This window comes from Corella eumyota, chromosome 1 (assembly GCF_963082875.1).
Source record: "Corella eumyota chromosome 1, kaCorEumy4.1, whole genome shotgun sequence".
In the NCBI taxonomy this organism is placed as follows: domain Eukaryota; kingdom Metazoa; phylum Chordata; class Ascidiacea; order Phlebobranchia; family Corellidae; genus Corella; species Corella eumyota.
Window position 1 is genome coordinate 3,180,600 of NC_137490.1, and position 280,798 is coordinate 3,461,397.

Consider the following 280,798-nt stretch of genomic DNA (forward strand, 5'->3'; position numbering starts at 1 on the left):
TACACATAAACAAGAAAGCTACGAAACTTGAATTTGTACAATCTCACCTACACCGAAAATCAAAACGGTAATTCCAAGTTTCAACGAAGAAAAACTCGCGGGCGTTGTTTGTCAGTTACCTCCTACAGTTACACGACTTGTTAAATCTTAATTTAGAATCCGTGTTCCAATTAACACCTCAAAAATAAGTTCACCTTTTGCCAAAACGTTAAAAACAATTCTATCTTGTTAAAAACGAATAGTAAAACTTGTGGTTAAAATTGAAAAACAAGCTCATTTAGATTCCTGAATTACGTTTTTGATAATTAATAGTTCTTGGTATATAATCATTCTTCAATTTTAAGTGTTATATCAGAATGATGCCTAGAAAAACACACTTATTCTTAAAGCTAAAATAAACTTACTTTTACCATTTCACGTGTATTTCCAGCTCCAAAATTTCGAAGTTTATTGCAAACTTAGTAAAATTTGCTACTTAAGATATAGTTTTGCAACTGCTTTGTATTAAGACTGAACTTAAAATATAAAAGTACAAAAAAATGTATTTAAATTGCGGACTACAAACCAATGAAGCAGTAAAATGAAACTGTTACAACGCGCAAGTTCTGCTGACTTAAAGCATAATTAAAGCTCGCGTAGTTTTAAAATTGTGGTCAGCTACTTTGTGTTATTACATTTTTTAGTTTCTTTGGTGGAACTCTTATTAAAATATAAGCTTGGTATGGTTAAATTAACATACAACAACGTTACATAGACCTGTTATCATTTTTTAAAACTGAAAGACATCATTTAACCCCTTTTCAAAAGCTTACAGAAGAGAAGAATTTATCAACGTCAAAAATCTTGATAACCAAATGTAATAATCACCCAAAAAATTTTATAAATAGTTTATAATAATATTTTCATATTAAACGATTTTTTTAAAAGCTACACTTATTTGTTTTTTACTGAATCCAGTAAAGTTGCTTTACATTACTCACCTATAGGCAAACCTAAAAGCTACCATATACTTCCCGTAAATAACGCAGTAAAGCAATTTAAAAACCCTAACTTAACAAAGATATAATAAAAAACATAAACAAACAATTGCAAATCAACAAATATAGCGAATGCGTTTTTTTTTAATTTTAAGTGTTTAAAATTTAATTTAGAAAATTGTTTGTATAAAGTCAAGCTAGTGTATAAGTTCATGAATAAAGCGCTTAACCAACCTAAGACTGCCAAATAATTAAATTCCGCGTATAAAAATACCCTTTTTTATAATAATTTTTCACTATAACAGATTACAACTTTTAGTTTTTATTGCAATTAACATAATAACACAAATATTACCACAAACTATGTACATTTAATATAAGATTTCTTAATTGGCGCATGGATCTCCACAAATTTGTGTACTAAGAGTTGTAGAGAAAGTGTCATCCAAGCCAGTAAAACCCTCCTCAGCGATAATAAGGTTTGCTTGTGAACCAGCGATTTGCAGTAACTGAGTAGGATCAAGACTACCACGTGGTGGGACAATACCAAGAGCGTAAGTCTAGAAAAAATATAAATAAAAAAAACTTGGTCCGGTAGTGTGGTTAAGGGGTCATGACAAGCGGACTACGAGCCGAAAGGTTTCGAGTTCGAGCTGCACCATTGCCACATTATTTGCCCTTAAACCCAGCGTTTACGGATAGCTCAAACACGTCATAACAGAACTTCCTCCCTCAATAAAAAATATCAAACCTATCACCTTTAGGTGACATGGAAAAAAAATAAAAGAAATGAAAGGACTTAGTCTTACTGTCTATAACAAGTAAAACAAATTGCAATCGGGTATCCCAGACAAAGACATCAGCTATAGTATAAGCTATCTCTTACAAAGCTAAACTTACAGCGATGTTGCTCACACACAATAAGGTAACTTATACATTTTAACATCTTATTTTTCCAAGTTTATTTAACTTAATAATGTTTTATTATCAACTTACGAAAACTCCTGCTTCTCTTAGATCCTCTGATATGACGTCGACCTCATCTTGAGATCGACCATCCGTAATAACAAGAACAACGTCATCAACATTTGGTCGGTTACCATTTTCTGGTCTTAAGACAACATTTAGTGCATGGGCAAGTGCCAAGCCAGTTCTCGTACCTAAAACAAAGTTTACATATTAAAAGTTCTGCGATATCAATAAACTTAAATTTGAACAAATAAGTTTTTTGTTTTTATTTTAAAATATCGAGTACCTATAGTGATAAAGATTGAGCCTAATCTGTCAATTGATCATAAAGCTAGGCAGATACAAGTTTTGTAAAAGTTCTTTTAGTGGGGTAAAAGAATGAAAAATTGTAAGTAGGGGACTAAAGACGTTGTACTGTAAGGCTATAAGTGCTTTAAACGTTAGTCACAGCACAGCTACAGAAAAAAAACTATAAAAGTTTGTAATTACCCGAGCCATCGTAAGGAATCTCGTCAAATCTTTGGAGAAAAGCGGCCATATCATCCGGGAAATCATTAAGAAGAATTTGGGTCGAATCGTCCACAACTGCATTGTATCTGAATACGGCGATTCGAGCAAGATCATCACCCAAAATAAAACTCCTAAAAAGATAATATCAATGTTGTTGCAGGACTTGTAAAATAAAAACACACTTTTATAAAGATGTTTATTATCTTTTGCTGGTTTTTGTATTGTTAAAACTTGTAAATGTCAATATTATACAAAGCTTTTTTTTAGGCTTTGAGGCAGACGTTATTTTATATAACCTACTCCAAAACTCTTCTAACAAAAGCTTTCATTGTAATCCAGTTTTCCTCCCCAACAGATGAGGATGAATCGAGAATAAACACAGCATCGAACTCAGCAAATGGTGGACAAGGTCCTTTGAAAATAAAATAACATTTGCATTTATGTGATTTTAAGTTTTTCATGCATACCTATATACTAACAATACTTAGTAATGATATCTTACTTGTACAACAAGGTTCTGGTACGCTCCAAGTGGTGTCGTTCAGACAAACGTTATCTGTAACATCGGCAGGATATAACCTGTAATCTTCATCAAGACACTCGAAAATGCATTCCGATGTTGCAAAGTTGTCATCTGAACAAGTGATTTGTCCATGCTCAAGAGGTCCTTGTGCAGGACATTCATTGGCTGTAAAGAACCAAATGTACTCGGTAATAAATTATTGTTAATATATATGCAAATATCATATACTTAAGAACACATAATGATGTTTGTACTTACGAATACAAACTGGAGCTGGTTCATCCCAAAACAAGGTCTCCCCGACTTCAACGCAGTTACTGTAAAGTGGCCCAGTACGAGTGTGATAATCTTCGCAGCCATATTCACATTGAGAACCAAGGACGTTTCCATTTGTGCAAACTAAGAACCCATTCTCGGGAGCTGGGGGCGGATCGTCGCACATTTTCACTAAAATAATTTTCAATTTATAAATGAATTAAATAAAATCATGAACACTGGTAGACTCAAAATTATCCATGCACCACTTGTTTTAACAAATACTAGCACATAAGTAAGGTTTAAAAAGAGAGCTATTTTCAGGTGCAATTAAAATTAATGTTCCTTCGGCCTACATTGACAAACTGGTGTTGGGTCACTCCAAACACCGTCATCTTCACTCTGAAGACAGGTCAGCACATCAGCTCCGGACAAAAAGTAGCGATCAGTGCAAGTAAATGTACAATCGCTTCCAACAAAGTTAGCATCGGTACAATCAACACCACCATTGACGAATGAAGTGTACTCCGGTATACAAACAATTCCTTTAAAAAACAACTACCTTAGTGATTTAATCAAATACACATATTTAAATACATTTTAAATCATACATTAAACTCACTTGGACATAATGGAACATCCGTTGACCACAGTCCATTAAGCTGACACCTAGATCGTAAATTTCCAACTCTAACAAACCTGGGATTGCAAGAAAAAGTGCAAACACTGGCAAAAAACTCATCATTTGTGCAATCTTGGTTCCCATTTCGTGGAGGCCTTCTCTCAGGACAAACAATTGCTAACAAAAGTAACATATTTTAAACTTAAATCTTCAAATCTGGATTTAACGAAAACTTTCAACAAAAAGAGTTAAAAACCAAAAATTTATTTTCACCAAATGTTTTGCTTAATTTTAAAGTAATACCCCTGCACGAAGCTGCTCGTGATGACCATACTCCAACAGCATCGTTATCAAAATCATCAAGGCAGGTGGATTGTACCTCACCTACTATTTCAAAGCCAAGATCACATCGAAATCTGGAATATCACAATTACACGCAAGTTAGCTCTGATCAGTAAAAGATTATGTGATTTAGCACCAAGTTTATTTTTACGTGCAAACGCTGTTCAAGCGGTTACGGTCGGTACATCTAATACCACCATCAATCGGTTGTCTGTGTGGAGGAATACATGTAATTTCAACGCATCTTGGAACATCACTTGACCATGTTCCATCAATTAAACAAGTTGCTTGGTCGCTTCCAGATAAGAAAAAGCCATCATCACAAACATAAGAACAAAGACTATCAAAGAAAACTCCATTTGTGCAATCTACACCTCCATTTGCTGGTGGACCTCGCTCAGGGCAAACAATTTCTTTAAATATTTAAATACATTATACAACCATTAAAATTTGAACTATGATACAATATTAAACAGTACAAAAGTTATTTTTTATTTATTACCTCTGCATGTTGGAGCTAAAGATGTCCATTCTCCTAAAGCATCACCGTTCAAGTCATCAAGACAAGTTGATTGTCTTTGGCCAACAAGTTCGAATCCAATATCACAAGAAAATCTGCAAAATTTTGTTATGTTAAATTGTATCATCTTGCAAGTAAAGCACGTTTAAAACTGTAGGATAAACTTTATTAGGGTTTATAATAGATCAAGTTGCAAATTTTTAACATACGTGCATTGACTGTCTTGGTTGTTAGAATCAGAGCAGACGACCCCTCCATTATCTGGTGCTGTATGCGGAGGTTCACAAGTAATTCTTATACAAATTGGAACATCTTCTGACCAAGTTCCATCAATTAAACAAGTCACTTCGTCGCTTCCAGATAGAAAGAAACCACCATCGCAAGAATATGTACAAACACTATCAAACAAAGATCCATCTGTGCAATCTACAGCTCCATTTTCAGGTCCGTCTCTTTCAGGGCAAACGATTTCTACAGATTAAAATATTCATCACAATAAGAAAGGTAAAAAAATTAAGATATTTTAAATCTTAATTAAGACTTATTTAAACTTAATACCGTTTAAAATAAAAAACAACCAGAAATGAACTTTTAGTTTACTGTCAAACAAATTTTAAACCTTCTACAACTTTTAAAACTCTAAAAATATATGTAACTTGAACCAAAAAACTTTTTGATTACCTCTACAAGTAGGAGCTAAAGATGTCCATTGGCCCAGAACATCATTGTCCAGGTCATCAAGACAAGTAGATTGTCTTTGTCCAATAAGATCAAAACCAAGGTCACAAATGAAACTGTAAAAAAACATAAATACATGTAGAGTATTGAAGAAGTTAAAACAGATTTGGTTCCAATTTCAAACCGTTCTTGAATTTTTGGCAAATATATGAAAGTTATTAATATATTCTTACGTGCATTGGCTGTCTTGGTTGTTAGAATCAGAACAAGAGACACCTCCATTATCTGGCGCTGTATGCGGAGGTTCACAAGTAATTCTTATACAAGTTGGAACATCTTCTGACCAAGTTCCATCAATTAAACAAGTCGCTTCGTCGCTTCCAAACAAGAAGAAACCACGATCACAAATATACGAACAAACACTATCAAACAAAGCTCCATTTGTGCAATCTACAGCTCCGTTTTCTGGTCCATCTCTCACAGGGCAGACAATAGCTAATATTAAATTTAAATATTACAAATTAAAAATGTAGGTCTAAAATGATTATCAAAGACAAGTATTTTACTACCTATACACACAGGAGCCAGAGATGTCCATTCTCCTTGAGCATCATTATCTAAATCATCACGACAAGTTGATGCTGGACTTCCAACTAAATCGAAGCCAATGTCACAAGTAAACCTAAAAACAGGGTGTTAAAATATTTAAAAATACAACAAATGTTAAATTAATAAAACCTACACGCCTAACCAAATTAGTAGAATAAAGTTCTTTCATCATTTTAACCTTACAGAACGTCACATTGGAAAATATTTAAAAAAATAAACAATTAAATAATCTGTTAGCAACATTGCACTATGCATTTTGAAGTTTATAGTCTTGTTATTATTTGGTAAATCTATATATAGATACTCAGGTACTCACGTGCAGACACTATTTTCATTGATTGAATCCGTACAATCAACATCTCCATTTATTGGAGCTGTAAATGGAGGTGGACAAGTTATTCTTATACAAGTTGGAACATCTTCTGACCAAGTTCCATCAATTAAACAAGTCGCTTCGTCGCTTCCAGACAAGAAGAAGCCATCATCACAAACATATGAACAAAGGCTGTCAAAGAAAACACCGTCTGTGCAGGCTACTTCTCCGTTAGCTGGTGCAGGTCTTAGTGGGCATACAATAGCTTAAGCACAAAAGATAAAATTAAAATAAATCATTTTACTGTGTCTGGGTTATTTTTTATTTTTAGGTTCACCTCTGCAAGTAGGAGCTAATGAGGTCCATTGACCTTGAGCATCATTATCAAAGTCATCAAGGCAAGTTGACTGTCTTTGTCCCACCAGATCGAATCCAAGGTCACAAGTAAAACTGTAAAAATGATTATTATAATCTGATAATCTTTGTCATCACAGTATGTTTTCGTTTCACAAAAACGTAACATTGGTGTAACATATTGTTTGGACAAATACACTTATCATTATAATAATATTTATAAATACCACGTACCTGCAAACACTATTTTGATTGTTCGAGTCTGTACAATCTACATCGCCGTTAGACGGCGCCACATGCGGTGGTGGACATCTTATTCTTATACACCTTGGAACATCACGTGACCATGTTCTATCAACTAAACAACGAGCCTCATCAGCCCCAGATAGAAAGAAACCATCATCGCAAATGTAAGAACAAACACTGTCGAAGAAATTTCCGTCAGTACAATCCACAGCTCCATTTCCAGGTGGACCTCGCGCAGGGCAAATGATAACTAGTATAAAGTATAAGAATTAAACAAAAAATTAAAGTACAAGGAAGACTATGAATATCATTATAACACCTATATAAATATTCAACTACCTGAGCAGACTGGAGCTAAAGATGTCCATTCTCCCTGAGCATCATTGTCCAAATCGTCAACACAAGTTGACTGTCTTTGTCCTACTAGTTCGAATCCACGATCGCAAGTGAATCTAAAATTTAAATGGTCAAGTTTAATAAGGTTTAAAGAGACCATTTAAAACGGTTAAATCTTTACAGTGAAAGTGATTTTAGCGATTTTTTTAGGACCATTTATAAGTAAACACTAGTAAGACATTGCAAATTTGATTTCTTCTAAATTTAAGCAGGTATTTAAATTAAGTTTTTGTTAACTTTAAAAAGTCTGAAGTAAAAACTGATTCAGTCTAACTAAAAGTTTGTAGAACTATATAGGCTGTTTGGTATTGTTTTTGAAATATTTTGTTGCAAAGGCACGCTGTGTTTAACCTAAACAAACTATTTAAGAAGTTTATCTACACAAACAACATACCTACAAATGCTGTTCTCGTTATTATCATTCGAGCAATCAACTGCTCCGTTAATCGGATCAGAAAATCTTGGTTGGCAAGTTATTCTCACACAGGTTGGAACATCACGTGACCATGTTGCGTCAAGTAAGCAAGTTGCCTCGTCGCTTCCAGATAAAAAGAAACCAGCGTTACAAGTATATGTACAAACGCTTAAAACGAGTGCGCCGTTTGTACAAGTGACTTCACCATTTTGAGGAGCGTCTCGTTCAACACACATACTTGCTGATTAAGTAAAAATAACATAAGTATTAATAATTACTAAGAAGGATTAGTTTCTAGGCAGTGTAACAGGTTTAACCTAAAGCCAGAATCATATTCACGCAACACCGTAGACTATGATTAATTAAGTTAAATAGACTTCTACATAATCCAAGTTCATTTTCATAATAAAAAGTTTTGAAAATGAATATCTATATATATCGAAAGCTTTAAATTAATAGACAATTATTATACTTCTATGTCTAATTTAAAAACCTTTAAAATACAAAAAAAACTGTCGTTAAGGGTACATAAGTTGGGTTTGGGGACCATGCCATAACATACTTAAAATCTTTATGTAAACATTAAAACTTTTAGCATGTTTTAAATCATTAAATTGATTTTGTCATTTTTTCCCGTCGCATTGTTGTAATATTAATTGTATATCGTATTTATTATTTACTTTTATCAATGTGCGGAAAACCAAAATAAAAAAAAATAAAATAAGTACTTACTGCAAAAAACCATAAGCCTATATTACAAAATACAGCCCGTAAGACTTAACTAGTAACTAATCATTGTACGTGACAAAATATTTTAATTCTCTTAATAACAACCTCTGCATGTTGGCGCCGGCGAAGACCACAATCCTTGCGCATCATTATCATTGTCGTCCTCACAGATTGAAGTGGGATTCCCGACCAGCTCAAAACCAACCGAGCAAGCAAATCTAGAAAAATTTGTTTATAAGCCGCTCATATCTGGTGCAATTTGCGTTTATACTTTGTTGTATAATTAAAGATAATCAACGGAGTAAATACAATATAATCCAACTTTGTTTATGAAGATTAAAACAATCACAATGGATTTAAATCATTTGTTTTAAACAACACCACGGACTTAAACCGATATTTATTTACATATACACAGTTTAACGTTTAACGTACGAGCACACGCTGCCTTCATTGTTGTCATCCGTGCATTGCACGCTGCCGTCAGTGGGCGCTCTATGTCGTGGTCTACATCTCAATGATTCGCAAAGCGCGGGAGGGACAGACCATTCGCCGGTAGCAACTACGAAATAATTGAACAAACATGATTTTGTGCCGTTTTTTCAAAACTCAATTTAAGAGGCATTAAAATTAGATAGGCAACGTTAACTATGTGTGGATATATTTATACTACACACCCATACTTAGTTTTTACCGCAGAAAAACTTGTTTAAATTCAAACCTGTTTTGTAAGTTTATATATGTATATAACAAACTATATTAATGTTAATTTAAAAACTTACGACAAGTAATGTCGGTTCCCCTCAAAAGAAAGCCTTCGTCGCAAGTATATTGGCAAAAGCTTCCATAATTATTAAGATTTGTACAAGTTACTTGACCATATTGTGGATTGACTAGAGGCGGATCACATGTGATAGCTATACAAATTTTTAATAAAAAGTTAAAAATTAATTTTAATTTAATATTGGCTGATATTTTGGTGTGTATATACCCATGCAACATAATTTTTGGTTTCTATAAATATTTGTGTTTTGGGTTCAAGCAAGTTGTGTAGACGAATACAAACGCTAAGTTGGCACGTGATTTTAACATTAAATACTTCAACATAATTTTTAATTGCAAGTTTTTTATTAATTGTTTTGTATTGCCTCTAGCAACATATTTCGTGGCATTACATTTTTGTTATTTATTCCGTCTAAAGCGTCACGAAAAAAATGTTAATCCCGTGGTTTTGTTAAGCTTTGAAAAATTCATAAACAGTCTGCTCAAACAGGTTATTATTTTTAATTAAAAAGGAATTTGAAAAGAAAATATTGCCGAAGACCTTGGGTTTGTTTGTAATTTCTTGTACTTACGTTCGCAGGTTGGCACAGGCTTGTCGAACTGAGCAGTGTTTAAGAATCTGTCTAATCTGCAAGTACTCGACAGATCTCCCACCAGCACAAAATCTAAACCGAAAACGAAACGTGAGCGATTAAAAGAGAAACATTTTTAATAAGTTACAATCTCGCGTTAATCAAAACACATTAAAGGGAAAATTTTAGGTTTGAACCGCAAATTACATGAAATTAAACGTTTGCAGTTTTCTTTGAAGATATATATTTTTAAACGTCCAAAATAAAATTGAACAAATGTGATCAACATTAATTAATTCAAGAAAACTTTAAAAATGTTATTTTAAAAACAATTAAAAATGTATTGATGAAATTTGCATAACATTTTCACCTGAATGGCAGGTAAAAATGCATTCGCTTCCGATTTCAGTTTCAGAATTGTGATAAAAACATTCTTTTGTCCCATTTACTGGAGCTTCAATTGCTGGACAAAATTGAGCTAAACAAAAAAAACTATTTTAGAAACAAAATATTTTAGAAATTTTTTAATTGTTTTTAAATCGACATGTAATGAAAAATGATATGTGATTTTTATATGGCGGTTTAGGCTGTGCATGTACGCCCGATTCGCAATGTCTATAAATATTCCCAAATACGTAAAATCGTGTGCTAAAATAGAACGAGCTAAATATGGATATTTAACGCGTCTGACCTCAACATACAATCCGTGAAAACAATAAAAAAACTGATTATAAATTCCAAGAAAAAGATACAAATAATTTTAATTAATTTGGTAATAAATATCACAACAATTTTTTTTAATAAAAATATGGTGTTTTATAATAATTCTTACGTCCGTCTAAACAGAATAAAGAAGGTTGGTTACAGGCTTCGAAACCACAGCAACAGCGACAAACTGTGTGTGAAACTTTGGGATTACATTGGGTTGGGAACCAAGCTGGCCTTGGGTTCTGTATTGTAATAAACCAAACAGAATTAAATAATTTTTAACATCTACTTTAGCATAAAAAATTATTGGTCGCCAACTTTTTCAAGTTGTGCATGTATTTAAAATTAACAAACACACACACATAAATTTGTTTATCATATTTACAAAGTCTTACACTTACTTCAATTTTTTATTTTAGTTTTTAGTATATTTTATCTTATATATTAATGTATAGCTACCTGAATATAGTTGTTATCGCAGGCATTGATTTGTTTGCAACGTTTAAAAATCACCATTCCTCGGTTGTTCGTTCGAACCTCGTTGTAACAAACCTCCTGTAAAAATTAATGTGCATTTACTTATGTATTATTCTTAAACTTAACATGTTAATAAAGATTTTCAGAGCACTAAACACATTTAAAATATTTTATATGCAAGTAACTCACAGTTGAATTCCTATTAAAATATGCCTAACATTTAAAATTTGCCTAAAAACAAAAAGTGGTGTTTTAACCCCAAAACTTCGATGTTTATACAGGGTTTTTTAGCCCTACGCACAACTAAATATACACTTATTTTGTTGCCTATTAAAATGTTGCATGTAAAATTTGCTTAAAATGTTATACAATTTTTTTAAGGTATAAATTTTTAAAGAAATTTTAAACAAGTTACCTCGTTTTCTTCACAATCCATCATTCTTCCTTTTTCCAGACATTCATCATTTGTGAAAACATTCTCGCAGGACCAGCAGCGTAGAGCTTAAAACAAAAAACGTAACTGTTACAAATTTAACATTATAAACCTAATTTATATATATTTAAATAATGGCAGGCAACTTGCAGTTTAGTTTAAAGCAGAACAACTTAAATTGTGCTTTATAATTTCAATATTTACCTTGGCTCGAAGCTATCAGAGCAATCAGCGATAAAACGAAAACTAGTCGGACCTGCATATTGAAGAAAGACTTGACTATTACCTTGACAGAATAGACAGTTTGCTTTATATAGCGATGTCATTTTTCTTCTCGATTTAATTACTGCCACGCGTTGAACGGATTAAAGTGACTAACGCCATATTTTTAAGTAGAGAACGAGAAAGTTTGTTGTTTATGTTGTATTTGAAGAAATTAGCTCGAACTAACTGGAAGAACCTGTTTCTAAAATTTTAGGAACTTTTTTTAACGGTATTAAACAAAACCATGTTGTTTTTAACACATTAAATTTAAGCCAAACATGTACAAACCAATTTATTATCTTAGATTACATTTTATATGTTCTAAAAACAATATTCACTATCTTGCGCTTACAGTTCTCTGAATTGTACAACTGCTACTGCCACCACATACTTAAACAAAGTCTACATGGTTATATAACAGAATTCCTTGGAAAAAGCAAAAAAGTTACCACGTTTTTTCTTGTTTATGCCTAAATTTCGTTTCTTCGTCTTAAGCGCTGCGTAGCCTTGAAAAAAGGCGTTATTTTTGCGCAGCACAAAATCTCAAAACCCTAGGCTTGTTTACAAAATAAGCATTCCAATACCAAAAATTTAAAACAAGCCATTATACGTTCATAGATAAACTTTATATCAATAATCGTAGACCTTATTTAACTTACTATTGGAATATAACGTAAAATCTTAAAATGTAATTTATTTTTAAAGTCCCCAAGAATTTGCCAAAAAAATAATTTTTAAAAGTGGCTATGCTATACATTTCTTTGCTACTTATAATTATATATTTCAAGGGCTTGGGTAAATTTTAAATTGAGATCTTCTACTACAAAGAAAACTTTTATAACACATACAAATTAAACGATATACAAGTGTATTATTTTATTTGTAAGTTAGTTAAACGATCTAACACTGAACTAATCACCCAAAATAATTGCTTCCAAAAATAAAAACATTTCATCAAATTGTTAGTATTACAAAATCACAATAAAAAATATAACGTACATAAGACATCAGCAAAAAATTGTTTTAGATATTAAATGTAGATATGCGAATTGATTTTGGAACTACAGTATTCTATATTATATAAACATTTTAAGAAAAAACCTTTGGTCTATAAAAAAATGATAAAAAATAGGTGATACGCATAATTTAAAGCAAAAATTGTGCCTGGTTATATTTACAAATATTATTGCACACAGATTTTACAATATAAAGTTATCATTATTTCGTTATCGACAGCGTTTTTGATGTGAGAATAGTTAAGCGTGCAAAATCTATATAAAACTAGCCATAGACTTACCTTAGCGCATTTAGAAATAGAAAATAAAAGCAGCGGCATTTTGAAATATATTTATTAAAAAAACGGTCAGGGATTCTATAAAGTTTGGTCAGGGATTCTATAAAGTTTCCTTATAAAGTGGATCTTGCAACAATACAGTATATATAGCCAATGAAAAAATATCTCAAAAAAAGAAAACTTTATTAATATTAAGATAAGAAAGTAGCAAAAAAAAAACAGACATGATTTCCGCACAAGTGCCTTTGAAATAGTTAAACAAAAAAACAAGCAATGAATTAGAACAGGAAAAAAATTAAAAATTAAATAAAAAAAAAATTATTCACAAGAAATAGAACCGACAGGCTATGAAATAGATAAGCAAAAAAAACAGCAAGAAAAAGCATTTATAAAATAAGTAATGGTTGAAATTTACAAAAAAAGAATAAGAGAAGGTAAATACTAATGTAGACTGCCAGGCCATGACATGATGGTTAACACAACTGGGGCTGGGGCACTTTTTAAAGCCTGGACAACTGTAGAATGGGGCATTTTAGCAGCATCTCTCCCGTTGATGGCAACTATTTCATCCCCACATTTTAAACCTGCTTGTAAGTCTGCTGGACCACCAGGCACAATATATCTAAAATATAATTTTATTTTTTTTAAATTAAAATGTAAAAAATTATTCTTAATGTAGAATCTAAAAGAAAATTTTTTTTTATGTCATCTTAGGATGATAGGTTTTATATTTTTTCTTGGGAAAGGGTGTGCAGTTAGAAAGTTGGGCAAGTAGTGTGAAATTGTGCAGCTTAAACCCAAAACCTTATGGTCATTCCAGGGTTTGCTGTAAGGTCGTGTTTGGCTATCTGTAAACGCCGGGCTCAAGAGTAAAAAGTGTGAAATTAGTGCAGCTCGAACTCAAAACCTTAAGGCTTGTAGTCTGATGCCATGACCTGTATACCACACTATCAAATGCAGTTAATTTAATTTAAAAAGTTGCTTACTTTACAAACACCAGTGAAGAGAAATCATTTCCCACTTTCCCTCCGACGATACTGAACCCTAACCCACACTGCTGAGTCCTCCGGATCATAACCTCATGCACGATCCTGCAGGGTGAAGGAACAGCGAGCCACATCCTCCAAGAGGGAGTCCAAGATGCCCAGGAGTTTCCTCCACTTCCTTTTTTTCTTCCTCTCTCATGGAGGACTCCGCTAAGCTCCTCCCATAAAGCAAAGTCCTCATCTTTGCCTTCATAGTTTAATTCAACAGCTAAAAAAATAATAAAATAAAAATTTAAGGGCTAATTATATATGATAAAATAAATAAGTAATCATAAAAAGGTATAAAAGAAGTAAGTTATATTATAAGCATTTTATATTTATATGAACTAGTTGAGCAAATTTATCAATTGTACAAAACAAAACAACACACAGGAAATAAAAACAAAAAGAATTTTAAAAACAACAGAAAAACAAAAACAATAAAACAACTTTGCGTTGTAAATATAAACAATTTGTACGAAATTAAAATTTTACAACAAGAGAATATCCATAAAAATCTAACATTGTTCCTTTTTACACTAGCTTTTTATATATATTTTGAATTTTTCTCAGTACACAATTTTGAATCACATTTTTTTTTAGTATATATATATCTTTATCCTCGATGTGGGAAAGTCGAATGCGCTACTTAAACATAGAGTATCATCAGTTACTCCGACCAAGTTTCGAGTTGCCTGTGGCAGTTTGGGATATTATAAATTATAATTGTCCGGTATTTATGCTGCTGATTAAGTACTGGCTCAGCAGGAGTTCATACCGTTTATAGCGCCTTACTCAAGGGCGCTACAGCATAAGATAAGTAGGGATTGAACCCACGACCTCATGTGTGGTGTAGCAAGCGTTCTTACCACTACAACCACGCTGCCGGTTGAAATTAAATAATCAACTTACCAACAAGCACTACATCTTTACAATGTTGAGCTGCATCTTTTAACACAGAAATAGCTTGAACATGGCTCAATCCCGTAAGATGAATTCCATTCACTTCAATTAAAAGATCACCGCGCTTCAGTCGTTTATCTCGTCCGAGGACCCCTAGTGGTTGAACATCCTGCACAAAGACAGGAAGATCTCCTCTCGCTCCCGATGCCCCTCCTGCAACCACAATCCCAAGACTTTCTTGTGCAGCTTTAGAAACTGAAATAATCTGAATAAAATCAAAATTATTTTTTTGTGTAAAAAAATTAAAAAGCTAAGTAAGGAAATCCCTTTATAAAAAAAAGAAAAAAAAATATTTTCTGCTATATACTGGTATTATTATATTTGCTATAAATTTAAATAAAATTAAATACCTTTTCTTTGAATGAAGTTTTAACTTGTTGTGAAATTGATTTTTGAGAAACCAGCCTCACAGCCGGCGTTGGAGCACTAGAAGTTGAAATCTAATAAAATAACAAACACAAATTAAATAAGAAAGCTAAAAAACATCAGAAAAATAGTAAATTTAATAGAAATTAAACAAGTCACATCCAATAAAAATTGCTTAGTCTAAAATGAATTCATTTAAAAAGTAACAACACCTATTGTTTTATAAAACATTAGTTTGATTAACAAATAAAGAAACCTACATTTTGTTGTTGTTTGTTCCTTGGTAAAGTTTTATCAGTGGCATATGGATTCTTAATTATATCAACAGGTTTCATTTTTTGCCGACTCACCACAATATCAACTCTTTCACCAGAAGTCTGAAACAAATTAGTCTACGTCAGCAAAATTTTAAAGTTTCACATTATTCATCAAAAAACAAATTAGGTGAAACAATGGAGATGAAAATATTTATATAAAAATTAGAATGGTGCAACATATAAAATAGAAATTTACCCAAAAATTGCAACATTTAAATTTTTTACAAAAAAGGACCATCTCAATTTAATAAGATAACACTAAACCGTTGCTATAGAAAAGCAAATATAAAACAAAGCATACAAATTTAAAAGCAAGTAGGCTCTTAATTTAGACAATATTATTTTCTTTTTTATTACACTAAACAGACATTTTAAATAAATAAAAAAAAATAATTTAAAAGCAAGTAGGCATACTTTCCTTAATTTAGACGATATTAGTTTATTTTTCATTACACTAATCAAACAGGTATTTAAATAATAATAAAATACAATAAAAACTTTAAAGACTGAATCAACACCAAACAAAATAACCAAAAGTTAATTTTGTGATTCAGTCGATTATTCAACTCAAGTAGGAAACAAATCCATAAAAATTTACAAAACAATCAACTGAACAACATCATTACTACACTCACAGTAATTTCAAGCACTTCAGTCTTACAAAAAACTTACTTGAATCACCCTTGCTGCTATTTCTGGAGTGCCATCAAAAAGATCGGTGTGAGCAATTTCCAATATTCGGTCGCCAACTTGTAGTTCTCCACTTGCGTGAGCTACTTTGCCATCGACAAGTTCTAAAATATAAATACCAGGTCTCCCGTCTTCGCATGTAGTGATCTGAAAAAGTAACGACAAATAAATAAACGATAATTTTATAGAAAGTGTTTTTGTGGCCTTGTTTTTTAATGTAAATTGTAATGCATAAAATAAATCTTTTTAGAATTAATAAACAGTTAAACATAAAATGTAAGATAGGTTTTATATATGTTTAAAATGGCCTTAACCAAGCGCATAATAAATTCCTTTTGCTTTAAATTATATGCGTTAAGTTTGTGTTGCCGACAAAGTAAAAAGTAAAAAAAATGAAATCGAAAAAAATTCAAAAATAACAATTCTATGTTTAGAATTTAAAAACATAAATTTTAATGTAAAACGCCAAGTTTACAAACCTTGATTCCTAGTTGTTCAGATGGAGGTTTTAACAAACAAACAGCAATCCTCTCCGAATACATTTGTTCATCTCTAACAACTGAGTAATCAGTCAATGAAGGAGTTTTTTCTCGCAGAACTGTGAACCTCATCAAGTGAGAGCACTGGGCAAGAATAGCTCTAGCTTCAACATGACTTATACAGTAAAAATCTTCACCATTAACCTAAAAAATACAATATTTTATACTTAAAAAAACATATTTTACAAAGCTTCTTTATTTGCGTAGTACCTATGCAAAATCAATAAATAATTAAAACATTTAAACACAAAAAAATCGACAAAAATTTAAAAAAAATTAGTTTATATATAAGCTATACAATGGTTTATGTCAAAAAAAAAATCGAAAAATACACCTACGAATTTTTGAATACCTTTTTCTCCAAATTATACATTTCCGAAATGTAGCTTTAGTTTTATTTAAATGTATACGAAGACAAAATTACCTCTATAATAATATCCCCTCGCTTTATTCTACCATCTTCAGCTACTAAACTATGAGAAATTATATTTTGAATAACGACATTCCTTAACGGGGTATCGTAGCCTCCAACTATTGCTATACCAAGTTCTGCTACCCCTTCTGGTCTAAATATTTCAACTGTGTGCTTCGTGCAGTCAGGATACATGCTGTCCATTGGGTTACCTGTTATAAACATAAAGGTATTTAATGGTTATAGCCTGGTTGATATTGCTATTTATGACCTTTACACAAATTATTTGTACAGCTAGAAAATTTAGAAACAATTTAGTACTGATATTTAGAGGTACGTATATACTATATTTTAAAATTATTACTATAATAAAAAGTAAAGTCAGTTTAAAATTAGTTTTACAATAAGATCATAAAATGTTTATAGTATTTTAGTATAGAGTATTTTATTCCTATTTTAATTTAAAAATCATTTGTAAATGTCAAAAGCAGTATTTTAAACTCCTATTAGATCTAATTTTATGAAAATTCTAATTTAATTTTTCACACGTACAAGTAGATAAGCAGTATATATATAAAAAAAACTTTTTCTTCGTAAGAAAAATCATTAATAATGCATACTTTCAACTACATTTGTAGACAATTTAAAATTTAATTTTAAAAATTTCCATCATTTTTTTTTAAAAACAAATTTTCGAATGTAAAATAAACATTATAAAATAATGCATAATTTATGCTGCAGTCTATAATTACATTCTATTCCACTCCCCTATGTCTATTATTATTAAAAATTTCAGGCAGAATTTAAAATATTTTAAATATTTATTGATTTTGTTAACCTACCGTCCATATGTTGATATTTACAGTGCGAGTTATGTTCTGTTTGTTTGTTTCTGGGTCCCTTATAAGAACAACCAAACATTGATTTGGAACATCTAACAACAGTGCCAGGACATCTAAAAAAAAAAAGATTTTTGTGTAAAAAATGTTAAATTTATTTAATTTTAAAATTTACAAAAAAATTAATTTACTTAAACTTTTAGTAATTTTTTTTGTTTTTTAATATAAAATTGTGTTAGAATTTTTTAATTAACTTTTTTTTAATCTGACCTTTCTTTCAAATGACCTTTAACGTCAGATCTTGATAAAACAAGTTTACAGAATTCATTGTTAGGACAATAAACTGATAATTTGCTCACCAACTTTTTCATAACCAAACTAGATTGCCAGCAATCAGTTGAACTAAAAATTAAAAAAAGAAATGACTTAATATATATATAAACAAAAATAACAAACAGTTTTAATTGATGGTTATACAATGTTATACAATAAGGTTATATTATATCTAAATATTAAGTTTGTTTACAAATGCGTTCTTAAAACATTAAATTTTTTATAAAAAGCATTACCATAATTAAAACAACACTAATTAAACTAAGTCTAAACAAATGTATGGCCTACAGTTAAACTATATATTAACCATTAGTTATATAATATAACATAAAATAATTATTTTATTCAGTAAGAACAATACATAACTTAACTTACTTGAGGGATAGTTCTTTTCTATCAATGGGACACATTTTCTTTAATTGAATGTAGTTCTTCAAACACAAAGCACAGTAGGTGTGCCCACATTTTGTATCATATGGATCCACAAAAGGTTGCAAACAAATATCGCATTGTAAGTCATCGTCTATTTCCTAAAATCAAAACAAAAAGTTAAAGTTTGTTATCAGTATGTTTAATATAGCCTTTTTTAAAACAATTTTATATAAAAATCTCATTAAAATTTTTTTATTTAAATTGATTTGGCAAGAGCTATCAATTTTATGACCTAACCAAAATTAAACAGCTACTTTTCTAACAATTTTATTGCCTTTACAATTAAAAAAAAAATATATATATACTAACACATCCTTTTTTTAAATAGGCCTAGAATTACCAGCCCATAAAAAGTATAAAGCAAAATTTAACATGTATTTTCAAAAGAGTTTAAAAGATGCCATTTACCTCAACATAATCATATTCATGGTTCTCTGTAAGTCTATGTCTCTGCCCACACTGCTTGCATAATGGAGAAGCATTTATATTCGAAGGTTTGTGAGTAAGATGGCAAGTTTTATCAACTTGAGGTTGAGTGTTAGACATTTGAGGTTGAACTTCCATAAGGGTTTGATTGCTTTCGTCTGTATTACTTGTGCGCCTGCTTCTTTTATAACTGTTGGAATCTATAAGTTAATTTGTTTTAGTTCATTTTTTTTTGTATATATCTTTATCCTCGATGTGGAAATATTGAATGCACGACTTAAACATAGAGTAACAAAAGTTACCCCGACCCAGTCTCGAGTTGCCTGTCGCAGTTTGGGATATTATAGATTACAATTGCCCGATAATTATGCTGCTGATTAAGTGCTGGCTCAGCAGGAGTTAGTACCGTTATATTTAACCCACGACCTCATGTGTGGTGTAGCAAGTGTTCTTACCACTACACCACGCTGCCGGTTGACGTGGCAAACCTTGACAAGTTTTTGTTCGAAATTTAAAGAGAAAGTTTAATGACCAAGGCAGGCATCAGTATGTTTAAAGTATAGGCCTATATATATATATATAGAAAGCACATATACAAGTTAAACAACAGAAAATATAAATAGTAAAAAAAAATTTACTGACGATTAAACTGTTAACTTTTTTTACAAGAATAAAATAAAGTAGAAAACATACCTCCAGCAGCAGAGTTTTTGTCTGATTTTTCATGCACCAATTTTTTATCTTTTGATTTTGATTTTTGCTTCGATTTTACCGGTGGGGTATTAGTATGTGTTTTTCTCTGAGTGCTATGTGAAGGTATTCTTAATTCATTAGAATTACAATTTTGATTTGTAGTACTTGTATGTGCTTCTGATATATGCTCATATTCATTCAGATATGGTTCAGAATTATGTCTAGAATGAATAGTTTTTGATTTATCGCTTGTGCGTTGATGTTTGTCAGTTTTTAATGAATTTGAAGATGACGCTTTGTTTAATTTTAGCGAGTCAGGATTTTTGTGTCGTTGTTCACTTTTACTTCGGTGTGGATTGATTTGACTTACTTGACCGATTGGTGGTGAAGTGGTATAAGAATAACTTAAAATCTCTGATTTTGGTGAGTTTATTTGCAAATTTCTTGATTGATTTAGTAACCTTCCGACAGCTACAAAACCAACAGCACCTCCTTTATCGGTGACTTCAACAACGTCACTACTTATACATGGTTTGTCAATTGCCTGTTCTAATTGTATGTCCATGATTTGTGAAAATTCGTCGCTATCTTCACTTAAATAATCGACAGGAGGTAAATCTATATCCTTGTTTAAATCGTCTTCAAATGCATATTCCATTGCGACGACTATAATTAACTTAGTATTTTCCTTGCTCGATCAGTCGATAGCTATTTCTGCAGACAGATCGTTATATATTTTATTATTTATTATCACATAAAATCTTTAACAACATAACCTATTTGTTCGTATTTTGTCCCAAAAACGCAACGTTTTTTAAGGGTTGTTAGGCGCCAATAAGTAACAACAGGAACTGAGACAAAACCAACATTGGCCTTCCACTTACGGCGAGTTGCAATTCTCCTAAACTTTTGTTACCTTACCTTTGAATGACGTCAGGGTGAGGATAAAAATCGAAATTTAAAAAGTTTTATTAATAAATAACAGGTTAGTATTTTTTTTGTTTAAATTATAGAAAAAGTTGGTAAACTATTTAAATACCAACAGGTTAAAAAATCTGTCTTTTAAAACATCGTAAATTTTCAATCTTTTGTTTATTTTTTCTAGAAAACTGTAAGCAAACTTCAAGATATTTGTAATAGATATTTATTAAATAGAATTACTGAATTTTCTGGCTAACATCTACAACTAAAACGTTGAAAAAATAAATTAAACTACCCAATTTTGTTAATATGTTTACCACAAATTAAAATAAAAAATGGATCAAAGGCAACAAGCTGATCATTACACAGAAAGATATAAAATAAAGATAATAATTACAGTCTACAAAAAATAAAACAAAAATAAATAAATATAAAAAACTACTCAAAACTAAAAAAAAATATATTAAACGCCATGTTTAAGCTTTAAAGTTGGCATTTTTTATTAAGTGTAAATTAAAATAAAATTAACACACAAGTCGGTTGTGACCCCCAATATCACCTCCTCCCCCACAGTTTGGGGGTGGTGGATCATCGTCATTCCAGCCTATCACGCTCGTTGAACTTTTAGGGGCCTGACTACCTCGTTTTTTTGCTAACTCTGTCTCCTAAAACAAAATAAGTAAAAATATTTAAAAAAAAGGTTTTACAAAATAAATTGGTGCGACCAGCAGAGTGTTGTAGTGGTCAGAACATTTTACTACGCTTGAGTAAGGCACTTTAAACAGTATAAACTCCTCCTGAGCCAACACTTAATCAGCAGCTTAATTACTGGGCAATTATAATTTATAATATCCCAAACTGCCACAGTTCACTCAATACTGGGTTGGGGTAACTGATGTTACACTATGTTTAGGTCGTAAAGTCAACCTTCTGACATAGAGGATATATAAATAAAAAAAATTGTTAAAAGACAAATAATAATTTAAACTAATGACAATAAATTAAATTAAAAACCTTTAAAAATTTTGCATTGTCAGCCTCCACAAGACTTTTTAAACTTTGATTTGAAATATTTTCATCAACTTCAATAATGCTATTATCGAAACAAGCTTTTGAATATATCAACAAGTAAGCCGTGTCTCTTGAAAACTGCCCAGTTAAATTTGTAATACTGTCAAAAGTTGTATTGGAAACATGGCTATCATTAAACAAAAACCATTTGTCTGAACCATTTGCTTCGGTTTCGCGAATGTAACTGTAATAATGTCCGCTGTTCGCTGATGTGCCAGAATGAACAACAATTGAAGAAAGTTTGTAATTCTGATTTGTAACTGTTTCTCCTAAACAAAAAATATATTATTTTTAACTACTTTTAGATTTTTTAAGTTTTTTCTTGATGTAAAAAGGCACACTTTATCTCAGTGTTAAATATTATTGCTTATAATTGCCCGATAGTTAATCTGCCAATTGTGTTTGACTTAAAATCAGTTGAAATTGTTTATAGAGTCTTACATTAGGGCGCTACACCATGAAGAATTGTTTTACTAACAATGGTATGAAAAAATAATTGAAAGACTGGAAATAGAATTTTTAACAAAGGGCAACTGACTTATTAGTTTAAAAGTAAAAAATAAAATTGAAAATTGAAAATGTAAAAAAATTCAAAAATAAAAAATAAAAAAAGTTATAAATTTACCGAAATTTTTTTTAAATATTTTAAATTACCGGTATGTACTGGAAACCGAATGTTTTGAGATATTTCCACATTATCCAATATCTTTGTTCCTTGTTGAGCGAAGGTATCATAAGTAAATCTCATTAAAGTGATTATTACATGGTTCGGTAAATCTATAATCGACGTTCTTTTTATTGCAGTCTAAACAAATGCTTTAAAGTTAATTATTACCCAATAAACCTATTTTTTATTTTTATTTTTGTATATATCTTTATCCTTGATGTGGGAAAGTTGAATGCGTGACTTAAACATAGAGTAACATCAGTTACTCCGACCCAGTCTCAAGTTGCCTGTGGGAGTTTGGGATATTATAGATTATAATTGCCCGATAATTTTGCTGCTGATTAAGTGCTGGCTCAGCAGGGGTTCATACCGTTTATAGCGCCTTACTCGAGGGCGCTACAGCATGAGATCATGAGAGATTGAACACACGACCTCATGTGTGGTATAGCAAGTGTTCTTACCACTACACCACGCTGCCGGTCATATTACCTATTATATATAAAATACCCTAGTTGCATATAACACAACATTACAATTTAGAGCATTGTTTAACATATATAAAACATAAAAAAAGACATAAATGTCAGTTATTTACATTATCCAATACAAAAAATGCATATTCAATAGCTCATTGTAAAATTATGTGATAGCCTTTACTAAAAAAATAATTATAAAAGAATTTTATTTATATTTCTTACTGTTAAAATTTGACACTGAGCGCATCTGTATTTGTTTTCTCCATCTAATAATTCTTCAGTTAAATATTCATCCAAAAGGTTGACCAAAGAATGAGTTCTCCTAAAAAATATATTAAAAATGGCAATAAATGTAAGAAAACTAAACTTAGTTTTAAATTAACTTTTTTTGGGGTTTGTAAAATAAATAATTTTATGCCATTGAGGCTAACCTGAGACTACCACATGCCAGTAGTTGGTTTTAAACCCTTGTGCAAGTGTATTAAAAAAACTGACCTTGGTTCATTTGATTCAAAATCTTCCTCTTCAACTTGGATGGGATGTTGTTCCATGTTAACTTCAACATCGTCAACAAAAGCTGAAGCTCCCTGTTTTCTCCGACCTACTTAAAACAAAGTTAAATTATATTTAATAAAAAAAGGAATATTGTAAGTTGTGTAAAATTTATATAAAGTCACCATGAAAATAATATTAACAATGAACTGACAAATAATACTTTTCTACCTTACAAGATTAGTAACTTATTTTATAACTTACGTAAAAATATTTCAAAAACTAGATTTTACCTGTTGCCGCAGAACTAGTTGTTTGTGATGAACTTTGACCTCCTGAACTTGGTTGGGGTGAAGCCCCTAAAACTGACCCACCTTTAACCCCACCGCCACGTTCATGAGCCTTGTTTAAGGGTAAGGCAATATCAACAAAAGATTCAACCCTTGTTGAAGTAGCCCCACATAAAGTGCATAAGATTTTACTTTGAAGTTTGCCGTGAAAATATTTCTCAATTAAACTCTTTTGGTTTCCTTCTTTCGATTTCTAAATATATATTATATAAAAAATTAGAACATAAATGTAAATTAAAATGGTATAAATTTAACTTTATTTATGTAATATCTGTTATGTTGTGGGCTATGAATGCACGATTAAAGAGCAAATAGTGTGGCACTGGTGCAGCTTGAATCTAAAACTTTTCGACTCATATCCCAATGCAATTACCAATATACCACACTACCAGACTTCTATCTTGGTTTTGTACTTTATTTTAATATCATTTATTTAAGTAGCATTATAAATTTCATTACTACAATCTTATTGAATTTATAAATTTTAAAGTAAAAGATATTGATTTAAAAAATTAAAAATACCTGAAAATAAATTTTAAATACTTTCCTATTGTGTAACAGTTAAAAATCTTACCATTAAAATACTTTGTTTTAAAAACTTTGAAGTTGAATTCAGTCCTCGGAAGGAATCACTTTCGATCGATGTACCTAAAAACAAAATTGCTTCACGTACCAAAAAAAAAGAAAAATAGAAAAAGTTATATGACTATCTATAATTTGTGTTTTTAGTTGCCTTATAGTAATAGCATATTGTGACATATACAATATCACTTACATCATGTCATAAAATAGTGGGCGTTAACAGAAGAAGAGCTCATAAAAATACCAACATATTGTATTCATTTTTTTGATATCTTATGTATAACCGGCAGCGTGGTGTAGTGGTAAGAACACTTGCTATACCACACATGAGGTCGTGGGTTCAATCCCCACCGATCTCATGCTGTAGCGTCCTTGAGTAAGGCGCTATAAATGGTATGAACTGCTGAGCCAGCACTTAATCAGCAGCATAATTATCGGGCAATTATAATCTATAATATCCCAAACTGCCACAGGCAACTCAAGACTGGGTCGGAGTAACTGATGTTACTCTATGTTTAAGTCGCGCATTCGACTTTCCAACATCGAGGATAAAGATATATACAAAAAATAAAATAATAATAAGTCAGACTTATAATTTATAGTTTATTATTACGAAGAATTGACCTTCAACAAATATAAGTATTTAAGCCTACTTGGATTATGATGATAATTGATGAGATTAAATTTAACGAGTTTTTCCTCCTCATTCATAACATCCAACAAATGTTTTATATACTCTGAACAATCCTAAAAATAATTTAAATATACAATTTGTAACAGTTTTGTTTCAATTAAATAAGAAAATTTAGATAGGCTACTTAATAAAGAAAAACTAAGTCTTAATTTGTGTGTACAGCATAGACAGTATTTATCATAACATGATATATACATTAATATTTATCTTTTTAAAGAATAAATTTTAAAATTACAAAAAAATCATTACATACATCTTACAAAAATTATTACATACATACTTATACAAGTTTGAGCTCAAAAGTTTTAAAAAGGACAACCTAATAACTTACTAGAACTTAATATTAAAACACAATTCTTACTTGTTGGGACCCAGTTGTAAACCACGATGGTCTTGAATTGGAAACCAGATCATCTGGTTCGTAAGCCAATCTTTTGGTCTGCAACAAAAAACCAAAAGTTTTTTCTAACATTGAAGTGATAGAGACTGAAGGAAAACTGCTTGCATTTCTTAGCACGTGATTTCGAAACCTAAAAAAAACAAACCAAAATTCTATAGATTAATATACTTTTTAAATAAAAAAAAAACGTTTTATTAAGAACACTAGCAGTTGGATTGAAACATAAGTATCATAGGCAGCATGGTGTAGAAATCAGAATACTTGTTTTCCCTACTTGAGGTCCTGAGTTCGTTCCCCACTGCTCTTAGGCTCTAACACTTTTAGCTTATGGGCCATAAACAGAATAAAATCCTGCCGAGCCAATCCATAATCAGCAGCCTAATTATCGGAAAATTATAATCTATAGTATCCCAAACAGCCTATGACAACTCAAGAGAATCAATCTTTTCACATTGAGGATAAATAAATGTGAAAAAAGTTTAAACAAAAGAAGTTAGCCTGGTTTATTATTTTAACAAGCTTGTTAAAAATAAAATTAAAAATCAAAATTAAAAGACCCAAAAAAGATCATATCGCTCTATTTGCTTACCCTTTAAGCATAAACAAGGATTGTAATATACTGTTCATGTAACAAGTGTTGCCAAGGTTTGCCAACCCTGCTTTGTTTGTCTCTTGTGATCTCATAGAAGGAATTGTAGCCACCTCATAATGACTTTGATTTGCTGAAAATGTCCATGAAGTATAGTCAACAGCTACTTGAATTTGCTGTTTTGTTGGTTTTGGGTAATTCTAAAAACATTTTATGTAAAAAATATTCGTATAAGTTTCCTAAAAAAATATCTTCCAAAAAATAATAGGTGTAAAATAAAAATATAACAAATTTCTCATTATTGGGTTGGGGTAACTGATGTTACTCTATGTTTAAGTCTTGAAGCTAACCTTTCCGCATTGTGGATAAATAAATATAAAAAAATGTGTAACAAAAACTTTATATCAAAACCACCTCAAATTATTCAGTTTTATGTTACATTTAAAATAAGACGGTAGATATACCTTCAGGGCATTTAAGAGAGGTCCATAAATTTCAGGAAAACCAGTGTGCAAGTACATCATACAATGACACAAGTTACATAGTTGGTGGATGATTTGAACAAGGACTTCGGTATTAGAGGTGGTTGAGCGTTCAGTTTCAAGATATTGAAGCATCTAAATAAACAGAAATTGGTTTGAAAAATTACAACTTGATTTAAACAAAGAACATCATAACAAAAATGACAAGAAATCATAAGAAAATGTTTAAACCAATTTTAACATTTTAAGAAATAATGATACAAAAGCATTTATTATATAAGCAGTAACAGCTCATAAGTATGAAATGACATAAGGCACACTATCCAAACTGAAATATAATATTCTTTGCTAAAAATAAAAAAATAAACTGTTAAAAATGTTAATATTATTAAATATTCGTCATGATTTTCAAGTATACCTACCTCTGGAATTCCAGGAACAATTAAGTGAAAAGCTTCAGGTGAGTGTTTATAGCTCATCAACATATTTACCAATACAGCTAATGCTGAAACCCGAACCATTGAGATTTTTAAGCACATAAAAACCTAAAAAATCAATAATGATTTAACAGTTATATAAGTAGTACCTATGCAAAGGGTGTCTAGACTTGTTTATAATTAGTTTTTTTTACATTTATTTATCCTCGATGTGGGAAGGTCACCTTCACAACCTAAACATAGGGTAACAATTGTTACTCCGACACAGCCTTGAGTTGCCTTTGGCACTTTGGGATATTATAGAGACAATAATTGCCCGGTAATTATGCTACTGATTGAGTGTTGGCTCAGCAGGAGTTCATACCGTTTAAAACGTCTTTCGAAAGGGAAATATTATTTATTATAGATTATTAAAAAAAATGACAAATAAAATCTCAAGAAATTAAATTTTTGCCACATTTATAAGTTAATATACCTGTTTAACTGTTTTTAAAGTAATATCAATTAACATGTTGTATTTCGACGCTGCAGCCAGCTCCTGAAAGAAAGCTAAAATCCATAAATCAGCTTGACAAGCAGTCGGCCATCCAATCCATGACATCATTCTTGTTAACGCGAGATACATTCTATCATCTGATATTGTATTGTCAGCCATTAGTTTATGAACTGAACTGTTAATTAGGTCACTTGGTATGTATTGAATAAGACAACCTAAATTGAAATAAAATTATTAAAGTTAAAATACATATTTACCATTATGCTATGGAATTAGTGAGTAAAAATGTATAACTGTTGCGAATCAAGAGATTGGTGTTGTCATCCCCTTATTGCACCATAATGTTATTAAATGTTTCAATTAAGTTGGTATTGCCACTCTTGTACAGAAAAAATATTGATGATGTTGTTGCAAACCAAATTGATTTTATATATACATACATAAAAAATCATATAAAATGTAATATTGACATTTAGAGTTTAAGATAAAGTCAAAAATTTTTTTTGAGGAAATCCCCTAGAAAATACCCAAACTTTATAATACCGAAACAGCTAAAAATGAATCATTTTATACTTAGGTCTAAAAAAAGGTCTTTATAAATATTTTAGGTAAAGATTACCAAGTGCGTTTGATGGTTCTTTTTTAGTTTCTAAACTGGATAAAATATCGAATATTTCCCTTAATGAAGGTATAAGTGTTAGGGGATTTTTTGACCAAACATAATTCAATATTCTGGCAATATCACCAATATCCTTAAAATGAAAAAAAATTAAAAATTTTAATATTTTTTATGATTAAATTATAGCCTTAATATACCATAAAACAAAATAAGAATACTAAATATATCATATACTTTATTTTAATACATAAAAAAAAATTTGATTTAATTTTTAGGGCTAGTACTTGCTTTAATATAAGAGCACTAAATTTAACATTATGGAATAGAATTATATTTTACCTTTATATAATTAATCCTATTCTTAAAATTAGTTAGATTGTAATCACTCATTGCATGAATTGAAAGTGTTGAAATCGCAAATCCTCTGGACATATCGGGCATACAACTCTTATGCCTATAAAAACACAAAATAAGGATCGGTAATTAAAAAAATATATTTAAGTAGTTATTTATCCTCGATTCGGAAAGCCTGGATTGACAGCCCTAACATTTTTTATCCTCACCCAGTCTTGGTTAGCCTAAGCAAGTACTGATACTGTTTATACTGTCTTACTCAGGAATGCTTTAAAATGAAAGAAGTGGAAAAACAAATCCTAGACCCCTGATATAGTAAAGCCAGGTGTATATATAAACAAATATGCATACATTACCATAAGACTGCTACACCTTGCCCAAAATTACACAACAATAAAAATAATTAACCAGTATAAATTTAAAAAGTTTTTGCTTGCAAGTGAAAATTTTATGAGCCTAGTGTAGTATTTGGTCATTAAATTTAAAGTTTATTTTAAATTTTTTTTGATATTTAAAAAAAAATCCTTTACTTTAATAATATGCGGCACATTTCCGCATAATTCTGATAGTTTCTGCTGTCATATAGCAAGCGAATTGCTTCAGATTTAATTAATTCAGAAACTTGTAACTGTAACAAAACATCAGGCACTGCGTCCATTATCATTCCAATCAACATCATTCTTTTTTTGATACTAATACACTCCGATAGTTCAACATTAATTTCAACTTGGGGTATCCAAATGCCACTGAATAGTAGTTCTATAGTTTCTAGGGTCATTATATTTACAATTTCTTCCACACATAGTGGGAAATAAACTTGTAATATTTTACAAGCGAGTGAATGTTTAAAACTGTTTCCATGCAAGAAATATGATATTCCATGATGCAACAAGTTCAGTTTTTGCGCAGTATCGAGTTTATGTTTTTCAGCTTGTTTCAAAAGTGTATTGACGATTTTTGAAGTTTGAGCTTTTTCTGAGAGATTACTTTTTAGCAATCCCGTAAAAATATTATCCATTTTTGTTGACTTTTAAACTGTCTTTTTATTAAATATCATTTTCTTATATTTATAATACATTAATTAGTCTGCCTGTTATATATTTTTGTTTAGCTTATTTATGATTAAACAGTTAAATAAACTGTAAAATTTTTAAAAAATTAACGATCAACTTATAAAAACAAAACTAACATTTTATGTTTTTAGCCTATTTTTATATAATCTACAAAAGAACTTTCCTTATTATTCTGTTATGATTCTTACATATCATATTAGGATGACTCAAAGAAAATATATTTGCTTAAACGCACGAAATATTTACAAAAAAACAAAAACTTAAAAAACCTAAAGGGATAGACAATAAAGGGGAACTACCCGGTGATTTTTTTGACGTAATTTCTTTATCCTCGCGGTTAGCATTTCTTTATCCTTGCGGTTATTTTCGAATTTTGTAAAACTATGTTTTTTTCGGATTATAAACTATCACTTGCGCTTACTACAAAACTTTTTTAGTAAAAACAAAAATTATACACAGTTTAACCCTATAGAATTCTATTAAAAATAGGTATATAGTATAAAACACCAAGGTAAACTATTTTAAAAAAGAATCTTTAAAAAATCTAAAAAGCAATATCATAAAACTAAAAAGCAAAAAAAATAAATAGTTCAAAACATAAAAAACACACTTCAAAAAAAAAAAAAATTAAAAAAAAAAACACACTCTAAAATACATAAAAAAACTGAAATTAAATTATACAAAAATCCTAATAGATAATACAACAAAATCATTGGTCTAGTTGACAAAGCAAAGCAGTGCCTCTCAGAGTCCAATGATCAGAAGGTAGCTGACTTTTAAGGTTTACTGAAGTGACAAAGTTGGTTGAGTGACCAGTTGAAGAAAGTGCACCAGCACGAGCTGAGGTTCGATATAATGGACATTTGTAAATTGCTTCCGTAACTTTTTCCTCTTCTTTTATATTCTAAATACCAATAAATTGCTCATTTTTTGAAGTCATGTTTTTGTTAGTAACACATTTTATTTTCTTAGACCTAAGATTTTATAATATTTATTTAACTTAAACAGTTTTACAGTTTATTCTAAGATGGAAAAATATTGATAGAAAGTAAGACAAAATATAAATCTTTTCAATTTCGAGATTTTAAGTTTTTTTTATTTAATTTTGCAAAATTAATTAAATTTTTATGCAATAAATAAGTTAAATTTACCTGAACTGGTATAAAATGTATTTCAGGCATTTTAAAGTATCTGACATTGGATAAAGATTCACATAGCATCCCCTCCTTGGTGGACCACCTGGCACTATCAAGATACAAACCAAACACTCTAACACCATTTGTTAACGGTGTTTCAGTTGTTCTGAATGCAATGTCCTTGACCTAAATCAAATAAATACAAAATAAAATTAAAACATTCTTAAATTTAAAATGTTTTGAATACTTCCAAAAAAATACAGCTAAGACAAGATTTACTTATCAAACAAATTATTCTTTTGCAAAGACTGAATTTAAATACTAAATTTTATAATTTGATACGACTATAAACAATTTTTTTTTTAATTCTTACCTGTATTTTCAAGTTATCATCGTCTATTTTATTTTCATTATTTTGGACATCAAAATAAAAGGATAAAGTATCAACAGGCACTGTATGTTTTCTTGCATAGTTTTGCAGAACTGCAGTCAAAAACCCTAAAAAAACAAGTACCAAAATAAACATTTTTCCAAGTTGATTAGTAAGATAAAGAAACACCATTATATGTAGCCAGTTGTTCAAAATAATATGACCTGCTTGCACTGACTGGCACTTTTATACATTCAACTAAGTATTTATTAAACAACAACACAGATCATTAGATTAATTTAAAAAATAAAACTTTCAACCTTGTGGAAAAAAGAAAGCTGATAACCAGTAACTAGTTGGTTCTTCTTGATTGGCAACTTTTGGAAGAATATCTTCCTGCCTTTTATTCGTTTGGATTTTGCTTGTGGATATCCCAATCTAATAAAATTGGGTATACCATTACAAATATGTTAGTAAAATTTAAAAATAAAATAATAAAATATGCCCAAAAATATATAGAACTATACTATTGTAATGAAGTCTTTGGTATTGTTAACTTACACAGGTATATTTTTATTTATAATTATTTATTTTATTATTTTATATAAAATGTAATATAATATTTATGATATATTTTTTTTACCTTTGCTTTAACAGTAGATACAACCAAGTTAGACCACTTTGAGAAGAAATCCGTTCTTTCCAATAAATCTTCAATCCAAGATCCGAGTAATTTACAAGATTCGTATGAGACAGATTGCCAGGACATTGGAACCTAGAAAATAAAAATTATGTTAATTAGAAATATATTTATAATTAACAACATTTTATTATCAACTAGAAAAACTGAGGTAAAATTAGTAAATTTTGCAAGAAATAGACAAGTAAATTTTTTATTGTTCTTTTATAGTTTTTTATTCCAAAGACTTATGCATTACAGGTTTATACCATATTTACATAATAGAGCTTGGTGGACAATATATTTAGTTGTGTAAGTCAAATTTATACAATATAAAAAAAAATATTTGTGGTGCAAAGGTAATCATAGTAAATATTAGTTGAGAGTTGCAATCATAATATGACAATTACAATGTTGCCTGTAGAAGTGAAATAGACTAGTTATCATAAGAATTGAAATGCATTCTAACATCAATAGTAAATATATTGGAGTTTAATCATACCTTCTGTAGTAACAAAGCTTGAAAAGAATCCTCCATTGACTCAGACATTACAATTTCACCGGCGATTGCTCTGCTTAAAGCTCTTAAACTTGTTTGTATTATTTCAAGCAAGTTGTTGAAGCGATCAATTTCTTGACGAGCAACAGTGAGTAAAGCTGATTGCATAAGTGGAAGACGAGATTCACTTTCAGCTAGATATAAAAACAGTTGGTTTAGAAAAAACTTTTAAAAATTCACCTTCAATATCGGTAAACTGGTAACAAAAAAAAATTTAAATTTAAAAATGTCAAAAATTAATATTAAAACAGCAAAATGCATCTATACTAAAATCAAACATTAAATTTCAAAAAAAATAAGTTTAATCAACTAAAAAACACTTAAAATTAAAAACAAGCCTTTTTATACTTTTAAAAAAATGAAACAGAACAACTAAATTTTATTACTAACACATAATCAGTTTGGTCACAAATTTAACATTCACATTCTTAAATAAAAAATGAAACACGTCCTTACCATCATCTTGTTTGTTGGATTTGTTTAACAAATTTGTCCACACTTTACTGGTTGTAAGTTTAGCGATTGTTATTTGTTCGTCAACATCAATATTTTCATCAAATTCAACTGAAGGAGGCAAACGATTCAGAATATCTCGAGTTATATCAGAAACTATTTCTGTGTCAGTCTTGCCAGTTCTAATAGAAACAAAAAATAAAGTCACTAGAAAGTACAATTAGAATAACACTATCAAAGTTTTATAATTAAGATCTGAACCGGCAGCGTGGTGTAGTGGTAAGAACACTTGTTACACCACACATGAGGTCGTGGGTTCAATCCTCCATGATCTCATGCTGTAGCGCCCTTGATTAAGGTGCTATAAACGGTATAAACTCCTGCTGAACCAGCACTTAATCAGCAGTATAATTACCGGGCAATTATAATCTATAATATCCCAAACTGCCACAGACAACTCGAGACTGGGTTGGAGTAACTGATGTTACTCTATGTTTAAGACGCGCATTCGACTTTTCCACATCGAGGATAAAAATATATACAAAAAAAACAAAAAAACAGTTTGGTCTAAAACAAACTTACTCCAAAATGCTGGCTGTTGCAAGTTTAGGTTGAACATCAATAATAATATTAACAAGTTTGTTGGCTTCAGCTTCCATGTAGGCTTTCTCTGAGTTCTGATGCATTCCAAATAAATCAGGAGGGTCAGATAACGGCAAACTATCAATGTAATCCCGGACCTTGTAAAAAACAAAATATTTATTTGGGTTTTTTGTGCAAATGTAAGCAACAATTTAAATATTGCTTTAAAAAAAACAATGTAAAAATTACACAAAAAATATAAAGTTTTGATATAAAATTAAAAAAACTTTACGGACATAACGAGACCAAGTTTATGTTAAAATTATTCATTTTTTACAGTATAAAAAGTCACTAAACTTACATTTTTTTGTATATATCTTTATCCTCGATGTGGGAAAGTTGAATGCGTGACTTAAACATAGAGTAACATCAGTTACTCTGACCCAGTCTCGAGTTGCCTTTAGTAGTTTAGGATATTATAGATTATAATTGCTCAGTAATTATGCTTCTGATTAAGCGCTGGCACAGGAGGAGTTCATACCGTTTACAGCGTCTTACTCAAGGGCGCTACAGCATGAGATCAGTGGGGATTGAACCCACCACCTCATGTGTGGTGTAGCAAGTGTTCTCACCATTACACCACGCTACTAGTTTGATTTATATGTTTTGTCTAAATACCAAATATCACTAAACTTTGAGGTTGATTATATTTAAGGTTGCAAATCTAACCTCTGTGAATGTATTTGTAGAGAGTGGGGGTTTAAAAACCCCATCAGCAGAATAAGAATGACCCAAAGTGATTGTTTCATCACAGTAAAATTGCCCAAGTGAAGACATCAAACATCTTCGATCCCAGTTATCCGTAACTCTTCCACCATAAACAACTTGACCTTAAAATTAAAAAAAAAAAATCAATAAATTTTTACCATATTTTCTAGGGATGGGCCAATCAAATTCGAGTCCGAGTACCCGGCCGGGGTATTACAAACATTTTAATACTCGTGCTCGTCGAGCATTTTTTAGTACTCGGACGCTGAGCAATAATTTGTCATTTAAGATTATATACGATTTACTAAACATAAAAAAAAAACATGATGTTTTCCTTTTTCTAATAGTTTATAATCTACTTTTAATTATATCACGTTATTTAAGCAACGATTGCACAACAAATACACTTTTTACTTAGTACAATTTTAAAACTTAAATAATATTGCTATCAGCGGTAAGTAGTTTTGCCAACGTTAAACACTTTATAATCCATGAATACGTGTTTTTTGGCAAATTTTGCAGTTTTAAAATTATGCGGGAAAGATTCTCGTGAACAGTTATATACGTTTAAATGACGTCATAACCGAGTACTCGGACTAGGTCGAGTATCGCGACAAAATACTCGGGCTCGTCGAATCCGAGTATTTTGGATTTCAGCTCATCCCTATTTCTAGTCTTAGGTATAATGCAACACTTTTAAAATGGTGTGAAGAGTGTTCTTAAAATTAGTTTTGCGTATTTTTAACTTACCAGTTAGATTTCTTAAAGCAAGCCAGGGAACTGATTGATTTTGGTTCAAAAGGTGTTGCAACATTTTAATTGAAACCTGATAAATAATACAACTATGAAAATCAAGTCTTGTTAACTACATAAAAATAAAACTGTTAACATGCTAGGGCTACCATATCAATAATTCTTAATAGTTTTAATATAATTGGCAAAGGCATTTAAAAGTCAAGTTGGAAAAATAGAAAGATTATGCAACCAAGCTATAAACTTATTGCTTAAAATACTTTGTATGTTGGAGAATAAAAAGAGTATCAGAGCATTTTAATGTTAGGAATTACAATTTTACCTCTAAATCAGAAGATGTAAATTCATAATTCAAATTGAATCCCAGTGGTCCATATTTCTGCCTCTCATGCACAAGAGCGTTAAAACAACAGAGTGAGAACAAAAGTTGTTTCCATGACTCGTGACCCGAGCCTCTGTCAAACAAGTCAGGTGTCACCTCCCCTGCTCCTCCAGAGCCAAAAGCAAGGTTAAGATGAGCTCTAATGCCTCGGGGTGGTTCCACTGCCATCTAGTGTAATAATTATCTTGTTACAAAACTTTTTGTAACAAACAAGAATTTTTTATTTACTAGCAAGGTAACAATAGTAACGGTGTAATAATATTAAGAGTGTCATTAAAAAAATTGTTATTTCGTTTAAAATATTAAGTTTCAAAAAACTAACTTTTGTCAAAAATTAAATTAAAAAAACTCTTTTTTAATATGACTAAAATTATGATTTACCTTAAGTCCCTTTTGTAGAATAGGAACAGGAAAACATGGATCAGGTTTTGAACTCAACCACAATCTAAACTCACTATCTACTTCAGTGCCTGCACTGTTCAACTCTTCTACTATTGACTTTATAATAAAGTATGTATGGTTTATATTTAACAAAGTATAGAATTTTAAAAAGTAAAATATCACAATTAAAAAGTATTTTTTAATATAAGTAGCAAAAAATTTTTAATTTTGTAATTATTATCCAAAATTTATTAAACTGTCTTAAAAAAAAAAAAATCTACTATCTAACATTTATACAAAAATTACACAAAAAATTGCTGCAAACTAAACAATTATAAAACTATTTTAAACAAAAATTATAAAAAAGAAAATTAAAAACTGTTTAAACCTGTAGTCTTGGCATAAATGAGGCAGCCAGATGACAGTTTTGCAAGAAAACCCATCTTCCCTTCAATATCTGAGCTTTGTGGATTAAATCTTCAGCTTTAGGGCCTTGACCCCTACCAAGCGAAACCATGTCAACGTGTAAAATTGAACCCCGCATTTCTTTTGCAAATCTTAACAACTGGGCAGATGGGTCAGTTCCTATTAGTAGAATGGTTTAAACAAAATTAATTAGGTAAATAAACAAATAACAGATTAATTATGACTTGGGTATTAGGTCTTTAAACTAAGTTAAGAAACTAAAACTACCCTTAAAATAATAGTAATTTATTTTTTGAGTAGAAAGGCTAACTTCATGGTCTAAATTTAAAGTAACATTAGTTACCCAGAGCTAGTTTTAAGTTGCCTTTGGCGGTTTGGAATATTATAGATTATAACTGCCCAATAATAAAGCTGCTGATAAGGTGCTGGCTAGGCAGCAGTTAATGCCATTTATAGCACTTTACTTTAGTGTGCGAGAGATTAAGAACAGTGGGGATCAAACCCTGAACCTTAAGTAATAATATTTTTAAATGACATTGACCTGGTGATAATATAAATATAAGAGGAACATTAGACTGGGATTGAGAATAAATTTCGTTTAAATCAAATCCATCACTCTGGACATAAATCTTTCCAATCTGTTCCCCAACAAATATTCGAACTGATGACAACAAACATTCTGGTCGTAAAATCTTCACCAACAGAAGTCTAATAATATTTAATAATTAAACCTAAGTATGTTAAACTTAAATACAAATAAAATATATGCTTATAAAATTTCGTTTTTAAAAAAAAAATAAAATTACAAACGAATTTTTTGTATGTACCTTGAAAATGTATATAAGTAATAACTAACCATACAATAATAGTATTTAAACCTTATTTAGATAATTTTTTTTACAATTACAATAATACAGACTCACTTTTCAAAGTTGTCCAGTTTAGTCCAATCAAACACAAATTCATTTTCACTTAAACATGGAATTGACATTTTGTTGAAAGGATCAACGTCAGTGCTTAACTCCATCCACTGTAAATTAAATATATTAACTTATATTAAAAATAGAAAAAAGCAAAAACACATAAATTAATTAATTTAATTGAACCCAATACCACATGTGTGGTGTAGCAAGTGTTCTTACCACTACACCACGCTGCGAGTAACTTGCTAATATAGAGTAAAAAACAATTAATAGTCATAACTAAAGTAACAATTAATGGTCATAACTCTTTAACATATGTGCAAAACTATTCTTTATGAAAATATTTACAAACAATATAAAAAACTAACACAGGTTTTAAGTATAATGCCAGTCCCTTCAAAACATAAAAATAGTTACACAGACCTGCTTTGGAAATTGAACAATAGATTGACAAAGTGTTTCAAATGAATCAAGTTTAAGAGCAATATATTTACACTGCCTCCATGCCTCAACACTAATCCACTTTTGTGGTGAAAGATTGGATTGATTTATACCAGCGTTTGATTCCAATCTTTGCATAGGAGTTAATCCATCAAAATTTTCCTAAAATTAAATAAAAAAAAAAATAATTGAAAACCACATTCATTTCTTGAATTTTACTTTATGAAAGAGTAAAAATGGTTACAAATTAAAAACAAACATAAACACAAAAAAAATTAAAATTTAAAATTAAATTTATTTCTTAAAAAAAATTTTTTAGAATAATTTATAAACTAACCAAAGCTTCGTCATTTGTCATGCTTGCTAGTGCCCTCGTGTGTAAAAACATGTTCCAAACTTGATCGGAAAGTTGTCCGATGTCTCTCCATTGGTCATGAAATTTGGCGTTATTTCGCATGATCGCACATGTCAGTAGGAATGAGAAGACAATGTGATGTTCGGCAAACAAAGAATATGAAACAATCTGGAAAGATTATAATTTTTTGATATTTGAATCCGAAACAGTTTAATAAGGCTTGAGAATATTAATAATTGATCACCAAACAGAAAACTAAACCCTAACTAGTAACTAAATTAGCTTTTAAATTAGCAGCACCCATAATACAAACACCAAACAGCTTGAATATATTTTTTCTAGTAAAACTGCTGAAACCAACTTAAACACAATTTCTGATTTAAACTATATTATTATAAGCTCACAGATATCACGAAACTGCACATAAAAACAGTGGAAATTAAACACAGCTCAGAACCATTTAACTTCAATAAATAAATAAGCACTTAACATTTAACCAAAAGAAACATCCATAAATTACAATTTGTTTAAGGACTAATTTACCTTAAATACACCCTCAGTTAAGACATTAATCATTTTCTGCAAAACAAGAGATAATTTTTCGTCCTCATTTTCAGAAAGTTGACTGTTTGCTGATGAAATTCTGGATTCTGAACTTGAAGTTGTAACAAATGCATGAGCTTGCACTAAAAATTATATTAATAACAATATGGTATTATGATTAAAACACTATATATTTTAAAATGTTTTTAAATCACAATAAATTTTTTTAAATATCCAATTTTTTCAATGTTAGATGGTTAACTTTATGGTCTCAACGTAGAGTAGCATTTGTTACCCCAACTGAATCGTAAAATGTTTTGATAGTTTTAAAAAATTATTAATCGTATTAAACAAGCTTTTTACATATGTATTTACAGATTTGTTTAATACACATATACAAATAATACACTACCTATTTCAAAAAAAAAGTTTATATAAAGAAATTAAACTTACCAATACATTGAATAAAAAGTTCTGTAAACCATTGAAGTGAGAACTGATACATTGGGTTCAAGACCTCTAAATCAGCAAGAACAAAATATAAAACAGCTCCCCTAGTGGCCACTGGCATGTACCGACCCCGAGCCGCCTCAGTTCGGAGTTCGTTTTCCTCCGAAAGTTGAAGTCTGTCAATTACTTCAGCCGAAGTTATTTTACTTTGTTGTAAGGTTTGGATTAGGTCTTCATCATCTAAAATGTGACCCTCTTGGTTCTATAAATAAATAAAAATATTGGTTGATGTATAATAAAAAAAAATGTGATAAATAATATTGTATCAATTAGTTTGCCTTTAAACTGTAAAAACAACACTTAAAAAGCTTGTATTTGATCGAGTTGCAATTTTTCATTTAAAATTTGTAAAAACAACAAGTTTTGATAAACATAAAATATTTAATCAGTTTGTTAAACACTACAAAGCTAAATTTAAACAAAAATTAAAGTTGAAGCAACAATAAAATATAGCTCAACTCTTCTTTAATAAAAAATTTTAAAAAAAGTTTTGGTACATGAAATATTTTTTTACCTCAAGTAATTTTAAAGCTTTATCTTCTAGTTCTCCCAACAATAACATATCTTGAGCAATATTGTGTAATAATTCACCTCGCTGTATTTCTAGTTGGGGACGTTCTCGTGTTACAACACCTGATAAAAGTTGACCCTGCAAAACACAAACTAATTTTTTAATTATCCTTGATGTGGAAGGTTGACTACAAGGCCTAAACATCCAGTAATGTCCATTACCCCAACCCAGTCTCAAGTTGCCATTAGCAGTTTGGATATTATAAATTACAATTGTCAAAACGTCAATTTTTTTTTGGATCATCAGAAGGTTATACAATTTATAGCACCTTACTCAAGGGGGCTACAACTTAACAGCAGTGGGAACCAAGCCCAATACCTTATGTAGTGAAGCCAAGTGTTCTGACCACTACACCACACTGCCAGTTATAACACCATATACATCATTATTATTTGATCATTACAATTTTTATTCTACCATGTTGACATAACATTTAACCTGATTCCATTTTTAAATTAACCTTTTAATACTTACTAAAGTTTTTATTTTTTAACTACCTTATATTGTATATATTAATAACATATAACTAGTACTATCAATAATATATAGTAAGTACTAACTTGTAGTCCTTCAAAAGTGATGGTAAAGTTTATAACAGTGACAGCAATACAAACAGCTGGTAAGAAATGGGGATTGGCTTTGCTTGTGGCCATATACAACTTAAAGTTGTTGTTGTAACTTATCTCAGTACCACCTACTGTTATGTAATCCTGACCAGCTCTAAAAATAAATACAAGAAGAAAAAGATTACAAAAAGAACTATAAAAGGTAAGTAAGAACAGACTAAAAAATAAGCATATTTATTAGCAAGTTTATTGCATTACGTCCGTTGTATTGAATTTTTCCGTATTTTAAAATTCTCAATACAGAAAAGTTTATGACTTAAATGTGGGGTATAATTTGTTACCCTAAATCAGTTTTTATTTAGCTTGGTCAGTTTGGGATATAATGGACCATAACTGCCAGACAATAAAACTGCCGATTGACTTGGTCTTAGCAGGAATTTATATCATTTATAGCATCTTACCCAAAAATGCTACAGCAAAAATTCAGTAAGGACCAAACTAAGGACCTCATGTAGTAATCTCAAGTGTCCTTACTACTACACCATACTGCCAGTAATAACAAACTAATATAAGTTAATTAAAATTCTAGTGAAAAAAGTTTTATATGCAATGTTTAACCTGTGTATAATTTCCTTCTGTAGCACTGGTCTTAGCTCAGCATCTAAAGTTTCATCAAGATCACAAATCAACAAAGTTTCACCAACTCTGATTGCATTCTCAACTTGCTTCATGTAATTTGGATCTTTTGAGTAAACTAATCTCAAGTTTGAAGACTCCATTTTTTTGATCCAATTTATTGCCTTGATAAAAACAAAAATTAATTTTAAAAAATAAGCTATATTACAAATTATTTTAAAAGTATTAAAATAAAAAAAAATTAGTTTTGTATACCAAAAAAATTAAAAAAGAAAAAGTAATTTAAAAAAAATGTGATCTGTTAAAAAACAACAAATTTATGTGTTTCAAATAGTTTTTATTCCTAATATGTTGCAAGCAAAAACTTTGCTATATGCTTACTTGTCCTTGTGGATCAATTATAAGAGGCCACCTTCTAGCAGCTTCAATAATTACGGCATTCTCCGTTGAATGTGAATCTCTTGGTAAGTCCTGATTATGCCAAGTACGCAACTAATAAAAATAATAACATTTATAAAGTTAAGTAATACTAATATTTGATTGTCTCTGCTACAGACTGCATTTTAATTGTAGCAATATAATCTTAACCAATATTTTAAATTGATTATGTATCGGGGCACCACAAACAGCAGTTATTTTTTTAAAAGGGTATAAATTTGAAATGCATAAGCTCTATTACATAAAGAGGATTTTATAATAATGTTTTTCTTTAAAGCTGTTAATCTTTTAAAATCATAAAACTTATAGCACAATATATATATTTTTTTTTGAACACGAAGCATATTAATTTGAACCCCTTTTAATAAAATTATACTTGATTTCCATCTGCCATTAAATGAACCATATCACAATTCTCAGAGGTTCCAATTCCAGATTTCCTGCATGATTCAAGCCACTGTTTGGCTAAGTTTTGTCTGTATAAGCTGTTAAAGGGGCCAAGATAGGCAACCGATGCTGCAGATATTAATGTATCACCAATTAAACCAACTAATTTGGTTTGCAAAGTTTTAACAGAATCTTTCCAGCGACCCTATTTAAAAAACAAAACAATTTTAATAAAAAGTAATTAAAAAAACAAAGCATAAAATATTTAAAAGTCCTTATTTTTTATATAAATAGTTGTAGCCTGCTGTATGGCCAGGAATTTCATTGTGGTAATATGGTTGCAACTCCACACTAATATTTGCCTGTAGTTACTTAACTGAGAACCAAAAACAGCAGTTTCATTAATTTGTAGGTCTATAAATTAGACATACTTATATATATCGTCAATGAAGCCCCATTATATATATATGTGTATAATTTTAAAAATTAAAAAAATGATAAAAAGGTTTACTTCTTCATCCTGGAGAGCTCCAATCAGTTCATCAGCTCGATAAAGTCTCTTCCCTGTGATCACCTTTCTCTTCTTTAGCGCCTCCTGCTGGAGAACACTTTCCTCGTACTTGAGACTAAGTTGTTGGAGGTGGTTTTCTATTTTGGTGAGACTTGACTAAAATAAACAACAAAAATTTAACAAAATAAATATAAAAATACAATAAATTGTAATATATTACATAAATTACAAATCCAGTTGGTAAAGCTTATAACATCATAACTAGAAAAAATATTTAAAAATAAGGTAATTGTTGTAAGCATCATTTAAAACAAAACCACAATCTAATTAATAATATGTATCATGTAAAGTAATTCCCTAATACTATGTTGCTCATGACATCAAACAATTTTTACTAACAAATACATTACAAAAAAACAAAATTCTAAAATGATCATAAAAAAACTAAAAATGACTTACTTGTTTTTTGTGTAAGTTATCTTGTGCAACACTGAGAGCTTCTTTTGCTTCTTGAACTCTTCTTTGTTTAGGTTCAACCATCCTCTGTACATCATTGTAATGCTGAAGGGCAAGCACCCACATGCACATTGAACAACATGCCTTCGAGACCTAAAAATATAGTGATATTTAAATAAGACATTTCTATTAACCTTAAAATGATTTATAATCAGACATTTTTTTAGATATCTTTATCCTCGATGTGGGAAGGTCAAATTCACGACCTAAACATAGAATAACAACTGTTACCCTGACTTGGTCTTGAGTTGCTTTTGGCAGTTTAGGATATTATTGATTATAATTGCCCAAAAATTGAGCTGCTGATCAAGTGCTGGCTCAGCAGGAGTTTATACCATTTATAGTACCTTACTTAAGGGCACTACAGCATGAGATCACAGGGGATCGAACCCAGAACCTCATGTATCATTCAAAGCCCAAACCAAACCACTGCTTAAAGCTAATTATATCTTTAAAGACTAACTTAAGTCTGTATAATAAAAGTCATGTAAATTAATGACAGCTTCTGCAGTTAATTGTTAAAGCTCAATTTTTAATTATCAATTAATTCAAATACAGAAATAATTACCTGCCCCAATCTTTCTGGGTTAAAATCAGGATTTCTTGTCACTTTTCTTACTTTTGCAAAAACCTTATCGGGAATAGCATCTCTATCTAACAATACAAGTCTCTTTAAAAACAGGGGGTCTGCAAGAATGTGTCTTGCAGTAGGCCAGTCAGGGGTAACTTGAAGCAAAATACAAACTGCATTCATAAGAGTGAATACAAGTATTGGTGGACGTTGGTAAACTCTTAATTCTGCGATGTCAGATTTATCGAGAGAATCTAGAGCAGCTACTGCTTCCTGAAACAAAATTTTTTTTTTTTTTTGTATACATTTTTATCCTTGATGTGGGAAAGTCGAATGCGCAACTTAAACATAGAGTATCATTTGTTACCCCGACCCAGTCACGAGTTGCCTGTGGCAGTTTGGGATATTATAGATTATAATTGTCCGGTAATTATGCTGCTGATTAAGTGCTGGCTCAGCAGGAGTTCATACCGTTTATAGTGCCTTACTTAAAGGCGCTACAGCATGAGATCAGGAGGGATTGAACCCACGACCTCATGTGTGGTGTAGCAAGTGTTCTTACCACTACACCACGCTGCCAGTGTTTAAAAATTTTTTTTTAATTAAAACTATTAAACCTAAATTTCTGATACATTTTACATAAAACTAAAAAAAAGTGAAATAAATATAGAAATTTAAAAACTAAATAAAAAAAATATATTTTACAAAGAAAAGAAACAAGTATTAAATTAATTTAAGTGTATTAAAAATTATTAAAGTTATGCTGGATTAGATAGTGACATTTTTTTCTTGTAATATGTTGTTACTTATTTTCTATGTTTTGTATTTTAATTTTTATCACAAGATAAAATATAAATGTGTATTTATTCACCTGTAGTGCTGGTAAAACAGATTGCAAATCCCGGGTTGCTTGCTGAGCAAAATCTTGAACTAAACCAGTTTCCGTTCTCATTGTTATTTCCTCTTTTCTAACTATCTCTCTCACCTAATAAACATATATAAATTATAAGGTTAGAAAGACACTTAGTAGCCGGTTTTAATATTTCAGTTTTTGGATCATAACTATGTGTAAAAATAATTTAATTAAGAAAATCAACAAGTCTTACTTTATTAAAAACAAATTAATTTTTTTTTTAGTTTTTTAAATCGAAAACATACACAACATAAACATAAAAATACACATAACTTCCATGCTACTTAAGGATACAAGCTCTGGTTAAACCAAACCAGTCATAAGGTTAATTACTAGACAACTATAGTCAATAATATCCATAACTTTAAAGTCAATTAAAGACTTGAACAGAGGAGCAAAGGTTAATATGGATCATCTACATTAACTTTATTTATTGTTTTTTTTTTTATTTACAATTATAAAACATTAGGTCTACCTCATTCACAGCTTGAGTATCCTTTTTAAGTTGTGCCATTAAACGTTCAGTATCCAATGCTTTCTCTTCAATCTTTGGCCCCAAACCAACCAGTTCAGTTTGCATGATGTTCACCAATGATTTGGCTTCTGCCAACTTCCGTAAACCAGTTCTTAATCGGCGTAGATCATTGTGAAAAGTTAGTTTGTTTTTAGCAAGCATTTTCGTGTAAAGCTAAAAACATAAATACCTTTAATAGTAAGTTTTTTTGGTATAGTTAATAGAAAAACTTAATATTGAAAAATGCTATTTTCTTAAAGTATTAAATTTTAAATTTATTAGAATTTGTATAAAATGTTTTTTGTAAGTTTGTTTTACTTTAATTTTTTTAATATACACAATTTAAGACCAAACAACCTACAGCAAAAAAAAATAGTCAATCTACATAAATATATCTTATATTTAAACGTATTTACAGGCCTACTCAATAAGTAAAACTGCCATTTGCAGTGAAAGATAAGTTACAACATAAGTTGCGAGTTCCAACCATCAACAGCTAAAATGTAAACTGTATGCTAAGCTATTGACTAATTAGCCTACATAATAAATTAAAATATTTCCATATAACTTTTAAATTATCACACAAAAGACAATTACAAAACTTGCAAAATATTAAAGTAATAACCTGCACAAACTCAAGATAAGTTGTAGGAGTTGTGTAATATCTTCTCCTCATTTCCTTCCATAATAAATCAGCTGACTGGGCTGCACTAAAGTGAATCTCAACACAGACTGAAGCAATTGTGTCAACTGACATCTCACTCTGAAATAAAATTATAAATTATTAAGTTTTTGAAATGTAAATGATTTGGTTATTTAAACGTCAGCATGGTGTAGTAGTAAAAATACTTGCTACACCCCCATGAGGTTGTGGGTTCCATCCCCACTGCTCTCATGCTGTAGCTCCCTTGAGTAAGACGCCATAAACTGGATGAGCTCCTGCTGATCCAGCACTTAATCAGCAGCATAATTGTCGAGTAATTGTAATTTATAATATCCCAAACTGCAAAAGGCAACTTGAGACTGGGTCGGAGTAACTGGTGTTACTCTATGTTTAGGTCGCACATTCGACCTTCCCACATGGGGATAAACATATATACAAAAAAAAGTAAAGAAATGGTAACATTTTAACAAAACTTTTTTTAGATTAAATAAACGCATTGAAAATTTTTTTTAGTATTTGTTTAATTGCAAAACTTTATTATTTTTTTTATTTTTTTAGTAGTGTAAGGCCTTAATTTTTTTTATAATTTAAACAAATTGTATTCTTAATGCTCTACCATTTAAACAATCAGCATGTAATATTTTTTTCTAAATAATTAATTTTTTATTTTTACTCTTACTTGATTTGGGGATTGTTCAACTTCTGTAGTTTCATTTAAAGGTTTGTCAATGTTAATTGTTGAATCATCATTAGTTACTTGTTCCCGAGAAAAATAAGCACAAGCTACACTCATTAGCGCCTCTTCTGGCCATTTATCATACCTAGATAAATATCAATTTAATAAGTAAAAGTTTTGTAAAACTAGGTGAACATATCACAGAAAATATGTTTAACCTTATGTGGTGTAACATTTTAAATTTAACTATATAAAACTAACATAATTTATTAGAAAAAAATAGAATATAATAAACAAAACAGTAAATGTGCCCAATATTTTACACAGTTTTAATAAAGTTGTATTTTAATTTTTTTTACAGATTTTTAAAATTTTATTTACTTACCAATCAATTGTGCAACAGTTCACAAGAGCAGGATGGGTTCTGCATCTTCTTCTAAAAGTCCCACCTGCCGGAGATGTTGCTATGGTGATGTGAAGATTGCGCTGGACTCTCTTCCAGAAGAATTGAAGCATAGCTGCCCGACTGTCGAGGACATCGTTAGCAATCGCATCTTGCTTAACATCCATAATTATTCCATCTAGTTCGTCGGAATCAAATAATTCAGATTCTTCACCTGAAAAACAAAGGATTTGTTGTTTGCAAACATTTTTAAATTTTTATCATTGAACATTTTTTATCTTTTTTAATTTAAAAGTTTTTAAATTTAAAACGTAGTTTCCAATTAAAAAATTACAAATTTTTTTTCAAAAACAAAACTAAGCTAGCAACCTTAATTAAACTAGTTAATAGCCCGCTTTTACAGACAGCATTTAGTTGTCAATATATGGTGACAACACTTAACTAATATTTGCTTGCGATAACTCAACCACGCACCACAAATGGCAGTCTTTTTTTTTGTTGATCTATAAATTAGACATGTATATATTTACCAAGCTCTATGATATATAAATACCAGTGTTTAACAGACAGTTAATGTCCTCCAGGAAAGTCTCACTGACAAGATCTGCGTCAGTAAGAAGAAAGACAGTAGAAAGATTTTCCACTCCACAAATCCTCAGGACTTTTTTCAACTCCTCTCGGAAGTCAGTTAAGGAATATCCTCTTACTATTGACAATCTAAAGTTTAACAAATTTTTTTTTTAATTTTTTATATCAGTGCAAATTAAGAAAAACTGCGCTTTATTACTTTAAAATATATATTTTACAAATATACTTTATAAATATACTTTAAAATAAATATTTTATAATGTCTTGGTGTAAAAAATTAATTGTTGATTTTTACCAAAGTTGCATGCCATTGAATTTTGCAAAAACAACAAAATTATTAATTTGATATTGAGTTTTTTTTATTTAAAATATATCACCAAAATTAAATTTAGTAAAAGAATATTTTAAATAACAACAAAAAGTTTCTTTTTTTGACCTGTAAACTGTACTTCCAGCAATTTTTGCAGCTAATTTACAAGTTGTTGCTTTTCCTGTTCCGTCCATACCGACTAATAACATGTGACAACCTGGTTGTCGGAACACCCGAGCAGCTCTGATCACATGATCAATCGCTGCATCAAAGAACACTAGAGGGGGTGTGTTTACATTGCTGCTGCTGTTATTTAAAGATTAAAAAATACTTAAACAAAATTTTAATTTCTGTTAAAAAATTAAAATTTACGAATTTCTAAACTAATTAAGTTTAAGCTATTGTATTAAAAAAATTTAAATTTAAAAAAATTTTAAAAAGTTATAATTGTTATCATTAAATTTTAAAACAATATATCATTTTTTAGCAATTTAGTGTAATTATAACAAAATAAAATTATGTAGCCACGCACATAAAATACTGCTTAAAATTTTCCAATATTTTAAACATTAAATTTTAACAATAAAGTTTGTAAATGCATATTTAAATATTGTTTTCTTAATTCAATTTCACCTGATTCTCATATAAAACTCCTCGAGTAAAGTAGACAAGACTTGGTGGGAGGGCAAATGTCTGTAAACCCTACTTGAAGTTGGAGCATTCATGTCCATAAAATCACCAAAAATAAATGATTTGTGTTGTAATGTCTCAGTTGGTATGGTAATCTAATAGCAAGTTTATTTTCACATTGTTATACTACTAAAACATATGCAAAACCTAATTTTAAATTATTAAAATTAAAAAAAATATCACATAGTGTACTTGTCAATATTGATTTTAAATGCTATCATTACTTTATGAAAAATAATGTTTACTTATATAGATCTTTACAAAAGTAAGTGGTTTCTAAAAATTAATGTTTTTATTTATAACATATTATCTATCCATGGTTACCTTAAAGTAGTTGTGCAAATCATCTGATAAAAATTGATAAAAGGTTGTTCTATCTTTTGTGTCTGTAAGTCTATCGTGAAAAACCCTCGTTGCTTCATGGGCAAATAGCTGGGCTGTTGTTTCACGAGATACTATAACTGATTCATCAGCCTAAAAAAAAACTAATTTTTTGATTTTTAATATATATATTTTATTGCTGGTGCTTAGATGGTTACATCCCCACTGCTCTCATGCTGTAGCACCTTTAAGTAATGCACTATAAATGATAAAAAGTCCTGCTGAGCCAGCACTTTATCAGCAGTTAAATTATTAATTATAATCTATAATATTTCAAACTGCAAAAGGCAACTCAAGACTGGGTCAAGGTAACTGATGTTACTCAGTGTTCAGGTCGTGAAGTTGACCTTTCCATATTGAGGATAAAGAGATATATAATAATAAAAAAATTTTTATGATAGTATCATATTTAGACTTTATTATAACTACAATAATTTACACAAATATCATTAAACTATTACAATTTTTATTTTATTTTTAATCAAAATAAACATACATTTAAAAACCATTTAACACACCTGCAAAATTCCTTTTACTACAGCAGATAAATCCCTTAAGTTGAAAGTATAATGAGATTTATCGGGGGTGGGTAGCATGGCATTACACATCTTATAATAAACAGCAATCGAAGCACTAACTACTTGCTTACAACAGTCCTTTACTTCTGGCATAAAATCGCGATTGTCCAAGAAATGGCCAAGTTGAACCTGATAATGTTAGATTTGTAATTTTATTTAGTAAAAATCAAATTTAGGTTTAATTTTTTCAAATTTTTAAAATGTTAAGACTTACCTGTGTTTTTTTATAGAAAGTAAACCATTTTATTAAATTTATTTAAAATCTTGTGTGTTTTAATCTTTAGGTTTTTTTATGCTTACTTTTTTATCAACTTAACTTAAAACCAATGTAGCAAATTTTTTAAATTAAATTAACTTTGGTTGTTAAATAATACAAGAATATAAAGTTTTTTTTTTTCTAAAATTAACTCTGAACTTATGTTATGTCTAAATCCATGTTTATTGGGTGGCATCCATTCAGTAAAATAAAATTGCTTTGTCTATTTTAAATCCGACATTTGCACTCAATATAAAGCAGGAATGAATCGATCAAAATATATAACGATATTACCAAAAAAAAATTTAAGTTTCCACTCAAGAAGAGTTGTCAAATATATACCCGAAATTAGATAATCACAGTACAGTTAAAACCATTTAACTAGTATTACAAACTATTTATTTATTAAATTAAAGTAAGCTTATGCGAATTTATCCAAAATAAGATACACTTACCTGATAAATATGTTGAAGTGACTTAGTTGATGGTTGTGGAATTGCAAACAATGAAAAATGTTTCAGGAATCGTGAATTTATCGCACTTCGCCCACCACCTGGGGGAGCAGCAGTGGCCGCTATTGTGACGTCAATCACATTTTTCCAAGTCAGTTTTTTTACATCATAGAATCCACCAAGATCAATAAATTGTCTAAAATTAATTTGGTTTAAATTAATTTGGTTTAAATGTGTGTAAAAGTGTAGTGAATTTATTGTAGATTCCGGTATCCGAATTTTAACTAATTTGTAAATTACAGCAAAACTTAATTAAAAACTTTTTGTAGACACACTTTCAAAATTCTATTTACCGTAGCAATTCCAATGGTGGTTGAGAGCCGTGTTTATCACTTGCCGGCATATTTAAATCATTAACAAATGCAACACATTTCTTTCCCCTAGGTGGCCCCACTGAGTCTCTTGATCGCTTAACCATTTTGTTCATAAATTGAATCTGAGTATTTAAATATCAAAAAATTTAAAAAAACAAAGCATTACTACTAACCTAACAATTTTTAAACTGTTTTTGTGTTAGTTTAAAATGTTACCTTTTAATATAAAAACAAAGTCTGTTAAGAGTAAAATATAGTTTTATTTTAAGCAAAACTATCATTATAATTTTAGTAACTTAGATTTTAAATTAGTATCATCAAAATGTCATCATTTAACTTTAAACCTTCACAACTAAGTCTTAAAAAATATAGAATAAATGCCCTTTATTAAGTTTTATATATGTTACAATTACCTGACATGATTTCGGTTGTGTTAGAGCGCTAAATTGAATTGTGTTGACAACAATATCTCCAGTTTTGGGTTTGGTTGCAACACCTAAAAAATTTAAAAAAAAAAAATTACCAAAAAATAGCAAATTTAAAAAATAGCAAAATTAATGTGGCAATAGCTTAAACGGTCAGCTAAAAAAAAAACTTATGTCTTAATTTATAAATTTAAAATCTGATATTTTTAAAGAATTACCTGGTTGTTGAATTAACTTGGTTGAAACAGGAGTTTCCTCATTAGAAACATTCATTTGATCAGTTTGATTTATTATCCCCAAGTTAGCAATATTTTCCAAGATGGCTGATGTTTTTTCAGAGAAGTGGAAAATGTCTCCTAATATAGTTCCAGATGCTGTGCCAGCTCCACCGACAGTGTTCAACTTTTTCAGTAAGTTCTACATAAAAAATTAAACTTTACAATGGCAGCATTGTGTAGTAGTTAAAACGCTACACCACCATAAGGTCGTTGTTTCAACCCCCACTGATCTCATACTGTAGCACCCTTAAGTAATGCGCTATAAACAATATAAACTCCTGCAGAGCCAGCACTTAATCAGCAGCATAATTACCGGGAAATTATAATCTCTAAAATATCCCAAACTGCTTGAGGCAACTTGAGTCTGAGTCAGAGTAACTGATGTTACTCTATGTTTAGGTTGTGCATTTGATCTTCCCATAACAAAGATAAAAATATATGAAAAAAAAACTATAAAGAGTATAAACTCCTAATGAGTCAAAAATATTAAAGCTGCAAGCATAAGGATATAGATTTATCATTATAATCTATAAAAAATCTAAATATATAAATTATATCTATGATGCTATCTTTAGGCCAAGAAGTTGACCTTCCTACTTTAAAAATAAAAAAAATAAAAAAAAATAATAATAAAGGGTATAAATTTTCCATATTATCCATTTTTACCAAAATTACACTTTTTTAAAATTTGTAACGAGTTCTTACTTGTAGTAATGCAGTTTTTCCAACTCCACTATCACCAGTTAACAGAACTGGATGTTTGTTCAATAAAAGTAAAGTTGATAAGAATGAATATCGAATCTGAGGAGTTTAAAGCTGATATTGTAACATAAAACTTATCTATATCAACAAACTGTTATAAATTTAAAAATTATAAAAAAAATTAAATTAAAACAAAAAAAAATATAAATATATCAAAATAAGTATTTATTAAAATAAAAAGAAAAAATAAAGTAACAGTTGTCAGCAAACTAATAACAATTTCGTTTTAAATTAATATCAAAAACTTTTCATATATTAAAAATAAATTAAACTTATGCTGATCTATCTTAAATAAGCTACACCACTTTTAGACTTTAATTCAGCAATGTAGCTTGATTTAAAACATATAAATATTAGATGACAACAATTTAATATTAACCGGCAGCGTGGTGTAGTGGTAAGAACACTTGCTTTACCATCATGAGGTCATGGATTCAATTCCCACTGCTCTCATGCTGTAGCGGCCTTAAGTAAGGCGCTATAAACGATATAAACTTCTGTTGGGCTAACACTTAATCAGCAGTATAATTACCGAGCAATTATAATCTCTATTATATCCCAAACTGCTAAAGGCAACTTGAGACTAAGTCGAGGTAAATTATGTTACTCTATGTTTAGGTTGTGCATTCAACCTTCCCACATCAAGGATAAAGATATATACAAAAAAATAAATATATATATAAAAGATTTACAGTATCAGTAGTTGGCACCATCGCAGCAGAGGTATCAGTAGCTGCAGATTTTCTGTGATCTGAAACCATAGCTCGGTTGCCTCCAACTAACGTGTAAGTTAAACCTCGTTCAATTAAAACTTTTGTGCTTGGGACTAGTTCATCCCACATCACAAATCTACCACTCTAAAAATAAAGAATTTATTTAAAATGCAAGTTTTATTTTTTTAATGTATTAAAAATTAATGGCAGTATGGGCTTGTGACAAAAACAGTTGGCTCCACTACAACAAGTCCCTCGTTCTGCTTTTACAAAGTGGCCACCTTAAGTTAATTTGGTAACAAATGTTACTCTATAATATAGTTTAAAAGTCGACCATCCCATATTAGAAATAAAATTACATAAAATTTGCTGTCAAAATAATGTTAAAAGTTATAAAACACGGCAACAAATTTTTTTAAAGAACTCTTCTTTCAAAAACAATTTTATTGAAAAATTTTCACCTGTAGGTCAACAAAGTAGGAAAACACTGATCTGCTTCCAGAGGGAAAGTTGACACTGATTTGTGAATCTTTCTCAAAAATATCATGAACAAATTGATCAAAGTCATAACTCATGTTAATCAATGCTTCATCTCGTCCAATCAGAGTGCTGCTAATTAACGAATCATCTTCCTGATCATCTTCCCTAAATTAAGAAAAAAAATTTTTAAATTGATTATTTTATCTAAAAAAAGATAACTTTAAACTTACCAAAACTTAGCCTTGAATTATTTAGACAATGTTTAACTATTATTATTTACTAGTCAATAGCTCGCTCCACAGTTTTGCCTGCTTTAATTCACTTTTGCACCACAAATGACAGTTTTATTTATTTGTGGCCTATAAATTGGACATAAATATGTATTCATATTTTAACCACTAAGCCCTTTCACACATATATGTATTTATTGACTGAATTTTATCCTGCTGATTGTTTTTCTTTAGATAAGTATAAATAATGTTGGTGACTTGCTATAAGTATGACTTTGCCTATAGTATGAACTGAATTAAACCTTAAACTAACATAGACTTAAAAGATGAATACAAGTATAATTTAAAAAAAAAACAATCTTTAATAAACTTGTTTAAATTATTTAACATATAATAGTCGACCACAAACCTGTTAAGAACTCCACCTACACTCCATGTAAATGCAAACACAAATAATTTGCCCAAAATAACCAACAATCTATCAGGATATTGCTCCAAAAACCAGTTGGTCTTTTTCGCTTCATTTTTATTGGTGCCCAACAAACCATCTGGTCTTTTTGTTTTGTTTGGGGATGGTGTTTTTCTGGCACGAATGGTTTGAGACGACATATTTTGATCTGTTGAATCTTCTGTTTCAATCTAAAACAAAATTTGTTTAAATTCTCATATTTTGACTAAAGAAAAATTAAAGTTTTCATAAATTTTAAACATAGTAAAATTAATCTTTTATATAAACTTTTCTGACCAAAACATATTAACAAAATTGATAAAAATACCAATAACAATCAAAAATAATATAACCTACTACAAAACAAAAGCCCTAAACTGGGTAAAAACCCACTACCTTTAAGTTGTAACATAACTTTAAAAAAAAAGTACATAAAAACGCATCACAAAAATTTATATACTAAACAAAGTTTTGCAATCAAAAGTATAAAATAACTTAAACTTACCCTATCTGGATTACCAAAGCCTCCATTTTTCTCCATGAAAGAAATCAGTGACAACAGAATTCTACAAAGTGTTTGAACGATGCACAAATGTGGAACAGGCAGATGTTGTAACTTTGTTTTTTTGTCAAGTAATTGTAATCCAGCGTCAACACTGGCTTCAAACAGCAACCATAAGTGATCACGACCTTAAAATAATATTTAAAATGTTGTACAATACATTAAAACCATATACGCAAAACAGTTAAAAAAATAATGATCTTTAGAATAATAAAAAACGAAACCATGTGAATTGCTAAGTTTGACCAAATGTTTAAAAATTCTGTTATTCATACTTAATTAATACAACATTTAAAGAAACAATTATAAACACTCAGTGAATACTTAAAAAATATAAGTTCTCAAAGTTAAATTTGTACTAACCACTTTTAGGAAATTGGCTTGGTAGTTTGTTGATCCAAGATCTAACAAAAGGTTTCCAACCTAGATCAAGAGGATCCATGTAAACCATAGCACATCTACTTATAGTAGCTGGACTTGCCTGCAACAAAAATAATATTGCTATTAAGTAAGATTATTAGCTACTTTAAAAGTAAATTATGTCGTTGTTAATTAGATCTTCTTACAAGCCTAAAAAACAATTAGTAAGGCTAATACAATGACAAAACTACATGGTTGCCAGCAAAAACAAATTTAAAAGCTGGGAGAACTTGTAATAAATAATCTGTTCTTTAAAAAGTGAATTAAGCCTACTTTAAAATACATAAATATGAACCTAACTTATATTAAACATAAACAATAAATCCATAAATTAATTATTGGTAATTTGGAAACAGTAGAAATCAAACACATAACAATACTTTGCTTACCAAACATAAAGTCATTTGTTTGTTACACTGCTTCTACACTCTTAGTGTTATAAATAGATAAGGTGCCATAAATAGTAGAAACTCAATATGCCTAATAATATTCATAACTGCAAAGGCAACTCAATATTGGGTATGGAGTGACATCAGTTACACTGTTAGACCATGAAATCAACCTTCTCACATCAACAAACAAAAAATAACTTGTACAAAATCAAAAAAATTACCTGAGCCAAAGTGTCAACTTCAAACATAATCCTTAAGTTCTCAGGAAGATTAATTCTCTCGCCATTTGCCAAACACAAAGTTTTTGTATCGTCCAGTGCGGTATTCAAGTTCTCAACCCAAGCTGTATCCACTGGACCATCCAATATTATCCATCTCCATTCTACATCAAATTCATCAATCCTAAATATATTGGCAAAGTTAAATAAAAAAAAAAAATAACTTTAATGTAAAAATAGTTTTGTTTGTTTTATATTTATTTATCCTCAATGTCAAAATGTCAATATCATAACCTAAACATTTTTCTTTTGACCCAGTCTTGAGTTGCTTATGACAGTTTGGGATATTATAAGTTATACATGCCCAATAATTATGCTGCTGATAAAGTACTGTCTCAGCAGGAGTTTATACCGTTTATAGCGTCTTACTTTAGAGTGCTACAGCGTAGGAGCAGTAGGGACCTCGTGTAGTGAAGCTATGTGTTCTGACCACAACTATTATGTAGAACTTACTTTGAAACAGTTTTAATTGAACCATCTGAAGACATACTTGCAGGGGTGTCACGACTTGCCTGTAGAATTGAAAACAAAGATAAATTTAAACCTTTTAATAGTGTTATAATTTGCCTGGATTTAAATTTAAAAGTACATGCATTTACTAGAGTTTTTTTTAATTGCATTCAAATCAGAAAAAAATATACATATCACAAAAAATAGTTTAAATTTAAATTAAAAAGGATTTAATTTAGCTGTAACAGCAAACTTACAGTTGACTCTTGAAATGACACAGCAGTTTTTGAACGTGTATTATTAGTAGAATTATAATCTGTACTAGATAGTTCCTTTGCATATCTAAAAATAAAAAATCCATTTAAATATAACCAGTAAACAATAAAATGCTAGTTAAAGAAAACAAAATAAAAACAACTTTAAAACAACAAAAAACTGTAAAATTAACAAACGAAAAATTTATACTAAAGAAACTAAAGTTTACTAATTCTACTAAAAAGCATTAAATTGTAAATGTTCTTAAAATATTTGATTTTTAATACTTACTTTCTAACAATGTAAGCAAGCATACCATCCGCCCATTCTAAAGTATTAGGATCAGTGTAACCGTATAGTTCACCCAATGATACACATTTTGGATTGATTGAAAAAGTGTCAACAAATTTTCGACGACGACCACCCCTCTATAATAAAACATAAAGATAGTAAAAATATCAAAAAATATATTTATTTTAAATCCTACAAAAAAACTAATATATTTTAAATTGTGGAAGCAAAAAAATCTAATGACAGGACAAATGGTTCTTTTTTATCCTGAATTTTATACCAGCAAAAAACTTATTTAAACTAAAACTAAAATAAAAAATTAAAGTGAATCAATGCCCTAGTCTAAAAACTTTAATTTAAACAACATTTTTAACAAAATTTAAACTTTATTTTAAAAAGTAACAGTTGTCAGCAAATAAAATCAAATCACATTAAAACTAAAGAAGGCTCTAAAAACATAACGCAATCAATGCGTAAATTTTAAAACCCAATTTTGATTAAATTCTTACCTCTTCTACATTAGCTGCAGCCATTGCAGAGTACATATTAATCAAAGCTTTTTGTAAGACCGTTCGAACTGTAGTTTTTCCACCACCAGAGGGACCTACGAGCATCACTCCATGTCTCACAGCCAGTTGTTCGTTTAACTGAACAACTTTTTGTTGTTGGTTTGGCCAAAGTTCTAAACCTAACTCTGATATTGAGCGTTCTATAGAATTCTAAAAACAAAAATAATTTTTAAATAAATAGGAATTTTTTTTTCTAATTTTTTACAAAACAAAAATTAAAATTTCATTATCTAAGTTATAAAATTTATTACAAAATTTTCTAGATATTGGCAAAAGTTTTTTTTAAATTTATTTAAAATATTGATTAACCTATATTATTAAAAAGCAAGTACTAGCCACTACTAAAGTCCACTACAAACACTAAATTGATGCCTACTTATTTGATTTTTTCAGGAATAAACCAAACTAAACACAATCTTAATCTAAGTCTATTACCCATTATGGAAAAATCAGAATATTTTACAAACCTCCAAAGCAATATTATCCATCTTGGGAGGTGAAACACCTGGAAAGAGATCTGACATAATGTTATTAAACAGGGGAGCATCTTCAGCTAAGAACCGAGGTAAGTTCGCATTTCTCAAAGCGTGGATTAAAATATTTTGCTCTTGGTTAGGAGACTGTAAAACAATAAATCATTAATATTAAAATATTCTAACAAATTAAGAAAAATAAATTATTTTCAAAAATAATTGTTGCATTATATTTGCAGTACTTTTTAAGGCACATTGCAATAAACTTTAGATTTTTCTTTCGAAATATCTTATGTTAGCCTACAGATTTTTAATATAATAAGAATTTTAGTAAATTAATATTATTCTGACCTGCATAGTTATAGATTGGCCAACAACTTCTCGTTTTTTCTGACCAGCCATAACTAAAACTGACTTTATTGACCTCATTCCAAAATCATAATGATCCTGTAAACATACGCAATTTGAATTTAACAACATAAATATAATAAATACTGCTAATCTATTTATAGAAAACTGAAGTTTTTATAGAAAAAAATAGACTATTAAAAATATGGTGACCAGACATTTGATAGCCGGGTTTACATGAAATAGTTTCAATTGGAGAAGTTTAATTGTAAGGTTTTCGAATAAAGGGGTTCAGTTGTAAGGGGCTAAAATAAAAGGCACATATAAAAGGGGTTTAAATGTAAGAGTTCAATTGTAAGGTGTTAAAATGTAAGGTTGAAATGTCACGCAACCCAAAAATATATTTTAATATATTTTAAAATTATTTTTTTTAAATATTCCAAAATACAATATTTTTAATAATTACCTGTTGAGAGAGTTGCCTGCTTGCAAGTTCATATAAATTTACAACTTTACGTGAAAACAACTTGGCTTCACGAAAGCCCTCAGAAAACAAAATAATTTCGGTGATAAGAGCGTAATCTGGAACTGTCATGGCAACCGGTCGGAATAATGATTTCAAATTATCAGGAAGTTCAACTCTACCTAGATATCCAGGGTTCATTGTGATGAAATAAGCACAAGACGTGTTTAGTTTGATTTCACGGCCCTCAAACATAAACCTACAAACAAGATAAAAAAATTTAAAAAAAATTTGGGCAATCCATATCTTTTGTTGTTAATATACTATAATATTCTCAGTCTGAAAAGGTGGTCTTTGCAGTTTAATATTAGCCCTTTTTCTCCAACCTAGTCGTGAGTTGCCACTCCTAGATTTAGATGTTAATGACCTAGTGACATTGGCTGATTATTAATCTAAACTTGTCCTAAATTAAACAATTCTTTATTTATGTAAGACCAACTATTAAGTAAAAAAGCAAACTTTTTTTTTTTTTGTATATATCTTTATCCTCGATGTGGGAAAGTCGAATGCGCGACTTAAACATAGAGTAACATAAGTTACTCCGACCCAGTCTCGAGTTGTCTGTGGCAGTTTGGGATATTATAGAGACTATAATTGCCCGGTAATTATGCTGCTGATTAAGTGCTGGCTCAGCAGGAGTTTATACCGTTTATAGCGCCTTACTCAAGGGCACTACAGCTTGAGATCAGTGGGGATTGAACCCACGACCTCATGGTAGTGTAGCAAGAGTTCTTATCACTACACCACGCTGCCGGTAAACTACTACACCACGCTGCCTGGTCCCAAACTACTACACCACGCTGCCCACTACACCACGCTGCCCACTACACCACGCTGCCCACTACACCACGCTGCCCACTACACCACGCTGCCCACTACACCACGCTGCCCACTACACCACGCTGCCCACTACACCACGCTGCCCACTACACCACGCTGCCTGGTAACTTTAGAACCAAATTACAGTTTATATAAAACCTTAATAAAAATGAACCTTAATAAAAATCATTTTAAGTTAAAAAAAAGAAAAATTTGTCTGACCGGAGCACTTGGGCATCCTTAGCAGATTTAATCGCATGAACTTGAGATGCGATCACGCTCAGAACTTCAACGTCAATTCTGTTAAATTCATCAAAACAACACCAAGAACCACTCTGTGATAAACCACTGAAGAACTGACCCATCATCTAAAGTTAATTAAATTAAGTTAAGATTTTGTATATATCTTTATCCTCGATGTGGGAAAGTCGAATGCGCGACTTAAACATAGGGCGCTACAGCATGAGAGCAGTGGAGATTAAACCCACGACCTCATGGCGGTGTAGCAAGTGTTCTTACCACCACACCACGCTGCTGGTATTAATATTACTTTTAGAATTTGAAAGAAAAACAAAACTTTTATATATTTAATGTGGCCGACATCATGTTGTAGTGATTGGAACACTTGCCTTTACTACATGAGGTCCTGCATTTGATCCCCATGGCTCTTTTTCTGTAGCGACCTTGAGTAAGATGCTATAAACTCCTGCTTAGCCAACACTTTAACAGCAGCTTATAATTAGAGGGCAAATATAATCAATAGTATCTCAAACCAACAAAAGCAACTCAAGACTGGGTTGGAAGAACTGATGTTGCTCTATGTTTAAATCATGAGGTCGACCTTCCCACATCGAAAATAAATAAATGTAATACAAAAAAAACTTGCCATTTATGAACAATATTAAAACAGGCTGCCAAAGTCAAGTAAAGACTGGTTGTTACTCTTTGAAAAACATTGAAGACAAACTTATATTAAACAAAAAGTATTACCTTAAAGTCAATTCCTTCTGAGCAGTTAAACACAACGCATTGTTTTCCTAAAATCTAATAAGTGTTGCAAATAAATAGTTTACTTTTTGTTTGAAGGTAACAAAATATTTAACACAATAAAAAGCATAAAACTTAATTTAAAAATTTTAATTTAAAGATTTCAATGCAAAAAAGAGATGTTGCAAGAATTTATTTAATCTAAAAATAAATAAAGTTAATTTAAACCTTTGCCAAATCTTTAACAGTCTCTGACTTTCCAGTACCAGCAGGACCAGCAGGAGAACCACCAAGATGCAGGTTAAGGGCTCCAGTAAGTGTCAGGAAGCACCGGTCAGTAAGTGGTGTAATAACAAGTCTATTTGCACACCCAATATACTCACAACCGTATGTAAATCGAGCGTCAGCTTGTACCACTCTGCACATGTTTGATGCATCTTGCCACTCATATAGAAGTTGCCTAAAAAAAGCAAGTATTATAATTTTTGTCTAAAAAATCAATTACTTATAAAATGTATACAACAGGCAGTTAGTGTAGTATATAGTTAGATTTATTACATAAGGTTAGACCTCCACTGCTTAAGGAACCTATAAACAATAAAAACACGTGCCAAGCCAAAAGTCTTTTAGCAAATTATTTAGGTAGAAGAACCAATAATATTATGTACTGCCAAAATTAACTTAAGACTGAGATGTCAAGTTACAAAGCAATAAGACCAACAAAATTTAAAACTACAAACGTCAACTAAAGACTGGATTTGCTACAAAAATGTTGCTCAAAGTTTTTTAGAAGTAAAGTTGTCCTTCCAACATTAAATAAAAAAATTCAAAACAGTTTTCTTACCTTGTCCACTCAAAGTTATCAGTTGAAGCGACTTTATTTTGATGAAGTTCTTGTATAATATCTCGAATGTGAACATAAATAATAATCAAAGCTTCCAATGTAAAGTATTGGTGAGCTACAACATGCTTCTGTGACACAGCATCTAAACATAGCAAAAAACTAACTTTATGTTAAAATGTTTTAAGTCAAACATAACTGCCTGTTTGTGACGCGTGGGTAAATTATAGCTGCGACTATGTAACAATATTCGACAATTAAAATCCGTAAAGCAGGCTATAGATTAGTTACAATAATACACAAAGATCCCAATCAATAATTAATATATATACTTTTTTATAACTGGTAAAAGCTTAAGTGTATATTGCTACTCTCAGAATGTGGTGACCTTTTTATAATTTTGGTAATGATATTGTCATGCGATTTGATACATAACTAAAAAAATTATGTAAGCAACCAACATTTTCAATTTATATTTAACAAATAAATGTTACCTGACAAGACATGTAAGGCTTCAACAAATTCTCCATGAATTCGATTTAATTCAGTTTCGGTTCGATCAGAAACCAAAGCACTCGCAACATCTTTGTTGAACACTATTTGGGCCTAGAACAGACAAAAAAATATTATCTTTAATAAAGCTTAAACAAAAAATAGAAAATTAAAATAAAAAAAACAAAAAAAGTTACATACTAAATTTTCAACAACTAATTTAAAATGACTACTCTTTAAATAAAATTAAAGAACATAATTTAAAAGTATTACTCTTTTAGTCATTCAGTTGAAATAAAAAAAAAGGGTTGTATGTTAGCATAGTGTAGGGATTAAACACTTTTCTTCACTACATAAGGTCTTGGGTTCGATCCCCACTACTCTTAGGCTAGCTAAGCCAACACTTAATCAGCAGCTTATAATTATCGGCAATTTTAATCCATAATATTTTAAACTGCTAAAGTCAACCCAAGACCGAGTCAGAGTAACTTATGTTACTCTATGTTTAGGTCGTCGTTAAACATTTAATATTAAAATTTATTGGAGAAAATAATAAAAGGTTACTTAAACTAACTCACCACAGTAAGAACAACTTGACCTGGATGTTCCATCATCCAAGGTATTAACCTCGCTGTGTCTGATATCCAGCTCAACAGCGCCATCTTAAGGTGTCTTCGAACTGTGTCATACATGGCGCCCTCTACTGACGATAACCATTGCTCAACACTGCCTCGAGCTCGTACATTTCTATAAAATCCAAATATTAAAAAAATTAAAAATCATAATTTTTTACAAATTTTTTCAGTATTACTGTTTTTTTAAGTTAATAGGTACAAATTTAACATAGAAATCTGTATATAATAAAGCAAGGTTGACATTATCTATATGTATGTATGTCCTATTTAAAAGCCTACAAATTAATTAAACTGCTGTTTCTAGTTAGCGGGTATACATTAGTTGCAAGACTTTTGTATAACAAATAAAACCCAATCATAAAAGGGGGGCTGTTGACCAGTCCTTTTAGCAATCAGATACAAAAACTCTACAGCACAATTTGTGCTTATTTAATCTAAAAAAAAAACAATTAATATCAAACTACACTATAAAATACCGGCAGCATGGTGTAGTGGTAAAAACTCTTGCTACACCACTCATGAGGTCGTGGGTTTAATCCCCACTGATCTCATGCTGTGGCGCCCTTGAGTAAGGCGCTATAAACGGCATGAACTCCTGCTGAGCCAGCACTTAATCAGCAGCATAATTACCGGGCAATTATAGTCTATATAATATCCCAAACTGCCACAGGCAACTTGAGACTGGGTCGGAGTAACTGATGTTACTCTATGTTTAAGTCGCTCATTCGACTTTCCCACATCAAGGATAAAGATATATACAAAAAAAAAAAAATTGAACTGTACTTTTACATTTAATCTCTTGATTTTCAGCTCATGTTGTGCGAATTGCAAAATAAAAAATTAACAAATTTATTGCAAAATAACTTAAAACTAATTTACTTTGGCATGTTAACCACTTCTCCCTCAGCTGAAACCATTGCATAAACTGTAAGAGGTTGTTTTGAACCTCCTTGTCTGATATCAAGATACTTGATGTTGGCAAAACATTTGACCAAGTGAGGCTGAACACTAGCTGGGTCTCTACCATGTGACAACACGCTTAGCAACTCATCGTTGCTAAGGAAGTAGAAGCGTGGGAAAGCAAGTCTCTTGAGTTCAAGGTAGTCCTAAGAATGTAATTCAAAACTAAAATTATTTAAACATTTTTACACTTTTAGTTATAACTTGTGGCAAATAAAATAAAATCTCCTACAAGGTAAAATTTGTAAAAGTTTTTTGGTTTTTGAATAAATTTTTATGAAAATACCGTCTATACTAAAGTTTGAAAGTTTAAATAAAAACAATTTTATTGTAATTTACCCTTTAATAAATTTAAATATATAATAAACCATTACATACAAACATTATTAAAAATATAACTTGCCTCTAAACACTTCTGTATTTTCTCCAAGTTAAGATTTGAAGCTTGTAGAGATTCCAGGACACCGGGACCAGTAGCTGATCTTAACGCGTTCGGTCGATCTTCTGTTTTTCTCATTAACTCCCTCCAGGATTTATCAACCTTAGCGGTAAAAAAAGTTTTATAATTTGACCGATTTTATAATTTTTTTGATTGTTATGGTTTATAAAATTAAATATTTTTTTATAAACTTGAGACCTTAAGTTAAAGAGGATGACATTGATTTAGGCAAAACCAATTTATTTTGTTAAACTTTTAAAAAATTTAGAAATAAAACATAACTTTTAACTTTACCAGAAGTATTATAGACCTGGTTTTTTATAAACAAAAAATTACTATCAAAATTGAGCTAATAAATATTATATATATATTTATATTTTAAACTATTAGTTTTCCACTTTATCAATTAATTTAAGCATAACAACAATCTAAAAATTTTAAAAAATTACTTGTTGGAAGAGCTGAGCTTCTGATGGTAATTGTCGTTGAATATCGATAGTTGTAAACACTGGTTCAAGATACAACCAATTCCTTTGACATTTCATCCATTCATCCAATGTTCGTGAAAATAACATCAACCTTCTCTCCCAGTCTTCAACTTGTGCCTAAAATAAAATTTATTAAATTAAAATATTAAAAAAAAATATTTTTGACAATTTTTTAATTTTTTAAATTTTTTGCATAACGAAATAATCTAAACTAAAATAATTTACTTAAGTTTAAATTTAGCAAGAACCAGAATTTATTGCATTAGTTTTATTAAAAAAAAACTAAACTTTTTAATAGCAAAACAACCAACTATTTTACCTTAATTGGTGTAACATATCTTGAACCTTTAATAGTAGCAACCGTGATCTGACTTTCTTCCAGTTGGTTCCATATTTCTTCAGCTGTTGAGATTATCATAATGGTATAAGGCCCTGTAGTGTGAGCTACTAGTCTATTAAATAAATATATTTTTTGTATATATCTTTATCCTCGATTTGAGAAAGTCGATTGTGCGACTTAGACATAGAGTAACATCAGTTACTCCGACCCAGTCTCGAGTTGCCTGTGGCAGTTTGGGATATTATAAATTATAAATGCCCAGTAATTTTGCCGCTGATTAAGTGCTAGCTCAGCAGGAGTTCGTACGGTTTATAGCACCTTACTAAAGGACGCTACAGCATGAGAGCAGTGGAAATTGAACCCACGACCCCATGGTGGTGTAGCAAGTGTTCTTACCACTACATTTTATAATTTAGTAATAAATATTATTGATGTAAAAAAATGCTATAACTTTAATAGTTTTTTTGTACAAAAACACAATACTTTTTACTGACTTGGTGGCAGTGGGAATCAAACCAAAGACCTAGGGCTATAAGAAATACAACAATAACGAATACTTTGATTTACATGTAACTTACTTAAAATCAGTTGTATGCCAGAGTTGAATAAGTTTTGAAAGCATATTCTGTAAAGTTGCTTCATTAGTTGCTCGAGTTGAGATTTCCATAATTAAATCACGATGTTGAAACAACTAAAAATATACATTTTTGGTGTCTAAAATATTGGCTTTAAATTTACTGTGGTTACAATTTAAAATTACATTTTTTTAATTTTATTTTCTTTATTAGAATTATGCTAACTTATGTAATATAGGCAATGCTAATTCATAAGCAATATGAATCAAGCAAAAGTATACAATAAACTTACGGAAAGTAGTAAAATACTAAAAATTAAGTTTTTTCAAAAAAAAGTTTAAATAAAAAGTTTTATACTAAAAAAGGTAAATTGGGAGTTGTCGTTAAGTATTTAATAAGAGTATCAACCTAATTCAAAAGGAGTATTTAGAAAAACTATAAATTTAATTTAAAATTTAAATAATTTTTCCTTTACTTACCCTCCACTTGAGTAAATCTCCTAAAGTAAGAGTAGCATCACGAGTCAAAGAGCGACCGATAGCATATTGGATTTCGTCCCAATGCCTTTGTTTTAAATAATTGTTGCGCAAAGCTGCTATCAAGGGCAGTCCTTGCTTGAAATCCATTACAGCTGATTTTAATCTAAAAAGTAGAAAAAAAAATTATTTTTGATTCCTAAAGAGTAATCCAGCAATTTTTTGTAACTAAGTTATCAAATTAATAATTCGTTAAACTTTTAATATTTACAATTTATATTTTTTTAAAGTAATACCTTCACTTTATTACTTTCAAATAGGTTTAAAAATCCCAACAGTTTAATTATAAGGCTACATTTTTATATATTGAATTAATATCGAAACATAATTAAATGTCTTACTTTGGCACAATCTCATTTCTTTGCAATCCCTTTTCAAGCATAAAAACAGTTTGCATAAATCTTACAACATTGTCTTGAACAGAATCTATTTCAAGTTTCAGAAATTCAGTTTCCTATAAAATTAAAGTTTGCAATTTAACACATTTAAGGTGAAACTTAAAGCCTAAATATTGAGTAGCATTTTTTACTCCAATCTACTCTCAAGCTATCTTTGGCAGATATAAATGATTATTATTAGCAAATAATTTGTTTTTTTGGCTCAACAAGTGTCATACTTAAATAATACAACATAAAAACATTGAGTATTGAACCATTAATCATATGTTCTAAAGTGGGATGTTTTAACCACTACATCTATTCGCCCCGTTGTAGTTTTAAACATACTGTGTGATCAATCTTTGTGTGTTGTTTTTTATGTGACATTTTGTGTTTCCTTTCTGTTTTGAGAAACTATCATCACAGTACATTTAAAACCAAAATTTTGACTGGCTTATATTTACTATTTACACAAGCCATTATACAAATAAAATGCACAGGTAATTTTAAAATCAAAAATATATTTATTTACAGTCCAACTTTCGTGTAGCTTTGCCCAATCATCGCTGCTCTCCCACAGTAATTTTCTTAAAGTAATATCTCTTTCTACTTCACCAAGTTCAGCTTGAAGTTGGGCTGCACTTACTCGGTTACCAGATGACTCTGCTATCTGTGCCTCACTAAAATAAAACAGATTTATTAGTAAAAAGATAGTAGCTAAATACATCGTTCGTTTAAGTCTTTATTTGTTTTATGGGAATGTCAACTAAACAAACCAGTAATTTTTTTTTTATTATTTATCCTTGAAGTAGGAAAGTCGACTTTACAACCTAAACATAAAGTAACATTTGTTACCACGACCAAGTCTCAAATTGCCTTTGGCAATTCAGGATATAATATATTATAATTGCCCAAGAATTAAGCTGCTGAAATAGTATTGGCTGAGCAGGAGTTCATAACGTTTATAAAGCCTTAGTCAAGGGGGCTGGGGCATGAGAGCAGTAGAGATCGAACCCAGAATCAAGTGGTGATGCCAAGTGTTCTGACTACTACACCACGCTTCTACTTAACTACACCACACTTTTAAATTAATGTAATAAAAAAATGTTTTGAATTAGTTTAATAAAATGTAAAATGTGCTAAAAAACAAAATAATGTTCCAATTAAAAAATTCTACCATGCTTTAAAAAATACCAAAACTTTAAACTTTAAATTAATAACTCCTCACACTGTGTAAATTCTCTTTGATTTCCCAGCTGTGTAGGAAGATCCAAACCTATCCTGATAATTTGCATAACTTCGAGCCTTTGCAGTTAATGTTTCTGCTTCCTCATTTAACAATTTAATTGATTCGAGAACTGCTATGGATAGAGATTCAATACTGAGAAGGCTTGGAGCTGCAACCTTAAAAAAAATTGATATAAACATCACAAAAATAGATTTTTTTTAACAGTTTCTTTACAATTTAAGTTTAATTTTAGGTAGTTCATAGTTTAGAAAGCGCATAAATTATAAAGTTGTCATATACTGAATTTAAATACAAAAAAAAATTATTATAAAAGTCCTATATTACACAAGATATTAACATGAAAACAGGGTTTAAAATAACATAAAAGGTATATTTACTTTGTTTTTAAGGTCAAACAATTGATATCTTAGCTGATGAATATGTTTGTCCAAATCACCACTAAACTTCATGATGTTGTCATCCCTTTTCGCTTCACAGAAAAGAATTGTGGTTTTAAGATGTTGGAAGGTCGGAACTAAAGTGTGGAAAACAGCAAGTTGTTCAGGATCCATCCAAACTCCATACTCCTTGATAATTGTAAACAGCCTAGCAACAAAATTTATAAGTTTTCAATCTAAAAAAAGAAAATTTTAACAACCAAGATAATAATTATATTTAAGAATTTGCTTTAAAAAAATTTAGGTATACTAGTTATGCTAGCCATTGAGGTTATATTTTGTGGCATATTTGCAACTAATATTAATTCAACAGGATTTACCACAAACAGCATTATATTTTTTAGCTTTAAATTAAACATAAATACAAATAAATTTATATATATCATTTTATTATGTTTTTAGATTAGTTCAAATATGTAAGTTGTACATCCCAGGCATTTAGTTAAAATTATAACTACTTTGTCTAATAACAATAAAATATGATTTTTAGCATGGTGTAGTAGTAAGAACACTTGCTACACCACCTTGAGGTCAGTTTAATCCCCACTGCTCTTATGCTGTAGCGGCCTTGAGTAAGGCGCTATAAACAGTATAAACACCTGCTGAGCCAGCACTTAATCAGCAGCATAATTACTAGGCTATTATGTTCTCTTCTATAATATCCCTAACTGCCACAGGCAACTCGAGACGTGGTCGAAGGAACTAATGTTACTCTATGTTTAGGTCGTGCATTCGACCTCCCCACATCGAGGATAAAAATATATACAAAAAAAAATTAAGTAACTTTAAACATTCATACCTCGTTACTACAAAATATTCTTTATCCAAAGCTGGCATTTCGGTTGTTGTTCTAGCCAAAAAAGTCAGGTGATCAACAAACTGCTCAACCGTGACCGGGTCTTTATCCAATCGGCGTGAAGCATTTCTAATGATTGAAAGAAGATCTTCGTTGTGTTGAGTTGTTATGATCGGCAACCAATGATGAGTAGCATCAATTACAACCTGGAAATTAATAAAGTTAGTTTTAGATAAAATGTTTGGCATGATTCGGCAGCATGGTGTAGTGATCAGAACACTTAGGTTTACTACAGTATGTTCCAGGTTTGATACCCACTGCTCTCATGGTGTAGCGCTCTTTAGTAAGGCGCTACAAACAGCATGAACTCCAGCTGAGCCAACACACAATCACCGGTTTATATTTAGCAGGCAATTATAAATTAAAAATATCCCAAACTGCCACAAGCACTCAAGACTGGGTCGAAGAAACCAATGTTAATCTATGTTTAGGTTGTGATGTTCACCTTCCCATACTGAGAATAAATAAATATTAAAAAAATAAATCAACACTCCGGTTAAAGTTTATTAATTTTTTTTTCATGATACTTTATTCCTAGTGAATATATATACCAATTTCTTAGTTAAAAAGAGTTGTAACTTGATCAATTTCTTTTGAATTTCTTTATATGTAAAAATAAATAAATAAAAAACAAACAAAAAATTCTTGAATATAGTAAACCTGTGGATATGGTAAAGTTGATTTAGTAAATCCTCTTGCATCAACTTGAAACATTGTGATTCGTTTCGATGACCTCATATTTCTCATTTCCCTCGTCATCTCTGTATGTTTAAACAAAACTGATGCAAACTCATCTGGTCCCCATTCTTGTTGTTGTAACGAACCATCCACATCAACCAGTCGGCTTTCGTCAACCATCCCACAAAATCTGGTTAAAATTAAAATATTTGGTTCTTTTAAAAATATCTTGTAAACAGACCCAGTATAAAATTCTAGTATAGTCAGATTAAAGAAGACGGTTTAAAATTTAGTTAAATAAAAATATTTGGTTAAAAACTGGTTAAAATGTAATTGTCTGGTTAATAATCTGGTCAAAATACAAACATCTGGTTCAAAATTAACTAAAATAAATGAGTCTTGTAAAAAATCTGGTTAAAATAAAAATACATGGTTAAAATTCTGTTTAAAAAACAAATATCTGGTTAAAATCTGGTCAAAATAAAAATACATGGTTAAAATTCTGTTTAAAAAACAAATATCTGGTTAAAATCTGGTCAAAATAAAAATACATGGTTAAAATTCTGTTTAAAAAACAAATATCTGGTTAAAATCTGGTCAAAATAAAAATACATGGTTAAAATTCTGTTTAAAAAACAAATATCTGGTTAAAATCTGGTCAAAATAAAAATACATGGTTAAAATTCTGTTTAAAAAACAAATATCTGGTTAAAATCTGGTCAAAATAAAAATACATGGTTAAAATTCTGTTTAAAAAACAAATATCTGGTTAAAATCTGGTCAAAATAAAAATACATGGTTAAAATTCTGTTTAAAAAACAAATATCTGGTTAAAATCTGGTCAAAATAAAAATACATGGTTAAAATTCTGTTTAAAAAACAAATATCTGGTTAAAATCTGGTCAAAATAAAAATACATGGTTAAAATTCTGTTTAAAAAACAAATATCTGGTTAAAATCTGGTCCAAATAAAAATACATGGTTAAAATTCTGTTTAAAAAACAAATATCTGGTTAAAATCTGGTCCAAATAAAAATACATGGTTAAAATTCTGTTTAAAAAACAAATATCTGGTTAAAATCTAGTCCAAATAAAAATATATGGTTAAAATTCTGTTTAAAAAACAAATATCTAGTTAAAATCTGGTCAAAATAAAAATACATGGTTAAAATTCTGTTTAAAAAACAAATATCTGGTTAAAATCTGGTCAAAATAAAAATACATGGTTATAAAACTCTGGTTAAAAAACAAACATCTGAGTGAAATTCTAGTTAAAATTTAAATATTTGATTAAAAAACTGGTCAGATTTTAAATATGTGGTTAAAAAGTCTGGTCAATGTACAAATGTTTGGTTAAAACTTAGATTAAAATTTTAAAAAATATTTGATTAAATTAACAATTAAGCAGCAAAAAATGAATTAAATTTACTTTTTATATTCCAGTGAATATTCAATCGCTTGATCCATTGACTTTTCAACATCTTCCAACAAAGTATCAACCATGGTCATATATTGGTTGTTATTCACCAGTAATGTGCTTGTGTACACACTGGTTGGTGTAATTTCATCATCTTGTTGGGATAGTTGAAGGTCAAAAGCAGGGGTCTGAGTGAATTCTTTTAGCTCTTCGCTAGAGTGAATTAGTTGAATCTGTATCGAAATTTTGATCATCAGATCATTTTACTCTGTCTTAAAATCAAAAATTTTGAAACTAATTTTCTAAACCTAATAAAATGCGAATAGTTAATTTAAAATTACTGTCACTTGGAAAAACACATAAATTAAATAATTGTAAGAAACAAAATGATTTCTACCTGGCTCATTATTCCTTGAAATCCATCAACAACTTGTTCAATAGATGATAGAAATTCATGTTTAGATGGAGACAGAGCTACAAGGGTGGGAGATTCAGCTATACTTTGTTCACTAAAAAAGTAACAAAAAATAAAATCAATTCAAGTATATTGGGTTATATTCCTCTTAGCCGGATCTTAATTTAACATAGAATATTGAATTAATAATATTTTTCTATTGTCATACATATGCGATATACTAAGAATTAATTTTATATCTGACAAAGATGCTTTTAATATCAATGGGATTTAATAGTGTTAATTAAACCAATAAATACAAAATATATATAACATACAACCAGGCTTGCTTTAAAATCTAGCATTCTAAAGAGTTAAAATTCAATTTACCTCACAATTGATTGTCTTCTACTTGGATTTTCAGAGTCCAAGTATGTGTCTTCATCTTCTGAATTTATCGAGTTTTCTACTTCGTTAGCGTAAGAAATATTTTTACCAAATCTTACTGTACTTCCACGCCGAAGAAATCTTAAACAAAATTACAACAAGTTTCTTAAATGCAATAAACTTAATTTATTATTATTGGGAGTATATTTAATCAAATTTTTGTTTAATAGCAAAAGTCCTTAATGACATTAAAAAATTGGCTTTAAGTAAGTTGTAATGAATTTTATATAAGCTATATATATATTTTAATATTGGCGCTGGGTGGACTACATATTGTAGTTATATTGTTTTTAATTTCTAGGCCTATGAAATAAATTAAATTGCCTTTTGCAATCTGCGAGTAAATTATTGCAAGCAAATATGAGTTTAAAGTTGCAACCATATTGCGACAAAAAAATGCTGTTAATTTTTTGTATATATCTTTATCCTCGATGTAGGAAAGTCGAATATGCGACACTTAAACATAGAGTACTGTCAGTTACTCCGACCCAGTCTCGAGTTGCCTGTGGCAGTTTGGGATATTATAGAGACTATAATTGCCCAGTAATTATGCTGCTGATTAAGTGCTGGCTGAGCAGGAGTCATACCATTTATAGCGCCTTACTCATGGACGCTACAGCATGAGATCAGTGGGGATTAAACCCACGACCTCATGTGTGGTGTACCAAGTGTTCTTACCACTACACCACGCTGCCAGTAGTAAAAGTTATATTAAAGGCTTTCAACTAATTATTTTTTATGTGTAGTTGTTTTTACATAATCTTACTTTGCTGATTGTTTTTTGAATACTGACAAAGTACTGACAGTACTGACTTTACTTCGTGCTTCAGTTTCTGTAACTTCCAACACCAAGTGAACCTGAACATTAAGGTAAAAATATTTTATCATTAAAAAAAATTTAGAATAAAAATAATTTGTTTTTAAACTAAATAATTAATAAAAAAATAACTTGAATAAAATAATACAAACATTTTAATTTAACTTACAATAAATATCGAAGGTGTAAAGAAATCTTCATAATTTTCTTTCTTCTTATTAACATTACCATCTCCTTTATCTTCTCCTATTTCCTAATTACAAAGTAATACAAGTTAAAACATAAACAAGCAATACCTTAAGTTGCAAGTTATTTTATTATATCAGTTTATATGTAATGTAATTAACAGTCAACTTGCTGGTTTTAAATATTTTTTCTTATTTTTTTATTCTCAATTTAAGAAGAGTTACATCAGTAACACCAATCTAATCTCAAAGAAACTGTTGCAGTTTGAGATAATATAGATTATAGTTGAAAGTTTATACTGTTTATAGCACCTTACTTAATAGTGCCAAAGCATTAAAGATATAGGGATCTTAAACCCAAGATCTTACAATGACTTAAAAACATCGTGTGCTTATTATCTAATAGCTTATTATCTATTAAAATTATTTGTTTTAAAATTATTTGTTGTTTGAAAAATATTTAAACCAAGGTTTTTACCATAATTTTGTCAACATTTGATACTTTAGGTGGGTTAGTTGATTCTTTTAAATATTTGTATCCATTTCTTTCACCATTGTGTGTCACTTTGTTGTACCTTAATATATAATCGCAAAAATCAAACAACTTAAAATAGATAAAAAACTGGCAGCGTGGTGTAGTGGTAAGAACCCTTGCTACACCACACATGGGGTCGTGGGTTCAATCCCCACTGCTCTCATGCTGTAGCGCCCTTGAGTAAGGCGCTATAAATGGTATGAACTTCTGCTAAGCGAGCATTTAATCAGCAGTATAAATATCGGGCAATTATAATCTATAATATCCCAAACTGCCACAGGCAACTCCAGACTGGTTTGGAGTAACTTATGTTACTCTATGTTTAAGTCGCGCAATTAACTTTCCCACATCGATGATAAAGATATATACAAGTTGTGGAGGGAAAATGTGTAGTGGGGTTGTGATAAAACAGAGCAATTCTAATAATACATATTAAGGTCCTATAATTCTCATATACCATAGATTTAACTTGAAATAAAAATCCATAAAATATAAATTACAGTTGTGCTAATTCGCTCAGTTCTTTGTAGCAAATATTTTCATCTCTTTTTCCTTTTCCATCTTTGCTTGACATCAACAAAAAACTTCGAAAATATTCCGTAGCCTTGGTCACCATTCTGTTTAACATTTCTTGAATAATGTCGTCAATTAATCGAACAAACGAACCCAAGCGCTTCAATGTTTTTCTCCAAGAAACTAGTTGGGCGTAAGTAGTATCTAAAAACCAGTTAAAGTAATAATTATATTGCATAACATTTATAAAAAACTGTTTAAAAACTTTAAAAAAATGCGAAGAAAACTTAATAATTTAATTTCCAATGTCACGTTTCCAATGAAAACAAATTATTCGAAAAATTTGTTTTCTTAAACTAAAACTTAATTAATAGGAGAACAAATTTATATTAAAAATATTTCTTATCTAATTTATTTTGAAGTTAAGTTTACCTTTAACATCAGACCGAGCACCAGCTGGATATTGCTTGCAAGTTACTTTTCCCAATCTAACATTCTTAGTTATTCCCTCATTTTCAGCACACAACTAAAATTTGTTAAAACAATAACTTTGAATTTTTCAAAATATTTTATTGATAATTTTTTTTTTTAATTCACCTGTAAATTACATAAATTAACCTAATTTTATTGATATATAGCACTTTTTATTTTAAATTTTTTGCAGTTTTTAATTGGACTTACATTACAAACTTCCACCGCCATCTTCACAACTTTGTTTCTGAATCTTGTTAAAGTTTTAACCGCTTCTTTTCTTTGCAACATCTGTTCGTTACAAAACTCTTTGAGTAAATAGGTTTTTCTACAACAAAAACGCACAAAAAACAAATACTTTTAAAAATGCTAGGCATAATAGTTTAGTAAATATACTAAATACTGTACCTTAATCAAAAAATAAAAATAGAACAATGTTATATTTCTGACCAGTGTTATCAGTGTGTTTTTAAGGTAAATTATATTCTTTAAATAAACTAAGCTGAAATAAATCCAGTAAATGAAAGTAACAAAAGACCAAAAAGTTGTTTAATTTTTGATAAAAAAATGGTTTTCCCCTACCTTGAATCATATTTCAGAAGTAGAACAGATTGATCTCCGAACCCAAACCCCTCTCTACTCCCACAAATATCTTCACATATTTGTCTTAAATGTAAAATACAAGATTGGAGTTTGTCATCAACAAGAAATAACGAAGAATGAATCAATTTTCTACAAAATAAAAAGGTATTTTTAAATTATTTAAAAATAAGTTATTATAGTTATAAAAACAAACAAAAAATTACATTTTTTAATTAATATCTTAATTATCGAAATTATCAAAATTACATAAAATTTTATTTAAGTTAACCTTATTTTATTAGCGCCTTTTTGTAATAAATTTAAAATCAGTTACTAGAGTTATGAAAATTAAACAATAAAAGTTAAACTTTAAAATCAATTTTTAGTTATTACTCAAATTTTTTAGTTAACACCAAAATTTCAGTTATTACCAAAATAACATACATTTTAATTTAAAAGCCCGTATTTCATTAGCAACTTGTCATTTTTTGTAACAAACAAACAAACCAAAAAAATAATTAATTTAATACCACACAAACTAAATCTCACCTTGAAGAATTAGTTTTCTGTCCTCTGACTGCATTTTTCCACACAGTAAACTGTTTCCAAATCCTAAACTTGGTAAAAACTGAAAGTTTGCAAACCATGTTAAATAAACGTTGTTCGTACAACCACCAAACTGCTGAGGTAACTTCCGATTCAACTTGGTCACCGATACCAGTTTTAACACACTGAAAAAAATTTCATTTTAAAACTGCTGAATTGCAGTTTCAAATAAGTTAAAATTCATAGTTAAATGCTAAGTTGTATGTTAAACATAATAATTCTTGTTTTGTTCTTTATTTTAATGTTATAGTTCTTAAAAAAAAAATTGAAATTAAATTTTAACAACACAAAATTTTTGAATTAAGTTTTAAAACCTTTGTGATTGAAGATGCAGTGACAATAAAGTAAATTTGTTTAAGTCGAGCCTTATTCGCCGAAACAACTTTTAAGTCAAAGGTATTGGTTTGACCATTACCCTGATGTCTCATCACAGCATATACAAACTCTCCTGTGTCCTTCTTTGTACTTAACAATTCCTGTAAAATTTTAACAATTTTTAAAGAAATAAAGGATTATAGAATTATAGAGTGCGGTGGCAAACTTAAAAGTCAATTTTTTCATCTTTTAATTATTAATTTATACACTAACAGCGTGGTGTAGTGGTAAGAACACTGGCTACACCACCATGAGGTCGTGGGTTCAATCTCCACTGCTCTTATGCTATAGCGCCCTCGAGTAAGGTGCTATAAATTGTACAAACTCCTGCTGAGCCAGCACTTAATCAGCAGCATAATTATCGAGCAATTATAATTTATATAATATCCCAAACTGCTAAAGGCAACTCGAGACTGGGTTGCAGTAACTAATGAGACTCTACGTTTTGGTCGCGCATTCGACCTTTCCACATCAAGGATAAATTATATACAAAAAAAAATTAATGTTAAGTATTTTTAATAATAATGATTCATAAACTTTAAAACATCTTATCTAAAAGGTAAGGATTAAAATAATGAAGTATAAATATGAAAATAGAAAAGCATAAATAAAAAATAATTATAAAATCGACATAAAGGAAGGCACAATAAATGGTATGAACTCCTGCTAAGCAAACACTTAATCAGCAGCTTAATTATCAGGCAATTATAATCTATAATATCCCAAACTGCCAAACACAACTCGAGACAAAGTCAAAAATTAAACAAAAACCCAGTGTACTGGCATATGTAAAAACTAACGTTGACAGGATTTTTGTGGTTTGTGGTTCTCATAGCTTGTCTAACACCGGGGCCATGTCGAGGTAACATCGTTCTCCACGATAACTCATCTCTCAGTCGTACAATGTGGTTTATGACATCACTATCATCAGGTTCTGTAACAAATTATGTAAGAATACGTTATAGTTAATAAATATCGAAAAAAGGCTATAAAAATTAGCAGTTTTGAATTACAAATAACAAAAAAATGATTAAGTTTAAATACCAACTAGTTACATACTGCTTAACGTTAAGCAAAAGTTTAAAGAATTTAAAAAAAATTTTATAAAAAATTTTAAATTTATTTAATAAATTTAAAAAAAAAAAAAATTTTTGTAAATTTTTTAAATAAAAACCAATTTTATCGAACTCTGGGTTTAATGAAATAAAAAGTACATGTTTAAATTACATTTAGTTCATAACATACTTGTATTGTCGTAAATGCTTTCCTGACTCTTCACCAGTTTTCCCGATATATTTGTCACTGGAGTTGAAACAGTCGATGACCTTCTTACTTCTTCCCAAACTACTTGATCTGATGAAGTTGACTTGTGGGAAAATGTTGTGCTTGATTCTGAAACTTGACTTCTTAAACTATGAACTGAATTCGGTTTCTTGAGTGTGTTACTGTAAAAAAAATTCAAAAAAAGATTTTTAAAAATTAATAATTTAATTTAAAAAATTTTAATTTTTTTAATACTGTTCCCATATTTTTAATATATATTTAAGAAGTCAACAGGGTGATTAAGTGGTTAGCACAATTGTCTTTCCTATATGAGGCTCTAAGTTTGATTCTTACTGGTTCTATGCCAAAGCTACCTTAAGTATGGTGCTTTAAATAGTATGTACAAACTCCTGCCAAGCCAAAAAAACAATCTTTAGGTAAACTATTTAATAATATGCTACTCGAAACAAAATTCTATGGTAACAAATGATATCTTATGTTCAGGTCACAAATTTAACTTCACCACATTAATGATAAACATATATAACACACAATTAATAAAGTAAGCATAAAATAAATATATATTTACCAATTTTATAATGTCTAAAACTTTATAATAAAACTTACTTGTTAAATGTTAAGGGCGGTAGTTTGTTGTTAAAAGTTTGACTTTGAATTCGTTTTAACTTTCTATCATGGTCAGCTTTAAAGAAAGTTGTTCGAAAAGCATTTCTCTTCTTTGCTGTATTGTCAACGTTAAGTCTTTCCAACTAAAAAAATACAAGAATAAGCCTTTTTTTATTGATTTTAAAAAAATATATTTTATTACTTGTCCATCATTTTGTTCAGAAAGAATAGACGTTCGACTTCTTGTTAGTTTAAAAACAGTTGAATCTTCTGCACGATTATAAACTTGTGAGCGCAATTTCTAAAACAAAAGAAAATTTAAAATAAAGATAACAAAATTGTGTAAAAAAGTTTTATAACTTTTAATCAAAAAATGAACCAATATATGTTTTAACAGAACCTTGTCGCAAAAAATGTCATTAAGTTTTAATATTCAGTTTTAAAATATTAATTTACAAAAAAACATATTTTTGTTAATAAATATTATATAAAAAAAAACAGCAACAGCATACCTCCTGGATATCTTCACTTGTCGTTCTTTTGATTTTATACATTTTAAATTAAAGGATAAAGCATTTTAATTAACGCATAATAACATTTTTAAAAGGTAGTTTTCAGACAAAGTGCAAAGTTAAATTCGCGCGTACCATTGTCAATGGAAACTGCAGCAAACCGTTACTTTTGTTTACAAATCAGGACGACATCTTGTGACCATCTTGTGGTATTTTACTTCTGAATTTAAAAATAAATTGCAAAAATATTAGTTTTAGTTGATTCCTTAGTTTTTATGTAATTAGCTTATTTAAAACAATATTCAATACAATAAACAACAAAAAGTTAATATTAATTATGTTTTAATTCATCAGTCAATTCATCATTTTTTTTAAATTTACACAAAATAACTAAGAAATATTTAATACGTTTCATCATTTTAATTCATCATTTTTTTAAATTTACACAAAATAACTAAGAAATATTTAATACGTTTCATCATTTTAATTCATCATTTTTTTTAGATTTACACAAAATAACTAAGAAATATTTAATACGGCAACATACTAAAATTTTAAAAAATTTACTTAATTAAAACAAAAAAATATTGACTTTTAAAATGTTAAAAACGAAAAAAAAACAGGGGACAACAACATGTTAAAATTTTAGATTTTTGACTTTAAACAAAAATTTAATTTTTAATCCAAAGTTAAATGTAGCCAGTAATCAGTCACAATAGACAATTTATGTTTTACTTTTCGAAGCTGTTGGACTCTACCGGAATCGATATATTGATTAAAATAAAACTCTAAAAAAATGCAGTAACGTTTTAATGCATGTGTATAACGGTAGAATTCGAGTACGAGTAGAACTTATTTTCTATACGTTATTGCGCACGTCTAGATCTATTTTAAAGAAATTCAAAAATTGGAGAACACAAGAAATGCTTGATAACCTTAAATGTTTAAAAGATAAATGTTATTTAAATTTAGGTAAAAAATAGTAAAGATGCAACATAAATAATAAGAATGGGTTGTTGTTGAAAAAAATAATTCCAATTTTAGCGTAAAGTTTTTAAATTTTTTTTTTGGAATTAAAATGTCAAATTAGGCAGAATATTAGGCAGTAAAAGTTAAAAGCTGTTCTTTTCTCAACACGGCAAAATTTACAGTTTTTTAAATTCTAAATGATAGTCCCTAAACAAACAGCAGTCTATTTACTTGTGCACTGAAAGATTTACAACTGTTTGATAAATAGTAAATGAATGAGACTTTATTTTAAGCATATAGTTAATGTGTCGCTACACCTTTAAACAAGGGCCTATTAAAAATTTAGTTAGGTATACGCATATGAAGTGATAAACTTAGCTAAAGAGGCTTATGATTTTGTAATGCGACGTTTAAATATTATAAAGTTAAATTGGTATAAATGCCTATTGCCATCTAATGATTGAAAAAACAATATATAGATATTTTATTTTTTCCCGTATATAGAATAGTAAAGCCCAATTAAAATAAATTGAAGAAATAATATTGATTTTTTTAAATTCATTATTTTTAACCACGTGGAAAGAGGGATTAGTTTGGTGATATTAACTCACTATAGGTCAGACACGGCCAATTAGGTTTAAACAATTTAGAATGGAGAAATAAAAAATGACATTATAAAGGTTGAGCATAAAAAGATTGATTAACCTATTGCTACAGAATACCTTTATTTTAATCAAATGTTTTTATTAGATATTGTTAAGGTCGATTGTTGTTTAAGATACCCAATTATTATATGTTTTCAATCGAAGCGAAATAGATAATAACAAAATGGTAAGTGTTGTTGTTTGCTATACAGTTTTCATATCGCTTTATAAAATACTCAGTTAAAAAAATTGTGTAATTTAAAATACAGTTAACCAACTTTTATATTCAGTACGGGTTCGTGAACTACGCTTTGGAACAACTTGTCCTAAGAAACTTTGGTGAAGAAATTTGGGAAGATATTAAGTACAATATTTATCTTCAAGTTATATCCATTATATATCTTCAGTTTAAACAGGTTTAAACCAAATATACTTCTTCATAAACAGGCGGGAAGCAGATTTACAGTTACAAGGCCAATTTATTCAACGAATTATATATGATGATGTATGTACGTTTGACTTAGTGAAGGCTGCAACCGTTGTTCTTAGTAAGTTAAAGTCATTAAAATATTTTCTAGTAGCTGATCATTGCAATCAATCTTTGTTCTTTTGTTAATGCAATACTTAAGTTGTACCCAAATCCCACGTGTTAAAATGCCAATGTTTAATGCATGGGAATAAGGGGAATTGTTTTTCATGAATTATTGAATAGTGGATTTCGTTTCACGAGTATTACAATACATCGATTGAACTATGCATTTATTATATCCATCTCTTTTTATAGCTTGTAAAAGTTTGTAAAAGATCTATAAGGTTTTACCTTACTATTTAAAGAATGTTATTTCTTTACGCCAAAACTTTATAAAAAAAATAATTCAACGAGTGAGACCTTTAAACCAAAAAGAAATCGATCTATAAAGATAAAAAGCTGATGCGTTGGATCAGGCCAAACTATTTAAAACAACTCTGCTAAGCTTTAATGATTACTATAAAACTCATAAAAAGTTTGTTAAACAATGAACTAACCGTAATATTGTTTGCTTACATATAACTTAACAGAAACAGATGCAAGCAAGGTATTAGAATTGTTTGGAAATTTTTTCTTCCAATTCTGTGAAGAAGCTGGGTACGATGATATATTACGAACTTTGGGTTCAAGTGTACGAGAATTTTTAGAGGTTAGTAAAATGATAAGCAAATGTTAATATACATAAAAAGTTTTATAGCATCTTTTATATGGTTTAACCTTTAATTAATCGACACTAAATTATTGTTTTATACATAAAAACGATAATTTTGTGTTATTTAAAGTGATTTTAAGTATAATGTTCTTTAAGTAGTTAAGAGATTAGAAAAATTGCTAAAAAAATGTTCAAAATGTACTTTAAGCAAGCAGCTTGTAATAATTAAAAATTTTTTGCTAAATTACCTAAAAATGTTGAGTTTTACTTTCATAGAACTTGGATGCTTTACATGATCATCTTAGTTCAATATACCCCGGTATGCGGGCACCAAGCTTCAGATGTACAGATGGAGATAAAGAAAATTCTCTGATACTTCATTATTATTCTGACCGTGATGGACTTGAAGATATTGTGATAGGAATTGTAAAAGCTGTCACCAAACAAATTCATTGCACAGAAACTGATGTAAAGGTATGCATATGCTAACAACAATTTAATATGCAAACAGCAGCCTTTTTTGCTGTTAGACAAGTGTTAAATTAAAAAAATATTGAAGCTTTGTTAAAATCATTCTTTTTTGACAGATTATTCAAAGAAAAGGTGAATCATGTGATCACGTAATGTTGGAAATTGTCGCCAAATCCGGAACACTTTCAGGCAAACAGCACAAAGATTTGGCAGCCATTGAAGATGCGTTGGACGAAATGGAACCAATTATAGGCCCGCAAACATTTTGTAAAGTAAATTGGTTTGACATTTTGAGATGTTACTTTGAATAAGAAGCAGCAATTTAGCATCAAACATAATTCTTGTTATTCCAAATGCTTGCTCCAAAGATATAGGCCTATTTTTGCATTGCCTCAATTTTTGTTTTATCTACTTTAAAGGCTCTCCCTTTTCATATAATGTTTGATGAGAATATGATTGTTCAACAAGCTGGTGTATCTATTTCCCGTGTTATTCTAGCACTTAGACCGGCATTTGAAGCTGCCCAGACACAAAGTTACGTAGATGAAAAGTTAACATCGGAAAACGGTACACATAAAAGTTAACAAAAGTAAAATTAGAAACAATTTTTTTGTGAATTTAACAAGTTTTTAAAATAAAGATTCGGACCAATCAAACAATACAAGTGGTGATGCAACAGACGACAGTGTTTATGGAGAAAGCACCTCATCTGAAACTGAAAATGACAACTTTGAGTTGTCAGCAAAAGTCACTGATTTATTTGATTTAGTTAGGCCAAGGATCAACTTTTCATTCGATAGCATCAAGTCGCAAATTAATCAAGTATTCGTCCTAAGAACACAAATAGGTAACATTTAAATAGTTAACATAATTTCTAAAACAACTATATCTAGAAATGATTTAATTTAAGCATGGGTGAAAGTTTTTTGAATTTTTATTAGCTCAAGCTGTAATGCTATATTTATTTTATTCAGAAATAAATAAAACCTATTAAAATGCAGCCCAAATTTTATCAATAGAACGTAATTAGACCTATAATAACTAAACATTTGTGATGCAGGAGTTCTTGAAAATTCTCAAACATCTGAACAAAACAATCAAAGTAGCAACGAAGATAGTAAAAAGAATATTTTCCAAGATAAAGACAATCAAAAATCAGACGACGAAGCTTCTTGCTTAAGATTAAAAGGACAAATGATGTACATCAAGGAATGCAATCAAATCTTATTTCTATGTTCTCCAAGGTAAAGTAACAAAATCCCTTTTTAGTCCATGCCTTTTACAAATGTCTTATTATACAATTACTTGGATTATTAGTACAGAATATCTTTTTCCATCTATATCCTCTAAAGAAAAGAGGTTTTTATATTTTTATCGGTGAAGTGTGTGATATTGTGACATGTTTTATTTTATTATAAACGCCGGGTTCAAGGGCAAATAGTGTGGCATTGATGCGGCTCATACCCGAAACCTTTTAGCTCAGAGTCCGACGCCATGACTGCTATACCACACTACCGGACAAATACTTGTTTTTTGTTAAATTTTAGAATTCATAATTTCATTATTTTTCAATTTCATTATATGAATTTTTTTAGTGTCATGAATTTGGAGGATCTTACAGCACGTGGTTTGTTTTTGAGCGATATTCCATTGCATGATGCAACACGTGACTTAGTTTTAGTTGGAGAACAATTCGAAGAAGATTACAAGTTGGCTCAGAACTTGGAGATACTAACTGATAAACTACAACATACTTTACTTGCAAGAGAGAGAGAAAAAAAGATGACAGACAAGTAATATTCGTTATTTGCTGGTATTTTTAAAAAGCAATTCAAAATGTGTGTAATAATTCATATAATCTTATTTTTACTTCCCGGCTTCTGTTAAATGGCAAGAAAATTCGATTATTTTTACAAAAATAAAAGGCAAGGAAATCTAAAATATTGTTTTGTAGACTTCTTTACGCTGTTCTCCCTCACTGGGTTGCTAACGAACTTCGACACAAGCGCCAGGTGGCGCCTATGAGATTCGACAACGTCACAATCTTATTTAGTGGCCTCGTTGGATTTAGTAAAGTAAGAAAAGAAAAATAAAAAACTAATTTTAAGATCGAAAATTTTGAAATAAACACTTTTATGTCTTTTGTTTAGTTTTGCGCAAAGAATACAACATCGGATGGAGCGATGAAAATAGTGCAGTTGTTAAATACAGTTTATACAACATTCGACAGCGTGTCTGATCCAAAAAAGAACCCATTTGTTTATAAGGTAAGTTTAACCTTTTTATATAAAAAAAAAATCATTTTTCGCGGGAACTTAGTTGGCCTTTAATTACCCTTTTTATTTTGGCCAAATTTATGTTAATTTTACACTTTTTTGCTCTTTTTTGTGTATGTTTTTGGTGCTAAAAATTCTTGTTTTTTCACCCTTTTAATTTTATGTTTTTTAGGTAGAAACAGTTGGAGACAAGTACATGGCAGTTAGTGGGTTACCCGAACCCTGCCACGATCACGCTAGACATATTTGTGAGATGGCTTTAGAAATATTAGAACTAAGTGAGACCATCTTGTTCGACGGCGAACCTATTCAGGTAAAAACGTTGAACTAAAGATAAGGTTTGGGCTCCAATTAAAGAATATTTATTAAAGTTTTTTAACAACAAACCAGTTTATAAGCTATCTTTATGCATAGCTTAAAAGATGACGATTTAATCTAATCTTGGATTACTAACATAACCTTTATTTGCAAGAGTTACTGCTCCTTTTTTATTACTTTTGTTTCATTTACTAGAGCAACATTTGTTATTTTTTAATATTCTTAGTATAAAAAATATACTTTTGTGAAGGTGACCATAGGCGTGCATACAGGCGAAGCTGTAACGGGCGTTATTGGTCAACGAACGCCAAGATATTGCTTATTTGGCAACACCGTGAATATTTCTTCGAGATGCGAGACAACTGGAATAGCGGGACAAATTAACGTGTCAGAATATACATACAGGTATTGACATATTGTTTTTTTTATAGCTAGTCAACGGCGCCTATGATCTAAGCAAAATGTCTATCCATTTTGTACAATAAGTCGGCAACGTGGTGCAGTAGTCAGAACACTTGTCTTTACAACATAAGGTCTAGAGTTCAATCCCCGCTGTTTCATTGTGCTTTAAACGGTATAAATCCTACTGAACTAGCACTTAGTCAGCAGCGTATTTATCGGGAATTATAAGGTTATGATATTACAAAGGCAACTCGATACTGGATCGGGCTAAGCTTATGTTACTTATATTTCGGTCGTGAAGTCGACCTTTCAACATTAGAATAAATACAAAAATTAACATTTTTATTATTAATAACAGTATAAGACCCAAATTTACTGTTTTTTGTTAATAACATTAGACTTACGCTAGGTAAAAATGATTCCAAGAAATAGTATCTTATAATTTTAAACCTAAAAAAACGGCAAGTTGTTAACAAAATACACTTAAACAAATAACGGCTAACTATTTTTAATTAAGAGCCTTGAAATCGAAGGAATGCTACAGTCCCCATTTCAATTTCGAAGAAAGGGGAGAAGTTACAATGAAAGGAAAGTCAAAACCTATGAAAATGTACCTTCTTACTAGAAGAAAACTAGACGAAACACACTTATAAAATACTACAAATATATACAAAAAAATATTGTTCTGTAATAATTGCACTAAACACGTAATTTGTTCTTTTCATATGTTGTTAAATTTTGTTTGTGTTTACAAAAACGTAGATTTTAAATATATTTAAACCGAATTAAATGTTTTTTTTACGAAAGGGTCGTATGGTTATAAAAACGCCTAATAGAAAGTAATTAAAATTTTTATCAAGTAGATAGTTAAACGAACGCCCTTGAGTAAAACGCAATAAACTACTGCTGATCAAGCACTTAAAACAGTTTAAATATTGGGCAATTATTATCAATAATACCTTAAACTGCCTAAAAGGCAACTCAAGACTGGGTCGGGGTAACAGTTGTTACTCTTATGTTAAGGTCGTAAAGTCGACCTTAACATATTAGGGATAATTTTTATATAAAAAAAGACATGTTATCTTATGAATAATTTCAGAAAGCATTTTTGGCATAGGTGCTTTACACATGTCATTTAACTAGTAGAAGTTGATTATAAACGCTTTTATTTAAACAGAATTTGCCTTTTTATTAGAACCCCAAATTAGTTTGTTAACAACAACCAAAATTTCACAACGCAGCTCAACAAATTTAGAGTTATACCAATTAAAATACCAAAGAGCAAAACCCGAATTAGTTTTTATGTAATTGACCTTAAAATAAGAAAACTTTATTAACATTTAATTTATGCTTTAAAAATATAAACCAATATGGTTTAAATTATTCCTTGTTTAACATGTATACTAAAGTTGAAAATATTTTGACAAGATTTTTAATTTTGCTAAAATTTAGAAGGAATAACAAATATTGTTGAATATTAATCAAACAAAAACAGTTTTTACCAAAACGACATATTTCTTTGGGAAAAAAAAAATTATAAATAATAGAAATGTAATTACCAAATAAACATACATAACCAATAAAAAAAAATGCCTTTTCTTCGAATTTATACCAAACCAAATAAAAGCTTATGTTATTTTTTGAACCAACATATAGCAATATAAATATAGTTTATCAAAAAATAAACATTCAATTTCTAAATTAAATGATAGTAAATTCCGAAAATAAAATATTTTTTCAGGGAAACCAAGAAATCGGCATTGTATTAAACTCTGTACATAAAGTGGAAAAAAATTACTTAATATTATTATGTAGTATATGCTGTCGGTATATTTAAAATTCCACAAATAACCCAATTCCAAGAACAAAGAAAAATTTACAGTTGTATTAATTTGCAAACCAAGCAATTATTAAAATATTATTTGCGATAGTATATCCAGAAACAGCAATAAAAAACTATTCGGTCTCAGTTTTTTTGACATTGCGATCAACCTAATATTTAAGATTTTACTGGATTTAAGTAATGAGTATTTTTTCTATAAAAGTGTTATCTTTGTAAGTATGTGATCTTGGTTTAGGTTTATAAATGCATAAGCAATACAGCATAAAAATATCGAACTATATACATAAAAACACCAAGAAATTCTTCCCAGAAAACATCACCATTTCAAGTTTCACAATTAAACCACAAAAAAAGGCAAATTTATATGAACTTCTTAAGAATTCCTTTATCCAATCATGCAGTGTTTAATTTTCAAACCTAGAGTTCTGTTGGCACAACTTTCTCCATCCCAAACAAAGGAATTGTAATTGAATAAATAATAACAAAAAGAATTACAAAACATTGTCTAAATCAGGAAAACTGAAATGAAAAAATAAATATAACACTAAAAATATTATTTATGTTGCCAGTGTAACAAACATAAATTGAGTTTAAGGTATTAAAATATAGCAGTTATGTTTTTAGTGTTTATTTTGAATTGACAGTAAGAATGTTATAGTTGATAATGGCTAGAACTGCCAATAACAAACAACAATACCGATTCTAAATAAAAAAAATTTGCAATTGATTTTCTCAGAAAAATCGTGTTTTTGAAATAAAGCAGCAAATAGGATTTTATTCGAAAATTTTCAAAACTTTTCCGATAGCAATTGTACGGCCTTCATCACGAAGAGTAAATCTTCCCATTTGTGGAAAATCTTTAAAACACTCGACACAAACCGGACCTTGGGTTTGCATTCGAGCTATGACAGTTTGGTCCTAAAGTAAATAAAAATCCAATAACATAACATCAATAATGCATTTATAAATCCAAAAATTGCTTTTAAAAAATATTGTATTACATAAGGCAATAACCAAGCCTTAAAAAATGCCGCCCATTTATGTTATATTATGGCATGTTTTTATATATTAAAACAAGGACTTAACAACAAAAAATTACAAACAAACGCTTATTTCTAATGATCTCTTTTACAAAAAGAGGTTTGGGATTCACAGTATGCTTAATATGAATGATTTTTTTAATAGGCTATTGCAAATAGTACCAACTTAAAATTTTTGCGATATATACAAAATAACATTATTCGAAAAAAAAATTCAAAATTTTATTCAGATAGTAACAACTTTAAAGTTACCAACCTGTTTCACAAATCTAGTCTTCATTTTTTTGCCAGTCTTGCGGTCAATTAAACAAATTAATTGTTTAACAACAACTTCTTCAATGCATCTGCACAATTTAAAATAAAATTACTTATCATTTAAAAATACATTTTAAGATCTGATTTTTTAATCCAACTTACGTATGAACGTGTAAAATTGCACTATATCCGGCACATATAATAGATTTGTATTCAATGATGGCAATTTGAGCATCGAAAGTGGTTGTAGTTGTACATAAGTTATCAGGTGAACATAAAACAAATCCCTACAAAAATCAATTTTTTTTAAATTATGTCAATCACAGAAAATCTTGTTATTGAAAGTTAGGTACAATGTAATAATAAAAAGTACAAAGTCCAAGATAAAGCATATTTAGTGAAGTCATATTAAAAACAAAAATAAATAAAAAAAATTATTCAGAATATTTAACAAAATTACCACAATTCTTTTTGTGCTAAATATGTATATTAACTACTAACAAAACTACAAAATCAAAAATTGTTAAAATTTTATTAAAAAATTATTACGTTTGTCGTTAAATAAAAAAATATTTTTTACTTTTGATATTTCGTCCTCTTCCACATTATCAAGTCGAATCTTCACATTTTCTCCGGCAACAACGGAATCCGTCTCTTCATCATCAGATAAAATACCTAACACTAAAAAAAGAGCATGTTAAGTAAGACTATATACAAAATGTAAAAAGTACAACAAATTTATACCTTTTACTTTTCTTTTGTTGGGTTGCAGTGATAAATATTGTCCTTTTGTAATCGTTCCAGATTCGAGTTTTCCTAATACGATAACACCCATGTCTTTGTATTTGTCGACTATCGGCAGTCTAACTGGCCCAAAATCAGATCTTTTTACTATAGGTAAGCTGTCTAGGTAAGGTATAAGTGGAAGATCTGTATACCATGGATGGTTTTCAAGGTTTGAGACTTTAAGGTTTGCACCGGTTAGCCCAGAACATGGCATGAAGTGGATATCTTTCTTTGGGTTAAAACCAACTTTCTTTAAAAAGGGGGTTAGTTTTTCTTTGCACTCATCATATCTATCCTTGCTCCACTTTACCGTTGAATCATCCATTTTATTGATCAACACAATAAGATGTTGGACTCCCGCTGTTTTGGCCAACATTGCATGCTCTCTCGTTTGTCCTCCTCGTTCGAATCCGGTTTCAAACTCACCTCTTCTTGCAGAAATGACAAGCACTGCAATATCTGCCTGCGATGCTCCTCCAATCATGTTTGGAACAAAACTTCGATGTCCTGGAGCATCTAACATTGTGAAATGTTTACTCTTAGTTTCAAAATATGCTCTTCCAACTTCAACAGTCTTCCCTTTGTCTCTTTCTTCTTGATTTGTGTCTAAAGCCCATGACAAATACCAGGTCTCTCTGTTTTTCTCTTTTGCTTCCCTTTCATATTTTTCAAGAGTTCGTTTATCTACCATTCCAGTGAGAAACATAATTTGACCACCAATTGTTGATTTTCCTGCGTCAACATGACCTATAAACACAACGTTTAAATGGGCAAGTTTTGGTACACTTGGGTCAGTTTTAACCTCTTTTGGGGGCGGTTTTATAGGAGTGTCAATCATTTCTTCTTCCTCTTCATTTTGGAAATTTTCGTCATTAAATTCAGAATCCTTGCTTTGTTCGGACATTTCAACATCTTCCTTATTTTCCTGCCCACCACTGTCACCGTGTGGTTGTAAAGTCGGTTCCATGTTTACTTCATTTGGCTGGGATATTTCTTGGGGAATGTCACCGCTTGATTGTGGAGCTACAACTTCCATTTGAGTGCTTATGGGAGGAGTTTGTTGAGTATTTTGTTGGATGGGTGGTTCTGTTTTTTTAAAGGGAACAAACGCCGCAGCATTGACGTTGGGAACAAATGGTCGAGCACTAATGCTTAGAGCCGATAACGGAGTATCTAAATTATTTCCATTTCCATTTGAATCCCAAGAATCTGGAACTTCTTGTCCGTTCATCATTTTGATCTTGTTTAAATTTATATTCAAATCAATTTCAAATTAGCAGCATAAACTCGAAATATTTAAATACAATTTTAGTTTAAACCTGGAAAAAAATTGAACAAATAAAGTCTGATATTGGTTTGAATTAATAACTTAAATGTCTATGTAATTTTTAACAGGTATATATATATATAATATCTGTTTTAAAATCCCTTCCATCTATAGTCTAGTATACAAATAATACTTTGTATTTTAGTCAATAATTAAAACATTATATTTATACAGTTAATAAATTTTTTTAATTTAAAAAAAACGCGACGTACATCAGTCTGTTAGTACATCGCTTATTTTTTTCCATTTTCGCCCGTTTGTTCTTTGTTTAACTCTATCTTTTATTTTTAAATTTTATAGCTAAACAGCTACTGTATTAAATACTGTATTAAATATTTTAAAAACATTTAGCTAACTTAAAATACAAAAAAAAACTTTCTTGCAACGAATTAAAAAAACAGTACTAACGTTTAATCTTTATAACTAAGAAAAAAATAAACTTATTCTTAACAAAATATAAATGAGATGTAACATACTTGTATCACGCTGTTTCAACCAAATATAATGTACAAAATTTAGTAAAATTGACCCTATCAAGCTCATAACTATTAATAACACAAAAGAAATGATAAAACTAAAAAAGTTCAACAAAAACTCGTGGACGAAATATTTCTCTTTAACTAGAAGAGTGACGTCAATGATCGATCACGCATGACCATGTTTACAGCACATGGCGACCTAATTTATGGTAACCGAAAAAAATAAAACAACTTTTTTTTGGTAAACTTAAAACAATTAAAGGATTCTTATTATTGAATTACACATTCTGAAAAAAGAACTTGAAATTATTAACGTTGGATATTCAAAAATATTTTATTTTTTAGAAAATATTTATAAGCACCGACAGGGTGGAGTAGTGGTAAGAACGCTTACTACACCACAATAAGGCCGTTAGTTCAACTCCCACAGCTTTAAAACGCTTGTTTTCTAATTATTAACGTTGGATATTCAAAAATATTTTATTTTTTAGAAAATATTTATAAGCACCGACAGGGTGGAGTAGTGGTAAGAACGCTTACTACACCACAATAAGGCCGTTAGTTCAACTCCCACAACTCTCATTCTGTAGCGTCCTTGAGTAAGGCGCTTTAAACGGTAAGAACTCCTGCTAAGCCAGCCATTAATCAGCAGCATAACTATCGGGCAATTATAATTTATATAATATCCATAACTGCTAAAGGCAACTCGAGAATGGGTCGTAGTAACTGATGTTACTCAATGTTTAGGTCGCGCATTCGACCTTCCCACATCGAGGATAAAGATATACATAAAAAAGCTTTAATTCTTTTTTTATTCATTAAATTTTTGGGTATAGATTTAACTTTTAAATTCAGAAGTACTATTACTTACAGGACATTATATTTAAAAGCATTACAGCAGTAAAATAGCTGAAATCAACAAAAAAACAATTATTATACCATATATATTAATTACCATCAGTTCAATATTAATAAATTGCTTTTTAGAACTAAAAATATCTATGTGCAGTTAAATTGCATAACTTTTTGGGAAGTTTATGTTTTAGAAACAGTTCATAAAATAATATCAAACTAAATAGTGTGCTAGTTGCAAAGAATTTGTAAATACAACATTTAATAACACAATCACAGGAATTTTAATATAAAACTAATGGCACTGATTAATTGTTACCTCTTTTTGTACCAAAAATAATCAATATTCAATATAATAATGATATAAAAAAGTTACAACAATATTATTTTTACATTTTTTTATAATCAAATTTTTAAAAAAATTTTCACACATCTTTTACAATAAAAATGTTCTTTAAAGATTTCGAAACCTTTGTATTATTTATTCTTTGGCCTTATCGTAAAAAAAGGAAAAATCAGTGTATTATTAAAGTGAAAATACATAAGAAAAATTAAGTTTTAACCAATTGACTTCAATATTAAAAATGATAAAAAACATAAAAAAATGGCACAAATTATAGAAAAATGAAATGCAAATTAAAAGCACAAAAGCAAATGACAGTCAAATAAGTTTGAAGCAAATTAAAAAAAAACATAATTGTATGCTACATATATGGTTTTAAAATATTACCATGATATTTATCAAAAAACAACAGATAACATTTTATATAAAAAAATAACAGAACCTAATTTCAAAAAAATGCTGATTACCATAAAAAATTAAATTATTTTTAACAATAAATACTGCTTTAGAGATATATTTTTTTTTTCTAAAAATTGTCAAGTAATTTATGACAAAAAATTGTTAAAATATCAATTGAACCATTAACTTTTTTTAAATGTGCTTTGTCAATATAGTTACAAATATAACAACAATCAATTTTATAAAAAAATTTTAAACAATTTAAAAAAAAAAATTTGTTTGTGTATCATTGTGAGGCAATGTGTCAGGGTTTAAAAAACGTAAAAAAATACAGGCTGTAGTTAAATGCTTGTGTTAAGGTACCGAAATATTGCCCGCATGTATAAAAATGTGCTTTAAGATACAAAATATAAGACACAGTACTGAGAGTTAGTTTTTTTAGGCATCATATATTTCCCTAAAACATTTAATTAAATGTAAAAACAAAATTAAAAAAAAAAAATTTTATCACACCTTGGTCGAATTTTTTTTTAAATTTAAGAGATTTCCCAAAGAAAAGTTAAAAAAAAGTCTTGTGGGTAAAATGGCATTTTCAGAAATGGTTTTCATAAAACAATTACTTAAAAAAGCTAGTTTTTGGTAGTATGACATTAATTAGTTTATAAGTTTTAGCTGTCATATACGTTTAAACAGTAAACACGAACTTTTACATAACTTTTTGTTTGAGCGCTTCATTTTCACGTTTTAACTCTTCCATCTCAATACATCTTTTTTCTTCCATGTTCACCATGTCATTTAATCCCTGTTGGAGACTGCTTATTTGCATTCTGGCTGCCTGTAAGACAAGTTTTATTTATTATAAATCTTTAGGGACTAAATCAATAGAGTTTATGTTGTTAGATTTAGTAATATATTAATATAAATAAAACTTGGTAAAAATATCGTTTTTGTATAAAGTTTAAATTGTTTTAAAATGTAACTTGAATAACAGTTAAAAACTATCGCAATTTTAATATTAAGCCCAAATTTAAATAATAAAAGGAAATTTGAAAGCCCAGTTATTAATGAATAAAACTTTTATCACAAAAAACATATTGATAAAATATTTTGACGACAAAGTTTAAAGCAAATCCTTACTTCTAGTTGTTCTAACAATTCAACATTGTATTTCGAGACAGTTTCGTTCACTCGCTCTAATCTGTTCAACTCTAACTCCTCACTGCCACCTGGTGATGGTTGTTCAGATAAAACTCCTTCTTCTAAGACATTGTATTCAACCTCGTATACTCGTAGTTTTTCGCTGATGTTTAACTCAAATATCTGAAAAAAATAAAATTTTACCCCAACTGAAGTTAGTTGTGTACAAAAAAATAAACAAACATTCGAAAAGTAATAGTTATTAGCGCTTTTATTACTTTTTTTTAATAGATTTAATATTTTTACTTTTTTAAAAAGTTCTTTTTTAAAACAAAAAAATAATTTTAAAAAAATGTTAAATTAGCGAACCTCATTAATGACAATGTTAATTTCTTCATCTTTCATCTTTGGCAAATCGCTTTTTAAATAATTGACCGTGCCTTCAAAACTATCTTTGAGCAAAATATTTTCCTTGTGATACTGAAGCAAACAAAATGCTGCTTTAAACAAAGCACTTGTACCTTCCAAAAACAATAAATCTAAACAAAAAATTTTAAAGATTAGTGAGTTAATAATTTTAAAAGCAAAAACAACTTAATATTTAGGATAATTTTTCCAATGCTATTGCTTTAAAGATATTTACAACATAGATTTTTAACTTTTCGAAATTAAAATTACCTGAGGTCATGTTTAAAAATTGATTTTTTTTATTACTTAATATATAAATATAAATTAATATTTTTTAAGCACATAAATTTATTTACCAAATATCCTTGCAGTAAAACCAAAAGGTAAAATAGAAGCGAACATGGTAAGAAACCATGGTGCAACAAACAACATTAAAGTAACATCGTGCTCTTGAAAGTGGTCGTATAAATCCCTGGTAAAAATAAATCACATCAGACACTCAATTTTAACAAAAAAATTTACAAAATTAAAAAGTGAAAAATGATATTTAAATACTGCTATAGTGCAGTGTTTCTTAATCAGGTATTTTCACAGGGGGTAAAGCACTAATTCCAAATTTAAAAATTTAGCGCAAAAAAGTCGATAAACAGATCTTAGCACAAGAGTTTATGTGGTCATTAAGATAAGTATAACTTCGGTAGAAAGAGGTAACTTACAGTAGTCATACTACTGCAGTTAATTAGATAAATCCATAAAAAAAACATTTTGTACGTATTAAAAATTGAAAGGAGAAAGACTTGAAGGGTATTATCAAAACTTAAGAGATGTGTGGTTAGAAAAAGGTTAAAAACCACTGCTATAGTGTATAAGAGTAAACATAGGATAAGAAGCACTTACATTTAAAAAATATATTTTTAAGTGTTACTATATATGGTTCACTTACTTGTGAAAATCGTGTAATAGTCTTGAAAGTTGGTAAACTGCAATCTGTAAAGCTATAAGATCTGGAAGATAAAGTTTTCTTGTCTCCATTCCGATCATTAAATGACACAGCATTTTGTAGGACCTATCAGCTGAACTCATCTAAAGAAAAAAAAGTATAAAAATACCAAATTTTAAATTTTCCCAATGATTACATCAACAAGCAAAAATTATAAGCAAATAGGCAGCACTATTAAAGTAAAAACATTTTATTTTATTTACTAATTAAAAACTAAGTAAGAATTTAAAAATTTACGCAAACTTTTACTTAGAAACAAATTATGTCTATTATATGCTAGTCAAATGTACTATAGTACTTGTCTAAAGTTTAAACACTACTTACATGAATAAGAATAATTCCTGCTACAAAACTCAACCCCTGACAATACCCAACATCGTCATCCACTAATGAGTAAGCTTTAAGCAAGTTGTATAAAGCTAACTGGCCTTTACCTAATTGTTGACTGAAATAGGGGTGGGAAGGAAAAGTTCGACCTGAAAAATATTTCAAGTAGGTTTTAACATAAATGTAAAGATTTTTTCTAAACAGTTTTTATTATCTATCTTGAGTTAACTATCTATCTTAACACTGGCATCGTGGTGTAGTGGGCAGAAAACTTTCTACACCATATGAAAGCCTTGAGTAAGGCGTTATAAACGGTATAACCTTCTGCTGAGCCAGCACCTAATCAGCAGCTCAATTATCGGGCAATTATAATCTATAATATCCCAAACTGCTACAGGCAACTCGAGACTGAGTCGATGTAACTGATGTTACTCTATGTTTAGGTCGCGCATTCCACCTTCCCGCATCGAGGATAAAGATATATACAAAAAAGTGTAATTCCAATTCTATTTTCAACTAACATATTAGCAAACAAGATACTGTGAATATAGTTTTAAGTTTCGTTTTACTAGATCAAGGTTTATTTTTATAACTGATTATGCAAAACTCTAACAATATGTTATTTTATTAAGATTAGCATGAAATTTGCCCAATTTAAAAATAAAGTTATTAGGAAACTTAAGCAAAGATATATGTTGTTTTTTAACTATTTTTAATTTTGGGTTTGGTGACTATACCATAACATACTATAAAATCTTTGTGTAAATATTATAACTTTTGGCATGTTTTAAATCATTAAATTGATTTGTCATTTTTTCCCGTCGCATTGTTGTAATATTAATTGTATATCGTATTTATTATTTACTTTTATTAATGTGCGAAAAACCAAAATAAATATAAAAAATATAAACATTTACCTAGGTCAATAAGTATGGCATGTTGATGTGGTGTTAATCTTTTTAACAACTCCCTGTATGGAGTTTTGTCCACTGGACTGACAGCTTTCCTAGGGGCATGTTGTTGTAACTTCCACTGCTCGAATAAAAAAGTCCAGACTTGGCCTCTCATTTTACATGGGACTCCTTAGAAAAAATAACAAAAATATTAATTTTGGTTAAAAATGACAATTTTATAGAAAAAAAATATTTAAAAATCACAAAAAACTACAAATAAATATCTTTAAGAAGCAGAACAAACAAAGGTGAAAAAACCTTAAAAAAAACCCTTAAAGACCGGCAGCGTGGTGTAGTGGTAAGAACACTTGCTGCACCACACATTAGGTTGTGGGTTTAATCCCCACTGCTCTCATGCTGTAGCACCCTTAAGTAAGGCGCTATAAATGGTATGAACTCCTGCTGAGCCAGCACTTAATCAGCAGTATAATTATCGGGCAATTATAATTTATAATATTCCAAACTGCCACAGTCAACTCGAGACTGGGTTGGAGCAACTGATGTTACGCGCATTTGACTTTCCCACATCAAGGATAAAGATATATACAAAAAAAAGACGTATTATATAGAATAAAACAAGAAAATATTTTTACAGACCAACATAATAATATATACCTTGACATTTATATTAATTACTAGTATTAAATAATCCTAATATTTTACCTACCTTTCTTAACAGCATTATGTAATGGAGTTGGATCAATTTTATATAATTCTCGTTCATCAGTTTCAATTAGTTCCTCCCAAACTGAACTCATTTCAGGATGGCAAGAGGAAGGTTCTGGATAATCTAGAATTGTCTTCTCGACTACATCACCATTTTCTAAACAAAATTTTAATTTTTAAAAGTAATATTTTGAAATTAGTAATACTGTAGTTTTGGAATTATTATGGTCCCCCACAAAAAGACTAATTTGGTAAACAGTGATTTAAATATTTAATTTTCTAAACTAAGAATAAGTCAAATCTCTAATTTAAAATTCTAAGATTAAGAATATTTTTAGTTAAAAAATTTTAGCCAAATAAGATTTATTTCTAATAAATTGTATATTATTAAACAACAGCAAAATAATAACAGTATTTTATGCATTTACAGAATATTTTAATCATAATCATTAAAAAATCTATAAATTATTTTTATTTAAAAAAAAATTTAGCTTTTTCTTTACCTTGTGTTGCAATTGAAGAATCGTCTTTAATCTTATTGATTTTGTTGAGTAAAATCTGATCCTTGATTGCTCTCCTCCAAGCAAATCTTACCTCATTTGGAGTATCATAACTCGGAGGTGGGGGCCTCATGTATTCCTCTATTGAAGGAGACTCTAAAACTAAAAAAAAATAAAAAAAAATTATGTATATGAAAAATGATAACATGTTTTAAATGACAGAAATTACTAAGTTTTTACTAAGATGAATAAAAGAAAATACGTATAATATAGTACATTATATGTTTTACTAAATGTAAATGTATTTTAAAAAGCTAAAAAATAAGACATATTTGCTAAATTCGATACAAATTCTATTTTCACAGAAAATCTATAATTCTGGATAAAAGTGAATGTTGAAATGAATTAATAATTTACGATTTAAAATCAATAAACTAGTTCAAGTCAGTTTCATTCAATTATTTAGTATTAATTTAATAACAGAATTTTTGTACCAAATTTTAAACAACATACCTAACTTAACCTTACCAAAAAAATATATAAAAATTTCAAATTTTTAACCAAAATAATTATTAAATTCTAAACAAAAAAATCTTTAATATAAAAAAAATTAAAAATTTCATAAATATTATTAATTTACTTGTTTCATATTTTTTCTTCCTGTTATCAGGAGTTGTGACTTTAAAGAAAATCTCTTGATGAAAACTGAGTTGTTTTTTGCCGTGGTCCGGAGTTAAGTGATCTTTTAAACTCGGGGAATGAGATCGAGATTGGATTGGGGTTGACTCTGATGACAAACTAAAAAAAAAATTACAAAAATTAAATTTTTTAAATTTTAATGGTAATTTTGGTACAAATTAAAAAGAATAAAATTCTAATACAAACATATAAAACTACTACATTTATGTTAATATTTTTTTTAAATATTGAAATTAAATTTTGAAGCAAAAAAATTGTAAAGCTTTAAAACTAAAACCCAAGTACTTTAGTAAGAAATGATTTTGTTACAGTTTAATATAAGCATAATGTGTAGAGTATACCATTATATAGATATAAGTAAGAATTTATAAAGGGTATATTTACTAAAAATGACTAAATTTAAAAACAAAACGAATATTCATTTTTTTTTAAAATTCTAAAATATTTTCAAATTATTTTTTCTTAAATAATTTTTATGAAGCGAAAATCATTAAAAAATTTTTGTTAATAATTTTGATATTTTCCACAAGATATTAACAAGCACAAAATAAAAACAAGCATAAAAAGTAAAACCAATTTTTATGTTGTGTGATGAATTATTAGCACAATAAAATCATGATTTCAATTTGTTAAAGATTTTCAAATTAGAATAAAACTAAATTTACACAAAAAACTTAAAAAATATTGTTTTAAAAACAAAAGGTAATAATATTACGTTAAATTGAAGTTATATTTAAAGAACATTAAAACCACCCTACCCCCTTTCTAACACAAAACTATTCTAAATTTACCAAACCATTACAACTATATATTTCTAACTGTTTTTAGAAAAAAATTTTAATAGGTCTATTGTCAATTTTTTAAGTAGGCACTAAAGTAGGTTTCATATCAACTATATTAACTGAGGGTATATATATATATATATAAGCAAACTCCATGCAGAACATCAGTTTTCCTAACATACATACTTTAAATTCTCATTACAAACCAGTTTTGTATCTAGTTTGGCTTTACCAGCGATTAGTTAATAATGATGTTGCATTAGTCTGCACTAATAACTCCACAAAACTAAATCCCTTATGCACAAATAAGCAAGCAAAAACTAAATGCACAAACACACAACTTTAATTTTACCGCTCTGTAAAAGGCATGGAACCAACTTGTAGAAAATTTTGATGTTGTTTCACTTGAATGGGATCGGAGGACAAATCTTGGAATATCGGAACAAAGTTAAGAGTAACATTGGGTTCTATAACACATTGTTCGTTATGCTCTTCTGAAGCGACATCAAAATCATAAGAAATATCGCTTGAATGAATTTTCGTGTCCGAAGGTATGAAACTTTCAGAGGTATAAGTAAGGGGCACAACTCCATCCAAAGAGTGCACAAGAGGGGTTACACTTTCTAAAGGGTGAGAAAATGGGGTAGTATCGACTGATTTTGCAACAAAAAATAATCCTTGATCATCGTCGCTGTCTTCGTTATCCGAATCTCCGACTTTGATAATTGGTTTTATTTTTAGTTCAGGAGACATTTTTAAAGTGTGAGTTTGCTCGATTTTTAAGGCTTTATCGTCCTTTTTATAAACCTTAAAACTAGACTCCTGCGGTTTAATATCGCAGATATTTCCAGAATCTGGGTTTTTCGTGTCACTAAAATTTCCGCCGAAAAGTCTTGTAAGTGAAAAGCGAGATGATGTTAACTTGACCTGGTTGTCGCCCTCTGCTGGTGACTCTTGCACGCCCTCTAGTAGGCGGCCAAGTCGTTTCAAATAGGGTGTTGAAAAGCTACTGTATTTAGATTTACAACACACATAATAATTTAAATAAAAAAAATTTTAAACTTTAGTTTGTTTTTATATTTGTTTGTTTTTATATTTTTTTGTTTTTATATTTTTTTGTTTTTATATTTGTTTTTATATGTAAAATAGAATCGTGTTTGTTTTTATATTTGTTTTTATTTTTTATTTTATTTTTATATTTGTTTAAGTTTGTTTTTATATTTGTTTTTATATGTAAAATAGAATCGTGTTTGTTTTTATATTTGTTTTTATTTTTTATTTTATTTTTATATTTGTTAAGTTTGTTTTTATATTTGTTTTTATATGTAAAATAGAATCATGTTTGTAAAATTAAAATGTTTTTTAATATCCTATATTTGAAAAAAACAATCTTAAAATAAAGGAAAAAATTAACATTTTCCCAAGATCAGTTAAATCAAATTTTACAGTAAAAAGTGCCCCGTTTTGTAATGCATTTCTACCAAAATATATATATTTCCTTATTTTACCTATAAATTATTTGAACATACCTTCTTAAACTAGATTGTGATCCACTGATACTAGAAGCTGGTTTGTTTAAGTTGTTTTCTTGTTGGTTTTGAGCTAGGTTTAATTTTCTTCGTACATTTATAGATCCTTGTTCAGTTGAACCAATAGTATTTGACCTTAAGTTAAAATTAATATAATAATTCAAATAGGTAGAAAAAAAATATTTAATTATATAAAAGTTAAGTTTACATAAGTAAAAAATAGGCAGAAAGATATAAAAATATTACACTTGAAAAATACTTGTTTTTTATACATCATTTTTTATTTTTATACATTTAAATATTAGTAAGCTATTTTAAATACATTTAAATATTGAAAATTTTAAAATACCTTGGTCGTATTGGTTCGGGCAATGCAATGTGTTTTGACTTAGTACTGCCAGCTAGTGGTGAAATGTCCGTAAATGAGGAAGGACTTCCAGATCTGTTTCTTGATCTTCCTGAAGACTGGATCGGGGTGGAAGGAGCAGATCTTGTGCTGTCCTTAAAAAAAAAAAATTAGATTTTAAAGAAAAGAATATATTTTGAGATATGGAACTTTGGATCAGTTGTATTTTGCGGCCCTCAAAAAAATGTAGAAATAAAAAGTATCAGAAAAAATTAGCAAGGATCTCAAAGTTAATGAAAGAATTAGCAGGAAATTTTGTTTTCTACATAAACATTTGATTTTCTTACTCCAAAGAACTTTAGTTTTTCAACAGGACTTGAAATATGGTGTTCAGCTTCATGTTGTAGCTCATGCATTTTCTGCATTCCCTTAACATAGCAAAAATTTATTAAAAAACTGAAACATTTAAAAATTTGTTTAAGAAAAAAATTACATTTGTAAAAAAACAAAAATAGACAATAAAAAAAAAATTGTAATAGTAAATAAACCCAGAAAAGAAATTTGGTAAAATAAATATTTTTTTAGTGGTATACCATTATTATGACTTTTAAACAAAGCCTAATATTTATGTAAGATAGCCCTACATATATTATTCAATAACTAAATTTAAAACTTACTTTTCCGAATAGGTTTTCAATGTTGGTTAGCGACTTTTTGGCTCTACTTTTAATAAAATTAAATTTCTTTGACATATTTGAAGAATTAGGATCTCTTAACTGAAACATCAATATTTATAAAATTAAAAAAAAAAAAATTTATTGCTTATAAAATCATTTTTTATTTAATGAATACACTGTATACATTAATAATTTGTTATTACTTTAATTTAGAAAAAAAAAATTTATAGAATATAGCAGACTATGTAAATAAAAAAAACCTATTAATTAATGTTAATTTCTACAGCACATTTTTTATATAAAAGACATTTAATTTTTAGAATTAGATTTTAGAAAAAATTGCAAAAAGCCAGACAAGACTACAACAACAAATCATTTACATATTTCTATCATAACATATTGACTTAAAATATTAACATCACTTTAAAACCACATCAAAGGCAAGCTGACCTGTTTAACTTTCAGGTCGTGTTCTGTTTGTTTTTCTTCAAACATAATTCTCAGAGTTGTCATCACGAAAACAAGTTTCTCATATTTAGATTGTGATGAATTGAACTTGTAAGATTCCTAATAACATGATTTTAAATTTATTTTGTATATATCTTTATCCTCGATGTGGGAAAGTCAAGTGCGCGACCCAAACATAGAGTAACCTTTGTTACCCTGACCAGTCTCGAGTTGCCTGTGGCAGTTTGGGATATTATGGAGACTATAATTGCCCAATAATTATGCTGCTGATTAAGTGCTGGCTTAGCAGGAGCTGTTTATAACGCCTTACTCAAGGGTGCTACAGCATAAGAGCAGTCAGGAATGAACCCACAACCTCATGGTGGTGTAGCAAGTGTTTTTACCACTACACCACGCTGCTGGTTAATTGGATTTTAGTTTTTTTTAGGCTGCAAAACCTAAGTTTGAGACATTGATATTATAATAACAATAAATAGACCTCTTAAAATAAAAAAATAACCATTTATGGTATGTGGGTAAATTTCTGGGTTCAAATATTTGTTGCAATTTTATTATGACAAGCAATTGAACAATAACATATAAATGTCGCCTAAACTAGTTCACAAAATGTTAAAACCCAAAAAAGTTCGCAAACCTCTATTTTCAATTTAATTCTCTTTTGTTCGCTGTCATTAAACGACTCGGCAATACACTTGGCCGCCAATTTCATTCCCCTTTCCATCCAAGCTGCATTCTCTTTACCACTTCCCAGTGCAAGTTGTTTGCATAAAGTTTGGTAGGTTTTCAGTGGGTCAGGACCATGGGAACACATATTACAAGCTTGCTTCATCGCTTGAAGTATTTCCTCACACTAAGTTCAAAAAAAAAAAATTACCAAAAAAAAAACTATTTTGTAAATTTTTTTTTACAAGCTTGCTTTTGTGGTTTGATTTAATAAATTAATTTAAATGCATATATATTGACAATACTATATGTATACTGGAGCCAATTGATTATTCTACAGTATAGGCTTTTAAAACAAATTAATATAAAGCAAATATAAAGCATTACCTTTTAAAATTTTAGCTTTTACTAATTGTTTTTTTAGACAAGTAAATTTAAACCCCTATAGAAAAATAATTTAAAATAATTGCATCAATATTTTTAACTACTATGACATTGACAAAAGTATTTTTGTAATACTTTAATACCCCTGAGAGCTATGATATGACCTACAAACACACTGGTTTAAATATAATGTGACAATATACTGTACTAAATAACATTTAGTCCTAAAAATAAAAATTTAGTCTTTGAAAATACAAATTCTTATTAAAAATTTGTAGCCTACACATACTTTTATATATTAGGAAAAATGCTTTAAAGTAGCCCAAAATGCCTTTTTACTTTTATTAACTTTTTAATACAAACTTTATTTGCTTCTTAGTAATGAAATTTAATCGGATCAAAATGTGAATACACATACAAAAACTCAGCTATGCACTGTAGCCTTTGGCTACTAAGATTTATGTAAGTAAAGATTAAAAAAATTATATTCACCACACATTCTTCTGAACAGAGGAACAAATAACATCGAAATCTGAACTCATCTTTGTTAAACTGAGAATTATGGGGTAAGTTGTCCTTTGTAAATACTCCAAAATATTCTTTGTTACGAATTCCCTAAAAAATCGATATAAGTTTAATCCAATTTGGCTACATATTAGAGTTTATAAAATTAAAATAAACAAAAAATTCGTTGACATTTTTATCAAGTTTTTTTTTATTTTTTTGTAATTTATATCTAATGCATATATTTATTTATTAATAATCTTTAATAAAAAAATAAAATTAGGTATAAATATTTAAGGTGTGAAGTAGGCCGGTAGACGGTTGACATTATTGAAATGTTAAGTAGATTTACAGAAATCAATATGTATTGTGAGTATTACAACATTGTAACCTTATAACATACAATAATGGTGTAATGTCATAAGATTGACGTAATTGTAAAAATACCAAACACATAAATGTTTTTACAAATTTGAACGCAAATTTTTTCAAAACAATAATTAATACTTTTTTAAATATTGTAAAACTTAAAAATGTGATAAGCCTGTAATTAATTTGTTATATCATGACAGCTTAACAAATTATATGAAAGTGTTTTAAGCAGTACAAAAATTAAAATACTCGAAAAAATTGAAACCTTACTTTTGCACATCTGATTATAGCCGTAAATGGAATTTCAATGCTCTTTGTTGAGTGGTCTGGAGATATAAGTGTAATTGACTGTTTTCCAACCTATAGAAATTCAAAACATTAGGTCAGATTATAAAAATCAAAATTTAAAAAAAATTAAAAATTAAAAATAAATTGTTAAAAATAATATTGGTGCTGTTTAATAATGTGTGTTTTAAAAAACAATATCTAAACCTCAATAATGAAATTAAATTTGAAATTTGTGAGTAGCCAACTTTAAAAAAATTTAAAATACAATAACCAAAAACTCCTACCAAATTTTAACTGTTTAATATATATAATTAACACAATTAGGTGAATACAAAGTTTATTAAGAAAACAACATTTTAAATACCAACAACATACCTGCATTAGTTTGGTTTTGTTTTTATCAAAACCCAAAGTTGCTGCCGTTCCAGGTTCACTTCTATGCCGAGTTCTAGTTCGTTGTTTTCTTAACGAAGCCATCGAATCGGCATCAACTGAGTTACAACGCTGCCTCTCTTCGTCAACTGAACCGCGACGCCCTGACCAGTCGGTGACCATGCTAGAAATTAGCAGGCGATGATTATTTAACATACAGTTCTTAATTCAGTAATCAACCAAAAAATTTTTGGTTAAACAAAAAAAAAATTTGATATAATTTACAATCTGAAATTGTATTCAACAAAAATTTGACTTAATTTAAAATCAGTTACTTTTAAACATCTAAAATCTGAAAATTAACATGGTTTTCTGCAGTATAAGATTTACAAGTATATATATATTTAACAAATTAAAAAATATTTATGCATAAGTTGTAAAAAAAACATTTAAATACCTTGTTTTTCTTTTTAAAATATCAACAGAACCCTCTCTTGAACCATCCAACAATGAAGATGGCAATTTCTCAATTCCGTTTGTATTTATTTGTGTTAATTCATTCACAGCAAAAACCTAAAGTTGTCACCACATATATTATAACTTAAAAAAATTAATTTAAAAAATAGATTAAGTTACTATTTACCATTTAAATGAAAATTTTGGTATTTTACATATATAGCTAATAATTTTATTTGCCTGTTTTTGACTTGATTGTGCTTCTAATATTTTATGTTCTTTTTCCAACGAGTGATATTTTTCCACGGCTTCATCAATAAAGTTATTGTGGGGATATTCCTGTTTTACTTGAATTTTTCCAAGCATCATAACCTCAAATCTGCAATTTTTTTGATGAAACTTTAATTTTTTAAGGTCAAATAAATAGTTATATATATATATATATATACATCACAAAGGAATTAAAACATAAAATAAAATCCTGAATTCTAAGTATGCCAAATAATTGGAGTTGATTTAACAAAGACATGAGGTCCTGGGATCGATCCCCAGTGATCTCATGCTCTAGCGTCCTTGAGTAAGGCACTATAAACAGTATAAACTTCTGCTAAGCCAGCACTTAATCAGCAGCTTAATTATCAGGCTATTATAATCTATAATATCCCAAACTGCCACAGGCAACTCGAGACTGGATCGGGTTAACTGATGTTACTCTATGTTAAGGTTGTGCATTTAACCTTTCCACATCGAGGATATAGAAATATATATACAAAAAAAGAAAAAACAAAGTAAAAACAAAGTAAAAACATAAACTTAAAATCTAGAAAAAAGCACCAATTAAAAACTCGTTTATTTAAACAGAAATAAAAAAATCCCAAAATTTTCTTAAAAAAATACCTAACAGAATCGAGATCTTCACGTTTTACATTTTTACTAATCATTGAGGAACAAGTTGTGAGAGAAACTTTCTCGTTGTATGATAAAAATTTACTCAATGTTTCTGCCGCCTCTTTAACCTTGAAATCAAAAATTATAAATAAATAAAAAACAAATATATTTTTTATTTATTTTAAACACAAAAAAGGTTTTTTCTGTAACAGATTAAAATTTGCCTATAACTTTTAAAAATTGATTAATTTAAATAAAAAACTGTAAAGTTATTTTTTAAAAAAATGTTATTCTTAATTTAAAAGAACTGACTTTACAGCCCAAACATAAGAGATCTGAAGTTTAATTCCAATGGCTTACATGCTGTAGTGCCCTTGTGTAAAGAGTTATAAATGATACAAACTTTAGCCAAGCCAAAAATCAACCAGCAAATTAATTATCAGGCAATTTTTTTTAATAAACTTATACTAGGTCAAGTTCTCGAATAATACCTTATGTTAAAGCTGTAAAGTCAACCTTTTCACATCAAGAAAAAATATAATAATTCATTTGTTAAATTATTAAAGAGTGTTTATTACCATTTTAATATCACTGTCTTCAAAGACATGACACGATAATGACGAATCGCAACCAGTCAATTTATCCACAATAAAACCAACACAAGTTGCATTCAGATTTGTTGGTGAAATAATTTCAATAACTTCGTCAAGTGCAAAATTTGCCGTTGACTCCTCACTTAAAATCGAAAAATATTTGGTCTTTTCTTCGGAGATACCTAAAGGGGAAAGAGGATGCGAAAAACCTGATAATGGATCCAGTCCGTTCCCTTTAAACATATGATTATCGTTATCACTGTTTAAATTCCCATTTGCAGTTGTATCTGTAAGGTTTATTAAAACCCTTTCTTCTTTTGAAACACAAAAGTTATTCTCGTTTATCAATAACGAACAATAAGTTGTTTTTCGTTGATACTTTAGGTCAGCTGCTACCCAGTTTTGCAAATATTTAACATAATGACGATTTATTAATACCGAACCAAGGTAAGATAGGAAATATGTTTTCTTAGTTGGAGCTAGCAGAGGATTGGTTTCGTCCATAATGTAATAATAATAATGTTTGGCTCAATAGCAAAATACCAATTTAATTTAACTTAATATTTAGAAGTATCTAAAAAAATAATTTAGAACAGTTACTGAAACAAATTTCAAAATAATTTACTTTTTACGTTTTTTTATCAATAATACATAATTTCAATTAAAGCTTACTAATTTCATTACAACGACGCATGCGACAGACTGGATTATGCAGACAAAAATTTAATTTATTTTTAAAGACAAAATAATAATTGTAAAATTTAACATTAGCTGAAACCCTGTATAGGCTATACCTTTTTTATGAACCAACAAATTAAATTTATTTTGTATTACATGCTGCAATAAAATAACTTATTTATCTTTAGTTCTGCAAAAAAGCGGAACGTTGAAAAACAACGAAAACGCGAAAAACCGGAACAAGGAAAACACCGAAAAAAACTTATTCTGTTTTATAAGTGTTCGTTTAATATAAAACCTAAATTTGTTAGTTATTAAACATAAATCATTACACATAAACTATAAAATCGGATATCAAGGTAACATTTGCAAGACGATTTTTATTGCCGCGATGAAAACTAAACTTAAGACCCTTAGCAGAACATAATAGTAAACTTCTAAGTTATATTTGTATTAGCTATTATTTTATGGTATCAGTTAACGGAACTTACATCCCAGCAATTCAAACGCATAATAAAATACATTTAAATAACTAAGGGTTAAGTCTACAATTTAAGTGTGGCAGATTTTAAAAGAAAGTGGGTAATGAAGCTTAAAATGTTATAAGTCAAATTATAAACTGAATTAAGTTATGTGTTGAAATAAAACAAGCGTTTTAAACACGAGACACACATTTAAATTATTAATATAATTCGACAGCAATATTTACCAGTCTAAAACGATTGTTATTACAAATCAAACAGTCCTCTTCGAAGACAATTAAACAACGCGTTTCCGATTTAACATCCCGAGAAACAAAGCCGATGACTAACTCAGATCGCAACCAGTATTAAATCTTTTCGTGCAGTATAACATTTTATATACAGTTACTCGTAATGCGATTTTAAAATTTGTAAAAAATTGTTATATGAATATGTATATAATATATGTATGTGATACTGGACAGATATATTGTTGTAAACCGTTGATTTAAAAAAAAGTTTTAATGCATAGTAGTTTTATTAATATACGAACCTTGTAAAGAGAAAGTTAGTTTGAAAATATTAAGCTAGCTTTTGTTTACTAAAAATTCAAAAATAGAACTAAGTATTACGTAAAAGTATTAAAGTATCGGTAAAAGTTTAAATTAGTTTTATTTTATTAACCAGATCATTTTATAAACAAAGCCAACAGATTAAGTTGGAATGTGGGTAAAATTTATAATTCTTTTGGTTGGCCTTCCTACCATATATGGTAAGTTAAATTTAACTCTACGAAAATTACAAGAAATCAAAATTAAACATTACCAAATTTTAGATATTCTGATAAATTAAAATAATTACACAAGTCAGTTTCACAATAATTCTGTTACTATATAATTTAAACTCGATATCTTGCATAAATATTGTAATAACTATATTAACTTCTATTTTTCATTTAGGTCAAAATCCTTGCGACACGGGAAATGGTGGCTGCAGCCATAATTGCATATTCTTGGGCCCAAATGAAAACCGTTGCGGATGTCCTTGTGATTTTGTTCTTGGTCCCGATAATCTTACCTGCGTCCCAGATGTGACATGCGACCTTGACATTCTCTTTGTAATTGATGATTCAAACGTATTCGATTTTCAGGATTGTTCATTTGTTCAGTTTGGTCTTGCTCCACCAACTAATTTCACCAATTTTAAAGTATAAACTATTAATTTAAACTTGGTTAATTATAAGTATGCAAAATTAAAATTAATTATAATGTACTATTAGTTCTAACCTTCGGCTAAGGAATTAATTTCAATTGCCTTCAGGTCAAGTTATTCAAAATTAATGAGCAATAAACACTGCTTCTTTTTAAGACTTCTTGATAAAAACTTTTATGCATAATATAAACATGTTGATTTTACTTTTGTTAGATTTTTAGAGATCAGGTGATTTCAGTGTTGAGAGGTTTTGAAAATTACGACGCTAATATCGGAGTTCAATTCTACGATGACGCTGTTACCAACGTTCTTGAGTAAGATAAATTTGTAATATTATAATACTGTAAAATAGCTTCTTTTAAATGATAACAAAAGTTAAAACAGTTTAGTTGGCATAGTACGTATAATTCTAAAAAGTGGTAGCTATGATATATTTGATTTATTGAGTTCGTGCGTTTGTTTATGATCTAGTTATTCTCTATTTTAGCTATGCCGATAATGATTTGGCAGCAGTATTAGATCAATATCAAGCTAGAAATATGCCGCTAACTTGTACTAGCAAAAAAAGCTATGGTTCTCATCTAACTTTTGATATTGAAGAAGATCCATTAAATCGACTTAATTTCCAGTACTTAGGTCCTGGTCCTAGGGGAGACCCATCAACAACAACTAGAATAGGTAACAAAAAGAGACGTTCATGTTTTATTTAAAATAAATAAAAACACTTTAATCTAAAAGCAATGAAACATTGTTAAACATAACCTCAAAATCATAATGTATGTTCAAATAACATATTTAATGTACATAATTGAAATCATTTTTAAATTACGCGTTAAACTTAAAAAGTACACAAGTAGTTTGACACGGTTTTAATGCAAAACAATAGTTCTTCACAAATAGTTTTTTTGGCAAATAAAAATTAATTACAAAATTAAATAAAAAAAACTACTAATTAGGAACTATTTTCTTAAAGGTAACAAACAAATTATTTAGTTAAAAAATCGCTTGACTGCTTAAACTAATTGTTTTTGTTATCGTTATTGTATAAAAAACATAAGGTTTCTAGATATAGTTGTGTTTGAGGTGTTTTAAGTGAAAATTTTATTTTTAGCAATTGTATTCGTGTACCAAGTCACGGACTCGCTGCAAGACATGATGACCAATATTAATGCTGCTCGACAAGGGTTGGATGCAATTATTGTTATCGCAGGTGGTGATTCAAGCGTTTTTACTCCAGGAGAGCCCATAAATAGGTAAACTAACAACTTATAATCACATTCATTTTTATTTTGAATTACTAAATCAAAAAATAAATTTTTTTATTAAAAGAACAACGAAAAATATTTAAAAAAATGTACAATTCTAAAAAAAAGTTTAAGGATTCTGTTTATACGTTTTTGGAAGGGTAGAACTTTAATTTATTGGTAAAAGCATCTACATCCACATTGAAATAATTTTTTACGTTTTATATCATTTTTTGTTAATAGATTTGCGGCCTGTGGCGACGAAAACGCCGTGGTTTGCCCTGCTCTGTTTTACCTCCAGCGAGATAACGACATGAATTTACCAGCAAATCTTGCCTTCTTAGAACTAAACTTCAATAGAGACAGTTGCTTAAGCAGACGAATTCGTGAGTTCTAATTTGCCAGGCAAACGGTGCAACATCTTATGTCAAAAATGTTGTCTAAAACGTAATGTAATTTTAAACCGAGGCTATGTTTAAACTGACGACAAATGTTTTTATATTTTAGCACCGACAGTTGAAGTTCTATGTGACCCACAGTTTCAAGTTGTGGTTCCCATTTGTTTGTTGGAAGGACTTACACCTGCAGACCTGATTCTAAGTGATGAGCAATGTACAATTGAGTTTACTGAAGTGAACAGAAATTACGAAATTGAAATTCCATCGTTAATTTGTGGATTAAACACGACGGTCAGTATAAGTCAACATTTTAAATATATTGGAAAGAGTTATTCTTTTATAAAATTTTGAGCTTATAGTAAAAGGCAGGCATGTAGCTTTGGCAAGACTTGAACTAGGCACCTTTCGACTTGCAATTTGATGTGATAGCCAGTTTACCACACTCTTAGATTATGGTATTTTATTTATTAAGGTCATAGGTTTTTCTAACCTTAAAGTTAAAGGTTTTTCTATTTCAATTAAAAAGGTGTACTGTTAGGACTTGGTTTAAAGCTAAACTTGTATGCCGTGCTCAAAAAAGTTAGTGTGACATTGGTGCAGCTCTAACCGCAAACCTTTTGACTTTACTGTCATGATAAATACAAACTTTGTATTAATGTATATTTTTGCTTTATTTTTATAGGCAACACCAAACGGTTTTCAGTCATCGCAAAGAATAACCCTGGCTTCACCTGCTAACTCAAACGTCATGTTCGACGAAACAGCGGTATGCATGTACAATTCCACGCCTATAGTTCCACCCGCTCTTCCTACGTTTGTGGAACAGGAATTCTGTTTTGAACATGACCCAACATTTATAGTTGATTTCCAATACACAAGAGACTCAGAATTTATAGAATTTCATCCTGATAACTCGCAAGTAAACACATAAACAAACCATAAAACAGTTTTTTTTTCATACCATAATTTCACATAAATTTCACAATATTTTATCTAAACTGAATAAAGCTAAGTGATAGAGAAAGTATATTGTGACCAGTCACCTCGAATTTTAATAAATCTCTAATATGACGTGAACACTTTTCAAAAAAATCTCTTTTGTAGATCGATGTGGGGTGCGCGCTCTTTTTTGAAGCCACTTCCAATTTACCCAGCGCTTTAACACTAAAAGCAAAAGACTGTAAAGCAACAAACTCGACTCCCTCCGACACAGCGACCAAAGTGTGGCCTTTAATCACTGATGGATGTCCAGTAGACCCTACAGTGAAGATAATAGCGCCTCAAGCAGACGAATACCGATTTTATTTGACTATGTTTGAATTCGTATCTACCTTAAATCAACCGGTAATATAAAATTTTCTTGGAACTTTAAATAATATTTGACTGATTGTGATAACGATCTTTAATAATATGGCTAATTTTATGGAGCTCTATTAGCGTCGTCCGCCAAGTTTATAAAATGCAAAATAGGCGGATTTTTTATAACCTTATCCTAATCTTCTCTTGTACATTCCTCCTCATTCATTTTAGTACTTCTGTTTAAATCGACGGACGACACTTTTGTTTAAATCGGCGGACGACGCTTTTGTTTAAATCGGCGGACGACGCTTTTGTTTAAATCGGTGGACGACGCTTTTGTTTAAATTGGCGGACGACGCTTTTGTTTAAATCGGCGGACGACGCTAATAGAGCTTCAATTTTATTATCTAATCTTGCCATTGCCTTCAACAAATTTTAACTTTAAACAAAATCAATTTAAAAACCCTATTTTTTGTACAGAACGAAGACAAGATTCCGGTGTATTTCACTTGCTCTTTTGTGGCCTGTCCTATGGACTCCACAGCGCCGGAGTGTAATCCGGCTTGCGGAGCTCGCAAAAAGAGATCCACGGAAAATATCCAAACAATTTCGAGAACCGTAGGACTATTTATTGGGTAGATATTCTAACCTTCTTCGTCAAATACAAAAAAATAAAAAGCTAGTCTGTAAAATATTATATTGATTTAACTTAAAAGCAATTATAAAACTACTTTCTAATTTATTTTTTTATATTCTTACAGATAACATCACATAAAGATAGATTGTAAATATTTTAACTTATTCAAACGATCAATATATTAGTATATAAATAACAAACTGGCGAAACCTGTCTAATTAAGCTAAAACAAACCTGATTTATTATAACTAATCTACAAAATATATATTTAAAGTTTTTTAAAACAGTTTTTAATATAGAATAATATAAATTTAACAGTAAATACTATATCGTGATGTTTTGTTTTTTGTTGGTGTATTATTTTGCTTAAAATATAATTGGAAAATATATGACGACTTTTGTTTTTATTTTGGTTTGGTTTTAGTAATAGACAAGGAATCTAAGAATAAGTAAATTAAATATTTATTGAAACTGTTTAACTGTAATTTAACTGTACTAGTTCAAATTTGATATCTTTCAATATACTAGTTTTTATAATCTATTTAAAAAAATTACTTAGTTGAATATAAATTTTTTAGCAATAAAAATAATTATCGATAAACAGACCTTCATTTAATTTAATAAACAATCAAAAACTAATTTTTAGATTTTTGACATTGCACGAGATAACTTAGCAAAATTAGGGGATCTAGAAAAAACCTAAAATAATAAACGCACCAAAATTTTAAAATTTTAAATTATGTACTAAAAAAATGTAGCATACCTCGTTAAGTTAAAATGTAAGGTGAATAAAGTCGAAATATTTAATTATACGTATATGAAAATAAATTTTTCTCAAAATATGTTTCAATTACCGATAATAATAAACAAAAACAATTATCAAAACCACATGAACGTATGCTAAAATAAATAAAACAAATAATACTAATATATCAAGCAAATAATATTAATTTATTAGGCAAGAATATAAAAATTTGAACATTTCCTTTAATAAATTGAAATAAAAAAAATCTTGGTGAATGCTAATTAGTTTACAATTAAGTAGAACAATTTTTTTACTACTACACTAAATATGAAGCAGGCTTTAAATAATATTTTTCGGACAACTACGAATTTTGATACCCAAAAAATTCAATTAGGTTAAGTTATTTTTGCGCTGTGCATACAAAATCCACATTGCCCTTTAAAAAAGGAATAGTTGTTTAGAGTTTAGACTGTTGTGTCGATTTAGTTTAATAACAATGATAAATTCAAGTCATAAACACAATTTTATAATTTAATATTATTTTATTTGTAGAAACAATGTTGAAATCTTAAATTAAAAAATAATTCTATATTGGGCCTTAAAAAATCAGTATTTTAAAATTTTTAAAAAAGGTTTGTAATTTATGATTTTATAAGACTTGAAAAATCATAAATTCAGTTTATAGATATTGTAAATGAGATAACGTATATCTAACTATACAGCTTGTTTCGTTAACGTCCCGGATATAACAACCGAAGCAGAATTGTCTGATTCCTACAATTTCCGTTGTTAGTCATATTATCTCAATTGTATCGTTGCCAATATGTGATTATTGTATTAGATTCCCGATGTATTTACAAGTAAAGGCTCGCAGTAAATGTATTCGTTTAGTTTAAATGATCATTTAATAAAAATTATTTGGTATTAATCAGTTTATCATTTATCGAGTAGCATTTAACAAAACAAAAATAGTTTATTTTTCAGAGAATAGGTAGTTTTTTGATCTATCAAAGAAAATGAGGGAGTTTTTAATTGTTCTTATTATTTCAGTCACTTGCTTGTTACAACTTGGAAAATGTCAAGGTAATCTTGCATACGATTTACATAAACTTTGTAAAAAACTGTTATAAGTAATTGCATATTGGATATGGCTGTATCTCATTTACAATGCCGTTTTTTTAATCATGCAAAAAATAATTAAAAACTGCCAAAGGCAGCTCGAGACTGGGTCGGGGCACCTAACGTTACTCTATGTTTAGGCCGTGCAGTCGACCTTCCCACATTGAAGATAATGTTAAACAACATGTAGCCCTATGATTAAGTATTACGCGTAGTTATTTTATAAAGCACTATTGCTAAATTGGTTTTGAAATACTTTCCTAGACCCCTGTGACCTGGATAATGGTGGCTGTAGTCATATCTGCCTCTCACGAGAAGGAGTTGTCCAATGTGGCTGCCCTTGCCTGATGGAACTGTTGCCAGACAACGTGACTTGTGAGTTAAGAACTACTTGTGGTGTTAGCTTTGAGGTTTTGATTGACTCGACCTCAAATATCGACTTTGTGTGCAGCTATCAACAATTTTTAGATCCTCCACCAACAGTGTTTCCTGAATGGGACGTGAGTAAATTGTTACATAATAATCACAAACAAAGGTCGAGTGTTTTTATAATTAACCAACATTATTTGTTGTTTATATCTTGGTAATAACTTTAACCATAGATTATAAGTTTACCCCATTTAAGAATGCGACTTAAAAGGGTTTATTTAATCTTAACTTAACCCAGTTCTGGATAAACCAACCTGATAACACCTTCTTGCATAATTGTGTTTATAAACTAAGTTCTGAAAGGTTGTATTAACCATAGACGCCTCACAAAAAAATTAAGACAGAGTTGTTTTTTAAAACTAGATATTCAAGTCTATTAATAATATTGAAGTTGGCCATTTACCCAAACTATGTTATCTTTGTTTAAACAGTCGTGGAAAGAGTATGTTGCAGGTGTGCTTAACATTCTTCCGTTAACTAACATGACGAGCGTTGGAGTGCAACTGTATTCCGATATTTCTACTATGAAAACTGTTAAAGAGTAAGTTGAACTTAGTTTACTAAATGAAAAAATTAAGTTAACTAATTTTAAGACCTACTAGTTACTTAGGCTTAATGTTATTTATATTTAATTGCAATTATCCGTCGACGGCGCAAAATATTTGTCTTTCATACAGTTCTTAGTTCGATTCCCACTATTAACATGTTTTGTTTTCCTCAAGTAAGACCCTGAGAATATTTTTAATAACTAACCATCAGACCCAATATTAAATAACCATCAGATCTTTAACATCCAAAATGTGGAGCAACTTAATATTAAGTTAAAATAACTAATGGACCTTTATAATTTGGTTTTGACGATATCCTTTAAGAATTTAATATACAAAACCCAACTGTTTGTAAAGGTACAACGATGATATAGGCGTAGATCTATTGTCTGCGAAAGTCGCTGAGGCCGCAATGGCTATAACAAACCGAACCCAGAGTTTGTGTGTTGGTACAATTACTTACAGTGAGCCTTTGCGGTCAGTCGTTGAAGATAACCCAGTACTTAACTGGGTGTACAGAGGTCCTGGTCCTATCCCCTCTTTTATTGAAAACGTGCGAGTCGGTAAGAATAACGTGTAACATTTTTAGAACTTGTTGTTTGCAATATTGAAACTGCACAGTTTATTGAAACATTTTACATTTTATTAATGGCAATATGCTCTATAGTAAAGACAAAATGTAAATTATAATCCAATGCTCCGTTTTTGTTTGTTAAGCAATTGTGATGGTGTATGCAAGCGACGGAAGTGTATCTCCTGAGGTAATAGTGGATCACACTCAAGTCGCACGTGATCAGTTCGATGCTGTTATTGTCATTACAAGAAAATTTTCTGGCACAGACGCAGATATCAACATAAGACAAGCAAGGTATTTTTAATTGTGATATGTTAAATTGTATTCACAAAATAGGTTAGAAACTGCAACAACAATTTAAACAAAGGCACTATAAAAATTGCCATCAAGATGTAGCCTAAATGAAGTAGGCTACCTTACTCAAACTACCAAATTAATTTGACTTACAAACTGTAATTTAATATAAAAACAAATGGGCTATAATGCTAATAAGTTGCCGCTTAAACAATATTAAGTTGTGTGAGCAATACAATTTAAGCAATAACGTCATAAACTAAACAGAGCGGGGGCCTGCGGAGACCCAGATGCTCCATGTAACCGAGTTTTCTACACAGACGCCGTTAACGATTTCGGAATTTCACTTTCTCAAGTTGCAATCGAAGATGTTATTTTTAATTTAAAGTGCGTTGGGCGTCAACGAGCGGGTATGTTTCAAATGTGTACCTACTTGTTTTGCTTCACGAATGTATAATACTTAACAGTTTTATTTATAAACCATTTTAGGTAATAATTTTCACATGATATGTTTCAAAACTGGTTGTAACTTTTCTAGTTGTAAACGATGTTAGTTATTTAAAGTTTTACGATATATTTGATAGCATCGTCTAGTGCTATCTATCAGGAATATGTTAATACTGAAAAGTTGGTAATTAATCTTAGCTTATGTTTTTAGAGATTCAGATGGAGGTTCTATCATGCGACGATGAAATGGTGTTCACTATCCCATCCTGTCTTTTACACGGAATGACTTTGGAAGATCTGGAATTCACAGGAGACAGCTCTTGTAACGTGACTGACTTTGGAACACTCAATGGCGATCTCTATAATATTATGTTACCATTCGGAACATGTGGAATGGAAACTACAGTAAGTAACACAAGTTAAATAACTTTGGTGTTATTTAAGTGATATCATTTTTACATTTTAATACTGATGCTTTATAAGGAGATCACAACCTTGATACTAAATAAATAAAATGTATTGTATTTCGGTAAAAAAATTGTTCGTCTTGGTTCAAGAAAAGATTTCATAATCAATACGACCAAAACTCACATACTAATTAAACAGGATATTGTAGGTTATATATATAAATACCAATATCGAAAGCACCTTTGCAAAACTTGTTCACACTTTTTCCAAAGTTACATAATTCCTGAGCAAATGTAAAGTTATATCCTCTTTTTTAACAGTCTGAAATTGTGGGTAATTATCTCCTTACGAATATTACACAATGGATCACACAAAAAAACACCAATGGAACGCTATTCCCAGTTTCCTTCCACTCCAAGTGTTCATATACCTGTCCAATAGATGTGAACGAAACACTGGTTGCAAGACCACTACAGATCGAGGAGCCGACTTCAAATCTGACTAAAACAACTTCATACCCGCTTGACTTGTGCCCGTATTCAGACGATTTGTTTGCATTAGAATTAACCCCTCCAGTTAATGTAAGTATAGCAAGTGTCTAACATAAAGTATGAAAACCAGGTTTTTTTAAACTTCCAATTTACAAAAACTCTTTTAAGCATGTTATTTCACTACGTATAACCAACAGAAAAAGTTTTTTATGTTTATTGATCCATTAACTATGTTTTGTATAGATCGAAGTTGGATGTCCTCTCTTTGTTTTAGCAAAAACCGAAATCCCAATAGGTTTGGAATCTGTTATTAGTTCCTGTGTAGTAACAGACACCTACGACATGGAAGCTGCAACTGTAGAATATGATTTAATATCGTTCGGATGTAATCGCGACCCAACATTTCAATTAATAGATCAGAGCAGAGATGAAACGCATTTTCAATTGGATATGTTTCAGTTTGTGGCCACTTACAACAAAACGGTAATAAAATGCAATTTTTTTTCTGGGTACCAGTATGGTATTCTTAGGTCTTTAGACTTTTAAAAATGTACAGTTTTATCCAACGCATAACCGTTTAAATTTAGTATAGAACTTAAATAGAACTCACTTTGTCAGACCTATAAAGTTGAATGTCAGTTTCATACATTTTCTTATAAGAGAGTAATAGGCCTTATATAAAAAAAATAAATACTGGTTTAATAAAACTACAATAACAAAACAATTTTTTTAACAGAAAAGTGTGCAAAAGTTACCTCTGTACCTTCACTGTTGGTTTAAAATTTGCCGAACCACTGAAACTAGTTGTGCACCACGTTGTAATAAACGAAAGAAGAGAGTAGCACCAAGCGAAGAAGGAGAGTTGATTAAATCTACAGCTGGGCCATTCATAGGTTATCTAGTTTGTTAGAAATATCATTGCGTTTTTTTTATATTTAGAACCTAATGAAAATTGGCAAAACAATTGTGGGAACACCATGCCCGCTTTTTAAGTGCCTTGTGTTATCCTAAAAAAAGGGTTTATTTGTTTTCTACATAAGATATTTTCATTTTTTGTTTAACATAAACAACAAGTTAATAATACAACCATTTTCTTACTCAGTGAAAGAAAAAAGTCCAGCAAAACCGGAATCTGTTATTGTTCCCGAAAAAGAAAACCTGGAAGACTCCAAACAGTTGCCTGTTATAGATGTTGGCGGGGATTCTGCTATAGATTATGATTTCGATGAAGTCAATTTCGAGAGTGAAAATGAATGGCCTAATGAAAGAAGAATTGAAATCATTTTTCCAAATTCAAGTCAAATTTGGCCGTTTTCGAACCTGTTTACAATTGTAGTAGTGTAAGTAAAGTAAAAGATACAACTTATTTTTTTCTCTTATTAAGATGTTACTCGGCTCAGACCACATATTCAAGTTTCAAGATGCAGATAATGATAAAAATTCAACTTACTTGTACCCGCGTAAAAAGAGTTGTCAAATATATACCGAAAATTTGGCAACTAAATCATAGTCAACAAAATTAAATTAGTAATACAAACTTTTTCTTTGTTAAATTAAAGTTAGTTTATGTGATTTTTTTTAAATAAGCTACACTCTCAAGTGTTAATTCTTAAATAGCCTGACATACGTCAACTATATTCGTATTCACGAGTTTAAAAAATGACAAATTATATTCTTTTTTACGTTTTTTAGGGCTGTGTTGATATTTGCAGTTGTGTTGGGCCTGAGAAGAAGCAACAACGCTGCTCCAGTAACAAGTGGGGTAATTGCTTACCAGAATTGTGAAAAAGTCCCAATAAAAGGTAAAAAAACACTTACTTTTAAGGGGATTTTCTTGATTTTTAAGTATAAGAATATTTTTTAATTAGTTTTTAGAAAATTATATTTGCATTTCGAACTACAAAAATTTTTGAGCTTAACATTTTGAAAATTTTTTGTTAAGATTCTGATAAGGATTGGGAGGAAATCAAAATCGAAAAACTTCCTTTATATTCTCCGGAAGAATTACCTCCAAATTACGAAGAATAAATAAAAAAAATTCAATTTGTCATCCGTTTTTAACTGTAATAATAATAACAGCATAATAAAAAAACAGCTTTTAACTAGTTTTTAAAAATAAAGTTTATACGAAATGTGACTTTTTTGACTTCGAATTTAGAGTTTAATTATTTATTGTGTAAATGTATTTTATCTTGAAACGAGTTTATTTATTTTAATCGGAAATAAAAGTAATATTTAAAGCTGATCTTTTAAATTAAAAAATATTCAAATCAATAAAATATTGAGATTTTTTACCTACAAAGTTTATCTAACGTATAATCTACCTTTATGACGTCATAGTTACAAAAGTAAAACAAAATTTAGGCAAATTTTGGAAATTTGTAATTTTTTTTAAAGAACTACTCTTGGAAAAAAATGGTCCTTTTGATACAAACATCGAATCGTAGTTTAGTTAGGTTAATAATTCTACTAACAATGGTTCCACTAATAACCCAAGAATTTCAAGAGTTTAGAACAAACGAAAATAAAAGAATTCGAAGCAAAGTTAAAGAAATACCAATAAGCGAAAATATATACGGTTCCTACAGAATGAAGCGTCTTAATATTCTGGGATTAACAATTTGCGATCCGAACTATCAATTCAAAAACCGACATTCATATATTGCCGTAAGAATATAAAATTTAATATATATTTTTTCTACATTTTTAAATAATGTTAAACGGTAAACTGTATTTTAAATACAGTATTTTTATAAGTCCTCCTATGTTTTAAAGCTGTACAAATTTTTGATATTTTAACAAATTAATTTTTTTTAAATTCAAATAATTTATGTTTAGTTGTATTTTAATATTTATTTAATATTTACAGAAATACGGCAAAGGAACTCTTCCGATAATTATCGATTACGTTTATATTTTAACTGGTTTTAATTTTTGTGAATCTTATAACAAAAATGTTTTTAATGAAAATTTAACTGATGATTCAAAAATGACAACAGCGCAAAAGGTAGTTCAGTTTTACATATTCTTAACCTTGTGCTTTATTAAAAAGCAATTTTTTTTATAACCTTTTAATGCAGCACTAATAGTAATAATTTAATTACTGCAATAAAGTTATAAAAAAAAATCTTTTTTTAGAGAATTCGTAATAGTGAGACGGATTTACCTTCAACTAAGGTATAGTTGCATAAAACTAAATTAAATATCAAATAAACCTTATTTATAAAAAAAATCAAATAAAAAAACTAACTGCCAAATCTAAAGCTTTCCTCTAAAATTTATAAACGAACTTTTAATAATATATTACTTTACAGAATAAAAAAACGCAAGAAACTGCCAGGAATTTGTCATTACAAAATCCCAAACCGCTTTCTGATGACACAAAAAAACCTTTGAGCATTTTGCTTTACAAAATCTCAGCCTACATAGCTGGAAAATTTCTATACATTTACAATTGTATGAGAACGTTGCTGCAAAAACTGTGCTGGTTTGCGTTTAATATTGTAAAAGACTCGTTCTACACAAAAGTTATTTATATACTTTTACCGTTAATTTACTTTCGAAAACGACTGTTCGAAAATAAATAGTTTTAGAAGACATTAACATTGGTATATATATAAAGTAGAATTACATTTTTTATTTTTAATACCAACAATCTATTAAATCTCATTTTCTTACTGCCAATATTTCCAAAACAGAGTAGTAACTTTTAGTGTATTTAGTCCTAAGTTCGGACTAGCAATATTCGTTTGCGTTTTCGCGTGGCTCGATGGTCTAGGGGTATGATTCTCGCTTTGGGTGCGAGAGGTCCCGGGTTCAAATCCCGGTCGAGCCCAATTTATCTTTTACTTTCACAATTTTTGTTTCTTAATTAGAAGATTTAAAAACATAGTAATTTAAGTATTTTAATACGCGTTATAAATTTTTTAATTAATATAGCATTACAATTTGGCAGAAATAAAGCAAAACATTTTAAATTTTGCCAGGTTTTTGAATCTACAATTTTATTTAACAGTTTTAGAAAGTGTACTCACATTTTGTCGAAGCTAAACCTTTATCTATCAAGCATTATTGCAAATTTGTTTTAAATGAACTTGATTACCATTTGGCCATACTGACATCACAGCTTTCAATACTTTTTATAGACTATAAGCTTAAAGTCTTTTTACATTACTTTACTGTACTTAATATTTCAGACCTGTTAGTACTTTGGCAAAAAAACGCTTGACGCCCGCTGAGAAAGAAATTCCAACGCGCGTTCAGCAAAAAACACAATTTTAAATACGGAATGTAAGCTTTTAGTTATACAAAAATGTTTCATTATCTAAAACGACAAACTTTAAATAAACTTTGTAATTATTATTCTTATTAAGATGTAAGACTGTACATTATACTGTCATAAAAAAACAAATCACACATGTAGTAAATTAAATGTTAGTTTGAGCAAAGATAACCTACTAATCGACTATAAATATATAAAGAAAAGTGTTATAACAAAACATAAATGCCTTAATATTTCCTATATTAAGTTATTGTTTAAACATTTCAAAAATCAAAAATTCTGTCAGCTGCATTTTGTAATAGTCAAAAACACTTGTACTTTATATTACTTGCATCATGATAGTATTAATTCCTACCAATCCTATAATCTGTGTACAAAAGTGTTTAATAAATAGGAAATTGATTTAATTTTAAACGTATATAAACAGAATGCAAATAAATGTAATCATAAAATTACGTAATTTTCAATAACGACTAAAACACTAAATTTGCTAACTCGAATTAGTATGAATAAAAAAATGACAGAGCTTAGCGACTTTCCAAAAATGCTCGCAAAAAACACTGAAAACGCTTATCAAACGAACTCAGAAACTCAAACTGTAACACCAAGTATTGGAAAGTTATTTGTAGCAGATGATACCAAAGACAATAAAGCACACGAGTCCGGTGATTTTACGAATGTCGAAGGTTTGAAATCTCTGAAAGAAGTGAAGCTTACAAACGAAACCATCTGTGGAGAAAATGAGAACGAAAAAGAATTTTACGAGGTAGTCTAAGATTACAGATACTTTTGAACTTTCAATTTTTTAGATTAATTTTTAAATAGAAATTAAATTCTACATTTTTTGCAGATGAAGTCGATTCAAACGCTAGAAAACCTAATTGCAAGCGGTAAGTTAAGTTTCTAAAGAGTATTTTTTATATCTTTCAATTTTAGTGTACTCGGTTTATTCTAAAATACTTAGAGTAGTGTAAGCTGTAAACTATTAGCGACCTAGGTCACTTTAAATTTTAAAAACCAGCACTTTTTTATTTATAGGCTAATATTCTTTAAACAATGAAATTATTCAACAATAAAATTATTCAACACTTATTTAAATATTTCCATGTTAAGGCGAGGAAGAATACTTATCCCACAAAGAGGGATTTATAAATTCCATCACGGAGAAGGGATATTTATATTCGTTGTCCAGCATATTAGATACTTCTCTACAATGGACACCTCAACATGAAACTAATTACAATGATTTAATGAACTTGGAGCGTTTTCCACCGCTGAATGTTCAAAATGAATTCGATAACCGTTTACCATCATATTCTCACAATGCAACATCTATTTCCTCTACAGCTGTGAGTAACTATTAAACAATGACTCTGGTAAAAACTAATAGACGTATTTGTAAACTTATTTTTGATATCAGGAATGTGAAGACAGAATTCTGACTGACGGCGTTAAACAAAAAAGTTACAAAGTTAAGTCTAAAAGAGCAAACAAAAGAAACAAGAAAAGTGAAAATGGTTCTCGAAAAGTGTAAGTATAAAAAATATAAAGAAAAAACTAATAATGGCTAAACTAAGTTTGTCAGATAAAAAGCTGGATCAACAGATTTTATGCGAAGACTTACATAGCCTCCTATAACTTATTACCAATTTTTTTACATAAACCAATATATCTTTAGTTCGAAAAAGATCAAGAATAAACGAAGTACCCAGAATGAAAGCAACTTTGATTTATTGAACGAAGGTGTTTCAGCATCAGCAGCAAGTATAAGAGAACGGAATAGAATGATGCAGATAAACACTGCTTTTGAATGTCTAAGAAAACGAGTTCCGACTTTCCCCTACGAAAAACGACTTTCAAAAGTAAGAAAAAATCAAAAAAAATTATATATCAAGTTTAAGGAATATAAGCGCAATACCATATAACAATTAAATTTAACTAGAAGACAACTTAACTGATACATCTGTTTCTTGCTCTTTTATTTTAAAAAGCTAAGGCCCCAAGAGTAAAGTTGTTCCTGAACTGAGTTGTCAAGGGCGAAGTTTATGGGGTGTCAAGTTGTCCAGAGCTAGTTTTTTTTTGGTTAAGTTACCCAAGGTAGAGTTGTCTTCTAAGTAAACTTACCAGTCATTCATACAAAAACTATTTCTACATATAGTTTTATTGTTAAAAAAGGCCTACTAATATTCAAAATATTTTTACAGATTGACACTCTTAAGCTAGCCACATCTTACATAGCCTTGCTTCGAGCGGTCTTAAACTCAGGTCAGAGTCCAAGAGATTACATACGAGAGTGTACACAAGGAAATAACGTATCAGCCAACGAATGGTATACAAGTGGTAAGACAAATACATACTTTTTATTAGATATTTAAAAACTTAGGGCTTTCGCTCAAAGCATTTCGTCGATTATGAAATGATTTGAGGTATACCAAGGGTGTTAAGGTTTAAGTGTGCACATTAGTGTTAACGTAGCCTAGTGACCAAGTAAACTTTTTCTTTATTTTTTTAGACTTATCTGCACGATTGTCTTGGATAAAATGGGAGTAGCTATACCATGGTTACACAGTTTTCTTTTGTTTAATTGTTTTATAAGTTAAATCACAATCTTTAATAAAAAAATATATATTTAAAAAATAATTTGATTTTCCTTTGTACATAAAAACTCAACGTGCCAGACCTTCAAGTTGTCTTGTTTTTTCTTTAAATTCATCACCGCTAGGCGGCGCGTTTGCGTGAAAAGAAGTAACCTCAGCTCGCTTAATAAAAGCATCGCTTGCCCCACTGTTTGTGGCCCCCCTGTCGACCTGTGCACTAGGAGCGGGGGCCAGCGGGGTATGCTGAACCCCCATAGACGACGCCCGGGTTAGAGAGAAGGGGTCAAACGTCACTCCGACTGCTGCGGAAGTGACGTCACCTGGTGTGGCCCCAATATGCGACATGGCGTGTTTAATGTTAGCTACCTCGCGTTCTGAAACGTTACTGGTTGCACTTTCCTTCCAGCCTTCCAAATAATCATCGAAGTTTAAGGCAGTTGTCCATTGCAGTAGTTCATCAACCTGTAAAGTGATGCAATAGGACAAAAGTTAATTTCAAAACAAGAGTAGAGTATACAATAAAATAAATGCTAAATTAAAAATTAAAACAACACAGATAAACCAAAAAGTAGCCTAAAAGATGAAAGTGTAAAAAAGGGTAAAAAAGAACTATTCAATTTTATTTAATGTTAGACTTAAATTTGCATACCTCCCAATCCATAACTGCTCCGGTTCCTTGTCTATTAACTGTGTTAACCAACCCTCGTGCCGCTTTTTCAACTAAATCGTTCGTCTCATCGTCAGCTTCACGTGCTTTTAGCATACCCTCTCTATACAATAACATTTGATATTGGCGTGATAACACTTGTATATTGCAATGTGTTGTTGTGTACCTTAGTTTATTCTGTTTTTTATTTGTATATCTTTATTTTTGATGCGAAAAGGACGACTTCAAACAGATCTAGTCTCAAGTTGCATTTGACAGTTTTGGATATTATTAAGATAATTAGTTAAAATCTGCTGATTAGGTTTTGGCTTAGCAGGTACTTGTTTAGTTACTAAAACCTTGCCCGTAGGCACTACAGCATAGGAGCAGTGGGAATCAAACCAATAACCCCATGCTGTAAAGCCGAGTCTGTCGTTTTTTTTCTGGTGTTAATTAAAATATCTTTTTCATAACCAAATTTTAAAAGAAAAACCGATTGTCATCGTATTAATCTGTTGCTTTAAATCTAGTATTATATCTAGGTTCCGTACTTGTACATTTTTTTCATCCACTGTATCTTACGCTGCCTTCTTTTTTTGTCGACGTCAGCTCTTCTTTGTAATTTTACATGATGAAACTCAACTGTTTTTCGCGAAGTTTCCCACGTGACAGGGTCCTAGAAATTTATCAGAAAACTTCAATTTAGATAAATGAAAACGTGGAATTTCAATGTATAATAATTTTAATTCACTACATTGAACGGTTAAAATGTAGTTAAGATACTGTCTATCAACACATATAAGGCTTTGGGTTTGTTTTCCACTGCATCCTTGCCTAGCGTCCTTAAGCTACAAAAAAATCTTAAAAATGATAATGATACTTCAAACCGTCAAGACAATTTAAGACTGGGTGGCGGTTGCAAATATGACTACGATATGCTTAGCCTATAAAATACATTCTTTTCATATTAAGGATAATCGGCAGCGTGGTGTAGTTGTAAGAACACTTGCTACACCACACATGAGGTCGTGGGTTCAATCCCCACTGCTCTCATCCTGCAGCGCCTTTGAGTAAGGCGTTATAAACGGTATGAACTCCTGCTGAGCCAGCACTTAATTAGCAGCATAATTACCGGCAATTATAATCTATAATATCCCAAACTGCTGAAGGCAACTCGAGACTGGATCGGAGTGACAGTTGTTACTCCAAGTTTAAGTCGCGCATTCGATTTTCCCACATCGAGGATAAAGATATACAAAAAAAAATAAGTAAATACGATATATATATTTATGTTATTGTTTGTATAAAATATCTACCATTGATGTGTATATCAATCTATCAGACACCAGCCTCCAACCATTATTTTCCTCTCTAGCATACCATCCTTTCTTTTCATCATTTGTGTTTAAGGACAAGTGTCTAACATATAAATACACACAATATAGTTATTTTGTGTGTATACAAGTTTTATTTTAAAAGAAATGCTTTAATTGTAATACAAAAAAAAATTAAAAAATAGCATGGAAGCGGTAGGGATCAAACCAAGGACCTTATGTAATACAGCCAGTTGTTCTAACACTACCTCACTCTGATAGTAAAAAACCTACTTAACTAACCTGTTGTGTTGCTGCTTAGCAGTTGCAGTTTTTGAATCAGGTTTAGTGTAATCTTTTGGGCTGTTTGCACACATGTCAATAATTGGTCGATGTGTGTAAATCTTGTAATAAATATTGGGAGGAAATTTTTCCTAAAAAAAATAAAATTCACTTGCACCAAATTCTGTCATATTTATAAAAAAAGGCACAATTAGAATAAAAATTATTATTTTATAAAGTGGTGTATAAGTCTATTACGTTACTCATATTTAGTTAATTTTTATTCTATATTTACCCCAGCCAAACGAAATCTAACATGAATTCCTGAAGCTGCATCCAATAGTTTAGACTCATTTGGATTTATACAACGAAGCATTAACCCTGGGTCACCCTGACCTCGAAAGTTAATTAAATCTCGATAATACCTAAACACTTGCATGTCCTAAAACAAAGAAAAATAATTAATAATAAAAATATCCACGCCAATATTTAGGAGAACTTGGCCATACTACATAGGGTCACGAGTTCGATTCTGACTGGAAACATTAATCAGCAGCTTTATGACCAGACTATTTATTAGGTCAAAAATAATTAAAATTGCTAATCGCAACTTAAGATTAGATCAAGAGATTATGATGTTAACTTATGCAAAGGCTATAAAGTTTGTCTTCTAACAACAATAAAAAATGTTTAAAATATTTGTGATTTTAAATAAAATGCAAGATTTTGAAATTATGTAATGATAATTTAATTTAACATTTTCAACTGAAGTTAAAGAACTTACAATGTGTCTTCTCCATGCTCTTTGTACAACAGTGGCAGCATGTGATTTGGTTGAAATAATTTTCTTTATCTGGTTTGGGTGTGTTGTATGAGTCATATCTGGTTTGGGTGTGTTGTATGATGTATCAGTTTGAGAAATTTCTACAAAAAAGTTCAAATAAATATTTAAATTGTAGCATAGGCCTTATATAAGTATAACTTAGAGTATGTATATGTATTCTAACCTTGGTTTATTTTACTTTCAGATTTTTCTAGAGTAGATTGAATAACAGAAACATTCTAAAAACAAAAAAAAAATTTTTTTTATTTAGAATAATAATTAATATTTTTTATGAACTTACATTGTCACTTTTTGTCTGCTCTGTTAGGGTTTTGCCAGAGTTTTCAGTATTAAGTATCACGGATGAAACTTTCGTTTCATTTTTTTCTTCGATGAATTCAATGTGAACTGGTTTTGGTTTCTTCTGGACTTTTCTGTCTCTTTTCTCAAATAATTTATCAAAATTTTTTCTGAAAAACCATCATTGCAAGTTAAAGATATTAAACCTATTTTAATACCTACATAAATAGATATTTTTTATTGTATTTAGCTTTAACGTTGAAAGGTCAACAATACAATTATTTCTTGACCCTATATTTTTTTATAGTATTTATATATCTTTATCCTTGATGTGGGAAAGTCGAATGCGCGACTTAAACATAGAGTAACATCAGTTACTCCGACCCAGTCTCGAGTTGCCTGTGGCAGTTTGGGATATTATAGATTATAATTGCCCGGTAATTATACTACTGATTAAGTGATTAAGTGCTGGCTCAGCAGGAGTTCATACCGTTTATAGCGCATTACTCAAGGGCGCTACAGCAAGAAATTAGTAGGAATTGAACCCACGACCTTATGTGTGGTGTAGCAAATGTTCTTACCACTACATCACGCTGCCAGCATTGATTATAACTGCCTAATAATTAACTTGTCAAATATTTTTAGCTTAGTAGTTTGTACCGTTATATTGCCCTACTTAAAAACACTACAACACGGAAAAGCAGTGGAATTAAACCCAGGCCCTTATGTAGTAACCAATATGTTTAACTACTACACCACTCTGTTAGTCTGTTGGTATATATCACATAACCAGATAACAAATCAAAACTATTTACCGACAAATGTAACCCCTCCACACTCTACTAATCTCAATAATTGAACTATGAAACTTCTCAATAGAATCTTCCTTCGATTTTATGTGTTTTGTTCTCTCTGATTTATTTCCTCGGGCTAAAACCAGAGCAACAGAGGACAAATATTCATCTTCTTCTTTTGGAGTGAAAGATGCAGCTGCTAAAATGTCCCTGGCTTCTTCTTTTTTTATATTGACTTCCGATTCTTCCATTATTTAATTAATTTTTTAAACCATTTTCGTAATTAACCTTTAAAAAATTTTAAAATTAATTTCCAAACTTAGCACAAACAGACAGACTGGACCAGACAAACTAGAAACTATTAGAACTTTTAACAGCGACAGCATACAAAATAGACCTTAAATGTATATTTTACATACAGTAAACTTTTTAAAATGTTAATTTAATACTGTGTTAAGGTAATTAAATATTTTTTTTCTCCGATTGTTTGTAAAATAGAATTTAAAAATGCATTTTCTTAAATTGTAATTTTATTAAACTCGCTTTGTTTGTCTCCGTGGGAACATTTCTTTACTTTATGGTAACCGGTCACAAAATATTTTTAGCACTTTAAATATTTAAAAAATACTTCGTATAGCAAAATATTTAAAAACGGCAAAACATGTAAATTCTTGTTATATATTAACTCCGAACTAAGTCGATACTTATTGCAAGAGCACATTTTTCTTTGTAAAATAGTATTTCTCCATAAAATTGTACTTAAAATACTGACTAAATAAAGGGTACCACCGTTCGAATGGTACTTTTTAAGTGTACATATTGGCAATGTGGAGGAGTGCCTTAGATTTAAATACACCTTCTTTTTATAAGCTAATACTGATAAGTTAAAAATATAAAAAATTTAAAATAGGTTTTACTATTCAGTGCATAAGGTTATGTAAACAATAATTAAAAAAATATGTAATAATTAACAACAAAAATAGGTAATACAAAAACACTAAATTATTATTTAAAACTTGTTTTTTATTTGTAGACATTGGAAGCAACTTGAAGCAATTTTTTATACTTTTGTAAAATCCAACGTTGTATGTTTTAAACTATAAAATTTGACGTGTATTTAAACAAAGCAGGTTGTTTTGGCAACATAATATTAACCATTCTTATAAATATCTAACGACAATTTGTAAAAATATAAATATATTTTTTTATTGAAATAGTAAAACCGCAAAAAATCTAGTAACCTTCTCCAACATTTCGCCAGAGAATGTTTACGACGATACGGACCATAGTGGTAATAATACGCCTATTGATTGTTTGCCGAACGAAAACACGCGCGCACGCGGCGAACTGCGCGTTTTAAAGAACAATTCAAAGAGCGCTTCGAACTGCGGGGGGGCACGATACACAGTATGTTGGCAGTATACCTTTTCTTTCGTTTACTCGGCGGGAGGTAGTCATTACGCGCTATATGTGCGTCAGTTACTGAAAATCTCGTGTTTAAGTAATATGCGATTTCCGAAAAACAAGAGTTCAGGTTTTTGCTTATATTCCCGGGTTTATTTTTAAAGCGTAAAATATAGATTTTAGGTTTTGATGTATAGGCGTTGGAATAAGAATATTTTCTAATCAATCAATATTCTTTAAAGGTATTTGAAATAATATTCGACATTCATTCAGATTAAATATTTGTTTTAGCACGCAAGTCTAAATAGAGACCAAGATTAATAAGTTATTACATAGAACTATAAAAACCCAAGATTAGCAATGGCTTTGGATCTTTCAGTGCGATCGAAATATTATAAGCGAAGTCACCGAATCCGTGACCAATATTACAAGCAGACGGCTGCGCAGCAAAAGTTGAACGAGGTTACGAAACTAAGCCAAGAAACGCAAACTGATAGCGAGTACACAAAATGTATATGCGCTAAGACTGTAACTACTACCAGCCCGGTCTCCCAGTTTTCAACAACGATAGGCAAGTCCCTATCTCCTTCTTACCCTCTTTCCAGCAAGAAAATACGACTAGATGCTGATAGCCGCGTTAATACAACAAACCCACCAGCTGAAAAAGTGTACAGTCATGATTTTAATAAGACCCAAGCGGCAGAAAACTGGAACGCCCAACAAAAAAGATATACAATGTTTGATCCGAGTTTATATACTGCGAACTTGCAAGGTTTTTATTCGGCCTACCCAACGATAAACAACCTCACATACCCGAATTTTGCAAGTGTGTATACGCCAAATGCACAAGAGTGTTCCAGTTACGCGAAATTGTACCCCAAACGAGTACCTTGGGATCAGTCAAAAGTCAACGAAAGTGTTTTGCGTCGTTCTAGTTTCAGCGACAGTCACCTGGAACGGTCAATTCACTGGGGAAGCCCCAAACAAGAGACAGACAATTCTCCAAAACAACAGGTGCCAACGACATCAAGCGAAGCAAATAACGAACGGAGTCAGAGCGAGGGAGATAAAACAATTGTCTGCAGGTAATATCGGAGAATTTCGCCTTTTCTTAGAAAAGGACCAACGCGAAGGCATTATATCTGAAATATCTTTAAATTTTCTCAAAATTCTCCTTGTAATTCAGCCTATATTTATTTTAATTTTAGAGTTACTATTTATAGTTTTTATTATTTAAAATAATTTAAGGCCGTTTTTATCTGATGACTTATTTTTTGGCAAAGATTTAAAGGGTATTTTTTATAAGAAAATGTAATTTAAAACAAGATTAATTAATATACTAAAAATAGTTATAAAGAACAATTAAGTTTTTTTAAGATGGCTGAATTGTGGAGATCGATTCAACACGCAAGACTTATTAGTGAAACACGTTAATCAGAAACATATCGAGACAACAAAATCGAGTTCTGAATATGTTTGTTTATGGGAATCTTGTCCAAGACAAAAAAAAACTTTTAATGCCAGGTAAATGAGTGATGTCAGGTAATCATCGAATACCTAAAGCCAAGTGACTTTTTAAGAACAAATTATACTGGTTTTAATTAATATTTTTAATAGTAAATACTGCGTTGTTAAGGCGCTTTTTATAAACGCCTGGCTCAATGACTAATAGCATGGCATTGATGCCGATTAAGCCCGAAAGCTTTAGTCGTCAATTCTATGACATACCATAATTATATACCACACCAGACTATTTGACTAATAATAAATATGCTGTTTTTGGTTACAGATATAAAATGCAAATCCACTTGCGAATTCACACATTTGAGAAGCCACATGCATGTCATCAATGTCACAAACGATTTTCGAGACTGGAGAACTTAAAAATCCACTTTCGATCGCATACCGGTATTTTCTAATTAAAGTGGCGTTGTACTTAAAAATAATACGAGACCCAATTATTCAGTATTTTATTATATCAATATTTCTTGCTTAATTTATCCTATGCAACTTGACATAATTATTACCGCGTTTTTATGTAAAACTACAGGAGAAAGACCGTTTGCTTGTTCTTATGAGGATTGTGGAAAGAGGTTTAGTAATTCGAGCGACCGATTTAAACACCAACGAACTCACCTTGTAAGAAAACCTTACATTTGCAAAATGCCAGGTAAAATTTCGGTATTTTTCATGTTGATTTTGCATATAACAAAAAAAGTATTTTAAATAACGCCTAGTAATTCCTCTTTTAAATACGACAATGTACAATACATTACTTGATTACCCTTGGCGAAGTTTTGACATATTTAGGAAGTGTGGGAAATGGTTTCGAGCTTAGGAAAAAGATTACCGCTCACACCTTACTTAAAGTAACCATGACATGTTAACCGCTGACATTTAATTAATACATTTTGCATTGCTGGAGGTCATATCGTAATTTACATGTACTAAGATGGTCCTTTTATTACATAGTTTCAGTGTCTTTGGAGCCAATAGCCGGCTGGTCTAAAATTAATGTATAAAAGTTTGTATTTTGTTTAGGTTGTGATAAAAGCTACACCGACCCGAGTTCACTTCGAAAACATGTTAAATCAAACGGACATGCTTATAAACCGAACGAAAGTGCACTGTTACCGGTAAGCTATTACTAAACATTTGTTTGTTTATTTAACAAAACTATCTTACCAACAAATATTTTTAAATAGTCTTAGCCTAATGTTTATAGCAAAAGGCTAGGTTCAATATACATTTATTGTAATTTTACTATATTAAGAAAGTGGGTAATAATAGTATGTAATGAACAGAAAATAATTCTATGTAAATTAAACTTGACGACAACTTAAACCTAGTTTAATTAACGTAAAAAAAACCTCGGACTGAGTTGTCTTCCAGATTAAAAATTGATTAACCATAGAAAATGTAATAAAAATATGTTTTTTTGTAGATTGGTCACCCAGTTATAAACGATAATTTAAATATTGCTAGACCTGTTGCGTTTTGGTTACCCAGTCATTCCAACGAATTCGACAAGCAGCTGTAGAGAATAGTATCAATTACATAAACATTCATTAGTCTTTTTAAATACCTCATTTTTACTGTAACCGCGTTTTTTTGTGTTTTTATTACATCGTTTAATTTAGATAATTCAATATGTTCCAAATAGTATATCTTCACTGTTTTAAATGTATATATTTATTCATAGTATTGTAAAAATATAATAAGAGTCTTTTATGTTTTCCTTTAGTTGAACAGTATTAAAAATTTATTTTCGTTCAAAATTTGAGTCACTTCTGTCTTCTATATGATGTTTAATAATATCAGAATATAAATCTCGTTTTAGAAGTTTGTAGGCCATGCATAGAAGCCTGGATGACATTTTGTGAAAATATCTAATAAAAATAAAAAAAAAAATTAAATATTTTTTACAATAGGTTGACCTTTTATATACTTTTATATAGTCATAATTTTACATAAAAAAAAATTATAAAATCCTTTTTTTAGTACAGTTGTCTCTCCTTTACTCCCTTCTTTCAGTATTGCCCTTTATAAACAACTAATCTCGGTAATTTGTTACCTTGATCCATTGCAAAACAAGTCAATTCCCAGCTCCAATCCCATTCCATAATCACACTCATCATTTGCAAACTGAATGTAAGTCACCATCTCTTGTAAGGGGGCAAATAATTGCATGCGAGTTTCATCATCTTTTGCTTCAACTATTTTACTTAATTTAGATTTTAGTTCGTCTGCAATATAATATACAATATTTTAATATCTTTATTTTTTCCTATATTTTTCGTGTAATATTTATTTATTTTTAATGTGGACAACTTAAAAATAAAGTAACATCAGTTACTCGGTCCCAGTCTCGAGTTGCATTCTCAAGTTGGCAGTTTGAGTTAATATAAAATATAGTTGTCTAATAATTAAGCTGCTGATTAAGTGCTGGCTTGGCAGGTGTTTATACTGTTTATAGCACTTCGGCATGGGAGCAGTGGGGATTAAACCCAGGAACTCTGTAGTAAAGCAAAGTATTCTGACCACTACACCATGCTGCTAGTTATAATAATAAATAATAAACAAAAGCATGTAAAACACTACATTTTAACTTAAAAAAACAAAAGAAACAAAAACACTACGCATATCTGTTTAAAATTAAAATAAAAAATTATTAACCCAAAATTAATCTAAAAAAAATTTAAATATATATATATATATATATACAAGAAATTTTTTGTTTAATATTATTTGTTTTTCTTACTATTCTGATATGGTAATGGTCTGTAACCAACTTCAGATACAATAGGAACAACTATTCCAATTTTATGGAAACTTTTTGCAACAACTTTTTTACTTCTTTCTGCAGCAACTTTGTTTTTGGATAAATCTAATCCACACTACATTGAGGTAAAGTTAAAATAAATAATTTTCAATAAAAATAAAAAATTTAAAATTTTTGTGAATGAAAAATACCTTTTCAGCAAAAGTTTTTAACTTTTCATCAAGTTTTGACAGTTTTTCTTTTTCAATTTTAGTTATTTTAGGTTCTGTAAGGCGACTTTTAATTTCAACACTGCTCAAATAAATAAATAAATATTTTTTTCGTACAACAAAAATATTAAACCGGCAGCGTGGTGTAGGGGTAAGAACACTTGCTACATCACCATGAGGTCGTGGGTTTAATCCCCACTGCTCTCATGCTGTAGCGCCGTTGAGTAAGGCACTATAAACGGTATGAACTCCTGCTGAGCCAGCACTTTATCAGCAGCATAATTATCGGGCAATTATAATCTATAATATTCCAAACTGCTACAGGCAACTCGAGACTGGGTCGAAGTAACTGATGTTACTCTATGTTTAAGTTGCGCATTCGACTTTCCCACATCGAGAATAAAGATATATCAAAAAAAAAAAAAAAAAGTAATAGGCAGCATACACAAAAAATTATTTTGATTAATATTACCAAAGTGCTGAAAATAAATTATCTCCATCAACGCAGAATTTTTCGTTTTTTCCGCTGTTTGAAGCCACCACGGAAAGACTTGAATCTTTTGGGACATCGATCCAACAACCAATATGAAAATTATTTTTTGTCGAAACTGCCAAAGTTAAGAATTCTGGGGGGTCATAGTAATACCTCCATTTTAAATGATAAATGTAAGGCTCTTTGTTTGGTTCTTGTGCAGGGTTGTTTATGTAATAAAATGGACCAACTAGATTAAGGTTTAATAGGGATAAAATATCTAAACAAAAAATTAATTAATATTATTTTAATGATAATTCTTTTTCTGTGTATGTAACTTTAAATGCATATTATTTTTATTGTAATTAATATTAATTTAATTTATACTGCGTTAAGTGACCATGTCATTACATTCAAATCATAAAAATTGATTCTGTCATTTTTTCCCATGACAGCATGGCATTAAAAACTTTTTTATTCACAAATACAAATAAGTTTTCACAAATATGTTGAAAAAGAATTACCAAGCGGATTTTTAGGATCCAATTCCTTGCAAAACTCCCAAAATTGGAAGATGAAAATTGGTAACGAGGTTGCATATTGTTTATCAAGATGTTTCTTTAAATCTTCGTCAATTTGAATTGTGTTTACAAGCTCAGTAGTTTTTGATTTCTTTGTAGTTTTAGTTTTATCATCATCTTTTGCTGCACTACCCCTTTTTGATCTCCTTGGGGGCATTTTAAACGCTGAAGTTTTTAATAAAATTCCACAAAATTGCTATACTATAATAAAATTCCCTATTTGGAAAACTAATGTTTTCCCGCTACGAAATTTATCCTCATCTAAGCTTAAATTCAATTTGCAAATTAATTTGTTTTGTTGTATTAAATTAATGAAACAATTGCCATCTAAATAGTTAATTTCGCATTTTTCTGGTTTAGATAAATGGTAATTTGCAAAACGAGGTAAAAATATTAGTATTGCCAAAAAACAACATAAAATCCATGGTTGTGGTTCGCAATATTTTGTGTTTCGATTGCGCCAAGTGAATTAAAATGCTGTTTTAAAGATTGTTGCTGTTATATTTACGTTGTTTAGCTAACTTGTACTCTACAAAACAAAGAGAAAGTATCAATATTATTAAAAAATAACATAAAAAGTACAGGTTGTTGCGCAATTTTTCGTAAGTGGAGACGATTTACAATCAGTTTTTTATTAACAAAATTAGGGTTTGTTACAAACCACTTTTATTTAACAAACAAGTATATTCCAATATGATAATGTAATATAACAAGTTTGTAAGAACAAAATATAAAAAATGTAACATTTAGCCGATATTGCTAAACGTTACCTAATTTTTTGTTGTTCTATTTTCAACCGTGGTCAACAAAAAAGTTCTCACCGATTATCTGCGAAACGGAAGGAAGTCAGTAAAACTAAATTTACGAATTCACAAACATGCTTTTGTATCAGTACTTATTTAACGCTGGTTTGAAAATAACAGACAGTTTTAATTTTAAACACAAAATGTGGTGCGTTTTAACAATAGTTTTACTTTCAACTCGACTTGATTTTACTGTTAGCCAAGCAAATCATGAGGGTGGTCATTCACTGAAAAACTGCAAGGACATTATAAACAGAGACTATAGAAGTGGTGATGGTGTATATCATATTCTTAGCGACTGTTTCATTCAATATCCAGTATACTGCGACATGACAACAGACGGCGGTGGATGGACCCTTGTTGCCTCAATTCACGAAAACAACATGGGTGGAAAATGCACTCAAGGCGATCGTTGGTCAAGCGAGCAAGGTAACTCAGCTGCGCATCCTGACGGCGACGGCAATTGGGAAAACCACAACATTTTCGGCCATGTTCAAGCTGCGACAATGGACGACTATAAGAACATGTACTACTACGAAGCTCAAGCGGACAACATCATGATTTGGCACGTACCCAACAATGAACCGCTGGGTAGTTACATGCAAGCAACTTACCTACAGTACCGTACAGTCAACAACAGCCTTGCGCGTTATGGCGGGAGCCTGCACAGTCTTTTCCAGCAGTACCCGATTATCAACGGAAAGTACGATAAGAACTTCGACAACGGTCCGACGATGGGCGTTGTTTTTGACAAGGGCTCAGCCGAAGAAGTTCTCAGCCATCTCGGTCCAGCAACTTTAACTGAAGTCGAGGGAGGGTATTTGCAGTTTCGAGTAGTAAACCACGAGCAGTCGGTGTTTGCCATGTGTCCAGGCGTCCGCTACCGCGAAGGGAAATCCAACAAAGAGCATGCTTGTGTTGGGGGGACGAGTAACCATAAAGGCCACCAAGACGTGCACAAATACTGTGGGGATTTCTCTGCTTTCGATTGGAACGGATATGGAAGTAAGACATACTGGAGCGCCGATGTTACTCTTACCGAGTCGACATTTTTAATTTTTTATAGATAGGCTATAGGTTTACTTAATTTTCATCTTATGATTTTGTCGTACAAGTTGGTGCTATTGTAAATTAAGCGCTATGTTATTTACACGGAAAAAGCGTAGAAATAAATGTTTTGATATTTAAAATAAGATTTTAAAAGCATAAGCACGAGGTTTTAGCTACTAAAAATGAAGGATTTAGAAATTAACCATAGGCCATTTAAAGATATGAGTAAAATATCAAATAAAATATATTTATCTATTATTTAAAACCTGACAAAATAAAAACAGCTAAAAATAAACATTAAATAAATTAATGAAATATTTTTTTATTTTCAATACACCAAAAATAAATTCTACAATTTTATTAAAATTTGCAAACGAATTATTAATTTAAATTTTTCCAACCAAACCACAATAAATTTATTAAATAAAAAGTATTTTTACTAAATAAATTATTACACGTGAATGACATGATACGACAAAAAATTTAATTCAAAATAGATGTAAGTTTTTAGTTATTTTTTAAATTTTTTTTAACCAAACCACAATAAATTTATTAAATAAAAAGTATTTTTACTAAATAAATTATTACACGTGAATGAGATGATACGACAAAAAATTTAATTCAAAATAGATGTAAGTTTTTAGTTATTTTTTTTAATTCTATGAATACCATTTTTTTTACATTAAAAGTAAACTAAACCATTCTTACTTAAAACCACAATACAACTATATTATTAAAAATTTGTATATTTTATAAGTAAAAAGCTTCCAAATTGATTTCTAGAGCAGCAGCAGGGCAAGTGAGTTCAAAATTGGAAATAACTTCTGGGTGTAAAACTCCAAGTTTTCCAATACTTTTACCTCTTAATATCACTTCAGCACATCTATAGTTAAAAAATTTGTATTATTATATCAGCCTTTTGAAAAAATTAAAAAAAAATGATATAATTTATAGATATATTTATCCTCAATGTAAAAAGGCCGTCATTATGACCTAAACATAAAGTAACATCTGTTACCCCGACCAAGTCTTGAGTTGTCTTTGGCAGTTTGGAATATTATAGATTATTATTTCCTGATAATTATGCTGCTGATTAAGTGCTGGCTCTGCAGGAGTTTATACTGTTTATAACGCCTTACTCAAGAACGCTACAGCAAGAGAGCAGTGAAGATCGAACCCAGAACCTCGTTAAAAATATTACCTTCCAGGAAAATATGAAGGGTCTTCAGCAGCCTTTATGTAATATCCAGTTTCCTTGTATTTAGGATCAGATAGGGCACATTTAATTTCCAGTATTTGCATAATCCGATCTAATAAGCCATGAATAACCTTAAATTTAAAAAAATGGTAAGAAAATGTTTTTTACTACTAGTACAAATTTTAAAAAATATTGCAATTTTTGCATAAATGATCCAATATTAAATATGAATTGCAACAGATATATTAAAAAATGTACAGTATAATATACAGTGTTACAAGTCACATATTATTAAGGTCCTGGGTGCGATCCCCACTGCTTTCATCCTGTAATGCACTCGAGTAAGGTGCTATAAACAGTATAAACTCCTGTTGAGTCAGAAGCTAATTAGCAGCTTATAATTAGCGGTCAAATATAATAAACAATTTCCCAAACTGCCAAAGGCAACTCTAGACTTGGGTAACCAATGTTATGTTTGGGTTGTAAAGTTAACCTTTCCACATCAACGATAAATAAATAAAATAAATTATGTAATTGTTTCATAAAATATTTAGTTTTAACTAAAAATTTACTTCAAAACCCGGTGTTTTGTTATAATGAACAGCAGCCAATCTTCTCTCATTTCTTGCCAAAGTTTCAGCAGTTTCATCCTTTAAAACAACTTCTTGTATTTCAAATAGTTTTAACGGAAGTGGCATGTTTCGATTTGATGCAACAGTTTTAAGCAAACCAGGAAGCAAGGATGTTCTAACAACCTTCAAAAATTAAAATATATCTAATTTTAGTTTGAAGAAGTTAAAAAGTAAACTTAAAAGTATATAAAACACAAACCCAAAGGATTTCAAAGCAACAAAAAATAGCATAAATGCACCAATAACGGTTCAAAATTTTTTTAATAAATGTCAAAATCAAACACTTAAAAATTAGACTAAGATGATTTCCAAATTTACCTGAAATTCTAATGTTTTAGGGTTTGAAACATGCACTGCTAATTTCTCCATATCATATCCTACTTGCCTCATTTTTAAACCAACATCATCATGTGAACAAAGAGTAAATGTAAGAGCTTCAGTAAATCCAGCCCCAGCCATTTCAATTCTTAGTCTTTCCGATATTTTCATGGATAGTTGTTGTCCACCTACGGTTACTGAACGAGGAAAAGTTTTGACTATGTTGTTGTAACCAAATGCAATTGCGATGTCCTCTATGATGTCACAAGCATGTATTACGTCTGATCGTGTTGGTGGGATTAAAACTTTGATTTTTTCGTTTTCTTTGTCTACCACCTCTGAACTAAACAAAATTAAAAGAAAAATAATAAATTATTGTTAAAAATAAACTTAAAATGCAGTTTAAATATTATTTTTTTACCGTAAACACATTTTGGTTAATAATTTTGCAATTTCTTCAGCCGAAATGTTGATTCCAATTTTTGTGTTTACTTCTTTTGCGCTTACAACTTCCTCTCTAAAATACAAAAAAAGCAATAAAATATGTTGCATATACATACAAGTAAATATCTATAGTACCATGACAACCATGAGTTAAGTGAAAAATCATCTTATAGTCCCTTTTGATTATAAATATTTTACCTGTATGGCAAACCTGGTGTAACCATATTTGTACCATCATGGCCTTCCACATCAACTGTTTCAACTTTAAATTTATCATCACAATGCCCCGAAAACATAGTGACAATTGTGTCCAATGCTACCTTGGCTTTGGTCAAATCTGTAGCCGTAATCTCGATAAAAATATTCCTAGTGGAAAGCTTGATTTTCGAATGATCACCATTTATTATAGGAGGCATTGATAAAACAACACCATTCTGATCATATATTACTGGGTATACTGGGCTGTTTAGTATGATAGGCACAAATGCTTTTAAATGAGAATCTTTGGAATATAGTTCCATTAGCTCAGTTGCTGTAAGTTCCTTCTGTTGGTTCAATGCAATAAACTTGATCTCGCTTGGTGGCTTGGCATCATAAATAAAAGGACCTTGAATAGTGTCAAGGTCATGGGTCCCAATCGAAACCAAAGTTCTTCTGCGCCCAATATTATGATGAAGTTTGTCCTTTATTTAATTTAAAATTTCAAAAATTTAAATAATTATTATTAAACTACTATAATGTGAAATATTCAAAACATAACACACATATATATATATACCTTAATTTTATTTTTTTTTATTTAAATGAAACAATATCTAAATGCAAAAAAGTGCATGAAATAACATGAGGTCACATAAAACTATGTAGGCTATATAATTTTATATACACATATTAAAATGGTTACCTGTAAATCGATGAAACTGTTGTAAACATCTTTGGTAAAAGTTACATTTCTTAACACAGCAGCAACACAAGATGGTCGTATAACCTGAGTGGATGGTTTAACAATTATTTTCTGTCGGCCACATTCTGGTGTTATTGGTTTGTAAATTGGTGCTGACTCCTGCTGTAAAAACACCTTCAATGCTTGTACTATTCCTTCAATGCATAGCAAATCATATCTATAGAAAAATATATAAACTGACATAAATATACATTGATAAACATTTTTTAAATTGCTTTTATTTTTTGAACAATAATTACACCACAGCATGGTGTAGTGGTTAGAACACTTAGTTTATTACAGGACGTCCTATGTTCGATCTCACTGCTTTTATGCCATAGTCAGATTGTGCTTCCAATTTCTGAATTAGTTTAAAAAAAAAACAATTTACAGAAGAACAATAGCCTATCCTAAACTGCTATAAGTCAATCTAAGACTGGGCTAAAATAACATATGTTTTTAGCTGTAATGTCGGCCTCCACACATCAAGAATAAATAAATACAAAAAAAATTAAAAGAATTTTGATAATGTTACATAGAAATTTAAATTTTTTTGTTTATATTTTTACTCTTGATGTAAGAAGGTCATATGCGCGACCTAAACATAGAGTAACATCAGTTACTTTAACCCAGTCTTAAGTTGCCTTTAGCAGTAGATTATAATTGCCGATAATTATGCCGCTGATTAAGTGCTGGCCAGCAGGAGTTCTTTACAAGCTTTACAATGATTGTCTGATCGTAACTAAAATGTAACCTGTTAGCTGGAATATCGATTTTGTAGATAACTTCTTCTGATGCCCCATGTGCTTTACTTTCACCTTGTTCCTTCTCAATCTGTTCTTTTTCGGAGGTAACTTCGTCCAATTCTACTCCATACTCGAAACATAGTTCGTCAAATTCTTCTTCCGTATAAGTTCTACCTAGTTTTTCAAACAGGGCATCTCGATTCACACCCACGGTAGGCATACTTTAAACTGGTGCTTGAATTATTTAAGCCTGTAAGTAGTAATTTATGTTTTAGGTTTATTTTTAAAACTTTCTACTTAATTTCATCATCCAGAAAATATAAACATTTTTACGCAACAGTGAACAGCGTGTTACGCGTAATATTATCACGTACGACGCTATTACCTACTTAATATTGAGGTTATCCTCGTTTTTTAAAAACAACAAAAGTTTAGATTGAGTTTGTTTGGTATAATTGCATAGCTCTGTAATCGATAAGCATCTTAATCTATGTGTATTAGCTAGATGACTTCATCAAAATGATATTTTATTGCCTTAGGATATTAAATGTTAATACAAAATATAATTATAAGCAGTGTTTAAAACTTTATCATGTTTTTATAAGAATTAAAAAACAACTATTCCGTTTACTGGAACACTTTTTTATATTTTGACTTTTGATTACAATTGCGATAAAAATAGTAACCGAACTTGTATTACAAAGCGTCATAATTAAAAAAAATATAAATAGAATACTACGAAATACGAGAAATGTTTTATATATTAAAGTAAAAATAAGTGTACTAAAAATTGTAATAAGCTAAATAAACTAAAAAAACACATAATTTTGTACAACTGTATCAAAAATATAAAAACTTTTTTTTTAAGTTTTATAAAGTTTGATTATTGGACTATTATGGTCTTGAACACAATTCTCCAGATTCTGCCAAGTCCTTAAACCTGTTTAACAAAGTAAAAATAAATATGACCTAATACCAAAATACTGTGGGTAGTTTAACAACCTAAAACTAAGTTATCAACTTACAAAAATAGTTTGGATACATTCTCTTAAACTTTGTTTTAATGTATATTTTCACTAGTTACTCAGGTATTAAAAAAAGCCATTTTATAATGTTTTTACCAGTACACTAATTTTTCGAAAAATTTCCTTTTAGTTTTCCGAAAAAAAACTTATTTTTAGTTTTTGGTATATTTCTACTTAAAAATGTAGGTGCATAGTGTATTTTTCACTAAAGTGAACTCTTACTTTGTATAATCTTCCTTCCACTTTTTATAGTCCTCGAGCCAAGTTAAATAATTTGATGCCCATTCATATAAGACTTTTTGATCTACGCAGTCTTTCGGGCAACATCCACTTTCAGTAGTCTACAAAATTAAACACATTTTATAAAAAAGTGTTTAAAAAGTGAAGTATACTAAAATGCGTAACTTACTTTTTCGTTTATGTCTGGAAAGTTAAATGGTGAAGTAATCTCAGGTATTTTTGTAAAAGCTTGAGAAGTCAGCTGGTCATCTTTATTTGCTAAAAATGTCCAAAAATTTTAATTTAAATTCAAGCTATAAACATCTTGCCAAGTTTACCTTAAAAAATTCAACAGTAGTAGACTTTAACCCATGATTAAGACATAGAATCAAACCTAAATTTAAATAGAATTGGGCATAGAAAAAATTAAGAGTCTATTAATACTTACGATCACACAATTCACATGACACTGGACACCTTTGCATTTCAGATTCCTTTAAAAGATCGCAACTCGTAGTAGTTAAAAGAATAGCACAAAACGTTTCATCTTTACATTCGATCGGTGTAAAACCTACAACAAAATTTAATCCCTTTTTTTAAACTGTAACGTTTAATATTTTTATTTATTTTGTAAACATTTATTTGAAACTGGCATTAGAACAATTTATGTGCTTTTTGTATAATATTCCGCCAATGATAAAGTTTATTTTATAATTAGATAATCCTTCACAAACCTCTTACTAAAGTTGTAAATGATATAAAGAACACTGCAGCTAATTCCAAAAGCAAACCCTTCATATTTATAAACACACAACTATTTTAAACTTAAACGAACTGGGTTAACCTTAACACAGAATAGAAAAAATCACAAAATATAATTAAATTTAAAAAAAAATTTAGGCGTTTTTTGTAAGCTATCCACTTTTCCTATTAAATTTTTTTTAAGTAATTCTACATATAAGTCTTTACTTTTATCATTTTAACACATTTCAAGTTTTAAATATGTGATTTATCGCTAAACAATAGAAAAACAACAAGACCCCTAGGCTAGCGCTCGACCAATTCTAACCTCGAAATAAAAATACGTCGATACCGAATGTAGTGAACACATAAAATACGTCAAAGCAAATCGCACGGATTAAATATCAAAGCCGTTTAACGTTTAACGTTATACCTGTAATAGCCTTTAATATGCGTTATCGTTACGATCTTACAAATTCTTTAAAATTAGTAAGATATACACATAGTATTTGAATGAAAAACAGGCAATTTTCCTAAAGTATATTAACAGGCCAAGCAAACTAGTTTATATAATGTTTTAAATATTGCTTCACACCCTAAACTGCCAAAGAATATAAATACCTTTTTTATTTTAAGATATTGGACAAAATTTACATAACCAAAATAATGCATTACTAGCGCCCATTAGCGGCATCTATTTAGATTTTTGTGCTAAAATGGATGTCGCCAAAGAGCAATAAAATAGTAAATATAACTAAACAAAAAGATTTAATCTATGTTTGTCAATATACATAAAATTCTTATCCCTTAAATATTTTTTCTGTTTACCAGCTTTAAAATAATCATAATAAAAAGCCTGAATACAAAAAGTAGTGGATTTAAATTGAGATAATTACTCAACAAAAAAAATACTTTTGAAGAAGAATGTTAAGTGGAATCTGTTTGATAAACATCGAAATTGATTTTTTTTTTGATAACCGCACCAAAAATTCTCAATAAACGCAAAAAATAAAGACCCAAGGCTCTTTTACCTTCATTTAACCATTCGTTACGCCTAAACAAAATCCGTTGACCGTTTTAAAGTGGATTGGAAGTAGAATTTTTTAAACGTAGTTGATGCCAATTTGAAGTGCACTTATGTTTCGAATACGTGATTAACAATTCAGCCAATCACTACACATCTGACTGAGCACAATAACAAAGCTGGATTGTTATGGAAAACTGCAACTGGATGGTATTGTAATTTTGCCATGTGTAATATTAATCCGATTATAAGATTATTGTATGTAATATGCCGCGATATTAATTCGCTTCACAAGTTTTGAATTGCTTGAACAATGCACAAAGAAAATGCGATTTGAAATGCAGCAGAATCCTTAAACCAATACGAATGTAAAGTGCATAATTTAATTAAAAAACATCCCACTCATATTTGCAAGCAGTGTTCCTACTTGAAAATAATTCCAGCTGAGCGAATTACGAGCCAATTACGATCAAAAATTGTCGTTTTATCGTAATTAAGTTGTCGTTTAGTCGAACTAGATTGGTATTGTGTACATCTACGTGTTTTTTGTGACGTGATTTTAGGTAAAGTTCTCAAGAACTGCTTGTATTTCAATTAGGAAAAGTAGAAAACTTACAGAACGACTTTCTAATCTCTTTTTTGTTCTTTTGTTAACATAACAAGTTAATGGCAATTAACGAAGTACCAATTGTAAGAAAATAATTGTTTCTATATCCCATCCCTTACACAGTTTTGTAATTTTCTAATTTTTAGATTTTAAAAAGAAAAAAAATTAAATATTATTCATTTCACCAACTGTTTTGTTACCAATTTTAAATTTTATGAATCCAAAATTAAATTAAAGTCAAAATTTATATTTAGATAATTTGTAATGGAAAATTTTGTTGTGATATACCATTAAAATATTAATGTCATTGTATAAGGCCATACAAAACTTAAAAAACGGGCGTTTATTTTGTAAATTACGACACATTAATAACGTAAGGTATCGCGTATACTATTACACAATAATCACTAATTGATCGCATATCAATCCCGCGTGTATAAAACAACACGCTCTATGACGTCATCTACATACCTTTATGACGACTCTTCTATATAATACAGGGTTATTTAATTTTACAATGATTATTCAATACAACGGTAAACGTAATTCGGCGCAACAAAAATTTTAAAGTAACAAAATCATAAAAAAAAAATATTTTTTAAAAATAATGAATAAAGTACGATTCTGATAAAAATATTAAGTAACTAATACCACTAATATAGTTAGCAACATATTTTGAATGATTTAAAAAAATATATTTACAAAAAGGTACCATATTTAAGCGCTTAATTATAAAAAAATCATTACCAAATTTAAAAAAATTATATTATTTTTTTAAGTTACTGATTAACATAAACCATATGTTTAATTAACTTTGGATTAAAAAGTAAGAAAAAATTCAAACAAAATATATAAAACTACTAAATAAAAATATTTAATAACATAACTACCCCTTTCACTTATTTTGACACATAACATAATAACACTAATAATATTTGTACCTAATATTAAAATTTAAAACAAAAAAAAATAAGAAAAAATAAAATTAAAAACTGGGTTAATAAATATGTACAAAAAGCCAATTAAGAAAGAAAAAAATTATAAAAAAAAACATTGTATATACAAAAAATAAACACTCAAATAGTAAGCACTATAGTTTAGTGATAAATGATATTACATGTATAAAACATGCAGTAACCTATATATATATGAAATAGAACAACAAATATATTAATCATTAAGCAACGCGTCAGAGCTCTTCATAATACGCTTACCCCATTTAAAACAAATGTTATTCAAAAAAAAAAAAAGTATATATTTAAAAATATAAGATATAGTAACCCAAAACTAAGTTGGATTTAAATTGATTTAAATCGTGGTCTATATTTACTAGTATTTGTAGGTTAGTCTTTCGTTCGAGCGAGCTGTGTTGATAATATCGTTTAACTCCATTTCCTCGCGATATTTTGCATCTTCGTAAACTGCCAACTTTTTGACCATTTTAATGTAGGCGTAATTTGCGGAAAGGCACATCAAAAATTGTTTCTAGAAAAAAAAAAATAACAACTTGAAAATGTCGTCACACTTAAAATTGCCGTGACGTCATCAATCGGTCATAGCCAATAAAAAATGTGACTAAAAATAAAATAATTGACCTTAATCAAGTGACCTTATATAACAGCTGTAAAATAATAGACGAAAAAATTAAGTCAAATTTTTGATTGAATTGAAGTTATTTTTTTACCAACAAAAAATTCATTACAAAGTTGAAAAAATGTTGTGATTAAAATGGTCATTTAAAATAAGTGAATTAATTATATCTTTACATAAAAACCCACTATAATAAAAGATAGGCCTAAGCTACCACGCATAATATTGCGCCAATTGAGTAATGTTTGATTTAACAACCCAAATATTTAGTTTGGGTATCACTCCTTTATTAAAACAAACTTTGACAACCATTTTACCTTCCCAACAAAAGATGGTTTATAAGTGTAGCTTAACAACGGCGCTAAATTGAAAAAGTATGACGTAGCAAGGTCTGCCAAGTAAACGTATTAAATAGATTGACCCTTGGTCATAGCGCATACCGATGTATAGAGCGAATATGTTGCATTTTGATTTATTTATTAACTATCAACGCCCTAGGCTTACTGTGGTGCGTTAAAATCAACAAATTTGCCTTTAAAAATAAACGATTTTTTAAACCAAATTTTAAAATTTTTCAAGTGTGTTTTTCCTCTTCATAAATTTTTTGTAAAAATTAAAAATTTTTTTTTTTAAATTAAATTTTTGTAGGCGTGTTTTTGTTTAAGTTGCATTATTTTTTAAAGTGACAAAGTTTTAATTAAATTTCTCAGTGAGCCGAATAAATCAACTTGATTATTCCCTCTTAAGTTAATTTACTGAAAGCATATTTACTGAACACATAATTGAGAATTTTTTTTTTAAAACATAAAAAAGTATTCAAAAGAAATTATTTAATAGAAAAAAAAAGTTAAAAATTATAAAGTTTTAAATTACCTGGCTTAAAAGAACTATAGCAGCACCGGCAAATGCGATTATAAAAAGTTGAAAACTGAGCATAAACTGAAACAGAAAAATTAATTATTAATACACTTATAGGGTCACAAAAGTGGTACAAATTAACCAAGTTTTAAAACCTAATTTATTTTCTATTCCAACCATATAAGTTTTTTATTTAAAATAAAAAAAACCCACATATCAGTAGTTTATAAAATTTTATATAATAAACTAACTTTTGGTGATTCACAAAATAATTCTAAATCATCACCACATATTTGAGCTGTACTGTTTGACACTAAACCTACAAAAAAAATAATATGAGCGTTTAAAATACAAAAAATTTGATGTTAACTATATATATATTGCTCTGCAATTAATTGATAAATTACATATTATATGCAAAAAGATGGTAGTCAATTATTTCTATATTTAAAAATAAAACCCATAAAGTATTAATTATTTTACAAATGAAAGAGTATGTAGTACACACCTTATTGTGGCATCTAAAGCCAGTATTTAAACTTTATTTTTAGGTATTATTATCTATTATGCAGGTGCACAAATGCACTTAAAAATAATAAATTAAACCAAAAGTATATAGAAAATAAATTTCCAATAAATGTAATAGTAAAACAACTATAAAACAAAATTAATAAAATACTAAAAAATTACAATGGTCCCTTAAAAATTTTTCACAACACCAAAAATTAATAACGTGAAGTTTTTTAAATAATTTAAATTTACCGAGTTGTCCGAAGTGAAGACAAGAATCAGGACCCTCGTTATTTTTACACTGATTCGTAGCCATCATGAAAAAATATAACGGCAACACTGAAAAGCAAGTTAACACGAGCCAGGACACTGAGACCAAGTAAGTAATTACTGTGTACTAAAAAAAAAAATTTTAAATATTTTTTAAATCCAAAACAGTACATACCTTATTTATACATTAAAAAATTTAAATTTTCAAATTTTAAATATTTTTTTTGCAATGTAAACTAAAGTCTTTTTTAAGTTTATTGATTTTTTTTTATCGATAAATATCTGGCCTTTTTATTTTACTTTGTAGATAAAAATCATTAACATAACTTACAAAAATTCCCATGCAAACTCCGTAGCAAGAAGTTTTACAAGAATCTTCATAATCTGACTTTACTGTCCTTGTTACAAATACTCCGTCGATAAATAATACTAGTGACAACACAAGCATAAAAGCAGCTATTCCATACATTGCATACTTTAAAGCTTCAAATCTAAAAAATTTAATTTTTTTTCCAATATTTTGTAAAAAAATTTTAAAACATTTTTTTTAAAACCAAGATTTTTTTGACAATTTTTTTAATTAAAAAATTTCTTACACTTGGTCAGCTTTTGTGCTTGGCCAGTTCTCTATTGAATTGTTAAATAATATGGCACTGTTTGTAAGAGCTTCGTGGCCGGTGCCACAAAATAAAGCCGTGCCAGCCCAACACATTACTGTGGCAATTAAAGTCGCCCATGGGACAAGACTTAAACATCGTAGACAAGAATCGAAGCAACCTAAAACATTTTGATTGTCATAATAACTTTAATTTTAGATAATTGTAAACCCAGGAATTGGGTTTTAAAGTAATTTAACTTAAAGACATCTCAACCCAATTAGAATTCATTTTTAAACAACCTAGTTTCACCATCTTCTTGTTTGTTTATTATAATAAAAATACCCCCAGGCTGTTAAATTGTAATAGGGTAAAGTTGATCAGTTATTATAGATATACATGTATGTATCTAATTTTTTTAACTAGCAACACAAAAATTAATTCAAATTTCAGTAACCAAATAAAAAAAAATTAACAACTTACCCATAGTTTTGTAAAATTTTAACCTATTTGATATATTTTCCTGGTCAGTTGGTAGTAATAGGTATTCTTTAATAAATCTTAATTTAAAATTAAATTTTCTACAAATAAAAATAATTATTTTAAACAAAAAGTCCTTATTAGCTACCATAACTATTATAACATTAAAAGGTTTTTCAAGTTTAAAACTTTAAATACCACAGTGTAAACGTTAGAATTGTTCAACAAATAGCCAAACATAGCTACCAGCAGACCCAGCTACCAAAAGTCAACTCATAAAATTGATATTTTAATTATTAATCTCTTTTTAATTTGACACTTTGTTTGAACAAAAAGTCATTATACATCTCATATTTACACAATCATAATGTAAAGTGAAATGTTTATCACATTTTATTACCGAACTAATTTAACTTGGCCTATTGACAATTTGATAAAATCTTAACTCTACTGTTATTGCTAAAATATCCAAATGCGAAATGCTGTTAAGAACTGTTCGCTGTAGTTATCGATTAATCGGAAAAAAGTTTGTCCATCAATGCTGTTCACTAGCGCCCACTAACGGTTGACAATAACGCAGGCCGATAAATTTTAAACATGAAAAGCGAAAACAAAATATTAGTTTGTCATGTTATTTGTCTAGTTGTTTAAACAACTATTAATGAAAAAAAGGTATACACACAACGCTGTATTATTAATGTATTTTTGAAAACTTTATTTTATAATATGACCTTGCAATTTAGAAAATCTGTTGTTTTAAAAGCAAAATCAGGTGATTTTTTTTATAACAAGTATTTACCAAAAGTTTGTTTGGTAAAAAATAAGTGAATTTCACGAAACCTTAAGTAGGGAGCACATTTAACATAACCAATGCAATTAACTTAAGTAAGTTTACGTAATGTAAATAAATATCGCGTGTTGTCAATTTTATCAAATGTTGACTTTACAAAACAAGATAAAATAAAACTGTAATGGTAAGGTTTAATTTGCTGAGTGGAAACACAGTTATATAAAAACATGATAACAGATTAATTAAACCAACTATTTCTTTGAGTCTCAAGAACGTCAAAACATTTTAGTTAGAATTAAATTTGCTCATATAAGCAGTGCCTTTTCTACACAAAGTTTTTTTAGGCATTCAATTGTATATTGAGGTTTTTTATATTAATTTAAAGCTTGTAGATATGATTTATTAAATTATATAATTATAGTCAGTTTAAACGAGTCGATATGAAGTTAATACATCAGTTGCAATTTTTAATTTTTTTAATATTCCTCAAAACATCTTATCATGGTAAGTTTAAAGTTTGTATTTTTTTCTGTAATGCAACCCTTTTGCTAAGTTGTTTTAAACAAATTTAAATAAAATATTTTGTATTTGACAAACTTTTTCTAGCAAGCGCGACTGAAATAGGTTTTTCAAATCAAGATAACAAATCGCATTTTGCTGCGCTTTGTGTGGCAACAAATTCAAAACAAATTACTTCTTTGGATAAGGGGTCATTGCAGACATTGTTATTAGGTCTTAAATTTAGAACTAACTGCTATACGAAAAACTGCCATCAGGTAGGATAACGTTATGTTGTTTACATATGTCAAATTTACTTATTATTGTGAACGTATTACGTGAATTTTAAAACGTTTTATTATTAGCTTTTTGTCATTTAAAACTATTAATTTTTCTTAATAAAATTTCCTATTTAAAGTTTAAATAATATTATACAGTAAGTGATTTTAAGCAAATATTGAATATATTTTTATCTTTTTACGCTATTTATATTTTTTTATTAATTAGTTTGTTATAATAAAACAAATATTAAACCGAATTGCATCATTGGCAATCTTCTGTTTGTTATATCTTAGTGTTTGTCAATTGAAAAAATTTGGAAAAATTCGTCAGAAAAAAACAGCTTGAAAAAAAGTGAACTTGGAATTGTATTACAACTTTTACATAAGGCTTTACAAGTTCAAGACTGTGCTAAACACGGTAAATATAAATACACTGCTTTATGTAAACCTTTTGAGAAACGTGTTTATAAATGTCTAACGTTTTTAGACACAAAAACTCATCAGAAGATTGAAAGAAATGACGTAATCAAAATAATCAAAGATGTAAATGAAATAATAAAACCACATATCTCACAAAATAAGGTAACCTTTTAAACTAAATGTAGGCAAGCTTGTTATAAACATCTCGTTATGTCAACGCAATGAAATGTATGTATATAGTTATATTGATATAGATAACTTAAATTGTGTTTACACACATTACGTAATTATAAGTTACAAGACTTCTAATTACCTGAACTATTATATATTCTTATATATACAACATAGACCAACACTAGATATTATTATACAATTTCTGCTAACGTTTTTTTCTGATGGGGCAGGTTAAATTATCTTAGTTTTTAAATTTTATTAAATATACAAAAAAAAATTTATTTAATGTAAATTACTAATAACCATCCAAACTATAAAGTTATCTTTTAAATATTTAAAAAAATTAAAAACACAAATTTCACTCATTTATGTACATTTATCTACATATTTAATTAAAAAAAAGCTATCAACAAATAGTGGGAGTTGACGTTATATCATTTGCCACATTAGTTTCTTCAACCACATTTTCTGGAATGCTTTTTTTACTAACATTGTCTGTTTCTGAAATTTTGCCATTGTCTTCTTCTTTATGAATAGATATTGAAACCTTTTCCAAAGTTGCTGTTTTTATAGGAGTTTTATTTAATTCAACTTCCTTAAAATCTGGTTGCCTTTCTTCTACATTTTCGGTCAAATCGACGTCTTCAAAAACCGGTTCCTTGTTTTCGGCATTTGTTTCATTTAAATCAATGTCTACAAAAACTGGTGGCATATCCCCCGCGTTAGTTTTGCTTATATTACCATCGTCAAGAGCTGCCGATGCATTTAGGGTGTCGTTTATTGAAGAAAGCTGTTCCTGGCTAGCATTTGTTTTATTGTTGTTGACAGAATACACTGTGCTTCCCTCCCTTCTGTCAGCTGATGTGCTGGAATACTTCGAGCTTACGAATCTAGATCTAAATACTTTGTTATCAGCGCACCAAGGAAACAACATTGTGTTCCAGTTGTCGTAGCATCCTACAGTTGCTAACATATTGACTGCCAAGTTAAAACTGTACGGTAATGTCGTATTAGTAGTGTCTTCACGATGAAGTACAGTAACTAGCACAACAGTTATAATGTCGGACAACAAACACATAAGGGAGAGTATCAGCGCGCGTTTTACTCGTGAATAAATCTTTTTGTAAGTACGGCTTGGCCCTGATTTTGCACTAAAACCTCGAATAGATGTTCGGTTAATCAAAGGATTAATAAACAACCACAGTAACGTTAGTTGTAGCATTGCGCATGCAATCACCAACGACCCTACAAGGACTTGAAACAGCCTTGTTACGTCAGAAAGGATATAACAACCACCAGGTACGAGATAAATGTACCGCGGTACAGCCAGCAGTAATATTAACAAAGTTATAAAATACACAAACCAAAAAACAACAACTACATAGCTCAATACATGTGTCAGTTTGCTGTTCAGTTGCTTTAAGGAAGGGTTTATGTAGAAAACTCTTTGTCTTGCCCACAAAAACAAATACACCAAACCAGTTCCCATAACCAAGGTAATTTCTCGAACTTTTGGAAAGTGGTTACAGACTGTTTCTAAATATGGCGATGTAGTGTTGGTTATACTATTCCAATAGGCCATATCTTCTATGCTTAGCATGCCGATTTTAACAAGATCGTATAGCAACGAAAACACAGCAACTAGAATGCATATAGTTTTGGTTACTGTTGCAAATCTTCTTTCAGTTTTGTATCTATGCCTGTTAGTTGATCCCAAGTTTTGCCTTTTTTTGATCTGAAAATAAATCAGTGCAAACAGAACATAGAAGGAAACTGCGGCCAGAAGTGAAGTAAATATAATGTCCACGTACCATCTCTCTAAACTGTGAAATCGTTGCTGACCTTCTTTCATTTCGTTTGACGATTCACTGATATTCATTTTAAATTTATTCACAGTTTACTACTTCTACAAAATAAACAATTTACCATTATGTTTTTAATCAAAAATTTCGTTCTGTAAAAACTAATATTAAAAACCTGCATACTTAAAAAGCATATGTCATTTCTAATGGTCAATTTGTTTTTTAAAATTTTAAGTTTTTGATGTAACAAAATATGCCCAGTATGAATAACAAAGTAGACCTACTTAAATACTGAGACAAGCGACTTGCTGACTGGGCTGTGTACATCCTGATATTATGTTATGAAACAATTAAACTATTATTGATAATAGCCCTTAATTTTCAACCTCAAATGAAAGATAATTTTGCCATTTAAAATGAATCAGAAAATATTTGCTTAACATATTTCTCCATCCGAAACATATTTTAAAATGTCGCGAAGGCTTTAATTGTCAGGCATTTCTTAACTAAAGAGCACAATTACCAGCCTATGACAATTTAAATCCAGGTTTTAAGATTGTTTTCTATTAATTATTTTACAAACGATTTCGATCATAACTGGCTATAACTACACCTTATTAGATAAATTATATTAATAGTACTATTAAAATAATTCCTAATTCGTACTGTTAATTAAACAATTGGTTTATTAATGTGACTAAGTCAAAATCTTAAAAGCTGATCTACTTGTGATGAAACTAGATCTGAATCATTTACAGAACGATTCGCAATCTATTTCCCGATTTAATTCAGCGTCATATGTTGACAGGATATCGGCCCTATGCTACGTAATTTAAAACTTATATTTGTAAACCAAATGGCCAGCACAATTTTTTTTTTACGTTTGTGTTTTATTTTTACATTATACCCCGCATAAAAGTGCAATATTGCTCTCAATTACGCTTGAAAAATATACTAAAAATTTGCGCTAAAACAGTATAGAAAATTTATAGAAACTTTACAATCCACGTATGTAAACGTTTTTATGAAATAACTTTCAAAAATTTGGAAATAAAAAAAACAATTGTCATTCCTTTATTTATGCTATGCTAAGCCTGGGTAAATAATTCAATGAGTTATCAAGTCGGGCAAGTTTGTAACAGGGGGATTACCCTGCGGTGAAATAGGTTTTAAATCGTTCAAAGTCGTGCTTTTGTTTTCGGCAGGGTTAAGTAATTGTGACACCGGCTCGTCAGAGTCAGATTTTCCTATAATCTCATTCAACGAACTTTGCTCCTCCTGTGATTTAAACATATCGCCAGTAGTTGAATCCAAGACCTCGCTCGAAGAAGCGATCTTTTTTATTGTAAATATCTCGCTTCTGTGCTTCCGTTCTGTATGTTGAGTAGAACTGTTTCCCGACGGAGTGAGGTATCCAGAGCTTACGTATTGCGTCTGGAACTTGCTGCTTCCCGCACACCATGGGAACAACATCGTCCTCCAGTCGTCATAGCAACCAATAATCGCAAACAAGTTGATTATTAGGTTGAAGCTGTACGGAAGGGTCGAGCTGTTTGTTTGTTGGCGAAAAGCTGAGACTATTACAGCAGCCACAATGTCAGATATTAAACAAATAAGCGACAGTAGCATTGCACGTTTAACTCTCGTGTAAATCTTTGTATAGGATTTGCTAGGTCCGGTTTTGGAGTTAAATCCACGAATAGAAGTATGATTTAGCAATGGGTTGACAAACAGCCATAGAAGTGTAACTTGCAATAAAGCACATGCGATTACCCACGAGATAACGATGAAACGGTAAAGTTGTATGACTCTGAAATTAACAAAACAACCTCCTGGAGTTAAATATTGGTATCTTGTAACAATTGCGATCACCAAGACTAATGGAATAAAATAGATGAACCAAAAACCCACAACAATGTAGCTTAATATCTTGACTGGTTTGCTGTTCAGTCGTTTCAACGAAGGATTAATATAAAACACTCGCTGCCTTGCCCATAAAAACAAGTACACCAACCCAGTTCCTACCACCAATGTTATCTCTCTAAATTTGGCGAAGTGGTTGCAAAAGTTGTGCAATTCAGGTGAGGTAAAGTTACTGCGGAAAGCTTTATCTTCTACATACAGAGTGCCAATTTTCGCTAAATCATAAACCAATGAAAATATGGCTACAAGAATGCATAAAACTTTAGTGATCGTGGAAAACTTTTGCTCTTTTTTGTATCTATGCTGCGGTCTGTCGGCTTTGTTTTGATTTCTTCGTACTTGATAGTAAATAAGTCCTGTCGCTACGTGTAATGATATTGCAGCAAGTATAGAAGTGAATGTGACGTCAATATACCACCTTGTTACGCTGTGGTGTCTTGGCGGGAAAGTAAAAGTTGCATTTTCTCTCGAGGAATTAGTAAAGTTCATTTCTAATGATATATTATAAAGTAAACTACACTGTAAAAACACAAAAAATAGTTCAGTAATTTTACCTTGTTCCTGTAACGGAAAAAAAAAATGTATTGTAAACAATTCTATAGTAATTCGTAAGCCTCACGTTGACTTCAACTACATTTTATATCTTGTCTTCAATTATGATTAACATTGACGACATTTGAGCAGATTTTTTAAAGTTTTTTTTTACGAGAAACGATAATAAAGTCGCAAATCGGATTATTATTACCGCTTAATCTTAGCACGCCTTCTTAAAATCGCAATTTATCCTTAGCTACATTTATTGAAACAGTAAACAGTAGGCAGTCGTTGAATAAAACATTTGATTGATAGGGTTTTTATAAACAATTTATAACTGATATACACACGTAACGTCCGGGTATCGAACGATTACACAACCTTGTTTAACACTGCATTTAAATACAGTTTTATCAGTTAACATAGCTGTTTACATACTTATAACCGGTAGTCAACAGCATTTCCTGGTTTTGGGTTCGTTATCTAATTTAGTTTTTTTACAAAGCGGGTTTTTGCGGTTGATTTTTATTTTTTTTAAATATGTAACCTACGCATGGCCTTCTTTTGTTTATACTATGCCTTTCAATAACAGCGAACTACCGTAGTAAAAAGTTAAAACAATAACATTGATATTTTAGTATCACAAAATATTTCTAAAGCAAAAGTCGCTAGGACGTAAATTTTATACCACTTTTTTTGAATGAATTTCTTTTGGCTCCATCAGTAATACGACGATTAATGAGCCTAAATCTTTTTCTACTAAACCACGTTCTGCACATAAAACTGATCGGTTCGTGGAATTCCTTTTGTTGACATGCACGAAATAGTTACTATTGACTATCTTGCTTCCTGAACTGATAAAATTGTCACCAAAATACCTATAAATTGCGTTTTTTTCTGTCTACGGTGTGTCGTCTGTAAGTTACCGTCTGATATTTAGACACTTGTAATTATTCACTTAAATTAAACAACAACGGCTTAAGACCAGTAAACAGACATACCATAAGGATGTAGTGTCTTTAATTGGTCAGGTACAAGTCTTGTTTTGGGCAAAAGCGACGCCGTAAATCACTTGACGTTAATAGTCTTAAATATCGGATATTACCAGCAAAAATTCAGCAACTGTGAAGTGTCGCCTCTTCGTTTACTCATTTCTAAATCGGTAAAGTTCCTATAGTAACGCAAGCTACTTAAAAACGAAACAGTTACAAAAATTCAAATTAAACTTGACATTTTAAATTTATATTAAAATTTATTCTTTGTCAAATATAAATTTACAAACTTTATATTGCCTGAAATTGTATTGCAAATCAACATAACGTTAACGCATACTATTGCTTGATTGATGAGTTAATAATGATTAATTTGGAAAATATATTTCTTCCACTTACCTATTCTTAAATAATCTTGTTTATGTTATATTATTTAATAGCCTGATTGACACTTAATTTGTCATACACAAGAACTAGCTGTAATGACATATTTCGCACGATCGGGTCGATGTAATTGTCATCGTTACAATTCTTATTCACATAACAGTACAACATAATATTAAACAATTATGTGAAACGTAAATAATTCGTATTCGTGAGCGACTAATTGTGTCTTAGTATGACAAAAAATCCCAACGAATGCGTAAGCCAGTAGACTTACGTACATAAAAGTAACATTAATCTTAATCTAAGGTGTTAAAGTTGTGATTTTTATATATACCAAACGCCTATTACTTAACAATATTTAAAAATTAGGTTAAAAATATAGAAATATAAATGTTATTTTTATAACATATGTTTACTGAAAAATATGTATAGTCTATCCTAGCATACCATGAATTAAAATGTAAGGCGCTTCTAATTAAGAACCTATAAATAATTTATAATTATTTGTTTACAGGTCGTTAAGGCAATTATATAACGGCGAGACATTAAAATATTTTTAGACCTCTGTGATTACATAGAATTTTATTAATATATAAATAACAACACACTACTTTAAATAGAGTTATGCCTAGTTTTTAAAATCTTGCATATTTTTTTAATTAAGACACCTTTTATATGCACTTAACAAATATTTCGTTCCTTACAGATTTTCGATATCTTAACTTTGTCACCAACTCGAAATAATGACAACTTAGACGATGTTATTTCCTATTTCTTACTTTCATTATTTAATGGACGACAACTTTTATTGGATGATGGATACGGTATAATGATTAATGTTGTTTTTATTTGTTTTTAATTTGGTTTGTAATATGAAAAATATTAAAAAACTATTTTTTCAAAGATAATAGAAGGTTTAAGAGAGAGTCTGGGGAAGTAATTAATCAAAATGTAGTAAGTGTTTTTTTATTGTAACTTTTTTTTTAACCTGTCTAAATCTTTTTGTTTTTAATACCGACAGTAAATGTAATTGCATATATACAACCCAATGATTTTTTAATAAAGTTTTTGTTTAAGGAAAATAATACAACTTTGCCTAGCCTTGGAGATATCACTACCGGACCAAGCCTTGAAGATGAATACACTACAGCCATGAGTAAATAGCACTAAATCAAAATCCGACATAAACAAATTGAAATTCAGAAAAAATTTAAATTGAGATATGAAATATTATTTAACAAACAAATACTTACAATTTTCAAAATTTGTTTTTTGTTTAGAATATGGTTATGGCACAGCATCGGTTGCTATTATAAGTGGTTTAGCATTTTCTGGAATTGTATTTTTTCCAACAATGAATACAAGATGGTTTAAACAGGTGATGCAGTTTTTTATCGCGCTAGGTGTGGGTACGATGTCAGGTGATGCTATTCTTCACATTATACCAGAGGTAACGAAGAGATTCAATACAAACTGTTACAAATAATTTTCAATAAATTTAACAACTACCCCTGTATTCAAATGCTAACGTACTTTTTGTTCCAATTAAGTTGGTTTTTAATGCATTAACCAGCATTACTAAATACAAATATTATTATTTAACATTGGAATTGTAGGTAAATGCTTTATACAAAATAGGCTCAACTTATTTGTATAGAGGTATAAAGGGGTATTAATTAGTATATTGCACTTGACCAATGTATTTAAAGGTAACTGGGTTACATGGTCATGATGAACACGATGGCGAAGAAGAAGAAGATAGCTTTATTTGGAAATTACTGGCAGTACTTGGTGGAATTTGGTTTTTGTTTCTGTTCGAAAATGCGTTGAAGTTAGTGGCGATCAGACAAAAGGTAAAATTGAATAAAACAAAAAAATTGTTAAAGAATCTGTTTAAAAAAATAAAAAATGTCATTTAAAAAAATAATAGACAAATGTAATGTAAAACAAATTTTTTATTATTAACATATATGCGTTTAAGTTTGAAGCAAACTTAATACGAATTAAGTAAGTTTGAACTTAACCCAGTTAAATTTATTCGTATTACAGCAGAAGCAGGATAATGAAGAAACAAACCACGTTGCAGAATCAACACAAAATGATCAAACAGTTACCAAATTCACTTGTGCTGAATCACATGAAGCAATGGAGTTAAAAAGTGTTACTAGCTCGATTGCCAGTGTAAGGAAATTTCAAATAAAAACTAAAAAAAAATTATTTAAAAAATTAATTTTTGTTTCTTAAGATATCTAATAAAAGTAAAAAAGAAGAAGAAAAAGATAACAAGGAAGGTCACGTGACCACTTTTTGCTTTGGTAGGAAAACTAAGTAATTTTAAATTAAAAAAAAACATCTATTTAACAAAAGCTACACATATTGCACTTAGTTGTAAACCATAGCTGATGTGCATAGATAAAACACATTAAATTTCAGCAAAAAAATAACCAAGTAGAATTTTTTTCTTCTAGGAATGACTCCGGTTGGTTTGATGATATTTATCGGCGACTTGCTCCATAATTTCGGTGATGGAATAGCGATCGGGGCAGCATTCAGTGTCTCATGGACTCAAGGAGTAGGGACCTCAATCGCAATATTTTGCCACGAGTTACCACACGAATTTGGTACATTTACCAAGTTTCTATATAGGTTTAAAATTTAGAAAAACACTTATGTTTTATATTACCTTGAGCTATAAAAATATATTTTATATTTTATTGAAAAAAAATATGCTTGTTTAAGCTATATGTAAACACCTGGCACAAACTCAAATACTGTGACTGGTACAGCTTTAACCATAAACCTTAAGGCTTGCAATAAGATGTTTAAACACAACTACCACTTTAGAATAGCTCTACCAAACACAGTGTTTAATATTAAGAAAACAACTAAAATATAACTTATTTTTGAAGGTGATTTTGCTATTTATCTAAACAATGGTTTGAGCAGATGCAGAGCACTGTTGATGAACTTTTTGGCCGCTTGTTGTGCATTTTTCGGTCTCTACGTCGGCCTTGCTTTATCAGAAAACGAGGAAATACGGCAATGGTTGCTAGCAGTAGTTGCCGGAATGTTTCTATACATTTCTCTTGTCAATGTAGTAAGTAACTAAGTGTTTTTAAAATAAAATAACGTTTTATGTATGGTTGTGTACAAGAAATTTCAAAAGTTATTTATTTGTTTTATATTTAGTTACATGAAATGATAGCTGAAGAAACAGACAGACCATTTCTTCAGTTTATACTTCAAAATATCGGTTTGATTTTGGGTTGGGCTATTTTGTTTGTGATAGCTTTTTACGAAGAAGATATAACTGAAAGCTTGGGCTAGATTACTATAACATATATTTAAACAAATAAAATAAAACATATATTTAAACAAATAAAACCCAATTTTATTTGTAAATAATTTCGTTTTTATGTTAAAAAATGTATTTTTATCATTAATAGATAGGAAAACATATTTAACGTTCTTAATTTATAAGAGCAGTATCTTGAAAAAATCGTAACTTTTACACTAACACTAAAAACCTAATAAAATGCGAACAATTAATTTATTTTTAACTATACAAAAAAAAACTTTACAAAAATAGACATAAACACCACAGCAAAAGGTCATTATATTATAATACAAAAATACATCTGTGTTTAACTATATTGGAGACATTTCAATAACATGAGTAGAGTTATGAGATGAATTTCCAAGTTTAAGACTCTTTTTGGCTTTAACAGTTCCTGTTATTGCAAAAACATTTGTTTTTTTCTCTGCCAACTTTCCTAATGACGTCACACTTGAGTCTCTTATTGCGTATGATTCACGTGATCTTTTTCCCCGCATGCAACATGGAAATAAAATAACTTTCCAGTCGTCATAGCAACATACAAGAGCTAGCATGTTAATTGTTAGATTTAAGTTATAGGCGAAAGTGATGTTAGTAGTAAACTTCTGATATGTGGCAGTTATAATAAGTGTGGTTGAAAGGTCAGATAAGGAGCATATAATTGAAATCGTCATAGCCTTCTTGACTCGCGCATAAATTCTTCTTGGCGTTCGATTTAGTTCTGAGTTTAAACCACGAAAATGCCTTCGATTTAGTAAGGGCTTCACAAAAAGCCATACCAACGTTATCTGTAGAAATAAGCACGCTACAAACCAGACAACAATTAGTCCCAAGTACACGTACAGTACATGTTTCTTAACATAACATCCTCCAGGCGACTGAAAATGGAATTCTGTAACCACTAGGATCAGAACAGAAATAGTAGAAAATAATACGAACCAAAAAATTACAATAATATAGCTCAACATTTGCACGGTTTTGCTGTTTAGACGTTTTAGAGAAGGGTTAATGTAGAAAACTCGCTGCCTAGCCCATAAAAACAGGTACACTAATCCAGTTGTAACAACCAATGTCACATCTCTGATATGCGGATAGTATTGACAAACTGTGTTACCAAATGCTGTTGGTCCGTTGCTGCGGTGAGCATAGTCTTCAATGTAGAGTCCGAAACTTTTTTGGCAGCTGTATATTAGCGAAAATATAGCCACCAGAAAACGAATGACTTTTGCAAAATTAGCTAGCTTTATTTCCCTGCTGAATCTGATATTGATATTTGCCTGTTTCTGTTGTCGGTTTTTCGCGTGATGATAAATAAGAACCATTGTCACGTACAATGAAATGACAAATGAAATTGCAATAATTACTGCATCAGCATACCACTTTTTTACGTTATGAACAAATCCAGAAGTTTCTGAGTTGTTTTTTGTGTGATTTGTAAAATTCATTTTACTTTATTCGGATTTTAACAAAAAAAAATTACACAGAGAGCTTACTAAAGAACATCCAGTCTTCTTTTCACAAATATAGCTATGTTGTAAAAAAAAATACTGAATAATTAATAATTCATAAAACTAATTTTCAAAAATTTTAACTTGCATCGAATTTCTGATTGCACTAATACAAATTCGACTTTTTAAAAATTCAATTTATTTATTTTCGTAAATAGTGAAAAACTATACCACCATTTTGGTAAAAAAATGGCTTCATACAAGCTTCTATAAAAAATATTTTTTTGTTCAAAAGTTGTTTCGTTTTTTTGTGTTTTGTGGTAAAAATTTATTTTGCATTTTTTATAATAATAAAATAAGTAACGGCCGACTAAATCAGAGTTATCCGCTAGAGTTCCTTAAAACTAAAAAATTTATGGCCGTTGGTTACAGATGTAAACAAATTGTTAATTTGTTTTATTTACCACAAAAGTCAGTATTAAACCTACTTATATGTTGTTTTTTTTACCTAGATTGTAAGTTTGCCTTATTTTTACACACATACGCACTATGAGTTGGAGTAAACGATTCGGAAACCAATCCGAAACTGTAAATTTAGGCGAAGAAGACAAAAATTACGGAATCTCTTCATTTCTAAACGATAACAATAACTCAAGTTACAATTTTGATTTAGCTGAGCATCTTCACACGGCAAAACTTCATGATGAGACAGAAAGCGAAGCTAGATCCCTTGTAACACAATGGATTAACCAAGATCTTAGAAATGAATTAATGGACGATGGTTATTCTGATATGACTAAAAAAGTCTTAAAAGTTAAAAATAGGAATGAAAACAATGATGCAATGTACAGTGATTGTAATTCATTCATGGAAAGTGTTTTACATAGACATGTCCCTAAGCCAATTAAATCCCACACTTCTGATATTTTTGAAGATTTAGATTTATCAAATGATGACGATTCAGTTATTACTTCAACTATCGTTAAAAGATTAATGAATAAACCAACAGACATTTCTGTGAATACCAAAAGTGAGAACCGTTTTTCGAAAAAAACCTATAATCCTTCACTTGCAATGGAAATAAGACACAAGGAAATCAAGGAAAAACACAGACAACGAAAATTAAAAAACAATGAGATTGAAAGCGCCATTCAAAAACAAGAATGTGAGAAAATTGCAAGAAAGTTACGAGCTCGGCAACGCAAAGAGCTGGAAAATATTGAAGAAAAGGCAATTGAAGATGAGATGAAGAAGATACGAAAGCGGATGCAGGATGAAGAAAAAGCCGAGTTGAAGAAAATTGAAGAAAGAATTCGATCAACAGAAGTTTTAAGTCAAGATTCAAAAAAGATCTTACAAAACCCAAAAGAAGATTTTTCAATAAAACCAAGTTCAAATAAAAAAAATACTAAATTAAAATCAAATCCAATACCATCCATTAAAGAAATAGACAAACACAAAAAACAACTAACAAAAGGAAAAAAATCGCAAATTCAGTTGTTAGAACAAAAAGAAGTTAATTTAAGAATGGAGAAATTAAAGGTGGAAAAAATGTTAAACCAAGAATTACTTAGAAAATATTTTGGTTCCTGGTTTCATGTGGTGCTTGAAAAACAAACTTTATTAGGAAAAGCAAAAGCTTTAGCAGACTGGCATTGCTTGTCAAAAACCTGGAATGCTTGGAGATTGTATCGGTTAAAACAAGAAGCTTTAGAAGAGACAGAAGTTTATAAAACAACGATAAAAATTGCAAAAAAGAATGAACACCTAGCATATAGGAAACATCGCATTGTACTGTTAAGAAAATGTTTCTTAGCTTGGAGAAAATTTGTAAAAGTTGAGCAATATTGTGGTGAAATTCAGCAACAACATAAGGAAACAAAGGGTAAAATGGAATCATTACTTAGCGCTGTAGCTAATGCTGCAAATAAAAAAACTGAAAATGATGTCGTTGTGAAATCTCTTGAAGAAAATTGGTCTGATGATGGAGAAAACTCCGATACTATCAACTCAATATTTACAAGCAAAAACTCAAAAAAAGTTTCATCTAAACCACAACAACAAAATAAGTTAAAACACGCATGGCAAGTTAGAAAATCAGATATCAATAAATTATCAGTGAATGATATACTGGAAATCAATCCAGAGGAAAGAAGGCAATCCACTGTTGTGACTTCTATTAACCCTGGAAAAAGGAGAAATAGAATTGAGAATCAAAACTTGTTGATTGCTCAACAAAGGCGACTTATTAATAAGCAAAAACAACTAATTAATGAACAAAAAAAGACACTTACTTCTGACCAAAATAGTGGTGAACCAATGCCTACCCAATCTAAAACAAATCCGACACCTTTTTCAAAATCAGTAAGCAAAAATAATGACAACAAGCGGGTAACTGAAACCAAACCACCAAAGGCTCTAATGATGATGGAAAAGAGAGCATTGGAGAGAAACAAAAGAAGGCAAGAAATTGAGGAAAAAAGGAAAATTGCTGAACAAGAGAGAATCGAACAACTTCAAAAACAAGAAGATGAAAGATTAAAACAAGAATCTGAGGAGAAAAAACGGAAGATCGAAGAGATTAAGCTTAAAAGGAAACTTAAGGAAGAAGCTGAAAAAAGAAAAATTGAGCATATCGCTCATATGAAAATTCTTAACCAAAAAGCCAAGGAACATTATACTAAAAACATTTTGCTTAAATTTGGGCTTCAACCATGGCTTAAACTTATGATCAATAAAAAAACACAACTTGAAATAGCTGATATTCATTATACCAAAATAACAACCAGAAAATGTATTTTTGAATGGCATGATTTAACCCAAAAAGCTCAGAATACTCGAAAACAATTAGCAGATGACTTTTATAAAAAGTACCTTGTGCGTATGGCTTTAAGAAATTGGTTACGCTATGGAGAAAGTATGTCAATTTTGGAGCAAAAAGCAGAAATTCATTTTAATTTTGTTTTAAAACGAAAATCGTTAAGAACATGGGAGAGATTTGCCACTAATGAGCGAATGTCGTATTTCGAAAAACATGAAATTGCAGCACAACATGACTTAAAACGATTAAAACAAAGAGGTTTTAATGTAATTAAGTCACTGCGAGATGAAGCCCAAAGAAATGAAGAAAGGGCACGAAGAGTTGCCAGTATGAGAAAAAAGGTTGCTGAACTTATTCCAGATTTTTCTCCACAAAAAAGTTTGCAAGAGTAAAAAATATGCTCAGTATTAATAAAAACAATATTTATAAACACTTTTTTAACAGATTTACCGATTGTAAATATTGTTATAATGTTTCTAAATATGTAGATACTTAAATTTTTTTATAAATTACTTTTTTTCATCTTACATGGGTTATAAGAAATAATATACAAACAATTGTAAGCCGCTAGATGTCATCAAATAGACGTATTTTTAGAAAATATTTTTGTAAAAATTAATATTTTACTAAATTTTTGCATTGCGATTTAATAAATGAAATATTACATAAAATGTTTTATTACTTAGGCTTAATAGTATTGGAAAAGCATTGTTTTACAAAAACTTAAAAACAAAAAAAAATTTAAAATAGGTTTTAAATTAAATTATCTAATTAAAAACAGATTAATTTTCCAAAAATTCTTTTTTATAAAATTAAAAATGACTTAAATAACTTGTTGCTGACTAAGGCTACATTAATAGAAAAGTGTTTTTTTTAACGCCACATCAGAATGAAAGTTATTCTTAACTTTAAATAATATTTTTATAATTCTATACAGGAATAAGTTTGTTTAGCTTTATTCAACAGTTAGCTGGTTTCGTAATTTACATCAAAAACAATTACAGAAAATACTAAGATTTTTACAGAAAAATATAAATTAAATATTAATTATTGAGGCTAAAGTGTTACTAAGACTCAGCTTTTTATTAAAATTGTGTTTACAATCAGAAAATTGAGTCGCGTGATATCATAATTATCAGGGCCGTGACGTAGTTTCAGAACTTAAATATTTGATTTTATGTATTTTTTACGTCATGTATTTTTACGAGAAGTTCTTCGAATCAGTAATCAGTAGCAACAGATAATATTTTTTCAATCCAAAGAATAATAATACAATTTGGTAAACACATTACTAGCGCGAGAAAAAATAAAGCAAATGTATGGAGGCTAGAAATACATATAGGATTTGCTTAACTTTTTTATGATTGAATATTCGCTGTACTATCGATTGTGATGTCACATGGCCTAATCGTTGTTGAATTATATCTCTCCCATGCATGATTGATGATGTGCTTTGACAGATGCACTTTGATTTAAGAAACAAGAAAAGTGGAAAATTTTATGGCATGTTTCAGTGTATTGTCTGTAAAATTGTCTACGTGTTAACGACATAGTTATAAGAGGTAATAAATGTCTAAAAGTTAGATAAATTAAATGATATAAAACTTAAAGTCTGGCGATTTTTTCGTGAATAAAATATAGTTAAGGTATTTTGAAATGTTAAGCAAGAACTAGTTTAGTTACAAACAAGGCTATTATTCTAATCACAAAACAAATGAAATATTTTGTTTTATTAATGTGTAACTAACTGATAAATGCACTTTTGTTTGTAAAATATTTACTAGATTTTATACGAGAAAATATGGTACAGGCATTTGCCATCATTAATCAAATGTTGACATTGGCGAGGGCCTAAATGTATAGGCTACCATATAAGTACATGTTAAAATGTTAGGTGTAAAACACATGGATTAATACACGAGAACAATAAGATACATTTACGGAAAACCAACCAGTTTTTTCTTACAGTAGTACTAGTAAAAGTACTAGTAATTTTTTAAAAACATTTTTAATGCGAAGTATGTAACGTTGACGTAGAAGGAAACTGAACTACTAGATTTTTGAATTGACTGAACAAGTACGCTTATACAGTAAATTAAAGCAGGCAGTGGTTAAAAGCATAAAGGAGTTAGTGTAAGTACACTTAGAGTAGAGATAACGAATTTGTTTGTACGATTTAAAAGCTGAGTCATGTGAAACCTAGAATTTTTAACAATAACTGCTTTGTTTACTTTCAGCAAACTTCAATTTTTTTTATTAAATTTTCACTGTTTAAACAGTAATGGAAGAAAGTCAAGCAGAAAATAACCCAAACGGTAAAATTACTTTTATTTATTTTATTTTAAATGCTAGTAACAATTTTAACAAAAGCATTAACAGTATAAAGGTGCAATAGTTGACAAAACCATCAGCATAGTCTAAATCATACTGTAAATTGGGTTTACATAATTTTATGGTATGTATAACAAGGTCACCAAACCAAATTATGTTGTTTGATTATCAAAATTTTACTTTTAGGGGCAAGTAAGAAATTTAAGCCTTTCAAGGCATTTCGACGGATTTTTCGAGAAGGGAAGAAAACAACCAGTAAAAGACTGAGTAAATTTTCCGATAATACGACAGATAAAAGTCAAGGGTAAGGGATACTTATTTATTTCTTGCTGATTTTTAATTAAAAAAGACGAAGCTAATATGCATATTCTTGGTAAAAAAGCTGGCAATACAGTTAAGCCGTCGCGCCAAATTTTTAATGACATTTTATAACAGAGGTTAGCTTATTCATTTACGTCATTGAACTTTTGTTGACTACACCAGTCAGTCATTGTTTTTCCTAGCAGAAAAAAAGGATAGATTGTAAATATGGATTAAAATTTTACCATTTTTACATGCCATGTTCAATAATAACAATATATGCATTGCCTTATTAAATTTCCTTAAATAAACTAGTTTAACCCTTTGATTAAATAACCACGACCTGGTTGTTTGTTTTAAACCCTTCTATCGAAAACCAATATACGTATTTCACTTCATATATATATAATTCAATTTCGCAGGCGCTGTACGTCATTGAATTAAAGTAAGGAAATACTATGCAAACAAATAGAGTTTGTTGCTATAGGTTAGTTTAAAATATTTGCTAAGGGAAAGTCGTTCTCGCCTTTAGTTCAAACTTTAAACCAGTATCATTTTAACGTGCTAAGCATTAAAAGATTTTATTGTAGAAGCTATTTAAATATCTCTTCTATTATAAACTATAAAATTGATTCACTTTTTAAAGCATTGCTTTAATCTTTAGTATTTCACGGGTTTAATTAATTAATTATGTAATAAGAAAACCGGTTTAAAAATTTGGCTTCATTGTGAGCATGCACAAAGGTTAAAAAGGGGCCATATCACATATTAAAACACGAACAAAGCAATTATAATATATATAATAAAAACTAAAAATAATAAAAACTTATAATATATAGAAAAATGTTAAATTAAGTTTAAATTTACTAAGTATGCTAATTTGACGTTACCCAATTTAAACTTGCTTTTATTTATTTAGCCTTAACGCTCGCACAGCAAACTTTTCAATAACAACTTTTCCAAACATGCATGAATAATTTATTAATTAGAGTAAAATTGGACCTTTACTTATTATATATTATTGTTTTATTGCATAGGACTTCTGTACCTAGCGTGAGACTGAACCGTCCGCTTAGTATGTCACATGATAGTATATTTGCAGCCGAAATAGTAATGCCAGAAGTTAAAGTTTTTGGAGCTGATATTTCGGATAGATGTTTATCCGATGAAGAAATAAATGCAGAAAAAGATTCCGGAAAAGCAAAAGTCGCCCAATTACAGGTAAAACCGTAAAAAAATAAGACTAAACGTATCATTTAATAAAATATACCAACTCAATATTAATCAGCTTTAAAAGATCAAATTTACATTTATTTTTATGTTATTTATACTAGGTCTAAATAGCAGTCAGTTAGTCAATTTTGCTCTGGTAGTATATAATGTAAATATAAACTTTTTTATAGGACCAGTTGAAATTGAAATTTGGCCAGGGTAAAGGCCTTCCACATCACGTAAGTGCTGATGTTTTATCATCAAGTGCTCCTTCTATTATTATCTCTAAAGACGAGGATATGGAAATCACACCAATAGAAACAGCGGTAAATATCTCTTATATAAAATAACTATTTTATATCAATTAAATTTGTTAAAATTATGCTCTTCAAACATATATCTTGTTTTTTTTGGGGCATTTTGCAAAATGAATATTATTGTATATTAGTAGCATTTAGAATGATAACTAAAATATTGTATTGTCCAAATTTTTCCAAAAATTTTTCATATTGTTTTGTGGACAACTAAAGTTTAAAGTTCGAAAGTTTTTGTTTCAAATAAATTCTTATTAAAACCACTTAAAAAGAAAGGGGCAGCTTAAGTTGGTATGGAAAATTTCAGCTATTTCTTTAACAGTTTTTTCTAAAGAACAAATACCACTAGTCGTATAAACATATTAATAGTAATTTTAACCATATGTGAAGATAGTGTTGCATAAAATAATTTCTTGAATAAAATTTGAGAAAAAAATCGATAGCATTTTATTTTTTCTAACGACAATGTTTGGAATGTAACCACGTGACCTATATCGACCGCCGGTGTTTTAACAAAACGCAATCTTCTAAATTAGTCCAAGTTCAAGTCTAAGGTTAAACTTTTCCAGAAATCGATCAATTTTAATTTTAGGTATATTATAATTAACACGCCAATAATAGTGTTTATTTTTCAAGCTAGGTAAGTGCATACGTTTTTAGACCAAGTGGTCAGCTAACGCGTTTTTAATGCACTTAATGGCAACCTCTACATAATGATGATGTCATGTAACAATCTTAATGGCTTTATATAAAAGTGTTTAGGGCCTAGGGCTATTTATATTGCATTGACATTGAATTAAATGGCAATACGTAATCGAAGAAATATGTACAAGTATAGTGTAAGGACGTTTAATGACAATTTTGTAGTTCAGTTTGATGCTACTTTAAGTATGAGCTTAAATTTTGGTAGTCCTGTTTAAACGTAGGTCTTGTTTTTAGTTTTATATAGGACTAGAAATTTGTACTGGGTTTAATGGAAAGTTATATCATAGAGTTTATAGCTTAAAAAGTTTAGTTTACAATCAATTTAGCCTATAACACTTTAATAGAACCATACCTTCTTAATTATTAAGTTTCTTTAGGCAACTATTCAAACATATGAAGTTACATATATCTATAGTTTCTACTTCATGTATAAATAACAAGTGCATTTAATTGCCACATGGATTAAAAAAGGGAAAACATTTTGCTACTTGATACCGACATAACTGCTCTCCATCTATTGTGTCGAACAATTGAATCTAAAATAATTATCGGCAGGAGGTACTGGGTGACGTCATCAGCAGCTACTCGCGTTACTTTTGAGCCCAGCAATATACATTTGAAGTGATATTGTATAATTGATATGTCGGTGAAGGGCCCCTTTAAAAGGTGGATGGAGTACAAAGAAAAATCGGTTAATTGTCCTCGCTTTAGCTCGGAGAAAATAAGCAACTTGAACACAACGAAAGAGTCATCAAAACCAAGAGCGAGAAAAACAATATCTAATTCACGTAGCTCAACCAAATCACAAAACCCAGTTGATTCAAATGTGGAAACGCAACAACCTCGTTCCAGAAAAGTTACGAAACCTTGTAGGTACGAAAATACGGAAACAGATTTTCGGAAAGCATCAACTAAAGAGCCGACAGTAGAGTTAAGATCTTATAAACGAGTCGACCACGATAGCGTAAAATCTCCTATTCGCTGGAACAAAATACAATATACAATACCTTTAAACGAAGATACATCTAAGCCGAAGGAACTACCTTTGTTAGACAAATATTCTGTATCAGATAATCATCGTTATAAGTATAAGAATAACGGATTTACAATTAGAAAAGAGCATGATATTCTAAGAAAAAGTAATTCAAATTCTCCCAAATTGCAAGCAACAAATAAAGGCAAGCCCAAAGTAGAAAGAAATTGGAAAAAATTAAGTTTATTTACCGTTCTTTCCTCGGCTTTATCAACTACAAAATCGAACAGATATTCAGCAAAAGTAAATTATAATCAATCCAATTCAACAGAAAAGAAAAAGCGGCATAAGGTTGAAAAACAACCCATTTTTAAAATATTTTTGCATATTTGTTATTTAATTTATTAACGAATTCGTAAAGAACTGATTTTTTTTTATGAAAATGTCGTTTTTATTCATTTATTGAACCGCTAATTCGTGGTTTGATTATAAAATAATTATCGTGTAATTTATGACGTTCGTTCTGTCACGTGCTCAGGGGAACGATATCGATTGGCCACAAAATCGGCCACTGGCGGTGAAAGGGTTAATACACAAAGCCCTTTATCGCTGCGTGGTCTAGCCATATAGGTTTGCTACATCACGTTTTTGCGTTGTGAAGCTATTTTAAGATAGACAACGTTTGCTTTTTAGGCCTCTTCCTCGACAAAGTTTACTGGAAATAAAGCAAGCATGAATGAAACGGAAACAAAAGTAGATGCTGCCGAAAATGATGAAAATAAAGGTAAATTTTTTGATTTATTTGTAAATCGTGTTAAAGGTCTATTACTTGTGGTAAAAAAGTAGTTTAGATTGATATGCAATGCCTATGTATGGCCACATAACATGTTTATATTGTTTTGTTGAGCTTAATACAGTAAGGTAATCTAAAACTATTGTGCTAGTTACTTTCTATAAGGTTATGGCACACGTATTATGTAGTTTATTGTTGGGCATTGTATTATGACACTATTATTTGAGGTATTGTGTCTTAGTATTAGGTTTAAGTATGTAACCAATACATGTCCGAAACAAAAACCCGTTTAAAATCAACATAGAACGTTGCAATGTTACTTTGAATTATCATAAAAACAGATTGTTTACGCTTTTTAAAGTTAGCAATAGTAGGGCGTGGGAATCTTGTTAACTTAGATTCGCGTTATCGTGCTAAATATGCTGTTATGGTTAGAACTTAATCTGTAGAACAAGCTTACGTACTCTGTTAAGTTAAACCGCTCGTTATAGTATGTAAACAGTACCTTGATGTGGTTAGTTAACGTAATTAAATCTATGTTTAAGTAATTAAATTTGTAATATTCAGTAGTACTTCATATTTACCGTAATCTAGGCAATAACATTATACAATATAAGAGCTGTATATATTGTAGTTTACTGTGGGGACAGATTGCAAAATGTATTACTTTAAATAAGGTATATTTACAAGAAAGTATAACCTTATAACATTAATAACATATGACGTGGACCTTACGTTGTTTTACGACCCTTTGGTTACAGATGTTATAAAAATAAAATTTCACGACGGAGTCGGCGAAAAGTCGGACTGTGTTTTATAAAGACAACTTTTGATTGATTGTTTGCGATTCATTCAAGAAGAAGGGTACTATGTACTTAGTCGAAAAATCTTTTTATTCCTAACAAGGCAGGGTTTTACTAGATTAAAAGTTAATATAACAGTCAACAGACCTTCGTACGTAGTTTGACTTTAAAAAGATTTAATTATACGGCTTGAGAAATCGCTATAGTTGCCCTAACGAAATTTGTTATTGTTAACCATTATCTATACAAAGCAGAATAAAATTAATGTAGTTTAATGTAAGTTATTTTAACAAGTAAATGTGGCAATACGTTACCCTGGAAAGTTAAGATAGACCTAAATTTACTTAAAATGGCTTTTTTACTTAACCAGCACTATTTTTTTATATGCGCTATTTTTTTGAAAAGTTTCTATATTTAATATAAAAGCGAGGAGACTGTTTTACAAGTGCGCTAATTCGCTGTTTGTTCAGCTTGCCTAAATCAGTTAAACACCATTGATTTAGCTCTTGATGTCGATTTTCTGCTTGGTTTTAACAGTCGTCATTTTAGAGTAGTGACCCAACGTAACCTACGTTCATTTGTTGTGGTTTAGAACGATCGATAACAGCCGACCACAGTTCCATTCAGCTAATTAAAGCTATGTTAATCAGCTGACACATTGCCTAAGTAGAATAACCCTATTTTGCCCTTGCTAAGGCTATTTAGTTGGATTTATTTCTTTGGGCTTAGTACGTAAGTGCAGTGAGTCTTTCAAGTATTAGTATTTCTAAGTTTTATTGTTATAGTTTATTGTATTGGTATAGTTTTAACACGTTAAATAATGATATTCCGTTAGTATGAAAAGGTTAAAATGGTGTTGTTTCACTTAAATCAATGGCATTGCGTAGGTTATGGTAACATTTTTAATAACAGTTATTTATTTAACACTGGTTCATTTACGTCAAACGAGTTCAAATTTGAAGAGACTATTGTTTAGATAAACAGTAAACATAATAACTAAAACCAGACCTTTAAAATAAACGAGTTTTTTTGCGTTAACTAATGGAAAATTAAGCGCAAAACAGGCACAAGCGACTTCCTGTCGCATAGCAGCACTGTATATTAAAACATTTTGCTTAACTAGCTGACTAGCAGCAAACTGATAACATGAAATGACTAGGCAAATTGGTTTTTAAAATTATAACCCAACAATATTCTAAGGCTGTGTAATAATTAGAGCATGATAAAGATTTTTGTGTGTTAAATTTTGTTGTTTTGGCACCAAAATAAGTTTAATTAGATTCATTATTTAATTTATATTAATTAAAGGTATAATTAATTTATAATATGGTAACAATAATTAATATTTTTGGTTAAAAACCGCTTAAAAACTGGAATGTTTGACTAAATCGAAAATTATCAGCATTCATTAAAAATATATAACTTAAATTTCAGAGTTTTAAATTATATTTACTACTGTATTTTAATATGAGTTACTTCTTATTGCCCTATAAACATAGGCCAATTAAAAATTTAAGTTTAATTAAATATTTTTGTTTTTACAGATTTAGATTTTAACATAATGGACAATGAAGCACCTGATGTGTTAAGTAATGTGGCTGCATACTCTAAAATATCTTCACGACCCAAGAACAGAAGAAAGGGAGGGAAACCACCTTCTATGAGAGTAATAATTTAACTTTTTTATTTCATTGTTAAACTTAAAAGGTGGTCATCTAAATTATAAATCAAATAGTATTTTTTTTTAATATTTTAAATTATTTCTAATCAATTAATTGCCTTTTTTTATTTTAATTAGTGTCTTATTGTTATGCAGATAACTTAAATTACCAGGTTTTAAATAATACTAAATATAGCAATACCTTGTTTGTTTATTTCTATTTAACATGGGCGTGAGTTGTGTAATTTGTGTATTTTTTAATAAGTAATTGATTAGAATATTTCAATTTCTATTTGCGATAAACTTTCCATTAAAGAACTAAAATAATATTTATTCAGTATACACAGTTTATTTTTTAATTAGCAGTTAAATTGCCAGATAAAATTACCAGTTAAATTGCCATTAAAAAAAAATATGTAAACTTTTACTAAATTAAAAAAACCTAAATTGAAAACAATTTGCAAAAATAATATATATATATTGTTTTTTTAGAATTTAACATCAGCGCCAACTTTTGATTCTGTTTTTGAGCAAGTTACTGAAGAGCGTTTGGTGAGTTTTAATGAAGATGATGTCAATGAACAACAAGATAAGAAGGGTAAATTTTGAAGTTATTTATTTGTACTGGGTTTAAAAATGTAGTTTTCTTCTTGTAAATAATAATTTTAACTAATAAATTAAATCGAAGAAAGTTAACAAATAAGATCTTATACCAGTCAGTCTTTACATGAAAAACCTTGATTACAATATAAATATAACCAAACTTTATTTAGATACTGCCGAAAAATCAGGCAAAAAATCCGAAGAGCGGAAAAAGGAAGAGGAGATGACTTCTGCCCCTGTGAGAAAATCTTTGTCGTTTAAAAACCACCTTGGTAGTCCCATGATGGCTCCCTCTTTGGGCGATATGAAAAAAATTAAATTACGCAAAACAAATAGCTCAGCTTCTGCAGAAAATCGGCCTGAACTTTCAGCAAAATCTGCCACCAAAGATGACGCTCAAAAGTCGTCAAAGAAAGTTGAAAAAACTACATCGGTACCTGGTTCGAAAGATGAAAAGGTTTCAACACCAAATTCTGCAAAATCAAAGGGAAAGAAAATGAATTTTTTTTCCAAAAAGGATTTGCCGAAATCGCCTACTGAGAAAAAGACACCAACCACAAAGAAGACAAAGTCTAAAACAAAGGAATCAGAATCCAAAGCCGATGAAGAAGTCTTCAAATCATCGAAGACAAGAGAAAATTCCGCAGAGAAAGAGGCAAAGTCCTCACCAAAAGAGGCCAAAAAAAGTGAAAATTTGTTGAAAGTTGTCGATAAAAGAAGACGAGCAGTAAGCAGTGAAACTGAGAAACCAAAAAAATCTGCTCCATTCAAAAATTCCTCGTTCAGCGGAGTTGAAGACATTAAGCTGAAAAAGGTTGAGGTAAAACAAAAGGAAAGAAAGGATTCTGACGAGGTGAAAGATAAGGAAGAAGAACCACCACAAGAGAATAAGTTTTTCAAACTCAGAAAAGTAAGTCGAAGTGATTCTGGCAAAACTAAATCATCCGTGGATGACAAAAAGTCCCCGAAGACCTCTGAAAGCTCTGAGAAAATATCTTCGCCCTCATCACCCAAGAAAGCTCTTATTCCACCAAACTTTCAGAAAAACAAAAATTCCTCCAAAAAACCTAAGGAAGCAGATGATAAAAAGGATGAAAAGAAATCTGAGAAATCGAACAAACAAGCTACAGAACCACTAAAATCACTAGACAGTGAAACCAAGCCCACCAGACCAGGTCTTAAATTTGGACCAGTACTAACACCTACTAAGGACCAAAGTGAAAATCTGTTAAAACCAGAAATGGGAAAACTTAAACCCAAACCAGAGATAAAATCACCAGAAACAGAGGAGCCACAATCCAACAATGCATTCCCTGTGAAGTTAAAAAGCACTGGGAATAGCAAGAGGTTGTTTTCAACGGAGAAGAATAACAACAATGTGAAAGCCCCGATTACTGATGAAAAAAATTCGAAAGCCGAGATTATCCAGAAACCGGTTGAAAGAAAAATTTCACATAATAGGAACAACAGCAATAACAATATTACGTTAATTGAGACAGTCAATCTAAATAACTCTAGCAATGATTTACCTGTTAAAAATATTGCAGCCAAAACTCCTCCAAAAGTGCCTAAAAAACCAACTATTAGCAGACCTCCTGCAAAACAACCCAACAAAATAACAAAAAAAGAAAACTTACCCAATGTCGAAAAAGAAAATATTGTTGCCCTAAGCAAAACCCAAAGTGACAAAAATACTTTAAAGAAAGGGGATGAGTCACAAAGTGATGGAAATGCCCCGTCATGGGTTTCCCTTGCTAGAAAGCGATCAAAAAAATGGGACAGTTCGAAAATGTCAACAATAGACAATAATGCTAAAGAGGTAAACAAACTTGTAAAATAAAGTTTTTTTTGGTATGATTAAAAAGTAGTTAACTTTGTTATTTTTTATATATTTATTTTCTTGTAGGTTAAAACTGTATCGACAAAAAAAGTGCCTGCGGCAGAGCATGAAAAATTGAGCGTCCAAACAAAAATTGAAATCAAAACAAGTGATGAAAACTCTTCACATCCAGCTCTTCGCAAAAGCCGAACGAATCAATACAAGTCCTCGAAAAGCTTCGAAGATAAACCTTCCGTACCACCAAAGACTTTAAGACCTGTTAGTGATGAAGCTAGTTTTAGTTTAAACCCCAGCAAACCATCTCGTAGTTTAAGTTTTAAAGTCCCCACAGAACAAGATACCACTGGTAGCCCCCCTCCCTGGCTAGCAATCGCAATGAAAAAACAAAAGCGATGGGGCAAAGAAGAAATGGTATAACAACTTTTGATATAAACTTTTTTGATGGGTTAGAATGTCTTTACACATAAATACTTGTTTTATTTTGTATTTATGTGATTGCTTAAAATCAAGTTTGCCACTTTGCGTTGACTTTAATAAGAGTGACTACTTGAAATTGATATTTAATAAACATAAGAGTTTGATTTCATGAAAAAACATTATGAAATGTTGGTACCTAGTAGAACATTACTATTTTTATTATGCTTTAATTTATTTAATTAGCATTGTGAATTTGCTTGAAAATGCGTACTACATTTTATCCACACTTTCAGTTTTTTCCCTTGAATCATTGTGATGGTTACATTCTATCATTAAGAGATTATTTCAAGTGTCAAATATAATTTATTGTCATAGATACATTATTCCTACTTTGTATGCAATATTCATAATTAAGTACAATTGTCGATAAAAACACACATAAAGCCGATCTATTGTGATCTTTATTTTTTGTTTAAGAGCTTATTAAAACATCAGTTCTGCCAAACCATTATTTTTTTCAGTATATTGTCGGATATTAATTCTCTGTCAGATACTAGCTTCTTAACATTGCACACATTTTTGCTTTAATTCTGTTCTTCACACTTTAAAATCCTATTATTATTTTTTTCCTATTATTTCTACTAAGATGTTGCATTTAAAATATTGTTTATGTATTATTTACTTAATTTAGTTACTGATGTAACGATAATTCTCTTTTTTTTCAATTTGTTGGCTTTGTGCAATTATAAAATGCCTCACAGATTTTTAAATGTTGCATTAAATTGATGAATGCTTGAATAAACTATGATTAAAACTTATATTTTCTTTTATTTAAATAGATTATTATTTATTTAAAATGTGTTTTTACTTTAAGGGACGTTAACACCTAGCGAACATAACTTAGCAATAAATTTTAAAGTTATAATTATTCCATTTTTAAAATTATGCTTAAAAAATATAATTTATCATATCTAGTATTACATCGGAAAATACCTTAGATTCTAGGTTTAAAGAAAGTTAAATAATAGAAACCAATTTTTTCAACAAGTTTTTGTTATATATAAATTAAACAAACAATACCAACTAAATGTCAGTGTTCCATTTAAATGCAATTCACCCAGCAGGTAAGTGCTACCAATGAAAATACACCCAAATTTAAAGGGTTTACGAATAGTACCATATTGCACGATAGCATAATATATGTTAAATACATGATAACCAAACTAATAAATACAAGCTAAAATGGACAACATAAAGTTTAAATTGGTAAAAACTATAACTACACAAACAAGAATATTCTAACAAGTGGGTGGATCTTATATGTACCCTATTTTTCTCAATATTTTTATAGTATGGTCTGTCTGTGTAAAATAAGAAAATAACATTTGTAATCTCTTCTTGAATTGGATCGTATGCATAAGTTTAAGCATATAAGTATAGTGGTTGCAACTCTCTTTGTTTTGTCACAATGTTTCAAAGAGAAAAATCTACAATTTTTATGAATATGTTGCCACCATCCAAGCAAGAATGAAATAAAATAAACAAATTGGATAAACAGCCAAAGCCTTTCTACCTTCTGGTTGACTATTACCAAGAAAAGCAATAGACGCTTAAAAAACAAAAAAGAATTAATAAAAAAATACAGGACAAATTGGGTTTGGTGATTTTAATAAACCATTTCGTACCTGCGGCATGTTATAAAAGGTAATATTTTTCCCTTATGTATGTTATAATAAAAAATGCCTATGCTTTTGCTTACCGTGTATAGACCAGCCATATGCTGCTGCAGTAACCAGTAATCTTACAACAACAAGAACTACTGATTCAGTAAAAACATGAACTAGTACCCAGCATATTATCATAGCTACAACAAGTGGAACTATGCAATAACCAAGAACGCAAACGCTTTGAAAAAAGGAACTAAAAAAATAAGCGAATTAGAAAAAAATTTAAAGATAATATTTAAAAAAAAGTTGTTCAAAACTTTAACATACATGTGACTTCCCAATAATTGTGCATTTAAAGTTACAAGTGCTGCTCCGGCCCACACCACAACAAAAACTTCGGCAAATTGTGGGCCCATATCTCCAGTTTTATCATCAGCAACTCCTGTAATAATCACAACATGTAAAAAAATCTGCTAATATAGGTAAACAATCTAATAAATTTATAGTTATTTATTTACCTTGTAATAGTGCTGCCATAATAACACATAAAAGTAAAGGGCCCCATAAATCCCCTGAAAATAAAATAAAGTGTTTAAAATAAAGGTTAATTTAACAATGTATATGGTTATTATACTTACAATCTTTTAGCAATATGGAATTATTTCTCGGGTAAACAATATGTGCAAATTTTTGACCAACAGCTTTTAGGTCCCTTAACTAAAAAGAATAGTATCAAAGCATTTACAAAAGTACATGAATTATATATTTTTACATAACATAAATGCAGTATTTAAAGTGTAGTAAATAAACCACCACAAAAACAGCAGCATGGTCTAGTGGTCAGAACACTTGGTTTTACTACATGAGGTTCTGGGTTCGATAACCACTGCTCTCCTATTGTAGTGCCCCCAAGTAAGGCAATATTAAATGGTATAAACTCCCGCTGAGTCAATACTAAATCATTACCTTTTAATTAGCGGCAATTATCTGATTATAATCAATAATATTCCTGCCAAAAGTAACTCCAGACTGGGTCGGGCTGTCAGGGTAACTAACAGATGATACTATATCTTTAGGTCATAAAGTTAACCTTTCCACATCGAGGATAAATAAAAGTAAAAAAAACACATTCTTGTCTTACTATTGTGACTTTAACGGGTTCGTCTAAAGTTGATAATTCGTCTTCTTCGCCAATCTCTTGATTCGGATCAACTGGTTGAGATATTTCTCCCTCCACTGCGCTATAAGATACGTCTTGAAAATCTGTCATATTGTTGCTATATTTTAATGTACATACACAAAGTTGTACTGTTGTAATCTTTTGCTATAGGTTAAATTTATTTTAAAACAATACTTAACAAAAAAACAGCTGTTAAAATTGAATGCGTGTATTAAAAAATAGATTGGAATTTAATTTGTTGGTGGTTGATTGATTTCGAAAAATATTAAATTTATTTATCCTCGATATAGAAAAGTCAACTGAATTATAAAGTTACCTTGACCCATACATGAGTTGCCTTTGGGAGTCTGAGATATTATCATAAGTGGGTACAATTAATTGAAAAAGTAACTTTGTTAGATAGTGATTCGTTACACAATACATCAACTTCGTTAACTTTAATTTGTAAAATTAAATGGAATATAACTAAAGTTATCGATAACCGTTAATGTTAACATTTAAATTAAACAATTCTTTCGCATCAATTCGCAGTTTAGTTAAACTTTTGACCCCTTCCAGCCTACCCTTCCGGCCTACCCTTTCGGCCTACCCTATCCTCTTACCCCACCCTTCTCCTCTTTCCTTTCCCCCCACCCTGCTTACCTTTCCCTCTCCCTTTCCACGCCTTAACCCTTTTGCCTACCCTTTCCCACCTTACCTTGACCCTGATTCCTCCATCCCGTAAGTGAAAAGAGACATCCATCCACAGACGGAGCTCTTTCCACTTGTCCAGCAAAAACAGCTTTCATCTAGAAAAACAAAAAATTTTGTAAAATAAAATTTAAAAAAAAAAATAAAAATAAAATTTTGTTTGTGGTGCCTAATTTAAATTTATTCTACAAAAATTATTACGCACCACAAATAGTAAGATATTTATTTATAAGATGTAAAAGCAAAAGTGCAATTATCTTTGGGGTTCCCCCCCAACAATTTAATCTAATGTCTTATGACTTTGGGAAGTGTCATATTACATTTAATATTGTGATACGGTAAGAAGACGGAGATTTTTAACATTTATTAACTTAGATTGAAAAAAATTGGGATAACGATCATATATATTAACGGAAGCAAAATTTACCAGTTTCGATAATAATTTTTAAGGATAACTTAAAAGTCAAATTTTTATGCAAAAGTTTACTTCGTTAATCAACGATTAGCTGGTTAACGGTTTAGTGCCCACTTTTAATCGCAATGCGAAGACATCACAAACAGATTTATTTTTTTTGTCTCTGGGTTTTTATAGAACTGTAGTGAGGTTAAGATCAAATTTTGAAGGCCACAGTTTTTTATTCTGTATCTTCACTCTTGACACTTATTGTACAATATGTCACTTTTTGTGAACTGATTATTATAAAAAAATCAATGATTTGTAATTGTATTTAGTTTAGAAGAAATTTTTCGTAATCAATCAACATATAAAAATCCTTTTTGTGACTTCTAAAAAGTTAACGTAAGGACTTGTGCAAGACCACAATTTTTGTCAAAATAGACATTACTCGAGATCTTACTATTCGTTAGTTTGTATCTTTTCTAAATAGGAGTTAAAGTACGTCGTCTAAAACTGCGACTACATTGATTTCTGGTTTTGTTGTTTTAGCTGCTGCAAAGGAGCGTCTTCAACTGGTTGGTTTTCTTTTTTCGAAGGTTAAGCGGTTGTGAAGAAGATAAAGTTAAGAGGGTTTTAGGTTATGCAGGGTTAGGCAAGAGGACTCAGGGGAAGGGTATTTGGCTATTTTACTAGAATTTAATTTGGTTATGTTTAATATATAACGTTGTGACGCTGTCACATTAACGTTACTCATCCTGTTGTTAAATGCATGTTGCAAGTTTTGAGAATTTACAAATTCAAAATTAAAAGGAAACTTAACTAATGAAGGTCTATTTGGTAAGTAACTTAAAAGATTTGATAATAATAAATTTTTTACTATAAGGTAAAGTCTATATAATTATAATTTGCAAAATAGAAATCTCGTTTGTCAGTTTGTAGCATATCTGATTATTGTCTGATTGTCTCATTTGTGTATGTTTATCGGTTTTTAACAACCGACTGACTGAAAACTTTTGAAGAAGACATTCTCTATTAACCATTTTTACACTAATTTCTTTATTGGACTGGGAATAGCCTGCCTTTGGCTTAAGGTACACTACAACACAAAATCAAAAAAGAAGAAAAGTTAATTTTACAACAATAAGTTGTTCAATAGTTTTATCAGTTCATAGTTTATTAACAAACCCTTTTTTATGTTTCAAGATTAAATAGTCATTAGTTGGTTTGTGGTTGCTATATTCCGTCCATAAGCAACAAAAAATGGAAGTTCGAATGTACAACGATTATCTTGATATGAGTGAAGAAGAAAGTTTGCTAGCTCTCAGAAATTATGAGTTGGAGGCTTACTCCTCCATGGTTACTGCTCTAAGAGCTTCAGGTGACCTCAATGAGTCAAAAAGAGATTTGCTTCTCAAAGTGAAAAGTCAACTTGGAATCTCAAAAAGCCGATACAAAGCAGAGGTAAATTAGTTAACTGGTGGTGTAGTGGTAAGAACACTTGTCTTTACTACACGAGGTCTGGGGTTTGATTTTCACTCCTGTTATAAAAAAAAAGAATTATTTTCAAAGAAATTTGCAATATTTATATTTTTGACAGATCCGGCGAGCCGTTAATGACGAGAAATTATCAACAATTTGTTATCAGATTAATGGTAGTTCGTTTGAAACTGAGTGGCAAAAAGAAGGAAGAAATTTGTTTGGTGTTTTAAATCGACCATGTCCTATTACAGCTTACACTAAAATTGCTGATGAGATAGCAGAAATTGCAGCCGCCGAAAATGCAATGATTAATGCTGCCGGATCAGGTATTCATAAATTATAAATTAACAAGTTAAAATTTATAGTTTAAATTATTTTAATTAACTTTGTCATGTTGTAAATTTTTACAGGGGATTCTCATAAATTTTCCAAAAAATCTCATGCTGTTAATCCGGCTAAAGATCCAGTTAAAAATATTGATCCTGAAGAGTTGTTGCCTCTTACAAGGAAGAGAAAACTGACAGAAAGTTGTGTTGAAAAGCATCATGTTTCTACATCAACTAAGGATTTGGGTAAGAAAGTAATGATGGTTTAGCTGTTTTTACATTTTAAAAATATTGTAAATTAAAAGACTGCTGTTTCACAAAAAATAATTAATAATAAATTCAAATTTTTATATTTTCAGTGAATTTTTCTACACAAGTGCCAATCAATGAAGAATTGCAAAAAAACTTGAATGCTGACTTGACAAATCCTGAAAAAAATTTGTCAGAATATGTTTACCTACCTGGTGGTACGGTTGTACGTTTACGGGCATCAAACAGCAACAAAAAAGAGCCATGTGAACGTAGTGACGACAAAAATGCAGATGGTCGATCACAAAAGAGGAAAAAATCGTCCTCTTCTTTTCAAGAGGAAGATGAATACACAATTTCAGAGGTTTATCGTCCAGATGATATTAGGGAGTACAGAAAATTAAAATCTTCTCCCCAGAAACAAACACATTTTCCACCTCCTCCCGATTATGTTACATCACTCAACCCAATTGCACAACATCAACACGTTGAAACTGTCGACTTGCAGAATCAACAAATAAATCAACAGGCATTTGTTGCTCAACAAAATTCTGAAAACTACCATGCAATGCAGCATCAAAGTGAGCACAAAGCAGCACCCCAGTCTTCTAGCAAAAAATCTCAAGTCACTTGTATTAGAGTGAAGAGAAAACACATGCAGCAAGAAATTCCCGATAATTTGGCATTGGTTCAACAAACTCCTGTTCCCCCTGAACATTTTGAGCATCTTTATACATCAGTTGGAGCCACCGGCAGGTAAAATTTAAAGAAAAATTTTATTTCAACATAACCGGTTATTTTTTATAACTAAACTTTAGTAACTACTGATGGGCTAATATTTTATTTGTGTTAAAAAACATTTTTTTAATATTTATATATTTTTTTCCTGCAGTATTAAATCGAAATCAGGTTTATCCCGGTCACATGGTAGTGGTCAATCATGGACAACAAAACATAATGTTGCTACTGGAAACAAAACTAAAAGGAAAGCTCAGAGATCTCCTGTTCAACAAACTGGAAGAAATCTTCATAATCCTCCATTCTCGAGGTTTATTTAAATTTTTGTTTGGTAAAGTGATTTTTATAGTAATATTACTGTGATATTGTTGTGTGTTACAATTATGAAATCTTGTTTAAATATTAAATGAATTTTTAAATTTTTTGTAAAGTTGTTGAAACATTATATTGTCCATAGTAATGGAGCTTATAAATTGGATATATGCACAAAAAAGTTTGATATATGCATAAATAAGCTCCATAAGATATACATAACAAAAACATTAAGATAACTAAGGTTTTTCAACCATATACTTGTGCAGAAGTAATAGTGCTGGTGGCAAAGTTATCAGACTTTCATCGTTCCCCGAATCTTCAAATGAGCCCCCAAGAAGTTACCCAGACCGACCTTTAACCTACAATCACCCCACTATCCCCAACATTCTCCGTCATTCTTCTCCCGTTTTATCCAACCAGCATTTTCCACCCTCAGGAATGCCTCGGCTTTTAAGGCCTGAGATGTCGGGTTCGATTCTTCACCAAGGAACAGCGCTGCCAATAAATGAAGCAGTATTTTCTTCAGGGTTGCCAGATGATGTTAAATCACCGCAGCGAGTTTTTCGACCGGCACTGAAGGTTTCCTCAGCTTGTAAGTAGATTTCCAAATAATTAATTCTGTTTCTAAAGTAAATTATAGTTAATTATGTTTAGTTTTTTTGTAAATTCTTTAAACTACTTTTTATTTTTTTAAATTTTTAGTTGTATTTTTGTAAACTGTTTTTGTATCTTGTTTATATTAGCACAAGCTCTACATAAGCGAAATAAGTTTGAGAGAAATCTAAAATCAAGCTCAATTGAAACAGGTAATATATTGCTAGATTAATAGATTTATTTGGAATTTTTATAAATTTACACAGATCTTAATAGTTTAAAAAATTCTGATAAAATAGATTAATACCTTATTTAATAACCTAATTATACTTTTTGTAAGGTTTGGCTCCAGTAAGTGCAATTGTATCTAGAGTTGCATCACCATCTGCTTTTCAGGAATCTAACGAAATTTCGAACAATTATCTAGCTCAATCTCAACAAGTCAACTTAGGTAAACAAACTAAAAATTAATACAAAATATGTTATCTTTGCTTAGTTTTTGCTTTATTTTTGCTAGTAATTTTTTATTCTAAAAGGGGCCTTAAATAAGTATTTTAAAATTGTTTCTTTTTAAACGTTAAAAAAAAACAATTTTAGGTAAAATGAAAGTTGTTCGCCCTCCACTGCTGAAACAAGGTCAAAGAGCTGCAAAACATTTTTCCCGGGTTATGTCTACTTCAAGTCCACATCAATCTGAACAACTACCACCCAGCTATTTTAATGAATTTGCAGGTATTTTGTTATTAAGGCTGTAAACTTGTCAGAATAAAAATTCACTCAATTTTTTCAAGTTTTTAATTTCGTATCTTATGTATAGTTATACTAAAATAAACAAAATTACCTAAAAAATGTTGCATCAAAAATGCTAAAAATGTGAAATTTTGGGTTAAAACTACATATTTACACTTTTATCTCAGGAATACCCCAAACTACAAACCCCCATCTTCATCCAGTTGACCCACACAGGTCACAGGAGATCATGTTGAACCCCTCAAAGTTGCTCACCCACCAACCACCCCATCTAGTGTCCATTCATCAGTCATTTCCTCGACCTTTATCACAATCTGCCATAGTTAAACCCACCAACTTGGTAATCGGGGAACAACAAACTAAATCAGGTTAAATACATTTAAAAAATTAATTTTTTTTTAAATTTAATTTTAAATGTTACAAATTTAATTTAAAACTACTTAAGGTTAAACTATGTTTATATGACCTTTTTTATCATATTTTAGCTTCCAGTTCATTTGCCACGTTAAGTGACTCAGAATCTCTACATGACAGTCTTGAAACCATCTCAACTGAAAGCTCTACTTCACAGAGCAGCGTGAGTCTAGCTGCATCTGGTCTTTGTGCCTTGGCCTCATCGACCATCGTACCAACCTCTGGTACCATACAATCTACTACTGGCACCATACAACAACCAGTGGTTGGTGATAAATCGGGTGTGAGAATAAGCAGTGGAAATATTATAAAGGTTACGCCAAGACCCTTGCCTGCTAACAAAGGTAAGTTTATTTAAAAAATATGTTATGTTTTTTTAAATTTAATAAAACATAAAAGTTTGCTATTAAACCACAATTTGCCCAGAAGTTTATTAAAAATTGTATTTGGTAGATTTAATAAGATCTAAAAGATTAAACTAATCTTGCAATTTGCCAAGGTGTTTATTAAAAAACTATATCTAGTCGGTTTAACTTTATCTGTGAAAATCTTCTTTAAAATTGTTGTTTACCTTATTATTTTTTTGTTATATATTTATCGTCGATGTGGAAAGATTGATTTTGCGACCTAAACATAGAGTAACATCACCCAGTTCCGAGTTTTCCTTGGCAGTTTGAGTTATTATAGATAATTGTCCAATAATTAAGCTGCTCATTAAGTATCAGCACCATACTGAAGGGTGCTACAGGATGAAAGCAGTGGGGGTTGAACCAAGAACCTTATGTAGTGAAGCCAAGTGTTTTACTACACCATGATAGAATCTATATTGTCAGCAAAAAAGATTAAACTTGTTTATTTTTTTGAATTAACTTTTTTTAAATTATGGATTAATCTTTATTTATTTTGTGCAGTCCTGCCACTTGGCACTCCCATCTCAGCTGGTCGAATAACAAAACAAGGTGGTGGAAATTTAATGAAACCGAGTATTATTGTTGTTCATAGACCCCCTGGTAGTAAGGCTGTTACTGCTACCCCGGTATGTTAGAACCTAAGAGTAATTTTTTAAATCACCAAGCTTTTTGGGGATACTTATAAGCCGCATAAGAATTCTTTTGTGTATATAGAAAACTTTTTATGTAATGATTTTTATATGTGCCAGTATTTAAATTATTATTTTTAATTTTTCCTATATTTCCAGGCCAAGTTTTTAGAGATTAGTGGCAAGGTAACCAAGCAAATATCACATGTTAAAACTGTCGGCAGTATAACGAGAACAGTCACTGTTACGAGCATGACGACATCTGCTTCTGTTATTAAACCTGTGTCAACCAAGGTAAGAAATTAACAAATTAAGTGCTTAGATTTAGATGTTTATACCCCCACAAAAATGTAACATAACATTTTATTAATAGTAGGCCTAGATTAACTTGTATTAAAATAGACCTAAGTTTTACATGTTTTGTTACAAAAATTAATAGTTAAATTTAAAACTTAGAATTTAAAAACGTTTTTGTTATCAACGAAAAATTTTATCCTTTTTTAGTTGGTAAGTGTACCCACTACAGTTAGAACAATATCCCATAAAGTTGGGATGACAGGTTTACCAACTCTGCAGAAGAATGTACCAGTACCAGCTAACACTATTCATATTCACAAGGGAAAAATGCAACAGGTTGGTGTTTTTAGTTATGTAGAATATATAGTGTTATTAATTTTTAGTAGTCAATAGCCTGTCCCACAGACATGACTTTAATTGTCATAATATGGTCGCAACCCCTTAACTGAAGTTTTGACCTTAATAATTTTCCTGGGCACCAAATGCGCCAGTTCTATTTATTTTGTAGGCTGTAAAATTGCATATACACTTATATATCATTCACTAAGCCCGATTTTATATAAATGTAATTAGATTTTGACCTGACTTATTGAATAAATATAATTTTTTAGTTTTTTATTAAAGGTTTTGTAAAAAAAAATCTCAAAATTTTATAATTATGATGCATTCCTTTTCAAGTTGGTTTTAAAGTCAAATCCGACTATTAGTGCCCCACCTAGTGGATTTGTACCCACTTCTCGATTTATCCATCCCTTGATCCCAGCATCTTCTCCTGCCGAGAAACCTAGAACAATAAGCGACGACCAGGATCCACATCATCTGGAAGAACCCAAATCTCAGCAAAATCTCACAATCATTAAGACTGGAGAAGATCCTAAGTCTGCATCTTCTTCCATGCAAGCTTCATCCAAGATTAAAGCATTGATGGCGATCCAGAAGAGCTCTTCTTCACCTAAAACACAGTCTATGGATCCAAAGAGTCCATCACCGAGTTATTCGATGTACTCGCAAAGTGCAGAAACATTGTCTAGAATTAAAGCTGCCTACCCCAACCCTAAACTGTTAATGCAAAAGTATAAGCAGAGGTTAGTTGCAATTTCAACAAACAAACATTTTATTACAAAAAAGGTAGAAGAACCAACGACACCAAAGGAAGAGCAGGAAAAATGAGAAGCCATCGGTTTTTTTTGGGTGTTGGTTTATGTACAGTAATTGTTAATTTGTTTGTGTTGTTTGTTTGTAAATAAACATCCTTTCTATCTAGTTGTTTCCAAGTTAATAGTAAAACATTTTAAAAAGCAAATAACGGGTGCCACCAATAAGATCATAAACAGAATATGACATTTTAGGAATAAACTTTTATCTACTTTTTTCTATCTAAGAATCATTTAAAGAACTTTCTTTTTTTTAATATAAATTAGTTATATTTTACTTTTTTTGCTAGGCAATTAGAATAAACAATTTTAAAAACTTAGCATAATATTCCAATAATCTAATATATCAGACTTAAAATGGGATAAAAAATTAATTAAAATAACATTTCTATGGAAATTCCCGCCGCAAACATCAGACGACATCTTTTCGACCAATAGGATTGATTGACGTCAAATCATCGGGCTGCGCTTGTGACTAAATTTCTGTCTTTCGCTAAAACTTTTGTCGAGAATCGGTCGGAATTTTGCTGCGGAGATTTTTTAAGTTTTACAGTTTGTTTTAAAAGACTAAAAGGTTAGTTTTAGGCAAAAAATATCTTATTTAATTTATAATTAGGTGAAATGTAACCAAGCTTTTTAAAAGTAATTAGTTTCTTAGGCTGTAGGTTGCAATAAAACACAATTTTTGTTAGGCTAAATTTCGGCATTTTCAAAATGGCGATTACATCGTTAAAAATGCAATTTTTAACTTAACTTTAGGCTAAATTCGACTAATTTTAAGTATATTAACTTTATTAAGGCTGGGTAGTGTACTGTTTTTATTTAGTATTAGGCTAAAGACAATCTTTTTTGGTAATTTTTTTTCAACTGATGAAGTTGTAGTTAGAGTCACGTCTTTTATATTTTATTTTGAAGATTAGGTAGCAATCTAGTCCTAATAAATATATATACTTTTAAAAGTAGTAAATTAACTTGTTTTTTTGTTCAGAATAAAATATTTATTGATGTCAAAAGTTCATCCCGCACTAGAAAGGTAATTTAAAGTTCAAGCGTAAAAACTTATAATAACGTCATAAACAGTTGCTTATAAGGCTATGTATTAGTATACAATTTTTACTGAAGACGTCATCGAACATAAAAGTGATTATTAAAAGATTAAATAGTTACAGTTTTTTTAGATTATGTTCAGCCATTGCCACAGACAAGTCTAGAAAGAGTAGGTCACTGATAATGACGACAGAGAAGGTTTCAAATTTATAAAAAATAATGTTTTTGGATTGTTAATGGTTTAATCTGTTCGTAAGTAAGTTAAGTAAATACAGGAGTTGTGTTTATAATTTTAAAGCAAGAAAAAGCATTAAAAATAACAATTTTCTTACAGAATCTGATGTGTTTGATTACTAGAAATCTGACACGATTTGCTCTTGCCCCAAAAAGGGCAAAAGGCGGGAAAGTCTTGCAACAAGTGATGACGTCATAAGTGGAGAGCAACGAGAGATAACGTATCTTATCTAGTTTTCGAATATAAACATCATCACGTAAGTTTTGTTAATATACTTATAGGCCTCACGTTTAATTTTTTACTTAAAACAGTGATTCGGTTTAATTTTTATTCTATTAGTTATAAACATATTGCAATTTTTAATATATATATTGTAAATTTAAAGTGTGTTCTGGCTTTGCCGTTCTTGATTTTTTTTGTTGTGGCTGTTTTTTTTTGTTGGTTGTTTCTGCTGGTGTCTTTTTTGTTGGTTGTTTTTGCTGATGTCTTTTCTGGGTGTTTTTCTTGGTGTCTTTTTGTTGGTTTTTTTGCTGTTTTTTTTTGTTAGTTTCTTTTGTTGTTGGTTGTTTTAGCTGGTGGCTTTGTTTATGGTTGCTTTTTATTGTTTGTTGTTTTTACTGATGTCTATTTTGTTGGTTGTTTTTGCTGGTGTCTTTTTTGGGTGTTTTTGCTGGTGTCTTTTTGTTGGTTGTTTTTGTTGGTGCTTTTTTGTTAGTTGTTTTTGCTGTTGGCTTTTGTTGTTGGTTGTTTTTGCTTTTGGTTGTTTTTGCTGGTTGCTTTTATTGTGAGTTGTTTTAACTGGTGGCTTTTTTGTTGGTTGTTTTTGCTGGGGTCTTTTTGGGTGTTTTCGGCGGTGCCTTTTTGTTGGTTGTTTTTGCTGGTGTTTTTTTCATTGGTTGTTTTTGCTGGTGCCTTTTTTGAGTGTTTTTGTTGGTTGTTTTTACTGGTGTCTTTTTGTTGATTGTTGTAGTTATTGGTGATTTTTTGTTGAAAATTTTAAATAAGAAAACCTTTTTAATTTATTATATATATATTATTTTGCAATATATTTTTAAAAATCCAAGCAAAAAGCAGTTAAATGGATTCATCAACTAAATGTCATGAATAAAATATCTTAAACTTCTTTTAATTTTTTTGTGGGATTTAACCTGATGGAATAAAAATGGAGAGGAACAATGGAAACACAATGAGGATTCTAGTAACAATGTTAAAGACACACGAGAACAATTTAAGAAAAGTTGGTTTTAAACAAAACATAACTAGCAGTTGGAATTATTCCTAATTTTACAATGTTATTGTCATTCAAAACACTTTTGCTATGTAATAAAAAATAATAAATTATTTTGCATTTTGTACAAGTTTGTCCAACATTTAAAAGATTTTAAATTGATTAATCTGGCATATTGTGTTTTTTAAAGCAAATAATATTTAAAAAAAATAATTTAAACAAATCTGACATTATATTTTAATTTAGAAAATCAACTAATGAAACGAACATCAATTTTAATATTTAAACCATTGAATAAACATCATGAAATCCCTTTATGGCTCTAAGCTGCCATATATTATTTTTTTTTATTTAGGTACAAAATCAACTGGTCCAACAACATTATTCTGTCATTTAACTAATAGAAAGTTTTTTTCTTTAATATGTAAAATTTTTAGAATTAAAATTAGTCATATTCATAAACTATTGAGTTATAATTAAACTAACTATGTCCCAGATAAGTCTTACAAGAATGCCATAATTATTTGTCCCTACATAATTAAATCTTTATACACTTAACCATTTTTTGTCATATCTTAATTCTGTGACCCAGTTTTAAAATATTGTTAATTTCAAGATTAATAAAAAATTGTTTTCAAAAATAAATCATGTGATCTTATTCGGTCGGTTGTGATCTTATTTCGTCAGTCGTGATCTTATTCCGTCGGTTGTGATCTTATTCCGTCGATTGCGATCTTATTTTGTCGGTTGAGATCTTATTCCGTCGTTTGTGATCTTATTTAGTCGATTACGATCTTTTTCTTTTAAAATTATTACTGAAAACCAGATTTTATTCCGATATGGTATTTGTTCTTCATACATCTATTTGTTAAACTATTAAAATCGGTATATAATATTATAATCCAGAAAGTTATGTTAAGTAAAAGTTCACTTTACCATATGTGTAATATCCCTAAAAAACCTTAATTTGGTAATTTGAGCTTGGACCTTTCGTGGTCGTATTACTTGCATGAGATTTCTACGCATCCCCCAAATATTAGGTCAGCAGAATTTCCCAAAAATTGGGCTCTTTTTTGTTTTTAAGGACTACGCTTTGAAAAAGCTAAGGCATGATATCGATTACAAGATGCTTTTAAGTAGCGTGACCATGCGTAAAATTGCTAAAAAAAGGTGACTGGCTATTTATTAAAACTGGACGTTTTGGCAAGACCTTATAAATTCAAAAATTTATATAGTTCAGCAAGCAAAACCTGGTTAAAAGATGAAATTAGTTTTATTTCTAGCGTTAGCTGTATGTCTAACAGGTATGAACTTAAATGCTAGCGATATTATAAGTTTTGTTTTTTAAACTTTAAGTAATTCGTAAAAGAACAAGCTAACCTACTATTTGTTTTAACGTCTAAACCACCTGTTTAAGGTACATTGGCGAACCACATCAAAGAAATAAAAACCACAATTTATGCTGATTGTGTGATACAAGGAAAAGAGGGAATAGCTGGAAAAATTGCCTTAAGAGATAGTAGTCACGGGGTAACAACAACAAAATAAAATGCAGTTATTTTCCGAAATTGTCCAATAACATTCAGAGTTATCAAGTTTTATTTTATTTTTTTGTAGGTTAACAAATCAGTTGTGGTACATTATTATATCACTGGTGTGAATCCATGTGAAAAGTTTAAAGTTCGTGTTCACAAGAATTCTGTAGGAAGGAATAACTGCAACGGCCATGGTGAACGGTTCGATATCTCTAACTCGCCTCGGTAACTGCTACTATGTAAACTTACTTTATTTGTTTAATGTAAAGCACATTTAATATATACCTACATAAACAAATGCTCTATTTAGAATCGAGGGTAACTTTGGAAAAGTAAAATCAGATGCTAATTCTGTGATACACATTAAAAAGAGAGAAATACATGGCGTTGAGTTAAATGGAGATAACTTAATTATCGGAAAATCCATTGTGGTAAGTTAGTTAACACATTCATAAATAAAGTGCGTTGGTATGTAAAGGCCATGTTTTACATTTAAAACACATTCTATACGTAGAGATATTAACACTATAAAAACTGTTCTAAGTTTTTGCTTTAGATACGCATGGGTAAAGACAAAGTTTGCTGCAACATTGGACCAGTTTCAGGTTATTTATATCGACAAATAAAAAACAACGGAAATAAAGAGTTTCGTAAAAACAATATAAAACGACATTGTCCTGCATGAGTAACTGTGTGCTTTATGGAATATGCCAGTTTAATCGACTAAAACGTTTAAAGAGACTGTTTTACTTGAGCTTGTGTATAGGCTCATATTGATAACTAATAAATACTAAAAAAATGTTTTGGGTTTACGCTTAAATTTTAGATTTGCAAAACTTTTTGTTTAAAATTCTTCGTTACATAATGCTACGGGTCATTTAGGGTTGCTTTAAAGTAAACCTGTTTTAAATGATGTGTTTGCTGAAGCTGCAAAACAAAAGTATCGATTACAAAAACAGTGTTCAAGTTTTTGCAGCGATGCATAGAATCCGCTGACGATGTCAATTTATTTAGCAAACAAAAACTTAAAATTTGCTAACAGAAAGGTTTTAGATTTCGCACAGTATGCATTAGGCATGAGTTTTAGTACTATGGCGATATTTTAGATTTTTACCAAAATCTTAAATTTTATTTTATATTAAAGGCATTTGTTTTAAATTACTAAGACAGTGTTGAAAATTACAGAACCATGAAAATTGTCTTACTCTTAGCCTTGGCGACATGCTTTTTAGGTAAATTAAATTACCTTTGGTATTTTTATTTTTTTTTAATTTTCAAATGTTTTGTTTCAAAAATATTTGGCATGTATAGGTACGATGCTAGTGCACGGTAAAAAGAAAGCTCGTTTTGCTCACTGTCCTCTTAAAGATAACAAAGGACACATATGCCTCAAGGAAAAGGGGCATGGCGTAAGATATAGCTTAATATTAGCAACTATGTTTTGGTTCTATACATTACATGCTAAAGGTTTAATCGTTTTTATTGTAGGATGATAAATCTCTAGTTGGTCAATTCCACGTAACTCACGTAGAGGCTTGCGAATATTTTAAAGTTCACGTTCACGAAAGTTCAGTAAATGATCAGTGCGTAGGCCATGCGGGCCACTTCAATCCAAATACCACAACGAAGTAAGTTTATATATTTACTATCTCTAATATGAGAGAACTACCCCTTAATATGGAACCGGCAGCATGGTGTATTGGTCAAAACACTTGGCTTAACTACACGAGATCTTGGGTTCGATTCCTACTGCTTTCATGCTGTAAAACCCTTAAGTAAGACAAAATAAAAAGTCAGAACTTCTGTTGAAACAATACTTAATCAGCAGCCTAACTATCGGAGAAATATCATTTATAATATACCAATTGGCAAAAGCAACTACAGACTGGGTCGGAGTAATTTCAATTATTATTTATTATAATGTCGACTTGGTACACTACAAACTTATTGTTTTAATTGTTTAGGGACGAGGGCAATCTTGGTAAAGTTAAATCAAACCCTAACTTTATGATCCACATTAGCCACAAAAAATTACCAGATCTTTCATTGGATGGCCCGGATTCTATTCTAGGCAAATCGATCGTGGTAAGTGTTAGATCAATATCTCGCAAAACTAATATACAAGGATTTATTCTAAAAAACAAGAATTTATTCTAAAAAAAAACAAGTTAAAACTAAAACCCCTTGTTTGTATTAAAGTGGTGTAAGGCTATTTAGAAAGTGTTTTTTTTTAATTTGCTTTAGTTTCTTAGCTTTTTAAAATAGCAATTACGAATTTTGTCAAAATTGGAGCAGGTGTACTGCTTGTATAAATAAAAGCTTTGGTAGCTTATATGTTTATAATAACTTGCTTGTTTCGCATTTAGTTACATCAGGGCGACAACAAGCTATGTTGCAACATTGAATCAATTAACGCAAAGACATACCATCGTATGGTTGAAATGGGAAAGAAAGATTTTTTGTTTAATAACAGAAGAAGAAGTCTTTGTCCCAACTAAGAATGGAATCAAAAAATACTCACATAGGATCAATCAAAACTAGATTAATTTTAATTAAGTTTTTTACTGATTTAAGTTAAATATTTTCAGCTAAAGAAACTCTTTTGTTTATAAATATTGTAAAATTTGTTGTATTGTGGATATAATCTCATGTAATAAAGTATAACAGAAAAAGTTAGTTATGGTGATAGCGTAAAACACTTAAAGTTTATAAGTTTGTGTATTTATAAAATTTTAAGTTAAATTAAGCTCCTAAAATAAAGTTTCTCTGGTTGTAAATTGTACGCAAATAACCACTTGTGGGCGTTAATGTTTATAAACTTTGTTTCTATGGTGTGGGTGAATCCCCGCTTGTCGTCATAACTATAATAAAACACAATTTTTTTAAGCAAATAAAACGTGGTCAGTTGATTTGCTATTTTTAAGTTCTGCAGGGGAAATTTTACTGTTAAAATAGGAAATATATAATATAAAATGGCTAGATTTTTGGAGGAAGAACAAATTGCAGAATATAGGGATTGTTTTAATCTTTACGATAAAAAACATAACGGAAAACTTATGTGCACTGACCTTCTCACTGTAATGCGATCTTTAGGTGCATGCCCGACGCCCAAGGAAGTAAAATCACACCTGGAGAGTATAGGAAAGAAAGCGGTTTCGACGGAGTACATGGATTTTTCACAACTGTTGACTATAATGCATAAACAGCAGGCAAGTGAGAGCACTATAAGCGATGATATTCTAAAGGCGTTTGCAATGACGGAAGAGTCCAGAAACGGAGAAATACCTGTACGTGTTTTAAAGCATATTATGATGACAACCGGGGAAAAACTTAACGTAAAAGAAGTCGACCAAATGTTACGTGCAGCGAACATGCAGAATAAATCTAGGATCAAATATAAGGATTTTTTGGCAATGGTGTCAATGCCAATACCAGACTATTAGAAAAAAATGGTTTTATTAAACTTGTGATAATTTTATTTTTTTAATTTGGTGCCTTTTGGATTAAGTGCAATTATAAATCATTTCTTTTGTGGCTTACCTAATCAATCATGATTTAAATATATATACTGTTGTTTTTATAATTTTAAATGTCCTTATTTTTAAAACCCAATGTTAGTTAATTGTTATAAATGTCTGCTTTTATGTGCACAACCTTTAGAAAGGTTTGGATAAATTTTTTTAGACAGTAGGTTACTAATTAAAAGAAAAAAAATATTAAATAGATATGAAGTAGTTTCTGCGTTAAAAATATTTTTAATTGCTTAAAACTATGTTTTAATTTTGATACTGTAAAACCCTAAACCTTATTTTGTAATTCATATATTTTAATCTACATAATATAATGTCGTTTTTTTGCAATTTTAGAACTAAGGTCTAGGTAGTTAAATTGTGATAAACTTAAGAAAATGGCTTCAAATGTTCGTCAGATAGGATTAGTACCAGCAGGATGTCAGCCTTGGAATTTGAATATGGTTGCAGGTTGTGGGCCTTCTTTTGCCTACTGTGCTACATTAGCTGTTTACATTTATCAGGTGAAAATTTTATTTAAAATCGACATAATAAACATAGACCAGCACCGTGGTGTAGTGGTAAGAACACTTGCTACACCACACATGAGGTCGGGGGTTCAATCCCCACTGGTCTCATACTGTAGCGCCCTGGAGAAAGGCGCTATAAACGATATGAACTCCTGCTAAGCCAGCACTTAATCAGCAGCATAGATATCGGGCAATTACAATCTATAATATCTCAAACTGCCACAGGCAACTTGAGACTGGGTCGACGTAACTGATGTTACTTTATGTTTAAGTCGCGCTTTCGACTTTCCCACATCGAGGATAAATATATACAAAAAAAAAAAATAGTTTTAAATTGTGTATGTTGAAAATATATCATATTTTAATTAGTTACACAAACTTTTTTGGTATTTATTTAAGAAAAACATTAAGCTATTAGAATATTGTTCTTAAAAAATAGGAATCGTGTATTCATTACAGTTGGCTTTAAAGAATAAAAAATTTATTTAGAAACCACTAAGTGCTAATGATTTAAAAAACAAAAAATTGTTTTTAAAAAACTCAAATTAAAACTAACGATTTTTTATTCAGTATGATCAACAGTATGGTGAATACAAGTTAACATCCATTAATGCTCCTCACACCAAAACTATTACTTGTATATCCTGGAACAAAGATAATCCAGAAATATTTGCTACAGGAGGTTCTGACAAAAGAGTTTGCGTCTTTGATGTGAAAAAGAAAAAATGTATTGCAGAACTCGATAATTTAAAATGTGAGTTTTTTCATTAATAGTTTATATTTATAGCACATTTGGTTGTTATTTGTAATAATACAATTAAATTTTAATTTTATTCGATTAAATTAAATATTTTCTAGTATACAGTGTGTATATAAACTTTAAGTTGTTTGTTTAGGCATTCATAAATAATCTATTTAGTGAGAAAATTAATTTTAAATTTACCACATTATGGTATTATAAATACAGTTAAAATTTTTATAGTAATTAACAAATTCTATAATGAGCTTTTAACAAGTTAACCAAAATGTATCAGAAAAAAATGAAAATTGTATTTTATATACACCATTAAATAAAGATAATATGTAATTTAAATTTTAGTTATTCCAAAATGTATCGGCTGGTTACCTGGCAAAAGCAAACCTTACAAACTGGCCATGTGTGCTAATCATGGTCCTATCTTATTATGGGATACCTCAACAAAGTCTTATTCATCATATGATCACACACATTCTTTTAACAGCGACATCACCTTATTTCGCTGGCATCACACAGATTCTATGAAGTTTATTGTGGGTCATGTGGATGGTACTTTGTCATTATTTTATAAAGGTAACTAAGTTAAGATAATATTATTTTTATGAAACATTTTTCATGCTTTTGTGTAAAGGCTTTAAAACATATGTTTTAATAATAGGTCTTGTTTAGTATATACACAAAAACTTTATTGTCTTTTATAGTGGTTATATTACTCTATGTTTTTATGGGAGTATATTAAAGCAATAAACTTCTTGTTTATTATAAGATTGTAGGTACAACACTTTTATATGTAAATGTAAAATCTAAACAAAATATTTTTTTATTAATCTTTAGGCAAAAGATTAAAGCATCATATCAGACCATCAGAGGACTCTGAACCAACTGATATAGACCCAGTATTAAATGCTTTATGGGATCCTCTGTCTTCTGATTATATGCTTGTGTCTAGAAAAGATACTGGTATGAAAATATTAAATTCAATTTTTTTTTTAAATTGTCTAATTAAAAAGATTGAAAGTTAATTAGTCAATTCTAGCATTGAGTATTATATTTTACCATCTGGCTGCTTATAAATTATTTATATATAACATATAGTCTATGTAGATAAAGTGTCTAATTTCACATTGGTAGCTTTTACATTATTAACAAGATATTTTTATCTTAGAAATTGAATAATTATTTTAAGCCTATTTTTTTAAAAGATAATAAAACATATTGATATACAAAAAACACAGGATCGCAATAATATATTAATTTAAATACAATTTGAACATAAATTTATTTTTAAAACGGTATGCTTTTTTTATTTTAATAATTTTTTTTAATTTTTGATACCATATTTTTGTGTAGGTATTCAGTTAATTGATGTTAAAGCAGCAACAATTATTACACATTACAAACTTCCAAGTAAGATGGCCAGTATTAACACATTGTCATGGATTGACTCGGCACCGGGAATGTTTCTAACTGGGGGTTAGTATTTTTTTTAATTTTTTTTGATTTTAGGTTTTTAGAGCTAAAATTATTAATATAAACTAAATTTTTTAAATATATTTAAATCTTATAATCAAATAGGTTATGTTTGGTATCAGCCTATACTACTGAAAATCTTTTTGCTGAATAAACTTTTTTTAAAAACGAAAATTTAAAAATAATATTTTACTAAATTTGGGTAAATTTTCAGGTTTCAGTAACACAGTTATTGGCAATATATCTGTGATTGGTTATTTTAATATAGCCAATATATTATTGTGTAATATTTTTTTTCTATACTATTTATTGATTAAACTTGTTTAATTTGTTTAATAGATTATGGTAGTGGTGTTATGAGGTTATGGAGTGCTTCTCATTCTACTCCACTGGAAAGTTCAAACCTAAAACCAACAGGATTTCATGGAGTTCATGTTTTAGATACTGTGGTTAATGGTAAATCACCTATTTATTATTAATTTATATTTTTCATAATCTATGCTATTTTATTTTACAAGAAATAAAGCTTGTATTTTATATATTCTGTACTACATTCTGTGGCGTGATATCTAAATATTGTTAATATTGTAGTACATATGGATAAGTCATAAAAGATAATTTACTAAAAATTTGTGTAAATATAGTTTTAATAGTAATAGTAATAGCGTATTGGATAAAAGGGGTTTAACTTTGTTTTATACCTATTAATTGATGTAAAATCTTTTTAATAGAAGTTATACATTTGCTGTAAATGATTTAATTAAATGTGAAGTGTTAGTAAATATTGACTTTTGTTTGATAAAGAATTTCTAAACCTACCAAAGTTTTGTATAGCCAAGCCAATGTAAATATATTCACCTAAAAAAATGTTAAATTAACTCTACTTTATTTTTAACAATTTAGAACCTATTAAATAGGCCTACAAAATTTTCTTTCGTTGCATACACTTTTTTTTGTATATATCTTTATCGTCGATGTGGGAAAGTCGAATGTGTGACTTAAACATTGAGTAACAACTGTTACTCTGACTCAGTCTCGAGTTGCCTTTAGCAGTTTGGGATATTATAAATTATAATTGCCCAGTAATTATGCTGCTGATTAAGTGCTGGCTCAGCAGGAGTTTATATCGTTTATAGTGCCTTACTCAAGGGCGCTACAGCATGAGAGCATTGGGGATTAAACCCACGACCTCACGGTGGTGTAGCAAGTGTGCTTACCACTACACCACTTAAAACCTTAATAATATTTTCATCAATTTAAAATTTATTGTTACTAGAATCTTCACCAAATTACAAACAGCAATTAATGGCAAACCATTCTAGAGCGGGATCAACCAGTTCAATGTCAGGATTACATTCGGTTCCACCAGCAAGAGTGGTTTGCACGTTCGGAGATGGTGGGGTGGGACTTTATAATTTGCAGCAGAAAAAATGGGAGTTTATAAGAGAACATGTAAGACAATTATTATTTAAATTCAACTATTGGCTTAACTGTAGTTTTAGTTATTAAATGTTAAACAAATAACATTTGTGTACAAATTTGTGTCTCAAAAACAAATTTATGTATTAATATGACCAGTAAGCTTTTACTACATTTTAATGTATGTTTAGTAAATATTTTGTTATTAAAAATTTTGTTATTAAAATTGTAGCCCTCTGTTATGTTAAAAAAATCTTACACTTGAAATACTTCATTCACATCATTTTAAAACACATATTAAATCTAACAAAATGTTAAATACATGCAGGGCCATATTGAGACAATATTTGATTGCAAATATAAACCTGACAATCCCAAATTACTTGCAACAGCTTCGTTTGATGGCACAGTAAAGGTTTGGGATGTTGACAGCTTACAAACTAAACATACTACAACAGGAAATGAAGGGGTTATATATTCAATATCATGGGCACCAGGTATTAAAGCACATATTATTACCAGTTACTTGTATTCTTGTATTCCATATTTTCTTATTGCCTTATTTTTTTGGTAGTTGGCATGTTTGTTTTAAACACATTTTTTTAGGGTTTATTTCCTATTTGTTGGTATATTGTAAATCGTGTAAGTAAGACAGTATGCCATTTTTTGATATAAATACTAGTTGACAGATTATAAAATAGAAATATTACCAGCACAGCATTTACCAAAACTGCCAAATCCATCTTGAGACTAAGTAGGCCACTATTATAAGACCAGTGTGAAAACCAGTTGATATACATTGAGAATAAATTGAAAATTACTTAGCTTAAAATTAGTGTTTAGTTATATATACTAAAATATAGTTTTTTACATTCTTTTTTGAGAAGCAAATTTTTGTATCACTTTTTTCTTGATCTAGGCCATTTTATACATGGTTTAAAATATTAAAATTATAAATATTATGTTTCTATTGTTAATGTTGCTTTGATGATGGATTGTATTTCAATTAAATAAAAGATTAGTTTAATCCTATTCATATAGTGGTGTTATGGTATATTATCTGTGTTTAATTTTTCTATATCAAATTTACCATCTCCTAATTTAACATTTTTTTAATTCTTAAAACTGGCTTTAAATTTTTGATTTTATTTTTAGAGTATAAAAAGAATTTTTAAATAAAATTTATTATTGATAAGATTAAAATTAAGGATTTTTTTGTAAACCTTTTTTAAAATCATTATTATTTTTTTTTTATATATACATACTTTTAGAATATATTTAAATATAGTAACATAGTTTAAATGTTTATTTTTTTAGGTGATCTTAATTGTATAGCATGCGGAACAAGAAAACGTGGAATTTTTATCTGGGACATCGCTAAATCAAAAATTATGAAGCGTTTTAAAGAGGTAATTAGGCAAAAGATTTTTATTAATTTTTTGCTCTTAAACAATTTTAAGTTTTAAATTTAAAATGGGAAGTATTTAAGTGTCATATAAGGAATTGCTAAGTGTGCAATTCAAATATCTTGAAGTTAAAATTTAAAATAAATATTTTTTAGTGCAATTATTTTTTTTTAAGTTCGAAATTTTTCCATTAAATTTTTTTTCTCTTGAAAAGAAAATTTTGAATTATTTATTTTAATTTATACATTTTTTACTGTTACAATTTTATAAAATAAGCACAGATATGTAAAGTAGAGGTTTATTATAAAATAAACAAAAAAAAAATACAGGAATATACAAGAAAATTTTAATTTTTGATAGATCCAATATTATATACTAATTTTATAAATGTATTAACTTAATAACATACAAAATAAAACAGAAATAAAAGGCACACATTTTATTTTGTTTATATTACATTTATGTGTATTGTTTTTTAATAGATTAAATTACAAAAGTATTTATTTTTTAATTTTTGAAACATTTTTTAAATTTTTTAACGATTTTTAAGCATGGAGTAAACGGTGTTTTTTGCGTGGCTTGGAACCAACGAGATTCACACCGATTGGCGTCGTGCTCGGACGACTACACTTGGTAAGTGCATCAATGCGTGTGAAATTAAACTAAACAAGTCAAAACAGCGTTAATATCAACCATTCATCGTAAAGTTTTTTAATGGAAACAATCGAACGACCATGCTTGTATATATATATTCACAATTAAAGGTTTAAAAATTGTCTTTAAAAACGATAAGGTCTTTTGTAAGTATTACAAACAGCTCGTTAAAATCGCATATAATAAAGTTACATAAAATATATATAAGAAAAAATAAGAATGTTTACAAATGCGTTCATCTACTTTCCGATAAAAACATTGCGAATAAAACTACAAGCAGAGTTTGTAACACAATTGTGGCCAGCGACATGGCTTTCACCGCTGACGCGCCACCGCCGCCACCGTTTTGTCCGGATTGTGTGGCCGCTGTAGCGACACCAGCGTCTACTGCTGTTGTTTGATCTAATGCAACCGAAGTAAACTGGGGCCTTGGGGTAAAATTTGGGGTCTGGGGTGGGGCTACTGGGGTAGTTGTCGTTTCTAGGATGGTATCCATGGGGGTAGTTGTAGTTTCTAGGACGGAGGTCGTCGTGTCTATTGCTATGGCAACACCAGCGTCAGTTGGTTGATTTGTTACCGGAGCGCCAGTTGTCGTCGTTGTGGTTGACGATGACGTCACTGGCGTTGGTTCAGTAGGTGGTGACGTCACGGTAGATGTCGTCGAACTGGTAACCACTAATTCCGGTGTCGTTGTTTCCATGACTTGTTGCTGGGAAGTTGTGGTGACGTCACGTGTATTGACGTCAGCAATCGCAGTTTTCATTGAAATTTCAGCGGTCGTTGTGGTGTCCACGTAATCGATGACGTCTGTCGTTGTGTCCATGACGTCAGCCGTTGTCGTGTCTAAGTAATCGATGACGTCAGTTGTTGTGTCCATGACGTCACTCGTCGTCGTGTCTAAGTAATCGATGACGTCAGTTGTTGATTCGGGGAGATCTGTGATTTCAACAAAGGGATCTTCTGTGGTGAAGTTGTAATCTTCCCATTCTGTTGTCGCTTCCCCTCCAACTGGAGCTAGAGGAAATAAAATTATGGGAGTTTATTAAATATAATTTTGTCAGCAAAATTAGTTTAAAATGAAACCTTTAAATGAAATGTTACATCTTTTTCTTGTACAGGTTTTGTAAATTAGTGACCAAGGGTTTTGTAAGTTATTCACCCAGCAAATTTACATTTATCTTGATATTCATTGAGACCAAAAACCTATTTTGAAAACATTTAATTAAAAAAAATAACATTAGGTTTCTGCTTTTACCTGGTGTGGGGCAGTTAAACTCATCTTCTCCGTCAGTACAGTCCAACATTCCGTCACAAATCCATAAAATCGAAATACAATTTCCATCCGAGCAGGAAAGATAATTATCTGGACAACCAGTTGCTGCTAAAAATTAAAAAAAATGTTTAAACAACCTGAAAAATTAACAATTTAGATTATCAAAATTGCCAGAAAATTAATAATTTTAAAAATCTTAGCAAAAATTTGTTTTTTGTGTTTTTTACCTGTTGTTTGATTTGTGGTAGTTGGGTTAACGATAACCCCTGAAGTTGTGGTTGTGATGACGTCAGCAGGTGGTGACGTGGTTGTGACGTCAGCAGTGGTTGTGGTTGTGGCGACAGGAGTCGTGGTGGTCGTTGCTGTCGATGACGTAGTCGTTGTTGCCGATGGCGTAGTCGTTGTTGCCGATGACGTAGTCGTTGTTGCCGATGACGTAGTCGTTGTTGTCGATGACGTAGTTGTGATGTCATCTGGGATTGTTGTAGCTGTTGTAGCAGTTGAAGTTGTCGTGGTTGATGACGTAGTCGTGGGTGACGTCGTTGTTGGTGTAGTTGTTGGCAACGCAGTCGTGGTTTCTTCAAATACGTCAGTGGTTGTAAAATAAAACGAATCAGTGGTTGCGAAGGAATCGGTTGTTTCGAAAAAATAATCTGGAACGTCGGTGGTAAAACCTGGCGGGGGTCCGACGTTAATATCTGTAAATTAATTAATTTAAATTTTTTTTGCATATAAATTTGTTCTAGATGTGAAAAGGTCGAATGCGCGACCTAAACATAGAGTAACATTTGTTACCCCAACCCAGTCTCGAGTTGCCTTCGGCAGTTTGGGATATTATAGATTATTATTTTCCTATAATTATGCTGCTGATTAAGTGCTGGCTTGGGAAAAGTGCATGCCGTTTATAGCGCCTTACTTAAGGGCGCTAGAGCATATGAGCAATGGGGATTGAACCCACGACCTCGTGTGGTGTAGCAAATGTTCCTACCACTATACATTACGCTTCCGGCTATTGGTTACATTCGGTATAATAAGATGGTTACATTTAATATATAAAAACATTACATTCTTAAAAGTCAAGTGTTTCAAGAAAAAATAAATTAAGTCAAGTTTTAACTAAGTAGTTACCAGTGCAGTTGTTTTCATCATCATTGTCTGGGCAATCTTGAAGCCCATCGCACACAAAAATAGATGGAATACAAGTATATCCATCCAAGCAAGCATATTTATTTGCTGAACAACCTAAAATAACAACAAAATCATGGTTTAAAAAGATTTTAGATTTAAGTTTATTGTGGCCATATGTATTAATAGTTGTTGCTGTATTTGGTTATTTTAATAAATACCAAAGCAATAGCTTTTCATTTTATTGGGCTAAGAAATTTATAAAGGATTATAAATTAACTTTTTAAATTGTTTTATGTTAGGAAAAATGTTGAAGTATTTAATTATAGTAGAGTCAGCGTTTTCACGAGGCGCTGGTATTTTTTCAAACCACTATAATGTAATAAAGGTTTAAGTTGTCTGTAGGCTATGTTCTTTTAATAATATCACATATAACAAACTTGTTAGGCTTAATTTTTGATGGCTGATTTGATTTTTTTGGTAATAATTTTTTTAACTTACTTGTACTTGGTTGGGTAGTAAGATCCACAAATGTTTGGTAATTATCAAATGTGGTTTTTTCTGGAAAAGGTGGTTCTGCAATTAAATTTGCGATGTTAAAATAAATTATATTTTTAATATTTGTCTATAATTTTTTTTTGGTGTAAGCTTGTATTTAATAAAGAGGCAATCAATTTTTAAATGTTTTAAAATAAATTATTTCTAAAGCACAAAAATTGCTATAAAATTGTTTTTGTTTTGTTTACCTATTGTTGTTGTTGTTACGATTGTTGGACAAGTTGTGTTTCTTAAAAACATGACGTCATCAAGGGCTGTATCGCCCGCAAATCCCTGTCCTCTTATTCCAATAAACATAATCTATTAAATATAATTTTTGATAATTATTTGCCTTTGCTTTTACTAATTTACTAATTTGATATTTTTTAGCTTAAATGGATAAAGTTCAATTTTTTCATATAATAATATACTAAATAACATTTTCAGGTTTTATAACTCAAGATATTTTTAAAACATTGTAAGTTGAGACAAATTGAGACAAGGCAGTATTATTTGAGACATGTTAAAGGTATTGAAAATTAAAATATGTCAAGGTTATTAAGTTAAGACATATCAAGGCTTTGTAAGAAAAGCATTTTAATGCATTGTAGGCTAAGATAATTATAAGCATTGTAAGTTAAGTTATATCAAAGCATTATAAGTTAAAACATTTTAAGATATTGTAAATTTTGACATATTAAAGAATTGCAATTTAAGTCATATCAAGACATTATAAGACAAGACATTGTAAAGTTAAGCATTTGAAGCTATTGTAAGTTAAAATAATTCAAGGCATTGTATAATGAAGTTTGTATAAATGCAATTTATTTTCACCTGGAATGGTGTATTTTGATAAGGAATTTGGATTTCCCCTTCGATCCAATCTAAACCTTGTTGTCCGTCTCTGAACCAAGTGATCGTACTATCTGAACCAACAGTTATGGCGACTGCTAACTTACCTGTATGTCTTCCATACATGTTATACCTATGTTCAAAAAAGACATTGTAAATTAAATTTTTATTGATAATTTTTTCATGTTGAGCAACAAATTTGATTATAAATTAATATTTTTTAAATGTGATATTAGAATTTTATACGTTTTGTTTTACATACGAATAGATTAGATAGATAATTATATCACAAAAATTAGCAACTTACCAGAAAGTAAGGCACATTGTAGTTTCTTGAGGTAGAAAGGTAATATTTGGTGTAATAATAATTGCTGTGTCATTTATTTGTTGTGGCAGAGAGGCTTCGATGAAGATATATTGACCAGCTACAAAAAATAATACAAGTTAGTATTTGTTATAGGAGATAGATAAATTTTGGGATAATAAAAAAAAAATGATTATTAATTAATTTAGGTTTTAATTTAAAAGTTTTTTTATTAATAATGTTAATGCTATGTATTAAATATAAGCTACATAATTATTAGTTTTTACGTTTAACAAAATATAATGTTGTAAAATTAGATTTTAATATTTTATTTACCGAAAATTTATTTTGAATTTTTCGAATTTCACCTACATATTAATTCACGATTCATTGTAATTACGTAAATTTTTTTACAACGCATTGTCTTTATCACTCTAGGCTAAGTTCGTATAAGAGCAACCGAGGTTTGCTCAGAATAATTTGATAATCGGTATTTTAAATCTCTAATTAATTCTTCGGAAAATGTGCGTAATTTTTTTTGGTGGTTAGATTTAATGGGTTTGTTATGTCTTGTTTTTTCAGTAAGTAGGTTGTAGGTTTATAAATATATGTAATAAAAGGAGCAAAAACACTTAAAAAATAAGGTATGGTTTTAAAAGTTTTATATATTTTTGTAATGACATGATTGTGTTGCTTTAAAAAATAAAAAAAATACTTTCTCACTAATCTACACTTGTGCAGTTGACAATAGTTCACACTTTGCTGACATTTAACATAAATTATACCAAAACCTTATTTTAAAAACAGGTTTTAAGCAAACTTTAAAACTTCTACTTACATGAGTTCTTGGTTGTGTGATCATAATCAGGTCCAGTGCTTTGTGTTTTAGTTTTTCCACTTTGTAATTCCCAATCGAATACGTCATCAGGTGCTATAAGGTTTCTCCAACCGTAACATAAACCGTTGTCAAAAGTACAGTCCAACACATCTAATAATTATTACATTTGTTAATAAGGTTCTAGTGTGTTGGGTAAAAGTTATAGCTGGATTGAGTTTAAAGGTAATTGTAATTGTTGTATTTTAAAGTATTTTAAAACTTTTTTGACGGTTTGAAAAATACAATAAACGAAAAATCGTGTTTGTTTAAAATTTCTTGTAAATGTTGGTTTTGCATATTGCACAAATGACATTTTTTTGATTAGTCATATGAGGTTGCAATTAACGGTACTCAAACCCAAGTAATTTTACTCTATTTAAAAAGCAATTTGTTAATAAGGTTATAGTGTGCTATAGGTTAAAGTTATAGTAAATCAAAATTGAACGTGATTTCAATTTCTGTATCAGACTTTTTTGTCGGGTTAAAAAAATAATAAATGAAAATTTATGCTTAACCAAAGTGTCATTCCAAGTGTTGGTTTTGCATATTTTCTATTATCATTATTGACATATACATCTATCTATATCAGACTTAATACTAACAGCATCTAAATCCAAGTAACTTTGGTGTATTTACCTGCTGGTTTTTCCACTGCTTTCCATTCTAACTGGAATCCCTTTCCTGATGTGTCAGCATCCGAATAAAACAGCACCTCCACTTCATTACTTTTACTTAATATTGGGGGAAAGGGCCCCTCTCCACAATATCGGGTTTTGCCCAGGAAAAAGGAGTCGTTTGCTTGTTTCGTGACATCATTGATTGTTATACCGTCGCTGACGTCATAGATAATGACGCCATCGAATGGGCACAACTTAGGTTCGACCTCAACATCGATTGAAATAAATTCCAACTAAGATTTTTTTTTTAAATCACAAATTTGTTATTTTTTCCAAGTATTTAGTTTTACAAAAAAAAACAACCTTGAATATTTAAATTTAAAGTTCTCTGTCTACATTACTAAAATTTGCATAAATATAAATTCTAATCTTCTTAGTTTGCGTAAATTATGTAAACAGGAATAAAAACTTGTCGTAATTTAAATACTAATTAAGTTTTATTAACACAACTGTATTAACAACTTCGTTACTTAAAACAATTAGGAGTTTTACAAAAAAAATACATTTTAATTTAGTTTATTTATGTATAAAATTTACTCAAAAAAAGTTACTTAACGATACTCAACGGTTCTTTAAAATACATATATGTGTATATACTCAATTTTTTTATATTTTTAAATATATATCTTAGCCCTAACTTTATAATAATCATAATATATGTTAAATGAAAGGTTATTATTGATTTATTATTTCAATAATTCATATATATTGTTAATGTTACTCTTACGGTTCTTATACCTAATTACTTTTACCGCTTCGAAATTTTTGAAGAGCTTTATAGTAAAAATGATCTCTGTTTTGTATGTGAAATAGTTCATAGTTTACCTGTACTAGTTTTCCTTGTGGAACAGTGACTCGCCAGTTACAATTCAGGTCTGATGGGTAACCGTTAGGTTGGTTGTATTCCGGACTTTCAATTATTCCATTTTCCCCGTTTTCGTCTCCCCCGCAAGTATAAAACTTTTCTGAAATAAAAAAAAAAAATATTTCTTGTAAAAATAAATTTTTGTCAGGAACTTTTTTTTTCGAAAAAATGTTTTATTTGTTTTAATAAGAAAACAAGTATTTTATTAATAACGTTTTTATGGAAGATTTGGAAAATTAGCTTTTCCTTTTAGGTAAATTATTAATTTTTACACGGTTACTAAATACCTATAATTGCAAATGTTATTAAACTTAAAATAGGATATTAACGGCTCGCTATTTATTTTTAAAGACTTCTAAAAGCCAAAACCAATTCCGCAAAAAACCTTCTAATTCTAAATAACATTTCGCCGTTCATTTTAAAATTAAGACCAGCCATCTAATTGTCGCGTAACAAAATTGCGAATATGACGTCATAATCGTAATCGCCCACGCGAAAACGGATATATCATTAAAGTGGATTTGTTTATGATTTCGATTGTCCGCGTCCGAATAAAACAATGAATATTTAAATTTCCGCTGTTTATTGTTTATTATTTATTTTTAAGTTGTCGTCATAAACGATTTTAAAGTAGTAAATAACTTGTGTTTTTAAACATAAAAACTGAATACAAAAAATAAATATTTTTTTTGCAATTTGAACAAAAAATTTAAATAATAAGATAAAAATTAATCTCAAAAATTTGAAGTTGATTTTCTTACCATTTTGATTGACGACCACTTGTGCTGTTGATATAGAAATTAAACAGAAAAAATTCAAAATTAATCCTCTTTTGTTCATTTTTGAATTTTGATTAATATCTCGTTTAGGATTCTGTTAAATAATAAATCAAAATTTAAAAAAAAAAAGATTTTATAATTCCTAAAATAAGAAATTCATATTTAAATGGAATTTTATACAAAACTTGATTTAATTGTAAAAGCCTTAGCGCAAATGTTAAAAGTATGACTAATTGGACTTCATTTGAAATCTATAAATATTCAATTTTTTTGTTTTTGGCATGACTTGGATTTTTTGAAAAAAAATTGGTCTTCAGTTTTTACAACAAATTTTTGTTAAATATAATGTGAATTTAACTTGATCAAATTTTAAACATAAGATTATATAAAGTCGAATTAATATTGTCGTAAAAAAATTTAATTAAAAATTATGGTGTAACATAATAGCCCAAAAACAACAGACTTAAAAAAACACAACATAAAATTTATTTTAATTTTAATCTTGCTTTTAAAAACCAACTGACTTGATGATCAATAAAATACAAAATTTAAAAAACCTAAAAAATTATAACTCTATTTTTTCTAAAACTTGATTTTCTGGTTTAAGTTTTATCATATATTTTTCCCACAGAACCGCTTAAAAACTTTTGTTCTACTTTTTCCCTTATCAAAAAAATGTTAAAATTAAAACAAATTATATTTAATTTTTGTGAAACGTAAACCAATTAAAAATTAAACTGTTTTGATTACGAAATTTCTTGTACTCTTATTAACCTTATACCAGCGAAATACATAATTTTCCATTTAAACATGCGTTATCTAACTTACTTTTGGCAGCTAAATGGTGAAATCTCACGATATTAATTTAAACGACCAAATTAAGACTAGTGCCCGCTTCCCTGTCGCTTATTTAATTGAATATTAACAAAATAAACAAGTTGGTACCTACATATTATAACATTACCACGTTATCGTATACCCTTATAATACTACTGTGACAATTAAAAAAAAATTCGACTTGTAGAATCATCTTTTTTAGAAGTGATCTTTTAAACAACGCGTTACAATAACTGTTGGAATATAACTACTCTAAATAATTTTTTACTTAAAAAAACATGTTTTATTCACTACTTTTTATTATAGCTTTTAAGCTAGTGTAAAAGTATTTTTAATCAACCTAATTTGTACCTAAACTAATTAACTTTTTGACTTTACCGCGTCTTTTAATAAAACAAAATTACCTAATGTCCAGCTGTTGGAAGATTTAGCTGTTACACCTTATTTAAAAAATCGTTTAAGATATATTCTTATCACAAGTCCAACACACCTTATAGCTCAACTATAATTACTCTAACTGGTTGCGAAAAAATTTTAATTTCTTTTTGCCTCTTGCGACCTTACCTAAAATTAATTTTTTCTGACGAACTGGTTTTGAGTCTGCTTCTATAAACAAGCTGGTCACTGATTGATCATTATAACTCTGTTGCATTCTACTTTCCTTTCTGATTGTGCTAGCGGCTATCTAGACGGCGTCGCAACTCGCAATTTAAGACTTTCAGAGAAAACGTCGAAGATTTGATAACTCTGAAAAGGTTACATGCGTTGTTGTGTTACACTAATACGAAATTATCTCAATTTTTAAATGTCACAAAAAATATTAAAATCTATTTTTTTTTTTGAAAAATTTTCGAAAAAAAATCAAAAATTTAATATAACTTTCAGCTATTACCGACTGGTCTAACACTATGTCTATTTCTCACGTTAACTTATTGCTTTTATCTGTTAGGTAAGTGTATAAATGACGTCACTAATAGCTAATTACGACAGTTATACTGTAAAGTGCTTTACGTCATCATTTAATTACAGAAAATGTTTCTCAATATCTTGAACCGACAATATTCGACTTCTAACTTATTTTATTGTCTTTTTTAAAGTTCAAAAATTTATTTCCGTTATTTATATACGGGCAAATAAATCAATTTTCAAAAAACGTTGCTTCTAACTCTTTGCCTGTTTCGGGCACTGATATTAATTTAAGTTGGATGTGTTTATTGAATTTTGGGTGTTAAAGGGTTAGACCAAGTGCATTTGTTTTATTGGTGCACGTAATTGCAAGGACCGCGTGAACTAATTTGCTATTTTTAATTTCGATTTTTAAACTTATACAAAAACGTGATGTCCAATATAAATGAACATGTTGAAAAAACGCGATTTTCAAACTTTATTTAACTTTATATGTGTTATTTTTTAAACAATAATAAACAAAACTCATTTAATTTAAGGTTATATAGGTTTGTATATGTAAGATATACGTGATATCGGTGCTTGATTTTTGTCTAAGATTTTATCTAATTGTGTTCACGTTTTTTAAACTCTATTTTAATTGGAAAACGTTTTTTTTTTTTAATTTGCTTGTTGACTTGAACTAAAAAAATAATTATATTAATAATAGGTACCTATAAAAGTACGTAAAAAATTAACAAAATCTAATAACTATTTTTTACAATTAAAAAAAAAAAAAAATTTTTTTTAAAAAATTATTTTAAATTTGGTTCGTATTTAAAAATATCAAAGGAATTATATTTCAAAGTATCTTAAGCCGTTCCAGTTGATATTATAATTATTAGGTGTCGCTATAAATTTAAATCATGTGAACAAACCTGCATTGAATGCGGAGTTATATCAGGTGTTGTTAAACTGGTAATTACCAGTTCATTGTTTCGAGAAACTTAATTTTTAAAAAGAAAAATTTCGTTCTTTTTATTGGGGGCCATTAATCGCTTATCGCTTTTATTGTAACTCTTTGTCAGCCGCGGCGCTGGAAATTAGTAGTATATGTTCATAATTTTGGTGAATAAATTTTATAAGGGTGAATATCCGTTGATAGTTATTAAAATTAAAAACGTGATTTAATTTAAAATCTAATATTAAACAAAGAATATTTTTAATTCGATTATACGTTTTTTATAAAGGAAATAACCTTACGGCCCTTACTTATTTTTAAATTTCCAAATTTCCTAAATTTAAAATTTTTTTTTTTACTTTTTTAAAATTTAAAATATTTAAAAATAATTCAGGGCAATTTTATGTAATGATTTATTAAACATATTTCATAACTTGCCAGGGTTGGAAATTAAACCTAGCATGTTATGCTTTAAAAAACACATAGTAAAATATATGAAAACCCAAATCTTTTTAATGTTTTAAATATTTGTTGTAGTGTTGTACGAAGATTGGATGGAAAGTTGGTGAGAAGATATATTCATCCTTGTCCCGTGTTTGGTTGTGAATGGAGTTTGTTCAATAAGTAAGATCAACTTAAAATAAAAAAATAACTGTTTTAAATATAATAAATATTTTTTTTGTTAAAATATAATAATTTTTTCGTTACAAAAAAAAAATAGTTTTAACTTTTTAATTAATTTAAAATTACCTTATATTTAAAAATATTTTTTTATTTTAAGTTACTTTATTTAAATACAAATTTTTCAAAATTTTAACAGGGATTTATTAGCGACTGGAGGTGGAGATAATATTGTAAGAATATGGGATCTTAACTCACAAAGTGATAACCCTCATGTTATATTAGAGGGTCATACTGATCGTGCTTTCCATGTTAGATGGCATCCTATGTTACCTAATATATTATGTAGTGGGTCCGACGATAAGTAAGTCCAATAATGATTCATTGTATGACTAGGTTTGATAAAATTTATGTAATTTAATAAAATTTTAAGATTTTTAATAATTTTTTATTAATATCTTATTTAAATTATAGCTTAATTGCCAAAATAAACATTTTTTTGTTTAATAATTAGGTATTTGTATTTTAAAATTGCAAGTATGTTTCAAAGTGTTAAATATTTATTATACTAACATTTTTTTCAAAATTCTAAAGACATTTTAAAAGTTTCTATATGGTTTTAACTAGATTTCAAAAATGTCAAAAACATATTTTTTATAAAAATTAAAACACATAAATATTCGAAAAAATTAAACTTAAAATTTTTTTAAATTTTTAGAACTATTCGTGTTTGGGACATTTCAACAAAAACCTGCCGAGTCCGACTGGTCGGTCATAATTCCTGTGTGAGGGGACTGTCATGGAACCACGAGGTTCCGTTCCTGCTTTTCAGTGGGTCGTGGGATAGTTCGTTGAAATTGTGGGATGTGAGGGATGGAAGTTGTGTGGAAACTGTGGAAGATCATGGAGCTGATATTTATGGTTTGTAAAGTCCTAATTTAGGGGGTAATGTTGCTTCAAAAAAATTAATTTTGCTTTTAAGGGGTGACTTTGCTCTAAAGGGGTAATGTTGCTTTAAAGTGGTATTCCGCTTTAAATGGGGGTTAGATTAAAAGGGACAATGGGTTATACTGCTTTTAGGGGTGGGGTAATGTTGCTTTAAAAGGGTGAAGTTACTTTAAAGTGGTTATATTGCTTTAAATGGGTAATGTTGCTTTTAAGCAGATAACGTTGCTTTTAAGCAGGTAATATTGGTTTAGAAGGGTCAATTTAAACAGTTTTTACCACGTTTTTGCAATTTCTTACTAATCGGATAAAATTATTTAAGGTTTTTAGTTTGGAAAACAAATTAAAAATAGTTTGGTTTTGTGCTAAGTTTAAAGTTTTATAGATTCTGACAAGCTGTTTATAACCTTAGGTAAATATAACATTGATAAACGTGTATATTACATTTCGTGTAACTATTTCAATTAATTAAAAAAAAAGTTTTTTTTTTTAATTTTTGTTAATCATTTTATTAGTAATTTCTAATTTTGTCATTTTTTAAGGTCTAGCAAGTCACTCTCTTAACCCGTTCACAATTGCTACAACATCACGTGATTCTACGTTGAGGATATGGACAATGTCACCGTTAACAGAATCTTTATTCCTTAAAGTTATTGCTGGGTTTCCATTGAAGGAAGTTGTGGGGACAGTCGGTATGTTAAAACTATTTTAATTTAAACTATTTTTTTACTGAAAATAGCGGGCTTTTAAGAATTAAACAGCTTTATTTTACTGTGTTTGTAAAGTATTATAAAAATTATTCAATATATACTCTATAGATTTAAGTCGTTAATGACTGCAAAACTTGTGCTATTTATCTTATTGCTATGTTTAGTGGAATTTTGAAATTTAACACTTTCTATTATCACGTTAAACAAACTCGGCATTTTAATTTTATAAAATGTACAGAAAACACAAAAAATTGTGATCCAATGTTAAGCTTACTAGCTTGTAAAAAATTGTAAATAAGTATTTTAAAAATTTGATTTTTAATATTTTTATAGTAAATGTTCTTTTAGATAAATGTATGAATCCAGGTAGTTCGATAAAGTTAGCTGGAAAAATGTCGAAGCAACTTCTCTCACAAATTGATGAGAAAAAAAATCAGGATTTGATTAAAATGAGATGGTTTTCTGAACTTTTTTCGGTTAGTAAAAAATGTGTTTTCCTTTTGTTAATTAAATTTTCTTTTTATATCACCTTTACGTGAAGTTTTGTATTTTTAACGGGCGAGGGTGTTGTGTTGTTTTTAACCCATTTATTGATGCCGCGCTCAACGGCAAAAAGTTTGGCATTAGTGCGGCTCGAACCCGAAATCTTTTGGCTCTAATCGAATGCTGTAACACCTCACTTAAAAAAATTATTTTGTTATTTAAAAATAATTTGGAAAAATAGATTAAATTTTTTATTTTAGTCATCACGGAGGTTAGAAAATTTATGGGATTTGATTTGTGTCGTCAGAGGTCAGCGCGAGTCTTCGTTGTCACGTGACTATAAGAACGGGATCTTACATATTAAACATTTAACCAAATACAAGGCTGTAAGTAATACAATTATGGGAATATTTATATATTAAGACATTTAATTTTAAAAGCATTTTAAAATCTGCTTATTTAATTTATTATTTATTTTATTTAAAATTTAAGATTTTTTTTTATTTTTTAAATTTTCCATTTTTTTCCTTAGGCCGAGGCACAAGAAACTGAACACTCGGCGTCGCCACAGAGCGGAACAGGCAGCGTCATTTTACGTCACAAGGAGAACGCACTCATGCGTGCAGCAGAGATGCACCTGAAACTTGGAAACATGAAACGACATTGTGAGATTTTAGTGCAGCTTGAACAATGGGAACGAGCCATCTCTCTAGCGCCGTCAGTGTCGATTGCCTTCTGGAGTCAACTCTCCGCTAGGTAAATAATTTGAGATTAGACTTTAAGTTGTTTTGTCGTTAAGGGTAGTACACTGTTTGGGGTTAGGTAGTGTCCAGTAAGGTAGTGTACGGTCTAGGGTTAAGAGTTTATGGTTTAGGTTTTTTTTATATTTATTTATTAGATGTCGGAAAGGTTGACTTCACGACCTAAACATAAGTAACATTAGTTACTCTGACCCAGTCTCGAGTTGCCTTCGGCAGTTTGGAATATTATAGATTATAATTGCAAGATAATTATACTGCTGATTGAGTGTTGGCTCAACAGAAGTTTATACCAATTTTAGTACCTTACTTAAGGTTGCTACAACATGGGAGGATCCAACCCAGGATTTAAGGTTTACCTTAAGACACAGTTCAAGTTGTTGTTAAGGATTGTTTATTTAATAATTTTTTTTTGAAATTTTCTCTATAGGTATGCTGCTATCTTGGAATCCCAGAACGACCAAAGCGCAAATTCGTTTTATATTTCGACCAGTCACATTAAAGAAGCTACCCAATTTATGACGTCACGGGGCGAATTTCAGGTCAGTTGATGACGTCATAAAAATCACGCTTTACCATGAACACAAATATTTTTTTAATTATTCCTTTTTTAAATTTTGGTTATTTTCCTGTTTTCAGGATGCTTTACTGATAGCTCAAGTAGCGGACGAGGGGGATTCCCCCGCATTGTTAGACAATATTCCGAGATCTAACGGAGTTCGGGAGAATAAAGAAAATACAAAGTTTGTCCAAATTTTTGATTTTAAATTTTATAACGTTTTAAAACTGTTTTGCAAGTGTTGCACCTATATTCATAAAGCCATATACTAGCGCTACATATTAAAATATGTATTAGTACAAATCTATTACCGCTTTTACTACCATTACTGAGAGTTAGGGCACGCAATAGTAAATTAATTTAAATTTTAGGGTTAAAAAAGCAAAGCTGGTTAATGTTAATAGTTGTAACATAGACACCCAAAAACTAGGAATATAAATAAAACTTAGTAAAATTAAAATATTATTTTTTAATATTTTTAGTGTTAGTTTGGTTGGAAAATGTAGCAACGACTTAGCTGAAAGATATTATTATAATGCTGATCCACTTCGGGCTGCTTGCATTCATTTAGCTCACAATGACGTCACTTCTGCTGTGGACTACCTAGTTAGGGTAAGTAATAAATACTTATTATTTTTCAAAAGTTTTGTTTATTTTTTTATTTAATTTTTTTTTTAATTGCCCCTGTCAGGAAACTTGTTCTTTAAAAAATTTTTAAATATTTTTTAGGCTAACAAGCTCTCTTTGGCGCTTTGTATGGCGAAAAATAGTAAATCTGGGGACCAGCCGGGGGCTAGAATTGCAGCAAAATATCTGTCCCTTAAATGTGAAAGGTTCATTTTTTAAAAAAAAATTTTTATTTTAAAACTTAATTGAAATTAGTAAATATATGTTTATTTTCTTTTGTTTATAGATTTGTTTTTGTACATTTGGCACAATAAGAATTTTTTTTGTTTTACTTTTAATATTTTTTTTAGTATGAACAATTACGATGTAGCGATTAAATTATTAAAGTTGTACGACCCTTCCGAACCGTCCGCTAGCTGGAGCTCTTTGCACGCTCTTTGTGCAAGATGTAAATCGGAAAATAAAGATCAGATTCACATTGATTGTGGTACTTTACGTTGTTACTTTTTAGATAAATATAAAAAATTAATTTTTGAAAATTATTTTTTTATTATACAACGAAAAAAATTTTTTTTACGAATGTTTTTTTTTATGTAAAAATGTTATTTTTTTTTTTAGGAATACCCATTTCTTCTGAATGTTTAACGAAAGCAACTGAGGCAGAACAGCGTGGTGATCACGTGACTGCAATGACGTATTACCTGTTAAGCAACGAAGTGGAAAAAGGACTTAAATTGGGTCTGGATATTATTGCAAGTGAGTTTGTAATTTTTTTTTTTTTTTTTAATTTTTTTTAAACTTGTTTTTATTTTAAATTTTTTTAGAATTAACATATTAATAAATGTTATATTTTTTCAGTATTAGTAATTTTTTCATGGTCTTCATATTTATTTTTCTAATTTTTAACTTTTTTTAAATTTGTATTTTTGACCAATTATATAACAGAAATTTAATATAATATAACCAAGCAATATATATTTACATATCCACTATTATGTATTTAATCCAAAAACCTTATGATATTAAAGCTAAGCAATTTTTATATTCCAGAAAACATAACTGATAACATTTCGTGGACAATTGATGAAATAATCTTGGAAGTCGAACCATTATTTTGTGTTCGTTCTGATATCTTAAAGCAACAAACTAATAAAACATTGAGAAGTAAAATACTTGCTTATTCTGCCTATTTCGGGGCTTTATTAGCTGTTCGAAGGCATTATAATCCTGTTGTTAAACCTCTGTTCCAACATGCAAAGTAAATGATTTTTTAAAAATTTATTTGTAAATTTTTGGTGTTGTTTATAATTGTAAATGAAATTAACGTAGTTTTTCAAATTTTGGTTTAAGTAATATTTAGAGAACTTACAAAAGACGCTTTCTTTTACTACATGAGGTCCTGGGTTCGATACCCACTGCTCTTATGCTGTATGCGAATTCCTGCTTAGCCAACACTTAATCAGTAGCTTAGTCGTCGGGCAATTTTAATACATAATATACTAAACTTCTAAAGGCAACATTAGACTTGGTTGGGGTAACTGATGTAACTCTATGTTAAGGTCGTGAAGTCGGTCTTTCCATATCGAAGACAAATGTATAAATAAAAAGAAATCGAAAGTTATAAAATACTTAGATTTTTGAAAGAAGTTTTATTCACGAAACTAAACTTGTTTTTCAACCTAGAGCTATGACCGACATTTGCTCAGTTTTCGATCCTAACTTCTCCCTATCCTCCTCCGTAATCCAAGAAGAAATGATGATCTGGATCAACCAGCCTGGATGCTGCTTCATAGACGATGACGTCATTGAAAAATCTCCCGACGTTGACGTCATCAGACGTATGCGTCATAAGATGGGAGTTGAAAAAGAAAGTTGTATGCTCAATGCAGCTATCGTGCAGGCGTCTGATTTACCCTCACATTCTGATGTTCATGTTTCTACAATCTCAGGTCTTAAAATAAGTGTAAGTTTGGTTTATATTTTGTTTAAATACATTTATCTATTGGACTTTAAATTTTGTTTTAATTTTTTTTTTTAACGTTTATCTATTAGACTTTAAATTTTGTTTTAATTTTTTTTTTAAAAGGCAACTTTACAAAAGCTATTTGAAAGCAGATATTTTAAATATATATAGTTAATATTTGATTAGCTAATTTTTATTTTAAGGCATTTTTGTTCATAGTTTTAGGATTTTTGAGTTAAAAAATTTTTACCTAAAGAAAATAAAAAAACGCCTTTAATAAAATCTAAAAAAAATATTGTAATGTTTATACGCATATAAAAGGGGACCTTTTTGTTAAATTTATATTTTTGACAATTTTCAGGGTTCTTGTTTTTACCTTGAGGATAAACGATCAGTGTTGTCGCTCAATGAGGCCATCATATGGGCAAAATGTCATCCGTTTTCTCCAACTGCTTCGGGGGAAAGAATTTTTCCGTTTTAGCAGAATGTCGGTAAAAAAAATTAAAGTATTCCTTTTTCTTTAAAATAATAATAAAAATATATATTAAACTTTATTTTTAACTATTTTTAGATAAGACATTACTATTTAATAGCTAGCCAAAAGTTAATTTTTTAAAATAATAACACATAAACTTATACTTATTTCCTAATCATAATACAACCTATTTTTTTATAACTTTAAAAAAAAGATTAATATTTAATAGCTAGCCAAACATTATTTTTTTTTAAATAATAACATATAAACTTTTATTTTACTCCTTTATATATATAATAACAACTTATATTTTTTTCAATATCCGAATACGACTTTTTTTATTTTTTCACTGTTTTTATTTTGTATTCACGTGACACTGTTTATTACTATCTTGTGTTTTGCATGTTAAGTGTTTTTTATTTTTTTTATTTTATCACATTTTTTGGTTACTACGTACTATCTTATTTTTTTTTTAAAAACGGGTTTAAGTTATTGCATGGTTCCTTTTAGCTGGTATTTTTTATAGTAATTTCAAGTTTATATATATAATTAGTGTAATTAGAAACTATACTATTTAAGTTCCTTCAAATATAATTTTTATTATTATTTATTTAGTAGTACTAATATGAAATTATTTTTTTAATTGAAGGCAATGAAGTAGTGTTAACTTTATGTTGTTAGATTACACAGCCATATATATATTTGTATTTTACTAAGTACCTCTTCTAGTACTTTTATTATAAAATATAAATTAAAACACTTTATAATTTTTGGGGTTTATTAATTTTGATTATCACAAAAATTTAAAATAATTTTTTTTTGATGAAGGCTTTTTTTATTATAGAGTTTTTAACAAATTTTTAACCGACAGCGTGGTGTAGTGGTCAGAACACTTCCTACACTACATGAGGTCCTGGGTTTGATTCCCAATGCTCTCATGCTGTAACGCCCTTAGGTTAGGCTATAAACGGTATGAATTCCTGCTGAGCCAACACTTAATTAGCAACGTAAATATTAGTCAATTATAGTTTATAATATCTCAAACTACCAAAAGACTGGGTCGGGAAACTTTTGTTACTCTATGTTTTAAAGGATAAAGATATGCACAAAAAAGATTTGACATAGCTTATAGTTTTTAGTGTACACTACAGTTTTACATGGCCTATAAACGGCTGCTCTAAATCTCAAATTTTAACTCAAAATTTTCTTTTTTTGAAAAGTAGATTTTAATAAGAACACCACACACGATATTATTGAGGTAAGTGGGTTTCATACCAATTACTAAACTATAAAGAAAGTATAATTCAATAAAAAAAAAACAGGTTTAAAAATAGTAACGCGCATTGGGAATGTTAGTACAACGTAACACGAAAAAAAGTGCTTAAAAATTCCTTAACGTTATTACGTTAAGATAATAAATATCAAGAAAATATTGCAATATCAAAGATGTGTAATTAATTAAATGTGTGTAAGATTATATAGATAACTCCACAAGGCGTTGGATAATTGACGAGCTATCAGATCTCCCAAATAGGTTAGTTTACCTATTTTAAATATCATTATAACACTTCATTGAAACAGTATCGTATTGTGCAAACGTTTTGTTAATGATTTAATTATTGCAGGAAAACAATTCGTCTCATAACTGGTGACAGGTTGGCGATATTCGCATTTGTTGATTATTTAAATCGTCAGTGGGCGACATAACATGAGGTTCGCTATTGCACATTATTGGTTTGAGCTCGGCCATTGACCCCATCTGCTCGTAGTGTATGTTCTCCTGTGGTGAGTGATGTACTCCGTAGCTGTATGGCATGGGTGGGAGATGGTGGGTTATACCTTCTTGCTGTTCTGGAATTGCAAAGCCCTGCTCTGCGCTGTGGACCTCGTTCGGTTTAGTAAACGCTACGTTACTATGTTGCATTATAGGTGGCGATGACGTAAGACCATGTCCACTATGCTCTGATACGTCATCGTCTGCGTCATCGTGATCCTCGATGATGTCACCGTCAACGTTTTTCGAGTTTTCGCCGCTTTTCTTAGATGCTTTTCGCTCTTTTGCGCGTCGGTTTTGGAACCAGATCTTGACCTGGCGTTCGCTCAGGCACAGCTGTCCGGCTAATTCCGCTTTCCGGCGGATTGTAATATATCTGCTGAACCGAAATTCCTTTTCCAATTCCAGCCTCTGGTGGTCTGAGTACACAACTCGATACTTGTCCTTTGTTCGTGTTTTTCCAACTGTAATACATAAGAAAGCAAGGTTAGTATTTTAGTGTACTGGACAGTACACAGTATGAGGGAATTACTTGATTGGACAAAACATGTATTTAAATTATTTATGAGTTTTTTTAATTTTTAAAAATGATTTGTTTTTGAATTATGTTTATTTAGGATTCAGTTTCAAAAAATCTTTAAGGGTTCCTTACTGATAAGCCAATGACGTCACAACTTCTTACGTCATTACTAATTTGTTTGCGTTGCTATGTTTTCAAACTGTTGCCAACAACATTTAATTTATTTAAATTCCAATCAAGTGGCGCATGTAGACAATATCGCTTTATGACGTCATAGCAATTGATTCGTCATAAAAGTACACGTCTAGGGTGCCAACGAGTTCAGGTGTTTCACGAGCACGATACGTCACAATCGAATAAGTTATGACGTCACAGAAGATCGATGTCGAAGCCGCACGGCGCTTTTTCAATTTAACGGTCGCTAAAAGCGCGAAGGTCGTAAAAAATTTTACGAGTCCCGAGTTCGTCATGAGACTTCGCCGTGACTGGTTTTTATTGCCCTGCTGACCAACTGCGCTTCGTTAGTGGTGGACACGTCGCAGGCCTTTTACTCTGCGGTCGCTTGCTTTTTACGAGCGTTTTAATTGGGGGCTGATATTAGCGAGGCGGCGAGCTAATTTGGATTTTAAATAATATTATGTTTCAAAATATTTTTGGGTTAGAGAATTGGATTGTATCTTTGATCACATTTTTATCATCTATTTATGCGTTTGAGTATTTATGAGTTGCCCTTTATATATCTAACACATTCTAAGTTGGGGTTATTTTACCTATTTAAAAAGGGGGTTAAATTTATAAACACAGGAACATATCTAAATTTTATTGATCATAATGACGTCACGGATAAATATTTTGAGTTCGGTTTAGATGAATTAATAATTTTATTAATGTCTAAAAATGATGACTCAGTCTAAAACGATTTTGATTTTAATTGCGTCTGATTTTTTTTCTTCCAAATTTGGGAAACGAGTTGACCCTGCATAAATACCATTGTTACGTCACAGAGGCGGTTTCGATTTATGTATTGTCATAGTAATTATCCTAACTTGGCGACAGTAACCTTTCTTAGACTAAGGCGTCTTGGCGGAAGGCTGCTTCTTTCTATTGTTTTTAAAACAATGGGCGTAATATCAAAGTGTTTGCTTTTTGGCAGATACTTACTATAATAAGGGGGTGGCATTATGGTTTGGAAGAACAAACGCAACCGACAGAATAAAACTTCGCACTTTTTCTAGAAGTGCTCCAAAGTTGTGCTGGGCGGTAAAGATGAATTGAAACAAAGAACAAAAACGCAATTAACTGAACACTGCACTAATTTATGAGGGGCGCCATTTTTTTGGTATAATCGCAGTTTTTAACATTTTGAATTACATATTACAGCTTTTTTTAAAGAAATCTATATTTTTTTGTAGGTTTTAAATATTTTCTGAAGTCAAATTTAAAAATTTTTACTCAAACTCTTTAGAAATTGTTTATTTAAATATTTTTCAACAAACTATATTAATTTAATATTCTTATTTAAAAAATTTTTTCTCGGTATTTAACTGCCAATTTAAGAAAATTTTTAACGCTTTGACTTGGTTTTTCCATTTTAATTGTTAAAATTTTTAAAATGGCGACATTTTTGACTATTTTTTCGTTGCCCATAATTCGCCTAATCCCGTTGGCCTAATTGCTGGTTTATTTGATTTAGCAGCGGGTATTCCCCGCGTTATGTGATTGCCCGAATACAGAAGCCACATTTTTAATAAAAATGTCGCAAAGCCTAACTCAAACTGGTGTGCAAATATTCACTTCAAACGGCACGTTACGAAATTGTTTGTTCTAGAATGTTGCGATCATTTACGCAGTGCTGTTATAACGACAGCGCAAGACTAAAATGGTGGCAAATTATAATTCAATGATTTTCAAAAAATGTTTATTTAAAAATAAGGTTTCTTTCTAAATGTGTTTTATAAATTCGGTTTAATGTCCCTAATTAATGCATATACTTTGTATACCCCTTATTTTGCAATCACATCACAGCAAATATTTTAAGTTAAAATTACCTTGTTGGGGCTGAACATTCTGGTAAGCATTTTTGTTGATCCACTCATAAGGTCTTCGCTGTGTTGGAATTCCTGGATGCATTGTTGACACGTGGATGCCTGGAGCGCCCTCCGGTGGTGTAGTGAAGCATTCGATTCCTGTCAAGGCCGTGGAGGACCCCGGACTTCCTTCTCCGTTGACTAAAGAGGGTTGGGTAAGCCCTGGATGATAGGAGCTGGATGTGGGTTGTGGCACGTGAAAGGGGTTACCCATCGAGTCCCAGCTTGGGTGGGTGTTCAACATTGATTGAAAGTTCGTGTTGGGGTAACCCCACGGCGATTGCGTAGTCGTGACGTCATGACCGGACGGGATAAACGGTGATTGGTAGTCAAGTCCCAAACTCGACGTGGGGTACTCGGGTACGCTTGGGTGGGACGATAAAACGCTGTAGTTAGTCGAAGTATACCCCGTCGAAACCGCCCCCAGTTTTGGGGCATACCCAGGTTGAAAGAATCCGCTTGGTGGAGCTGTGTTGGAGTCGGATTGAAGATTTCTGTACATGGCTGGTGAGGGTGGGGATCCAATATTAGTTGGTTTTTGGTCAATTGCATAACATAACATGGTGGTTCAATGCAAATACGTTGTCTTCCTTGCTGTTTGGATAATTATACAAGATTTATTATTATAAACAGTCTACGGAAATGTCTAAATAGAATAAAAATCATTAGGAGAATCAAAAACTAATCTATCCTACCAAGAATTTAATATTTAATTAACAATTTACTACACTGCCTATGAATTGATTCTTGCTAATTGCACACAGATACTGATAAATGCCTTTTGCCTTTTATATTTATTTGGTTATGTAATGCGATAACGGGCAAATCGGAAAACGTAATAGGAAGAACACTTTTCCTGTCTCTTATTCTAAACAGAAATTAAAATGTCCACATACTTAATCTGTTATATAAGAAACCTGTTTAAATAGAGTCGACTTTCTTAAATATTTCTAAACCAAATTTCGAATATTTTGTAGAGTATTGATTAAGGTTTTAACCTAATATTGCTAGACGCGTTTTGACGTTATTCTTTTTCCAAGTTAAAAGAAACCCTAAAATGCTAACCAAAATATTTCCAATTTAACTCAATGTATTTTACAATAGAATTTATGTCGTTGGTTAGGATTACTTTATTGTAATATCTATACAGGGTTCCTATACTGCATGTATACTACAGGTCCTCCCGCTACCTCTCGTTTTTATAAATGACCTCATATGTGATTGTCACGTCATAAACATCGCTATTTTCCCATGCTTCTTTTCTCTATAACCTTCCACCGACCCTCTCGCACTATTTTCTGGAACCTAACATACCTGTTATTAGCGCACGTCGAAATTATTCGCGACGCTTTGTATCAAAGAGGGGACCGCCCCGTTCTCTATTCGTCCAATTCCAATAAGCGACTGTCGCGCAACTGGCAAAGGACACACGTTCTTTGCTACCGAATAATTATTATTGTTACGTCGCAATCGCTACAAACGAGCTCGTTCGATTGTTTAACTAACGATCCCTCGCGCGATGCCAGTAAAACAACGAAATGATCTATCGAATCTCGCCGCCCAATCAAACAGAATTCGAATGAATGCGCCTTTGTTTACGTAATCATTGCTTGATACATGACGTAACAATGTCGTCGATTATTCGATGAATGTCTAAGAATTTGGACCAAAAAATTTTTATACAGAAATAAATTTCAAAGGGTTCCAGGAATAACTAAAATAATTTAAAACTATTTTTTTTATTATCTTTTAACGTTTTTTAAAAATGCGGTCAAGCTATGTCTAAAATTTTCGTTTGTATAATTTTAAAATGTTCAATAAATAACCGCTTTCGCTTTTGGTAGCCTACGATTTGCTTTATTTTATCAACATTACTTTTACTAACTTTAATTTTTTCAAATTTTCTTTAACTTTCGAGTTGGAATACTTTTCCATGTTTACCTGCGACTTACTTAAAGCTTCTGATCGTCTCTGGGCTTTCGAAAACGCATTAAGTACCGCTGGTCACGTGACCAGGCAGCGCACATTTATTTGTGGTTTACCTAAGACTCGAAGATCTAAGAGCGCGCCGAGCCTAGACCAAGGTTGCTGCTGTCTGGCCAAGCAGCGTAGATTTGCTAAAGCAATAATTAAACAGATTAAAAATTAACTAATAAGACGACGCCTGAATACATATTTCCTAATTGATTTAAAAGTTGTGTGACTTGCTATTTTTAGACATGGTACCAAAGTTTAAAAATTGTTTTTACTTTAGATTTAACTCAGGCTTTGAATCTAATTTTTAAAGTCTTCTTCGTTGTGTTCGTTATTTTTTCGACTGGTTACTAATACTTGCTGTCGCTCAACTGCCCCGTTCGATAGCTTGCTTTTCGCGACAAACATCGAATTGTCGTGTTATTGTCGTATTTCCCGAATCCACACCTTTTATGACGTCACAGAGCGTCCATGGTGACGCCTCGGCTGAGCTGCGATCAAGTGAACGGACGTAGCATTTACGCAGTGACAATTTTCTCATGAAAATTCAAAAAAAAATTCGAAAAAAAAAAAATTAAAAATCTATCGTGTTTTGTATTTAAAAAGTGTTGCTGTTGACTATCGACACGAGTTTTATAATTAGATATCTCTAAAACAAACTCTGCTCGTCAAAACCCGATATCTTGAATGGAACTAATTTGATTTTATATTTTTACGATTTGTCGTCTTGGTTCTATCCTCGTTAAAGCTCGTAAATTATTTTGAAACTTAGTATTAGTACGCATGCAGTAATGCAACAACGAATACTTGTATTTCTTTGGGTTAGCCGCCTTTTATTCGATTATTTTACGAGTTGCAAAAAAAGGGATTCAATTTTTGGATCGTTTGAAGTCGTCCCCAGTCGATTTAAAACAATAAAAACCTACTCGAAACGGTTGCAACAATTTTGCATTAGGAAGGGGCAAGACGGGAGACCGAGAACTCGTCTCTACCTTTTGAGGTATTGTTTCTAGCGTCGTGATACCTTAGAGAGGTTTAAGGGAAGGGAGTTTTGGCTTTGAAGCGGCGGAAACTAATTCAAATTTGATCGTGAGAATTTCCCTTAAAGTCAGAGCACATGAAATATGTTGCCTTAAAATTTTTAACACCTTTACACACACAACCACATTCCAAAGGAAAATTTTTAAGACAAATTTTTAAGTTTATATTAGGCAAATATATATAACAAGTCGTACATATTATTTAATAGTTTGACAAAATTATTTTGTTTTAAAAAAACGCAATAATTAATTTCTTAATTCTGAGAAAGAATAAATTTTTAAATATAATTGTTTTTTTAAATTTTTAAATATAATTGTATTTAATGTTTAGGAATAATTTTTAAATAATTAATCCTTTAAAAATTTTTAAGAAATTCTAGAGCGGCAAATTACAAACGTCAAAAAAGAATGTTTAAACATTTGTTTTACAAATAACTTTCACCTTCAGCAAACCGATCAACAGTATTTACACTTTCTAATAAAATAAACAAACAAAACTTCAGGGCCTTCAGATCTTTTTCGAGATTTTCACCGACTTAATTGGGTTTGTTACAACGAATGATTTTTATGATTATAATCTGTTGACCAACAGCGAATGCCCTTGGAAACTTATTTGTTGAACCTATTTGTATATCTTAACTATCAACACTTTAACATGTTTTGAATTTCTTTGAAGATTTTTGCAATTGGTTTTTATTTAGAGAGTATTTTTTAAATATTAATTGTCAGGTCAATGATATTAAAAATTTGTAAAATTTCTTCAAGACTAAGTAGTAGGTAACAAAAGTTACTCTATCTTAAAACAATAAAAATATTTTTTTATACAAACATATCAAAATTTTTAAAATTTATAAAAATAACTTAAAAAGTGGGACTTTAAAATAAGGTCGACTTATGCTATAAAATAATGTCTAGCTTTTTATAATTGGAACATCAATTAAAAACTAATAGTTAACTTATGACAGTTTAAACGAGGCTTTCTAAACGTGTTTTGCATTTAGATATTCTAAAGGTCATGACAGGCCTCGCTCGTTTTGACTTTGACATTTAAGAGACGACTTTACGATCCTCTCGGTTGATTTGCGACTGGGCGACCAGTCACGTGACCACTGACCGCGTACATTCGATCTTCACATACACGTTGACACCTGCGCTGACGTGTGTGAACTGTTGTGTTCTTTGACACAGCGTCATGACACAAGGTCACGCAAGGTGTGTTCGTTTTGTTTAAAAAAAAATTCCCACAACCGAAAAAATTTATAAAATTTTATATCAAATATTTTAAATTGTTTTTACAAAACAAAAATACATTATTAGCGGGCAATTCAAGATTTCTAACAACATTTATATATTGACGTACGCGTTTAAGATTCAACATTTGTTTAATAATAAGGTATTTGAATAGAACGGGTGTCAAAAACGTCGTACGATCCTCCATTTTGAATCTTATAATGTGGTTAAGTGTTATTTGTATTTAAATTTCGTATCTTAAGAAAGGCTTGATTAATGGAATTTTAATTAATGTCTAACACGGAATCGGGGCATGACTGGGTGAACCCTATTTAAACATAGAAGCAAACTTGTTAGCTAATTTGTTAAAAATGTAACTTATTCCAAAGAGCACAAAATCATGTGATTTTGCAAAATAGGAAAAATTAATAAATTAATTTAAAAGAAAATCAAATTTTTAAGGATAGTTTTTTATTAGATCTAAAATTTCGTAAAAAAAAATTTAATATCAATTTTCTTAAGAAATTTTTATCTTCGTGTTGCTAAAACAAAATGGCGAATTAAATTGTATTTGCTTAATAAATAAAACGTGTTTAATGTACAATTTACTTCTGCGATCACACTGTAATTCGATGAAAACCAGATCAAAAAAACACCGCCTCTTGTTTATTCAGTTCTCCAATTTGTTTGAATATTGTTGTAACGACTGGCAAAGGTAAACGCCTATTAGTATTGTACTTTCACTATAGTGGTGTTTGGAATTATTTTAAAACAAATATATGGCAGCATTTCGGCTTTTGAAACATTTATATACGTCAGATTGTCTGTTAGTCTTACATCTATTGCCCGTACTGTAAACGACTTGTGTTTAAAATGGGTAATATTCTGTAGTACAAAAATTGATTTGATAAACCTCTTGTATATAATACAGTTGTGTAAAGTTATATAAAAAATATATGAATACTCTCTAAAAATGGACGATTTTTTTTTAAATGCGAAAATGCTCTGCGGGACATACTGATTTGCATTTGCAAAATAGAACGTCATTACTCGGTTAGAGAAGCCATAAATTATGACGTAACAATGCAACAAAGCAGCAATAAACATCATCGCGGTTCATTTGTTAACTATTTCGTTGTCATGCGCCCTTTGAAAACTTACACGGGAAAATAAAATCTTAATTTTTTTTTAAATTTCAATAAACAAATAAGTTCTCGGTTTTAGCAATGTTTTGTGACATATAATAAAATATTACATTTTTTGTTATTGGCATTTAATACACACTTAAATGTTTTTTTAATTTAAATTTGCAATTTTTTTTTAAACAAAAATAAAATATTTACACCGTGAATGGGATTCGATCCAACCACCTTTGGCGGTTACGTGAGTTGTTAAACAAAATATTGTAGTAGGATATAATTGGAAAAAACATTGTGAAATATTTTAAACATATATTTTTAAAATTGTCTTTTGGGGTTTTTAAAAGCGACTAAGTTACAATTGCGCCATCTAGCGTATGTAAAATACCAGGATGTTATTTTTTGTGTTTCTTTACAAAGTTTAATTTCTTTATTCAACTTTATTTACCAAGTACAAAAATGATAAAAACATAAAATTTTAGTAACTATAAAAAATCTGGGTAATGATTACAATGTGAAAAAAATAAAACTTTAGTAAATAGAAACACACACATTATTACTACAATAAAGAAGAATTTACATTGTTTAAAACTGTAAAAAATATGATGTAAGTAAAATAATACAGTGGTGCATTTATTTATTTTTGGATAAAATAGTTTTAAAATGTTCAAGTTTTTAATAAATATGTTTTTAATTAATGTTAAAATTTACTATATGTGAACGGTTACTTGAAAATTACTACATGTGAACAATTAAAAAAATTGAAAACATGTTATTACATATAGGGGAACATACCTTATTAAAGAGGTATCAATATAACAAAAATTACCGCGAAACCACACATTTATGGGTTCAAACACTTAAGCCAAATAAACGATCTTTATAATGTAAATAATAAGTAAGCAATATAAAATTTCAATCAAATGCAGTTTTAAAATGCAATAAAAAACTTTTAACTCTTGAATATTATTTGTAACTTTTAACTCTTGAATATTACAAAAAATTTTTCGTGCTAAAAATCGCACTTGACAATTAGTTCTTTAAGATTAGTGGGTTTTAGGCCACTATAAATGTTGGTTGAATTTTGTCTTTACTTGGGCAGAAAAGAAGCAACTAAAATAAAAATAAAAAATTTAATTATTTTAAAATTAAATATAAAAATCATAACCTTTTATTGTGTTTTTTAATTCATAAAATTATCCAAGCTTTATTTTTTTAGATTTTACTTTATGCTCTACTTGGTATTTTTTTAAATTAAACATAGTTAAGCATATTGAAAAGAAAATAATGTACTGACGTTTACATCGAGTCGGTCTAAAACCTTCCTTACACTTGCATGTAAAACCTCCGACTGTGTTTACACAGTTTGAATTCTTTCCACAATCATGAGAACTCTTCTGGCATTCATCAATATCTAAATTTTAATAATTTTTTATTAATTTTATTGTAAACTTTAAAATTTAAAACAACTATAAAAATTTTAAAAAAATACAATATCAAGTTTTTATCAAACTTTTACATTTTTTTTTGTTTATATATCTTTATCCTCGATGTGGGAAAATCGAATGCGCGACTTAAACATAGAGTAACATCAGTTACTCCGACCCAGTCTCGAGTTGCCTGTGGCAGTTTGGGATATTATAGATTATAATTGCCCGATAATTTTGCTGCTGATTAAGTGCTGGCTCAGCAGAAGTTCGTACCGTTTATAGCGCGTGGGGATTGAACCCACGACCTCATGTGTGGTGTAGCAAAGGTTTTTACCACTTCACCACGCTGCCGGTCACATGTTTACCTAACGACATTAAATAAGTTTAAAAACCTTTGCAAGTTATTCCATTTCCAGTGAACCCGGGTTTACATTTACAGCTAAAACTTCCTGCTGTGTTTGTACAGATCGAATTTATGCTACATCTTTTCGTTTGACATTCGTTGACATCTGAAGATTACAAAAAAAAGTTAAATTTTTTTCAAGTTAAATTTTTTTTTTTCGAGTTAAATTTTTTTTCTATTCCAAAAAAGGCCTTGATTATGTTTGCTAATAGCTCATACCCACTTACATTTTATTTGCAACTTTCTTTTCCTATATAATAAGCTTTAAATTCTTTATTAGAATGATAACGAAATAGAGTTAAAAACCTGTACAAACTTTTCCATTTCCTACAAACCCTGGTTTGCAATTACACCTATAACTTCCAACAGTGTTTGTACAGATTGCATAGCAGCTACATTTTCGCTGTGCACATTCATTGATATCTAAAACATAAAACAAAATAAATATTAACTTTTTTAACAATTTTTATTATAGGTTCAATATGTTTTTATGATTTGTTACATAGTAATTGGGAATCTGATTAGGTTGGGCGGAATTTAACTTTTAAAAAATTAACAGGCTACTTAATGAATATATAATATATCACGATAAATTAAGTCTTAGCAAATAAGAGTATACAAGAAAGTAATAATAATATTTCATTTAAATACCATAGCACCTATATCCACATCCTCTGAAACCAGCATTACAAACACATCTTCTGTTTATACATCTTGCATTTCGGTCGCACGGTCTACTACAATGATTGGCTAAATATATAAAATTAAAAATACATGTTTGATAAAAATAAATGCGGCATATTTTTAACATATCTATTTAACCAAGTTTAAAATTATTACGCGGTGGATGCCTGCGTCGTCGCCGTCGCCGTCGACACCACCCGCCATCAACATCTGCTACCAACATAACAACAACTAACAAAGCTAATATTGTAACAATTCTCATATTGATTGTTTAAATGCAGTTTCAATATACACCTAAAATTTTTGTTCACAACAAGTCGAAAATGATATAAACCGCATTTTGTCTTTTTATATAGCTTTATTTAAATAATTATCTGCAGTTTAATTAACTAAAGGAAGCTCTATTCACAGTATGGAGAAATTTGGATAAAAAATGAGAATTTTCTATTCAAACGTTCCAATTTTGATAAGACAAATAGGAGTTTTATTGAATAGTGTTTAAAAGGCATGCCAAAATATTTAATAAATTAGCAACACATTTTCGCTATAAGGCTTACGGAAATTACTTTTGTATTGTGAACTGACATGGTAAGAGAAAAATGAAGTTTTACTAAGTAAAATTTTTTTTGGGTGCTGAGTGATTACACATTTTAATTCAAGTGGTGAAATCTTTCGAATCAAATTGCGATTGATTTACTGTAATAAGAACTAACGGAAGAAGTCATCAATCCATCTACCTTGCCTTATTGTACTTAGTGTTTGATATATACCATACCGGTTAGCTGACAGTATACAGATTATTAATTTGAAATTCCTAATACCACGTTAATTTTAGGCTTTCGTTGTGCCACGTATTGTGCTGGTTTATTAAGAGTTTTTCATTGGTTAAGAGGTCTACCTCGTTTTAGTCTCACTACAAGCCTTTTATTACATTCGATTTATGCATGACATCTTTTATTTACATTTTTGGATTTAATGAAAACTTATAGATTAACATATTTTATTTAATTTTATTATAAAACATATTTATCATCTTAATAAATACCTTCAGTGTTAAATTTAAGCAGGTGTGAACAAAAATAAATTTAAAATAAAATATAAAACTAGTATCTAAGTTTTTCTTTTTCTGTGCACGTTAAAAGCAATTGAGATCTGTCAATAGTAATTTATTTCTATATTATTTTAAAGCGTTTATAAAACAGAGTAACACAAATTAAAAAGCAAATTAAAAATGTGAAACAAAATACATTGTTATTAGATATAAAAAGTAATTTATAATTTAAATATTTTTGATGTGGGTAGGCCAAATTTTTAGTATACGATTTAAAGTAAATTTTTTTACCCGGACCAAGTTTAAATTTGGTACCGTTAAAGGTGTCACGTTTTTTAACGCACGGCATAGGAATGAAAATAAACCTTAAAAATTAACATAATAAAGTCAAATGTTGTAAACACTATATCCAATTTCCGGTTTGATTGCTTATCCTATTGACTTTATTGCATGGGCTAATTAGCGACTGTTTTTGGATGTAATATAATAAAAGATTGTAACCAGGGCTTGTTTGTTTGAATAGAAAAACTAAAACTTTAAGTGGTAATGCAAATGAATTTTATTAGGTGTACACGTTTGGGTTTTATTTTTATGTTTTCTAGTGTTGTATATTGATAAAAACTTTAAGAAATTGCTTTAAATGCTTTTTAATGAACAAGAATTGACATAAATATAAAATCGTTGTTTAACTTTATTTACCGAGTATGCGATTAATAAGCATATGCATCTTTATAACAAATACAGTTCATGCAACAAATAATAGAGAATACATATTTCTTGGGTAAGTAGAAAGAAACATACATAATTACAACAAGTTTTATTGCTTAAAAGTGTCAGAATTTATATTTCAAGAATTGTGTTGAACAGTCATTTACTGAAGTAGTTAAAAACAAATCTTATTTCCCAAAAAACACAAAATTTGATTTCCAAAAAAATGTGTTTAAAACAAACTAATTATTTGGTTTTTGTTACAATTTTTTTTTAAATTTTATAAAATTATGCAAAAGTTTGAAAAATATTAAAAAAATTTTACATTTTTTTGCTAATGATAGCTAATGCGTATTCGATAACAGACTGTGCCACATCCCCAATACCCAGAATTGCACACACATCTGCCGTTCCTACATGTTGCAAATGGACTGCACCGGTTTTTACATGGATTACCTAAAAATATAAAATTAGTTTTTCTATATTTTGTATTCGAGTAACTATTAGCAAAATTTTTTTTGACATTTATCACTATCTAAAGTTTACTTAGATCAAAAATAATTTTTTAGCAAAGTCGAATTTTTTTTGTTAAAAATAAATTGTTTATGTAAAGTTTTTATATTACGTGCCAGCCATGAATTCTCTACAATGGCTTATAAAAAATTCTATATTACAAAATAATAAAACAAATTTTATAATCAATTTTAAAAACTTATACATTTGCAAGTTTTTCCATCTCCACTAAACCCGGGTTTGCAGACACATTTAAAACTACCAGGGGTATTTGTACAAATTGCATTTTGACTGCATTTGCTTTGTTGACATTCGTTGATATCTAAATATGTTTCATGTAGATTAAAAAACATGTTTCATGTAGATTAAAAAACTGATTAGGTTAGACAATGTTAGCTGTGTTAAATAACTTTGGCCTTACCAAAAATGTCCAGGGTTTGATTCCCGCTATTTCTATATTTTAGTTTTTATGGTAAGATGCTTTAAATGTTAATAAAATAAAAAAAAACAAAAAGCAATAAATTTATTATACATTTCTTCACGTTAAACTAAGTTAAGCAAATAAATTTATGCAATATAGAAGTTATAATAATATTTAATTACCATAGCACTTATATCCACATCCTTTAAAACCAGGATTACAAACACATCTTCTGTTTATACATTTTGCATTTGGGTCGCACGGTCTTTTACAATGATTAACTAAAAATATAAAATTAAACATTTATTAAATTAAAAGCAATGAATTTTCTTTAACATATTTACACAATTAAGTTTTTTTGTTGTTACCGCGTTTACGCCGACACCCGCCGTCAACGTTTACCAACAGCATAACAACAACTAGTAAAACAAAGATGATTGCAATTCTCATTTCCGTTGTTTAAATGTAGTTTTGGTATACACTTAAAACTTTTGTTCACCAAAACTCAAAATTTATTTGAAGCATTATTTTCCCTTCTTATATAGCTTTGTTTAAGTGATTATCTGCTACTTAATTAACTAAAGGAAGTTTTATTCACAGTATGGAGTTCGAAATTTAGATAACAAATCAGAATTTTTTATTCAAGCGTCTCAAATTCGATAAGACAAACGGTATTATTAATGAAATATCTTCAGAAAGATATGCCAAAATATATGATGAATCAGCAACAAATTATTAGCTTTAGAGCTAACGGAAATTGCTTTGTATTGTGAAATTGCATAGCAAGAAAAAATAAAGGGTTACTAAGTAAAATTTTTTTGGTTGCTGAGTGATTACGAATTTTAATTCAAGTGGTAATATCTTTCGAATTAAAGTGCGATTGATTTACTGTAATAAGAACTAACGGAAGAAGTCATCAATCCATCTACCTTGCCTCATAGTACTTGGTGTTTGAATATATACCATACCGGTTAGCTGACAGCATACAGATTATTAATTTAAAATTCCTAATACCACTTTGCTTTTTGGTCTTCGTTGTGCCACGTAACGTGATAGTTTACTAAGCGTTTTTCATTGGTTAAGAGGTCTACTTGGTTTTAGTCCCACAACAGGTCTTATATTTTTACCACCTATAGTAAAGAAGCATTGGGCTAAATTATTTTTCTTTCAAATTGTTAAATAGCACATTTAAGAGTCTTGTAACAAACTTATCATCTTGGCAAGTAATTGGATATTTTTTAAATCACACTTGCTTTACGATTTACACTTTTTTTAACTTTTTTTAATTAAATACAAAGATTAGCATTAATTTTCTTCTATATTACTTTTAAAAGATATATGACACGGTATATTGCCTTTTAGCGTATGTCAATATTTTGTAAATAGTATTTTACAAAAACGAGTTTTTGTTACGGGTCAATTAATTTTTTTTTAACCCGCAAATGTATGAAACCTTTGCATGACATATTATATTACATTATTCGCCCTTTAATAAGCAAAGGTAAAAATAAAGAAATAAAAAACTCATATTTAATTTGTAGCTACTCGTTACCAGCACTTATAAACAATAAAAATTTGGATTTTTTTTTTAACAAGCAAAACAGTTACTATCTACAAGATATTATTTACACGAATTAAAAAGCCTTTTAAAAATAAGCAAGAATATAATAATGTTGGTTTTCCATTTTCCCAAACCTTCAAATAGGTGAAAATGTTTCAAAAGTAGTTTTTTCAAAATGACTGCAAAACAAAAAATGAAATATTTTTTACATTCGAATGTATATTTCTTATACTTTTAAAAATACTTTTAAATTTATCAACTATAAAAAAGTCTTATTCATAGGTTAGTCCAAAAAAAAGATAAAGCCAACAGCAGCCTCTTATTTTCTTATCAAGGTTTAAAACACTTACTTCTGTTATATTTAACACCGAAAAAATGACAATAAGAGGCCGATGTTTTACTCCGATTACAGTAGTACTGGCTCAACTCTTTTTTGCTTTAAAAATTAATCGCAAAGTATAATCTTACCGGCATGCATTGCAGGAATCTCCCAACAAACCCCCAGTTGTAACATTCGCAAAAATATCCCCCGAATCTATTCTCACACATAAAATTTAAAGGGCAGTAAGAAACATCAAGACATTCGTCAATATCTAAATTTTTTAAATTTAGTTAGAATTTATTAGTTTTAAAAGGAACCTTAAATAATTATAATACGTATAAAAGCAATAAGCTTTGGTTTTTTTTAATGATTAAACTTAGATTATTACCTTCAATAAACATTTAGTTGCATTCTTTCAAACATAAAAATACCATTAAAACAATATTAAAGTTGCTTATATAAATTAAAAAGTTTTATTTATTGTAAGATTTTGTATCAACTAAATAACTAATGCTTGATTGGATTGTTTTAATTAACCGATTTTTAATATATTATAAAAAACATTTCTCTAAATGTTTCTTGTTTTTGATTTTTACATTTGTTTTTTATTATAACCACCTGCACAAGTTCTTCCATCACCTTCAAATCCATTATAACATTCACAAGTGAAACTCTCAATGGTATTTGTACAAATTGCGTTCTGATCACAGCTACCTTGAATTTTACATTCGTCCACATCTAAAATAATTATTTGACATAAAATTACATTTTAATGGAGATTTTTTAGTGAAGGTTAATACAACTAAACCATTAAGTTATTAAAGTTTAAAAATTTACGTTACCTTATTATAAGGTAGTTAGTAGGGAAAGAGGTAATACTGTATCAGTTTTGTGTAATAGCTCATTAAAGACAATTTTTATTTTATATATTTACCCGCTTTTGAGTATATTATAAAAAAAAATGGCCAAATATTTCAGTTTTCAATTTTCAAGTTTAATTTTTTTTAATTTTATCATTTTTTGGTTGCTTTTGTAATTTGAAAAACAAAATTTAAACACCTGTACAAGTTTGTCCATCACCCTCAAATCCAGCTTCACATTGGCAAGTATAACTTCCAATCGTGTCCGTACATAAAGCATTCTGGCCACAAATGCCTTGAATTTTACATTCGTTCATATCTAAAAAGATTATTTAATATAAAAAAGATGTGGCACTGTAGGTTAATACAACTAAATAAGTTAGTGTACAGTTTTGAGGGTTACCTTATTATATAAAAAGGTGAGTAGAGATATTAATACTCAGGTGATATTGCATTAATTTTGGGTCGATGGTTGAAGACAATTAATATTTTATATATAATTCAGTGTTTTTTGCCAAACATTTTAAATTCCAATTTTATTTTCAAAGCGTACAACAATTAGCATAAACCAGATATTAATTTTTTTTTTAAATCTTGGGTATAGTAAGCGAAGCTAAATATTGGTAGTAAGCGAAGCTAAATATAAAAAATGGATAACTAATATTTAATTTTTATTAACTCATTACATACCTGGCATTAAAAACTAGTATTAAAATATAGATTTTTATTACTGAAATTTAAAAAGAAGCCAGATTATAGTTATATTAGTTTTTTTATACCTTCAGTGATAAGAAATTGTTCCAATTCTAGTGGATCGGGCTGCAAAGCACAATAAATTAAAGCTTTTTTGTATTTAAAAGTCTTTTTTTTTAACAAGACGCTATACTTTTAACTTGACGCTATACTTTTTTAAATTTTAAAATATCGTTGTTGGAGAAGCTTGGAAGATGCATTTCGTCTTCTGAAATAATTTTATTGGCGCTTAAGTGATAAAATCGGATATTTTAAAATCAAACCACACTAAATATAGTTTAACTAATTAAACATACAACCGCATCAAGACATTCATTAACATCTAAATTTAGTTAGAATTTATTTGTTTAAAGATGCTATCTTTAACGATTATAATACATAAAAAAATAGGATTAGGTATTGTTTTATAATTAAACTTAGACTATGAGCTTTAATATACATTCATCTATATCTAAAATTTATTATGAGCTTTTTTTTGTTTTCTCCGTATAATTAAAAACAAATTAAAAACCTGTACAACTTTTTCCATCACCCGTAAATCCAGCTCTACACCAACAATCATAGGTGCCAATTGTGTTCAAACAAACAGCGTTTTGATGACAGAAACATTTAATTTCACATTCGTTTACATCTAAAAAAATTAATTGAGAATAAATGATATTTTAAAATGGATTTTATGATGTAAACCATTAGGTTGTAAAAGTTGGTGAAAAAAAATACGCATTTTTATCAGCAATTTTATTATATAAAGCTGAGAAGGAAATTTTTAAATAATTTAAACATGTCATTTAAAAATAAAAAATACAAGTTAACCTTTCTGAGCCTTGCGCTCACAAATGTAATTTACAAGTTTGTCGCATTCTACGTCATACCACGCCAAGTGTTTGATCATAACACAGTTCTCGTTTCCACCTTCGTTGTTTGGCTCCAACGGATACCAAAAGGTATAACCCTTTTTCTCATATATAATAACATCGTCTCGCCACCGAATAAAATAATGATCTACTTTATCACCGATCCAACCGTATCGTAATTCTGACCAATGGTGTATACGTGCCCCAATCCAGTAGTCAGCTATTTCTGGTCTGTCTATAGAAATACAATAAATGTGTCGATATTTTTACAAGTGGATCTTATTTTTGTACATATCTTTAGCTCGACGCTGAAAGGTCGACGACAAGACCTTAACATAAAGAAACATTAGTTACGCCTAACCAGTTTCAAGTTTTTTTTGGCAGTTTGAAACAATATAAGAGTATATTTGCCTGATAATTACGCTGCTAATTAAATGCTGTCTCAGCAGGATTTTATACCATTATAATGGCGCTAAAGCATGAAGGCAGAGGGTATCGAACCCACGACCTTATGCAAGTGTTGTGACCGACACATTGGAACTTATACGTTATAAAAGCAAAATGTTATTAGACTAGCAAACATAAATTTGTTTTTTTTCAGTATCGCATATTTGTAATTAAAATAAATTAATTGTTATTTTACGTAGCTCCCAAATTTTCCTATCAATCATTTCTTGAACTTCAGATGACCGGATAGTAACCAGAATACCATTTTTAGTTTAACACGCTTCTTCAGCTTCGGTGTAGTTTTTTTTTTATTTTCGGAAAAATAATAATCTTTCGACCCTGAGTTGTATCATTGCTCAAATGAGTCTATTGTTGATATGGCAACAGCTAGGGTAAAAACTGCAACTAAAATTCTCATCTTCGACCTAAAATATAACCTAATATGCGAAATAATAAAGTTTTTCAATACTCATATAATCTTTCTTACAAGGAGGCTATGCATACATTTAAACACCTCAGAGAAACTAAATTTTTGGGTAATATTATCAGCTTAAATATGTCAAAGTTAGGGTTTTTTTTGAAATAAATGAGTTTTGGCATTTAGGCTACTTTAAGCTAATAGGCTAGGTGGTAATCTTGCTGACTGAATCACTTTTACGGTACATAATTTTGTTGTTTTGACTCACTGATGTACAAAACGTTTTTACGATATACCATCATTTACACATAGCTTCATTTATCATCATTAGATAAACAAAAAAACTTACTAATTTGGTCAACAAAAATTATTTTTAATTGATTTTGAAATCAAAGGGAAGTTGATTTTTATCTTTAACGTGGCATTAATTTGTTTTTGGTAGATAGGAGAAAATAATAAAATGAAAAACAAAAAAAACTAATTTGCTTTACCTGATTTTTTTGCAAACTTTTTGAAATAACGTTAACTACAAGTAAAAGTACAAGTTACAAGATATAAAATATGTTGATATTTAATTATTTACAAAAAAATTGTTTTTTGATTTTGTGTTTTAAATTTAACTAAATTTTAGAGGTCTACAAAAAACAATTTTTTTTAATAGTGTGAAAAAGTATTTAAATTTTTTGCGTTTTTACGTTACCTGTAAAGTTGTATGTATCTTACTATTTTAAAGACTTTTCTTTAAACCTATATTTTATAACTAAATAATAATAAAAGAAAATAATATAAAGTTTTATTTAAAGTTAAACATGCTCCATTATAATAAATTAAAGGTAATAACACCAAAAAAACATTAAAACGACGAAAATAAACGCCAAAATTAAAAGGCAAAAAAGTAATTTTTAATTATTAATAACGCGTTAATTGTATTTCCCGCACGGCACAGCGAAAATCACGTGACTTTCATGCCCGAGCAATTTAAGGAAGGAAACACCGAGGGTTGTTGTGGCAGGCTTGCAGCACACAATGCATCATGGCTACTTAAAAGTGGAAATACCAGCGTGCGCGTGGTGTTTGCTTACTAATACAATTGTTTTAGTACTTTTATGGTTATTAAATTGTAAGACGTTGGTGTTTGTCAAATATAGTAAATCAAAGTCCTAAAAGTATTATTTAATGCAGATTTTTAGGGAATTTAATATAATATACAATATTTAGCCTATGTGAGTTTAGTTAGTTTAAAAGTAAATAACAGTGCCCACGATTCCTAAAGCGTTTGTTTAATTGTAGTTTTAGTTAAGTGTAAATTAAATTTATTTTCTTATAAAGATCGAATATTAAACGCCTAAATATGCAAAGCCCTATATTTATTTATGAAAGCGATGACGTAAAATACAACGTTCAATTGTACTCAGAATCATCATTTTAGTTTAATCGTGACTGTGTATCAGCAGAAACACTTTCGAACTATTTATATTTATTCCTGGTATTTGCGATAAATTAATGGGTTTAGTCAGTAAAAATCAGTTTCTTAACAAACAAGTCGTATTTACTGTAAGTAACTTTTGTTGCTCCAAAGCGAAAGTGTATTTAGTGACTTCAAGCTTTGTTCCTTCCAAATTAAAATCTTTATAACTTGTTTATTCGTTAGTTTAGTTAATTTGAATAATATAAAAATCGACATTTTTATAGCAGAAACTGTTTTTTATGTTGTAAACTTTTATTTTATATTTAAACAAGAGCAGTATGTTTTCAAGTTTTTATACCAATAATAATTGGTACGTTAGCCTACAAATGTAAATACACTAGTATTAAACCCATACATGTAATGTTAACAGTACGAAAAGAAAAAAACTTGATATAATTTAAAGACGAAAATACTTCGGTGTAGAAAATGTTATCAGCTTTCTTGTTTAATATTTAAATAGATTTTTCAAGAAATCTTTATCAAAAAGCAAACAACAATTGTGATAAAAAATTAATTATTATTATTTTCAAGCTTGTTTTTGATTTTATTCGTTGTTGTTGTGAATGATTGATTGGTCCATGCTTTGACTCGTCTCAAAATAGCTCTGAGTATTACGTAGTACCAGGAAGCTTCTGCTGCGTTATATAGTCGTGTATCTAGACTGTTTATTTATTAACATAAAATGTAGAGAATCGTGTATACTGAAAATAGCATGGAACGCATTATAGTTCAGTTTATTAAGAGAAAAGTCTGGTAAATGGAACAATACAAAAGCAAAATTTAACATGTTGTTTTAGATTGGTTAAAAAAGATAAAAATATACGTTTTGTTCATTTTCAAATTCATTTATATTTTAAATGTGGGACTTGTTTCTTATTATGTGTTTAGTAGTCAGTTGGCCAGTATAGTTGTTTGTATACATTAAAATTTAAGGTTTTAGTATTTTACTTTACAGTATAAACAAATATCTTGATTTATAGATATTTTAAACTAGATATATTAAAGAACTTAAAAATGATTTAATTGCTTTACCATTGAAAGTTAACAACTAGATTTTGTTGGTTTCTTAAAATGGAGCTTTCCAACGCTGAAGATTTTGAAAACGAAACCATCGAAGTGTTTCTGGAACGCCTTAAACTTGCAGACAAATACAGTGAAAACTTTACTAGCAATGGGTTATATACGATCAAAGACTGCTATGCGATTACTGAGCAGAAACTAAAGGAAATAGGTGTAACATTACCAGGTGAAAATCCCGTTATATATATGATTAAATTAATTCAGAGCTTCACATATTACATAGCTCATTACTGTCTAATATTTGTAATGCTTTATGTTTTAAACATTTCGCAATTCCTTGTGACCTTATTTATTATTTTATAAGTTACAATCTTGTTCAACCTTATATGTCAAATACAATTAAAAAATTTTAAATTGTCTATTCATACAAAACTAGTATTGATTATTATAACCTTTCATATCACTGACGTATTTATGTATAGGTCACTACAGACGAATTCTAAGTAAACTCCCTGGATGTTCAATAAAGAAACCGCCTCGTATTCACAAGTCATCTAGTGAAGACATTAATTTACCGGAACACAAGCTTGTTAAACAGGATTCGTTTGATCTTATGGATGTTCAAATTGAAGAAGAAGTTTCCTCTCGTCCCTTAGTTGCTCCTCTTAAGCCCCCAAGGTCTCCAGTTCGCGTCCCGTCTCCGCTTGATTTTGATTTAAAGGAGTTTTCTGAACTACATGAGCACATGGTTCGATCTGGGTCACGTGAAAGCATGGTTGATGACGTGACGAATGACGTAGGCATTGTGACTACGTCATCTCTCAGTGAAGCTGTTGATAAATTGGTGCAAGAATTGCCAAAAGAGTACGAAGATAACAAAGAAGTAAACGACGATTCTCCAAATCATTATCAATCACCGAAGTTATTGCCTGTGTTTTTTGGTTCAGATAACTTGCCCTTACCAACTCCTCCTCCTTTATTGTCTGCTGTTTATGAGGTTGACAATGGGTTTGGTTTCCCAACGCCGCCCCCAGATGTAGAAGAACCATATACGTACGACGAGCCTAAGTCTTCCAAAGAGCAAGTATATACATATGAAAAACACAACTCTCCTGATGAAGTTTCGAGCACCTACGATCATTTAAACATAACAAGAACCGTCAGTAATAAAGAGAAAAAAGGCCCGGAATGCAATCAAGGTTTTCTAGAAGAGGCAACCTACAGCACTGCAGAGCAGGTTTTCACAAATCAAAATATCCAACAAAACCCTGTTTCAAGTCCAGATAATTTTTTTCCGGAGGACACATACCAAACTGTACGCAAAGAAGGTTCTACTTCTGATGTTCAGTCAAGCAACTTAGTTGTTGTAAACGAATCTCCACAAAAAAACACGATGAATCAGTTTGCTGAAGAAGTTTTGCTTAATGCCCACTTTCCACCAACATACTTAAGCGAAGGCCCTTCCAGTTTGCAAGACCAAACCAATACATTACCATCCCCCAGCATGGCAAAACTTGATCATTTGATATTACCTGACCACAAAGAAAATATCTCCACCGAAAAGTCTCGACACTTGGGGTATGTGAATGTTGCAAGTGATTTTTCTAAAGCGGAGCCCACGTCAAATTTGGGTTACAGCAAATCGTTCGATTCTTACGACTTGTCGGGGAAAAAAGGTGAAGTTATATTAGCAATAATAAAATTATCTAAACTATCTTTAACATTTCTTATTTATTAACTCTATCGTATTGTAATAGTGACCAGTTAACCTTAATTTTAAATTTAGAAATGACTGTCATTAAATATTTAGTCCGCAGTATATATAAGACATTTTTAAATTATCATATTTTTTGGTATTTTAAATTTTTCTTTCACAACTTTTTACAGTTTAAAATTAACGTTAGGCAATGGTAGATTATTAAGTTTTTAATCATTATTTAACTAGTCGCACTTTATATACGTTGTAGTGATCCCGCTTGAACCTGTGTCCGCATCTTTGGAAGATATCTACGACCAAGTTGAGGAGCTTCCAAAGAAACAACCTCCCAAACCGAACGTTCGTACGTCTTCCTTATGTTCTCAGGATTCTATACCTCGTTCATCGGGCTCGTTTCTATCGTCAAACCGATCGTCACGTGACTCTCCATTGCTTGTCGTCCATGATTCACCTAACGACTCGATGCAGTCTGATAACGACGGATTGTCTGACGGCGATCCCTACTACACTTTAGACGACGACGCGGGATTGTACCAAAGTATTGACGATATGGAGCAGGAAAAATTGGCGAGCAAATCTGCCACGCTTGGAACGGCATTAGCCCGGAACAGGGATGGTAGAAAACGCGGAAAATTCCGGAAGCACGGAGTGAAAAATAGTCGTCCTATTTCGGCTATTGTAGATTTCAAAAAATTGATGACGTTTTCGGTAAGCCACCTTCTCTCTTTAATGCTTTAACAAATACAATAAAAACATTGTACAAATAAAGTAAGGGCCTTTGTGTTGACATAAAGTTGCGATAAATTCAAGTTTTAATCAAAAGGTTCAAGGTAAATAAGAGGTGTTGTTAGTATTAACTTTTTTTTTGTAACTTAAAATTGATTTAGCTTAAAACATAGGGATTTTTGCAACGGATATTGTTTTTAAATCATTTGTGTTTTTATTATAATTGCTGTAGAGATCAGTTCGTAGTTAAATTTTATAGACTATTAACCACAATTAAAATCTTATATAATAGGTAACAGTGTATATTTTTTGAATAGCTTAGTTTAGAAATGGCCAGCATTTCAACATAGCCTCATTAAAAAAAAAAATTGTCAGCCCTCGAAAGGTTGTTGTAAAAAACGACAACCTATAGCAAATAAAATAATTTTCGAAAAGAAAATTAACGTTCCTATCATTTATTAGTATTCCTTATAGTTTAAGTTAACTTTTTAATATGTTAGTTAGCGACAGATCGTTTAGGCATATCATTTAAATACAGTTTAGAAAATAAAATTGTAAAAACAAAATAAGTTAATTATTAAATTTACTACCACGACTTTAGTGTTTTTATTGTGATGATGAGAAGTCAATCTTTGCTAGAAGAAAAGGTTGAATTCATTTATTGGGATAATTTAAAAAACAATGTTACAATCGATTAAAAAATAAAACGAAAAAATAGTTTAAAATGTATTATGGTTTTAAAAAATTTGCAGATGGTTTTGTATATCACGACTTGATCATCAAAAATCAAATTTTATTTTATTTTTTCAGAAACAAGATGGCGGTGAAAGTCACCATGCCAGAGCCCAATCTATTTCAGAGACTTTTCAAAACCACGAGGCTAGCAAAAATCATCGAGGAAATAGTTTAGCGACGAGGCCTTTGTCGCCCATGGTAAGTTAGTTTCCTTAATTTTATAACCTCACTTGCTAAGCCATGATGTCATACTGACTCATTCAAGCTAAGTTTTCAAGAATTGTTGGCAATTGTTAAAGGCTCTTTATCTTATTTAACGCCTTTGTTATCATTTTAACCCTTGATTGTTGTAGGATTTCGGCTTGTTTTTTATTCTTTAATCAAAAACCTTGTGCGTTTAAAAGACTAATTTTGATTCTTTTTTGTTAGAATTTTCATGAAAATTGTAAGGGTTTAAAAGTTTATAAACTTTCGTATACAACAAATTAATTATTTGGCAACACTATAGGATGTCGCAATTTATGTTTTATATTTTACAGACACAAAAGAAAACGAAAAAGGGCTGGCTCTTTAAACATGGCTGGTAAGTAAATAAATAAAATTTATTAAATTAAATTAAATTTTTTTTTTAAAAAAGTCGTAAAATTTTGTTGTGTATAAAAAAAAGAAAAAAAAAGTCCTCTAAAAAAACAAAGAAAACTTTAATTCAGAAATCCACTAATAATTTGTTTACAAAAATATGGTTTTGTTAAATTACGTTTGGCCATTAATTATTACACGTCGTTTTTATTTTTCTGTAAAAACACAAGTACGTTGCGGAATTACATAATTATAAATATATATATTTTTTTTTGACTTCGTATAGTTATAATGTGTATACAAAATTTCGTACACATATTACGTATGAAGCATTGAATTTAAAATATAAATATTCTTTATTATATAAAGTCCTTACCAAAACGTTTTATATTTCATATTGTGATACCTAATACCATACCGCATCAATTTTTTAAAACTATTAATACGCGACTTCCTTATGAAATGTGGCCTACTCATTTTACAGTATGTAGATTAAGGAACAATTTTAAATTTCCCAAGCTTCACATGAAACGCATTAAAGTGTTACTTATAAAGTACTTTAACAATATATAAACACTTTGTGACCTATAAGTGATCACGCTACGTAAATTTTAGTGCAGTGTAAATTACATCATGCAATCAAACACTAATGCAACATAATTTCCATTAAAAGCGCCGGCTAATTATTTTTAAAGCTCTTAGAAAAATCGAACTGTTTTACGTCATACGCACGTACATTTACATCAAATGCGTACAGTTTGATGTGCTATGTAATCAAGCACAGTAAATAAATCTGTTTCACTTTAAAATGTATTTAATGCAGGCACGAAGGCAGAGCACCGGTCAGAAAGCGATGGGTAGTGTTTGATGGTGACGAATTGGTATATTATGAAAGCGATACAAAGGTAAAAAGAGTATCTATAGATATATAACTTTTTTTAATGAAAAGATGTTTTTAATATATCCTGAACGAGCTATTAAAATGCATAGCATTCCTACTGCAATGTTAGTTAATAGTTAACCAGACAAGCAGTAACGTTGTTTATTTAAATAAAATACATATACTTTAAGCCTAACTCAAATTGGTGCAGTGTCATATACTAGACTTAATATATCTAACTTTGACATACAGCAACAAAAAGAGTTAAGCAAGGGAATTATACCAATCAACGTTTTTCTGAGAGTTCAAATCGAAGAGAACGATCCGAAGGTTTTCAACATTTTAACCAAGGGTGGAAGAAAATACATTTTTAGTGCTGAAAATTTGGAAGAAAGAAATTTGTGGACTTCAACTTTATTAGCAGCAACCGTAATGCATGAGGTCAGTAAAAATATTTTGTTTTTGTTGTAGTTCTTGATCAACGCAACTTTAAACACTAAATGGTTATTAAACTGGCATATGCCATAACTAAAGTTAAGTATAGCTATTTTTGAGTTAAGTTAACGTTTAGATGGCTTTGATATATGATTTTGACTAGCTAGTGTTAGAGTTGCGTGAAGTGGCTTATATTTTGACAGTTTTATAATTTATAGTGCAACAGTTAACTTATACAAATGTCATTGTAAAATTTCTGTTTATGTCAAAAATCTATCTGATGTCAATTACCAATAACTTCATAACTACCCGTGTTAACATAATGTAAATAACTTATATTTATTGGCACAACTAGAACATTTGTACAACATTTGACGTCACTTTAAATAGACTAGACAAAAATTGAAACTAGTTGTAGAGTAAACATGAGGTTAAGTTAGGTAACCAATTAACGTTTTTAAACAGAAATATGTTCTTGGTAAAAAATAATTTAAATGCTTATGTAAACTGTTCTTTGACCGTTTTATTATTTACAAATTTGTTTAAAGGCAGAAAACCCATTGCCAAACATTAGATTTACCTTTAAAGGCTTTACTTTAGAGCTTCCAAATAGATTATTTATAGTTATTGATTAAAAGCTGTTTTCCTTCAAGTTGTTTCAGCAAAAGCTTTACGTGTGACCACATACCTTAGTCAACGTGTTAACGAGCTTAACATTGATCATAAATTAAATTTTATTATGGTCACTATGGTCGTAAAATTTGTTCACCAACTGATGTGGCATATTTAGAGAAAATATATGAGGTGGTATAATTTTAAACAAAACATTTCGCTAAAATTTTAACACTTTAACTTAAAAACACATTTAAAGGAGTTTGAATGTTGAAAAAAGGTTGACAAAATGCATAAATTATGATGCCAGTGTTTACATTTTATAAAGTTATAAAATTAACGTGAAAAGTAAATATTAAAGTAAAGTTAAATTTTTAAGTCGTCATTCCAAAATTTTATTGTAACTTTTTAAAGTTTCAAAACTTTTTGACTTTTGTGCTGGTAGATTAATATTTCACAATAATACAAGATTATTTAATTAGATTTTTTTACATAAATTAACAAGTACCGTTACAACTTTTGCTTGGACAGTTGAGTATTCGAATAAAATTAGCACTGTCTTAGCACCATTTTAAAGATACAATTTGTTTATGCAAAAAGAAAGGCTATAAGAAATTAAAAACAACTTTGAGTTGTTTTATTTATTTAGTTGGTATCCGGTAATCACTGCTGATTTTGACATTATTTATTTTGACAACTGTTGTGTGAGTTGTCAAATAGCGCGACTTAATCACCTTACTAATATGTCAACAGCGTTAAGACACGTTAACAATAATCGCTTTAATTGACACCAAGATTAAGTGAACGTCTAAATATAAGTGCCATGAGAAAAGAAGTTTTTTTTCTAGTAATACAAGTGTTAAAAATATACCAAGTCATAGTTTTTTTTTATTAACACAGTAGCATTGACGTCTTTGTTACTAATATGCAAAAAGGAGTTACATTTATAGTTGACGTGTTTGTCATTAGGTATTATAAACAGCAGGAGTTATTTTGTGATTTTAATTTTTGTTAAAAAATATAGATAATAATAATGGTTATAAATATGAAAGAAAAAAAACTTAATTTAAATCATTTTTTAGGTTTCTTTATTTAGTTTTGCTTTTTTTATTTAATGAAAACGTTAGACAGTTGTATTGTTAATTCATTAATTAAAAAATGAAGACAATTCGTTCGGTTTTGATTAACCGTGGCGTATAGTGGTTACGTCACCTCGTTGCCCGCGGCATCGCTAGGCTTATTATGATAGAGCTATTGAAAACTTCGTGAAAAAATTTCACCTATACATTTTTGCTTGGACATATGCGACAATGTACTTAACCCTTTCCCTATACCGGGAAATAAGATACAGTGCATTTAAACATGCAGTTGGCTATTACAATTGCCAATGCTATGATAAAGGTTAAGGAGGATGTTGTTAGGTTTAATAACACGATGTGAAGTTAATTTTAGACATTTTATAGGACATGAAATGATCATTTGATTGTAGTTTGAAAGTTTGAAGGCATGTTACAAATTTGAGTCTTCACAAGTTCAGTCTGAAAAGCTTAGTAGCCAAGCACATTAAGAAAATAAAACTGTTTTTAAAGAACAAACCATAATAATTTCTGCAGCAAATTTTAAATAAATTTTGAGCTTGTGCGTTAGTTCAATCAGTAGAGATTAATTAAGTAATATACGAATACACTAACGCTTTGTAAACAAACTTACCAAGATGATTAATTTCGAACATATGTGTAGTCATTCCGGTGTATTAATATTACGAGTACCAATATTGCAGTTAGATTTAACATTTGTTCGTTTTTTAGATGAATATGTTTTATTTTTTTGTATAAACAAGCAGTCAGAAAAAAAACAGACTTTTTTTTTAAACAGGCAATTTTAAACCTTAATGGTGTGCAGTACATATGTGAGTTAGGTAACGTTTAATATGGCAATGTCTTTACAAATGATATCGGCAAATCCAGTTTCAAGTATATTAGAAAGGCGAAAAACGATGCCCAGCCTTGGCATGCATAATTATAAGCAACGAAATGCTGCGTTTGATCGAAAAACATCAGAACGTAAGGTAACCAACTTGTGCCCCACTTAATATTTCATTATGTAGTTTATTAAAAGTAGATGATATTTATTTGTAAATAATATCTTGCGAATGTTTTTTTTAACAATTTAGTTACGTTACATGCCTTTAAATTTTTTTTTAACTGACAAAAAGTAAATTTACTAATGGCCTTTTTTAAATAACTATTTTTAGAAACAAGAATTAAAATTTAATGTTAAATTAATTTTTATGGTTGAAATCCGATAGTAGATTTATTAAATTACGTCGAAGTTTAGTTCAAAAAAGGAAACCTTTAATTGTATTTGTCTATCTCTAGTCTCATGAGAATATTTTAAAACTTTTGATGTGTTTTTTCACTTTGACCAAAAAAAACTTTCGAATATAAAGTTATCTTAATTTACCGATTTAAGTTGTTATAATATTTATTTTAATAGACTATATTTATGTGATATTGTATCTTTATTATATATAATATGTAATAATTTTGTAGAATACAGTTTGACATTTAATAAACCAGTTTTTGGGTATGTTTTTATCGTTTTAGTTCAACTAATCAAGCCACAGACCTTATACCAAATATGGTGTCCCAGCTATTAATAGAATTTAAATACTTTAAAGCGGGCAACCTGTCTGACAATTCGATTTTATTTGCAGAAAGAAGACCTAGCTCAGCAGTTCAAACCGGGAGGTAGCATGTATATGCCTTATAAAGAAGGTCATCTTAAAATGGAAGGAAGTCGACAGAAGACTTATCTTGCTACCAAAGGAACTCATTTTGCATATTACAAAAGTAATCACGAATTCAACTTTGGGCAACCAGTAGTAAGGTAAAATAAAGCACTAAAAATTGCAAAAAAATAGGTAAAATAATGTAATAAAAATTGCAAAAAAATAGGTAAAATAAAGTACTAAAAAAAACACAAGATATATCAAGAGTATATTAAAATGATTTTACAAACTTCAGGTATTGCTTAATTTAATGCGAATTTATTTAAAATTTGCTACTTTGTTTTTGTTTTTAAAATATGTTTAACTACAACAGACTATCAATGGAGGTAGCAACTGTTAAGGATATGGAACGAAAACGTTTTCAAGTCATCTTCCCAAATAAAACATTTACGTAAGGAAATTTTTGTTCACATAATTCAAATCCAATTTTAAGTTATTAAGTGGCAATTTAAATTGCAAATCTACTTTAAAGGGCCTTGGGCATTCGATGTATATTAAGTTAGCAAATATTTTGAGGTGTGTTATATTTAAAATCACGTTAAATTGAAATAGCAAATATTTACTTTCGTTGCAATAAAAGTAATGTTCGCCTGTGTGTATATGTTTACAATTCTTTTAAAATCTGCGTCGACCTTAAACTAAATATTTGTGATAATTTTAAAGCAAAACTTTGACTTAAAATATCAAAAACTTTACATTTCTACTCATATTTTTATTACATTATTAAATCGATTTTATTTTTTGACCTAGTTTCACAGCCGATAGTGAAGAAGAAAAACGATCTTGGGTTGAAGCTTTAAAAGATGCAATCGCGGAAAGTTTGTCTGATTATAAGGTAAGATAAGATTTTCCTAATATCTTTATGCATGATAATGTTAAGCATTAATAAAGGATATTCTCCATTTATATCTAGAAATTTATTTATAGAATATAAAAATGTATATAGTACGACTAAACGTACATATAGTACAGTTAAAAAAAGGCAAATTTTAATCAACGACTCATTTAAATATACAAGTATCACTAAATTTCGACCTGATTTATTTTTTTTTCAAGTTTAACGTTTATTTTTTTAATAAATGTACTACTAAATATTAAAAATTAAACCTATATGCTGTATATATACATTTATTGAAATGTTACTAATTTTGCCTCAAATTTTCTTAAATATACTCTTTTACTGAATATAACAATTTGTTAGTTATAAACATATGTAAGTAAATTGCGATTTTAATAATAAAAATTGAGATACAGGAATATATTGCTGTAAATTTACAGGTAATCAACGAAGTTTGGACTTCAGAATTCAACAAACGTTGTGCTGACTGCGGTCGCGAAGACCCAGACTGGGCATCAATCAATCTTGCCATTGTAGTTTGTAAACATTGTGCTGGTGTACATCGGGAACTTGGTGTTCACAACAGTAAAGTTCGCTCTTTGAAAATGGATGTCAAGATTTGGAATGACACAATGAAAGAAGTAAATAATTTTATAAGCTACGAAATTAAAATTGTATTTTGTTGTTAAATTTAGTTGTTTATTATTTAAGTTGCTATTTTTTTTAAATGTGTTAATAGGTATAAACTTTAAGTGGTAATTTTTAAGTGTATTACTACTAAAAATTTATCAGTTTGGACCTAACTTTTATTTTATTTAACGATTATGCTGCAAAATAAATAATTCTATTGACAGTGATTAAGACAATAGGCCAACAATTTTTAATTTAGCATAGACAGCAAATTTGCCTTTGTTATTTACTAAAACTTTAAAATATAAAATTTTTAAGTTTATTAATTATTATTATATTATGTTTATAGTTGTTGCTGTCCATTGGAAACTCAGTTGCAAATTCATTCTGGTCTTCAAGATTAAATCCAAGTGATGCTATTACCGACATGGCAGACAAGTAATATTTAACTTTAACTAATTATTATTAAAACAGAACAATGATTCATTAAAACATTTAAGTGTGATTCATGCCTTTATTTAGTATCATATAAAGGTTTGAATAGTAATTCATAATTCTTAAAAATATAAAATTGTAAAGTGACATTAAAGTATTTAAATTGTTGTGGTGATTCTTACAAAAATTTAATATCAATTTCTTATATTGAATAGTGTTTCTTAATGCTTGGTTAAGTGACCTATTGTTTCCTCTGTTTAACAGAAAACAGCGTTCTTGGTATATAACAAGCAAGTATATTGAAATGCAGTATCTAGAGCCACATCGCTACACTGGCAACCAGGAAATGCTTAATAAGGTAAAATGTGTTGCAAATATTAAAATTTTGTAAACACTGAAAAACAGTAAACGGTTTTACTTATAATATTGGAATATTATATATAAAAAATACTAAAACAAAAAGCTTACAATATGTTAGTCAATCTTCATGTAATTTTCTTAAGAAATTTCAAATTCATTTTCCAATATTAACTGTTATATCCTAAACATTACCATTTTGGCATTAAATACACTTTCAGGATAACTATTATATTAGTGTGTGGCATTCATATCCATGCAACTGTATTGTTTTTACAGAGTCTTATCAACGCAGTCCGGCAGAATAACTTAAGAGACGCCTATACGTTAGTTTTCAGTGGCGCAGATCCGAACTGCGATACCGGAAAAGATCATGCAAAAACGCGTGAGTAAATCAAATCGTTGTTTATAAACCATGCGGTTTTTATTTATCTATATCCAACATATGTCAGGGTTTTATATGTAAACACCAAGTTAATTATGCTTAGAATTGTGTATTTGTACAGTATGTTAGTTTGATTAAAATGTGGGTAATTTATCGCGTTTTTGTATGGTCGTTTTACGTAGGTTTGACTTATTTCCTTTATTTAAATTACGTCATCTTATTTTGCAGCGTACCTCCTAGCAAAACACTTAAGCTACCGAGTTATTGCTGTAAGTATTAGCTTTCATTTTTTATTAACACAGCAATATTATATTTATATTTTTATTGCTTGTATATTTACAAAGCACTCGTCATTTAAACAATGTTTTATGCATCTTTCTTTTTTATAAATAATATGGTTTAATTTATAATTTATTTTACGATTTATTATTATTTATTGTTTTACAGGAGTTTTTATTACAAAACGGAGCAACCGAGACAGTTAGTCCCCAAGGTCACGTGACCAATCGGGTAGGTTTTATCAGTTACAAACCCAAGTGTAAACTCGGTCTAATTTGGTTAAACATTAAGCTTTTAGTTGTAATTTTATGACTCCTATTAGTTTGCTTAATCAATTAGTTTACCTGCGCTTAGTTTACTTACCTTGTTTAACAGTCCGTTGTTCAGCATTCTGAATATACATTTTAACAAGGTTATATTATATCATTGTCTGACTTAGAAATACATGTTAATATATTCAAGAGTTTATTTGAAATCCACATTTATTGAAAATTATGTTTAATATTTTTACATTTAATCTTAACTTACATTTTATAAAATTTGATTACTACATTTATTTCAAATATTCTTGTTTATTATTGAAATATTTGTAGAGCACCAGTGTCCAGAAACAAGAATCTTTAAAGAAACCTCGTGCAAAACCTCCAGTTGCTCTCCGGGATTGCTTATTTAAGTACGGAGGAGATTTTAAGAGCACAGGAGAGGACTCAAAGAATCAGAGGAGTTTTGGGATCACACGAGGTCTCAGATCAGCTCTGCAACCAGGAGGTTGGGATTTTTTTTAATTTATATTTTTTTAGTGAACCGTTTTTTTAAAGTTTTTTGGTTTATTATTTTTGATAATCTTTTGCAATATTCTTTGTGTTTTAGTAAGTTTTTGGAATTAGAAACCTTCCTTTAAAATATTTTTAACTAATGTTAAATAATTTTAAACAAGGCACTCAAGCAATTAGATGTAACGTGCTTTTAGTCAATTAATTTTGATTTACAAAGGCATAACTAAAATTCAGATATATTGATAAGGAATGATCCAATGTTAGTTTGTTTTCTGCATCTTTAGTTTAAGTTTTACTAAACATTGAATTTTATTTTTAGCTGAATTTCAAAAGCGAATGTGCGTATTGGAAAACAATTTACTTAAGTATTATGATCCTGACAAAACAACTGTTCTTAAAGATGAAGTTGATTGTTTAGACCTAATCTGTATTGGAATCTGTCAACCAGAAGTTGCAACTAAATCAAAGTAAGTTTCTCTAGTTATTTTTTTCTAAAGCTTTTATCAGATAAAAAAATTTTGTGAATTGTCAAGTATAATAAGAAATGATTAAAATGATGGTTAATATTTTAATAAAATAATGATAACACTAGTCAGTCACATCTGTACTGTGATGGTTTAACTTAATTTTTGTTGATGGTTAAACTAGCTTAAGGTCTCAAATACTAGAATGTTAAGCTTTTTAAATCATAGATAAATACAAGAATAAACATAGTGTATAAACAATAAAGATATCAAATAAAGTTTCTTATTGTTTTTGCACAATCTATTCCATATAATTGTTTTTTTTAATTATTTCTAACCGTTTTACTTTTTTTAGTTTTCAGTTCTGCTTTGAAGTTGGACGCAAGACTGGACGAACTTATTTATTCTGTGCCGAAAGAAAAGAAATTTTCACTAAATGGACTCGTGGTTTGATGCAGGCCATTGTACCACCTCATATACAAAACGCAATGAAAAACGAACAGGAATACGACAGAGTCGGAAAGATGTCGATTAAAACTCAATCATGGGCGAAAAAAACTTCTGTAAGCATAAAAAAATAGGCAATTATTTTAGATTACTTTGCTAAAGAAGTAGTTCTCTTTAGTTTAAAGGCATATAATATAATATACCAGGTGTGTAGATTTTAAACTAGATTATAGACATTTTAGCATAATTTTACTGTGTTTAAATTCCACTGCATCTTGATGTTACTTTCTGATAACTCAGATAACATCAAATATTGATTTAAATTTAAACTAATACATGTCAATATTTTGTTTTGCAACAGATCAGCACACAGTAAATTTTTGTTCAAATAAAATTCAAAACTTTAATAAACTAATTGTAAAATATAACAAAGTGGATTAAAATAAGTATAACACTGTCCATTGGTAATATTCTTGATGAATGAATCAACTGAACACTTACAGCTACATTATGTTAACTAAAAATAGGAGATAGTTGTAAACTATTTTTGTTTTAAAAATAAATACGATTTTGTTGTAATTTAGGAGTGGTCACCAACTTGGGTAAGATTAAAGGGAAAATATATGTGTTATTATCATGTTGATTCAAGAACTATGGAAAGCGTTGATTTACGAAAACTAATTCAAATTGGTAAGTCTACATCAAATACTTTTTACCAAGAGAGGCACATTGTAAGAACAAAATTTTACGTTTAGGAAATAGTTGTTAGGTAAGTGTTAAAAAAAATTAAGGAAAATATATATTTTTCGGGGTAACTAGTTAAGGGTGGATTTTTTTAAAGTTTTTTAGGGGGTTATTTGCAACATTTTAATGAGGTTAAAAGCCTATCAAATTTCGGTAAAAAATATTATATATATTACCTATAACAATATTTTCTTTTTCAATTTTTTTTTTATAATTTGTACAATTTAGGTTTGGACCAAACACAAGAAACTCAAAATTTGAATCAAACAAATGTCCAGAACAACATTCAACCTATTCCTGTGATCATGCTTGGGTTTCGAGAGAAGTAAATTTTGTTTTAGTTTTGTTATTTATTAGATTTGACTTACAGTAAAAACTCATTTTTTGCCAAATCAGTTCACTTAGTTCATTTTTAACATTATTTACTAACTAAATATGCTGGAGTTGATTTTCTTTGATTTCTATTTTTTAGAACTTATTTTCTTCGGTCTGAAACAAAAGCTGACACTGAATCGTGGTTAGCTGCTTTAAAGAAGGCAGACGACAAATGTGGTCCAAGTTTAGAAGATCAACAACTAACTAGCGATGGTGTTCCTATCGTGCTAGAAAAGTGTATGACATACGTTGAACAGTTTGGTAAGTCTTACAAATTTACCAACAACGTAATAATAAACTTTTGTGTTAAGTTAGTAACAGCCCTAACAAAATGCACGAAAGTTATAACATAACGATTATAATGCTAGTTTTATTAGTTTAATTTTGATATTGGAAGGTTGATTTTAGGACCTAAACATAAAGCAACATTACTTACTCCAACCAAGTTGCCTTTAGTAGTTTGAAATATTATAAATTATAATTGCCCAGTAATTAAGTTGCTGATTAAGTGTTGAACCAGCAGAAGTTCATAACCCTTATAGCGCCTTACTCAAGACGCTACGGTTACAATATAAAAAGCGTGGGCATCGAACCTAGCACCTCATGGGGCGAATCTAATGTTCTAACCAATGCACCACGCCGCCGGTCCAAAAAACCCAATTTTAAATAATTTGTGATTTTGTAGGTTTGTCAACACGTGGTATTTACCGACTAAGTGGAACACACAGCAAAACCTCGAACCTTTTAGAAGAATTTAACAGAAATGCACGAGAAACTCAAATGAGAGAAGGCGAACTCAATGTGAGCGATGTTTCAAACGCTCTCAAGCGGTGGTTCAAATCCTTACCCGGGTCACTATTAACTGAGTCGCTTCACGATCAGTGGATCGATACATCACGTAAGTAGAGCTTTTAAGTTATTTATTTTTTTATTGGAAAAGCTGTCTAAGCTGTTTAAGAGTTTGGTGCTAGTATTTTTTTACTGTTAGTTATTTATTTTACAAATTTCCCTTGAATATCATTTATATACTATCGTATATCAAGTTGCATAATAATTCTTACCGCATATTGCCTAAATTGTAATAATCTTTTTTACTAGTTTTTTTCAACAAACCTGTATTCTAGTAAAGCCTAACTCATGTTTTTGAGAAAAAACTGTACTTGAAACTATAATAACCACACTATTGCATTGCCTATTTTAAAGCAATGTTTTTTAAGACTTTTTCGTTTCAATTATTTAGAAATAGAACAGCATGAACGTAAATTGGAATGGTATAAACATTTAATCGAGAAACTGCCAGAAATTAACCGGAGCACTCTTAAACATTTACTCATTCATCTAAACAAGTAACTAACAAATCTTAATCTTATAAATTTAGTAAGTCATATTTAACAAATTTTAATATATTTTCTAAGCAATAATAAATTCAAAATTAGACACTTTCTCTTATAAGGGAAATTTTTTAAATTTGAAATTTTATTTTAATTTTTGGTTATGCATAGTTGTCTAAATTTTAATGTATATTGTATTCCTTTTAACACAGTCATTTAATTTAAAACTTCTAGTGTTGCAAGCCACGAGAAAGAGAACGACATGTCTATGCACAACCTAGCCATCGTGTTCGGTCCAACTTTAATGGAACCCCACTCGAGTGATGGAAGTAAGCAAATAGGGGAAACCCCGCTGGAAATATGCTGCGTTACTGACTTAATAAAATATTTTGATTGGCTGTTTGACGTAAGTCCGCGCGTAACGTAAGCTATGTAAAATCCTATATTTTTACAATGTTTTTTGGGGGCTATTAAAATACATTTATTAACATTCTTGCAACATAAAGGGTTGATCGTTCGAATCCTAATGTATGCAAGCCATTTTTTTAATTTTATTTTTTTTAATGTTTTAGGTAACTGAAGTTGACAGGCAAAAAGAAAAACTAATGCTGGCAGCAAAGGAAAAAATTAGCATGGCTAAACAACAACAAAATATTGTAAGAAATTATTAATTTCAAACAAATTTAACTTTTATAAACAAAAGTTAATAAATGTTTTTTTTATTTTAGTTAACCACTTTGGACTACGATATGATGGTGCCGATTTATATAAACAGTAAAAACGAAAAATGTGTGAACTACAAGGTAAATATAGTTTACGTGTACCTTTTTTATGATTTTATACGCATAAGGGGTTAATGACATATAAGATCGTCAGTGTGGTTTAGTGGTAAGAACACTTGGCTTAATTGCAATGGGTTCTTGGTTGGATTCCCACTGCTTTCAGGCTGTAGTGCCTTTGGGTAAGAAGTTATAAACAAGCAGCTTATAATTATCGGGCTGCCAACGGAAACTCAAGACTAGGTCGGGGTAACATATGTTACTTTAAGTTTATCTCGTGAAGTTCACCTTCCCACATCGAGGATAAATAAATATAAAAAAGAATTAAAGACAAAATGCTGATTGTAAAATGGCGATGCTCTTCCAGGTTAATATGAACGCCGGTGAACTTGTTCAAAAAATTTGTAACGCCGAGGGGTTTTCCCCAGCGTCTTGGGGTATATTTGAAGTCATTTCAGAGGGTGACGCGGAGCGACCTCTTCACCACAGCGAACACGTGCTCTCGGTTATCAAATCGTGGGATATGCCGTCGACCAACTTTTTAGTTGCTAAACATGATTATGTTCGAGACAAACTTCGCTGGTTTAAACAGGTAAATAGAATTTTACATTGTATTGTTAAGTTGAGGTGTTATATCTTCTTAAATTTGAAAGTATTACTAAACTTCATCATTATAGTTTAAATAAATGTAAGCGTTATTACTTGTTACTGCTTAGTCATTTGGAGTAATATGCCAACCAAATATTTCCTATTTTATTTTAAAGAAAACTCATATGGTTTAAAGAAAACTCAAAACTTAAACTCATAAACTCATTTTGTATTTTATTTTTACCAATAGCTCAAACACGTTTTTTTTATCATTTTCTAAATAAATATTAAAAACTTATCACCTTAAACAAAAAAAAATAGAAATGTCTTTAAGAAAACTGTTTTTTAATTAAAAATTTTTGTTTCAGCCTCCTAGCTCGGGTGGTCAGGAGGTTTTAACCGAGGGTGTACTAAAACTGTACGATGGAAAAAAGAAATGGACCAAAGTACAAGCCGAACTTAGACTTGTAAACGGAGCGCTCGTTCTACATTACGTAAAGGTTAGGTTTAAGTTTATTTTAGCGTTATATATGCTTTGCTTATTATTAAGTTGCTAGTAGTTTTGTAACGTAATAACAACGTGTAGTAATAAAACACTGGTGGTTAGATGATGTAAAGTATTGGGTAGCCTATAGACAAAGCATGTTTATGTAGTTTGTGAATTTAATTAATTCAAATTAATTTAAAAAAAATAATTTTGTAACAAAAAATTTTGTTACTGGACCTTGCAAAATTGTGGCCTAACAATGTGTGCGATTGTTAACCATGACGTCATTATAACATGTTACGTCATCTAGACACAAGACGGGCCCACTATACGTGACGTGGCGCAAGGTAATTGGCGCAAAGGTTCCCGGAAGTTCCAGCACTTCACGCGCAAGACGCAGGGCTCAGTAGACGTAATAACCGAATGCCCTTGTTTGTCATAATGCGTTGATTTACGACGAAATTATGTCATGTTTTTTGTTCTAAATGTTCGTGGTGTTTCTTAAAGAACTAACAGTTTTATCCTCATTTTTAAAAAACTCATTGCTTGATTGCTTGGAATTATTTCAGTTTATGTTTATTTGGTTAAGTTTTTTTTAAATAAATTCCATTAAAAATATCATGTTTTTAGTTCAAGTGTTTTTTATTCTTAATCTAGAAACATAAAATCATATTTTATATACCTTCATGCATGCATTTTATGTCATTGCATGTGAATTAATATACTTACCTATACAAACTTACATCTTTTTGTCTGGTAAAGTAAATTAGTAAAATACTTTATTTTAATGTAATATATGTTAATTGATATTATTTATTTTTAGTCGAAACCTGGTGTTGATATAAATATTGGAAATTCTCATGTTTATGTTGGAGTTGACAGAAAATTATTTAAAACCGTTTCTCAGAGGTAATAACAGCTTATTTTTTATTAAACTTGGGTAAATTTGTTTTTTAATTTCTAGTTTTATAAATAAATTTCTTTCAGTTTTTAAGTAGACATTAACGTTATAATTAGTTACAATTTAGAAGCCTAAAATTTACTTGTCATTAGTTTACATACAAACAAAAAAATCAAGTCAGTTTACTAAAGACTATAAATAAAAAAAATTATACACAATTTTATATCAAGTAAAAAATTTAAAAAACTCAGTAAAATAATTTTATTTTATAGCAATAGAAATGGATTTACAATAGCAAGTCATGGAGAAATAACGAAATATTTTGTCGTTGAAAATGAATCACTTTTGTACCGATGGGTGGGCCACATTCTAATGCACATGGTAAGATTAAAAAATTAAAATTTAAAAAGAAAATGTCTTTAGACTGTTAGTGTAGCCTCCCCTTTTGAAATTTTAAAGTTTTAACATTTCAAAAGTCTCAATTTTTTTTTGTTTTCAGGATTTCAAAGTTTTACAATATTTGAAATATTTATACTAAAACTAAAATTTTTTTGTAAAGTTAAAATTAAGATTAGTTAGCTTAAGATTTTTTTTAAACTTTTACATTTATAATCCTAATAGTTTAGATAAAGTTTGTTAACATGTTAATTCTTATTGTTAGCATCCTGATGGTTTTCAAGCTCCTGTAACGAGCAATTCTGGATCACCAGAAAGCAATCCAAGAAGATATTCCGATTTAAGGTAATTATAGTTTTTAATTCTGTTTTTATTATAAGTATTTTGAGAAAGTTTATTATTAGTAAAATATCTTTAGATATTACAAGTTTATAAAAAAGCAACAATAAATTTGCTATATGTAAAAGTTTTAAAATAGTTTGCAAAAAAATCTGTGAGCCTAAGTAATAAATGATTAAGTTTTAATTCAAGTGGAAGTGGGTTATCATATTTTTCAATACTCAATTAATCTTCTGTGATAAGTAACTAAGGAAATAAGTTATAAATCAAATGTCAATTAACTGAATTTTATTGTTCTAAGGCAAAATGATTTTGTAATACTAAGTTAAGTTTAAATATTATAAGCAGGGGAACTGAAGATTTTTTGTAAGGGGCTATTTTTTAATAGTTCAAATTGTATTTCCTTTTTATTATTTCTATTTTGTGGCGTACAAACCTATTTAAATCGAATGGTTAAGAATTGAATGTCAAGAATTCCATAAAAATATTTGTTAAACAAAAAATATTGAAAAACATCGTTTTTTTAGCTTATTAAATGTTATAATGATTTTAGTGCTGCAACGCGTGGTCCAAGATCTCAACAGGAACTTGGCGAGGCTGCCCGTGTCGTTGCCTTACAAAGAATATCTTCTACTGAAAGCGACGAACACAGAACAGAAGGTGTTTATGAGCTAACTACTACGCCCCAAACTCCGGACGAACCGGTATGTTTTAGAAAATATTTTTTTTAAATTTAGAGAAATGGTATAAGACATTTGGTAATATTTTTTATTTTATTTTTTTGTAATTTTGCAAAATTAGACATATCAAAATCTAGCGAAAATTCAAGACGATATATCTTTTATGAATAATTGTTAATTAAACTTAAAACTATCACAAATCATCGTAAAATTTGTTAATTACATTACAACACAATTAAAAACATTAAATTGAGCAATATTTAAAATAATTAAACGTTAATATATTATTGTAAAGCACACAATATGTAAAAATTTTGTATTTTTTATCATATATGCATGTTCACATTTTATTTTAATTTTTACCTAATTTGCACCGCTTTAATTTTGCTTTGCCTGCGCAACCAATCACAGGACCCCGTTTTTACACGCCCCCAATCTTTGAACCCTACGTCATCACTCGAAAGGGGACTTCACCTAAGCAGACCAAGCTCTTTGTCGTCACCTGCCGACGGCCAGGTAATTTTATTTTTATTTTCTAAGGTGAAACAAAAATATAAATGTTGCTGGAATCTAACTTAAAACTTCTTAATTTCTGTAAACAACTTATAAACAATAGCACCGAGTTTATATTTATTTTAAAAGCAACGGAAAAATATGAACCATGGTTATTAATACGTTATTTAAATAAATTGAATTTACTTTTTAGAGATCTGGTTTTATTAACCTCAAATTACATAACGAGCTGTCCCAAGTCTTGAAGAAACGAATAAATTAAACCACGTTTTCAAGTTTGTATAAGGCTTCAACTATTTTTTGTATTGCTTTTTATATTTAGTTAAAAATAAGCGAGCCTATAGTTTGGCAATATCTTGTGTCATTCGGTCAGTTAGCTCACATTTTAGTATGCCTTTGCAATATGCTCAGCATTTAAGTTATGCTTACAGCTTTTAAGTTATTTTTAAAGCACTGTTTCTTTTTTTTGTGATTTTTGTTGAATTTTTTTAGATATTTCGTCGTCGTCTTGCTACCTATCACGACGGGTTAAAATTATATGGGGACCGATGCGTTGCCGTACTTTCCCGACAACTGCGGTCACCGCGGGGTTCGCCTTTGGGCCAATCGCCTAAAAAATCGCCCAGCATCAACTCCCTGCCGGGTCTCAACTTTTCGCCCAGAAAAAAGGCGCCCCCAAAACCCCTACGTAGAAACCAAAAATTTGTGTCGAAAGATTCGACAAAATCTTCTCCAAGCAAAATGGGAAAATCTGACAAAATTCCACCTTCCGGTTCCCCGTTCCGTTCCTCCTTTAAAAGGTTGATGCGAACGTCATCACTAAAATCCAGTAAAATCAATGACGACACAACGTCATCTTTATTTCGTCATGAGGGGAACCACCCTCTACCGGACCCAGCTTCGTTAGTTGACCTGTTACTCACCCCCGACCAGTTTCGCAGAACCCGAATTTATTCCAGCAAAGAATAAATCAAAAAAATTATTTCAATATTTTCTTATATTTCTCTTAAGCCTAAATGTATTATTTATATTTGCTCAATCGCAACATTTAACTATTTTACTTTTAGGGATAAAAATCAATATTTTAAACTAATCAACTATGTTGCCTTATGTTATATTAGTGTTTAGCAATTCTGTTTTTACAAGAATTTTAAGTTTTTTTTTAAATGGGGTTAACAACAATATTCAATAAAGGTCTAAAAATGCTTTTTAAAAAGGTACCGACACCAATTAGCCACTGTGTCTTTCATTTTCTGCATATCGTCGGCCTATTAAATCACCTTTTTAATTTTTAATAATAGGTTTAACAAAATTTTTGGTTGATTTGCAATGATAGGCCTTCAATTTCTGCATTTCCTTTAAATGCGGATTTTTATATATTGTGTGCAATATCGCTTACAAAAACCTATTGCCGAATAACTACTATATTTGGCATTAAATTTTGTATAATTACATATATAACGCGCAGTTGTTATTATCCTAATTCTTTGTTGCTTTTCGTGTTTTTACTTTTTGAGTTAGCAAAAATGTATTTCGAACCATGACGTTGTAGCTAAGTTGTTATAATAATTAAACATGTTCCGATATTTGTACTGTGTGGATATTAATAAAGTCATATGCATTATTATATTTAATAAAACTTAAAAATTAAATCTAATTTTGTTTGTTAGCTCAATTTAATATTTAAGTATATAAAACACCAGTCAGCCTTAATAAAAAAACGTGTTTTGTAAAGCGAGGCATTTCTGAAAAAAAAAACGAAATGCCTAAGTGTAAAGACGAATTTTTAAAAAAACGTTGAAATTTTAGAGTAAGGCTTACAGTATATGTAGTATGTAAATACTAAGAGTTTACGGGCTTATATCTAAACTTTATTAAATATGTTAGCATATATTTATAGATAAAAACGAGTAGTAAATTGTAATTTAAATATTAAAAAAAGCACGGTTTTATAATAAGTGAATTATGAAGCAAAAAAGGCAATCAAGTATTCGCAAAAAAAAGCTGTAACCAAAGCAAAATACATTTAAAAGGATATCTTAAAACAGGGGTACCTTATGGATTTAAATGACACAATATAAAACTGATATACACGAAACCAGGTAAGCATTTTATTATTTTCATTATTAAAAGTTGAAAATTGAGATCATTTATATATTTCAAAAGACAGTCATTTGATGCTGATAAAAAATGTTAAAGCTTTCAACCAATGAAAAAGTTGCGATAATGAGCAATAAAATCGAGAATATGGAGGAATGGAAAATCTCAATCTATTTTCTGTAATATTGGCAGCTTCCCCGATATAGTATATATTTAAACACTAAGTACAATAAGGCAACGTAAATTGATTAACGGTTTCTTCCGTTGAGTTCTTATTACAGTAAATCAATTGCAAATTAATTGGGAAAGATATAACCACTTTTTTAAATTGGATCATTACTCAAATTCGATTCATAGTTTTACTTAGTATATTCCCATTTTTCTTTCGCTATGCCAATTCACAATACAAAGTGATTTCCGTGAGCTCCAAAGCGAAAATGTGTTGGTATTTAATCATATATATTGGGCATACACTTTTTAATATAATTTATTATAACTTTCACTTTTTTATCAAAGTTGGGACTTGTGAATAAAAAACTCATTTGTTATCAAAATTTCGAACTCCATATTACGAATAAAGCTTCCCAAAGTTTAGGTAATAGAAACACTTGGGTATATAAACCTATAGCGAACAGAAAAATGCGATTTTAACTTAGTTGATAATCATAGGTCGTGCAGCAAAACAAATTTTAACTTGTATTGTTTAATGTTCGTAGTGTTTTTAGGTATATTTATTTCTTCGTAATCAAGCAGTTTTATTTATGAATATGAATATGAAAAATGTGGTTGTTAGTATTTTCTTGAATCTTGCCGTGTTGTCTGTTGTATCTGGTCAATGGGTCGAATTTGAAACGAAGAGATACTTTTTTTCCGATGACAAATTAACGTTCGAAAACGCAATATCATCTTGCCAGAATAGAGGTGGGAATCTTGCTATGGTTGGAACAATGGCTCTTCATAATTTCCTAAGGACAGAAATAAATTCTCTTGGTGAGATATTGTTTTTATTTTATAATTTAGTAAATTTTCATCTATAACATTAGTTGTTTTTCTACCATTTTAAAGAAAACATGTCGTTCATGTTGTTTTTTTTAAATTTTTTTATGTCAAATTTTTATTGTTTTTTTTTAGACGGTGACAAAAATTTCTTTATCAGAGCCCGACAATCGAGCGACGCGAATGCTACTTTAGTGTGGCCACATAACTCCGCAACACAAGAAGGAGATGGGAGTAATAATACTCCTGGAACTGCTATGTGCTATCATTTAGATTTAAGCGATATGATCTCAAACGATATTCCATGCGCAAATCCTCAACGATACATCTGCGAAAGCGCAGCTAGTAAGTGCAATTGTTTGGTCAAATCTATTTCAAAGGTTTTTTTTGATATGTTAATCGAGTAAGGGTTTGATATTAGAACGTGTTTGAGCTATCTGTAAACGCCGGGCTAAAGAGCGAATAGTGTATGTTGAGATAAGCTTATTTAAAAACTCAGGTTGTAACGAAATTAACAGTTTTAACAAACAAATTTTAAACAAATTTTGTTTTATTTTTTAAACATTCAACTAAAATAATATATATTTGTGGGGGTCAATTTTAAACTCTTGTGTGTTATATAAGTAAATAAATAATATTTTTAAGGGTATTTTAATATATTTTTTCTATAAATAATATAAACATTTAAGTAAATATAATATTTTGGGGGTCAATTTTAAAGCATTGTTTTTTAATTTGAAAATACTCTGTAACAAATAGGTTGTGATATTTATAGGTCCTGCCGGGTGTACCGCGTATGGCGATCCTCATTACTTGACATTTGACGGTAGCGGTTGGTTCGACTTCCAGGGAACTTGTATTTATTACTTGGCAAGAACCAACAGTCTTGCTACCGGAGATAGAAGGTGGTTTTCTGTGACTGCGAAAAATGCGAACAGGAATGGCAACACGGTTGTGTCTTATGTCGATTATGTCGAAGTGTCTCTTCAAGGTGGAGACCTGATCATTCGACTTGGACAAAATAGACAAATCTTGGTTAGTTTAAAAAAAAAAAAAATTTTAAATCTTTAAAATTTCTTTAAGGATAAAAGGTTTTAATTTTTTGGGGTAGCTTGTGCTTTTACGACCTGTTTTAAAATATCTAAAAACGCCAAGTCTTGCACATTTTTTTACAAGTCTATTTTACTTTAATAGGTTAATTCAATAGCAGTGCTAGGCTATAATGCTGACGGTGTTTCCGTTACTCCTTCTGGATTGGGTGTTGTTCTTTCTACAACTTCTGGTCTAAGGGTTACTTATAACGGGCATGCCGTTACAATTACACTTCAACCTTTTTACAAAGGAAAAGTAAGTTCAATCAATTTTTTAGAAATTAGTTTAAAACAAATGCTGATTTAAAACAATTTTTTAATGGTATTACATTTTAATTGGCCTGAATTTTTATAGAGGGTTTTAATTTATTCAATGGTGTTTTATATTTTCTTTTTGATACATTTAGTTTAATTGAGTACAAAAATTATTGTCGTTTGTTCGCAGTTTTCGCTTTATATTTTTTCGTTGTATTTTTCTTAAGGTTAATGGAATTTGTGGAACTTATAATAGTAATCCCGCTGACGACTTAACCACAGAAAGCGGTGAAGTTGTTACCAGTTTTCAGGTGTTTGCTCAATCTTATCAAGTAGGTAGTTGCACCAACCCCACCCCACCACCTTTTGAATGTGCTGACCCAGAACGATGGTAAAAATTTCTTTATTTATTGCAGGGACTTATTAATACAACAAGCGCGGTACAGATTAATCATTGAACTTTATATGTACTTTTTATGTTACATCACTCAGTTAGAAAAATTTGTTATCCATCTTTTTATACTCAATTTAATTTGAATCATTTCGGGCTGTTAAATTTTAGGGAAACCACCGAATTTTGCGGGGCTTTAACAGACCCAAGTTCTAGTCTTGCTGCTTGCAACGCAACGGTTGATGTTAGTGGATATTTTGAGAAGTGCGTTTACGATTGCTGCGCTACCAACGGAGATAGACAAGTTTTAACCGAGGTGTGTTGAAGTAACTTTGTTTTAAGCCCAACCGCATTTCTAAAGGACTTTAATAAATAAAACAAAATTAACAATGTACCCTCTAAGGTTCACGATGAAAGTTTAATAAATTCGTAACTTATTAAAAACTTTGGTAAAAAATTTTTTTGTTTTTTAGGCTTTACAAGCCTATGCTGATAAATGTAAAAACGAAGGAGTTACGGAAGTATGTAACTGGAGGTCTACTACGAACACTCCACTACCCTCCTGTCCACGAGGTAGCGTGTACCAAGCATGTGCTTCTCCTTGTTCCAACTCTTGTCTGTTTCCAAATGCCACCAATAAGTAAGAATCTACTTGATGTCTAAGCTAACTCTAAGAATTTTAATTGCATAATTAGTATTAGCTTTAAGCACAAGTGGTAAAGTCTAAAATAAAATTATTTACGTTTTTTGTCCAACCGTTTCAGTCACCATTTTTGTATAGTTTTTAAAAACATATAAATTTAGATTTTTTCACCCCAATTATAATGTAACTTAAATATATACACCTTAACTTTTACCTTATAGTCTTTAAATACCTTATGATGGGTTGTGAGTATTTTATAATAGCAATTATTAATACTTTTTTTATTACTTCCTTTTTACCTCTAAAAGAAAACGACCCTAACTATAAGCAATTTATTTATTATTTCACGATATTGTCAACTAAACTTTAACAATAAATTGCGTGCTACAATTATTTACCCACACAAGATGTAGCTAATACGTTTTTGTATTTTAGCTGCGCTATACAAGGTACTGTAGAAGACTGTGTGTGTTCGGATAGTAACCGGATTAAGGAAGGAAATAGATGCGTACGATCGGCTGGTTGTGGTTGTCTTGTTGACGGAAATTATGTACGACAAGGTGATCTTTTTTACAAATGTATAATTTGTATTTCAAATGTTTAGACATATTGTAACAGTCTAACAGTTGTACCTCAAACTTAGTATTATGTTAACTTTGCCAGGTTTGCATATTAACGACTTAAAAGTGTTTTAAAACCGAGTAATTTGACGAGCATTGCAAGAGTTTGTTTCGTTAACACATCCAATACCAACTAATTTAGCTTTTGGTAAATATATGTTTCCACTAAAACAAAAAAGGTGGTGTTGTTAAATTGCCTAGAAGGTGGGTTGGAAAATTTGTCTTACTTTCTTTTACTTTACGGTCTTTTTTGAGAATCGTAAAGTACAGGTGATCCACATTTTTAAACAACGAACATCCTTTGCAAATGTTTTAGTTTTTAACATTTTAATTATTTTTAAAAGTAAATCGTTATTATTTTATTAATGTTGATTACTATTTATATATTTATAGAAGGGGATATTTATCTGCCTAACAAAAACGTTACATGTTCTGGTAGAGGTGTAACCACAACCATATGCAATGCTGGGTTTAATGGAGAAGACTGTGCCGGTGAGAAAGTCAAAATTTATCTTTTATTGAATAAAGTTAAAATATTAGTTTCAACAAAAAACAACATAAAAGTTTTTTAGTTTTTTTAAATAACGTAAACTTCAGTTCTAATTACTTAGGGTGTTATATTTACTTTTAGTTAGTAATCAATAAATTTACTAAAAATATTAAGATTATTCAAAACAACGTTAGGATATTGGTCACTTAGTGCACAAATGTATTAGGTTGCGACCATATATCGACCATGTGTATTTAAATTAAGGCATTACTATTATTTTTCAGATATTAATGAATGTGAAACCGGAGAAGCTGGTAGTTGTCAACAAAATGAAGTTTGTACAAACACATATGGAAGTTATGCTTGTCGATGCAAACCTGGATATATACGCGATGAAGAAGCTTGTATAGGTCTTTAAACTAAAAATGGTTATCGTATTATAAAATTCTACAACATGTCCTGAAAAAGATAACCTAACCTATCATATTTGTGTTACAAAAAATCAAATTTAAATTTAGATATTGATGAATGCCGAGAAAACCTTAATAACTGTAGTTCAAGTGCAACTTGTACAAACACGATTGGGAGTTTTACTTGTGCGTGTAATATAGGATACACAGGAAATGGATATACTTGCACAGGTTTTTTATTGGTTAACTTTTGCTGTTTTTATTAAATAAGGTTAATGCTGATTTACAAATTTAAAGAATAGGTTTACTGAAGTATTTTTCGGTCTGATTAACATAAAATACTACGAAATTTAAAACATTTCGTTAACTACTAATTGTAAAAAAATACTAATTAAATTATCTAATCTATTTAATAAATTAATTTAATAATGATTTCTTAATAAATATGACATTTAGTGTAAAACTTATTAACAGAAAGGGTAAAATTTAGATATTGATGAATGCCAAGTGAATAGTAATGCTTGCGGATCAGATGCAACTTGTACAAACACAGTTGGGAGTTTTACTTGTGCATGTAATTCGGGGTACACTGGAAATGGACAAACTTGCACAGGTAAAAACAAAAGTTAGATTTTAATTTACCAAAATTTACCCTTTTTCCTTTTTTTTTCTAGATATTGATGAATGCCAAGTGAATAGTAATGCTTGCAGCTCGAACGCAGTTTGTACAAACACAGCTGGAAGTTTTACTTGTGTGTGTAATACAGGATACACTGGAAATGGACAAACATGCTCAGGTTTTTAAAACATAAATTAATTACTTATTAATGTATTGTTGATTTAATCATAACAACTTATTTTTAACCTTGTAAAATATTCGTTTGCGGATTTCTCAATGTAAAATATGACAACAGTTCCTAAACGGTTTATTATAAACCTTTCCAACATACAAGCAATTTTATTTAAACACTATTTTGTGACCTCGTGGCCTAACTTATACTTATTTTGTTCTACCACTGAATTAGCTAAAATTGTTATTTGATTATTTGTGCAATATTTGAAAATGATTTTTAGTCAAAGATCACCGTATGTTTTAAATAAAGAACATCATATTTAGATGTTGATGAATGTCAAGAGGATAGTGGTAAATGTGGTCCAGGTGGTGCTTGTTCAAACACTGTTGGAAGTTTTACTTGTGAATGTCAACCAGGGTACACTAAAGATGGACAAAGTTGTACAGGTAAGAACACAATTTTGATTTATTTTAATAAAAAATTATCTTTTTTTGCCTTTTTTTAGATATAAATGAATGCCAAGTGAATAGTAATGCTTGCAGTCCAAAAGCAACTTGTACAAACACACCTGGAAGTTTTACTTGTGCATGTAATTCGGGATACACTGGAAATGGACAGACATGCTCAGGTAAAAACAAAATTTGGATTTAAATTAATAAAAACCAACTTTTGCGTTTTTTTTAGATATTAATGAATGCACAGTGAATAGTAATGCTTGCAGTTCAGATGCAACTTGTACAAACACAGTTGGAAGTTTTACTTGTGCATGTAATTCGGGGTACACTGGAAATGGACAAACATGCTCAGGTGAAAACAAAATCTAAATTCCAATTAATCGGATTTTACTTATTCTGCAATTTTTTAGATATTAATGAATGCACGGTCAATAGTAACGCTTGCGGATCAAATGCAGTTTGTACAAACACGGTTGGAGGTTTTACTTGTGCATGTAATTCGGGATACACTGGAAATGGACAAACATGCTCAGGTAAAAACAAAATTTGGATTTAAATTAATAAAAACTAACTTTTTTTTTTTTTTTAGATATTAATGAATGCCAAGTGAATAGTAATGCTTGCAGTTCAGATGCAACTTGTACAAACACAGCTGGAAGTTTTATTTGTAAATGTAAACCAGGATATGAAGAAAATGGACAAACTTGCACAGGTTTTTAAATTATAAGTTAATTACTTCTAATATATAAATGTTGATGTTTTTTTGTGAAATATAATCTTAGTGTGTGTAATTTTGTGGTAGCACTAAATAAAAAAAAAAATGTAATTTAATTTTATTATTAATGTTTAAATCAAATAACATTTAACTAAAAAACATAAAAAATTTAGATATTGATGAATGTCAAGGAAGTAGTAATGCTTGTGGCTCAAACTCAGCTTGTACAAACACAGCTGGAAGTTATACTTGTAAATGTAAACCAGGATATCAAGGAAATGGAAAAAATTGCACGGGTAATATATTTTAAATATTTTTATATAACTTTTTTTTGTATATATCTTTATCCTCGATGTGGGAAAGTCGAATGCGCGACTTAAACATAGAGTAACATCAGTTACTCCGACCCAGTCTCGAGTTGCCTGTGGCAGTTTAGGATATTATAAATTATAATTGCCCGATAATTATGCTGCTGATAAAGTGCTGGCTCAGCAGAAGTTTATACCGTTTATAGCGCCTTACTCAAGGGCGCTACAGCATGAAATCAATGGGGATTAAACCCACGACCTCATGTGTGGTGTACCAAGTGTTTTTACCACTGCCACGCTGTCGGCAACTTCTAGGTCTAATGCTGATTTGCAAAAGTATACATCAATATTAAACTAATTATAATTTACTAAAAAAATGAATTTAAATAAACTGTTTGGTGATATTTGAAATTTAGATATTAACGAATGTCAACAAAATCTTCATGACTGTGGACATTTTTCGAGCTGTGTAAACGAGGCTGGTGGTTTTACATGTCAGTGTAAACAAGGGTATAGGCCAGAAAAGTGCGAAGGTTAGGACAATTTATTATGATAAATTTTTACTCTATGCATTTACTTTATATAACTTATTTTAATGTAAACTTTTTAATTCTTTAACTAGATTTGCTTATCTTTTAAAAACTTTAAATTTACTTTTTTACAGCTTAAAGCAAAGAACATCGTTATAATTCAAACCAACAAAGTTTACGAATTTTGCTGTTTGTTTGTTGTTGTGTTTATATACCTGTTAAAGATTTGTGTAACTAAAACATTATGTACTTAGTAAATCAGTAAAATATAGAATTTATTTGTGTTGGGGAATTTTAAATGCTAATAAACGTTTAAATTAAATTTTATGTTTATGCAACAGTGTGATAAAATATATTTATTTTTTTTTAATGGTTTTACATGCCTAAATTTATTAACCTAACAAAAACAAAAATACAATTTTTTTAAAAATTAATTAGAACTCTGTTAAAACCGTGGAAGTTTTTATGACATGTGTCACAGGACAAAAATCGTTACAATCTTCATTTTTGCAAATATCACAATCTTTGTTTTACATGAGTAGGTCGCGTTTGTCTGCCAGGATAGAACTGAAAATTAGTTTCTTAATCATTTTATACGTTTTTTGGATTGTTTTATAATCGTTCATTTTCAACTAGAGTCGGACAAGATGTTTATTAAAATTTAACGCTTTATATTGGGTATTTTTGTATGTATCTGTCACTGCCAGTCAGTCTTTTTAAATTTCCGTGTTAAAAATTAATTTAATTATATTATTAGTAAAACTAAAAAAATTAACAGCATACAGAACTATTAAAACCAGACTGTCAAATATTAGCTTATTTAAAAGTTTTGCATTTTTTTGTTATTTTACTTTATAATAGAACGTTATATTTAAACAGACTGACAGACAAAAAATATTAATACCGGCAGCGTGGTGTAGTGGTAAGAACACTTGCTACACCACACATGAGGTCGTGTGTTCAATCCCCACTGATATCATGCTGTAGCGCCTTTGAGTAAGGCGCTATAAACGGTATAAACTTCTGCTGAGCCAGCACTTAATCAGCAGTATATAATTAATCGGGCAATTATAATCTATAATATCCCAAACTGCCACAGGCAACTCGAGACTGGGTCGGAGTAACTGATGTTACTCTATGTTTAAGTCGCGCATTCGACTTTCCCACATCAAGGATAAAGACATACACTAAAAAAAAAAAAAATATGGTAAAATTTAGGATCTCTCTTAGTTTCGCACGCCCTACATAAACAGGGTGTGTAACCGAAATACGGCACATGTTATTAAACAAAGAAGTTGCATAAATTAAACCCTTACCCTAACCCTCTTATATTCAGTTTACCTATTAACACATCTGACTCGTAAAGCGGACTAAGTTATACTCATTGAAACATATTTCAACTAATTTTTAATGTCTGGTTGAACAATTGCCATACTTAAGTTATAACGCCTTGTTAAATTCGGGCGTGCGAAAGTAATAGAGATCCAACATTTATAGCTTGTTATTTAAAAAATTTTTTTAAATTATATATACATTTATTAATAAATCAAACCCCAATTTTTTAGTTAAAAAGATTGAATAAAGTTTAATTAACAAATTATACTATTAATATTTGGTACCAATTTCTGCTTTGCTTTGTTTTGTCTTGTGGGCTACAATGTCAATTATTTACTGATTATAACTTTTATATAAACCTAAAACCCAGTTTAAAGTTAACAATTGTCCAGTCTGAATAGTATGTCAGTTTTCGATGAGATCTCATGCGTGCAAGCGTAAAAATCGGCGTGACCGCGTGTCCACGCGCACAAAAATTTTCGGTCGATGCGTGATTTATGTTAGCGTATTTACCTTTAACTTTGTATTCACTTTTAAAGGCGTGCAAAACGCCAATTTCAGGCGTGCATTTTTTTAACGAAAAAAATCTTGTGCATGCACGCTGCCCTACTTTCCAGACTGGACAATTGAAGTATATATGTTTTTGGCTCGTTTATATATCTGTTAATACTAAATTTAATCTTTTCATTAGACTATTAAGATTTAAAATGGTTGCCATCGATAATGTTGATGCTTTAAAATCCTGGTTAGTGAAGAACTTGAGTCCTGTGTAAGTAGTTATTTTTTTAATTTTGGTTTAATTAAATTTTAATCTAAATTTTATCTTTTATCATTTGAAAGATAAAATAAATTGTGTAATAAATCAATTTCACATAATTTCTTTTTTTGTAATTTTTTCTTTATTAATCAGTTTCTTTTAGTTTTATTTTAAAAACAATATTTTTGGTTGCTTTTTATAAATTAACTTATAATTATTTAAATTTTCTTATTATGTAGTTGTGATGCTGATCCAAATGCATTAGCAAAGTACGTAGTTGCTCTCGTTAAAAAAGATAAATCGGAAGGAGATTTAAAAGCTCTGTGCCAAGAACAATTGGATGTTTTTTTGCAAAAAGGTGAGTTTTTGAGAATCAATTCTTAGAACAAAAAAAAATTTATCTAATTTGAAAATTTAAACGTTTAAATTATTTAATAAATAAATTATATAGCCTATAGCTTTAATTTTTACATTTTTTTTCTTTTTTAGAGACAGAGAGTTTTGTCGCGAATTTGTTTGAGAGTTTAAATTCGAAATCTTATTTGGAAACGTTGCCAGATTCTACTACTAACATAGAGGTTAAAATAAATTAATTTTTTTAAATTAAAACAAATATATATTTATGAAAATTTTAAGCTAAAATATACTATTCAGTGATTGTTTTAAAATATTTTACATACGTCTATATATTTAAAATTTTAAAATTAATGAAAACTTAGGACTTATGTATATATATATAAAAAATATTAAAACAATCTTTAATTTGTTTTGTTTTATTATTTTCTTCATAATATATAAACTGTAAATAAAAAATATTTTAAATGAAGTTACAACTACTAGAAAGAGATTTTTATTTATTTTTTTTTTAACAGCCTGTTAAAGATTCTGTTGTGGATCCAAACAAGAAACCAAAACGTGAAGAAAAACATTCTGGATACAAATCCAGGTCAAGATCTCCGATTCGTGTTCGAACGAGAATTTCTCCTGAAACGTAAGAAATCTAAAGCTAAAAATAATTTTTATTGACAGTAAAAAAAAGTTAATTTGATATGTTAAGTAGATAGTTGTAAGGTATTAATTTCAATAAAACTATTATAAATATTTTTGTTGTCATTTTTTTTAGAATGAACAATATTTTTTAAATAAATTCAACACCTTATTTTAAATTATATTTATTAAATTATTTAAATGAGTTAACTATATGACTCATAGTATTTAAAAAAAAAACCATTTAGTATGAATATGTTATTTAGGAGAAGGAGAAATTACGATGAAAGAAGATCTGGCAGAAGAAGAGGTTCTCCAGATAACAGGTATCTAAGAAAAACATCTTTAAAATAATTGATATTTTTGATAGGACTTGTTTTATATTTGCCTAACTGGTAATATAGCTACTACTAAGATGGTTTAGTATTTATATTTATTTATGTTTTTTGCATTTATATTAGAATTTTTTTTAATATTTAAACAAATATGTAATGACACTTTTCGTTTAAATTTATGCACTGCCTAAGATGGAATTAAACTTAGAACCTGAGACCATGTAGGCCATATTGCCAATTTTTTTAATTGCAAAACTATTTTATAAATTCTTAAACTAGAAATTTTAAGTACAAATATTTTAATATTATTAGAAGACATGGTCGAAGAGAGAGAAGTAGATCAATCTCACCGAGAAGAAGGCAAAGAGGAGGCTCTCCTTACCGAAAAAGGTAAAAATCTTCAATAGGCCCTAAAATTTACTAAAGCTACCATTTTTAAATTTGTTATCAGGTCAACAAGTTTATTAATATTTGCAGAAATTATGGACGTCAGCAATCCCCAAGAAAATCAAGATCACCAAAACATCGGTAAATAATTGGATTTTACTTGGATCTAAATTCTAATTAGATTTTTGTTTTGTAACAATGTATATACTTAAAACAATAAGTATCTGACTTCACTAAAAGCATCTTTTTTTAATGTAAATGTGTACAAAATTTAAAAAGCATTGTCCATTGAGCTTTTTCACATATCAATATGTAGAATTTTTTTTTAATTGTGTTTACTAAAGTCACCAGTTTTATTTTCAGGTCAAAATCTAGTTCTGTCAGTCCAAGCAGGTCGGACAGAAGTAGAAGTCCAGAAGTTAAAAAAGTTTCTGTGAAAAAGGAAAGATGTTGGGACTATGATCGTAAGTTAATCATTTTAAAAAAAAATCCCTTCCAAGTTTTTCAGTTTAGGCTATGTCATTTGAAACAGTATAACCGATAACTTTTGATTCTTTAATGTTTGTGTTTTTTAAGGGCTACAAAATTATATTACTAAGTTTTATTAAATTAGTTTAAAAAAAATTTCGATTTGTTATGTTTTATTAATTTTTTGGCACCAAATTTTAAAACTACAATTTTTTTTTATTTAGAAAAAGGGTTTTGCATGAAGGGTGATTTATGTCCATATGATCACGGCAACGATGCGGTTGTCGTCGACGATTTAACAATCACATCTGCTCCAAATCAAGACAACTCGGACAAAAAATCCACTGAATCACAACGACCGAAATTTGAGGCAATACCGGTACAGGCTCCGCCCCCTCCTATGATGATTCCACCAATGGGAATGCAGATACCTCCACCACCCCAAAACATGCAAATGGTAAGTAGAAATTTTTTAAAATATTTTTTTTTTTTACATCAAAGTTTTTTCTTATTTTAAAAATCTGGAAAATTTATTTAAAGAGACCTTTTTTCTCATTTAAAAAGACATAAATTTTTTTATGTATTGTTTATTGTTTTAAATTTTTTTGGTAATATTTTAGTTGCCGCCTCCTGGGTCAATGCCCCCACAGTTTCTGCATCAGCGATTCCCAATAATGAACATGAATATTCCTCCTCCTCCATTTATTCCAACCCCTCGTAAGTTACTATAACAATTTTTGTGAAATTTTTTGTTAAAAAATGTTTTTGGGTTTATAGTATTTAGTAAATATGTTTTTTGGTACACTTTTTTTAATAAGTTATATAAAATTTCAAATATTTCTTTTTTATTGATTTTTTTTGACGAACCATAATATTTTACGTAAACTTTTTTTGGTAAAATAAAAAATGTTTGTTTTATTTAGGTATAACACCTTCTTATAACCCAGAGGCACCAGCAATAAATTTAATGAATCAATCTGATTTAAACAATCAAAATACGACTGGAACAATGGGTAAATAGATTTTCATAAAATAATTTATAAATTGTTTAAAGGGCCGACGCTGGGTATTAAACGCAGAACTTTGGCCTAAGTGTTAGCACATAAAATATCATGCTTTTTTTTATATAAATATTCAACTTAAACTACAGTGTATTTAAATATTAAATTTTTAGAACCATGTATAAATTAAATTGGTGTTTTAGGTGGTTTTAACGATAGAAAGAGGGCTGCTAATGGTAACATTCAAGAACCAGCTTTGAAAAAACCATATAACAATTATAGTAAGTTTGATTTTATTTATTTTTCTTTATTATTTTTCTATCTAATAGAAGGTCCACTATGGGGAAAGAATCAAACCCAGAACCTCAAGATTTTAATTGCTAATTCCTTACAATAATTTATTTAAATGAAAAAGGGGGTTACTAAATTTTTTTTGAACATTGTTAAATTCTTAATTGTTTTAATTTTTTAGATACGAATAAAACTTTAATAGTGAAAAAAATTCCACCTCAACTAAACAACATCACAAAATTAAACGAACATTTTGCCAAGTTTGGAGCAATTAACAACATTCAAGTAAACGAGACTTATTGATTTTGACACTACTTGTAAATTCACAAAGAAATTATTATAATCTTTATTAATGATATTGCTAATACAATTTTAGTATAGTGATTTTATAATATTAGTCACCACAGAAATTTTTCAATTTGCTTTTATGATTTTATAAATTTATTTGAAAGATCTTTGTAACAAATTAGTTATTTTATAAATTTACCCTTTTTTTAATGTTTGGTTACAGGTTAAATATGATGCTCATTCGGACCAGGCTTTAGTTGAGTTTGCGCATGTAAGTAGTGCTAGATCTGCCATCAGGGACACTGATGCTGTTTTAAACAATCGTTTTATCCGAGTTTTTTGGTTCAACTCAAACGATAATTCTCAGAGTGGTGCTGCCACCACAGAAAATGTAAGTATTATGAATACATTATAACACAGATGCCCAACTACTGTATTTTACTATACTGAGTTTAAAGAACAACTTCATTTATAATTATAAGCGTTAGTAACTTTTGTGTAGCAAAAATGTACTGATTTATGGTATAGGTTTAGCCAAGATTTGTCGTTTGCATGTTAAAGAAATAATCTTTTATTGACTAGAGAATAGAAAACTAAACAGGAGGCTAGTTTTAAGCATTTGTATTAACTAAATCGTATCACCCTAATTAGTAACTGACTTATAAGGCTTGGGTTAAACATTTTTTATAACATTTATTGCTTTTTTTTAGCAACAAACTGTGAAAGATAGAATAGGAAAACTACCGACACCCGATCAAATGAAATACACTGCTCCTTCTGTTGAGAAGAAGGATAATGTGGTAAGAATAATAAAATTATTTATTTTTTTATTTTTAGAAAACTATTAATATATTGTCATCAACCAACTGAACCTTAGTGTCTGGAGTTCTTTTTTAAATTTATAAGTAAAATGGTATAACTGTTTTTAACAATTTTAAATTTAAAAAAAAATTCATACGCAAGATTTTAATAATTTTTTTGAAATGTTTTTGAAGACTTTTGCTGGAGGTAATATTTCACGAACGATTTCAAACACAGATGTTGGTGAAAAAACTGAACCAACCAAACCTGAAACAGCTGCTGAATTAGAAGCTAAAAAACAAGCTCTAGAAGCTGATAACGAAGCCAAGAAGAAGGTAACTTTAAAAAAAATAAAATAAAAAAAATTTTAGTTTGTGAATTTTTTTCTAATTTTATGAATATGTTTTAGTTGATTGAGATTCGTAAAGCTGCTAAACAGAAAGCGATTCAACGTCAACGACTGGTTCTTCAGAAAAAAATAGAATTGCACAAACAAAGAAACGGTCTTGTTCAAAAGCAGATAGAACAACAAAAAGTAAAGTTAAACTATGTATAGTTTTATAGGAAAGTTTATGATAAAAACGCTTTTTTTAGCCTTTTTTGTATAATTTTTGTTTTAATATTAATGCTATGTGCTTTGGTAAAATTAAATTTTCGTTTTTAATGATTTTTTTATGACTTGAATGGTTTTTCTTAGGTTTTGCTTGCGAAGTTGGATTCGGATAAAAATATGTCACCAAAAGACAGACTTCAGTTAATAAGTGTAAGTAGAAAAGTCCTGTTAGTATCTATTAGTATTTGTTTTAAACTAAAAATCTACTACATTATGCCACAGTTTCAAACCTTATTTTACTTCTGATAATCTTTGTTTAAATTTTATATTAATTTTGTTTAATAGTAATCTTATATATCTTAAATTAAATTTGTTAAAAGTTTAAATATATTAATGGCTTGTTAATATATTTTTTACATATAATGATGCCTAATTTTTTACAGACTCTTAAAGTTTTAGCAACTTCTATTGATGGACTTCAGACATTACAGCGGGCTGGTAACAAATTGAGTTTTAATCAAGAAAAGCAAAAACAGGTTAGAAAAAGTAACACTGTATTAAAAAGCAAAAACATATAGAATTTTGGAAGGTACATATAGTGTAGCTCATTATATATTGATAATACATAACTTTAAATTCTATAAAATTTTAATTTAATGTTTTATGTGGTATTTTTTATTGTCAATTTATGTGTAACAGTTCATTGTTTTTTTGACTTTAGGCACAGAAAGAATTATTAGACACAGAATTAGATTTGTTTAATGCCTCGGCTAATGGAGAGAATACAAATACTCTTCGCAAGAAATTAGGTCAACTTAAAGCTGAGGTAAATCCTTGACTTTTTAATTGAATTTGCCTTAAGCTTTAAAACTGTCTAATATTTTATGGTGAAAGTTTTACAGAAAAAATTGTTTAACTATTTTAAAATAAAATTAAGGATATTTTAAAAAAATATAATTTGTCAAAAAAAAATGTTTTTAAATTTTTTTAGGCCAACACTTTGGGGTTAGTCACAGCCTACAGAGGTGGCTGGAGGGGCCGGGGAATAAGAAGGGGTCGCGGCAGGGGTCGTGGTAGGGGCAGAGGTCACACCCATCGATTTATCCAAGCTGGGGCTAACTTGGACAGGCGACCCTGTGAACTTCGGATCTCAGGTTTCCATAGTGATGAGAAAGATGAAGTAGTCTCACATTTCTCTGTGAGTTTTGTGTTTTTGTAAAATAAAAAAAATTATTCAATTTTATTTTTTTGTTTTTTTTACGCTTGTTATTTATATACTGGGTTTTTATTGCAGGAGTTTGGTGAGATAAGCTCGTTTTTATTTGATGAAGAAGGAATAACTTGCACAGTTAAATTTAAAGGAAGACATGAAGCTGAACAGGTTTGTACAAAACTAAAGTTCAGAAAATTTATTAACTTGACTTTTAAATTGACTTTTGCAAAATTAAAATATTGTGAAATAAGTGATGATGCTTCGTTTAAAAAATTTTTGAAAATATACATAAAGAATTAGAATGATTTTTTGTTTAATTTTTATGTTTTTATTTTCAAGGCTGCATCTCAAGGTGCCATGTTTAAAAACAGAAACCTAATCATTGTCTGGTCATCACAACCCAATAAAATTATTGGAGCGGTAAGTTTTAAAACATTTTTAAAAATTTAAACAAAATTGAAAAATTATTTTTAAATAAAAAAAAAATTATTTTTAGACCTCTTCTCCTCCTTCTTTGGTAGACCAAGGAAGTCCAATCCTCCGTAGTCCGGATCACCTTCTCACAGCTGAGAAAGAAGACCATGAAGATGATGATGATGACATCTCGGTTGTCGTGGAGCCGGTTGCTCCTTACACTCCTACGGAGGATGGAGATGAATTCGGATACGGGCTCTTGGAGGAAGAGTTAGATGAGGAAGCTCTTCTTACTGGAGCAGATGTTGAAGAAGAAGAGGAAGTTAAGTTAGAAGAAGAAAGATCCTGGAAACACTAAGAGCAAGAGTTTTAGAAGAAGTAAATTTAATTTAATTTTTGATTTTCTAATTATTTTTTGATATCAAATAAATTATTTTAATTTTTTTTGTTTTTTTTTAGGAATTTAAAGATTTATTGGTGAAATTTCTAGAAGAATTAAAAAGACACTAAAGTGCATTTTTACAAATAACAAATAAAAACTTTTTTACTCCTGCGAAAAAAGTTTAAAACTATCATTTGTCAAATTTTGAAGAAAAAAACTAAAAAAGTGCTTACTTATTATCAGGGTTGTTCTTATTTTAAAATATTATGACAATCCTTATTTTAAAGCGATTTTTATCTGAACTTTTTCTTTGTTCTTTTTATTTATTGCTGTTATGTATTGTACATATTATTGGATCAGATTGTCACCCAAAAAAGGTGTTTTAAAAATATTCTGAAAGTCTGTGAAAGGGGAAACAAAATAGGTTTTGAATTTTAGTCAAATTTTTGTGATGTACTTTTTGATAATTTGCTGAAAATAAAAATAATTTTTGAGTTTTGATACAACACAAAAGATTTGACAAATTTTTAATTTATTTTAAAGTTCTTTACATTAATAAATTGATAGGCATAATAACTATAAATATTTATAATACTAGAATAACATTACAAATATAGAAATAAAACACACTTTCCAACTTCATTTTGAAGGTTTTGTAAAAAGGCAAAACGGAAACGATTAATTAGCTTTCTAATGCTAGAAGCGTAACTTAATAATTAAAGCTACATGAACAGAAATCAAACCAAAGTGCTATTGATATTTAATTAACTAAAATTCTAAGGTTCAATTAAATTTGTATTGATTTTTATGGCCTGTGACAATCTTGTATAGTTACATATTCATTGATCTTTGTTTGGAAAGAATGAGTCAATTGTTTTGGGCCCCGGGCGGAAAAATGTTAGACAGTTAGAAAATATTTTAACCAGTAATTTCTAGTAGATATACGAATGTTATATTTTAATAGAAAGTAAGTAGTTTTGATTGACAATAATATACATTTTATGAGCATTAATAAAAATATACCCTAGTTTTTGGTTGTTAAGTTGCACTTGGCTTTGGCGTTGTAGGCCTACCCATGATTTCTGGGAATTATAACGTAGAAACAGTCGAATTAAATGGTTAAATTTTACATAGTAACCACGCATAAGATTTATGGAATTCATTCAATCCTACGCATTATATAAGTGCCTGCTGTTGCATGCCGTAATAGGAAATATAACTTTTCCAAACGTTTGTGTTTAAATTGTTGTTTAACATACTAAGACTCGAAAGCATATGCTAGTATCGTGCTGTTTCTGCATTTAAAAAGGAAGGGTGTCGGAAACAGAAAATTTCTGAGTAACATTGATCGATAGTTGGGTTTTGTACTTATAGAGTTAGAAATATGTG

At 29.7% G+C, this 280,798-nt stretch overlaps 30 protein-coding genes, 1 long non-coding RNA gene, 1 other non-coding gene and 1 pseudogene across 38 annotated transcripts; 18 read left to right on the forward strand and 15 right to left on the reverse strand.

The window, feature by feature from the left end:
- Positions 1 to 1,297: 1,297 nt before the first annotated feature.
- On the reverse strand, positions 1,298 to 11,765 carry LOC145763510 (sushi, von Willebrand factor type A, EGF and pentraxin domain-containing protein 1-like). The gene is made up of 29 exons (XM_082574969.1): positions 11,636 to 11,765; positions 11,414 to 11,499; positions 10,981 to 11,076; positions 10,646 to 10,763; positions 10,184 to 10,291; positions 9,814 to 9,906; positions 9,241 to 9,375; positions 8,894 to 9,020; positions 8,564 to 8,676; positions 7,709 to 7,970; positions 7,258 to 7,370; positions 6,907 to 7,168; positions 6,656 to 6,768; positions 6,322 to 6,583; positions 5,966 to 6,078; positions 5,630 to 5,891; positions 5,400 to 5,512; positions 4,928 to 5,189; positions 4,701 to 4,813; positions 4,350 to 4,611; positions 4,160 to 4,272; positions 3,857 to 4,033; positions 3,591 to 3,779; positions 3,238 to 3,426; positions 2,959 to 3,144; positions 2,757 to 2,868; positions 2,436 to 2,587; positions 1,974 to 2,137; positions 1,298 to 1,537 (listed from the first exon to the last, which is right to left on the reverse strand). The coding sequence occupies exons 1-29, from the start codon at positions 11,691 to 11,693 to the stop codon at positions 1,364 to 1,366; spliced, it is 4,527 nt and encodes a 1,508-aa protein (XP_082431095.1). The 5' UTR covers positions 11,694 to 11,765; the 3' UTR covers positions 1,298 to 1,363.
- Positions 11,766 to 12,642: 877 nt separating this feature from the next.
- LOC145751216 (ligand of Numb protein X 2-like) lies at positions 12,643 to 20,889 on the reverse strand. Its single transcript, XM_082567322.1, has 13 exons — positions 20,025 to 20,889; positions 19,314 to 19,531; positions 18,849 to 19,003; positions 18,411 to 18,542; positions 18,144 to 18,256; positions 17,314 to 17,513; positions 16,830 to 17,033; positions 16,333 to 16,497; positions 15,604 to 15,720; positions 15,328 to 15,417; positions 14,927 to 15,182; positions 13,976 to 14,243; positions 12,643 to 13,611 (listed from the first exon to the last, which is right to left on the reverse strand). Exons 1-13 carry the CDS (start codon positions 20,680 to 20,682, stop codon positions 13,431 to 13,433), a joined length of 2,757 nt encoding a protein of 918 aa, XP_082423448.1. The 5' UTR covers positions 20,683 to 20,889; the 3' UTR covers positions 12,643 to 13,430.
- A 272-nt stretch (positions 20,890 to 21,161) lies between these two features.
- On the reverse strand, positions 21,162 to 29,894 carry LOC145751199 (ubiquitin carboxyl-terminal hydrolase 38-like). Of its 2 annotated transcripts, none has more exons than XM_082567312.1 (16): positions 29,185 to 29,894; positions 28,640 to 28,754; positions 28,301 to 28,433; positions 27,661 to 27,896; positions 27,171 to 27,293; positions 26,731 to 26,883; positions 26,267 to 26,466; positions 25,639 to 25,807; positions 25,237 to 25,330; positions 24,576 to 24,649; positions 23,945 to 24,194; positions 23,655 to 23,760; positions 23,382 to 23,481; positions 22,671 to 22,821; positions 21,960 to 22,285; positions 21,162 to 21,610 (listed from the first exon to the last, which is right to left on the reverse strand). In XM_082567312.1, exons 1-16 carry the CDS (start codon positions 29,670 to 29,672, stop codon positions 21,470 to 21,472), a joined length of 2,859 nt encoding a protein of 952 aa, XP_082423438.1. In that variant the 5' UTR covers positions 29,673 to 29,894; the 3' UTR covers positions 21,162 to 21,469. The 2 variants fall into 2 exon arrangements, with proteins under 2 accessions (XP_082423438.1, XP_082423430.1); XM_082567304.1 differs by having other exon boundaries at positions 23,655 to 23,763; positions 29,185 to 29,893.
- A 347-nt stretch (positions 29,895 to 30,241) lies between these two features.
- Positions 30,242 to 77,475, reverse strand: LOC145745910 (dynein axonemal heavy chain 6-like). Its single transcript, XM_082564094.1, has 90 exons — positions 77,334 to 77,475; positions 77,024 to 77,122; positions 76,822 to 76,964; positions 76,177 to 76,376; positions 75,732 to 75,865; positions 74,871 to 75,032; positions 74,500 to 74,681; positions 73,951 to 74,100; positions 73,579 to 73,696; positions 73,330 to 73,423; positions 72,885 to 73,101; positions 72,328 to 72,424; positions 71,834 to 71,917; positions 71,614 to 71,705; positions 70,791 to 70,928; positions 70,404 to 70,515; positions 70,019 to 70,239; positions 68,572 to 68,779; positions 67,855 to 68,057; positions 66,996 to 67,203; positions 66,598 to 66,773; positions 65,902 to 66,049; positions 65,334 to 65,446; positions 64,936 to 65,098; positions 64,460 to 64,572; positions 63,861 to 63,993; positions 63,503 to 63,658; positions 63,018 to 63,155; positions 62,534 to 62,760; positions 61,598 to 61,766; positions 61,022 to 61,133; positions 60,531 to 60,672; positions 59,915 to 60,146; positions 59,690 to 59,743; positions 58,922 to 59,067; positions 57,824 to 58,079; positions 57,361 to 57,456; positions 57,004 to 57,156; positions 56,477 to 56,686; positions 55,968 to 56,104; positions 55,679 to 55,763; positions 55,425 to 55,483; positions 54,915 to 55,095; positions 54,245 to 54,362; positions 53,825 to 54,009; positions 53,281 to 53,510; positions 52,623 to 52,806; positions 52,141 to 52,305; positions 51,392 to 51,487; positions 50,627 to 50,825; positions 50,397 to 50,479; positions 49,963 to 50,105; positions 49,613 to 49,805; positions 48,842 to 49,030; positions 48,267 to 48,416; positions 47,886 to 48,037; positions 47,379 to 47,558; positions 46,908 to 47,071; positions 46,337 to 46,568; positions 45,955 to 46,096; positions 45,237 to 45,374; positions 44,573 to 44,785; positions 44,056 to 44,169; positions 43,182 to 43,457; positions 42,557 to 42,706; positions 42,098 to 42,253; positions 41,576 to 41,791; positions 41,143 to 41,253; positions 40,744 to 40,925; positions 40,120 to 40,279; positions 39,503 to 39,637; positions 38,932 to 39,190; positions 38,479 to 38,621; positions 37,918 to 38,103; positions 37,563 to 37,742; positions 37,140 to 37,246; positions 36,758 to 36,924; positions 36,179 to 36,375; positions 35,791 to 35,907; positions 35,350 to 35,577; positions 35,025 to 35,100; positions 34,236 to 34,396; positions 33,507 to 33,664; positions 32,928 to 33,106; positions 32,415 to 32,605; positions 31,877 to 32,008; positions 31,554 to 31,671; positions 31,237 to 31,361; positions 30,879 to 31,049; positions 30,242 to 30,631 (listed from the first exon to the last, which is right to left on the reverse strand). Exons 1-90 carry the CDS (start codon positions 77,373 to 77,375, stop codon positions 30,437 to 30,439), a joined length of 14,049 nt encoding a protein of 4,682 aa, XP_082420220.1. The 5' UTR covers positions 77,376 to 77,475; the 3' UTR covers positions 30,242 to 30,436.
- A 1,655-nt stretch (positions 77,476 to 79,130) lies between these two features.
- Positions 79,131 to 84,247, forward strand: LOC145764051 (guanylate cyclase soluble subunit beta-1-like). The gene is made up of 15 exons (XM_082575618.1): positions 79,131 to 79,145; positions 79,237 to 79,310; positions 79,394 to 79,494; positions 80,006 to 80,124; positions 80,404 to 80,601; positions 80,715 to 80,870; positions 81,018 to 81,132; positions 81,239 to 81,445; positions 81,659 to 81,842; positions 82,194 to 82,391; positions 82,553 to 82,673; positions 82,749 to 82,865; positions 83,047 to 83,187; positions 83,443 to 83,597; positions 84,112 to 84,247. Exons 1-15 carry the CDS (start codon positions 79,131 to 79,133, stop codon positions 84,245 to 84,247), a joined length of 2,037 nt encoding a protein of 678 aa, XP_082431744.1.
- Positions 84,248 to 84,783: 536 nt separating this feature from the next.
- On the reverse strand, positions 84,784 to 88,833 carry LOC145764069 (eukaryotic peptide chain release factor GTP-binding subunit ERF3A-like). The gene is made up of 5 exons (XM_082575640.1): positions 87,477 to 88,833; positions 87,313 to 87,413; positions 86,895 to 87,019; positions 86,734 to 86,821; positions 84,784 to 86,355 (listed from the first exon to the last, which is right to left on the reverse strand). The coding sequence occupies exons 1-5, from the start codon at positions 88,750 to 88,752 to the stop codon at positions 86,212 to 86,214; spliced, it is 1,734 nt and encodes a 577-aa protein (XP_082431766.1). The 5' UTR covers positions 88,753 to 88,833; the 3' UTR covers positions 84,784 to 86,211.
- Positions 88,834 to 90,215: 1,382 nt separating this feature from the next.
- LOC145746228 (TBC1 domain family member 1-like) lies at positions 90,216 to 105,495 on the reverse strand. 2 transcript variants are annotated; one of them, XM_082564460.1, is made up of 24 exons: positions 104,916 to 105,495; positions 104,347 to 104,465; positions 103,690 to 103,828; positions 103,451 to 103,566; positions 102,997 to 103,177; positions 102,604 to 102,693; positions 101,950 to 102,072; positions 101,045 to 101,260; positions 100,393 to 100,509; positions 99,943 to 100,041; positions 99,613 to 99,693; positions 99,269 to 99,420; positions 98,920 to 99,054; positions 97,743 to 98,399; positions 96,550 to 96,707; positions 95,913 to 96,071; positions 95,411 to 95,566; positions 94,708 to 94,872; positions 93,788 to 93,939; positions 93,407 to 93,546; positions 92,820 to 92,935; positions 92,425 to 92,594; positions 92,056 to 92,238; positions 90,216 to 91,753 (listed from the first exon to the last, which is right to left on the reverse strand). In XM_082564460.1, the coding sequence occupies exons 1-24, from the start codon at positions 105,432 to 105,434 to the stop codon at positions 91,625 to 91,627; spliced, it is 4,272 nt and encodes a 1,423-aa protein (XP_082420586.1). In that variant the 5' UTR covers positions 105,435 to 105,495; the 3' UTR covers positions 90,216 to 91,624. The 2 variants fall into 2 exon arrangements, with proteins under 2 accessions (XP_082420586.1, XP_082420595.1); XM_082564469.1 differs by lacking the exon at positions 97,743 to 98,399.
- A 1,261-nt stretch (positions 105,496 to 106,756) lies between these two features.
- Positions 106,757 to 111,103, forward strand: LOC145763560 (uncharacterized). The gene is made up of 11 exons (XM_082575029.1): positions 106,757 to 106,841; positions 107,029 to 107,276; positions 107,495 to 107,595; positions 107,769 to 107,959; positions 108,393 to 108,534; positions 108,769 to 108,911; positions 109,033 to 109,214; positions 109,606 to 109,842; positions 110,028 to 110,267; positions 110,703 to 110,857; positions 110,984 to 111,103. The coding sequence occupies exons 1-11, from the start codon at positions 106,793 to 106,795 to the stop codon at positions 110,985 to 110,987; spliced, it is 1,692 nt and encodes a 563-aa protein (XP_082431155.1). The 5' UTR covers positions 106,757 to 106,792; the 3' UTR covers positions 110,988 to 111,103.
- Positions 111,104 to 112,620: 1,517 nt separating this feature from the next.
- LOC145764052 (uncharacterized) lies at positions 112,621 to 117,991 on the forward strand. Its single transcript, XM_082575620.1, has 13 exons — positions 112,621 to 112,687; positions 112,988 to 113,223; positions 113,584 to 113,693; positions 114,058 to 114,263; positions 114,418 to 114,568; positions 114,836 to 114,978; positions 115,227 to 115,420; positions 115,744 to 116,004; positions 116,158 to 116,397; positions 116,651 to 116,807; positions 117,017 to 117,254; positions 117,607 to 117,716; positions 117,857 to 117,991. The coding sequence occupies exons 1-13, from the start codon at positions 112,621 to 112,623 to the stop codon at positions 117,940 to 117,942; spliced, it is 2,199 nt and encodes a 732-aa protein (XP_082431746.1). The 3' UTR covers positions 117,943 to 117,991.
- Positions 117,992 to 119,677: 1,686 nt separating this feature from the next.
- On the forward strand, positions 119,678 to 119,749 carry Trnap-ugg (transfer RNA proline (anticodon UGG)). Its single transcript has one exon. It is a non-coding gene; the product is annotated as a tRNA-Pro (tRNA).
- Positions 119,750 to 122,350: 2,601 nt separating this feature from the next.
- On the reverse strand, positions 122,351 to 127,233 carry LOC145755846 (protein MFI-like). Its single transcript, XM_082572086.1, has 10 exons — positions 126,973 to 127,233; positions 126,159 to 126,327; positions 126,042 to 126,096; positions 125,819 to 125,958; positions 125,330 to 125,476; positions 125,056 to 125,186; positions 124,756 to 124,858; positions 123,991 to 124,115; positions 123,443 to 123,563; positions 122,351 to 123,255 (listed from the first exon to the last, which is right to left on the reverse strand). The coding sequence occupies exons 1-10, from the start codon at positions 127,200 to 127,202 to the stop codon at positions 122,863 to 122,865; spliced, it is 1,614 nt and encodes a 537-aa protein (XP_082428212.1). The 5' UTR covers positions 127,203 to 127,233; the 3' UTR covers positions 122,351 to 122,862.
- Positions 127,234 to 128,667: 1,434 nt separating this feature from the next.
- Positions 128,668 to 131,645, forward strand: LOC145759920 (uncharacterized). The gene is made up of 6 exons (XM_082573776.1): positions 128,668 to 129,440; positions 129,733 to 129,879; positions 130,145 to 130,263; positions 130,406 to 130,525; positions 130,897 to 130,991; positions 131,300 to 131,645. The coding sequence occupies exons 1-6, from the start codon at positions 128,716 to 128,718 to the stop codon at positions 131,393 to 131,395; spliced, it is 1,302 nt and encodes a 433-aa protein (XP_082429902.1). The 5' UTR covers positions 128,668 to 128,715; the 3' UTR covers positions 131,396 to 131,645.
- On the reverse strand, positions 131,452 to 134,063 carry LOC145759932 (histone PARylation factor 1-like). The gene is made up of 6 exons (XM_082573785.1): positions 133,843 to 134,063; positions 133,319 to 133,598; positions 132,829 to 132,928; positions 132,617 to 132,752; positions 131,930 to 132,101; positions 131,452 to 131,744 (listed from the first exon to the last, which is right to left on the reverse strand). Exons 1-6 carry the CDS (start codon positions 134,054 to 134,056, stop codon positions 131,618 to 131,620), a joined length of 1,029 nt encoding a protein of 342 aa, XP_082429911.1. The 5' UTR covers positions 134,057 to 134,063; the 3' UTR covers positions 131,452 to 131,617.
- A 782-nt stretch (positions 134,064 to 134,845) lies between these two features.
- Positions 134,846 to 135,772, forward strand: LOC145764060 (intelectin-1b pseudogene; annotated as a pseudogene).
- Positions 135,773 to 136,214: 442 nt separating this feature from the next.
- Positions 136,215 to 140,332, reverse strand: LOC145743463 (phenylalanine--tRNA ligase beta subunit-like). The gene is made up of 8 exons (XM_082561429.1): positions 140,042 to 140,332; positions 139,249 to 139,465; positions 138,543 to 139,027; positions 138,322 to 138,417; positions 137,901 to 138,243; positions 137,523 to 137,705; positions 136,954 to 137,081; positions 136,215 to 136,635 (listed from the first exon to the last, which is right to left on the reverse strand). Exons 1-8 carry the CDS (start codon positions 140,251 to 140,253, stop codon positions 136,503 to 136,505), a joined length of 1,797 nt encoding a protein of 598 aa, XP_082417555.1. The 5' UTR covers positions 140,254 to 140,332; the 3' UTR covers positions 136,215 to 136,502.
- Positions 140,333 to 140,572: 240 nt separating this feature from the next.
- LOC145763573 (uncharacterized) lies at positions 140,573 to 142,184 on the reverse strand. The gene is made up of 5 exons (XM_082575039.1): positions 142,012 to 142,184; positions 141,726 to 141,848; positions 141,468 to 141,556; positions 141,281 to 141,399; positions 140,573 to 140,973 (listed from the first exon to the last, which is right to left on the reverse strand). The coding sequence occupies exons 1-5, from the start codon at positions 142,073 to 142,075 to the stop codon at positions 140,928 to 140,930; spliced, it is 441 nt and encodes a 146-aa protein (XP_082431165.1). The 5' UTR covers positions 142,076 to 142,184; the 3' UTR covers positions 140,573 to 140,927.
- Positions 142,185 to 144,604: 2,420 nt separating this feature from the next.
- Positions 144,605 to 148,091, reverse strand: LOC145755503 (neuronal membrane glycoprotein M6-a-like). The gene is made up of 7 exons (XM_082571745.1): positions 147,957 to 148,091; positions 147,474 to 147,654; positions 147,209 to 147,368; positions 146,860 to 147,004; positions 146,349 to 146,416; positions 146,113 to 146,178; positions 144,605 to 145,134 (listed from the first exon to the last, which is right to left on the reverse strand). Exons 1-7 carry the CDS (start codon positions 147,958 to 147,960, stop codon positions 144,979 to 144,981), a joined length of 780 nt encoding a protein of 259 aa, XP_082427871.1. The 5' UTR covers positions 147,961 to 148,091; the 3' UTR covers positions 144,605 to 144,978.
- An 8,951-nt stretch (positions 148,092 to 157,042) lies between these two features.
- Positions 157,043 to 159,081, forward strand: LOC145764070 (zinc transporter ZIP12-like). Its single transcript, XM_082575641.1, has 6 exons — positions 157,043 to 157,204; positions 157,464 to 157,607; positions 157,804 to 157,933; positions 158,223 to 158,375; positions 158,664 to 158,851; positions 158,944 to 159,081. Exons 1-6 carry the CDS (start codon positions 157,109 to 157,111, stop codon positions 159,079 to 159,081), a joined length of 849 nt encoding a protein of 282 aa, XP_082431767.1. The 5' UTR covers positions 157,043 to 157,108.
- A 1,941-nt stretch (positions 159,082 to 161,022) lies between these two features.
- On the forward strand, positions 161,023 to 163,922 carry LOC145750444 (uncharacterized). Its single transcript, XM_082566487.1, has one exon. It carries the CDS (start codon positions 161,089 to 161,091, stop codon positions 163,750 to 163,752), a length of 2,664 nt encoding a protein of 887 aa, XP_082422613.1. The 5' UTR covers positions 161,023 to 161,088; the 3' UTR covers positions 163,753 to 163,922.
- Positions 163,923 to 165,539: 1,617 nt separating this feature from the next.
- LOC145752475 (uncharacterized) lies at positions 165,540 to 176,120 on the forward strand. Of its 2 annotated transcripts, XM_082568781.1 has the most exons (9): positions 165,540 to 165,675; positions 165,878 to 165,995; positions 167,029 to 167,212; positions 167,395 to 167,529; positions 169,889 to 169,979; positions 172,336 to 172,457; positions 172,944 to 173,049; positions 173,225 to 174,873; positions 174,961 to 176,120. In XM_082568781.1, the coding sequence occupies exons 1-9, from the start codon at positions 165,642 to 165,644 to the stop codon at positions 175,309 to 175,311; spliced, it is 2,790 nt and encodes a 929-aa protein (XP_082424907.1). In that variant the 5' UTR covers positions 165,540 to 165,641; the 3' UTR covers positions 175,312 to 176,120. The 2 variants fall into 2 exon arrangements, with proteins under 2 accessions (XP_082424907.1, XP_082424899.1); XM_082568773.1 differs by lacking the exons at positions 165,540 to 165,675; positions 165,878 to 165,995; positions 167,029 to 167,212; positions 167,395 to 167,529 and adding an exon at positions 168,543 to 169,546.
- A 37-nt stretch (positions 176,121 to 176,157) lies between these two features.
- Positions 176,158 to 178,359, reverse strand: LOC145752490 (protein YIPF6-like). Its single transcript, XM_082568793.1, has 6 exons — positions 178,120 to 178,359; positions 177,617 to 177,695; positions 177,497 to 177,550; positions 177,306 to 177,420; positions 177,071 to 177,231; positions 176,158 to 176,920 (listed from the first exon to the last, which is right to left on the reverse strand). Exons 1-6 carry the CDS (start codon positions 178,246 to 178,248, stop codon positions 176,808 to 176,810), a joined length of 651 nt encoding a protein of 216 aa, XP_082424919.1. The 5' UTR covers positions 178,249 to 178,359; the 3' UTR covers positions 176,158 to 176,807.
- A 1,595-nt stretch (positions 178,360 to 179,954) lies between these two features.
- Positions 179,955 to 186,642, forward strand: LOC145758215 (uncharacterized). Its single transcript, XM_082572496.1, has 16 exons — positions 179,955 to 180,082; positions 180,449 to 180,706; positions 180,843 to 181,050; positions 181,135 to 181,296; positions 181,410 to 182,055; positions 182,192 to 182,347; positions 182,619 to 182,944; positions 183,096 to 183,158; positions 183,287 to 183,397; positions 183,544 to 183,678; positions 183,864 to 184,064; positions 184,182 to 184,454; positions 185,022 to 185,146; positions 185,309 to 185,443; positions 185,654 to 185,782; positions 186,125 to 186,642. The coding sequence occupies exons 2-16, from the start codon at positions 180,506 to 180,508 to the stop codon at positions 186,614 to 186,616; spliced, it is 3,363 nt and encodes a 1,120-aa protein (XP_082428622.1). The 5' UTR covers positions 179,955 to 180,082; positions 180,449 to 180,505; the 3' UTR covers positions 186,617 to 186,642.
- A 3,647-nt stretch (positions 186,643 to 190,289) lies between these two features.
- LOC145761825 (uncharacterized) lies at positions 190,290 to 191,643 on the forward strand. The gene is made up of 5 exons (XM_082574609.1): positions 190,290 to 190,414; positions 190,528 to 190,640; positions 190,728 to 190,870; positions 190,956 to 191,076; positions 191,202 to 191,643. Exons 1-5 carry the CDS (start codon positions 190,372 to 190,374, stop codon positions 191,328 to 191,330), a joined length of 549 nt encoding a protein of 182 aa, XP_082430735.1. The 5' UTR covers positions 190,290 to 190,371; the 3' UTR covers positions 191,331 to 191,643.
- Positions 191,644 to 191,720: 77 nt separating this feature from the next.
- LOC145761842 (uncharacterized) lies at positions 191,721 to 193,339 on the forward strand. The gene is made up of 5 exons (XM_082574610.1): positions 191,721 to 191,877; positions 191,957 to 192,054; positions 192,134 to 192,273; positions 192,610 to 192,730; positions 193,012 to 193,339. The coding sequence occupies exons 1-5, from the start codon at positions 191,835 to 191,837 to the stop codon at positions 193,141 to 193,143; spliced, it is 534 nt and encodes a 177-aa protein (XP_082430736.1). The 5' UTR covers positions 191,721 to 191,834; the 3' UTR covers positions 193,144 to 193,339.
- Positions 193,340 to 193,527: 188 nt separating this feature from the next.
- LOC145763185 (calmodulin-like protein 4) lies at positions 193,528 to 194,413 on the forward strand. The gene has a single exon (XM_082574737.1). The coding sequence runs from the start codon at positions 193,618 to 193,620 to the stop codon at positions 194,086 to 194,088; it is 471 nt and encodes a 156-aa protein (XP_082430863.1). The 5' UTR covers positions 193,528 to 193,617; the 3' UTR covers positions 194,089 to 194,413.
- Positions 194,414 to 194,518: 105 nt separating this feature from the next.
- LOC145764101 (WD repeat-containing protein 17-like) lies at positions 194,519 to 217,678 on the forward strand. The gene is made up of 26 exons (XM_082575687.1): positions 194,519 to 194,678; positions 195,255 to 195,438; positions 195,784 to 196,014; positions 196,276 to 196,401; positions 196,792 to 196,914; positions 197,251 to 197,367; positions 198,188 to 198,363; positions 198,659 to 198,827; positions 199,648 to 199,739; positions 200,287 to 200,369; positions 210,900 to 210,986; positions 211,183 to 211,347; positions 211,702 to 211,904; positions 212,471 to 212,620; positions 212,987 to 213,114; positions 213,382 to 213,507; positions 213,654 to 213,877; positions 214,310 to 214,421; positions 214,519 to 214,622; positions 214,921 to 215,050; positions 215,168 to 215,271; positions 215,416 to 215,552; positions 215,684 to 215,821; positions 216,116 to 216,323; positions 216,749 to 217,028; positions 217,390 to 217,678. Exons 1-26 carry the CDS (start codon positions 194,553 to 194,555, stop codon positions 217,507 to 217,509), a joined length of 3,843 nt encoding a protein of 1,280 aa, XP_082431813.1. The 5' UTR covers positions 194,519 to 194,552; the 3' UTR covers positions 217,510 to 217,678.
- Positions 200,102 to 209,008, reverse strand: LOC145764103 (uncharacterized). 2 transcript variants are annotated; one of them, XM_082575688.1, is made up of 13 exons: positions 208,921 to 209,008; positions 207,662 to 207,773; positions 206,861 to 207,000; positions 205,995 to 206,268; positions 205,320 to 205,469; positions 204,485 to 204,602; positions 204,160 to 204,310; positions 203,535 to 203,646; positions 203,290 to 203,364; positions 202,792 to 202,905; positions 201,891 to 202,361; positions 201,646 to 201,771; positions 200,102 to 201,404 (listed from the first exon to the last, which is right to left on the reverse strand). In XM_082575688.1, exons 2-13 carry the CDS (start codon positions 207,738 to 207,740, stop codon positions 200,626 to 200,628), a joined length of 2,589 nt encoding a protein of 862 aa, XP_082431814.1. In that variant the 5' UTR covers positions 207,741 to 207,773; positions 208,921 to 209,008; the 3' UTR covers positions 200,102 to 200,625. The 2 variants fall into 2 exon arrangements, with proteins under 2 accessions (XP_082431814.1, XP_082431815.1); XM_082575689.1 differs by lacking the exon at positions 208,921 to 209,008 and having other exon boundaries at positions 201,646 to 201,768; positions 207,662 to 207,793.
- A 1,464-nt stretch (positions 217,679 to 219,142) lies between the features above and the next one.
- Positions 219,143 to 222,446, reverse strand: LOC145764080 (uncharacterized). The gene is made up of 2 exons (XM_082575663.1): positions 221,846 to 222,446; positions 219,143 to 219,741 (listed from the first exon to the last, which is right to left on the reverse strand). The coding sequence occupies exons 1-2, from the start codon at positions 222,444 to 222,446 to the stop codon at positions 219,143 to 219,145; spliced, it is 1,200 nt and encodes a 399-aa protein (XP_082431789.1).
- An 11,481-nt stretch (positions 222,447 to 233,927) lies between these two features.
- Positions 233,928 to 237,730, reverse strand: LOC145763383 (P-selectin-like). Of its 3 annotated transcripts, XM_082574820.1 has the most exons (7): positions 236,787 to 236,924; positions 236,485 to 236,604; positions 236,000 to 236,039; positions 235,420 to 235,539; positions 234,979 to 235,098; positions 234,507 to 234,631; positions 233,928 to 234,217 (listed from the first exon to the last, which is right to left on the reverse strand). In XM_082574820.1, exons 2-7 carry the CDS (start codon positions 236,533 to 236,535, stop codon positions 234,209 to 234,211), a joined length of 465 nt encoding a protein of 154 aa, XP_082430946.1. In that variant the 5' UTR covers positions 236,536 to 236,604; positions 236,787 to 236,924; the 3' UTR covers positions 233,928 to 234,208. The 3 variants fall into 3 exon arrangements, with proteins under 3 accessions (XP_082430946.1, XP_082430947.1, XP_082430945.1); XM_082574821.1 differs by lacking the exons at positions 233,928 to 234,217; positions 234,507 to 234,631; positions 234,979 to 235,098 and adding an exon at positions 237,471 to 237,730 and having other exon boundaries at positions 235,416 to 235,539; positions 236,787 to 237,062; XM_082574819.1 differs by lacking the exons at positions 233,928 to 234,217; positions 234,507 to 234,631; positions 234,979 to 235,098; positions 235,420 to 235,539; positions 236,000 to 236,039 and adding exons at positions 236,047 to 236,181; positions 237,471 to 237,730 and having other exon boundaries at positions 236,787 to 237,062.
- A 2,419-nt stretch (positions 237,731 to 240,149) lies between these two features.
- LOC145764219 (uncharacterized) lies at positions 240,150 to 262,014 on the forward strand. The gene is made up of 35 exons (XM_082575835.1): positions 240,150 to 240,406; positions 240,663 to 241,856; positions 242,148 to 242,605; positions 243,434 to 243,556; positions 243,898 to 243,941; positions 244,761 to 244,842; positions 245,070 to 245,258; positions 248,581 to 248,753; positions 248,969 to 249,046; positions 249,406 to 249,490; positions 249,934 to 250,134; positions 250,473 to 250,561; positions 250,823 to 250,916; positions 251,195 to 251,300; positions 251,529 to 251,569; positions 251,748 to 251,810; positions 252,173 to 252,347; positions 252,675 to 252,822; positions 253,175 to 253,382; positions 253,851 to 253,956; positions 254,239 to 254,335; positions 254,483 to 254,646; positions 255,071 to 255,283; positions 255,626 to 255,731; positions 255,951 to 256,122; positions 256,289 to 256,372; positions 256,445 to 256,519; positions 256,863 to 257,087; positions 257,452 to 257,583; positions 257,881 to 257,982; positions 258,394 to 258,479; positions 258,744 to 258,852; positions 259,133 to 259,212; positions 259,760 to 259,910; positions 260,892 to 262,014. Exons 1-35 carry the CDS (start codon positions 240,232 to 240,234, stop codon positions 261,366 to 261,368), a joined length of 6,105 nt encoding a protein of 2,034 aa, XP_082431961.1. The 5' UTR covers positions 240,150 to 240,231; the 3' UTR covers positions 261,369 to 262,014.
- Positions 262,015 to 265,543: 3,529 nt separating this feature from the next.
- Positions 265,544 to 266,394, forward strand: LOC145763944 (uncharacterized). Its single transcript, XR_014288470.1, has 3 exons — positions 265,544 to 265,548; positions 265,706 to 265,872; positions 266,311 to 266,394. It is a non-coding gene; the product is annotated as an uncharacterized LOC145763944 (long non-coding RNA).
- Positions 266,395 to 266,522: 128 nt separating this feature from the next.
- LOC145764085 (uncharacterized) lies at positions 266,523 to 270,336 on the forward strand. The gene is made up of 14 exons (XM_082575667.1): positions 266,523 to 266,538; positions 266,889 to 266,987; positions 267,270 to 267,395; positions 267,504 to 267,626; positions 267,886 to 268,008; positions 268,070 to 268,192; positions 268,513 to 268,635; positions 268,695 to 268,817; positions 268,874 to 268,996; positions 269,055 to 269,177; positions 269,234 to 269,356; positions 269,533 to 269,655; positions 270,084 to 270,200; positions 270,332 to 270,336. Exons 1-14 carry the CDS (start codon positions 266,523 to 266,525, stop codon positions 270,334 to 270,336), a joined length of 1,470 nt encoding a protein of 489 aa, XP_082431793.1.
- Positions 270,337 to 271,924: 1,588 nt separating this feature from the next.
- LOC145750838 (RNA-binding protein 26-like) lies at positions 271,925 to 279,915 on the forward strand. Its single transcript, XM_082566915.1, has 25 exons — positions 271,925 to 272,301; positions 272,529 to 272,647; positions 272,779 to 272,867; positions 273,162 to 273,280; positions 273,543 to 273,602; positions 273,924 to 274,001; positions 274,089 to 274,139; positions 274,362 to 274,462; positions 274,691 to 274,923; positions 275,087 to 275,183; positions 275,390 to 275,479; positions 275,671 to 275,748; positions 275,940 to 276,043; positions 276,270 to 276,437; positions 276,757 to 276,846; positions 277,042 to 277,182; positions 277,257 to 277,382; positions 277,545 to 277,610; positions 277,844 to 277,936; positions 278,122 to 278,226; positions 278,392 to 278,598; positions 278,695 to 278,781; positions 278,953 to 279,033; positions 279,110 to 279,405; positions 279,487 to 279,915. Exons 1-24 carry the CDS (start codon positions 272,030 to 272,032, stop codon positions 279,383 to 279,385), a joined length of 2,931 nt encoding a protein of 976 aa, XP_082423041.1. The 5' UTR covers positions 271,925 to 272,029; the 3' UTR covers positions 279,386 to 279,405; positions 279,487 to 279,915.
- The last annotated feature ends 883 nt before the right edge of the window (positions 279,916 to 280,798 follow it).

Bases quoted from the DNA above. Each gene is read 5' to 3' on its own strand.
- LOC145745910 (XM_082564094.1), bottom strand. From the start codon at position 77,375: ATGTATAAAATCAAAAGAACGACAAGTGAAGATATCCAGGAG. The intron at 63,994-64,459 runs GTAAGTTACATG...TTTATTTAATAG, and splicing joins TGGCATACAACTGATTTTAA to ACTAGTAGCTCACACTACAG. The intron at 31,362-31,553 runs GTTGAAAGTTTT...TTGTTTTTTTAG, and splicing joins AGCTTTCTTTTTTCCACAAG to GGTTTTTGACTGCAGTTCTG.
- LOC145763510 (XM_082574969.1), bottom strand. From the start codon at position 11,693: ATGCAGGTCCGACTAGTTTTCGTTTTATCGCTGATTGCTCTGATAGCT. The intron at 11,077-11,413 runs GTAACTTGTTTA...TAATTTTTACAG, and splicing joins TGGATTGTGAAGAAAACGAG to GAGGTTTGTTACAACGAGGT. The intron at 3,780-3,856 runs GTGAGTTTAATG...TGTTTTTTAAAG, and splicing joins GGATGTTCCATTATGTCCAA to GAATTGTTTGTATACCGGAG.
- LOC145751199 (XM_082567304.1), bottom strand. From the start codon at position 29,672: ATGGATAATATTTTTACGGGATTGCTAAAAAGTAATCTCTCAGAAAAA. The intron at 28,434-28,639 runs GTAAAATATAAT...TTTCATTTTAAG, and splicing joins ATAGGATTAATTATATAAAG to GATATTGGTGATATTGCCAG. The intron at 25,808-26,266 runs GTAAGCAAATAG...TGTTTTTTTTAG, and splicing joins TCCTTGTTTATGCTTAAAGG to GTTTCGAAATCACGTGCTAA.
- LOC145759920 (XM_082573776.1), top strand. From the start codon at position 128,716: ATGGCTTTGGATCTTTCAGTGCGATCGAAATATTATAAGCGAAGTCAC. The intron at 129,880-130,144 runs GTAAATGAGTGA...TTTTGGTTACAG, and splicing joins AAAAAAACTTTTAATGCCAG to ATATAAAATGCAAATCCACT. The intron at 130,526-130,896 runs GTAAAATTTCGG...TATTTTGTTTAG, and splicing joins TTACATTTGCAAAATGCCAG to GTTGTGATAAAAGCTACACC.
- LOC145751216 (XM_082567322.1), bottom strand. From the start codon at position 20,682: ATGGAATATGCATTTGAAGACGATTTAAACAAGGATATAGATTTACCT. The intron at 19,004-19,313 runs GTAAATGGCATC...TTTTGATTTTAG, and splicing joins ATGAATATGATTATGTTGAG to GAAATAGACGATGACTTACA. The intron at 17,514-18,143 runs GTAGGTTAACAA...TGTTTATAACAG, and splicing joins TAAATATCAACATATGGACG to GTAACCCAATGGACAGCATG.
- LOC145764085 (XM_082575667.1), top strand. The intron at 266,988-267,269 runs GTGAGAAAGTCA...ATTATTTTTCAG, and splicing joins TAATGGAGAAGACTGTGCCG to ATATTAATGAATGTGAAACC. The intron at 269,357-269,532 runs GTTTTTAAATTA...TAAAAAATTTAG, and splicing joins AAATGGACAAACTTGCACAG to ATATTGATGAATGTCAAGGA.
- LOC145752490 (XM_082568793.1), bottom strand. From the start codon at position 178,248: ATGACAGATTTTCAAGACGTATCTTATAGCGCAGTGGAGGGAGAAATA. The intron at 177,551-177,616 runs GTAAGTATAATA...TTTTATTTTCAG, and splicing joins TTCCATATTGCTAAAAGATT to GGGATTTATGGGGCCCTTTA. The intron at 177,232-177,305 runs GTATGTTAAAGT...TTATTTTTTTAG, and splicing joins CAATTATTGGGAAGTCACAT to TTCCTTTTTTCAAAGCGTTT.
- LOC145764080 (XM_082575663.1), bottom strand. From the start codon at position 222,446: ATGTTATGTTATGCAATTGACCAAAAACCAACTAATATTGGATCCCCA. The intron at 219,742-221,845 runs GTAATTTTAACT...TATGTATTACAG, and splicing joins GAATGTTCAGCCCCAACAAG to TTGGAAAAACACGAACAAAG.
- LOC145764052 (XM_082575620.1), top strand. From the start codon at position 112,621: ATGAGGGAGTTTTTAATTGTTCTTATTATTTCAGTCACTTGCTTGTTA. The intron at 113,694-114,057 runs GTAAGTTGAACT...CTGTTTGTAAAG, and splicing joins ACTATGAAAACTGTTAAAGA to GTACAACGATGATATAGGCG. The intron at 114,569-114,835 runs GTATTTTTAATT...TAAACTAAACAG, and splicing joins ATCAACATAAGACAAGCAAG to AGCGGGGGCCTGCGGAGACC.
- LOC145752475 (XM_082568773.1), top strand. From the start codon at position 168,863: ATGTCGGTGAAGGGCCCCTTTAAAAGGTGGATGGAGTACAAAGAAAAA. The intron at 169,980-172,335 runs GTAAATTTTTTG...TTGTTTTTACAG, and splicing joins CGAAAATGATGAAAATAAAG to ATTTAGATTTTAACATAATG. The intron at 174,874-174,960 runs GTAAACAAACTT...ATTTTCTTGTAG, and splicing joins TAGACAATAATGCTAAAGAG to GTTAAAACTGTATCGACAAA.
- LOC145758215 (XM_082572496.1), top strand. From the start codon at position 180,506: ATGGAAGTTCGAATGTACAACGATTATCTTGATATGAGTGAAGAAGAA. The intron at 182,056-182,191 runs GTAAAATTTAAA...TTTTTCCTGCAG, and splicing joins TCAGTTGGAGCCACCGGCAG to TATTAAATCGAAATCAGGTT. The intron at 185,147-185,308 runs GTATGTTAGAAC...CTATATTTCCAG, and splicing joins AGGCTGTTACTGCTACCCCG to GCCAAGTTTTTAGAGATTAG.
- LOC145761842 (XM_082574610.1), top strand. From the start codon at position 191,835: ATGAAAATTGTCTTACTCTTAGCCTTGGCGACATGCTTTTTAG. The intron at 192,055-192,133 runs GTAAGATATAGC...TTTTTATTGTAG, and splicing joins TCAAGGAAAAGGGGCATGGC to GATGATAAATCTCTAGTTGG. The intron at 192,731-193,011 runs GTAAGTGTTAGA...TTTCGCATTTAG, and splicing joins TTCTAGGCAAATCGATCGTG to TTACATCAGGGCGACAACAA.
- LOC145764101 (XM_082575687.1), top strand. From the start codon at position 194,553: ATGGCTTCAAATGTTCGTCAGATAGGATTAGTACCAGCAGGATGTCAG. The intron at 200,370-210,899 runs GTAAGTGCATCA...TATTTGTTGTAG, and splicing joins TGCTCGGACGACTACACTTG to TGTTGTACGAAGATTGGATG. The intron at 213,878-214,309 runs GTAAATAATTTG...TTTTCTCTATAG, and splicing joins TGGAGTCAACTCTCCGCTAG to GTATGCTGCTATCTTGGAAT.
- LOC145763185 (XM_082574737.1), top strand. From the start codon at position 193,618: ATGGCTAGATTTTTGGAGGAAGAACAAATTGCAGAATATAGGGATTGT.
- LOC145746228 (XM_082564460.1), bottom strand. From the start codon at position 105,434: ATGGACGAAACCAATCCTCTGCTAGCTCCAACTAAGAAAACATATTTC. The intron at 102,073-102,603 runs GTAAGGTTTCAA...TCGATTTTTTAG, and splicing joins CTATAATCAGATGTGCAAAA to GGAATTCGTAACAAAGAATA. The intron at 96,708-97,742 runs GTAAAATTAAAG...TTTTTTTTTTAG, and splicing joins TCCATGCCTTTTACAGAGCG to TTTGTCATCAGAGTCAACCC.
- LOC145763573 (XM_082575039.1), bottom strand. From the start codon at position 142,075: ATGAAGGGTTTGCTTTTGGAATTAGCTGCAGTGTTCTTTATATCATTT. The intron at 141,849-142,011 runs GTTTGTGAAGGA...ATTTTGTTGTAG, and splicing joins ATTTACAACTTTAGTAAGAG to GTTTTACACCGATCGAATGT. The intron at 141,557-141,725 runs GTAAGTATTAAT...GGACATTTTTAG, and splicing joins GTCATGTGAATTGTGTGATC to CAAATAAAGATGACCAGCTG.
- LOC145763383 (XM_082574819.1), bottom strand. From the start codon at position 237,498: ATGATTGATAGGAAAATTTGGGAGCTAC. The intron at 237,063-237,470 runs GTAAAATAACAA...GTATTTCTATAG, and splicing joins TAGGAAAATTTGGGAGCTAC to ACAGACCAGAAATAGCTGAC. The intron at 236,182-236,484 runs GTTTTTAATTTG...AAATTATTTCAG, and splicing joins TGATGGAAAAAGTTGTACAG to AAGACGAAATGCATCTTCCA.
- LOC145764070 (XM_082575641.1), top strand. From the start codon at position 157,109: ATGAATACAAGATGGTTTAAACAGGTGATGCAGTTTTTTATCGCGCTA. The intron at 157,205-157,463 runs GTAACGAAGAGA...ATGTATTTAAAG, and splicing joins TTCTTCACATTATACCAGAG to GTAACTGGGTTACATGGTCA. The intron at 157,934-158,222 runs GTGTAAGGAAAT...TTTTTCTTCTAG, and splicing joins TGTTACTAGCTCGATTGCCA to GAATGACTCCGGTTGGTTTG.
- LOC145750838 (XM_082566915.1), top strand. From the start codon at position 272,030: ATGTTAGCGTATTTACCTTTAACTTTGTATTCACTTTTAAAGGCGTGC. The intron at 274,463-274,690 runs GTAAGTTAATCA...TTTTTTATTTAG, and splicing joins AAGATGTTGGGACTATGATC to AAAAAGGGTTTTGCATGAAG. The intron at 277,611-277,843 runs GTAAGTAGAAAA...AATTTTTTACAG, and splicing joins ACAGACTTCAGTTAATAAGT to ACTCTTAAAGTTTTAGCAAC.
- LOC145763560 (XM_082575029.1), top strand. From the start codon at position 106,793: ATGTGGGTAAAATTTATAATTCTTTTGGTTGGCCTTCCTACCATATAT. The intron at 108,535-108,768 runs GTAAACTAACAA...TTTTGTTAATAG, and splicing joins CCAGGAGAGCCCATAAATAG to ATTTGCGGCCTGTGGCGACG. The intron at 108,912-109,032 runs GTGAGTTCTAAT...TTTATATTTTAG, and splicing joins TTGCTTAAGCAGACGAATTC to CACCGACAGTTGAAGTTCTA.
- LOC145764069 (XM_082575640.1), bottom strand. From the start codon at position 88,752: ATGATGAACGGACAAGAAGTTCCAGATTCTTGGGATTCAAATGGAAAT. The intron at 87,414-87,476 runs GTATAAATTTGT...CTCTTTTTTTAG, and splicing joins CAACAAAAGAAAAGTAAAAG to TGTTAGGTATTTTATCTGAT. The intron at 87,020-87,312 runs GTAAAAAATATT...TGATTTTTGTAG, and splicing joins AAGAGGACGAAATATCAAAA to GGATTTGTTTTATGTTCACC.
- LOC145764103 (XM_082575688.1), bottom strand. From the start codon at position 207,740: ATGAACAAAAGAGGATTAATTTTGAATTTTTTCTGTTTAATTTCTATA. The intron at 202,906-203,289 runs GTAAGTTAAAAA...TTGTTATTTTAG, and splicing joins TACTACCCAACCAAGTACAA to GTTGTTCAGCAAATAAATAT. The intron at 201,772-201,890 runs GTAAAAAACACA...TTTAATTTTTAG, and splicing joins TACCACAAATCAAACAACAG to CAGCAACTGGTTGTCCAGAT.
- LOC145764051 (XM_082575618.1), top strand. The intron at 79,311-79,393 runs GTACAATATTTA...CTTCATAAACAG, and splicing joins GAAATTTGGGAAGATATTAA to GCGGGAAGCAGATTTACAGT. The intron at 80,602-80,714 runs GTATGCATATGC...CTTTTTTGACAG, and splicing joins GCACAGAAACTGATGTAAAG to ATTATTCAAAGAAAAGGTGA.
- LOC145759932 (XM_082573785.1), bottom strand. From the start codon at position 134,056: ATGCCCCCAAGGAGATCAAAAAGGGGTAGTGCAGCAAAAGATGATGAT. The intron at 133,599-133,842 runs GTAATTCTTTTT...TTTTTTGTTTAG, and splicing joins GGATCCTAAAAATCCGCTTG to ATATTTTATCCCTATTAAAC. The intron at 131,745-131,929 runs GTAACAAATTAC...TATTTTTATTAG, and splicing joins TTGTTTTGCAATGGATCAAG to ATATTTTCACAAAATGTCAT.
- LOC145750444 (XM_082566487.1), top strand. From the start codon at position 161,089: ATGAGTTGGAGTAAACGATTCGGAAACCAATCCGAAACTGTAAATTTA.
- LOC145764219 (XM_082575835.1), top strand. From the start codon at position 240,232: ATGGAGCTTTCCAACGCTGAAGATTTTGAAAACGAAACCATCGAAGTG. The intron at 253,957-254,238 runs GTAAGTCTACAT...TGTACAATTTAG, and splicing joins ACGAAAACTAATTCAAATTG to GTTTGGACCAAACACAAGAA. The intron at 259,213-259,759 runs GTAATTATAGTT...TAATGATTTTAG, and splicing joins AGAAGATATTCCGATTTAAG to TGCTGCAACGCGTGGTCCAA.
- LOC145743463 (XM_082561429.1), bottom strand. From the start codon at position 140,253: ATGCCTACCGTGGGTGTGAATCGAGATGCCCTGTTTGAAAAACTAGGT. The intron at 138,244-138,321 runs GTAAAAAAATAA...AATTTTGTTTAG, and splicing joins TTAACCAAAATGTGTTTACG to TTCAGAGGTGGTAGACAAAG. The intron at 137,706-137,900 runs GTAAATTTGGAA...TAATTTTTGAAG, and splicing joins CTAAAACATTAGAATTTCAG to GTTGTTAGAACATCCTTGCT.
- LOC145761825 (XM_082574609.1), top strand. From the start codon at position 190,372: ATGAAATTAGTTTTATTTCTAGCGTTAGCTGTATGTCTAACAG. The intron at 190,641-190,727 runs GTAACAACAACA...ATTTTTTTGTAG, and splicing joins TAAGAGATAGTAGTCACGGG to GTTAACAAATCAGTTGTGGT. The intron at 191,077-191,201 runs GTAAGTTAGTTA...TTTTTGCTTTAG, and splicing joins TTATCGGAAAATCCATTGTG to ATACGCATGGGTAAAGACAA.
- LOC145755503 (XM_082571745.1), bottom strand. The intron at 147,005-147,208 runs GTAAGTTATGTT...TTTTTTTTTTAG, and splicing joins GAGTTTGCATGGGAATTTTT to TACACAGTAATTACTTACTT. The intron at 146,417-146,859 runs GTAAATTTAAAT...TTTTTTTTGTAG, and splicing joins TCTTCACTTCGGACAACTCG to GTTTAGTGTCAAACAGTACA.
- LOC145755846 (XM_082572086.1), bottom strand. From the start codon at position 127,202: ATGGAAGAATCGGAAGTCAATATAAAAAAAGAAGAAGCCAGGGACATT. The intron at 125,959-126,041 runs GTTAGAATACAT...ACTTTTTTGTAG, and splicing joins TGAAAGTAAAATAAACCAAG to AAATTTCTCAAACTGATACA. The intron at 123,564-123,990 runs GTACGGAACCTA...GTTATTGTATAG, and splicing joins TGGATGAAAAAAATGTACAA to AGAGGGTATGCTAAAAGCAC.